Source organism: Microtus pennsylvanicus, chromosome 5, assembly GCF_037038515.1.
Source record: "Microtus pennsylvanicus isolate mMicPen1 chromosome 5, mMicPen1.hap1, whole genome shotgun sequence".
NCBI lineage: Eukaryota > Metazoa > Chordata > Mammalia > Rodentia > Cricetidae > Microtus > Microtus pennsylvanicus.
Genome location: NC_134583.1, coordinates 80,288,242 through 80,575,371, shown reverse-complemented (window position 1 = coordinate 80,575,371; position 287,130 = coordinate 80,288,242). Strand labels below are relative to the sequence as shown.

General features: G+C 49.0%; 3 protein-coding genes across 25 annotated transcripts; 1 reads left to right on the top strand and 2 right to left on the bottom strand.

Moving 5' to 3' along the window:
• The first annotated feature begins 19,802 nt into the window (after nt 1-19,802).
• Nucleotides 19,803-104,801, top strand: Stk32c (serine/threonine kinase 32C). Its single transcript, XM_075972655.1, has 12 exons — nt 19,803-20,211; nt 68,656-68,711; nt 88,140-88,291; nt 91,070-91,243; nt 92,136-92,173; nt 92,260-92,349; nt 92,777-92,880; nt 93,466-93,582; nt 94,675-94,800; nt 94,892-95,023; nt 103,099-103,166; nt 104,081-104,801. Exons 1-12 carry the CDS (start codon nt 19,947-19,949, stop codon nt 104,223-104,225), a joined length of 1,467 nt encoding a protein of 488 aa, XP_075828770.1. The 5' UTR covers nt 19,803-19,946; the 3' UTR covers nt 104,226-104,801.
• Nucleotides 104,802-106,625: 1,824 nt separating this feature from the next.
• Nucleotides 106,626-122,116, bottom strand: Dpysl4 (dihydropyrimidinase like 4). Of its 2 annotated transcripts, none has more exons than XM_075972652.1 (14): nt 121,825-122,116; nt 118,251-118,339; nt 117,474-117,658; nt 115,756-115,920; nt 114,208-114,269; nt 114,029-114,109; nt 113,457-113,525; nt 112,956-113,076; nt 111,570-111,726; nt 111,075-111,216; nt 110,135-110,305; nt 109,471-109,650; nt 108,564-108,729; nt 106,626-107,503 (listed from the first exon to the last, which is right to left on the bottom strand). In XM_075972652.1, exons 1-14 carry the CDS (start codon nt 121,861-121,863, stop codon nt 107,412-107,414), a joined length of 1,719 nt encoding a protein of 572 aa, XP_075828767.1. In that variant the 5' UTR covers nt 121,864-122,116; the 3' UTR covers nt 106,626-107,411. The 2 variants fall into 2 exon arrangements, with proteins under 2 accessions (XP_075828767.1, XP_075828768.1); XM_075972653.1 differs by lacking the exon at nt 121,825-122,116 and adding an exon at nt 121,228-121,715.
• A 2,502-nt stretch (nt 122,117-124,618) lies between these two features.
• Nucleotides 124,619-253,987, bottom strand: Jakmip3 (Janus kinase and microtubule interacting protein 3). 22 transcript variants are annotated; one of them, XM_075972631.1, is made up of 24 exons: nt 253,921-253,987; nt 202,543-202,786; nt 186,498-186,995; nt 170,647-170,862; nt 169,237-169,356; nt 168,166-168,312; nt 167,437-167,568; nt 165,971-166,006; nt 165,218-165,277; nt 163,118-163,249; nt 161,706-161,834; nt 160,964-161,047; nt 159,728-159,790; nt 157,007-157,105; nt 155,707-155,805; nt 155,567-155,626; nt 152,128-152,193; nt 151,239-151,307; nt 151,076-151,153; nt 148,724-148,927; nt 147,741-147,806; nt 145,820-145,861; nt 144,319-145,299; nt 124,619-126,338 (listed from the first exon to the last, which is right to left on the bottom strand). In XM_075972631.1, exons 2-23 carry the CDS (start codon nt 202,675-202,677, stop codon nt 145,165-145,167), a joined length of 2,670 nt encoding a protein of 889 aa, XP_075828746.1. In that variant the 5' UTR covers nt 202,678-202,786; nt 253,921-253,987; the 3' UTR covers nt 124,619-126,338; nt 144,319-145,164. The 22 variants fall into 22 exon arrangements, with proteins under 22 accessions (XP_075828746.1, XP_075828756.1, XP_075828752.1 ...); XM_075972641.1 differs by having other exon boundaries at nt 145,820-145,892; nt 155,573-155,626; nt 163,118-163,246; XM_075972637.1 differs by lacking the exon at nt 253,921-253,987 and adding an exon at nt 253,543-253,665 and having other exon boundaries at nt 145,820-145,892.
• Nucleotides 253,988-287,130: the final 33,143 nt, after the last annotated feature.

Below are 287,130 nucleotides of genomic sequence, written 5' to 3'. Positions count from 1 at the left end.
AATGGGGCTGGTCCAGGCAAGGTTCATGAGGGGTTGTTCACTGGCCCTGTAGAAGTGGCCAGCCTGCAGGAGTGCCTCAACAAACAAGAAACACCCTTGGCAGTGTGGACTGTTCCAGGAAGGTACCGGGAGATGATCTTACTAATGAGGGTAGAGCTCATCAGTTAGGAAAGTTGTTGTTGAGTGAGCTGGGGGCTCTAGCAAGGGCAGAGTCTTTGTTTACACAATGGAGTCCTGACTCTAGTATTCACGTCGCCATTTGGAAGCAAGGCCATTAAAGAGGCCATCAAAGTCAAACGGGGATCTGTAAGTGGGCCCTGATCCAGAGTGACTTGTGTCCCCATAAGAGCTCAGGATATCGCCACAGAGGTATGACCATGTGAGGACATAGGGAGACATCATCTACAAGCCAGGAACAGAGGTCTCCAAAGGAACCAGTCCCACCACACCTGCATCGTTTCTCCCAGTCACCACCAACATCAGAAATAAATCTGGTTTGTGAACCAAACTGCAGGACTCACAGGTGGCAGCGAGACCTGCCTGAGAAGGCGGGGAGTCACTCAGTTCTTAGCAGAAAGCGGCAGGAAATGGGCGTGCCACTATCTCAGTTGAAATAGTTAACCAGCAACCATTTTCTGCCTCCTGGTGGCCCAGCGGAGAATCGCCATGACTGGTGGTGCAAAGACTATAATGAGGACGAGGGGGGGGGGCCTGCAACTCCTTCCTAGCAGCTGGTCCTGGCCCGAGGCCACCAGCAAAGGTGCTCTCTGAACGCCATCCAAAGCTGAAGTCTGTTGGTGGAGACTCAATGAAGGGTCTGCACACAATATCAGATACAGCTTCCCATGAAATGGCCAGAATTCTTGTTTCTGAATATTGTTTAAAATGATTCGAAAGGGGTCTTCCCCCTGTTTTGGAGTGGTGAGTCAGTAGTAACCTTGGTAAAGCCATGTTTGGTAATAGCGTCCTGAACCGATGGGAGACTTTTCAATTACTGGGGGACTATTTAGTGTTTTATTTCTGGTCTCCATAGCTATCTAAGAATTTGAACTTTGAATTTTTTAAATTTTTTTTTTAAATTCTACTCACTTCTGCCCCCTCAACTTGCTACACTGGTTTCCAAAGAAGCTGTAAAACAGATGGTAGCTGTCTTTGGCAAAAAAAAAAAAAAAAGAACACCCAAGCTGTATGCTCCAGAAACAAATACACCTGGGGGAACTGTTGCTTTATGGAGTGCATCGTATGTCAAGGGAACAGAGAGCTGTCACATCCAACATCAGCTTGCTCGCTTTTAGGAAGTGCTTTCGTGGTTCGTATTCAGGACTCTGTATTTGCTAACCCAGCGTTCACGAGAAAGCTGCTGGGCTGAAAATGAACACGTAGAATACGAGCCCCAGCGTGGTTCAGTGGGCTGAGCACTCTCCTAGCACACACCAAGCCCTGGGTTCCAGCCCCAGCACCGCATAAACTTGATGTTGGGGCACATGCCTATAACCCAGAACTCTGGAGGTAGACGATCCAAAGTTCAAAATACCAGCCTGGGGACACATCAGTCCAACCAAAGAGGCGAGCAGGTGCCTCTCCTCTCACCCCATCTCTATTCCCGGGACTCGGCTGAGCCTTGGCATGGACGCAGCTTTCCTCCTCCTGTAGGCCTAGAAACACTTTCTACCTGGGGCCTGCAGTCGCCACACCGGCTGGCACCCAGGCCAGCAAGTTTTGTTCGCTTTCCTTTCCTCTGTTAAAATCTCCCTGGTGTCACTCGGAGGCCGGTGGCAGCCTGCTTGCAGGCTCTCTCCTCCCTCCCACCTCATCTGCCTCTCCTCCCACCTCATCTGGGTTAGGTTCCCCTATAAAAGCACAAATATTAATAGCCACAACAATATCCTTCCACCAGAAGACAATAACCCTACTGCAGTAGCCCAGGAGAAATGGAACATAGCTGAAACACAAGACAAGGACTCCAAAACAGCAGTTCAGAATATGTTCAAGGGCCTTAAAGGGGATATGGATAAATCCCTTGTCTGTGAAAACACAAACAATGGAATGAAATGATGAAAACAATCCACAATATAAAGCGATTTAACAAAGAACCAGACTAAAAAACACCAAAGAAAATCCAAATGGAAATAAAATTGAAAATAAAAAACTTAGAAAGTCAAACCAAAACCTCAGAGATAAACCTAACCTACCAAAGACTTGGAAGAGAGACTCTCAGGCATTGAAGACAAGGTTGAAGGGATGGATATCTCAGTCAAAGAAAATGTTAAATCTAAAAAAAAAAAAAAATCCAAATATTTTCAACAATATCATACAAGAAAATTTCCCCAACCTAAAGAAGGAGTGCCGAGCTCATCAAGGTACGAGAAGCATACAGAATACAAAATAGACAAGAACAGAAAAGAGATCCTCCATGGTACATTAAACAATCAAAATACTAAACATATAGAACAAAGAATATTAAAAGCGGCAAGGGGAAGAAAAACAAGTACCATATAAATACAGACCTATTAGAATAACACTTGACTGTTGATGGAGACTCTGGAAGCCAGAAGGGCCTGAACAGATGTTCTGTAGACGCTAAGGGATCACAGATGCCAGCCCAGACTACTATAATAATCAAAACTCCCAATCACAGTAGATGAAAAAGATACTTTGTGAAAAAAGTTAAGCAATTTCTATCAATCCATCTCTAGAGAATGCACTAGAAGGAAAAATCAGAAGAGGTTAAACACACCCAAGAAAAGACAAGAAATAAATAATCCTAGAGCAGCAAATCAAATGAAGGGGGGTGGGGGAACCACAACAACAAAATAGCAGGAATCAAAAAACCCTGTTCATTGAAAACTTTCCATATTAATGTTTCCCAATAAAAGATATTGACTAGTGGATCAGAAAACAGGATCCATCTTTCTGCAGCACCCAAGAGACATACCTTACCATCAAGGATAAGCATCGCCTCAGAGTAAAGGATAGAAAAAGATAATCCAAGCAAGCAGACCCAAGAAGCAAAATAGACTTTAAACTGAAATTAATCAAAAAAAAAAAAGGAACAGTCACTTTATACTTATCAAAGGGAAAACCCACCAAGAGTACATTGTAGCTCTAATATATATATATTATGTATACAGTGTTAGTTTCTAATATTTATTTATTTATTATGTATACAGTATTAGTTTCTAATATTTATTTATTATGTATACAGTGTTAGTTTCCATGTCTGCCTACAGGCCAGAAGAGGGCACCAGATCTCATTATAGATGGCTGTGAGCAACCATGTGGTTGCTGGGAATTGAACTCAGGACCTCTGGAAGAACAGTCAGTGTTCTTAACCTCTGAGCCATCTCTCCAGCCCCTGACATTGCAGTTCTAAACATGTATACAGCAAACACAAAGGCACCAAAGTTCATAAAAGGAATACTAGTACTGCTAAAAATCATATTGGCCCTCATATGGTGATAGTGGGTGACTTCAATATCCAACTCTCGCCAACAGGTCGTCCAGACAAAAACTAAACAGAAATTCTGGTGATAAATGATATCATAAATCAAATGGACCTAGTAGATATTTACAGAACATTTCACCCAAATACGAAAGAAGATATCCTTTTCTCAGCAACTCATGGAACTTCCTCCAAAGCTGACCACACCCTTGACAACAAACCAAATCCTAACAGATATAAGAAAATTAAATGATACCCCGCTTCTTAGCTGATCATCATGGATTAAATCTGGATATCAACAACAGCAGGAAGTATACCAACTCATGAAAACTGAATGGAATGAAAAAGGGGTCAAGACAGAAATTAAGATGGAAATTAAAAACGTTTTAGAACTGAATAAAAATGAAAACAGCCGGGTGGTGGTAGCACATGCCTTTAATCACAGCACTCGTGGGGCAGAGGCAGGCAGAACTCCTAATTCAAGGCCAGCCTAGTCTACCTAGTGAGTTCCAGGACAGCCAGGGCTCCTCAGAGAAATCCTGTCTTGAAAAACATAAAATAAAAAATAAATAATGAAAAACCACAACATAACCAAGTTTATGGGACCCAATGAAGGCAGTTCTAAGAGGCAAGTTCTTAGCACTAAAGCAATAAAAAACAAATGATAAGAGTCTCCCATTAGTGGCGCCACCTGAAAATTATAGAACAAAAAGAAAACACCCCAAAAGAGTAGACAGCAAAAAATAAACTCAGGGCTGAAATCAATGAAATAGAAACAAACAATAAAAACAATACAAAAAAAATCAATGAACTAGTTGATTCTTTGAGAAGATGGAAATATCTTCCATGTTCATTATTCAGTAGGATCAATATAGTGAAAATGGCCATCCTACCAAAAGCGGCCTACAGATTCAATGTAATTCCCATCAAAATGCCAACACAATTATTCACATAAAATGGAAAAGACAGTTTTCAGCTTCATATGGAAACACACACACAAAAAAAAACTTAGGATAGCTAAAAACAATCCCGAATAATAAAAGAACTGCTGGAGATATCACCATCTCTGATCTCAAATTGTACTGCAAAGCTTTAGTAATAAAAACATCATGGTGTTGGCATAAAAACAGACATGTTGACCAATGGAATCAAATTGAAAACCCACACATAAGTGTGCACACCTATGGGCACCTGATTTTTGACAAAGAAGCCTAAAGTACACAAGGAAAAAAGAAAGCATCTTTAGCAAAAAGTGCTTGATCCAAATGGATCAAGGACCTAAACTTAAGGCCAGATACACTGAACCTGGTAGACGAGAAAGTGGGAATAGTCTTGAACGACTTTCTGAACAGGACACTGATAGTGCGGGCATTAACATCAACAATTAGTAAGTGGAAGCTCATGGAATTGAAACACTTCTGTATGACAAAGGACAGCATCATTCGGACAAAGCAGCAGGCTACAGAATGGGGAAAGATTTTTTTTTTTTTTTACCAGAAACATCCAATAGAAGGCTGATATCTAAGATAAAAAAAAAAAACCCAAAAAACAAAAACAAGTGGATACCAAGGAAAAATGGAGTACAGATATAAACATAGTTCTCAAAAGAAGAAACACAAATGGCCAAGAAACACTTAAAGAAATGTTCAACATCCTTAGTCATCAGGGAAATGCAAATCAAGACTATTTTGAAATTCCATCTTACATCTGTCATAATGGCTAAGATCAATGAAAAAAAATGACAGCTCATGCTGGTGAGGATGTGGAGAAAGTGGGACACTTATTCATTGGTTGTGGGAGTGTAACTTGTACAACCACTATGGAAGTCAGTGTGGTGGTTCCCCAGGAAGCTGGGAATAGATCTGCCTCAAGATCCAGCTATAGCACTCTTGGGCATATACCCAAAGGACTCCACATCCTACTACAAAGATATTTGCTCATTCTTATTCATTGCTGCTCTATTCATAATTGCCAGAAATTAGAAACAGTAGAGATGCCTATCAACGGGTGAATGGATAATAAAAATGTGGTACATTTATACAATGGAATATTATCCAGCTGTTAAAATTATGCAAGTTGCAGATAAGTGGTTAAATCTAAGAAAAAAAATCACACAGAGGTAACCCATACCACAAAAGACAAATATCGTATATATTCTCTTATATATTGGATGTTAGCCATTAAGCCTTGATAAACGTGTTAAAGTTTATATACCACAGGGGTTAGATATAAAGGACTAAGTGGGAGGGGAGGACCTTCCAATGAAGGGGAAGTAGAATATATAGTTATAGAGAGACATGGGGGAGGTCGGAGCAGGAGGATTAAATGGAGAAGGGGAGGGAAGAAAAGGTAGAGGAGGGAATATAGGAAGGGAAAACTAACACCAAGAGCCATTGGAGAGATCATATGGGAACCATATGACCATATGGAGGTCTAGGGGGAAACCAAGTGCCTTCGTTCTGCTGAAGGAGCACAGCATTAAAATGACTGGGAAGGACGTTCTGCTATGTCCACAGATCAGTGTCTCGCTCAGCCACCATCAGAGAAGCTTCCTCTTGCAGTAGCTGGGAAGTAACACAGAGACTCACAATTGGACAATGTGCAGAGAGTGACAGATTTTGGAGCATCAGTCCTAACTGTGATGTCTTCATCAGTCCCCTCTCCTCAGGGCTCAGGTATCTATCTAGAAGAGGAGACAGAAAGATTTTAAGAGTCAGAGGGGATGGGTGACACCATGTGTCTTGCACATACAACAGGACAGACACACATATGAACTCACAGAGACTGTGGCAGCATGCATAGGGAATGAATAGCGTCAAGTCAGAGTAGGTTCCCATGCTGAGATGGATAGTGGACACAGGCTCCCACCTCTCACCAAGAAGCTGTCCCTAATAGACGCTTGCACAGGAAAAATCAGTGTCCCCCAATGGAGTCTCACTGGGTATATAGTAACCAGATGGTTAGGCCCCATGACCAGCAGTAGATGGCAAACACAAAATGAACTCAAGGGTATTTTTGTAGACTTTTTGACTTATATAGCTTTATTTGGGCATTTTTTTTGTCTTACTGGTCTTTGACTTTTATATTATGGTTTCTGTATTTTTAAAATCATATATGCACACATACATATACATATACATGTATGTGTGCATATATATGTATGTATATATTTTAACATATGAATGCTCTGCACATATACTTGCATGCTAGAAGAGGGCATCAGATCCTATTAAAGGTGGTTGTGAGCCACCATATGGTTGTTGGGAATTGAACTCAGGACCGCCGGAAGAGTAGTCAGTGTGCTCTTAATCCCTGAGCCGTCTCTCCAGCCATCTGATTTTGTGTTTTTATGAGTGTCTCTCTGTTTTTTGTGCTCCCCCCCCCAATTCTGGCTCATTTGTTTGTTTCCTTTGTGTATTTGTTTTCTAAAGAGAAAGAAAGAAAGCAGGGAGTTGGATGGATGGGAATTGCGGATCTGGGAGGAGTTGGGAGACAGGAAACTGATCAGAATATATTGTGTGTGTGGGAAAAAGTATTTCCAATAAAAGAAAAGAACTGTTAAAAAGAGAGCAAGAGGTCATTGTACCTAGAATTATTTATTATATTATTTCCTCTGAGATTAAAATACTCCATCTTAGAGGAAGGAAAGCTCCCTAAGACACACGGTATTAGAAAGGAGGGGAACAACAGGATACTTGAGGAGGGTGTGAAACACTGTATCCTGCAAGGAAACTCATTAAGCTCAGAAAGTGAACAACTAAAGGCTTCAGGAAGTCCCTAAAGCTGACCGGATTTAGTAGGCCTCTGCCACTCCACCCATCTATAAGCAGTAAGGACTGTTGAGAGACAGTCTTAGATAAACTGAGCTTTCCTCGAAGAGGCTCAGACTAACTGAGCTACCTGGAAGAGACAGTTTTCAACTTGTTCAGCTGCCTGCAGGCTGTGCAGTAAGCTCCTGATTTCCAGCTTTTGTGAGCTGTCACCCTTTCTGGGGTGGGCTTTGTAGTGATACAGCTGTCTTTGAGTCATTTCTGTTCTTGCATGTAACCCCTTACTCATATCCCCCCAACAAATCTCAGTAGTTACCAAGTTGGGCTTCCGTAGTATCCTTGCTTTGGTTTGTCATTGGCTCCCTGCCTGGCATAAGTAGATGTCTGTTCATATCTCTGGAAGAGTAGTGCCACACAGCAATAACTGTGATTTTATGTGTACCATGTGAGTGCAGGAGCTGGAGGCAGCCAGAAGAGGGCATCAGATTCCCTGGAGCTGAAATTACAGGTTGTTGTGAGCTGACATGTGGGTGCTGTAAACCAAGCCTAGGTCCTCTGCAAGAGCAGTGAATACTTTTAACCACTGGGCCATGTAGCCAGTCCCCATAGAATTCTTAGCAATTGTAACTCATATCTAGATGAGCATATTCTGCTTTTGTAATAATGAGATAGTATCCCTGTTGCTAGGATACCACATCATTCTTCCAAGCATCAGTTGAAAAAAAAAAGTTAACCCTTTTAATTGCCATCTCACTGAAGAGGTTGGCTGAGACATGTGTTATATATTAGCCGTATCATGCTTTGTTCAGAGAGTCTGGAGCTTAATGTTGTGGGGTCACCCAAGTGCCTTAGAATATTTGAGATACAATCATATATTTAAAGTTAAAACTTCATTTAAAAATACCATTAACGAAGGCCTCCTGGTATTTGATATTTTCTAAACAGTGAGGCAAGAGGCCCCAAAGGTAAATGGTGTTTGCTGTTATTTGTCTGCTTTTCAGTATTGCTGAGTGTGTGTCAGATTGTATCTACTGCCGTAGGCGACAGATGAAAATAATATGTCTTCAGCACAATGAAGCTCTATTTTCTAATGATTTATATATCCACTTTCAATAATACATTCGAAGCTAATAAAAACAGGGCTGAAATCATAGCTTAATAAAACAAATTTGCTTATTTGTGCCACTGCTTTGACTATTAAAATCTTTCTATATTGCTTCAATGTGTATTAGATAGAAATAAAGTGTCATAACATTATTATTGTTGTTGTTGTTGTTTTGTTTTTCAAGATAGGGTTCCTCTGTAGCTTTAGGACCTGTCCTGGAACTCACTCTTGTAGACTAAGCTGGCCTTAAACTCACAGAGATCTGCCTGTCTTTGCCTGCCAAGCGTTGGGATTAAAGGGATGTGCTACCACCATCTGGCCAACATCACTATTATTTTTTTTTAAAGCCAGTTCTGCCATTGGTTCAAACACAAGCCTTGGTTTACATGGGCAGTGTACTGATTGGTTCTGTTCGGGACCTCTTAGGAGAGATAGCCTTCTGTTCTCCCTCTCTTGTATCCCAGTCTTAGGCTTAGCTAAGGGCTCCCTTGAGCGTGCAGAGCTGGTCATATGAAGAAACACCAGCTTAGCTAAGGGCCCCCTTGAGCGTGCAGAGCTGGTCATATGAAGAAACACCGGTGCCTGAGGGGCAGCAGGTGCGGGTGATGGCAGCAATGGCCGAGACAGCACCAGCTACAGAGCAGCAGTGGCTGCCTCCAGAACAGCCCTGAATGGTGGCAACGGTGACAATGACCATCACAGGAAGACCCAGCGGAACAGTTTGAGAGGAGCAGGGCAGGAACAAGAGGGGCAGCCGAGGTAGAGAGAAGATGAAGGATGATAGAAGGCCATAATAAAGTCAGAAGAGGAACTTCAGGCCCTGGTTACTGAAGAGTTCCTTAGAGCTGTCAGGTCTTTAGGGTGCAAGTCTCGGACACCCCAGATCCTAAAGCTGTAATAGCAGTTTACTCTCAAGGGCTAAGCCGCTTGAATTTCTAGGAGGATCTAGGGAATTAAGGATTTAGCTAACCAAGAGCTGCACCAGAGCTGTACCACTAGAGGGCAGCACTCGCTGCTGCTCCTGCAGGTCTGGAGCTGCTTTTACCTGTTGACCTGCGCATTTGAGGAGTTTGTCCTTCCCTACCCAGGATCCCTATCCAGGTGAGAGGGTCCTAGCATACTGACTGGGAACAAGAAGATGAAGTGCTAGTGGAGGCCACCTGTGGGCGTGTCCGGTGTTCCTTAATCAGTGTTCTGCTGTGGAGAGATGCCATGACCAGGGCAGCTCTGACAGAGGAAAGCATTTAATTGGGGGCTTGTCTACAGTTTCAGAAGTGTGGCAGGGAGCTTGGCGGCAGGCATGCCAGGCATGGTGTTGGTGTAGCTGAGAGCTGCATCCTGATGGACAGGCAGAGAAACTGCAAGCCTGGACCTGGTAAGGGCTTTTGAACCTCAGAGCCCACCTATGGTGACACACTTCCTCCAACAAGGTCACCTCTCCTAATCCTTTTAATCCTTCCAAAGAGTTCCACTCCCGGGCGGTGGTGGCGCACGCCTTTAATCCCAGCACTCAGGAGGCAGAGGCAGGCGGATCTCTGTGAGTTCGAGGCCAGCCTGGTCTAGAAGAGCTAGTTCCAGGACAGGAACCAAAGCTACGGAGAAACCCTGTCTCGAAAATAAAACAAAACAAAACAAAACAAAGAGTTCCACTCCTTGGTTACTAAGCATTCAAATGTATGAGCCTATGGGAGCCATTCTTGTTCAAACCACACAGTCTGTTACATGCTTCCTTTGTAGACACCTGTCTTAATACAACAGAAAAGTTAAAATTCAGCCAGTCTTTTAGTTATTTTTACTACAACTTTGATAAAATGCTCCAACCAAAGCAACTCATAAGTTAATTTTGCTTTGGCAGCACATATACTAAAATCAGGAGAATACCGAGTAGATTGGTGTGGCCTTTTAAAATAGGATGATATGCAAATTTCTGAAGTGTTCCATATTCTTTAAAAAGTCTTTAAACGTCTCTGAGTTCAGGCAGGTTCCAGTCCATGGTGGTGGGGAAGTCACAGGGACAGGAACTGGAGGGAACTAGGGCCACACTGTCTCCACAGTCGAGAAGTAGAAGAGAGGAACACGGCGCTCAGTGTGCTTCCCCACTTTTTACAGTCCAGCATCTCCTGCCCACAGTGCTAGATGTCAATCAAGAATAATGATACCCATGGGATCCTGAGCCAGGTGATCGTCCAAGGAGCACCTGCGGCCAGGTCAGCAGGTGTAACTGTATTGTGGCGCTCTGGCTCTATTCCTCATAGGTGTCTGTTCTGGGCAAGCTCTGAGCTGAGAGTCCCACTGGTCTGGTCGGGATGCTGGGCTGGGGCTATTGGGTACATAGGGATGACTAAGTTATTGTGGACATTGACCTTGACCTTGGGGCTACTACTTCTCTAGTGAAGACTATAGTCTGTGTCATTGACAAATTATGCCTATTGGAGAGACCTAAACCTGCCTGGGAGCTTTTGGTAGGAAGTCCTCAGGCATGGTGGGCAGCTGGTCCCCCCAGAGTGACGGTACCCCCAAAGACTGGTGCTGTGCTGCGGAGCTCGCCCTTTTCTCACATTGTCCAAAGCGGATGAGACACTAAGCCTATTTTGAAAAGAGGATCGTGGGCTGCTAAACCCAGAGGATGTGAGGAATTGGTCTGGCCCTTTTCTAAAGATTCTAGAAGCACTTGGACAGGATTCCTTTATGAGCAAGGCAAGGGTGAGGGCTGATGCAGAAAAGAGGATGGCTTCCTCCCCAGCGCCTCAGTGGGGTCCTTACTGTTTGCAAGCCGTTTGGTTGATTTTGCAATTCGATTTTAATTCAGAGTGGTTCTGGGTGCTCCTAAAGAGAGCCACAGATCCACCTGTACAGCACTGGAAGCTAGAACTGCGGCTCTGACTTTACACCTAAACGTGGCATTCCCTAGAAGTGAGAAGGGAGGTGGCCCTGCCCCCACTCCTGAACTGCTAGGGTCTGTGTAGTCTCCAGATACTTTGTTTGCCTTTTCTATCCTAGACCAGCAGAGCACAAGAAAGTATGATCACTCACCATTCAAGATTTTATTTCATTTATTTAAAAATATTATTGTTACCGTTGTGGCTGTGGTATGTGTGTGCCACACGACAGCAAAAGTGTGTCTGAGATTCTTCCTTGTCAGCCAGACCAGGAGGCAGAGGACTTGGACCAGACCCAGAAGTGGGTATAACCCACCACTGCCAGCCAGGACACACCACAAAGTTCATACATCCTTGTCAAACAGCATCACTGTAGCTGGGTTTTTTTATTACTCTTTCTTATTTGGGGGGGGGACGTACCACCCAGTGCCAAATAAATATGCAGAGACTTATTCTTACTTATGAATGCCTGGCCTCAGCTTGGCTTGTTCATAGCCAGCTTTTCTTAAATTTTCCCATTTACCTTTTGCCACTAGGTTTTTGTCTTTCTCTATTCTATACAACTTTACTTCTTACTTCTTCTGTGTAGCGGGTGGCTGACCCCCTGATGGACTCCTCTCTTCCTTTTCTTGTCCCTCCTTCTTCTATTTAGTCTCTCTGCCTGGCCATCCCGCCTAACTTCTTCTGCCTCGCTAGTGACTATTCAGCTTTTTATTAGACCAATCAGGTATTTGAGATGGGCAAAGTAACACAGCTTCACAGAGTTAAACAAATGCAACATAAAAAAGTGCAACACATCTTTGCATCATTAAACAAATGTTTCACAGCGTTAAAAAAAAGTGTGAACCATCTTCAAGTAATATTCCACATCACATCACCAGCTGGGATCAACTGGTCGATCCCATGAGCCTATGGGGGACTTTTTACATTCTAACACAACACTCGGTAGAGATGAATGGATGACGGAAAGAGGAAAGAAAGACCTTGGTTGCAGTCCACTGTGAAGATTCCCGGTGGCTCTGCAGTGTCCCCACCAATACAGCTTAGCCCCAGAGAGCCTCTGTACGCAGCACTCCAAAGCCTGTCTGCAGGCAACCTCATTCCCATCCCAGCCCGATGAGCACGGACCTCCTGCCTGCCTGTCTGCCTGCCTGCCTGCCTGCCTGCCTGCCTGCCTGCCTGTCTGTCTGTCTGCCTGCCTGCCTGCCTGCCTGTCTGTCCGTCTGTCTGTCTGTCTGTCTCTGTGTATCTTACTCTTCTGGGCACTTCTCACAAATGGCATGCTGTAATCTGCAGCCTTCCCACATGGCTCTGCTCGCTCGCTTGGCATGCTGTTGTTGAGACTGTGCTGTGGCAGGTGTCGGCGTTCCCTTGTTCTTCATTGCTCAGTGGCACTTCATGGCATTGACAATGCTTTCGTGTCTCCTTTTACCAGGGGACAGACATTTGGACGATTTCTAGCTTCTGGTTATTATGAAATAATGCTGCTATGAATATTCATGCTCTGAGTTGGCATATATTTTATATTCCTATATTTCTGAGTTGCATGGTAAGTGGGTTTAAAATTTTAAGACAGTGTTTTCCAAAGCGGCAGCTGTACCATTTTTACATTCCTATGAGCAAAATGTGATCTCCAGAGTGGCCACTTCCAACACTTGGCGGTGTTTGTCCTTTTTATTACAGCCTTTTTATTCCTGTGAGTGGATAATGGCACCTTGTTGTGGTTTAGATTTTCCTTGCCTAGTGATTTGTGCGGTGGGTCACATTCTCATGGGTGTGTTAGCTGTTTATGTGACTTCTTTGGCTTAGCGTCTATTTAAGTCTCTCCACTGCGTGCCTGAGCTGTTTTCTTGCAGTTGGGTGTGAGAGTCTTTCATGTGCCGTGGGTACAAGTCTGGTTCTAGAAATAGGAATTGCTATCGGCCCCACCCACTGCCTTTGGCCCAATCTGTCTTTTTATTCTCTTTGTGGTACTCCCTGCAGCGCCAACATTTTTGGTGTTAATCAGAATCAGTTTATGGTTTTTTTTTTTATGGATCATGCTTTTTGTTTCATATCTGTTTACCTTCTGTCTACCCCCAAATCACAACTTTCTTCTAGTTTTCTAAGCGTGAGGCTTATTTTGGCTTCTTCTTCACTTTGAATTATTATTTGTGTAAGGGTTTATTTATTATTCTCGTGTGGGTATTCATTGCCTCCGCAACTTCATTTTCTTTGTGGGGAAATTTTTAATTACATGCCTTGTTTGGTTTCTGTTTTTCCCCTTTTCTTTCTTTGAGAAAGTCTTCTTTTAAAAAAAATATCATTACATTAATTTATCTATTCTGCGGGTGTGAGTGCTCACATGCTTGCATATCCATGCCCTAGGGTAAGTGGAGGTCAGAGGTCAGCCGCGGGCTTTGGTTCTCTTCTTTCACTCTGTGGATCCAGGGGACTGAACTCAGGTTGCTAGGCCCAACAGCAGTTAACGTTCGTCTTGTCATATAACCAGAGTGGTCTTGAACCCCCATGCCTCCGCTTTGACAGTGCTGGTAGAATTACAGGGGTGTGCCACCACACCCAGTTTAATTACACTGCTTCTTTTACACATGTGGGTTGTGCTACTAATCCTGAGAAAACGTCATCTTAAAACCAGGGGCGATGGTGCATGCCTGTAATTCTAGCACCGATTGGGAGATGGAGGTGGGAGGAACAGGAGTTCAAGGTTATCCTGAGCTGCAGAGTAGAGTGGAGGTCAGTATGTGCTGTGAGACAGTGGTCTTTTATCCTGTCACTGTATTATTTTTAATAAAACACTGATTGGCTGGTAGCCAGACAGGAAGTATAGGAAGAGCAATGGGAACAGGAGAATTCTAAAAAGAGAAAAGGTCAGTCTGCAGTGGACACAGAGGAAGGCAGACACAGAGCAAGCACGATGAGAATGCTTTACTGATAAAGGTACCAAGCCACATGGCTAACACAGACAAGAATTATGGGCTAATATAAGATGTAAGAGTTAATAAGAAGCCTGGGCCAATAGGCCAACCAGTTTATAATTAATGTAGACCTCTGTGTATTTCTTTGGACTAAACAACTGCAGGACAGGGCAGGACAGAAACCCCTGCCAACAAGTATGAGACTCTCTTCCTTCCTGTTTTCCTTCCTTATCTTAGTTTCACTGTGTCTGTCTGTCTGGCCGCTGCCTGGCTTCTTGTCCCGGGTGTGATCTTCCTTATTTTCTCCTCTCTTCTCTCTTGAGTCTAGATTTCTCCTCCCATTTATTCTCTCTGCCAACCACCCAGATTATCCATTTTCTGCCTAGCTATTGGCTATTCAGCTCTTTATTAGGCCAATCAAGTGCCTTAGACAGGCAAGTGCAGGAGCCCACAGTTTTGAATTTGTTCCATCTTGACTAAATGTCAGAGTTCAAACCTATTCTCACTCCTCAAAGACCAAACAACAGGGTATTTGATTTAGGGCATGGTCACTAGGTGTTCTGAGATGTGAGGAGGTAATTAGACTCGTTTGTCTCTTGTATCATGGGAAGGAAGCATTTTGCCCTCCCCTTTTGATCGGGGTGTATAAGGACCATGAGTAATCAACTTGAGGCTGCTACAGTGTTCACTGGAAGCTCCCCTTCCCCCGGGCTCTATCTTGTCTCTTGTCTATTTTTTCCCTCAATCCTCACTACCCTTTTAAGGAAAGTGTGAACAAGTTGGCGGCTCCCGACAGGCAAGGTAAAACAAATGTAACACATCTTTACATAGTTAAACACGTATCCTTACCTCATTAAACAAATACAGCATAAACAAACGTAACACACCTTTACACAGTTAAAGTCATATCCCGCAGCATAAACAAGTGTAGCACATCTCTGCCCAGTTACAATGATATTCCACAACAGATAATGATCCCTGATAATCTGGATGGGGCTCATTCGATGTTGAGAACGATGGTTAGAGATATTGCCTAAGAAGATGCTTGGGTTTGAGGGGACAGGAGAAAGCATGTCCCTAGAAACGGGAGGAGATGCTTCCCCATGGTGATGCAGCAGACACGGGGAGGGAACAGTGTTCTGCTGCTGGGCGAAAAGTACCATATAGACACATTCCTAGAAATGGGAGGAGATGCTTCCCCATGGTGATGCAGCAGGCACCCAGAGGGAAAGTGTTCTTCTGCAGGGTGAAAAGCATCACGTGGAGTGAGAACCTTGGTGAGATTTTTCTAACAGAGCATTAGAGGTATTGGGCTGGTGCCTCGCTGCCCATTGTAAAGGCGGAGGAAGAAAGGGAAGACAGACAAGCTCTGTCAAGTGACAACAGGTTAACACTTAATTATTTGGGAGCTTCCTGACTATCCAGGTCCCAAAAGTCGTTAAGTTAGGAAATTCACTGTGGGGAAAATAAATCCTAAATGGTGGACGAAGTGATAACACCGAGTGAGGAGCTAAGATGGGGCGGGGTCAGGATGGGCTCCAGAGTGCTCTTCTAGATAACTAGGAGATTCACAAGCCTTAAAGACTGTTCTGTCAGCAGGAATGCCCTCAGCTTGGGCTGGAATGGACAGACTCAGGACAGAGTGTGGGAAAGCTGCTGGCCTTCCATGATTCTGCGAGCAGAAAATGGGCTCTGATTATTTCACTGCAAATGTGTGCTATACTTCAAGACAGAGGGAAATGCCCCCTGGGCCATCAGGGGCTGCAGGGGGTCTCCCCAGGCTTTGGGAACGGAGCATGAAGGTGCAGAGGAGTCTGTCTTGTGAGACCTGTGTCTTTCCTACTATGTTTTATTTTACTTGGGCCTGCTGGTTCCTTCACCCCTTATTTCTTCCCTTGGGATGGTAGTGCCTGCATCTTAACCATCCTGCTCTTGCAGGGTGGAAGGAGATAACTTGTTTTCTAGCTGCTGGGACCCCAGGTGGAGAGCGGTTTTGAGTATATATCCAAGACCTCCAGAAGAGCTTTAAAGAGAGGGACGGGCACACACACACACACACACCACACACACACACACACGCTCACACACTGGCTTTCCCATCTTGGCAAGGCATTTGTCACACACTGTGGTGTGAGTTTAGCAGTTTGGTGAGACAGCAAAACCAGCACATATTTCTTCAAAATTTCACAGGCAAGATTTATTCTTACCACCAATCTTAGCAGTCTCAATACAGGATTCTCTATTTCCTTCCTAAGTGGAACGCATTCCCTCTTTACTTACAGGAGGGGCTTAATACCTTCTCTTGGGCGTATGTCTAAATCCGCATTGAAACCTTGACTCTTTGGGTCCAGTGTGAAGTAAAGTAAGGGTTACTTAACTGTGAGTGCCAGATGTCACTATAGTGGCTCTAATAATGGAGAGGGGGCACTAAGTGAAAAAGATGGTTTAGCTAGGCTAGCTCAGCCCTGGCCTACCCCTACCTCCTCAGTGCTGGGATTGCTCGTGTGCACCAACCTACCTAGCTCTTGACAAGAGTTCCGGGGGACCTAGCCTGGGTCCATATGCTTGTACTGACTGAACTTTCTTCTCAGCCCCCGTAGCTAAGCGTTTTGGACAGCAATTTCCCCAGGATAGCTGAAGCTGCTGAGAGAGAAAATGTGTGTGGATGGAGGGGAGGGGCTATGTGCCTGATTTAGATGAGGAGATTCGAGACTTCTGAGCTGAAAATTCTCAGGTGCAATTTAGGACTTGGCATTTATGTCCAGACTCTTGAAAATATTAGGGAGCTTGGGAACCTCCTACTGGCCTAGCTCCCCTTTTAATCATGGGCTGGCTCCAACTCCAGCCTCCTTGGTGGGGAGCTAGGTGCAGCATGCATCTCGGTATAGCAGTTGCTGCCTGGCTATGATATAAGTCCTTCGTTAGCCTGCTTCTTACTGTCTGACCTACGTACCTCAGGACTCCTAGCTATGACTGGACGTCTGGGTCACCCCACTTTTAGTCAGATATTCTATCACTGTGACAAATTACCTGAGGGTTCTAGTTAGCTTTGACTCCTAACTTGACGGGTCCAGAGTGATCGGAGAAGGAAAACCGTCTCAACTTGACAGTCTAGAGTCGTTGGAGAAGGGAAACCGGGTTCGGGGATTTCCTGCATCAGATTGGCATGAGGGCACATCTGTAGAGAACTGTCTTCATTATTAATTGATTATGTAGCGCCCAGCCCACTGTGGGCAACACCCTGCCTCCACAGGTGGGCCTGGGCTGTATTAGAAAGCCAGGTAAGCATGGGTCTGTGAGTGAGCCGGGAAGGAGCCTCCTTCTATGGTTTCTGCTTCCAAATTCCCTGGATGATGGGCTGTGACCTGTAAACTGGAATAAACCCTTCTCCCCTATTTCACTTTTGGTTAGAGTGTCTCATCACAGCAGCAGAATGGAGTAGAGCAGGGGAGAGGCAGACGGAGCTGCTCATCTTGTGAACAGGGCTAGAGACAGCCGTCCATGCTGGTGGGCCTCCTCCTCCTTCATCCCACCTAGACTCTGCCCTATGGGTTGGTGTGGCCCCCATCCAGGGTGGTCCTTTCCCCTTCAGTTGTCCCACACATCAGTCCTCTCTGGAAACACCTTCAAGGACACATGCGGAAGTGTGCTTTAGCCTCTTAGGTGCCTTAAGAATTAATCATCATACTTGGACCGTCGAGACATCAACACCACCGCTCCTAATTCACTCTCTACTTATTGAGACAAGGTCTTTCACTAAACCCACTCAATTCAGCTAGACGGGTTGGCAAGCGAGTCCCAGAGATCCTCCTGTCTTTGCCTTCCCATGCTAGAACTACAGGCTCGTGCTGCCTGGCTGGGAACGGAACTCAGGCTTATGTGGTAGACAAGCGCTTACACCGACTGAGCTGTCTACCCAGCCCCTCTCTCATTAGGATTTTGTCTGTGAAAATCTCTTCTTCCTTCTGTTCCCTCTGCCTCTTGGTGGCGGGAGGACATAAGTGTGGATGTCTTTTCTTTCCTGTCATTTTTGGAGGTCTGGGAGGGAAAGGCTGCCACGATTTGGGACAAGGCCCATGGGGAATTCTATTGCACAGGCAGGGTTGGTTGGTCTCTACTCTCTCCCACACAATGAAGTCTGAGGACCTCCTCTGAGCAGGCCATGCAGCAGGAGTCTGTAGGCCTAAGTGGCAGTAACGGCACTAAGTGCAGAAATTGAGAACTGTAAACATCTGCCAGGACTTCTCCCACCGTCTCTGCCCTGGAGAGTTTGCCTTGCAACTCCAGGGAGACCTGTGGTAGATGGTCAGGCTGACCTTCAGCTATGCTACACAGCAAATCCTGTTCCCCTCCCCCAAACCTCTAAACAGTTGATGCTTATCTTGTGCTTGTCCTGTGTCATTCATTGTCTTGGCCAAGGGGGAAAAAGTCTTCTTTTTAGCAGGGGGTAGGAAGGTGGAGGGGAGTTGTAAACCAGTGGGGTTCTAGCTCCTAAAAGTGTTGGCCCAGAAAAGACTCGGGACACCTGTACTTAGGTTTTTACAGCCAAGTGGGCTATGAGGCCTTGCACTGAATTTCTAAGAGAAGAACCTGTGGTGGCTGAAGGAAGGGTGCTGTAGAAATTGTGGTGAGGGAGGCACCTTGTGGTCACCTATAATCCACATGGGGCAGAAGGAAAGCCACTCCAGGACTTCCAGGTGGTGGAAAGAAAGGTTGTCTTTGTGATAAGGCTTTAGGACAAGACTGAAGTAGGCAGAGGCTTTCCCAAGTTAGACCACTGAGTAACCAAAAAAAGGGTTCCCAGTGACCAGGACTTAGACGCTGGAAGCCAAGCACCCCGACCTTGTGAAGGAGCAATGACAGGCTAACTCTGCTCCAGGCTTCCCAAGGTCCATCTAAGACCTAGTGGAATCTTGGCGTGAACGCAGGACGCTGGACCACTTGCGCTCCTCGCCACGACTTTGGTGCAAACCTGCATTAGTGGACTCTATTGGGTGTCCAATGAGCCATATACTAGGAGAGGTCAGAGAAGCTAGACTAGGGTACAGCAAAACTAGGTTTCAGGACACACACGTCTGTGTGTCTTCGCGCTCTTGTAAGCAGGGTTCGGGTGTTCGCGTTGGGCGGAGCCTGCCTGTTAGACCCCGCCCTGCTCTCCCCCACCCCCAAGTATCCCGCGCCTCCTGTGGCCTCAGAGCGGGATAGCACCACACTGCCACCGCAGGGCAGCACAGCCACTTCCTGCGACCCCAATTACATGCACAGCACAAGCCGTGGCCTTATGTTTGAGGTTTCTAAGGATCGAGTGGCAGAAATCTACAAGCGACTTTTACTACGAAGTCAGTGGAGGTTGTTAGGCCCAGGGGGTTCCCGATTGCTCGCCAGTCATAGCATTCCTACAGGGCCCTCAAAGGTCTCTGCCACCCAGTAAAGCACAGAGTCCCTCTCCCTGGCCTTTCGGGCGTTTCAGGGTAGAAGGAAGGAGATTGGCATCTGTCTTTTAGCCCTGCGGCCTTTTCGGTGCAAGGGTTTTCGAGCCCATGCGAACCAGACCCTTCTCTGTGGGTAACCCATGCTGAGTGCGTTGTTCAGAATCTAATACCAGCCCCGCCCTGGCCCCGCCTGGCCCCGCCCAGGTTCCGGACTCCACCCCGAGTCCATCTCTCCGGCCCCGCCCCGCCGCTCGCAACCACGGGCTGGTCGGCTGCCCCGGCGAGCCAGAGCTGATACTAGGTGCATTGCCGGTGCTGCCGGCCTTTAGCGCTGCTGCTCTTGCCGGGCCGGGCGGCAGGCCATGTTCCGGGCTGTGGCCGCTGCGCATACCCAGGCCTGGCGATGAGGAGCGGCGCCGAGCGCAGGGGCAGCAGCGCCGCGGCGCCCCCGAGCTCGCCTCCTCCTGGTCGCGCTCGCCCCGCGGGCTCCGATGCGCCCCCCGCCCTGCAGCAGCCCGCAGCCAGCCAGCCTCGGGGCCGGGACGCTGGTGATGCCCGCGCGCAGCCGCGCCCCCTGTTTCAGTGGAGCAAGTGGAAGAAGAGGATGTCTATGTCGTCCATATCGGCAGCCAGCACGCGGAGGCCGGTGTTTGACGACAAGGAGGACGGTGAGTGAATCCGCCCACTGGGGACTCCCGGGGACAACCGGGTACCCGGGCCCATGGAGACCTTGCGTACTGTCGCAGGGCGGACGCAGAGGTGTCATTTCTTTCTGTTGGGACACAGTCGCCACCTGGGTGGGACTGCTTCTTGAGGCGTTTGAGTTTCTAGAGAAACTATTAGCCCACCACCGAAGTCCCCATGCGCGTCCTGTTTCCAGTGACAGTGCAGCGGGCAGGGCAGGGTCTGGGCCGTCCTGCGAAGTGAGAGTAGGTGATGTGGAGGCTCCAGGCTTAGGCGCAACACCACCCGCTAACGTGCACCGCATGTTTTCGGTTTCCTTTATGGGTGGTGTGCAGGCAGCGTGGTTACTTTTAATTTTAGGAGGTGCTCTCTTGGTGTGCAGTTTATGAAGTGAGGTGGCTGCCCTACAGGTGGCACGGGGGCCTGGGCCCTTCAGTTTGCGGTGCACCCTGCAAGCCCAGAACATACATTAGATTGTGCTGCACACTCAATCTTCGCCTTTGTGCAAAGACCCGCCCTCGGGGAACTCTGGTTCGGTGATACTGTGAAATCCACCTGCAAAGGATAGCTGTTGACCTGGAGAACCTGTGTCTCTTGAGTAGCAGGGCAAGGTGGTCAGCCACTGGTCAGAAGTCCTGGATGAGAGGTGCCGGACAGCTGGTTGTGCAAGCACAACAGCTGGGGCCATGCTGGGTGCAGGGACCTTTCCCTCAGCTCCTGCTCGATGTGGCTTTGGGGGAGCCGTGATGGATTCACATGAAGCATAAAGCTTTTTCCCCTACAGATGCCATAAGGATAATTTTAAATGGTACAATAATGACACATTTGATGTTTTTTTGACATTTTCTTAAAATAGTTGAAATATGCATTTTCATTTGTAGGCAGCCTACAGAGATATGATGGATTTTTTTTATAATTTTAGAACACAGCTCAGCACAGGAGCCCAAGCTACTTATTTCCAATAAATAATTAAAGCATTTAGGAAATTACAATAATCAGAACCCAAGCCTGTGTTGGAGAGCATGTGGGGCGACATGCCGGTATTCCTTTCGGAAATGGGAGGCATGGGGTCAGGCCAGGGAGTTCCAGGCCTCTGCTGAGTATGGTCAGCGGGGGAGGGGTGTTCAAGTCTGCCTGCATCAGGCACAGTGTGTTCTGAGGTGGCAGGTCACTGTGCTCTGAACTTGGGGATGCACAACTCACATGCTATGCCTTCATTCTCAACATCAGTATTCAGAGTTAAAAACAAACAAGCAAGCAAGCAAAAACGCCCAACTGGAAGAAGCAGACCAGTAAATGGACTTGCATCTGGTTTCTGGCTACAGAATGAGTGGTCTGGAAAACACATTTGATTTCAGTACTTGCTGGTGCCAGCCAAGGGCTGGCTACCCTTCCATGTCTGTGCGTCATGTCTCCAAGGCAGCGGGGTTGGAAACAGAAATTGATGTAGTCCAGGGGCTGCGGTTGGCGGTCCAAGTCCACTCTTTCTTCTTCACGGCGCTCTGTCTCAGAACTCAAGGTCTTACCAGAGGGGCACGGCAGCAAGGTCAATTGTGGTGCTCACTGTGACTTGGGAACCTAACCTCTTACTTGCTTATGGTAGGATGGCAGAGGCGGTGACTGTTCTAGGCTTCCGAGGGATGATGCACTGATGAGGCCTTATTTTGTATAAATGTGTCACTGGTGGCACTCATCCTCGGGTGTGTGGCCCTGGACTGATTTACCCCTAGAACTTAACTGGGTTTTGGTGGGTTTGAGAGACCAAGTTGGGTACTGGGCCTGGTGGCTGAGAATGCTCTCTGGGTGGGTGACGACCACTTGTCTGTGTCGTTAGCAGGACAAAAAGAGAGTCATGATATGGTGCTCCTTCCATCCGAACTGCCCGCGAAGGTGTTAGGTAGGATTTATTAACATAAGGGTACAGCCGACACCAAGAGCAGCCTTCAGAGAGGAGTGGGGCCTGGACTCCTGTACATAAGTCACCCCCTTTTCCTGTTGTAGTGGGGCCTGAGAGGCGGGCCGTGCTGTGCTGGTGACTTGCATGTACTGGAACTGTACAGTTGCCATGGCAATGTGAGACCTTCTGATGAATTTTTTTTTAGATTAAAACACCTAATTAATATATCAAATTTGCTCAGCAAAGGGGAAAAAAAGAAGGAAAATAGGAGGGCAATTTAACAAAGTAGCAGGTAAATTGCAACTGAAAGAGTATAGTTGTGCCAAGTAGGATCTCAAATGGTCTCTACGTCTATGAATCCTCCCCGAACCCCAGTGTGCTGTTCCTCCCTAGCAGGTATTTGGGGCAAGTGCAGAAGAATTTCCTGCTCTTCTTCCTCAACAAAGGGCCCCGTTTCCTTCCCCACAGCCTTCGCTCTCTTGACTTGTACTGGAAATTCATCTGGAGAGGACGTTCCTGTCACTGCCTCTGTGCTCCTGTGATGCTGAGGGGTCCCAGCTCCTTCCCACTCGTGTGACCTGCTGGGACAGTGGTCCATCCTAGCAGGCAGAGGCTTGCCATCTTAGACCCAGGGTGGTGTCCCCTTAACAGTAGGGAGTCCCTCATAGCTGAGAAGGCTTGCTCTCATCCAGAGCCCTGGAAATGGGTGAGGGTACCTCTCTAGGGCAGTAAGTCAGGGAGCATAGCGTAGCACAGGGACCCCAGCACTGAGAACACTGCTTTAAAAACAAATGTTGAAAAACCCATTTTCTAATTATAGGTACCTCACAAAGTATACATTAGACAAAGAAATTGTGCTTGATGCCAAAGTGCATGTTCAGCACAGTGAGGTCCCCAAGTGAACGCCTGGGCACCTTCTCTTGGGCTTTCTTCCAGGGATCTAGGAATGCAATCACACCTACAGCTGTGTTGAGACACCTTTTTCCCCCCTTTCGTACAGAAATGGGATCACGTTCTAGGCACCATTTTATTGTAACCTGCTTTCTTATTTATCAGCATGTTACCCACATCTAAGAGGTCCAAAGCATCAATTGGCTGCTGGATTCACATCAGCAGCTCAGCAGCTCTCCACCTGCGTTGTGTATCACGTTCAGGGGCCTTTTTTTTTTTTTAATAAATCTGGTTTTAAAACTTATTCATTTTATGTACTTTTAGTGGCTTGCCTATATGTACGTCTGTGTGAGGGTGTCGATCCCCTGTCACTGGAGTTATAGACAGTTGTGAACTGTCATGTGGGTGCTGAGAATTGAACCCAGGTCCTCTTGAAGAGCAGCCTCTTAACTGCTGAGCCATCTCTCTAGCCCTGAGTGGACACTCTTGAAAGATGCCAAATTCTCTCCTGTAGAAGCTGAGATTCAGCTTGTGGAGGTGAACTGGCTCACAGTGAGATTCAGGAATCTCCTTTCTTCTATCTCTCTCTCTGTCGTCTCTGTCTCTCTTTATCAAGACAGGATTTATCTGTGTAGCCTTGACTGTCCTAGAACTCACTGTGTATTCCAGGCTGGCCTCAAACTCAGAAATCTACCTGTCTCTTCCTCCCGAGTGCTGGGATTAAGAGTGTGTGCTACCATGGCCCAGCTAGGCGTCTCCTTTCTTAAGTTCCTGTGACTCTGAGGAGCAGTCAGTGTGTGTTCCTCTCTGAAGATGTGACTACACTGTTTGCTTGGTTTCTTACTGGAAGACATTTTTGAAATATCATAAACTACATGGCCATGAATGTCTTTGCATACTCATCTCTGTGTTTGGCACCATCGTCCCTGGAAGAATTTCTAGGAATGCCATAGCTATGTTACAACAGGTAACTGGGCTGGCTCGGTTGGATGGGGGTGGAGGCCCTGTTTGAGAGACAACAAACATCTGTCTTACACATACTGTGGCACACATGTGGAAGTCAGAGGACAACTTGAGAGAGTTGGTTCTCTCCTGACATGTGGGTTCTAGGGTTCAAACCCAGGTTGTCAGGCTTGGTAGACAATCCCTTTACCTTCTGAGTCATCTCATTGGCTCAGTTTTATTTTCTGTATTGAGAATTCTGGCCCACCGAGAATAGCGCCTTGTTCTCCAAGTTCCACATTTTCTTAGGTTGAACACGTTGAAGGGGTCTGGAGGCTCAGAGTCTTTCAGTCTTCCTGTGGGTTGGTTCCATTTCCTTGTTGGTCTGTGGCAGGGCTTTGGACTGGTTCTGCTTCACATGGTAAATGCTGACTGAAGGGATTACTGGTTCAAACATTCACCTGCCACGCATTGCTGGTAATCCCAGCTCTTAGAACTCTGAAACAGGAAGATCATGAGTTTGAGACCAGGCTGGAGTATATAAAGAGGCTGTCTAACTATCAGGGAGCAGACCAACCAGCCAAAGTCTATTCATCTTGACCGTGGATACTTTCTGAGACCCTCACTAGTCTTTGTAGTGTTCTGGTGACTTTCGCTGGGTGCCCTGAGAGGTATGTCATGCCACCTGCAGCCCATGGCTCGAGTTATGCAGTGACAATAGCCTCTCTTTTGTTGTTCTGATGCAGAGCTCAGGAAGCAGAGACTGAGGGGCTGAGCTCCAGGCTGTTGGCCCCTACTCAAGCTTTTCTGTGTTTCAAAGTGTCTTTTTGGCTCTGTTTACTAAGAGATTTTGTCAAGGCAGCTGTGGCCTTGAGGTGTGTGTGTGTATGTGTGTGTGTGTGTGTGTGCGCGTGCGTGCTAGTGGACAACCTTAGGTAGTGTTCTTTGGGCATTATCCACCTTTTGTTTTCTTTGTTTTGTCAAGTAGTAGATAAGGCTGGTTGGCCAGTGAGCTCCAGGGATCCTCCTGTCTCTGCCTTCCCAGTGTTGGCATTACAAGGGTGACATCACACCTGACTTTTGAAATGTTTGTTCTGGGACTCAAATTCATCATGCTTGCCTGACAAGTACTTTACTGACTGAGCCGTCTCCCCGGTCCTCTGCCTCTAGCTTTGTGGTAAGAAAGGGGAGGAGGGCTCTTGTGTACCTCAGGCCTGGTTTGTTAATGGTTCTCTCTCCCCAGCCTCGGAGAGGCTTTGGTGTCTAGAAGCCTCTAGCTGAAGACAATGAGGATCTTCCCTGGTTGTAGTCATGTCTGAATGGCCCCCGGGTGTGGGTAGGACCTGGGTTCAGGTTGAGAAGGAGGGCATGTGGTCCTGGCCAGTAGTTCCTCTCTTGGTTGCTCCTTCCTGCTTCTCTGGATGTTTGCTCTTGAGTTCCTGGGTTCCAGGCACAGTACATAGGCCCAGAAGGGTCCTTGGATGGCTGTGGAGCCCAGTGGTCCCTTTTCTTCTGGCCAGTGAGGCCCCTCTAGTATGGACTTGGGACCCACTGTCAGGCATTTTTATGTAACAAATGTCATCTCTGTGTGTCTATCCATCTGGTTGTGCAGTTTACAACGCTAAAAATAAGCCAGTTTTTTGTGTTTAAAAATTTAGCCACCCAGTTTTCAGTTGAGAAGCAATGCAGGCAGCATTGGAAGTCATTTCTGTTTAGGGTTTCTCTCTGCTGATGAGATGGAAGTGCTGAGGGGGGCCTGAGGGAGGCCAAGCTGTGGGAGAGCGTTGCTTCGAAATAATTGGATAGGATAGCTCGCATAGATTCTCAAAGCATCTTTGGTGCCTACATACCCCTGGGGGAGGGATTCAAAGACACAGATTCTCGTTCGTGGGGGGTCTAGACACATGACAGGTTTATCTCCAGCCCAGATCCCAGGAAATGTCACTCGCCCATGGACACAGTTTACATAACAAGAACTTTGAGTATACAGTGAGTCTACAGCAGCTGTGTTGTTGAGGGAGAACAGGGGACTGGTAAGGCCTGCATACCCTGGGCCCTAATGAGCTACAAGTGGCTTTGCTGGCTGCTGATGCCACAGACGACTCCCAGCTGGCGCTTCTCACTGTGCTGTCTGTCACCTGTTCCCACCGTCACTAGAATCTTGTCAATGTATTTACTTATAGGTTTTCAGACCACTCCTTTCCCAACCAAAACATGGCTGGCACACTATGTTCCTATGGTCCATTTGCTCAGCATCCCAACAACTGGTCTCTAGGTCGGGCCTTAGCATTTGCTCAGGATTCCACTCTAGACACGGCTGCTGAGGGGTAGCTCGCCTATTGGTCATGGTGTCTTTGCTTTGCAGATGTACCTACAGGAAGGATGTGTGTTCCCACCAACCTCCGAACCAGTGGCTGCTGAGAGGGCTGTCCACACCGTCACTGGTCCTGATGCTGAGTGCTAGGGCTTGTGGTCCTGGCCATGTTTCCTTCCTCGGGAGGATGCTCAGAGTTGCAGTTGTGGTTCACTTTAGCCAAAAGGCTGGGGCCTCCACCCGTGCCATTCTTCCTTCCTGACTAGACTTTTCCTTTGCTCCTGAAAACGTGATGAGCTGTGTTTCTGTGCCCCTCCCTCTCTTCTGTGCCACCAACTCTGGTGCCACTGAGCTTTGACTGCTCTGCTGGCATGTTGCAGGGGCCTGGACTTCTCCGCTGTCCCTCATGCGTTAGAGGTTGGGCCAGTGCTTTCCTCCCACCTGAATCAGGCAGGGACTCTGTCGTGGTTCCTCTTTTCATTGCTGTGACAGGACACTGACAAACGCCACTTAAGAAAGCATTTATTCTGGCTCACAGCTGGAGGGCACAGCCTGTCATGGCAGGGAAGGCGTGATGGCAGGGGTGTGAAGCACCGGGCATGTGCCACCTGCAGTCAGGAAACAGGAAGAGGTGAATGTTGGTGCTCAGGTTCCTCCCTTTTATGCTGTGTAAGGACCTCAGCTTGAGGAATGGTGCCACCTATACTCAGGGTGGGTTTCCCCACCTCAGTTAACCAAATCCAGAAACTTCTTCACAGACTTGCCCAGAAGTTTGTCTCTCTTGTGATTCTAGATCCTATCAAATTGTTGATACTAAATCACCACTGTCTCATATGTTGAAGAATTATAATGATCAAAATTTAGTACAATATGGGGAAACTGTAATTGATACAGTTTTGCGATTTAAAAGCTAAAATAGATAATGGCAAGTGGCCAGGGCCCCTAGGGGAAAGCTGCCTGCTCCATCACAAGCTCACTTCCCATTGAATTGAAACCTGATGTTTGAAAGAACCAGAGTAGTTACAGAGGTCATCATGGCTGGGAGTCCAGCATGGGCCAGACACTTGCCAACCTGCCTGGGTCCAGCTATGAGGCAGGAGTTCCTCTTGTCCCTGTTCCCCCAAACGTGACCTGGGAGCCCACAGCAATCTTCAGCATGTTTCCTCCTATACTCTGGCCCGCGTGGATTGTGTGAAACCCCAGCTCACTGTTATTTCAGTTCTGAAGCCAAGGAGATGCTGTAGGTGGGAGGCAGTGTCGCCCCCAATTTATTAAAAATAGGAACAGGCTCATTCCATTTTTTCACAGTGATTTAAGAAGTTGACTTTGGAAAGGTTTCTGGGCTTTCAGAATTACCATATGACTCTTTATGCTTCAGATGCAGAAGGCTTAACTTGTGACCACAGCAAGAAGTAAACAACACGCGTGTGGAGTTTCTCTGGGTTCATCATGGGTGTCATGGGCACTTGCCAGCATTTGCGTGTGTGGCATTTTGTTGTTGTTGTTGACATGAGGTCCTGAAGGTAGGAAAGGCTCATGGCAGACTTGAGTTCCAGCTTCTTGGTACCTCTGCCTTTCCCAAAGGTGCCAGGGTCACTTGCTATATCTAGCCTTGGAGCTACTGCTTCTGGTAAGACCATTTAAGGCCCCTGAGAGGACCGGCAGGCATTGTGTCTCTCAAGGCAGACTCATTTGGTGCTCTGGGGATGATCACTCTGGTTATCTTCTTCTGATAAGGTGCTCCAAGACCTAGTGACTTAACAAGCATTTTCATTGTTTCTTGTGATTATGTGGCCAGGGAATTCATAGCATTCATGGGATCAGGCATCAAGGTGACGTCTCACTTGAGAGTCAGACCCCAAGAGTTTCTGCTGCTGCCAGTGTGGTAGGATATCCTGCTACGTCATGAGCTGCCTCAAGACCTAATATCCTAACACTACACGATGAAGTAGTTTCCTCAAGAGGCCTCCACAGCAGAGCTGCTCAGGCCTCTCACGAAATTTTGATATGTCCACCAGAATGCTCTTCTCTGAGGGTGGAGGGGCTGTGGGATCTGTGGGATCTGCTTCCTGCCTCAAGTCCCTACCAAATGAACTTCCAGCCTCTGAAATCACACCACCTCAGCCTCATCCTTCTAGAAGCAAGGAACTAAGTGTATATGAGGCAGGAGGGTGGGAGATTGGGCTTGGCCTTCTGAAGGGAACACCCAAGAACCTGAGGTCACATTTGAACTCAGTTGTCCTCATGGTCTCAGGCTGCTCACTTCCCATAGTCTCTGTGGTAGAATATCAGGGCCGAAGTGGAAGATGGCGGGCTTCTTGAGGGGCAGGCTTGATGGTAGAATCCATTTTCCTGCATCTGTTGGTTGAAGGTCAGTTCCAGGTTCCAGTTGGACCCAGGAAAGGAACTTCACAAGGCCAAGATCTGGCTTTTGCTTGTTGGCTGAGGTTGCTGTGTGTCAAGGCTGGCTGTTGGCAAGAGCTGAACAGGAGCAGGAGGTAGCTGGGACAGGCTGGAAGTGCATGGTCAGCATGTCTACCCACAGTGACCTTCATTTAGAGAGCCTTCCAATTCTGTACTCTCCTGGCAGTGCAGACCTGGGCCATACACGGTGTCGTCTGTTTGGCCAAGGCTACTCAGCATACTCACCACCCCCTGCCAACTAGCTTGCACATAGCACCTGAAGCACCGAGGCCTTTGGGGTAGGGGTGTGTGTGTGAGCTGTGGACTTGTGTGCATGCATGCGTGTGTGTGTGTGTGTATGAGCTGTGGACTTGTGTGCGTGCATGTGTTGTGTGTGTATGTATGAGCTGTGGACTTTTGTGCATGCATATGTGTGTGTGTGTGTGTGTGTGTGTGTATAGGGGTGGGAGGTGGGTGTCACTGCTCACCTGTCCCTGTCTCCATCTGGTTATAGGGACTTTTCTGGATACCTCTTAAAGACTCTGGTTTCAGTTCCTGAGTGGCCTCTATAGGACCTGCCCATGTCCGTGGGTCCTGTTTGCTTTAGTTCCTTTGTTTTGCTTTTTCCTCCTGTTTTTGTGTATGTGTATGTAGTGCGTGCATGAGTTTGTGTGGGCACATACGCACCTGTGGAGGTCAGAGGTTAGTGCTGAGTAGTATCTTCTGAGGCTCCCCACTTTAGTTTTTGATATAGCATCTCTCCCTTAGCTCAGAGCTCATAGATTGCCTAGACCGGCTGGGGATAGGTTGACTAGCAAGCTTTGGGGATACACCTGTCTCTGCCTGCTAAATGCTAGGTAGCAGATGTGCCCCATCATGCCTTACGTTTTGTGTGTGTCTGGAGATCTGAATTCGGATCCTCATGTTTATCTCGCAGGCATGTCTGACTATACCAACACCCAAATCTCCGAATATTAAGGTTACTCTGTATCTCTAGAGTCATCTTTTTGCCCCATAGACAGAAAAGGGGGTTTATAAACCTTGGTGACAGAGAGGAAATAGGGGGAAAATGAAATTAAAGGAAGGAAGACGCAAGAAGGCTTTAAAAGAGGTGGCGGGATTCCAGGTCCTGTGTCCCCTGCTCCCCTTAGGCCCTTCTGTCAGTGCTGTGGTGTCTCCGACAACGAGGGCCTGAGAAACAGGAACGGGTGGGCAGTGCACAAACGCTCGGACTGTTGCTGAGAGGGTGACCCTAGGTGCCCTGAGATGAGGGGGTACCTTGGAAGGGACAGCACACATATCTGAATGGGTCTCCAGTGAGTGAGTTCTGACAAACCTAACCCAGAACACTGGAAGCAGAGGATTGTCACCCTGAATCTGGGCTTGGTATCAGCACTGACAGGCAGGGCGGGGATGGGGACAATCTAGGAAGAGCTATTCTAGATTGGGGGTTGCCCAGACCCTCACCTCATTCTCCTTGATCATACCCTTCTTCCCATCTCCAGAGACCCTCCTCCTGCCCTTCTTTGCCTTACTTGACCTCCTTGCTGACCCTCACATTCCTTCCCGGGGGTCATTGAAGCTGACCTGTGGGATCTGCTGCCGTACAGTGATCAGGTACCTAGGGTCACCTGGGACATTGCCTTCCGGCTGCTGACCTAGCATGGTTATTAATAGTGTCCCCTTCCCTTGTGACAGTGTCCTGATTTGGGTGATAAATTATATAGATCCTCTACTTAACTGCCAAATACTCGCCAGACGACCTTCCCCCCTTTATAGCTTTTTCTTATGTAATGAAAGTGATAAGAACCTTAAGAACCCCGTGGTCTTATGTAATCCTGGCACTCATGTAGCAGCCATTTTTTGTTTGTCATCTCTCTGTCCCGCCCACACGTGAACCTATACAACACATACATTGCTTCTTAACAACTTTTTTTTTCTAATACATTTCTTTTAGCGTGTTTAGATTTGCGGGAAAGCTATCAAGCTGGTAGAGGTCCTGCATGCCCAATGTCTATTTTCTTTCACATGAGGAGCTTACATTAGTGGGTATATCTGCAGTCCGGTTTGACGGTACCCACCTGTAATCTCAACACTGGGAAGGCTGAGACAGGAGGATTGTGAGGTTAAGGCCAGCCTAGGCTACACAGTGGAACCCTTCTCAAAACAAAATGCAGTGTGTGTCAAAGCCAGCGACACAGTAGGGACACACTGTGATGAACAGTGTCTGTACTGTACTCAGTTGCTTCAGTCCTCTCTTAATGTCCCCTCTGTCTCTAGATCCCCACCTGGGATCCCACATGAGGTTAGTGCTGTGTCTCCTTAGGCCCGCATGGTTGCCGCTGAATCTCATGTCCTGTGTTCTTGATGGCCATTCATGTGTTTTATGTTTGTTTGTTTGGTTTTGGTTTTTCAAGACAGGGTTTCTCTGTGTAATAGCCCTGGCTGTCTTGGAACTTGCTTTGTAGACCAGACTGGCCTCGAACTCACAGAGATACACCTGCCTCTGCCTCCCAAGTGTTGGGATTAAAGGTGTGCGCCACCACCACCCAGCCACTCACGTGTTTGTAGCACACCTCCAGTCAGCAGTTCTTCCATTTTTTCCCTTCAGCATTAGTCAGGGGCTGTGGTATTTGGGGAGGAAGCCCTCAGAGGCAAACGCCATTTGTCATGACTTATCGGGAGCTCACACAGTCCACATCATTCCTCGGGACACAGATTAGATCACACGGCTAAGGGGCCGCGTGAGTCACCTTTCTGGGACTGTAACGAAATACCTGACCCAGGCTTCTGTTCTGGAGAGAGAGCTTTATTAGCTCACACTGTTGGAGGCTCAAAATTCAGAACTGAGCGGGAGGAAGAACCACTGTCTTGGCTTTGGAGAGGACAGCAATGGAGCAGTTTGCAGTAAGGGCCGTGTGTGTGTGTGTGTGTGTGTGTGTGTGTGTGCAGAGAGGGGGCAGGAGGGGGGAGAGTGTAGAGAGGGGGCAGGAGGAGAGGGGGGAGAGTGTAGAGAGGGGGCAGGAGGAGAGAGAGAAGGGGGGAAGAAAGGGGAGGGAGGGAGGGAGGGAGGGAGGGAGGGAGGGAGGGAGCACCTTACCATGCACAAGCTGGTAAGCCATGAGTGTTTTGTACAAAGATGCTCACTGTCACCGTCTTGAGGGGACCCCTGTTTCTGCATAGAGGATTCGTCTCTTCAATTATTTCACCGTTCTTTCACTTGCATTACTGTGTACTTACAGACATTTGTTTCATGGTGTAGGTATTGATCCAGATGTACCTAGTTTGCTGTCTGTGTTGCTCCCCTGACTCTGTTGGCATGCCTCATCAGCACCATGGCTGCTTCTTGTTGAAAATGTTCTTACATACTGGCACACATTATTCCTGGCTTAGCCTGCACGCTTCCTGACCCAGCCCTAGGGTCAGCCAACTCTCCAAGAAACCCTGGCTTCTGTTTTTAGAAAGATGGTGTAGAAGCTGAGATTTATATACCAAGTATGTGCCATGCTTCTGGGGACAGTTGTCTTTAAAGTACAAGCCTGGCTGTGTCACCTGCTTTAGATCTCGCTTTTCCCATTGTGCCGTTCATTCAGCTCGTCGTGTTTCTCTGCACTCGCTGCATATTATTTGTGGGAGTGTGGGCTGATGCCCCACTTTGGAAAACCGCCTGTCTATTGAAGCTGCATTTCGGCATGCCCTATGGGATGGGCAGCAGCCACCACCAATGGTAGCTGGCTTGACACTCCCAGTGGGGCTCTGCTAGTCTCTGTAGAACACAAAAGCTTCACAGGACACCCTGTGATACTGTGCTACCTAGGACCGGGACAAAATGAGACCTCCACTTCTGAACACAGCCTGACACATGGTGTGTGTCAGCCTAAATGATGAGCTTCCATCTGGGCTGACCTGAGCGAGAGCTGCCGCTTGTCTCTCAGACTGGCTAACATGGGGACAGCTCTGTCAGCCATAGCTTCAGGTAGCCTCATTGCTCCCATGTAAGAGTTATGGAGAGGCCAATCGTAAGGTTACCTCTTATGCTAAGTACGTCGAGGCCTTGGTACCTCAAACCCTCTCGGAGTTCACCTACCAAAAGCCCCAAACCTGTCCCTTGTCTTTTCTAGTCCCATTTTCCTGAGGCACCTCACATTTTCCATGGTGTGCGTTCTCTCATGTTCCAATGAGCCTTACATCCACCATGTTTAACCACAGGATGCTTCTGGCTGGCTGCAGTGTTGAGCCTGGAGCCCAGCAAGTATATTTTCCAGCAGAGACCCAACAAGATGTGCGTGTCTTTGTCCTCAGAGGCACCAATGGGCATGCCCACATGTTCTGTGAGTGGTACTCTGAGTGGGAACCAGATGACATAGATGCTACATTCTTGTGTGTTCACGCCATAGAACCCTTTCCTAATGGGACAGGAGACCCGTGACGCCTGACAGTATGGCATATCTTGTAACCACGTTGCCCAGAAAAGGAGTTGGTCACAGGGCTCCTGCTGCCCAGCTTCACCCTGAAGACTGCTCAGGGGGAGGGGTTTCAAACCACCACTCACAGTGGTCTTTCAATCACTTTCTTGCCTCTGGTTTGATATCATTCTTTGTGTGTCCTGTAAGATGTCCCAAGTTCAGCATGGTTAAGAGCAAGTTCCGTAGTCAGGCTTGTCAACTCATGCCTGTAATCCCAGTCCTCAGGAAGGCAGGGCAAGATGACGGCTGTGAGATCAAGGCTTGTTTGGGTTAGAGTGAGACTCTGCCTCAAGAAACAAACAAACAAAATCAAATTCTGTAGATCCCATCCCAACACATCAGCACTTCCCAAACCCTTCCACATGTGCTCCCTGTGCCTCTGTGACCCCTCCTGCCACATCATCTCCCCCTCCTGTGGAGCTACAGCCCCTCTCAGCTGCAGACCCAGAATCTAGACCTCCAGGCAGTGTCCCTGGGTCTAGGACCAGAGCTTTCTCTGTGCCCTTCCTGTCCTGACAGCTCTACCTTGCAAGTCAGAGATATCCCTGGACTTTTAGTCATCACCACCCCCGAGGGAGGTACTGTCAGTGGCTCTGGAGAGAACCCTGGGTGCAAGGATTAGGGGGGAAGGTGGTGTTGGTGGGTGGAGAGCTGTCCAAGGTACCAGCTTGGGGGAGCATCCTCTGGGCAGAGGTGGGGGTTGGGGGGATGCCTGGATCTACAAAACGAAACTGTTAGCTGGGGACCAGGCTGAATTAATTGTTGACTTGCCATGACACGAGCTCCGGAGGGTGTATTAGGGTGAGCCATGTATTTTTGTGTCCCTAGAGTAGAGCATACCACTCGTCACCCAGGTGGCATTCCAATGTGTGATTGCTGAGTGCGTAAGCAGTGTCTTGTTTTTCTCATGGTAAGGAGGATTTGCTTGATGCTATGTCCCCATTTCTTGGCACCCCCACCTTCTCAGCAGTATGAGACGGGACTTTTGTCCGCTGCCCCCTCACTGTCTTGTGAAGGTCCTGTCCATGTGACTAAGGCTGTTTGGTGCACTGACCTTTACCACAGCAGAGTCGTTTGCTCCTGATACCCCCTCTCTTTCCCCCAACGGCTGGTGATGGAAGCTCTAGGATCCCTCTCAGCCTTCTTGGCTGACTACCCCCACCCCTGGTTTCATGGCCCCATCAGGCTGGGCCACCCTGCTCTTCTCCTCACTCCACTCACGTGCTAGTGATCTCATGGCTTCAAATGTCGTCTATATGCCAGCAACTTCAAATTTACATCCCCAGCTGGGGCCTGTCTCCCACGTCCCACACGCTCTGCCTGGCTTCTGACCTCGTATGATTCTCTGCGTGTCTTTGAAAATACCTCACATTCAGCATGACCAAAGCCAAGTCCTTCCCTGGCACCTCCCTGGGTTACCACCACTCAAAGCAATGGCTTCTATTGTTCTTCCTGTGCTGGGCCAGGCCTCTGACCTATCTTCAGGGCTCTCCTTTTCCATGTGTCCCTGAACCATCCTTTAGGATTTTCTCTTGGCTCCACAATCAGAAGATACGGCACAACATGGCCCTCTGCCTTGTTTCCTCATGTGTTCCCAGCGCTGTCCTTACCCAGGCTCTGGCTGTGTCCCCATGAGTGTTCCCAGTGTTCCCAGGGCACTGACCCTCATCTTCCTGCTCTGTCTGCTTGGTGGCTTTCTGGTTTATCTAATAGCCAGGATGACCGGATGCACTTCAGTGACAAGTCCCCAGAGCTTTCTTCTGTCTTTCATTCCAAGTCCATCTCCAGCCAGGGGCACAGCTTGCTTTGTCTCTGTCACATTGTCCCAAGCAGAGGGTCAGAGGGGCAGTAGGGCTCTGGAAGGTCTCTTATTGGTAAAGAATTTCCCCGACTTGACAGTAACTTAGAGTTTAGCAGTCAGGAAAACCACAGTGGCAGTCTCAGAGCTCAGCAGGGACCCTCGCCAAACCCAGGCCAGATATCGGAGAATGGCTCCACCTGCCCTCCTCTTAGCCACACCAGCTCATGCTTTTGTGTGCTGTTGACCACAGTGCCTCTCATGTGTTCTCAAGAAGGTTGCTCCTGAGGCACAGACCTCTGGGGTTTCTTACTCCTGTATCCTGAGTGACTTAGTTCCTGGAGCAACGACTGCTCCTCACAATGCTGGGGATGTCTGCAGGGCAATGGACGTGGCTTGGGAGACTCTGGTGCTGTTTCTTGGAGTGGGAGGTTGTCACCTCAATGTCTTTCTTTCTGCATCTCCCATGGGAGGCCCCAAGGAATAGCACTCAGCCAGAACTCAGTAAATGTTCCCAGGGTCCTCGTCCCTTCCCAGAGGGCCTGGCAGTTCTGTGACTTGAGCTGTGATTCCTATGACAGATAGAGAGGACCTGGGGACAAGGGGTCAAGTGGGTCTGGGCCTTCCCAGCTCTCAGGCTCCCAGGGCCTACAGATCAGCTTTTGGCTGCTGTGCATGCTCCCTGCCCATCATTTTATGGGTGTGTCTTCTGTCCTGTGCTTTGTCCTGCAGGCTCTCTCATCGCGTGGAGAAACTGACAAATCTCGGTGCTAGGGCAGTTTAGGAGAGTGGCCTGCTGCGTGGCTGCCTGAACATTTTGGGAGCTGTCTGAGCTGGTCAGCACCCTTTGACAGGTCGCGTATGACTGTTGGGTTTTAGTCACTGCAGTTACACTTTCCTGGAAATTCTTTCCTTGAGGAAGCTCTGTGTGGAGCTTGTTATGAAGCAAAGAGAGCTGAAGATCTGGTTTAGGGAAAGGGCATGAACCTCATGTCCTGTACTGTGGCAGCACTGATACACGCTCAAGGGTTGGTCCTGTGTCCTGAACTAAAGGAGGAGTGTCCCTAAATGGCTGGGTATGAGGCTCCCCTGCTGAGTGGGTTCCTGAGCCCTCTCAACCCAGGTTGGGCCCAACTCTAAAATGTAGGTATTGGGGTTTGGTAGCGCCATGAGGGAGAAGCTCCCTCCAGCACTGTGGGATGTTGGCAGCATCTGGCCTCTGTCCACTGCCACCAGTAGCAGCCTCCTCTGTGTTTGCAACTGGTTGCCACATATCCCTGAGAGCAGCTGTGCAGGCAAGTGAGAAGCTTGCTGCTTTGGTGGCTGCCGGGGAGGGGTGCAGTTGCAGCCGTGGCTGAGTGTGGCAGATGGGTGTTGCTTCCAGAGCCTGACTAGGGCTCACAGCCTCCAGAGACTTCCAGGGCTAAATGCAAACTGGAGAGAGACGGTCCTGAAGAGGCTGTGAGAAGCATCTGGCCTCGTGTGTACCACAGAGTTTATACAGTAGCTGTATGGGACAGGCCCCTCCTTGCTGGCCTGTTTGCCAACTACGAGGCTTGCTTTGTTGGGGGAAGGGTTCCAGAGAACAGGGCTATTACTGAGAGTCTGTGGTCACCCTGGGTATGAGTGAGTGTGTAAAGGTACATGCTTGTTGTGCACGCATGAGAATGAATCCACAAGAGAACTCTTGTGGGGATTTTTGTGTGCATACCTGGTGGTGTGAGTGTGAGTGTTCGTAGTATGTGCGTGTGTGCATGGAAACTGAGGCCAGTGGTGTCTGCAAGGAGCCTTGGCTGGCAGGTTGTCCCAGGGGCTGCAGGCCAGGATTAGCCTGGGGCTCCCGAACTCAGATTCTGCTACCTTGACCTTCACATGTGTGGATACCTGATGCAGGGGCCTGTGCTGGATCCTGCTATCCAGAGCAGTATTTACACAGTGCATCTTTAAGAAGCGGCTGGAGCATCAAGGCGCTATGTCTGCTGGGACCTGAGACCAGAGCCAGAAGGTACTCTGTCCCAGAGCAGCTGGGTCTAAAGTGTGGTCCCTCCCCCAAGCTTGGGAGGGGAAGAGAGGCTGGTGAGAAGCCTGTGTGAGCCTCTGTTCAGGAGCTCTGTCTCCCATTTTCCTTGCAGGCGTTTGTGAGGCATGTGGGATATGGATGCCCCTAACACACATACACATATACCTCTTTAGGCTGCTGGAGGCAAGAAGTTAGGCTGGTAATACGTGGGCACATGCTCCGAGTACACCAGCTCTACGAGCTGAGCTCCATGGTAACAGCCATGGTCAGAGCTGGAGGGGAGATGGTCCTAGGTACCCAGAGAGAGCGCCAGGAGTGGCTTCTCTACACGCCTGTTCTTAGTAATGATGATTCTTGGTTCTGGCCCAGTGGCTTTGCCAGAAGCCCGGGTTGGCAGTGCTGGATTACTTGGCCAGGTGAGAGGGCATTTTACTCTGTATGGGTGACGAGGGCCTCGGCGCATGGTAGAGCTCAGTCTTAGATGTCTGTAGAGGAGGACAATGGTCTATGGTGGAACAGTAACCCCAGGCTGGTGAGGGGAGTCCTGGGAGGTCCAAGGCCTACTTCTGTCAGAAGTGGGGTAATGACACGTGGCACTGCCCGTCCTCACCTGGGGGTCTGTTCCTCGGAGACAGGACTGAATCTTAGCTTCACTCGGCGCAGCTTAGCTATGGGCTGACAAGAGTAGTGTCTCATCCTGAGGATCCCTGGTCCTTGGGAGGCAGAGGCCGCCCCTTCACAAGAATGGTCCACACCTTAAGGCCCCATATGTGCAGTCTGGGAGTGGATACATCGTGGACTGATAGAGACCAGAGGGTTCAGCGGTTACTCGGAGCCAGGTGGGTCCTTCTAGGCTTTGGTCTTGTCTGTGCTGGTATCCAGTGGGCTCTCCTATGGTGTAATCTCAAGAAAAACCTCCCTAAAATGAACAAAGATTCCTCTGAATTACCCTTGTCATCCCCTAGAGAGCAGAGCCTACTCCTCACAGACTGAGCTAATTGGAAAGTTCAGGAGTTTCTGTTAATTACACCTGCCGTCTAGCGGGCTCGGCTCTCGCTAGTGCAGTGGCTCTCGGCTGTCTTCCTGCTCTCCGGTGAGCTACAAATGAGTCAGCAGGAGGGAACTGAAAAGCAGCCAGGTGAGGTGGATGAGGTGGAAGTTCCCTTTCTGGTCCAGTGATGCCTTGCCCATGCTGACTCCCTTGTGTGTCCTGAGTGGGTGTCATTTGGTGCTCGGTGTCCCTGGGTGAATGTCTGAATGGATATCTCTAGATTGATGACCCTCGGTGTGATATCCTTCACAATCCCTTGTGTGTGGTGCCCCTGGGTACCTCTGGGAAATGGGTAGTTCTGGGTAAAGAGCTCAAGCCTTAGGCCCTCAGGGCAGCAAGTGCCTAATGTTTCGGGAAGCAGACAAGAGGGTTCCTCAGACATCCCAAGGACTTCTGAAGGCTTTTGGCTTCTGAAGGGCTTCTGATGGTCTCATTGTGAGTGCCAGTTCAGATGCTCCAGCCATGAGATCTGGCTTTCTGCTTTGAGATGATGTCTCTTAGGAGCTACATAAACCCCTACATGCCCTCCGTGAACACTTTTTCAGGAACCACATGAGGCAAGATCTCATTTCTCTACCTAGTTGAGAAAGCCGTGAAGTCAGGGGCCAGGTTAAGTTTACTCAAGACTTCACTCAGCTGTGCACAGTAGGCGTCTGTGCACACGAGTCAACAGTCAACAGCCCAGTCAAGCTGGGCTGCAAAGAAAAAAGACAACTGACACCCAGGCACCCTGTGAGAGTTTGGCCACGTGAATATCGTATGATATTCTTTAGGGTATGCCATGGAACACGTAGTGTGTCCTGCTGTTACTAGAGGACCATACTGTGATCCTGATAATGCTTCTTCTTCTGTGGCACTGACAGAATTCTCAGAGGTAAAGACCTAGAAACTCTGGTTTGGGGGGCATCTGCATTTCCTGATGACTATTCCTTCATGTGCTTATTGGTTTCTGTGATGGACTAAATGTTTGAGCCCCGCCCCCCTCATTCATATGTTGAAATTCTAGATCCTGCGATAATAGGTATGGCATTTGGGAGGTCATATGGGTGGTTCCCTCATGATGGAATTAGGGTTCTTTTCTAGTATATGAGGGCACAGAAGAGGATGGATATGACCCAAAAAGTGGGCCTTCACCAGTCATGGAACCTTCTAGATTGGACATTGTGTTTCTGGACTCCAGACCATGGGAAAGAAGAAAAAAAATAACTCATTAAGCTACCCAGTCAAAGGTCATCTGTTAACAGCCTGGATTTAGAGTGTCACTTTGTGAAGTGTCTGTTCAAGTCTTCTGCATCCTGTGTATGGGGAGGAAGAGAGAGAGAGAGAGAGAGAGAGAGAGAGAGAGAGAGAGAAGAATGTTGAGTCATAGGAGTTTCTTAAACTCATGTGCTATTTCCTGTCTCCCAGGCTGTTGCTCACTTTTCCATTCTTGTAGTATTAGCTTTTGATGAACAATCTTTTTCAGTTAGTGGTGTCTTCATTTTTGTCTAGGAAATCTTTATTTGTCCTTTAATCAACTGTGGAACTTAGGTTCAAACTCCATTCCAAACACATGATGCAGAGCTGCACTCCCATCCCCTGAGGTCTAAGATGCATTTAGATATTATTTCTGTTCACAGAGTACGAGTTGGGATGGATGTGCATAGAGGTTCATGTTTTCTGTGTGAATGTCCAATCTTTTTCGCTCTTCTCACAGAAAGGTATTGCCGTCTCTTCTCTGGATTTTTTCTCACCTTTGGCAAAACTCAGCAAATAAGTGATTTTCTCTGTCCCCTCTTCTTGTCTTTCCTTGTGCTGGCAATACACTTGGCCATTTAACCTTACTGTAAGTCTTGAATGGTAGTAGCAGTATGTATCCTTCAGGTTTTTTCATTTTCCAAACTTGCTTTTAAGATATTTTATTTTATGGATATCAATGTTTTGCCTACATATATGTCTGTGCACCACATGTGTGCTGGGTGCCTGTGGAGGTCAGAAGAGAGCATCAAAGCCTTTGGAACTAGAGTTGTATACATTTGTGAGCTGCATGTGAGTGCTGGCACAGCTTCCCTGGACTGGCTCCCAGGGCCTATCCTATCCCGGTGAGACCAGCTCTGGAATAGAGGGCATGTACTACCTGGGGGTGACCAGATGTGGAAGAGGGGGCCACAACTTCCTCAACCTGGCTATGCTGGATCTGTCTGGTCCTGGGGAGGCCAGCAGTGGAGGAGGGGGAACCAAAACTGGTCCTTTGCAAGAGCAACAAATGTTCTTAGCCACTGAACCATCTCTCCAGACCTCAAACTTATTTTGACCATTTTAGGTCCTTAGAATTTCCATATAAATTTTGAATTCAGTTTGTTTTGAATCTACATAACACCTGCTGATGTTTTGATTGGGACTGTATTAAATATACAAACCAATTTTAGGGAGACCAGAAGTCTTCCAGTCCATCAGCATAATATATCTCCCATCCATCCATCCATCCATCCATCCATCCATCCATCCATCCATCCATCCATCCATTTTTGAGACAGGGCTAGAGTGAAACTCTCTCCATTTATTTAAATTTTCTTGAATTTCTTTGACTAATGGGTTGTATCTTCTGGTAATCAGGTCATACACAATTCTCATTAAATTTGTCAAGTGATTATGGTTATTTGATGTTATAAGTGACATTTTCATATGATTTTTTTTGTTAACAATGTTTATGAATATAGCTGATTTCTAAAATCAGTTTTGTTGAAGTGTAGTTTGTAAAAAGAAAATCTAAAATTGATCCATTCTAAATATGGTTTGTTTTTTATTTTACTTTTTGAGGACAGGGTGTTTTTTTTTTTTATGTATCTTTGGCTGGCTTAGAACTTGCTATTAGATCCAGCTGGCCGCCCTGAGCTTATAGAACCCTGCCTGCTTCTGCCTCCTGAGTGCTGGCAGTAAGGGGCTGAGTGGATGCACCCAGCTTTCAGTGGGTTTTCTCAGAATCACACCACCACGTGATGATGGGTGCTCTCAGCGCATGAAGACTCCTGTCACCTATGAGGTTCTCTTGGACATTTTCTTTCCATTGGCCCAACATATGTGTAGCTCATTACTGCACATAGGAGCCATAATTAACACAGAAGTCCACTAATTACCACCTCTGTGGTAAATAGGATTCCACAGATAGTGGATCCGGCCACTGAGAAGCTGTGTTCAAGAAACGATCAGGACAATATTCTTTTTTTTGTTTGTTTGTTTGTTTGTTTGTTTTCAAGACAGGGTTTCAACAGCTCTGGCTGTCCTGGAACTCACTCTGTTGACCAGACTAGCCTTGAACTCACAGAGATTTGCCTATCTTTGCCTCTCAGAGTACTGGGGTTAAAGGTCTGCACCAGCACCACCCAGCCAACATTGCTTTTTTTAATGTTGGTTTTAGAAATGGGTACTTTCAACTGTGATGAAGGTATGTGTGCGTGTTTATTTTGTTCTTTTCAATCCTTATATAGTTTATTCTTTTTGTACTCTGCTAAGAAACCTTTGCACAACTCTAGATTACAAAGACTTCTGTTTCTTGTTAGTGTTTTATAGCCGTCAATTTTTGTCTGCATTTCGTATAAGGTAAGGTTGAGTTTTTCCTCCTCCTGTCTTCTTTTTCTCTCTCTTTGTGGTCTAGCGTACATTTGGTCCAGCACCTTTTGTTGAAATGAGATGAAGAGGCGTGTTCTTGGAGCCTGGGGGCGCAGTGCAGGATGCCATGTTGATCGTTGTCCTTTGTAGGGAGGACCTGGGAACTTGGTAGGGCTGGCCTTCTGTTATCAGCTGAGACAAACAGATGAGAACTGGCTCCCGAAGGCTGACTGATGCTGTGCCCTCCTGGGCCATCTCTCAGCATCACTGTCATGGCCCCAGCCCTATGGTAAATGGGATTCCACAGGTGAGTGGATCAGCGCGCTGGGAAGCTGTGTTGTTGCATGATGGTAATGCACGCCTTTAATCCCAGCACTCAGGAGGCAGAGGCAGGCAGATCTCTGAGTTTGAGTCCAGGACAACCAGAGCTCCACAGAGAAAGCCGGTCTTAAAAAACCAAACCAAACCAAACCAAACCAAAAAAAAAAAAGGAAAAAATAAAAATGAATCAAACAAACAAACAAAAAGCTATCAGAATGCCTATTCAGTGGACAGTGTGCCTAACTGTTTCTGGTCCCCAGGGAAGGCCAGAACGGGCACTCTGCTCCATGAGGACACGTGGCTCAGGAGGGGCTGCGTGGTGTGTTACTTCTCTCTGGAGAGCAGCAGTGGGTGGCTCTGTGAGGCCGTGAGGGTGCTGCTAGCTTGTCGGCACCTCTCAAGTTCTGCCTGAGTATTTTAAGCACAGCCCAGCTCTTGCTCAATGCAGTGACTGCCTGGAGTGTTATACAATTTAGCACCTCTCCCCCACCCAGCACGTGTGGTACCCCCAGACCTGTAGGATACAGATGGCGACTCTACTCTCGGGCCGCCTTAGTGGGAGACACTCCACACTGTACCATGTGCACAGGTGGCTGGTTGGGAGCCTGTCTGACCACAGCCCTCACTGGAGAGTCAGCTCCCATAGAGTGTACTCCAGGGAGTGTGTTCAAATCCACCCCCTGCTGGCCCAGGTTTCTCTGGTAGGTCTGTGATGACCACTGAGTGGAACCCAGCTGATCACAGTGGTACTTTCCTCACTGGTGTTCCAGGGCTTTTGTGGATCCCTGAGTCAAAACCAAAGGTTCTTCAAGTGTTCTACAAAGTTCATGTTTTCACTTGATAGGAACAAACAGATCTGGGAACTTCCCGTAAATGGGAGCAGCCTCTATCTGACAGACATTTACTCCAGGAAAGAGTTTATTTTCTAGCTGCAGAGCAAGTTCAGAACCAGCCTGGGCAAGTTGACAAGACCCTGTTTCAAAGTGATCCCACTACAGTCAGGAACAAGACAAGGCTGTCCACTCTCTCCATACCTATTCAACATGGCACTCAAAGTTCTAGCTAGAGCAATAAGACAACAAAAGGAGACCAAAGCGATACAACGTGGAAAAGAAGAAGTCGAACTTTCGCTATTTGCAGATGATATGATAGTATACATAAGGGACCCCAAAAATTCTACGAGGAAACTCCTATAGCTGATAAACAGTTTCTGTAATGTGCTTGGATACAAGATCAACTAAAAAAAAATCAGTAGCCTTCCTATATATAAATGATAAAGATGCTGAGAAAGAAATCAGAGAGCTGGGAGGTGGTGGTGCACGCCTTTAATCCCAGCACTCGGGAGGCAGAGGCAGGCGGATCTCTGTGAGTTCGAGGCCAGCCTGGTCTACAAGAGCTAGTAGGACAGGAACCCCCCAAAAAAAAAAGAAAGAAAGAAATCAGAGAAACATCACCATTTACAGTAGCCACAAATAACATAGAATATCTTGGGGTATAACCAAAGAAGTGAAGGACCTGTTTGACAAGAACTTTAAGTCTTTGAAGAAAGAAGTTACGGAAGATATTAGAAAATGGAAAGAACTCCCATGCTCTTGGATAGGTAGGATTAACATCGTAAAAACAGCAATCCTACCAAAAACAATCTACAGATTCAGTGCAATTCCTATCAGAATCCCAGATCTTGAAAGAACAAGACCCTGTTTCAAAATGAACTTACAGAATAGGACTGGGGGTGTACCTCTAAGGCAGAAAGTTGCCCAGCTTGTAGGAGGTCCTAGGTTCAATCCCCAAGCCCATCAGAAAACAAAACCACAATAACAAAAAATCATAAAACACCCAGTTTCTGAAGATGGTGTTTTCCAAATTGAGTATGTATGTTTATTTTTTTTTAAATTTATTTATTTATTAAAGATTTCTGTCTTTTCCCCGCCGCCGTCTCCCATTTCCCTCCCCCTCCTCCAATCAAGTTCCCCTCCCTCGTCAGCCCAAAGAGCGATCAGGGTTCCCTGCCCTATGGGAAGTCCAAGGACCACCCACCTCCATCCAGGTCTGAAAAAGCATGGGATAAAACCGGACTCGCTGAACATAGCGGATAATGAGGACTACTGAGAACTCAAGAACAATGGCAATGGGTTTTTGATCCTACTGCACATACTGGCTTTGTGGGAGCCTAGGCAGTTTGGATGTATGTTTATTCTTAATTTTTTTTTCTTAAAAACATCTGCAGTTGTTGGTTCAGGACTACAGTGACTGAGCTATATATAAATGGCTATTTTTTTCCAGTGGGGAGGGGTATAGGAAGGAAGGTAAGCTAGGGACAGTGGGGGCTGTTTCTGTACAAGGTCTGCAGGCTCCTGTTTTGTTAGAGACACTCCTTGGAGACATAAGAGAGCCAGTAGGCTCACACCCAGAGAAGGTTTCCTCATGTTCCAGCTCAGACACGGACATAATAGAGGCGAGCCGATGGGAAGTAATGCTCTCACTATCTGTACGCACATCGCATGCTTGCTTGTTTATGCGTGTGTCTTCACATGCATTCCTTTATGTGTCTTCTTATGTTTCTTCTCCTGTGTTTGACTACAGGGAGCCTCTAGTGCACATGAAGAGAGGTACCCCATGAAACGTGTTTGGAATTTCTATAAGCACTTCATGTTGTCACTGTGTGATTTTTCTAATCAATGAGTTTAAAACGTAATAACATATGAAATAATAAAAACATAAAACATAATATTTTATTAATTCTTTGAGAATTTAGCACATGGATACAGTTTATTTTGATAATATTCACCACCAGCTCCCATCTCTACCCCACCCCCACCCCAACTTCACATTCCTTAAAAATGTAGATTTTTATTTTATTTTTACAATTCACAAGACCAATTTGTGCTGCCTGTGTACTTGAGTGTAAGGCCTTCTGCTGGAGCATGGTCAACCTACCATGAGCCAAACTCCCCAAGAAGTTGCCTCTTCTGCCTTCAGCACCTGTCAGCTATCCATAGCTCCTCAGCTGTTGGTGGAGTCTGGGAAGCCCCTCCCCTTTCATGCCAGCTCTTGTGCAGGTCTGTGCAATGTACCCCATTCAGTCTCTCCTCACCCTTTTATATTTAGTTTTTCTTGTTTTTTTCATGTTATACTGTACATACATGTACATTTACACACACATTGTTGGCTTGATAGTACATATAAAAGAGAACATGTGTTCTGTCTGCTTGTATGTTTGTGAACCATGTATGTTCAGTGCTTGAGGAGGCCAGAAAAGGGTCTTGGATTCCCTGGAACTAGAATTATAGGTGATTGTGAGCTTCCCAGTGTGGGTGCTAGGAGCTAAACTCTGGTCCTCTGAAAGAGCAGAATATGCTCCCCATAACTGCCGAGCCATCTCTTAAGCCTAAATCTACTTCACTTTAAATGCTGTGTTTCACTTTAGGGCTCTATCTCAGGAAAGTAACTACCCAGAAGGGCCGCAAGCCACTCTACACTTGTTAGCTGTGAGTATTGCTCTCCGACCCAGGGAGCTAAGATGATTTTGAGGTTGTGAGTTTGTCTACAATGTTATCTCAGTCTTTGGTCACTGATAACATACCACCATGGTGTGTGGGTGACTGATAACATATCACCATGGTTTGTGGGTGACTGATAACTACCACTATGGTTTGTGGGTGGTCCGTGCAGGCTGTGAGCACTGTTTCATTTGGTAACTGTCTCCTTGGTATTTCAACTGCGTCAAAGCTGGAGACACGCTAGAATGTGGGCTCCTACCTGACGTAGCTTTTGTAGATTGGTCCCCAGCATCTTTGCTTTCTCTGCTGGGCTTTTTTTCTTGTCAATTGTACAGGTTTGCCACACTGTAAGAGAATTGCTCCGATATATTGTATTTATGCAAACACTTTTGCCCACCTCATAGTATTTTTCTTTTCTTTTTGTTTGTTTATTTAATCTTATTTAGGTTTTTCTGAGACAAGGTTTCTCTGTGTAGCCCTGGCTCGCCCTGTGTAGACTGGCTTCAGACCCCCAGAGATCTGCCTGTCTCAGCCTCCTGAATGCTGGGATTAAAGGTGTGTACTGCCACCACTTTGTCTGTTTGTTTATGGGGAGTAGAGATAAATTTGGCTTATGGTTTTGGAAGCTGGGAAGCCCAAGAGCTCAGCTCTGTGCCCGTCTATGGGTGGGGCCTCTTGGCACATTCTCACATGGCTGCAATGGCTGAAGGCACTGCATGGTAAGACTGTGCTCCCGTTGGTGGTGCTATGAGTTGCAGAATGGGATGGATCTTTCTCTAGTCAGAAGTGTTAGGTTTTAGGTACTTCCAGGTATCCATCCATCTAAAATCCAGGGTTTTCCCGTTTGGCTTCTGGGGTTTACTTTTTGCTAAGAAAGCCTTGTCTTGCCACAAAGCTCTTCAGATAAACTCACCACTTCTCATGGCCATAGAATATTTGCAGTTCCCCCCACCCCACCCCGTGTGTGTATGAATTTTGCTGCATCTGCATTTTGTCTTGTCATTGGGAATGAGGTGGAAATCCAGCTTCCTTCAACTTTTCCTCTCTGATGTAGAGTGCCGCCTTTGTCACCCGCTACACTGAATCCCCAGTATTCTGGATCTTTCTGGACTCTGCAGGACTGATGACCTGCCTCCTCTTGCTCCGTAGTGACCTCTTGGTCCTCTATCTCCTTTGAATACACAGTTGGAAGCCAAGTCGTGGACTGTGTCTGCGAGGAGGAGTGGATGGAGAGGGGACTCTAAGGGCTCTGTGTTTAGGGTCTGTCCCTGGGGAGTTAATATCCATCATGACCACCCCTGCTTGGCCCTGGAGGACCAGGAGGATCTCAGAGGCTCTGCTTCTACAGGACAATTGGCAGAGACAAGGCTGGCCCTGAGATGCTGGTTTGGTGTGTTGGAGCACTGGATAAGTAACCCATTGCTTGAAGCATGAAGGTAATGTGATCCAGCCCAAGTTAGGGCCAAAAAAAAAAAGACCTCTGCAGTCTTGGGGAGGCAAACTGTGGGGACTGTAGGTCAGAAGATGATTTAACTGTAGCTGCCTGTGGGACTTGGAGATGCGGTGCTGAGGCTGGAGTCAGGCAGGCTTCCTATTCAGGAGGGCTGGAGAGACAGCACGGCACAACCCAAAGGTCCAGAACCGTAGCTGTGGCCCCAACCATTCTGCCTGAACAGATGGGGCTGGAGCTGGTTTTGTGGCATCACTGTGCTGGGGTCTGGAGGCCTAAGCGCTGGTGTCGGCACTGGCCTCTGAAGTGTCTTTCAGGGAAGGCCCCCCAGACCTGGCTACCCTTGTCCAAGCAACACAGAGTTCCTGGCTGCTCTTGTCCTACTATCACAGGCTTCTGTGTCTGGCCAAGAACCTCATCCTGGAAACCACAGGCTCAAGCTGACTCCTAGCTCTGGGATGGCTTTGACTCTTATTTTTGGAAACATCAAAGAGAACAGAAGTCTTATGCTCTGTGTAGAAATAATGCCTTTCCTTAATTCAATTCAGTTGGTTAAAAATAGGTATGCCCCTTTCCAGGGCAATAATCCCATCTCCTGAGCTGGAGGAGGAGAGAGGGAAGGAGCTGGCACAGGGGGTGGAGGGGGCACCAGTGGCTGTTCACTTGGAGAGGGAGCTGGAACATAGCTGTGGCCTTGAGTCTTTAGAGCTATTAGACCCTGTGGTTTCTGGTCAGCAGGAGATGAATTGGCCAGGCCAGGATAACTGGGGCTGTCAGGGCTGGCTGGATGCTGTGTTTGCTCTTGATATCCAGGGATGGATGGGCCAGACCAGGTTAATAGATGGCACTGAGAACAATACACTCTGTGTTTGCTAGGCAGACAAGGAGGGGTGGACCAGGCCAGGATGACTGAGATCGTCAGGAATAGCTGGACTCTTTTCTTTGCTGTGGACATATGGGGAAGCATCAGGCCAGACAAGGGCAGAGAGGAATCCTTGAGATTGAAGGTATTTGTATTTTAAAGGCATTTAGACACATATAAACCGCAACTGTGCCTTGTGGATGGGTATATTGGCATTTGTGGATACTATCAGGACCCCACAGAAACACCTTGTAACTAGTTTGAGGTGGTCACACTGACCTGGCTCTTATACTTCAAGGAAGCGTGCCTAAGCGGAATGAGGCAGAGAATCTATGGGAGACCAGTGTGGTTTTAGAGGAAGTTGGTGGGGTTTGGGGCTTGCAGGGTTTTCCCATGGCTAAGATTCAGAAAAAGGGGCTTGCCTTTCATCACCAATCCCTGGCGTTGAGGAACCTGGTTTCCTTCCATGGGCAGATGAGAGAGTTCTTCTTCCCTCTCCCACCCCACCCCACCCCAACCCCTCTTCTTCCCTTGTCAAGCCTTGCTATATAATGGTCTCTGGACAATGTTGTATTTGTCTCTGTGGAGCCCAGTATCTTAGATTCCGTTTGCTGTGCTGTAGGACCATGTGGAGAGTGTGAGGGCCTGAAAGGGCAGCATGGTCCTGGGAGACAGTGGGTATGTGGAGGATAGACACACCCCCCCCCAACCGCCACGGTAGTCTGGGCTGAGGCCTGGGAAAGCTGGGATAGAATTGGCACAGGGGAGGGTAAACTGGTCTCACCCTCTGAAGTGTGCATTTTGGCCCTGTATGTGGTGGAGGTTTGGGGTATATTTCTTACAGTCCCTGTCATGACTGTCTCCCTTTTTGTTGTCTCTCTCTTAAAGGTGGGGTGTTTTCCCAATAGTGGGAGAAAGATGGGTTGAGGTTCTTTTTAAAGGACCGCTGGCCCTGCGGTGGTGGCACACATCTTTAATCCCAGCACTCAGGAGGCAGAGGCAGGTGGGTGTCTGTGAGTTTGAGGCTAGCCTGGTCTACAGAGCTGGTGCCAGAACAGGCTCCAAAGCTACAGAGAAACCCTGTATTGGAAAAAAAAAACAAAAAACAAAACAAAAAAGGACCCCTGGATATGACCCAGTTCCATTCTACTTTTCTTGAGCCTGAACTCAGGTGACCTGGAGCCTGAGATGTCCTATAATCTGCAGTGCCATTGAACTGGGCTGTCTCTGAAAGGCACTTGGACAGGCTAGTAGTTGGAGGTTTGATGCCTGTGAGGATATGCTGGGCAAGGGTCAGGGTAGGGTCTGCGATCAATCCTATTAGATTTCAAACCTTGGGTAAATGTCAGCTCTTTGATTTAGCTTCCACAGCCGAGTGAAAGGCTTTATCAACACACATTTCCTGCAAAAATAAATAACCATGTGATTTGTTAATCTTCAAATATCGACTTTCCGTCAGAGCGTATACAAAGAAAAAAAAAGTCTGAAATAAAACCATATATTTACCATGAGGTAGAATTTAAAATAGCAACTTTTCCTCCTCAGTAGTGATATGTCACTTCTGCTGAGCCCATTTGATGTGGGGCTGATGTTCGGCTAAGACCCTAGGTGCCCTCCCCTGGGTGGAATCAGGACATGGCTGTCAGCTGCCTTCCAGGCTGGACAAGATCAATGTACTGATCAGGTGGTGAGGGCCATTCTCTTTCCACAGGCTCTGGGGGAACGCTCTTGCTTGTTTCCGTAGCTTCTGGAGGCTCCGTTCTTTGTGGGCTGTGACTTATGGCCTCTTCATTTATCCTCAAAGTCAGCAGTGCTGTATCTTTGCAGAGCCATCCCATCCTTTTCCCCGGGAGCACCCGCCCCACCGTCCCATCCTTTTCCACGGGAGCATCACCCCCCTCCCCCCCCCGCATCATTCATACAAAGACACTGTGATTACTTCTATCCCAGCAGGATAATCCAGGGTCCTTATCCTCTCTCAAGATCCTTCACTTTGTCACATCGGCAAAGTCTCCCTTGCCGTGGAAGGTGACTCACTCACAGGCTCCAGGGATTGGGGCCTGGAGAGCTTCTGCAGATCATTCAGCCAAGCCCATGCTGAGCGTGGCAGCCTCCTTCGGGTCTCATGACCATGGGTGCTACTCTTAGTCAGCAGGGGGGCAATGAGGCCAGGATGAGGGATCCGCTGGCAGATTCCTGTGTGGTTGCCAGGAAACTGTGACCATGGGTGGGGAGGCCTGCTGGCAGATACCAGAGAGTGGGGGTGTGGAGCTGAGTTACAGTGCAGGCCTTGGGGGATGGGCCTGGCTCAAGAGAACAACAGCAGGTCACATTCAGGAGAGACCACCTTCAGATGCCAGCTCCCATGGTCTTGCCTAGATTTTCCCCACTATTAACTCTGGGGCTTGGAGGCTGTAACCATTGTAACTAGGATTTGTGATCCCATAGGAGAAAGTGGATGGAGGGGAGCCTGGGCGACTCCACCTTTTCAGCATGAGGTAGGGGTTCAGAAGGCTCCTCTTGAATGTGAAACAGAACAGCCCGAGGTCTGTCTTGTGAGCCAGACTGGGGGTGGGGTGGGTGAGGCCATCTACTGCCTGCCGGCCTGGTGAGCAGCCTTCATCAACTGGCCGGCTGTGGCTCAGCAGCCAGCCCAGGGAGGAGGTGGTGGCTCCAGACAGAGCGTTGATGGTGATAAGTGGTTGTGAGCCCCATGCTCTCCCTCAGCAGCAGGCTGGAATGGGATGGAGCCTCAGGTCTCCAGGGAAGACCTGACTGAGCTAGATGCATCTTCATTCCACATCCCCCGTGGCTCAGACCAGACTTGTGTCCAGAGCTGTGTCCAGACTTTGGAAAGGATATATGTGTTGGTGACGCCTGAAGCAAAACCAACCCACTCAGAGACCTCTGTGCCCCGCTGAACGTGCAGTACATGTGTGTACACACACACATATGCATGTGCACACACAGAGATGGGCACAGAACTGCACCCTCAGACTCGTGCATGACACACAGATGCAATATGTACATGCACACACGGACAGAGTTGCACTCACTGGCACATGCATACATGTATGATCTGAGGTGTGTCTAAGAAGTCTAGTGAACTCTATACACAGACATCTCCCATTATAGCCAGCCTTCCGGGGGTTCCTGAGACAGACCAACAACCATACTAAGTACTCGACTTCTAAAGGGGGAGCGTGGTTCCCAGGGGGCTCATTCTGCACTTCTGAGCCCGGGGCAGAGGACTGAGGTAGTGTGGGGATGGGTAGGGAGAGCTTCTAGGTCACCATAGGCCCAGCCTTGGGTTGTGGACATTGCTGTCCACTCAGATGGCCCAAGTTCTTGAAGTTCAAGGGAGTGGTGGAGATGGAGCTTTGGCTCTTTGGGGTCCTGTCCTCTGGTCCCCATCAACCCTTCCAGCCTCAGTTGCTATCCCAGCCAGGCCCAGACTGGCTTGGAAATTCTGCTGCTCTGATCCATGATAGCCCTGCTTCAGAGAACTCTCCTTGTAACCCCTCCCATCTGCAGTATTCCTGCTTTCTGAGATTTTAGGGTCAACACCCTGCCACTTGGTCTTCCTCCCTCTTCGCCCTGCACTGGCCCCCAACCACAACCCAGCCCTATTAAGATCAGCCCTGTGGTCTGCCTGTCTCACCTTCTTGTCTGGCTCTGATGCTCATCCAGGAGACTGATTTGGGTCTTGTTGGCATTGCCCATCAGTTGATTGTGAAGAGGTCATTCTAATTACCGAGGCCACTAAGGGTCATTTTCATCAGCAGCAAATGCTTTTCTAGAAATGGACTAAATACCTAGCAGTTCCCCATGAGACCCATAAATATGTCAGGCATTTTTTTGAGTTGGAATCACATGTGCAGATCAGAATCACACATAGGCTGGGAAACCCCGGCAAGCGTGTGTCCCCTGAAGCTACTGAGCACAGAACTTTGTCGTCGTCCTGGAAAGTTCCCTCCTGTTCTCTTCCAGGCACTTCTCTCCCTCCAGTGACAAACACTGAGACCTCCCCCCCACCCCCCGTTCTTTGCTTTTATTTCCCTCTCTCTTTCCATCTTTGAGAGTTTCTCAGTGTGTAGTCCAGGCTGGCTTTGAAGTCTCCATCCTCTAACTCCGGGAGCCACCACTCTGTGAGGCTTGTCACATGGATTGGTGAATCTGTTCTTGTACAAATGGTACCGTGTAATGCGTCCTTTTTACTTCAGCCTGGCTTCTGTCATTCGGGATTCATTGTTCGGTATCAGTAATATTAGTAACTCAGCAAGTCGTCAAGCGGTGTCTGTTGTATGAGTGCAGAAAGCAGGAGTCCCCTGAGCGCGTGTCCTGTGACCACACCCTGTGGTTTCTGGCACTTAGCCGTCAGCGCGCCTCATTTCTCTTGGGCTGATGTCCAGCAATGAAATTCCTGAGCTGTTCAGCCAGTATATGCTTGACTTTCTAAGAAACTGCGCAACTTTTACACGGTGACTGCAGCCTGTCACCCCCTGTTAAAATGCATGGTCCCAGTGATGCCCTGAGTTGCTCATACATGTGGCATGGGTTTCGCTGCTGCGGTAGGAGCAGGGCTATGTGGTTGGGGTCTAGTTGGCATCCTTGATGAATAGCCAAGGCCAATGTCTTTTCTCTTGTCTTGGGTCTTTTGTTGTTCCTCTTATTTGAGTTTTTTTGCTTGCCTTTAATCCCTGTTTGCTGATGTGTTTGCTGTTGGGGGCTGAACCTCACTTCGAGCCTCAGTAAGAAGGAACTGCGTTAGCCTGGGTAGTGTCCTAAGGACTACTCAGAGGCTGGCTGATGCCAAATTTCAGATAAGCTGCACTCTCTACTGGTTCAGGCTCTGGCAGGTTCTCCCAGATGCAGGGAATGTCCCCAGCCTCCTTCAGGCTCATATGCTGCCCATTATCTCAATGAATAACCATGGTGGTCTAGAAGCCATCAGACCAGGGAGCTGGGCTCTGGAGAACTGGGCTATACTGGAAGAAAGGGGGTAGAGGGGGTTGGCATATGGGAGGGCAGCCACAGGATCTAGCCCCATACTCTGGTGTTCCCCACCCTCCAGGGCTGTGATCGTGGAAATACAGTTACAAGGCCATGGTCACAGTGCCCAGTGCCTCCCTTGTTGCTCTGATGCAGAGGTGCACCAAACTGTTGTGACTGCATCCCTGCATTCAAGTATTCTCTTGAAACTTGGCTGAGTATAAATACAGTATAAGTACAGGCTTGATAAGCAGGGCTCAGATTCTGATTTAGCGCAGTTTTAATGCCTTTTGCAAAAGAAAAAAAAGTCAGAATAAAGCTGCTTTAACTGTTCATGGTTAATCTTTGTCCTGCCTCTACCTCCTAACTAGGGTAACCAGCTTGCAAAAAGAGAAGGTCATATGTACCTTGATGGCTTTGGGGTGATGGATCTCTCTTGGATATGTTCGTTCACTGTCCCTGGATTAAATAGTACCCCATGACCACTGCTAGTTCATACAAGCAGGGCACAGGTTGAAGCTTGGTCTAGGTCCTCTAGGAGGACAGCACTGTGGACCTGAATGGCTTCTGACAGTACCTGCTATTAGAGTGTGTGTGTAGCAGCACTGTCCCCTTTAATGTTGTGGTTTCCCAGATAAGAAGTGAGAACCAGGCCCCCATGTCCACACTTCGGACAGTGCCCTGACTAGTTGGAGGGTCAGGGCCCAGGGGTTTGTGGTAACACCCATTCTTGTCTCCCATAGGGGCTAACGGAGGCTGGGTAAGTGGACTTCACACTGGCTATGGCTTGGCTGTGAGCCCCACTAAGGCAGTCTTTACGATGCCCTATTAAGGGCAATCTTCACACGCCCTGTTCTCTTTTGAGCTGGCTGTCCTCACACAGACAGCCATTGCTCTAACCAATGTCTGAGTCCGTTTGAGTGGGACTTGGTGTATCCCTCTGGATCTGAAGAAGTCCCAGGGGGAGTGGCTATGTTTGAATAGTGCAGGACAAGCAATTACTTAGGGGAGGGTGTTGGTACAGGGACCACAAGCCTTGCGATCATTCTTGAGCACCAGGGTTTGATCTGGACTTTCTTTTCCTTGGGCCAAACTCAGTGCTGTTTGTGTTCGCGATGTGCTTACTGCAGCCTTGGTGATACACGGCTTCCATCAGGAGCCCACATGGAAGACTCAGTATTATCAGGGAACTGTAGCAGCAAGTCCCCAATGAACAGCTATGTGTGTTAAGGAAGGTTGAAAGCATGCCCCCCACCCCAATTAGTATGACTTGCTCATCAGGGTACATGTCCCAGAAAAACTGTAATGCATGGGGACCTATAACCCCAACTGAGAGACTTCTGGGTACTTTCTTGACATATGAGTTATCTTACCCTGTTTTGTCCTGGAAAGGAGAAAAGATGCAAAGCCAGTGTCCTCACCTGACCGAGGGTCTGGAGGATGGGGGCACAGGGCAGAGAGTCTTTACCTGGGTCCCGATTGCTTTCCCAGGTTGAGGCCTAGGGAGAAGAGGGTCAAAGTAGCACTCACAAAGAAGTCCACAGCACTGTAGGGACATCATCTGAGGCTCAGGCTGGCTGCTTGCTGGCAGTCCCTCTGGAGTGAGCTTCCCACGGTGCATCCGTTTGCTGGGATTCAGGCAGGCATATATACTAAAAACTTACACACATGTACCACCGAGTACACATATATGTGTATGCACATGCAGGCAGTCACAGCACAATATGCAGAAATAAAAGTGTTTGACACACACACATTTATATACAGATACACATGACATAATCACATGTAAGCACACTTGCACTTGCATATATACCAACATACACACTGTGCGCATGTACACACACAATATAACCCTTAACATAAACATGCAGACATGTGTTTGATACAAATATACACACATGAATATGCAGGCACACGCAACAACCCATGCCAGAATACTCAAATGTGCACATACAAGCAAACACCTGTGTATGTGTTATGTACACATGAGCACAAATTCCCTGGTCTCACCTGTCAGACAGCCTGAGTCATTGCTGCCCTGGTACTCTTGGCATCTGTTCGCCAATGGGTCCAGCCCTGCTCCTGGCACTGGGATCCTGGATCTCCCCTTATAGTCTGTGCTCCCACATTCTGCTAGTGTGGCCACACCCACAGGAACCCTGAGTCCCCCCAGAAGTGCCTGACTCCCTTCTAAGTTAGCTGTGGGGCAGCCCATCCCCCTCCTCTAGGAAGCCTTCTCTAACTCTTCCAAAGGGCTCCAGGACCCACATTCCGTTCCTGGGTGCTGGCCAGCATCCGTGTAGTGCCACCGCATCAATGAGTGCTGGTACTGCCCCGTGGCTCAGATCCTGAGGCCCGTCCCGCAGAGTTCTCTCACATTCCAGAGAGTCACCAGGGCATGCTGGGCAAGGTGGGGTCTGCCCTGGTGGACTAGAATCTCAGTCACGAATTTACATTTTGAAAAGAAGCCCTCAGAACCATTCGTCTCCAAATAGGAATGGTTTCTGGTTAAATGTGTAATGATGGGTTTGGGAGATGGCAGCTTTGCTGATTGCCCACAGTTGCCAGAGCAGCCAGCTCGGCAGGCAGGTAGTGGTGGGTAATGTGGTAGTTTGAATGTAATTGGCCCCTATAATCTTATAGGAAGTGGCACTATCAGGAGGTGTGGCCTTGTTGGAGGAAGTTTATCACTTATGTGGGGGTGGGCTTTGAGGTCTCTCTTGCTCAAGTTTCTCTTAGTGTGACTATCAGTTGACTTCCTGCTGCCTTCTGGTTCAAGATGTAGCTAGCACCAGGTCTGCCTGTATACCATCATGCTCCCTTCCATGATGATAATGGACCATAAGCGAGCCACCCCAATTAAATGTTTTCTTTATAAGAGTTGCCATGCTCATAGTGTTTCATATTTCACAGCAATAAAAACCCAAACTAAGACAGGTTAGTATAGACTCTGTTGTGTAGATTTTAGTGGTAGCTCTAATGAAAATTTATATTGGAAAAAAAAGCAAGATAAAGAGGATAAATATCAAAATGTACATTTTGAGGAGAAAAGAGTACCAGTAAGTAGAATAGAGCTAAATCCCGTGTTCAAGGAGATGAATGGATAAAGAAATGGAATAAAGGGAGTGGTGACCTCAGGGAAAGACCCCACTCAGCTAAGTTTCCTACTTATGAATAGGAACTAAGAAAAACTTAGGGCTGCACATGGTGGGACACACCTTTAATCCCAGTACTGGGAAAGCAGAAGCTGTCTGGTTTCTGAGTTTGAGGCCAGCCCGGTCTACAAAGCAAGTTTTAGGACAGCCAAGCTTAGGCAGCGAAGGACTGAAAGCTGGTGAAGATGTAGTTGAACCAGAGGGCCGTGTTCCAGCACCAGGAAGCAGCAGAATTTGGCAGTGTTGGCTATATGGTTCTGGCTTTAGAATTAAGGATAGAAGAAAGGGGTTTTGAAATTTGCCTCCATGACTAAAGAAAGAAACTGAGACAGGCCTGTGTCAGGGGTGTCCCTGAATGGAGGCCTAGTAGAGAGGCCATTGTGTGAAGCTGTAAAGTTGAAGCCTGGATTGCCTTGGAGAAGCCAAGATGTTAGAGATGCCAGAGTCATGGGATACCTGTCAAAGAGAGCTATTAACAGGGAGTAGAACTAGCCCAAGAGAAAAAAGTGTGTTGTAGTCAACAAAGCTGAAAGGATTTGGAGAGCTGAAGAGTGTTTTGACACCAGACATGGAGATGCAGAGTTTGGAGTTCGCCCAGCTGGTTTTTGCTCTTGCTTTGGTCCAATATTTCCTTCCTATGCTCCCTTCCCTATGGTTTGGAATGGTAATGTAAGTCCTATGCCATTATATGTTGGAAATATATGATCTGCTTTTTTATTTGACTTTTACAGGCAATTGCAGTTTAGAGATTATATGGAATCTCAGAAGAGACTTTGAACTTTAAAAAATTTTTGAGATTGTGATAGACTATGGGGACTTTTGAAGTTGGACTAAATGCATTTTGTGTTATGATATTGTTACAAGCTTATGGGGGTCAGGGAGTGGAATGAAGTAGTTTGCATGTCATTGGCCCCCATACTCTCATAGAGAGTGTCACCATTAGAAAGTGTGACTTTGTGGGAGTGGGTATGGCCTTGTTGGAGGACATGTGTCACTGTGGGGGTGGGCTTTGAGGTTTCCTATGCTCAGGTTACCACCCAGTGTGACAGTCATTTCTTGTTGCCTACAAAGTGTAGGACTCTCAGCTACTCCAGCACCACATCTGCCTGCACACTGCTGTGCTCTCTATTGTAATAATAATGGACTGAATCTGTGAAACTGTAAGCAAGCCCCCTCAATTATTTTCCTCATGAGTTGCTGTGGTCATGGTGTCTCTCCTCAGCACTGAAAACCCTAAGACAGGTAGGGACAGTGCCTCTTAAGAAATCTGCCTGGGGAGGAGATCACTGCTTGACAGTCTTCTTAGGACGTGTTTGTTCAGTGAGTTCAGAGCCTGGGGATGAGGTAGGAGTCTTCCGACTCTGTGTGTGTGTGTTTGTGTAACCCCCAGGGAGAGGTAGGGCCCTGCAGCCCTTCCCCGCATGACTCTGGCACCCAGAAGCATCACCTGTCACTGCAAGTGAAAGTCCCTCTGAGAGGAGGAATTTTCTGCTTGGCAGTCTCTGAGCCCTCGCCAAGTTTGCTTCCCTTCAGCAACTCCAGGGGGCTTTCGTCCATGCTTACGTGCTGTTGGGGGGTAAGACAGTGCTCTGACGGTGGCCATGTCTAAATCTACAGTAGCTATGACTGTCACCTTACATAACAAAGAGCACTTTGCACATGTGTCTTGAGGCTAGGAGGTTTCCATGCAATACCAGGTGGGCCCTTCGTGCAAACCAGCTGCCCTCATGACAGGGAGGCAGGAGGGCAACAGGGCTGGGAGCTGTAGAGCAGAGACAGAGATTGGGAGAGACTAACTAGAGGAAGGTAGGTTGCTGGCTGAGAAGGAAGAAGAGCTGCAGAGGGTGCAATCTCTCTAGAAACCGAGAGCAAGGAAGGATTCTTCACTGAAGCCCCAGGAAGATGGGCTGTCCTCGTCCTCACGGCCATTGTCACAAACATTTATATCTCACAGTGTGGGAAGTGGGAAGTCTAAGATGAAGACATTGGCAGATTTATTATCTGCTGAGGTCCGCTTCTTGGTTCATGAATGGTGTCTTTTCTGCCATGTTCTCACTTGGTGGACATGGCAGAGAGTCCTTTGGAACTTCCTTTATTAGGCCCCCAAGGGATGAGGCATCCTTAGGCCCTGACACTTCTGAAGGATCCCACTATTCAGTAGCATCACCCTGAGGGGGGGTTCTACATATGTAGCTGGGCAGACCCATGCTCCCTACCTGTTAGCACTTGGATTTCAGCTCAGCAAGACCCCCAAGACTTCAGTCCTCAGATGCGCAACGTGTAGTCTGTTGAGCCACATGTGGTCACTGGCTAGTGTTCATAGGGAATGAGGAAGCCCAGGGACCCAACAGAAGGGTTCCTCTTGACCATGTCTCTGGGTACGGATACCCCAGTAGGAGAGCCGGGAGAGTGTGCACCCTCAGCAGAAAGCCAGGCAGAAGTGGAAAGAACCACACAGATTGGTATGGGTAGGTCCACAGTTGTGAAGGGGAACAGACTGCAGGAGGCACATGTGATGGAGGGGTCCTGGGTAAGGTCTGAGGTTCTGAGCGGACTCCTGGTGTTCTGGAGTAAAATGGGACATTAAGGGTGGCTTAGGGAAGGGACGTCTGGCAGGGGGGAAGTAAGGCTGTACCCAGGGGTCCTCAGGCTCTGGACCTGTCTGGCCTCAGGACTTGCTCTTCTGTTCTGTCACACGTGTGTACCTTAAATGTTTCCTGACATGTTTAAAACCAGCCGAGGAACTTGGTCCCAAGTCTGGGGTTCAGAGCTGACTCTGTTGTGTGAAGTTTAGCCTGCTCAGTCTTTGTGTTCTCAGTTCATGGCTGATATTTTCATGGTACTGGATAGGACTTCTCAAGGCCAGCTGTGTTTGGGGTTGAGCAGCTGAGGCTCAACATCCAGCAGTTGCTGAGGTCAGATTTGGGAGCATCACCTTGGGGATGGAGGGGTGTGTTTCTTTAGCAGACGCCTCTCCTGGTCCCTTTCTGTTCCTGCAGGGTGGGAACTTAAAGCACAATTTCAAATTCCCTGTTGCAGGCCGGACATAAGTGACCAGTGGGAAATGAGACCACCCAGGCTTCTGGACTGGGTAGAGAGCAGATAGAGTCTGTGTGTATATTGGGCGGGTGTGAATGTCGTGGGTGTGAAATCATATGACTTTGTGTGAAAATGTGAGTGTGCCTATGCCAGTGTGGGTAAGATGAATGTGTGAGCGTGGGGGGTGGGAGTTGTGCTCTGAGTGTGTAAGACTGTGCCTTATGTTCTGGGCCCTGGATTATAATGGGTACGAGTGTGAGGAGACAGCCTCATGTTGCTCTGATGTGTGTACAGACACGGATGCTCATGAATGCTCCAGACTCCTCCCACACTGCACTTTGCCCGTTGCCTTAGCAACTTTCTGAGCTCTGGCAAGCCCCTGTCTTGCCGAAGGATGTAGGAAATGCATCCTGCTGAGTCTTGGATGCTTCCTTTATGGTCAACCCTCCAGGAGGAGGAGATGGGGAGGGGATGGGAGTGGGAAGTGGGGCAGGACCTGTCAAAGCACGGGGAGATGAAGTCCAGATGTGGGGCTGCCTGGTCTTGCATTTCTGAGGACTGTAGCCTGCTCCCCGGGTGCCTCCTAACTTCACTGATAACCCTGGGAATTGATGGACAATTGCCTTAGGTCAAGTGAGCCTGGCCACCTCCTCGTTGGAGTTGCTCCATGATCTTGAGACCAAGGCTGCATTTAGGCAGAACCTTTGGCTCTTGTTGAGTGTAGGGCTACTCAGACCGCAAGGTGAGCTATGGTCCTTCCTCTCAAATGAGAAAGCAGAGAAGGGTGTGTTCCGAACAAAGTATCTGTAATTGTAGTGTGTGGAGGGACCCAGTACCACCTTTGACCCATTTGTGTAGGCTATTCTATGGTCAGGGCACTCTAGGAGGGAGGAGGCTGTATAGGTTGTGGGCTTTATTAAGGGGCTGTCTTGGAGTGGCTCTGCTCTGGCTGTGACCTGGTTTGTCCCCAGGAACCCCTCTGCTTCCTGAGCCCAAAGGGTGGAGATGACTGGTCCCTCTGTGTCATGGCAGCAATGTCCAACTCTGGCATCTCCTGGTTCAGCCCTGTGGGCCATTGAGGAGGCGATGGTTGTCCCGATGCCCTGAGGAGATCTCAGGCAGTGAGTTCTGTCCCTGGGCCAATGTGGAGGGACTGCTTTTAGCAGGTTGGTTTTTTCCTACCATTTGTTGTTAACATTTTTAGAAGAAAACTCTTTGGTGATGAAATATGGCCTAGTCTCACTCCTAATCTGTGTGTGGGATGAGATTCTAGTGTGTCGAAGTAAGTACATCTAGGGGCCATGGCTTTGGGGTTCACAGCAAGCACTCAGATGTGTGGCCATGTACCCTAGCCTGTGTCGGTAGGGCAGAAACATAAACATCAGGGGACACCAAGTGGCTTCTTTTGAGAATCTCTGCATACTGTGTGGATAGGGACTGGCAACTGGGACTCAAGATGCACAGGGTACCACATCAGAGCCCCAACTCTTGTCCCTGCAGGGTGTAGAGGAATGATAGAGAACGCTTTCAACCCGTCACTCATGGGCCAGGGTGTGCGTGGGGGGCAGTGCCATTCCTGCGATTGGCAGGCCAAGAAAAAAGGGCACAAAAGTGTCCCTTGTCCTCAGTGCACAGCCCTGGGCAGCAGGGCACCAGTTGCTCCCCCTGTGCCCTTCATTCCAGGAAAGAGGAGGCTGCGGGGAAAGTGCTGTTGACAGTCGGGGAAGGTGTTTTCGCCTCTCTGGAAGTGTTAATGTGCGAGAGTAAGATGTGAGTTCACGCCTGTCTGGTTGCGGAAGCCCTGCTGCACTAGGCAGCTGCTGGCACCACTTTGGCTGTTCTCCCTCCCCCATCGCTGTGCAGTGAGTGTCTGCAGGTGTGGTGGAGAGGAGGCGGTGGGCACAAGACTGTGCATGACCTGCGGCTGGGTTTTGCTTCCTGCTGTAGTCCCGGGGTCTACATAGCTGGGCCGCCATTCCCATCCCCTAGGAGGAGCAGGGGAATCAAATTGCAGGTGGCAGCTTTCCCCCTGCAAGACACTTGCTTGCCAGAGTGTTCGGGCAGTTGCTAGCTCAGGTCCTGACTAATTTCAGAAGCAGCAGAGCTAAGCACAGGTGGATGGCTTCCCTGGGTTCTGTGGGCCTTGCTATGCTTGGCCTTCACTGCAGGGTGGTCAGTCGTGGGACCTCAGCCTCTTCTGTATCACAGATTGCCCAGTAGGTGCAGCTCCCCCATATGTGAAGCGGTCTAGAAGTGCTGAGGTCCACCCCAGGTCTACAACTGGGAGTCCAGTATCTATTGCCTCCGGCAGCCAGGCTATTGCCTCTTCCTAGGGCTCCTCTGTCTTCTTCTGGCGGGCGCTGGTGGCCTGAAACCTGGTGGAGCTGCCGCAGAAGCCCAGAGCCTGCAGTGGTCAGTGGAAGGGCAGCTTGGGGTGGATTCCTTTAAGCCTTGGTCTGGCTACATGCCCCACCTTCATCCTCCATGCTTCCTACATTAAAAAAAAATAAGTCCCTCGTGAGGCCATCCTAGGTTTCTCTCAGGCTGGCCTGTCTGCTTCATACATTCACGCAAGGCTAATACATTCCGGGTACCACTTCTGGAGAGCTGCCTAATGTTCTAGGCCCTTGGCTGGACTCTTTCTGTGGAAGCCACTGTTGTACTCCAGCCCCCACCCTAGCAGGTGGGAGGCGCATGCTCTTCAAACCCGGGGTTCATATCTGCTGGGGAGAGGGGCTCCTGTGTCCTGAAAGGATCAGGATGGCTCATAGTGGAGGGAGCTCCAGAGAGAGTAGAGTCAAGGTGTGGACAGCCGCGAGCAGTGAGGGCTACAGAGAGTGTGCGTGGCTGTGATCAACTTGGGGAGGAGAGGAACTTGGGTCAGCAGGTGAGTTCAAAGTTCTGGGATCCTGTGAGACAGCTGGACCCAAATCCTTATGGTCTTTTGGGAGAGGAGCCCGGATAAAAAACCCCATTCTATCCTGCCTTCCCAGTTCAGAGATCTGAAGGATGGAGGCTCCAGGCAAGTTTGGGATCTCTGACTCCCCAAACAGGAGGTGATGGAGGCCCAAGTCTAGTGGTGACTAAAGCCAGCTTGTGGTGCTATAGCAGGGGTGCTCACCTGGGTCTCAGTGCTAAGTCATGGCCAGGGAAAGCAAAGCCTACACACACACACACACACACACACACACACATCACAGCATGTCCTGTGTCCATTGACTGAGTCTAACAGGGTAGGTTCTTGCCTAATGGGGCACTAATAGACCTGGGGCTTCCCAAGTTTGTCCCTAGTGGTTCTAAGGGTGTTGATCACTTGAGCGGTTAGCAAAAGTCAGACTTTGGACAATAGGATTCCCCTGGGTAATCTTAGGGGAAGCACTGCTGCCCACAACTGTGGGAGAACCCCATGTTCCGACCATTGTGGGGTAGGCTCTCTGCCCATCCCAGGCAGCTTCCCCGCAGGCCCCAGGAACTGAGCTGCGGCTGGCCAGAGCCATTGTATTGATCCGGCTGCTGCCCTAATCATTAATTTATGGAAGTTTCCGGTGCAGTCTGGGGGATATCAAAATGGAACGTGGGAACAGGATTACAGATTGGCTCAGGTGGCAGGGCTAGGGTGGGCAGAGCAGTCTGGGAAGCCATTACCAGGAGCATTTACTGTAAACAAAAGGTGGGGGATGGGCCAGGTCACTTGCCCCCATGGTCTCCTGGCTGTTGGCATAATCCTAGCTGTAGGAAGCCAGGATTGTTCTGATCCTGGCTATAGGAAGCCAGGATTGTTCTGGGATTCAGGGTCCCTTGGGACCTCAGCTTTATCTCAGCTACTTCTGAATCCTGTGTCTGCTGCAAGAAAACGCAGGAAGAGGCCTTTGCTCCAAGTCCCAGGGCTGGAGACAAAGACTAGCGGAAGATACAAATGCGGGGTTATGAGCGGAGGCAGACCTCAGTCAGCTTCAGAGAGAAGGCTTGAAGGTGAGCAGCAGATGGCTAGGCAGAAGCAGGCTCTCAGAAGCAGTTCCCAGTTGGGGGCACAGGGCTACTGCTTATAGGCAGTAGCATAGGCCACAAGTTTGTGGCCCTAGAGGGCTGCAGCCCTGCTCTGCCTGAGCTGTGAGTGAGCAAGTACGTTCACTGTTACCTACATCTTTAATACTTTGAACTGAGGAGTCCAGCATCAGAGCCACAACACACATCTGCTTCCCAGCCCCTTGCACCTGAACTTTTCCTCTTGGGGCCAGAGACATCTTCGGGCTGAGGAAAGGTTGCCTGAGGTCAAGTCAGAGAACATTCTTCTTTGTCATCCCTTATAATACCCAATTTCCTTTGCTACCTAGCTGGTCTGCCCCACTCAGCTTCCTCATGGAGGAAAAGAAAGGGCAGCTGCCACAGTCTTGAGCGGCTCTGAGGGCCACTCCTGGGTACCGTCTGTACCATGTTGGTGGCTTATTGCAGGGCCGTGTTGGGCTGCCTGACTCTTCGTTGGTTCCTACCAAGGGAAGAGATTGTAACCCCAGCTAGCCCACAATCCTGGGCCATAAACACATTTCATAGAGGTCACAGGACTATACTGAACCAGGCCTTTAGTCATTTGGGGTGGAAGATTTTCCTCATGAGAGTCTTCCTGGGTTGTGGACTATATGGCCAATTCACCTTATAACCTGAAATCCTTTATGGTCACTTCAGAGACTTTCACCTTCATGTTCAGCTGTCCCGTGGGTGAGAGAGACTCTGTAGTGCTGAGGTCAAGAGGCTCTCATAGGTGGCCAGGAGAGGCAATCTGTACCAAGAAAGTTTCCCAGTCTCAGAGATATTGGAGGCTGTGGGTATCACCCCTCAGCCCTGGCTTTTCTCTGTCCCGCACTTAACTTCCTGGGCCCGCCCTGGATTTGGATAGGGCTCTCTAGAGACTTCTCTGGGCTGTGGAGAGCGAGCATAGCTGCTCCTTCAGGCCTGTGGGGGAGGCCTTCAGGCTGTGCATTGATTGTGTCACCGATAACAATAGCATGACTCACGGGTGCAGCCGCTGGTCTATTTTTACTTTCCCAGGGACCATCTTCCCTCTGCCTTCCTCACAGGGGCATGCCTTTGACTGCTTTAACAAAGAACCTAGTGACTTAGCGCTTCCCCATTGCTTTCCTGTTTGGGAGCACTGCTTCTATGCCCACCACAGTCCGTGCGCTGAACCTAGTGACAGACCTGAGGAGCCACATAGAAGAGGGGAGGAGGCCTGACCCTGTCAACTGTAGGCAGGGTGTTTGTTTGGATGAGAGGCACATTCAAATAAGACCTGTAGATTTTGCTTAGGATTGTATGCAACTGTGTACGAATCTCTGTTTTTTGGCTTTCTCTTGACTGTTTTTAGCTGACATATGGTCTTGATATTGTCATCAGAATGATTGCCCCCCTCTGCCTCTTCCAGCCACCCTTGATTTGCTTGCTGCAACAGGACCAACAGGTGACACTCCTTCGGGATCCAAAGGTGCGGAGGACACGTGTGTGTAGAAACACCTGCTCAGGCTGCTCAGTCAGAGCATCCGGCAGTCGCAGGGAAACCAGAGGGGGGAAAGGCAGTGCCGACTGTCATTCCTATGGTGTGTGTTTCTCACCCAGCCAAGCCTCAGTATCGAAGGGGGCACTCAGAATCGTAGTCAGATGCTACCCCGGGAGAACACGTGACCGGATGTTCTCTGAGTTGCTGGCTTGGGATGCTGAGATACCCTGTCTTTTCCTGCTGGTTTGGTTTAGTGGTTGGGACCCCAGCCAATGACTTGAACAGCACTCTCGATGGCTCCCTGATACCTCACCTGGTGCCTCGTCCTGGAGAAAAAGGCTGCAGAGCTATAGGTACAAGAGAGGTGACCTGTCCCCGTATAGCAATGACTGCTTCCAGCCACACTCTGCAAAATGAAAGCGTTCCTCAAAGAATAAATATTTTAAAAACGCTTGATTTTTGAAATATTTATCTGCCCTGGGAAGAGTCTGTGCCCACGCTCTTCAGTATGTTGTACGATGGAAGAGCATCTGGGGGCTCGGAGCTCTGAGCTGGGCCATTTCCTTGCGTTGCAAATTTGAATTCAAGCAGGAGATGTGGATGTGTAAGAAGGACCTGTAGGGAATTGAACTAGTTTTTTCTGCTACCTGCATGAGGATTTACGAGGTGTTTAACACTGGACAGGGGGCAGGGATCTCGCCTCACCTTTGTACAACAACTAGTGCTGGAGTTTGGGCAAACTGTCCTGATCAGCCCTCCCCTGGCTCGCTCTTCTGCCCAGGGTCATCCTCAGAGCGTCCCTGTGGTGACCTTGTAAAAACAGGCCATCTGTACCCCCTTTCCTTGCATTGCCCCCCACTTGTTTGTCTAGAGTGTTTTCTTCCACAGCAAAATTTTCTTTGTGTCTCCCCAACAAGGACAAGCCTGAAAAGAGTCGTCGGGGTTTTAAACTCTTCTTCTCGGTGCTGGGATGTGTAGCCAGACCCCTGGCTGCTATGGGAACCTAAAAGGAAGGGGAGGAGCTTGCATTTGGGGAGTGGCAGCAGCGCTGGGTTCTGGGGTCTTTGGAAGTGAAGCCAGCTAAGTTTGTTAGTAAATGGACAGCAAGTAGAACTGGCCCGGTCACTTTGATGGACAAAGCTGTTGGCAATGAGTTACTGGGAGGGTGGGTCAACTTAATGAACTCAGTACCTTTTGTCTCGGCAGGGTTTTTTCTCTGTACAGGCCACATTAATTTCCAGCCCTGGGGAACTCCCATGGCAGCCATATCTCTGTGTGTTTTTATGAATTGGTTACGGAATGAATGTGCCTATGAGGTTAGGAAGGTTGCGTACTGAAACCTGAAGCCACCTGGCACCTACATCTTCTCAGAGCTGCAGCCAGCAGTGCTTGCCTGTCTCCTGCACCCACTGCAGGAGCTGGCAGGCGAGATCCCCATGGGCCCTCGGTGTAGGAGCAAACCAAGGATCCAAGGAGATGGGCACACTGCGAGCTCCTCCAGAGCTACTCCGGTCCATCGCAGGGAGCTGGGGGCTGCTGAGAGCCACAGACAAGCCAGTGTCCAAACCACAGCTCTCGCTGTGCACTCCTTGGCTCTGTCCTTAGCAGACCCTGCCAGTTCTTCTCTAGGAGCCTGGAGTCTTTTCTGGTGTTTGTCTCTTTGTTTGGAGATCTGGTCTCACTATGTATTATGGCTGGCCCGAATGCAACGTTTAGACCAGGCTGGCCTTGAACTCATAGAGATCCACCTGCCTCTGCCTTCCAAGTGCTGGGGTTAAAAGCAGGTGCCATTATACCCAGCCTCCCTGGATGGTGACTTCGACTGGGCAGGTGTCTGAGCATGGAACAGGACAGCCGCTAGGAGACTCGCACATGCCTCTGACTGTTATTTAATGTATTTTATTTCTCATCCTTTTTCTCCAGTAAAGGCTAAACTCAGAACATTATACCTAGGCTCTGCAAAAGCTAGTTGTCTTGGCTGAGTTTCTGTGTGAACTCACTGCTGTTGGGCTGACGCTTGATGCTCTGCATTGTGCTGGCTACTGAGGACAGCCCAGTGAGCTTCCCTAACTTGTTTCTCAAGTGGTGTTGGGCTGGACTCTGGCTACCAATGGGGCTAGAATAGAGCCCAACAGACTCCATGCTACCATTCTGAAGGTGGGCATGGGGGGCATACTTCTTATCAACTGTTGGAAGTGGGCAAGGCTGCCTAACTTGGGTGCCTGAGTGTGCTAGGTCTCTTGTGCAGCTGTAGGAGACCAGGGACTCTAGGTAACAGCAGCTGCATCTGAGTTCTGATTGGGAGGCAGAGGGACCCTGGTCCGAAGCTTGCTGGCAGAGCCTATCTCCAGAAGCTGCAATATGGCTGACCCAGGCATCTTTCCCTCCATCATCAAGATGCAGACCTTATTTTAAAACCCAAGGTCAGCACCTTATCTCCACTCCCAGCCTTGCTGATCCCGCACCTGACCCCAGATCCCTTCCCCCACCCCTGCTCATTTCGTTTTGGAACCCTGCATAACACCTCATTACCGGGCAGTACTAGTGTGTTTGTCACGGATGAGCATAAACTGCAAGGTGTGGAAAGACTCTGGAGTGGCTGCAGCATAGGGTATCCTCACCTCGCTTTGTAGCTCCGAGCAGAGCCGTGTCTATGGGACAGTCGAGGGCTTAAGAGAAGAGCAAGGTCCGTGTGAGCCTCTGCTGGATGGGGTCTGCACGGTCCCACTTCACCCACCATGCACTCACCACCCTCTCACTTTATCCTTTTAGTTTTGTCCTTGCCACGTGGCTAGGCTCGGACAACCAGGCTTCCTCTCCCGGCTGGTAGATGCAGTGGCTTACAGGAACCAGCAACCATTGCTTTCCTGCTCATAGGAGGGCAGAGGGGCTGGCTGCCACCCACCCTGCTGTGTTTGCTTTCTCTCTGCAGTGTGCAGTTTTCTCAAAACCAAAACCCAAAACAAAAAACGACCGAACAAGCTGAGGTCTCCAGCAGGTGGTCCCAAACGAGGCAGCCCTGGGTCAGTGGACACTGGCCTGGTATGTGGTGTCTGGTGCTGCACAGGCTTGGAGGAGGTGTTGTCATCTGTGAAGAGTGGACCCATTCCCTAGGGCCTTCCTGACCTTGTGGCCAGTCCAGCTGCTGGCACGCTGTCCACTTCATCTTGCCCCCCAACCAACCCAGTTTCTACTTAGGCCTGTACCAATCAGGTTCCCGGACTGGGGCAGCAGCCGAGTACCTGTCTTACACACATAAGCTAGAATGGGAGTCCCACTCGGCCCCCAATCTCCAGTGGGGTGGGGGAGGAAGTGGTTATGAAGCGAATTAGTAACACCACCAGCCACGGGCAGTCAGGGTTTCCCCAGAGTTAAGTGTCTGTGCAGCTAGGCTGAACGCCCTGGGTGGACCCTCCAAGTGGTAGAGTGTGGAGTCACCCACTTGGGGACTTAGGCTGCTGGCCTGGAGGGGCCTGACTCAGTGGGGCTCGACAGAAATCTAGGCTGCCTGAGCCCATCCCGTAGGTCTTACCTGAGAAAAGGACAGTAAGAGAAACTGACACGTACTGACCCCATGGGAAAGCTTCGAGCCAGGCACAGCAGGAAGTCTGGGGATCAGAATCCTTCACTGACAAAGGTTTGCTGCACCGGCAGAGGGTGCTTCCCTCACCAGGGCTGTGACAGCAGAGAGGCGCCATCAGCAGGGCCCTGGTGACCCCTGGAAAGGACAAGCAGCTGTGTTGTATGCTGTCCTGTGCTGCACCCCATTGTTCATCAGAGACCATTGCAATCCTGGGCTCGCCCAGCGAGCTCCGCCCGGGCCAATGCTCCCTCCTGTTGCTGGAGAACTCCAGAGCAGGGGCTGGTGCTCCCAAAGCCCAGAGGCCTGGACTTCCTGTTGCACATCTTTCATGGGGTGTGATATCAGGGGAGTTGCGGGGTGCAGGTTTGCAGCAGAGGAAGTCTGGGAGCCTGCGTTGGCTCATTAACCCCAGTCCTGCTGATGATCATATACTTGCCTCCACTCCATAGCAATCCTGCAAATCCTGCAAGGAGGGTCTGAACCATCCTCTGTATACCTGGAGTTCACCCAGAGACATGATCAGCCCTCTGGAGGGGTTAAGTAGGCGATCTCTGATAGCCTGCAGCATTGCCAAGCAGGGGCGAACTTCTCAAGGGTGGGGCTTGTGCCTGGCACAGGCCTTTCCACCACCTTACCTGGTGTCTCTCTGCTTCATCCCACAGTGAACTTCGACCACTTCCAGATTCTGCGAGCCATTGGGAAGGGCAGCTTTGGCAAGGTAAGGAAGAACCTCTGGGTGGGCCAGTGGAGGCTGGGGACATGTGGGACCACAGAGCCACACAGACTTGCTTCATCTAGCCTCAGAGAAGCTGGACCCATCACTGAGGCAAAAAGCTCAGGACGGTCAGGGAAGAAGCAGGGGACTCTGGGCCTTTCTGGGGTTGTCAGCACAACCCTCTGCCACCTTCCAGGCAGGGTCTCTGGACTCCTGACTCAGCTGAGAATAAGTGTCCTGGTTTAGCTCTATAGAACCTTTGTCACCCTGTAACGTTCTGCATCCTAACACCCACCACTCAGGATACTGTAGCCATCTTGCAGGCTGAGTGATTTCCTCAGTAAGGGGTGCACTGTGGCCTAGAATGATGGCGGGATCTTAGAAGGGCTACATTGTGTAGCCAGCTTCCCAATCTGCTGTGACATCCGATGGATCTGCCAACCGAAACAACAGCTCAGGTCACACTGGAGTCCAGAGGCCAGGTTGTACCTATGTCTGTTTCTTAGGTGCAAGGGGACAGAACTTAGTGTGGTGGCCCGGCCTGCTTTCTCTCAGACCAACCCTGAAGCGCTTGTCCCTCAAGCAGGCAGCTTGCTGAGCCTGTCTCCACTTGCCTTGTTCTTTCTTGGCCAGATCTAACTTCCTGATTGCTGCCTTGTGATAGCTACAGATTGGGGGTAATTATAACTCAAAGAGACTTAACTAGGGCTCTGAAAAGGCTGGAATTAGCCCTCGGCTTCTGCAGCATGGTGTGCTGTGGATGGACCCCTCCTGAACAGACGTTTCTGTTCAGCTGTCCGGGTACCTCCCTCCCCTCCGGCCTCACAGCTGTCTGGGCACTGCGTCTATTTAGGTTCTGAAAGCCCTCTCTAAAGAGATTGTACAGCCACCAGAGTACAAAGCACAGGGTGATTGAGGGTGATTAATTGCCTCTACTTCATTGGATCACAAAGGATGGCTGTTCTGGTTGCCGGAGCCTGAGATGAATGTAAGTCAAAGCAGAGGAGCACTTTGCATAGGCTTGAAAACACCACAGGGAGGGTCCCTAACATCCCGGGTCCCAGGAGTTCCTCCAGGCCTACTGCTTGGAGACTGTGACGATGGTTAGCCTAACTGAGACCAGTTGAGACCCCTCTGTGCTGATGTTGCCAGAGCTACAGAGGGTGCAGGCAGGAAGGACAGGTGTGTGTGTGTGTGTGTGGGGGGGTGATGGAATAGCGGAAGACAGTGGCTGGAACTGGGTTCAGAAAGTAGCTGATGGAGGTACTGGAACTGGGCTCAGGAAAGTAGCCAAGGGGATACTGGAACTGGGAGACAGTCACAAACTAGGTCTGGAGAGGGCTGGGTTGTCACATCCCAGGATGAAGACTACCATTAGTGGGCTAGCCTGGGGTCGTGGGGAGCAGGGGTAGGTGCTGTTTTCTGGGATTCTTCCTATTTCTGTCCCCTGGGGGTTTTCAGGGTATCCATTACCCAACCCTTCCTGCATCTACTGTCCCCTACATTCCTTTGGGGGGCATTCTTGGTCCTCATGAGGGCATCTGGGGTATCCTGTCCTATGACAAGTTTGCAGAACCCCAAGATTATAGGTCCTTTGACCAAGTCTTGTTTTTGAAAGTTGTTGGCCTGGAAGCAGGTTGCCGGGGGCCGGGGAGGGGGAGACAGGCACGTTTTCTGAGCTCGTGGGTAATACTGTTAGAACACTGATCCCAGTTAACTGCCCAGTCAGGCCACCGGGAGTCTTAGGCTGGGTGTCAGAAGAAGGCCTGTCACAGGTCGGGGTCTGTTCTTCCAGCTGCTCTCAGTGGCCACAGTTGTAGACCCAACCAGGGCAGGAAGGAATGGGGACCAGGAAAGGAAGCTGGGATGTCTGGTAGACCCGAGGATATATCCACTTGTATGGTATGGTTCAGAGGGTGAGTTACTTTTCTATAGGGGAGGCGGAGCCCACTGAAGCCCCACCGCGTGCCAGGCGGTAGCAGGGCATGTGCATCTGAGACCAGTGTTTCCAGTCAGATGTTTCTTTCACCAATGGCTGCTTCACCTGTTGGGGCTATGACTCTTGGAGATGGGCTATGCAAATTTGTTATAAAAGTCCTTGACTTTTTTTCCCCAACTTCTTAAAAAAAAAACCTGATATACTACATTTAGCATAATGTTTATCACCTATCCTGTTTTGGGCACACAGTCCCATGTCCCCATGGCCATGTTGTTGTGGGACTGACTTTGACTACTTTCATCTTGCAAAGATGAAGCTGTCTCCATTAAGTGATAACTCTCCCTTGCCCTCGTTCCGGGCCCTGGCAGCAGAGTTCTGCTTCTATCTCTGGTTTTGAGTACCAGGACACCTTGCCTTGGTTATTTCTAGCTTCTGTGACGGAAGCACCACATACTGGATGCTCGGGCAATAAATATCTCTCATAGTTATGGATGCCAGACGTCCAGAATGAAGGCAGATATGGTGTCTGGTGGGGACTGAGTTCCCAGCTGTGTCCTCGCATGGTGGAAAGAGGTCAGAGTTTCCTGGGGTCCCGCCTCAGGGCGTGTCCTGTTCATGAGTCCTCCCACCCTCGCAATCTGCTCCTGTCACCTCGTGGCTTAAGATTTCAATGTGCAAATCTGCGGGGACTCAAGCATTCAATAGAAGGTAGTGGAATTATGCAAAAATCTGTCTTTTGTTTCTGGTCGGGTTTTTGTAGCAAAATTCTCAAAGTATGTCTGCCTTGTAGTGTGTCAGAATCCCCTTCCTCTGAAGGCAGAGCGAGCCTACGGATCCTGTGTCCAGTGTTTTCCTGCTGATGGACTCTTGGGTTGCTTCCACAGTTGAACCGTTGTGGATTCTACTGTAGCCATGAACATGAGTGTTCAACAGTCTCTGGGTGTTCTTGCTTTAAATTCTGTTGCTCAGGTGGAATCGCCATATCACAGGGCAGTCTTATTTATGACCTTAGAGGAACTGGCATGTTATTCAGCAAAGGCTAAATCATGTTACTGTCCCAAAACAGGGCACACCGTTCCTTATCCCTTCCTGTACTTGTCAGGGTCAGGGTTTCTGGGTCATAGCCTTCCCATTGGAAGCGAGAGGCTGTCTCCTTGTGTTTCCCTGATGGTCACAGACAGATTTGCTGATGAAATGTATGCCTCAGTAGGAGCCTGTGAGGGTAACGTCTAAATGCCTGGGACTCAAGCCTCTGTCGTGGAAGGCCTGGGCTCTCCTGACCTCCTGCTGGAGTGTTGAGGGCTGATTTTGTTGTGATGGGTTTGTTGAGCAGGAAGTCCCTGAAAGTTGTTCCTGGGAGAAGTAGCTGCTGGATTTTATGGGAACTGTTTCCATAAGGCAGAGTGAACTGGGACACACAGGCAGTTGCTTGGGAATATAGCTTAAATCAGGAATATAGAAATTGAAAGATAGACATTGAATGACTGTCATGGCGGTGAAGATAAAAACTAGAAGGGACTGGTTGAAAAGCCCGTCATCAATTTGAACCAGAATGAATGACCTTGACCCTGACCACTCTCTGAACATTGGCTTTGCAAGGTACTTGTTCAAGCATGAACTGGGCGCTCAGGCTCACCCGCAGGTGGCATCAGGCTCTTAGCTCCCTGACTTAGGGGTCAGAACTTCACACTCAGCTTTCTTGTTTAACCAGAGCCCGAAGAAACATCCTATGGAATCCTGGACATCCCTGTGGGAAGGGTGCGGCGCTGTTTCTGGTTAGACTTGCTCTTCTGCCAGGCTTCCATCCATCCTGGGAATGACAGGCTGGCCTGGAAGAGCAGGAGATAAAATCAAATCCTCCGGTTACTGAGAACTCGAAGAAGTCACATCTCAGAGCAGAAAGAGAGGAGGCTGGGGATGGGCCAATCTTCATTCTTCAACCATGGGAATAAAATCCTCAGGTGTGGGAATGGAATAAAGCCCCCCTTTTTGGTCCTTGGGGCATCATGACAGCCTGGCTACATTCAGCGGATACCAGGAGGGAATGAGGCTTCAGATGGGATACTCTGCTGTCCCCAGCGGTGCCTCTTTCAGAGCTGTGGACCATTCAGGCTCCTCCTATGAGTAGGTGGTCTGTGCGTCTCTTCCCCAGGGGTCTAGGACCTCTGCAGGAGGCAGTACAGCCCTTAGGGTCCTTCCTTGACCCCATCTTCTCCTCAAAGAACTGATGCCTAGGGAGTGATGTGGCCCTAACTAATTCTAAGAATAATCAGGACTCCGAGAAAAGACATCTGTTTCCCTGTTGGTATGGCTGCTTTCCAGCCCTTCAACTACAATGCCTTACTTTTCCCCTCACGCCCTCTCGCTTGTCACTCATTTTGACCAAAACCTTAGCATCCTCTTAGGTTGGGAGAGGGCTGTATCTGAGAAGCTCACCCTCCCCAAACTTTTCTTGTTTTAATTCCAGAAAATTGGATTCCATCCCCAGCTACCAGTATCACTGAAACATTCTGGAGAGAGAGAGAGAGAGAGAGAGAGAGAGAGAGAGAGCGCTGACCACAGAGGAAGAAAGAGCTGTATTTATTAGCTTTTAATTTCTTTTGTATAATGGCATCATGGCGAACAAAAATGAGTACTCCAGAATGTCAGATCTGAGAAGCAGTCCTCCGTCGGAGAGTGCATGGCATACCTGGGAGCACCCAGAGGCCCTTGTTGGTATAAGTGAGCTGCGTGGCGTGGTGTGTGATAAACCTTTCTGGGGGCAGGTCTGCCTCTAGGCGCTCTGTAGAGGGCAGGCCTTCCTGGACAAGGGAAGACTGCTAGTGAGGGGGAGGGGAAGGGCCCTGGAGGGTGTGTCTTGAGCAGACCTGGGGCATTCTTAGAAAACCTTTCCTGCTCTTGTTCACTTTCTGTCCTTTATCTCACAAGATTCAGTACCACAGAGCGGCAGGCTTGGGGCTGTCACCGGAACCCTTCCTTCCCATGCCCCATATTTTGTTGTTAGTTCCATGTTCTTAGAGCATGTGCTACTCCGTTCTGTACGGTGCTTGGTTCTTGTAGTAAGCAGTTCATTTTTCCGTTTGGAAACTTGGTTGGTCTGTGCATCCTAGTGTAGGTCCTGCTCACCGGCTTTCTCCCTGCAACGACTCCCCAGAAATGAGGGGAAAGGCTGCTCCCTTAAGCTCCGTTATGGCTGGGCAGAGACTAGACAGTCTTGAATACAGGACTTGTACCCCATCTGGGGTCCATGCAGTCAAGGTGCTGACCTTGAGGCCTGTGGGCATTTCTTGCTGGGAAGACGGGACCTGGTTCCAGCTTCCAGTGGGTGTGGGGAGTTTTAGAGGTGCATTTCCTGTGATCTGCCAACTAGCTCAAGGCTGAATGTTAATGTCAGTGCTATCAACAGGGCAAGGTGGCAGTGTTGAAGATCCTCTGAGAACTGTTATCAGTAAGTGGAAGATCAAGGGAGCCCTAGGAAGGACCCAAAGAGATGCCTGACCTCCAAGTCTGGATGTCCTGCAGGAGCCCTAGTTCAAGTGGGGTTTTAGCACCCTGATTGGCTTTGGAAGAACAGGCATAATTTGCTGTTTCAGTAGGAATGTTCCTCCTGCATAGGGCCTTATGGGCCATTTCCAATTGAATGGATCTCTCCATCCATCTTTCTCTCTAACCCCCCTACTGCCCTGGTCACTCTATGTTCCTTAAACCCTCTTTCTCTTTCTTTATGTCCCCAGGCTAAGGCCAGTCCCAGCTCAACACAGAGGCTCCAGGGTGCCTGGACACAGTGATTTCTGGGGAGGGAAACCTGGCCTCTTTCTCCCTTACTGCAGTCTGGGCATGAAGTCTCCCTCTGAAGGGAGTCGGGCCTAACATTGTGGCTCAGAGCTCTCAGAAGGACTGATGGAGCCATCGTATGGGCAAGGAGGGAGCGCATACCAGTAGGAAGGCTTAGGCCCAAATTCACAGACGAATTCTGTGTTCTTAAGCTTATGGGTAAAGAACTAAGAGAGTTGGGTGCAAAATGCCTTTGACATAGTCCGCAACCACTCCAGGAGTTCTGCCCCTTACTGAGTCACCAAATCCTCAGATAGATCCAGAAGAGATTTTAGCCAGAGGAAGCTCATCCTTAGATGTGGACATGCAGTTTAGGGACTTTTAGCTGGTGTGAGCCTGGGTCAGGGTCTCCCTTGTCCTTCCCTGATGGATCTGTTTATGTAGCCCCCACTGATGACACCTTGCCTTTGCCCAGCATCTCAGAGGCAAGACAGCACTGTGGTTGCTATGGCAACCTCTCTCAGCGGCCTGCCAGGAGTATTGTGGGACATCACTGGGCCTATGGTTCACTGAGTCTGTCTGTGGGGAATCTGGTTCTAAGATGCTCCACACAGCAGCGGGAGTTCAGAGGCTGTCTGACTTCTGGGATGTGACCCAGTTGTTAATGCTGAATCATGGATACTAGATCATCCCTGAGGCTGCTGGAGCCAGTTATGCCTACAGCCTGTATGGACCACCCAAGACACCAGGATGAGAAGGTCGTTGGGCAGATGGTACCATCTATTCTCCGTGTTCACAGCCAGTGGATTCTGATATCAGCAGGATGGAGGGCAGTGTGCTGGCAGCAGCTTACCTTTGATGCTGATGCCAGTGTCACGTGATTTCCTTTTCTTTCAGATTAGCCCCACCCTTTCCTCCTAAGACATTCAGGGCTTGCATCCTGAATTCTAGGGTTTAGCGTCTCAGATCTTTGTGCTGTGGGTGTCAGGGTCAGCCATTGCTTTATGGCCCATCATGGGCCTTGCTGACACCAGGTAGGAAGCATCTATGGCGAGCATAGCTAATGTAAGCTCGAGGTGTGGCCATTAGAGTTAGCAATGTCGGTAACAGCTACAGAAGTCTCTGCCTGCCGCCTGGTGCTGCTGGCCCTGAATACAGCTGCTGTGCTCCTTGCATGTGTCTGAGCCCCATTTCCCCAGCCTGTGGTCCTACAGCACACAGGGTCTGGCTAACACACTGACTGGTCTGCTCTCACAGATGTCCTGTGGAGTCTACCCCACTGGCAGAGGTTAATGAGACCTTTTAGGGCCAAGCACATTTAGCGGGCTAGTGTGCCCTGGAGACCTCAAAACAGCGGCATCTGTTGACTGTGTTGCTTGTAACCTAAGATGGTTTGAAACCCACTCTTGCTTGTGCTTCTGCTGAGGCCGTTGATTAAAAGAGAGGGTGGAAAACATGCTCGCGCTAGCGGAGGAGGAGAGAGGAGAGAGCAGCCCTTCCAGTAGGACCTGGTGTCCACTTAGAGGACCACAGCAGCAGATGGACTCGGGAGGGCCGTAGAGACCCTCAGCGTGGACAGTAGTCAGGTCTCAGTAAGTTCCGTAGAGGCTGGCCCAGCTACTGTGCTGTGGATGCCAGGCCCAGCCATTGTTGGTTCTTGGACATATATTCCCACTTCAGAGCTCGGCCACTCAGGCCCAGGCGGGCTCTGAGATTTAAATTTTGAGTGAACTGTGAACTTTTCTGCCTCAGACCTTCATTGGAAAAGTGGTCTTGGTGCACTCAATGTGCCAAATGTCCTTTGAACTTCTCTTCTGTGGGCCTCTAGGCACAGACCCTTCTAGAATCTATCTGGGCCCCATCCTCACTCCAGGAGTCTCCCTGTACCCTCCCATACTGAGGCTGTCCCCACCAGTGGCCTTTCTCCATGAAAGCCAGGGCTGCTGGCCGCAGTGACTTTGAAGAAGGGAAAATGCTAAGGATCAAACAGGACTCCATCCCTTCCAGGATTGGAGGTGAAACCCACAGGGAGTTCTGAGCATAGCTACAGGGGGATTCCTCAAAGGTGAAGTGAGCACCAGCCACAAGAAGCTGACCAAGGAGAGGGGCTTCCTCCCTAACTAGATCAGAAGAGGTATTTTCCTGAGAGCAGTTAGAGAGAGTCTCGGCTGAGGGTACCACCAGGGCTGTGGTAACCCAGGACTGTCACAGGAGCTCTGGGTACTATGGGCACCGAGGGTGCCATGGGGACTGTGACGTCTGGGAATGCTGTGGCATCAGCAGCCTGTTGCCAGTCCCTCTTCTAACAGCGCCATTTGCCGCTGCGGGACAAAGACAGCCTCCCGGCCACCGCCCCACGGAGCCAACATGCAGCAGAACATTTATCACACGCTCCTAAGTGGGCCAAAACACAATGTGAAAGTGCCAGGCTCGCCTCTCAGGGTCACCGAGGCAGTGCTGCTACCTTAAAAATAGCTGTTTCCCTCGCGACGGGCTCAGGCGGAGAGCTCTTGCTTTCTTCCCTGCTTAGGCGTGTGAAGGCCATTATCACCCCCTGCTATACCTGGTCCTTGAGTAGCCTTGACTTGGGAGGACCAAATAGGGGTGTTCAACTGAGGGTGGCCCTCCTGATTGTCAGGAGCAGAGTGGTCGCCCTCTGCTTGTTGGGCCCGGAGGAGCTCCTCTTGCTGGTGAAGCTCACGGGGCTGGCGAGCACAGCTTTCCAGGATACAATTCATGCGTTGAGGTTCGCAGGAGGCTGTGGGTGCCTTACATGAGGTCTAGGCTGCTCACCGTGCACCTCATTTCCTTCTCTGCCTGGGCACTCCAGAGGCCCATCTCTGCTCTGAGACTGCTGATTCAGCTGCCTCTGTGTGCTGCCCCCTTGTGGGAGTCTCATGCCTCTTGATCATTCACGGGTTTCTAGAGACAGTAGAACAAGAGGAAGGCTATCCCATCTCCTCCTAACCAGGCCAGTGCTGATGCTGACTGTACCTCTCTGCTGATGACTATGAACAGTCGCTCTGGGTCTATTCTGACTGCCCCTGTGGAAGCCAGCCCTCTCTCTTGACTCTCTTATGCATTCAGCTGAATTACAGAGAGCAGCCCATGCCTTCCCTCTGTGCTTCAGCTGCTGTCTCCAAGGACACTCTTTAAAACATACCTACAGAACTTTTTCATGCCAAAACAGCCAAGTGTGGTCCTATGAGCACTGGTCAGGATCAGCGTTCTGGTGACCTCATGACTGTTGGTATTACTACTTCTCTGAGTCAGGTTGACAGTACTTCTATACAAGAGTGGTTTGTTCTCCTTGCTCACTGTCTGCTCCTCCTTCCCCTGCTGTGTAGTCTTTTTGAGGCCCAGGTTGCTGTGTACTGAGAGACCCTGTCTGTGAGCCCGCTCCATCTCTAGATGTCTTTATCAGATCATCTGTAACTGAAGACAAGGCACTGTCACCAGAGAGCCTTGCTCCTGCCTAAGACCTGTGTGCAGCTGACCTTGGCAGTCATTGCCTTTGAGTGCCGACCACTTATATATTACAGCCTAGTGTGGGCTGGATTGCATCCTTCCAGACAGACACACCTGTGTAGAATCCATTTTAAATCCACCTCCCACGTCTAGAGGAAGTCCTTACTCTTTGGCTGGTGGTCTTGCTGCCACTAGGGCCTCTTGTTTCTGTCTTAGGTCACTTCTCTGATTTGAGCGCTCCTGCCTCCATTACTGCCTGGTAAGGACCATGTGGCAATATCAGATGCCTTTGGTCCAGGGTACTGTCCATCTCTCAAGATCAGCATCATAGCTGCAAAGTCCCTTTCCCATGCACACATCACAAGGCCCAGGATTAGGTTTTGTGCACCCCTGGAGGGCATCATTCTGCCAGCCATTTATGTCATGGTTTGTTGTTAAGTCTGAAGGTGTGCCAACAAGCCCCCTCCGTCCTTCTGCCTCATGCATTAGCCATGACTGTGTGCTTCTGCAGTGTATCTTTGGGCTAGTTCCTAGAAGTGGAGTACGTGGGCTGGAGGGTGGTGCACACGACTTATGCTGAAATTGCCAACTCTCCCTGCATAGGGGTGGCACCGTTGTCGTCCACAGGGTGCCTGCCATAGGGCGTGTTGCCAGCTGCTTGGATTTTTGCCAGCCTGACAGACAAGGCACAGCAGCTCACTTAACTTTGCCTTGCATTTCTCATATGGTAGTCTAATTTGCCTGTTTTTTTTTCACTTTCCTCTTTAGTTGATTTTTCTGTTTGTTACTGGAGCTCGATATGTATTTAATAGGAATGCCAACATATTTTCTCAGTTTACTTGTCTTTCAAGTTCATTTATACACTCTTTCCCATACACAGTGTTTTTCTTTTATGCAACCATTTTTATTTATTTATTTATTTTAATCAATCATTTTCTAAATTTCTTTTGGATTCAGAGCCTAATTTGTCCCTACTTCTATTTAGAGACATCTTCATATTTTCTTCTCTTGCTTCTAGGTTTTATGTGTCAGGTTAAAACTCATAACCTGGAGTTAATTATTCTGACTTGTCACGTCAGGCTTGGATCAAATTTTCATACAACGGCTTTGTTGGTCCCAACATCACTTTTAAAAAAGTCATTTTTTTTTACTTAAATTTGAGACACCACCTGTAATGGCACAAGAAATATCCTTGTGCAGCTTGGTGTGTTTCTTGATTTTCCCTTCTGTCCCACTGGCCTGCTGTCTCTCCACATACCAGTGCCGCACTTATGAGGTAACCACTTGGTGTGTGAGAGAGTGTTTCCAGAGTTTTAAGTCAGGAGGAAAACCCATCCTCAACGGGCCCAGCACCATGCCGTGAGCTGGAGACCCAGACTGAATGAAAAGGGAAGAACACAAGATAAATCCGAGTACCAGCTCGTGTTGCTGCTTCACGATCCTGTGGGATATGGGGAGTCCCCGCCTCAGGTTTCTGCTCCCATGAACTCCATCATGCCTCCTGTACCCTTCCTCACCATGGTGAACTGTGCCTTATTAAAGCTGTGAGCCAAAATAAATCTCCTGAGCCTTGAGCTGCTTCTGTCAGGTGTCTTGTTACAATGACAAGAAGTGACTAATACATCACGACACCCAAAACTTCTCTAGTTCCACCAGCCACTGCCCAGGAAGCAGAGCTTAAGAGTTGAGAAAGCCAAGTCTTTGTCCCCCCGCTCCTCTCTTCCTTGTGTGTGTTCTTCTTGTGTCCCTCTCCTTCCTACATGAAGCTAGGTACCCCCTCCAAATGGTACCTCCTCAAGGGCAAGCATTCCCCCGAAGTCTCTGAGGGACAGAGGTTAGGGGACAGTAAGGGACATCCGGATGCAGACCCAGGCAAGGGAGTTGGTCTAGGCTGAGGAGAGATGCTGGGCACTGGGGAACAGCAGGAGCTGGTCCAGGAAGGGGCCCCGGATGGGATTTGAGGAGCGCTGACCTCTCAGAGATCAAGATCACAGCGTCTTGGGAGAAGCAGAAGACTAGTGTGATCTCTTGCTCTGTCAGGGACTCCTGTGAGTTGTCTGAGCACCCTTTTCTGACCTGTCTAGCTCTTGCCCTTCTGTGCTTCTGCAGGGGTTTCTTGGCTGTCTTCAAGGACACTATTCTCTTTGAACCTTACCCAGATACCCCTGCCAAGGTCTGGCAGCCACCTTCTCTGGGACCCATCCTATGATTTTTGTTCTGCTGGCATTGGCAACCAACAGAATCCTTGGGAAGGCAGGATCCTTACCTGGTCCCCTGTGGTCCAGTCTGCCTTCCCTGGGCTTTTCTACTCCCAGGAGGTGCGTTCATTATAGTGTTCCAAGGCTTTAAGTACCTGTTGTCAGCCCTTTGCTTTCTGGGGAACAAAAATGACTCGGAAAGAAAAAGAGCTTGGGGTGAATCACTTAAATCTGCAAGATGCGTAAACAGTGTTCAATTAGAATGGCACTCACACTGCCATTAGTCACCAGCTTATTCCAGGCTGAGCAGCGGCATTTTGCAGGGCGCCCTGCCGCTCCGGGAGCAGCAGGGCTCACTCCTCTGAGATCTGATCTCACTTCCTCTTTGTCTGGTGTAAGTGGATTACTGAGGAAGTGGCCCAGAGAGCCCAGACCAATTTCCTATGAGGAAACCATCAGTGGGGTCTGCAGAAAAGGCTTAGCTGGAAGAGGCCATGAGTCTCCTTTCCCCTTCTGGAGCATTGCTTTGTGGGACCTCCCACACCTGCAGTCCCTCTAAATCAGGGCAGCAAAAAACTCCTCCATGGAGTCTCTCTCTGTAGGGGCTGGCGCTGGAGGCCAGCAGAGCCAGGCTTTTCTAGCTAGGCTTAAGCCTCCTCGGCTGCCTTCACCAAAGGGCACTTAGGTGCAATTAATGAAGCCCATTCTAAGGGCAAAACTCGGCACTGTCCCTAGCAGCTTTAAGTGTGTCCCCAGTCCAGAGCTCTGCGGCCAGCCCTACTCAGCAGTGACGTGGGTAGGCCAGCCTGTGTGGAAAGTCAGTGAAGGTCTGGATTGCTGAAGGGAAGAGAGGCAAGATCAGCAGATAGGAAAGAGAGAGAAGGTGCCCCCAGCTGAGGGTGCACTACAAGTTTAGGCCAAAGTCCTGGCTCCCCAGGGAGCTCTTGTATCAATGATAGGTATGCTTGGGATGGGCATGCAGGCTGACCCCTTGGGACTGAGGCAAATTCCCACCACAACCAGCTCCAGACAGGCACAACTCATACCCTCTCTGGAGACTGAGGTCTGATGTAGAAGCAAAACTGCAGGTAAGGAAGAAAGACCCTTGGCCTCTCCTGGCTCCTGGAAGCTCTTGAAGTCTCCATGATCTTTAGCAAACATTGGCTTGTGACTGTCTGCTTCCATCATCAGGACCAGTGTGTTCACACCTATCCCATCTCCACGTGGCCTTATCCTTTATGTCTTCCTCTACCTCTTTTTTATTTTTTTTTTATTTTTGTGAGGCTATCTGCCGTTGACTTAGGGCTTAACCCCATCCATGACCTGCGGATCCTCAGCTTGGTCATGTTTTTAGAGACCCTCTCCATAGCTGGACTAGCCTTAGACCTCAGAATTATGAGCCCAAAGTCCCAGGAAAACCTCATCTGCATGCTGCTCCCTTTGCTTCTCTATGGCTCTGCAGCTAGTAGCAGCTCCTGGTGGCTCCTTGTTGGGGCCAATAGTGTGAAAATTATAGACTCTATCTCCCTGGCAGTAGCTGTGGGGTTTCTACGCTGAGTGAGAGAACATGTTTTCCCCAGGGATCCTGCAGACAGGGCCTGTGGTGTATATGTGTGTGTATATGACTGACCTAGGCGGAGGGGGCAGGTATGTAGGCGGCTTTCATAGGAGAGGCATAAAAGGATCAGAATAACCTAGGGCTCTGGATCTGCCAGGCAAAGACTTCTCCCGCCCCCAAAAGGTAGGCCCTCCTTGGGTAATTTCCTGGCCTGCCCACTTCTATCTTGGAAGTAATTGGCATTCTCTGCCTCTTGCTTGAGGATGTATTTGGGGGAGACAAGAAGCCTCCATGTCCATGCTCGGACTGACCTGGGCTCGGACTGACAGGCCCCTAATTCTGCTCACTGGGAGCAGAATGAAGCACCACTCAGAGCAGGGCCTGGAGCCAGGCCCAGGTAGGTTGGGTGGCCTGCTGTGACTGACACTTATTTTCCTTCTGAAATTTTCAGTAGGCTTTCAAAATAGTAATTTGAGAAAGGACTGTAGCTAGCTGGGGATGGGGGTGGGGGGTGGGGACAGGAGTCTGCAGCTCAACACTTGGCCACCTGGGCTTTCTCCAGTTGTGCTGACACTGTGGTCTGCCAACCTGCTGCTGGTTCTGTCGTGGAGTAGACTTGGCCTCTCAAACCCTCAGGAGTCCTCCGTCCTCACACTTGATGTCCCAGTAGTCGCCCCCTACAAAGGCTCTTCCTGTCACATCCATAAAGAAGGGCAAAGTGATCTGTGTCGCCCACTTTCTGGAGAGGACCTGCTTAGGACCTGTGGTGAGTGACTGGGTAACGTTCTCCAGCGCCCACTGCCCTACCCACAAGCCACAAATGCTGTCCCTCACATGCCATCAACAGGGCTTTCTGCCAGCCTATGCCAAGCATTCTGCTACTGCCCTGTCTGCTGTATGCCCACCTGCCATAACCTTGGAAAAGAGAGATGGAGTGGGGGGCGAGTGCGTCTCAGAGGGAGGACTCCAGGAACATTGTTGAACTAGCCTCGGACCCAGACAGGTGTCTCCAGGGGCCACATGGCTGACGTTTGCAGGTTTCTCTGTGATCATAGAACAACCCCTAAGGCTTTCCAGAATGGTCCAGGATGGGGCTCACATACATGAGAAGGTGGCAGAGTGCATATAGACAGACACCCAAAAATGTCTTGGCGCAGAAGCTTTGGGGGCAGCTGAGGCAAGGAGGAACACCTGGAGCTTAGAGAAGGAGCACATGACTTCTGTTTCGTTGCTCCAGGGGGTGAGGGGAGCATTCACATCCATCTACAGCCAGTCTCATGACCAGAAAGCTGGGGCCGGGATGCCTAGGCCAGACGGCCATGTCTAAGGCTGTCTACAGGATAAGAGGTCTAGCCTGGTCTAGGAGTCTTAATTAATAGAAAATCCTGCAAAGCATCTCTCCCCCTACTGCAGAGGGCTGAGGTGACAAATGATCATTCAGCCTTTGCATCGGTGCCCAAAGGCCATGCCTCCTGCAGGGACTGCTGTCGCCAGTAGGGAAACAAAAGACAGGAAGGTGAGGTTGCTGGGTCTCCTTGGTGGTTGCTGACGCCTGGAATGTCTGAGTCACAACCTTCTTTTAAAGACATCTTAAACCAGAGATGTCATAAGCTCCTTTAACAGGTGCCATCCCCAAATGGGACTTCCTGTTGCCCAGGAGACAGTGGGTGCTGCTGACCTGACCCATGTGCCAATGGGGAGCAGCCCCATGATAGCGCAAAGCCTCTGGACAGAGCTGAGCCCAAGGAGAGCTGCAGTTCTGTGGTCTGCAGGGCAGTAGTGGTGAAGGCCAGTACTTAGGCAGCATCCAAGGCGGCTGTCTTGGTGGTCTGATCAAGAGCTTCCGGCACCACACACCTACTGACCTGCAAAGGAGCAACCAGATCATGCAGGAGGATGAAACAGGAACAGCTATAAGTATGGTCTAGACAGCTCTTCCATTCTGGTCTTGGGTTCTGAATAAGGATGTTGCTTCCCTGCCAATTTAAGGAAGGGATTTCAGCTCTTGCTCTTAGGAGACAGGATGGTCAGTTACTGGCTTATGCCTGTAGTTGGTTTTGTTTTACTCCTCGGGGTCCAATACCTAGCTCCTAAATAAACACACATGGAGTCTTATTCATTCTTATAAATGCTTGGCCTTAGTTTGGCTTATTTCTAACCAGCTTTTCTTAAATTATTCCATTTACCTTTTGCCACTGGGCTTTTTATCTTTCTCTGTTTCTGTATACCTTTCTTTACTTCTTACTTACTCTGTGGCTTGATGTGTAGCTGGGTGGCTGGACCCTGGAGTCCTCCTCTTCCTTCTTTTGCTCCTCCATCTTCCTCCCAGATTTCTCCTCCCATTTATCTCTCTGCCTGCCAGCCAGACCTATCCTTTCTCCTGCCTTGCTATTGGCCATCCTGCTCTTTATCAGACCAATCAGGTGTTTTAGGCAGGCAAAGTAGCACAGCTTCACAGAGTTAAACAAATGCAACATAAAAGAATACAGCACATCTTTGCATCATTAAACAAATGTTCCACAACATAAACAAATGTAACACATCTTTGAGCAATGTCCCACAACATATGCCTGTTCTTTTTAAAGGTACCTTTAATTCAAAATAGTCTGTGTGCCGGAGTGGTATAGTTTTAACTCCCTCACTGACCTGACTGTCAGTGTGCTCAGTCACAACTCCGTGTTTGACTTGAGGGAAACCCTGTGGGCAGGACTGTTGAATAGGTATGTTGTTTAGTACCCAATGGTGGCTGACTTGACTTGAGTCATAGACTGAGTTGAGGTGCCTTATTCTAGCCCATAAGCTCATTCTGGCAACAGCTTTGGGGCCCTTCCCTACAACTGTACAGTTAGAATGACGGAGTGCGGTTGGTAGCAAGGTCTGCCCAAATTCAGAATGCCCAGGAGACCCAACTAGTCTGAGAGGCAGACAGGATTTTTCCGGGACTTGGTAGCCTGTACACAAACTGGCTGGGCTTGTGCCCAAGCTGATTTTGGGGTGGGTGGACTCTGAGAAGTGGCCAGATGCTACCTACCGAAGGGTTGCTGAGGCATTCTGAGTTTTCCTTCTTTTTGAACCCTGGCCTTGGGGTTCAGCTCTGCCTGTTGCCCAGGGTCCTGCCTGCAGCTTCCCTTCAGGACATCTGGGTCTTCTCACCAGAGGAGGATCCAGCTGCCTTCTCGGCAGGCTCAGAAGTCCTGAGAGAGCATTTGCAGAGTGTGAACAAGAAGATGATTTGGCTCTCAGTGCCACTGGGCTTATTCAGACACATTTGCATAACTGCCCAGTAGCTGTGATTTTCACCTTCTCCTTTGCGTTATTCTGATTTCTGGGTTACTGACTTAGTTTGACAGTCCATAGAACACTTATGGGACACAGACAGGTAAGTTAAACTTGGCCGTTGAGGCCCTTTTGGGGAGATTCTGGATTTATGTTCTTATATATTCTGGGCAGCAGGCTAGTGAGTGCTATGGTTTTTTGGAAACAACCTTTGAGTTCTTCCCCCTCCCCCATCTGTGTGTGTGTGTCTGTCTTTCCCCTCTTTTCTTTTCCCTTCTGTTTTAGTTAGGGTTTTATTGCTGTAAAGAGACACCATGAGCATGGCAACTCTTTTTTTTTTTAATTAAAACTTTTTTGTAGAGAATTTGCAAATAAGAAAAAAAATCACACATCAAAATTAGCCAGACCCAAAGTCTATGCATTTTAGCAAACGCCTATAGAGCTGAGACAGACACTCTGAAGCTGTGCAGCTTAACATCGGGTCTTACACTCTAACTAGCCATTATATATATATATATATATTGATTTTTATTGAGCTCTACATTTTTTTCTGCTCCCCTCCTCTCCTCTCCCCTCTCCTTTAACCCTCTCCCAAGGTCAGAGCATGGCAACTGTTATGAAGGAAAATATCAGTCCATTATTATCATGGCAAGAAACAAGTTGGCACAGAGGCAGACATGGTGTTGGGAAGGTAGCCGGGGAGGTAGTTTTACATTTGGAACTGCAGGCAGCAGGAAGAGCAATGAAGCCACTGGGCCTGGCTTGAGCTTCTGAAACCTTTAAAGCCCACCCCACTGTGGTACACTTACTCTAAAAAGGCCACACCTCGAATAATGCCACTCCTTATGAGTCTATGTGAGTCGTTTTTATGCAAGCCACCACATCTTCCTTCCTTTTTTCTTTCTTGTGTTTTAGAGAGTCTTATATGACCTAGGTTAGCCTTGAACTCACTAAGTAGCCAAGGTTGGCCTTGAACTGCTTTTATCTCCTTATAGCTGAGTTTGCAGGAATGTGCTACCACTTCTAGTTTTATGGAATGCTGGGGGTTGGGCCAGAGCTTTGTACATGTTAGACAGCTGCTCTGTCAATGGAGTTCAGCCCCATTTGGCTTTGAAATTTTTATTAATGAAATATTTGGGAAGGATCTTTGCCCAAACCTACCTCAGAGATAAGACCCCTCCTCTGAATATCCTCTATGGGCCCTGCACCCCTTACCTGCTCTGTTAGGCCTGCTCCTCAAAGGCAATGCTGAGGTAGGGGTGCAGGGGTGATGGTGGTCCTTGGAGGTAGAAGCTGATGCTTATTAGCGTGAGCACCTATCCCTGGGCCACAGTCTCCCTGGGGCATCAGCCCCTGCAGAGGAAGTTTCCGGAAGAGCTTTGCAAGGATCTTTGTAGCTGGCGTGGGGACCTGGCTGTGCTTGTGCCGCTGGTGAGTTTTTGCTGGGGTGGATGGGCTCATGGAGGCAGTCAGATGTTCCCTCCATACCTTGTTGGCGTCAAGTCTCAGACTTAGCTCCCTTGGGCTTACGATGCCTGTGGGCAAGGTGTTATATGTATGCAGTGTTGCCTTGGAAACTGCAGCTGTGGATACACAGAGGGTGTGTCTCTGGGTGGTGGGAGGATGTGTGGGGCTCAGGACTAAGAGAAGTTGTTCAGCCATTTCCTCCACAGACCCTTCATCCAAGACCAGAGTGCCAGATAGCTCTACTGCCATTGCTGTAAGGCAGGGTTCACAGAAGCGCCACCGGCTGTCACCAGAACCTCACAATAGAGTGACAAAAAACGTAGCCAAGAAGGCTCTGAACAGCTTCCATCCGCCCCGGCTGCTTTTGTCTCCATGGCTCATGTCTAGCTTCTGTGCAGACTGTGTGTCACCCTCCTGTTTATAATGCACAGCTCAGTATCCTTGCTTGGTGTCCCAGTTGTTGCATGTCATTAAAAATCCTTTCGGTGACTCTTCAGTGGCTGAGTGGCGGTCATTTAGTTTGCCGTGCCAGGACACCCACCAGTCCTGGAAACCTTTACCTTGTGTGTGTTCCCAGGAAAAGGAATGTGGGTCCCCTCAGGGTGGATCCAGAGGTTTGGTCTGAGGCCAGTGCCATTGGGATGTATGTCAAGCTCCAGGCTTTCCAGTGACACCTGGGAGTCCTACCTGCCCTGAGGTCCAGAATCATTCTGACCCGCGGCTAGTGTTCCACGAAGCCCTAGAGACCACAGTGTGCAGAAACCCTCGGCAGTGGCTCTGGTTACCCGAGTCACCTGTCCTTAAGAGCTGTGGCTTGCAGTGGGGGTAGGCGCTGGCTTGGCACCAGCTTTTTGTGTGTTAACTTCCTGTTTCCTTTTGGGAGTCTTTGTCCTTGGTTCTGATAGACACTTCCTGGCCACAAAGGATACCAGCTGCTCTGCTCACCTTGTCCTCTTCTCACCCATTCTTCTCTGCTAAGTGATGCCAGTCAGCGCTGGGGGTTGACCACGGCAGTGCAGGGCTCAGAAAGCGCCGTGCCTTAAGGACTGTACAGGGCCCTGCTATCATGGACAGTCCCTGCTGGGTGGAAAGGATGATCCGGTGGTGGGTGGAGGCTTCCTCGACGCACAGTTTTGCGCTAAGTGGGTTCTCTTTTATTCAGGTGATGGTTATCTTGAACGTTAATTTGATGGGAGCTGAAATCAACTAAGAGACACACCTCTGGATGGGTCTGTGAGGGGCATTTCCAGGAAGCAGAGAGCAGACAGGAAGTAGGGCCAAACCATACCTCCCACCCCCTGCTGCCAAACACAGTGACCTACTTCTCCTAGCGAGGTTCTACCTGTTAAAGCGTCTGCAAGATTCCAAAACAGTGCCACCAGCTGGAGGCTAGGTGCTTAAACACAGGAACTTGTGGAGAGCACATTTCACACTCAAACCACACCAGAGTCCCCAGCATCCCTCAAAGCTGCCTGCTGATACAAGCCCTGAGAAGGAAGAGGGTGCTGAAGCTTGGTCAGGTGTGACCACTCACACAGGTCATGGTTGGTGGGGAGGCTTAGCACTCCTTATGGGATACCATGAAGCTAGGACTCTTGTTTGGGTGCACTGAGTCTGGGTTCTGTGGGTCTGTAGAAGGGGCCTGTTCACAGCCTTGTCCCACGGCCGGCTGGGAACCCTGGCTCTTTCAGGGTGGAGGCAGCTGAAGAGTCCAGTTTCTGGCATTCTGCTTACTGGCCCTTGGCCCCCAGGTGTGCATCGTGCAGAAGCGGGACACCGAGAAGATGTATGCCATGAAGTACATGAACAAGCAGCAGTGCATCGAGCGCGACGAGGTCCGCAACGTCTTCCGGGAGCTGGAGATCCTGCAGGAGATCGAGCATGTCTTCCTGGTGAACCTCTGGTGAGCCCACAGAGGGCCTGCCAGGGATGCCCCTCTGGAATGGGACAAGGGGCCCTACTATTCTTGGGCTCTAATACTGCTGGGATGCTCTCCCCCCCCCACTGCCGCTAAGTCCTCCCTGTCCCCCACTATCTCTTCAGCTCTTGTGCTCAGAGCCTACTGGTTCTAGGGGCCCATGGTGTGCTGGGATTTGTATAGACTCTCCCCAGGTCTGCTAGGAGCTGAGAATTTAGCATTCCATGATCACGGCAACTCTTATTAAGAAAAACATTTAATTGGGGTTGGTTACAGTTTAGAGGTTTAGTCCATTATTGTCATGGGGGAAGCATGGCGGCATGCAGACAGACATGGTGCTGGAGATGTAGCTGAGTGTTTTACATCTGGATCCTGAGGCAGTAGGAAGAGAGAGAGTGAGCCACTGGGCCTAGGCTGAGCTTCTGAAATCTCCATGCCCACCCTGGTGATAGACTTCTTTCAGCAAGGCCACACCTACTCCAGCAAGGCCACACCTCCTAATAGTGCCACTTCCTATGAGCCTACAGGGCCATTTCCATTCAGGTCACCACCCTGCACAAAATGAGGGCTAGATGCATAAGAACCTGTGAGCTGCTAGGAGGTTGAGTCCTTTCTCTCCAGGAAGGACCCAGGGTCTGCTCCATTGCAGGACTGCTCCCTGACCCAAAGGGGCCTTTCCCCCTCCAGTACATGGATCTCTCGGACTCAGGGGTTCTCCTTGACCGCTTCCTATAGTGGGCTATATAGACTTTCCACATAGACTGTTCTGTGCTGTGCTCCTGGGACATGCATGAGGGATAAAGGCTAGGTAGACCACAGGGTTTCCAACAGTAGAGATCTCTGGCAAAGTAGTCCTTAGAAGTCACAGGTGCCTGCCCCTGTCGGTGACCCTGTGTCCTTTAGCAGAGCTTCAGGAAGAAGCAGCTAACTGCTGTTTGGGGTAGTGGGAAGCAAGTGTATTCTGTTTGACAGTGAACCCAAGACTTGCTGGAGAGCACAGAACCATCCCCCAAACTGCAATCTGCTGTTTTATTTTTGCTACAGTAGGTCAAGAAACTTCAAAGGGGACAGTGGTCATTTCCCAGAGGTGATGCGGTATGACTCAGTGGCTTCCTTCCTACTCAGATGCTCTAGTGTGCCGTGGCTGTTGTCTTCCAGGCAGGCTGCAGAGTGACAGATTCAGAGAGCATTTCTGTGGTGCATGTTCCATCTGGTTGTCAGCACGCTGAGCACCATTCTAAAGTGGGGAGGAGGTCTCAGTGAGAAGTACCCCTCTAACCTGATCCTGTCATGCTGTAGCTCAGGAGCTCAGGCCCAGGCACAGGGGTGGACCAGGAGAAAGGAGGGGAATCGCTGTCATGTGGGAGCCACACAGTGCTGGCACTGAGATGTCTTGGAAAAAAGGAAGACCAAGATTTTCCTGTTTGGGACCTTAGCAAGCCAACCTCCCCAGGCTTTCTAAAAGACAGTATTGCCTAATGGTCAGGTACATGGGTTCTGGATTGAGTCCTCTACCATGCTGTAGACAGCACACCCGGTCTCTTTGTTGTTAGTCTCCTCATCTGTGAAACAGGAGGTCCCCAGTGCTGCTGTGCACAGCTGAACGGGTGTTGGTGTGACTTGGGCCACAAGCCGGGAGTTCAGAATCTATATTACATTCTAGCTTTCCATACTGCATCCCTCTGAGGGATATCACCTGCCATCTAGGGCTGTGTGCATGGGGCCACCATGACATCCCAGCTCTCTTTGCTCCTTGACCCTCTTCCCGACCCCTTCCTTGGACTCCTGCTTGGGCCACCTTCTCCAGGCCACCCTCTCCAGGCTGCCTTCCACTGAGGATAAGAGACGGTGACTAGGGAGGGCAGGGAGTGGGACATCACATGAAAGTGAATTCTCTGTAACTTTCTTCTGAGCAAGTTGTGTAAAAATTAGAGTTACCACCGAGAACTCACAAAAGATATTACTGAGTGGAAGGACATCCTTAAAGCATTGCTCTGCTACTGCTACCATTATTTTCATTATCACCAACATCAGCATCACCACGGCTACCACCAGCATGGCTATCATTACAACCATCATCAGTACCACAACCACCACCGCTGTCACCAACACCATCACCACTACCAATCAACTCTCATTATCACCACCACCATTGCAACCATCGCCATCAGTATCACAACCATCACCATCACAGTTACCACTACCACCGTCAACACTCTCAACCAACACTATCTCTACTACCATTGCAATCATCACCATTACCATAACCATCACTTTTACCAGCACCACCATCGCTGTCACCACCATCATCACCACCATTACCATCATGACCATTGTTGTCACCATCATCACCATCATCAGTCATCACCATGGCTTCTGGTCATTAAACACCAATTTCTTGCCCAGCTCTGTACTAAGCATTTCACTGGTACTGTCTCATGTTCTTTTACCAGCCAGTGCTTTTGTCTTGTTTTGTTTATTCTCATAGAAGAAACCAGGGAAATCTGAAACAGTCCAGGAATCTTCACTGTTTCTGTTCTCCAGTTGTCACTCATGGGTATCTCTGTCCCACAGCCAAATCACCCTCAGGGGCATAGCTGTTCTGTTTTCCTTGGTGTCTTGGTGCAGCTACGAGCAAGGATGTAGTTGCTGCTTTAGGCAGGATGGCGGTCGGATTGGAAGGAGGAAGGACCAGGTGAGGCAGGAGCCATTGCTCTGGCTCCCCAGTCATTCATATGCCAAGTCTTCCCTTGATGCCCACAGGTATTCCTTCCAGGATGAGGAGGACATGTTCATGGTGGTGGATCTGCTTCTGGGTGGAGACCTGCGCTACCACCTACAGCAGAACGTCCAGTTCTCAGAGGACACCGTGAGGCTGTACATCTGTGAGATGGCCCTGGCCCTGGACTACCTGCGTAGCCAGCACATCATCCACAGGTGTGTGAACACCTGCGGGATGACGCGCCTACCTGGGTTGAATGGTTGGCAATAACCTTGGGTCACACCACCTAAGGGGATGATATTCCTGGTCAGCAGAGTCTGGTCTGGCTCTGTATCCCACCCTCCCCACAAATACCTGTTCCTCAACCCTGTCCAAACAACTCAGTTTGAGACCGCAGGGCCTGGCCACATCCAGGTGGCCCTTATTTGTCCCGTGACCACATGGAACTTCACACAGATTGTGGTGGTCTTGCAAAGCAGGTGGGATTGGGAAATGTCTAATTAGCAAGCAGGCAGAATTCCCTAGGGAGCAGAAATTAGGCTGAAATCCTGCAGCCTCAGTGGAAACTGAGGTGTGTTATTAGTCAAAGGAACCTGATCTCTGCCTCTCTGCCCTGGGGGTTCTGTCATCTGACCATAATTTGGGTGTGCGATTGTTACTGGTACTAGTTGTGTGTCTGGAAGTCAAGGGAAGAAGACCGAAACCGAGTTGTGGGAGAAATGTACACAAGTTCACATCCATGCAGTCCCAGCATTCTGGGGAGGGAACATGGCCTGGCAGGTCTTCCGCAGTCCTTGGGGGCTTTCAGCTGTATGTGCCTTTCTGTGCAGTCCTAGATGCTCTCTGGCCACCACGACTCAGAACATGGATTGCTGGTGGCTTCCCTGTGGCTGGCTTCTGAGTGGCCTTGGTGCCCTCTGAATCGTGTGGAGGGTGTCCTCCACATCTCACACCAGGTCCTAGGTTAGAATTCTTCCTAAATACCAAGTCATGCCTTCTAGCCTCTGCCTCTGGTGGAGCTTCTGGAGAGCCCCTGACTGTCAGAGATGTCAGGGTGAGAATGGCGTGGGTTCCAGCTAATTTTCTTGTCACCCTCTGTCCTCCTAGAGATGTCAAGCCTGACAACATTCTCCTGGATGAGCAAGGTGAGTGTGTGGAGCTCTAGGACACCGCGAGGAGCGTAGGAACCCTGCCCAGGACCTGGACAACCGTGTCTGTCCTCTCTTCACAGGACATGCACACCTGACCGACTTCAACATTGCCACCATCATAAAGGATGGGGAGAGGGCAACAGCTTTAGCTGGGACCAAACCATACATGGGTAAGCTCAAGGCCTCAGGTGACACCTGGCCATGCAGGGCCATGCCCCTGCCGCAGTCAGACATAAAGTCATAAGAGGATTAACAGGAAAGGCTTTTTTATATGATCAATTGGAAATGTGTAGAAAACTCTGTGGGTGTAGAAGAGAGTCATGGGATGGAAAAATGAGATGGCCCCCTCCATCCCTGCACACTCCCTAGAACAGAGGAGCTGGGTTTGAACCAAATGGTCTAGCTATGCACAATGTTTTAGCTAGTGTGGGGCTGCTCCAGGAGGGTGCTTCTCCGTGCAGGTGGAACAGTACAGCATCATGGTGGGTAGGTTCTCTTTGGATCCGGTGCAGCCTTCTTTCCAGGCCTGGCTACGAGCTGCCCGGTTATCAGGCTTCTAGCCCCACAGCTCAGCTCTTTCTTTTCTCTGTTGGAAAGCTCCAGAGATCTTCCACTCCTTCGTCAATGGCGGGACCGGCTACTCCTTCGAGGTGGACTGGTGGTCGGTGGGGGTGATGGCTTACGAGCTACTACGTGGATGGGTATGGAGACTTTGTGATCCTACGCTAGCCACTTCCTTGCCCCAGACTGGCTGAGAACCAGGGAGGGAGGATGGTACACCCAAACCTCGGAGGATGCAGGCTTTTAGCAAAGTGTGATAGATACTCGATCAAGTGAGTCTCCTTGAGTAGTTAGTGATAGACAGGACATGTGTCCAGCAGGTCCCTGGAAGGGACTTTGCTTTTTGTTTTCTCTCTCTAAGAACAGAGAGATACTGATCTGCTTAGGCCTCATATTGCCCTCTGTATCCTCTCTTGGGGTACCCCCACCATTCCATGGAACTCCAGTCTCATGAACACAGGACCTCCCATCCTTTGGGACTGACCCACCAAGGCCGTTGGCCTTGGTGGTGGTAGGGCATGCATATTCTTGACAGATGAGTTTCTGGGTTGTGGTACCCGGTTCCATCCCGGTGCAAGCTAGATCCTGGGCTCTGGATCAGGTAGTTGCTGTTTTCAGAGCTGGTCCTGTACCAGGGAGTGCAGATGGGCTCCCAGGGTGTTTGCACTTGTGCTAGGGTGCAGGGGCGGGGAGGGGCACCTGGTACAGTACATCCCTGCCCACAGAGGCCCTATGACATCCACTCGAACAACGCCGTGGAGTCGCTCGTCCAGCTGTTCAGCACCGTGAGTGTTCAGTATGTGCCCACCTGGTCCAAGGAGATGGTCGCCCTGCTACGGAAGGTGAGCCTCCTTCCTCGTCCCCCTCCCCCGGCAGAGTCCTATCCCTTCTGCACTCTGTCAGCATCTCAGAGAGGTACCCCATCTTGCCATGGACACAGACTCCTTCCCTAGCACAGCCATAACCTTTCCTGAACAACCACTCTAAGACCCTGTCCGGCTCAGCGAAGTAGGTTTCTAGTTCTGCAGAAGCGTCTCACGGACAACCTGACTGCTCCCTCATGGTGGCTTAAATAATGGCATACATAGCCCTGTCTGTAATCCTGTCAGGAACCCATGCCTTAGGACGTCACCATCACCCACTTCACAAGATACTCAGACCCAGGCAAAGAATCCAGCATCAAGCCTTCTGCATTACACCTTTAGGAGGGAGAGGGTACCAAGCTGGCGCATGGCTCAAACTGTGCTCTTGTCTCCTCTGCCCCTGCCCCCACCCTGAAAGGTACACATGGCCTGGGGTCACTACTCCCAGGGAGCAAACAAAGAAGAAAGCCAATCTCCCCCTCCCTGTCCCAGGCTCTGTCTATAACTGCTGGAAGGAGGATGGAGAATAACAGCTATCAGGGATGCAGGGACACCATATGTCCTGGGACTGGACTATGGGTTGCTTATCACATGATGAGCTTTTCTCTAAATGTGTTGTTGATCAAAGCATCCCAAGGGGATCCAGATAGCAGAGCCCATAGTCAGGACAGGTGTGAGAAATAGTTATTATATATAAGACCTGAACTGGAGGTACCTAGGCCTATGGACTTGATGTCCTGACCCAGCGTGTGCGCCTAGGTTTCTTGAGCCTGGAGGTTCTATGCGGTAACAAGAGGCTTTGCCATAGTTGGGCCCACATGCGACTATCAGAGAACATTAACCAGGCTACCACTGCCACCTGCTGGCAAATATTGGTAGGACATCCCAGGAGGTCCTCTGTTGTCACAGAACCCCTTGGGCCATATTATTTGATGCCACCTCTCCTCTCATGCCACTTGTGATCCTGAGGTTCCAACGCCTCAGACCCATGGACATCTTCAAGGGTTGCTTCAACCTGGGGCAGGTGGCCATTCTTCTGTGGGACGCATCTAAGAGGGGGGCTCCTTGCAGCTCCTCACCGTGAACCCCGAGCACCGGTTTTCCAGTCTCCAAGACATGCAGACAGCACCATCACTGGCCCATGTGCTCTGGGATGACCTGAGCGAGAAGAAGGTGGAGCCGGGCTTTGTGCCCAATGTAAGAAGTCCGTGTGCTGGGACAGGCAAGCCCAGGCTGGTGGGGTGGGGTGGCACCTGCAGGCTGGGCTCAGTACCCTGTCTCTACACAGAAAGGCCGCCTGCACTGTGACCCCACCTTTGAGCTGGAAGAGATGATCCTGGAGTCGAGGCCCCTGCACAAGAAGAAAAAGCGGTTGGCGAAGAACAAGTCACGGGACAGCAGCAGGGACAGCTCGCAGTCGGTGAGCCCTGGGTTTAGGCTGCGGGTCTTCCCCACCCCTGCGTGTGGTGTGCAAGGTCACTTCACAGCACTCTGGCATGGCCTATGGGCAGAGCGTGTACTCTCTAGTCCAGCAGTAGTCTCCTAAAGTCCCAAGGAAGCCTAGGAGTTTCCCTCTATCCTTACCAGCATCCCTGGTCATACCTGGCTTCTCCACATAGCTGCCCTCAGCCGCTTGTTCCTTCTGGACATCAATCAACTGAGGACCATCTGACCAGTGGTGGGCACACACTGAGAGCAAAGAGCCCCTGATGCTATGCCCAGGGGCATTAGTGCTCAGGTGACTGGTGTCCTGGTGCATCAGTGCTCAGGGGTACCAGTGTCCCAAATCAAAATGTTGTCAAAGCTCTGCTCTCCGAAGCCTCCAAGAAGGCAATCCTTCCCCGCCTCTCTGGCTCTGGGGTGGCTGCCAATCTGAGCATTCCATGTAAAGTCACATCCACAGGTTCTAGGGTTTATATCCTGAACATTTGAGGGGGAGTCACAGTCTCGTTCCTGATACCAGGGTGCAGCTGGTGAAAGCAACCGTCATGTGCTGACGTCCCAGTGGTAGTGATCAATGGTCAGTGTTTGCCCTATATTTGGGCCTCTCTCTCTGGAGTATTGTTGTAGGAGCTACGGGCTGTGTTCCTGCCGCCCCAGCTCCCAGCCACTAGCTAGCTTATGCCCCAAATAACAACACACAAATTGTATTCTTTTAAACACTGCTTGGCCCATTATCTTGCCTCTTCTAGGCTAATTCTCACATATTAATTTAGCCCATTTCTAATAATCTGTGTAGTACCGCTAAGTGCGCTTATCGGGAAAGATTCAGCATGTCTGACCTGGCGGCTTGCTTCATCATGTCTTCCCTGGAGAGGGGAGCATGGCCTCCGAGCTCACTTCCTCTTCCTCCCAGCATTCGGTTCTGTTTACTCCTCCCACCTATGTTTTAACCTATGAGGCCAAGTAGTTTCTTTATTACTTAACCAATGACCTTCCTCCATCAGAGTATGACCTCCCAGATCTGATGGGCTCTGTTGTTTCTGAGTGGGTATGGGATACAGGGCTGGGGTTATCCCCTTGATGCTCTGATTTTTCAGAAGCAGATAGGTAGGTAGGGCTTCTGTTCTCTCTCTCCTCCAACTGCCCATGGCACTCCAGTGTTTGTGTTATGTTTCAGTCTGATGGCTCCTGGGCCAGGTGCCAAGAGTAGGGATGGCAGAGGTTCTGGCTGGGGTGCCTAGAACCAGGGCTTTGGGGAATCGAAACTGGCTCTATGTTGGAGTGGGGGCCTAGTGTGAGAATCCAGATGTGGAGAGTGTACAGACACTAACTGCCATGCTAACTTCTGGAGGCGATGAATGGGTAGACGCCTACACTGGGCAGACCTCGGTGCCATCCTGCAGCAATTGGTGGGCTTTTGATGGAGGGTGGGAAGTGTTCTGAAAGTCGGCTAACACTGGGAAAACGTCCAGCATTCTTATGGAAAATTGAGAACCTCGAGACTGAGGCACTTTAATGAATACCTTTATTTTCTTACAGGAACGTAGCATACAACACACACACACACACACACACACACACACCCCAAGTGCAGCATCGCTGGCTTCCGGCACACCTGCCACTACAGTCTGAGTGGAGAGCTCCCCCACAGCCCCCCTTATCAGCTGCTCTTCTCCAGGCTTCCCCTGCAGGCATGGCAGCCGCCTCGGTCCCTGTAGATGGCCCTGCTCTGACAGTTCCCTAGATGGAATCATAGTGTGTGGTCCTGCGCACTTACTGCACTCAACACAATGTTTTCAAGACTCACCTACACTGTCCTAAAGGCCAGCACCTCCATTCTTCTGATTGTGAGAAACATCTCCTCTGTTTAGTATTTTAGTCACGACTATATCACATTTCTCTCAGCCTTTTGTCACCTGACTGGGCTTTGGGCCACTTTTGCTCTTGACACATGGCTAACACTGCTGCAAATTTGTGTGTAGGTCCCCGTGGGGGTATGCTCTTGTTTCCCTTGGGAGGGACCTTAGTGTGACATCTGGCTTATGTGCCACCTCTGTGCCTCGGTTTTCAGGAACCCACCATGGCGTCTTCTGTAGCTGCACCATGTCATGCCCCCACTGGCCACATCTGAGGCTCTAATGCTTCGTGTCCTCGTCAGGGCTTCTGAATGTTCAGGGTGCAGCTTCAGTTGTAACCACCACACTGAGTATGAAGCAGTGAAGATTTTGTATTTTTTTTTTTTTTTGGTAGTTGTTTGGTTTGATGGAGTATTTTGCTTGCATTCTCTGTTGGGTTTCTGGTTGCTTTTTTGAGACAGGGTCTCTTGTAACCGAGGCTGGTCCTAAACCCACTTGTCAAGAATGACTTTGAATTTCTTATCTCCTGCTTCTACCACTCAAGTGCTGGGATTAGGGGCGTGCCCTGCCATACCCCACGACGTTCTGTGCATGCTATGTGCTCTAACTGAGCTCCCATGGCTGTTTTTCATTTGCATTTCACTGACTAATGAGCATCTTTTGTCATTATTGGAGAGCTGCCCCTCTCTGTCCTTTTAAGGCTGGATTATCTTTCAAAGTCCCCTGTGCCCACATCTGTCTTTTGCTGTTGTGTTTGCACCACTCACGCTGACATCCGGGATTCCTGGCTACTGTGTTTGTAGCCAGTCCGCTTACCATGCTTGTTCTTTCCTATCCAGCTTCGCCTTCTCTGCTTTTCATGACGCATGACGTGACCTTCCCCCATCTCTTCCATTGGCTCACCAATTATGCTTCTTCCAATATAGTTTTAGGAGGGCTGGCAAGATGGCTCAGTGGGGAGCAGTGCTTGCTGACAGGCCCGATAGCCTGAGGTTGATTCCCGAAACCCACATGGTGGAGGGAGAGAACTGATTTCTGAACATTATCCTCTGACCTTCATACACGCACCGTGATACATGTGTTTGTGTATGCACACACATAAATCAATGTAAAAGTATTTCCAGTGGTTGTAGTAGAATTTGCAATATGCCATCAGCCAATTAAAGTTTACCTTCAGACAACATGACTTCATCCAAGTGGGAAGTCCCTTCCTGTCAGGACTGTTCACCATGTGCTATGCCCTGCCCTTCGCTCAGTGCAGAAGTCTGGTGGGGAGAGTCTGTAGTCTGTATTAACGAACGCACCCTCACCAACATTTCCCAGCTCATTCCCTCCCCTCAGGTGATGCCAAGGCTAGCAGAGTGTGCTCTCAGAAAGTTCTCCTCCCCACTACAGTGGATTTTCCCTTGGACAACCAATTTCTACTTCTACAGGGGAGACTCTGGGTGTGTTTCACCTGGCAGTTCTTTCCTCTTCTTCTAAGTGGGGAATTTTTCTGGGTCCTCCATGAATACTTCTTGGCTTCCTGGAATGAAGCCCACAAAGGAATGGGTGAGTGGTACCCTAGGAATACAGCCTCGGGGGTCCTCCAGGAATTGCTGCTACAGCTCTTGATCCACTAGTGTCAGCTCCAGGGACTCTGTTGTCCTCTGTAGATTTGGGGGTACCGTGACCCCCTGTCTTCAGCTCTGGCAGGTCCAAGAAAAGCCTCTGATCTCCAACACACCAACTTTTTTTTTTCTGGCTGAAAGAATAGGAGTGGCAATGTGGAAGCTGTTTACAGAGCAGTACCCCATGCAGAAATCTTTATGGTTTTGTTTCATTTTAAGAGTTATTTCTTTGCTCTTTGATGCAAATGCTTATCAGATGGATGATGCTATATGCTTGCCTCTCCTGCCAGACTGTCTTTTCTTTGTGGGCATGTCATCTGCAGCTGGAGTCTTTGATGCTGGGCTGCTGGGAGCATCCACTGCTTGTATTTTGTGTGGGGGAGTCACCGAACCTGTAGTCTTGAGAATTTTGCCTGTGTGTTGCTAGCTCCAGGTCTCGTATTTATGTCTGCGATCTACTCGGAGCTGATTTTTATGTGTGGTGTCGGGGGAGGGTTCGTCTTTATTCTTTTGATTGTGGATATCAGATGGTTGCAGAGATATGTTGAGAGGCCTATTTTTCTCCCATGGAACTTCTTGGCACCATTTTCAAAAATCAATCTGACTATAAATAGCAGGGTTTATTTATGGATTAATTTCTTTGCCCATTGATCTGTCCTCATCCGGCATGTGCTGTCTTGGTGGCTGTCACTTTGAAGTCAGTGCTGAAACCAGAAATTGTAACTCTTCCCACTTTGTTCTTTTTGTTTGAGATGATTGCGTTGGTCTGAGTCTGTTACATTTCTAGCAAATTCTGAGCAGTTTGGGCACAGCGCCCAAGCTCCTCAACACATCTGTCTGCAACAGTGTTAGGGGTTGGACCTGGTTTCCGTTTCCCAGGCTCTTTGTCAACATCTGGAGTCTAGTCCTGCCGCTGAGCATTTATCCAGCCTTGATGATGTCTTCCTGAGGATTCACAAGCATATATATGAGCCACTAAGTAAGCATGGAACAGTCATGGAGGCGGCCCGCCTCAGCCTGAGCCAGCAAGGGCGCGGACTGTGATGCAGATGTGACCAGTTCTAAAGGAACTGAGCTTTCATGCTCCTATACCTGACCTAGGTTTTGGTGGCTCTGTGTGTATTGGAGAGGGCTCCAACAGCCCACTGTAGGCCACTGGAGAAGAGCTGAACATGGAGACGCAGCACAGAGGCCCAGTAGAACCAGTACAGGAAGACACCATAGGAGGCCTCCTGAGGACAGCACCTGGAATACTTAAAAAGCTGGTCCAGTAGGACCAGGCGAGACAGAGAAAACTGCCAGCGACAGGAGAGTCTGTAGGAAAGAGGCTCATGGAGCCACTCAGAGTCCACAATTCTCTTGTCTCACTCAGAGTCACTTTTTGTTTGTTTTTCAAGACAGAGTTTCTCTGTGTAACCATCCCGGCTGTCCTGAGACTTACTTTGTAAACCAGGCTGGCCTTGAACATAGAGATGCGCCTGCCTCTGCCTCCCAAAAATGTGTGCACCACCACAGCCCAGCTCAGAGACACGTTTATTAGATGTTTTTGCAGGGGCTCCTTAGGCCGCTGGGCACTTGTCTTCCTAGAAACGTGTCAGTGCGGAGGTTAGTGGATGGACCACCGCCCCTGCTAGGGTGCTGCTCGCATGGTAAGGCCATGGCTGATACTTGATTTTTTCACCTCTGCCTCAGTGCCAGTTTGGTTCCTTCCCACCCTCACAACACACCTCTGCTAATCTCAGTGTTTGGTTGGACGAATCCCATCTAAGACTGCGATTCAGACCCTCATCCCTGAGGGGCCTGAGCTTGTCACTGCCTTTGCCTTCTCAGACTGGAATTTTCTGTCTCTCTGCTCACCATCAGAGAGTACGCAGAGAGACACAGCGAGTCTTGTTTGTTAGTGATTAAAGTCAGTTCCTCTGCTGGGTGGAGGCCCCTCTCAGGGTGGCCACAGCTGTGGGGCAAAAGGTTGAGGCGTGATATCTCCTGCAGAGGAGAGAGCTGTAGAGATATGGAGAGCTTCTGAGTCCCCTCAAGCTTTCAGCCAAGTACTGATTGGTCTGTACCTGCTATAGATACAAGGAGAGGAGACCCCAAGACAGGGAACAGAGCCACGGGAAAGGACCAAGCAGCATGTGTACGTGCGCACACACAGACACACACACACACACACATACACACAGACACATGAACATCTGGTTTGTGTGCCTACCCTTGACACGGTGTCAAGATGAGTTCTGGAGGGCATTGTACAGGAATGAAGAAACCATCTACCTCCTACAGGTGAAGCAACAGGTCAGGGTCTGTGCCGCTTTCCCAGTAGGAAGAGGTATAAGGTATGGCTACTCATCCTTAACCCTGGAAGGCTATTCCCAGGGGACCTTGGTTCTTGAGGCATGACTTATGAACAGAATGGGAAATCTGTGAGACACCATAATGGAAAGATAGAAGTGAAGATGAATGTCTCTGACTGTAGCCGTTTTTGGTCACTTCAGCCTGGGTGACAAGCTTCTTGGTAATTGTGTAGGCTGGTTGGTCCTGGGGTATTTGTTATAGCATCTGCTTTTTAATATCTGAGGGGGCACACATGTGTGCAGGTATGTGGATACATGTGGACACTGGGAGGGGACAGAATCTGATGTCCTGTATCTTTTTCACTCTGTTGACTTTATTTCCTGAGGCATGATTTCTTGAGGAACCCAGAGCTCACTGATGCAGCTAGTCCAGCTAGCCAGCCTGCCTTGGCAATCCCCTGCCTCTACCTCTCGAGCACTGGGCTTAGAGATGGGCTACCATGCCTACCTACCTTTTTAAGTTGCTACTGGGAATCAGACTTCTAGTTCTCAGGCTTGCATTTTGCAATGTGGTTTTGTAGGGTTTTTTTCCTTCCTTCCTTCCTTCCTTCCTTCCTTCCTTCCTTCCTTCCTTCCTTCCTTCCTTCCTTCCTTCTTTCCTTCCTTCCTTCCTTTCTTCCTGTTTTTTGTTTGAGACAGGATTTTTCTGTGTAATTGCCCTGGTTGTTCTGTAGACCAGGCTGGGTTTGAACTCACAGTGATCTGCCTGCTTGCTTCTGCCTCCCAGCATTGCAATGTGTTATATACTGAGCCCAAGCCCCCTACAACAGCTATTTTACAAACAGTTTTATTTAGGAGTCATTGGCCTTGAAAGCTATAGATACTTGCGGTGTACAAACTGCTCTGTTATTACAAGCAAAAAATGGTAAATAATCATCAAAGCGAAGCTGGGGAAAAGGCTGAATTTCCAAATCTATCCTTTTAGGAACCTCAAGTATACAGCACAGCGTTGTTAACTCCTATTACCATGCTACACACTGGGTCCCTCAAATGTGCCTATCTGCATAACTTACACTTTATTCTCAACCTACATCTGCCTCCCCCACCCCTCATCATAACAGCTGCTTCCCACAGGTCGAGTTGGCAGGAAATCCAGCATTGACAGATGCCAAAAGCCTTGCCGGGGTCTTGCCTTCAGCATCCAGAGAAAGGGTGGGTCTGTGGCCACTGGGCTCGGTGAGCAGGGCTTGAGGTCTAAGCAGACTTTTAAGCACTAGACACTCCCTTTGTGGAGATAGCTGTAGGTACCTGGTCCCCACAGCATGCATTTGCTGCAACCTAGCCGTCCTCCCACTTAGGGGACTGAACCCTTTCCAGGTAAAGGATTGTAGGATATTGGATCTAGAAAGCAGGTGTGCAGCTCTTCTCCTGCCCCTGGGTAGACTTTGCCTAGCTAACTCTGACCTATCTGACCACCAAGAGCTCCAGGTTCCGCTGCTCTATCACCACAGGTTCCTCCTGACTCAGTGTGCCCCCCCTCGGCTTTGGCTTCTTGGATGCGCCATCACTACCATGGGCACAAGGGGTTAGGTTCTAGCAATATCTCCTATCCTAGGACCCCTCCCCAGCTTGCTGCTTACCACCTTGTGGTAGGAGAACATGGCCATCTTGTATGTCCTTCAGCCTTTAATCTTCAGTCCGCCCAGGCATGTGTTTTCACTTCTCCGCATTCTTCCAAGATGATATAGAATCTCCCTTGAACCCCACAAACAGAGTTCCAAAAACCGTCGTGTTTTGAAACCCAACCCACACCAGGAAACTGATTCCGAGCCAGGGGAGAAAATCTCTTGGAGGCACGGCTCTTGAGTCTCATGTTCTGACTTACAGCCCATCCATGGCCCTAAAGCCCTCTCCCAAGCTGCTGTCCTGGTTCTCACTGGTGCCCGTTAGCTGTGTTGTATACCCCCCTCCCCCGAAGAGAGCCCGTCACCTCTGAGCCTGGCTGTGCTGCTGGGAGACACAAATGAGGTTCTGAGGGAGAAATGTGGGCCTTCAGGGTCCCTACCAGATTCTCTGGGAAGGGACACACACGGGGGCCAGGTACGGGTTCAGTGAGTACAGGAGAGATGAGGCAGTGTCTTTGCCCTGCCATGCCCACCCCCACAGCTGGTCTTAGGTGCATCTGCTCTCAGAGTTGCCTTCCCAGAGCTCAGGAGAGAGTGGTCAGAGCAGCACTTGGGAACTGGCCCTGGCGTCCAGCACGAGTCACTGAGGCGGTCTTTCTGTCCACAGGAGAATGACTACCTGCAAGACTGTCTGGATGCCATCCAGCAAGATTTCGTGATTTTTAACAGAGAAAAGTGAGTGTATGTATGTGAGGGGCCATAATAGGGCGCAGGACTTACACAACACAGATGTCCCAGCAGCCATGTGGCCCAGAAGGCCTGGCCTGTGTTCTCGGGGAAGGACCAGCAGTGGATATGGGAGGTCAAGTTGAGCGACCTCTTCTCAGGCCCCTGCAGGGGCTCCCTGGGGACATTCTGGGTGAACTCAGATCCAGGGGTTAGAATCTCAGGGACACACTTGGCTCAGACCAGAGCCAGCTACCTCCTGGCAGCCCCTTTAGTCACACCTGCCACTGGGTCACTCACTCAGAAAAGCTTTTCCTTAGTACCAGTGGCAAAGACAGGTCACAGACTGCCAACACCTGCCTCAGTGAAGAGAGCCTGGTATAGTGGGGCCTAAGAGAGGGGTCAGCATGCCCCCTGCCTGGGAAGCAGGGAGGTCTTCCCGGAGGTAGAGGCTCTGTGCTAGGCTGGGGAGGATGCATAAGCAATGTGGGTCTGGTTGAGGACACTGGCCCCACCCTGTGGTTAGAGGATGTGATGACTTGTGGGCTTGGCCATGCTCTTTGAAAAGCTGTTCCAGCGCTACCCACTGAAACAGGCCCCAAGCTAGAGCTCCCTCGGCTTCCTCTGAATGAGCTGCCATGTGGAGCCTGCGGCTAGCAGCAGAGGGCTGAGCCTCCCATACCTCCAATGGTCTCACCATCCATGTCTACGGTCCAGCTCCCTGTGTTCCCAGCATGTGCCAGAACAGGGCTTCCAACAAGGAGCATTCCTGGCATCCCACACCACATCCCTGAAGGACACGTCCCATGGGTCCTAGGAAAAGCCATATATATTCTACATCAGTGGGTCCTGGGATGCTAGAGAGGCTGTGCCATTTGGTGGGCTACATAGATCCATTTGGCTGTCGTCTCCCCCACGCCCAGGCTGAAGAGGAGCCAGGAACTCATGAACGAGCCTCTCCCATGCTCCGAGACTGCAGATATGACAGATCCCACTGCAGACAGTGAGCCAGAGCCCACAGCCCTGCCCATGTGTGGCTCCATCTGTCCCTCATCTGGGAGCAGCTAGGCCAAGTGGACCGTATCCAAGGGCAGTTCTCTCTCAGGCTGCTTTGAAGACTCAGGACGGCCAGGAGGAGGCAGCAGTGGGGCAAAGGCCTGACCGCCCAGCCTGCTCGCAAGGCTGTCAGTATGGTGAAACTGCTGGGAGCCATGGGTGCCCATCAAGAGTGGTGGTTGGGCAAGGAGGACCCTTGGTACATAGACCATGGTTATTTGCAACATAGAGGGAGTCACGCAGCCATCATGATGGTGGGCCCCTCTAATGTAGGCTGGCAGATTACAGATGGCCAGAGTGGTACGTTGGGGCAGGAGCCCTTGAATTTCTGGACCCTTTTGGAATTGGCTGTATATAGCCTTGTGCCAGTCTTTGCTGTGGCCTGGCCAGAATGTCCTTGAGCTCGCTGCTCAAGGCAGTGGGGACGGGAACAGGCCTTGCTGATTCTGATACGTCTTTGAGGGCGGGGGTTGGGGGAGGGAGTGGGTGGGATGGCAAAGAATGTTTTCTAGAGATACACACTGCTCTGGCAATTTCTGCAATTTGTGTATAGTTTTCACCTCTGAGAATTACAGTCTTAAGAACTGCTGCGTCGCCTGTTCTGTATGTCCTTTGCCTGTGGAGTGGTGACCTGCAGTGCCTGAAGTCTTCCTGGAGAAAGTCTACTGGGCTGAGGCAGCCGGGTTGCGGCGGCTACCCCAGCATTGGTAGAAACCCGAAGTGGGCAGCTGAGAGCCATTTCAAGGTCCAAGACAAGCGATAATTGTCAAAAGCTGAGGAGCCTCAGAGTAGCACCAGACAACATGGCTTCTACAGGGCTGGGCATGAGGCTCACAGCCCAAAACATGACATCTGTCCCAGGGTTCTGTGGTCAGAGAGGCACTTTGAATAACCACTGCCCTGGCCTCTCCTGTCTGAGGATGAGTTCTGCCCCTCCAGCCCAGGGCTTCCCAGGCTTGTGTGCGTTCACTTGGGAGATCCCACATCACAGATGGTGCCCTCTCAGGGCAGTTGCCACCCTGGTTACCATACAAAGAATCTGTACCTATGTCCATGGTTCCCATAAACCCTAGTAAATGCTGTCCTCCTGCCTAGCCAGGCTGTGAAGTGACCACAGTGTCTGAATTGTTGACTGTGCTGAGAACAGAGCTAAAGCCCCAGGACTGAGAAGGCAGCTCCGAGCCCTGCCTGGTTCCATCCCACCCCTGCCCCCAGGGGAACTGACTAACCATAGGACTCCCAGTGAAGCCTATGCCTAAGAAGTGCAGCACGGCACACAAAGGCGGGATGGACAAAGTACCCAAGTCACTATCACTTCCTTGCAGCCCCTTCAGGTAGCCAGGTTCTGAGTGAAAAACGGGCAAGGTCAGGCACACCCAAGGGAATAACTCTGGGGGTCTGTACAAGTGTGTAAGGGGTGACTTTGGCGAGAGTGCACTCTCCTTTTTGATTGTGGCAGGGATGGAGAGTCCTTGATCACCCCTGTCCTTGCCAGCGGAAGCAGAAAAACACTGCCATAGAGTACAGCAGCCGACCAAAGCCCAAGGTTCAAGTCTAAAGCTGCTGGGTATGGTGGTGCACACCTTGAATACCAGCACTTGGGAGGCAGGCAGATCTCTAAGTTCAAGGCCAGTTGGGTCTACAGACAGTCAAGGCTACATAATAAGATTGGGTCTCAAAAAAAAAAAAATCATGTGTATGTGGCCCAGAGGACATGACCTCCCAAAACAGTGGCAGGGCTGCCAGGTTGGGCCTCCAGTAGGGTTGCTGCTAGGACCAGAGAAACTTTATGACAGTCCTGGATGTCCACAGTGCAGTCAGCTTCCATGGACATGCTCCTGCTGATGAGAGTGGATTGTTGGGGGGGGAGAAGGGACAAGTAGTGTGGGAAAGACCTCCTGCTTCTAGGGGGATCCCTTGCCTGAGATAAAGAACTTGAGACCCACCCACCTCCATGAGAAGAGACTGCAGCCAGGAGGCTAGCCCAGCAATTCCAACCGCAAGAAGGCACTGGTAGGAACTGCCTAGCCACTTGCCTTCCAGGGGTGGGGCCTGGCTATGAGCAGCTGCCCTGGTCTCCTGGGCTGCCTGTTCCACCACATCCCACCTGCAGAGTACGCCTCAGTGTTCCGTTCACTGCCTCATCACAGCTGGAGTGGTTTGAGTCCCGCCAGTCAAAACATGGCTGTCCTCCTGCTGACCATCTGGCTGAGGATCACAGCCAAAGACCCTAGGAGGAAGCCCACCTCCCACCATTCAGATCCAGCCATGCCTGTGGCCCAGAGCAGGCAGAGACCACTCTGCTAGACAGCATGCAGCTGACCAGAGGTGGCAGCTACAGAAGGGGCTCCCTGGTCCCTGTGCAAATGCTTGGGAGGGCAGGAGGTCTGGCTGGCAACACACAGGCAGCTTCTAACCCAGACTTTTTTATTGACCCGACTCACGCTAGGCATGGCCAGTGGCCGGTGGCCGGCATCTGGTACAGCAGCATGCAGATCCCTGGCTATGGTTTCCTCACAGTACAAAACTGCTACGCTAATAAACCTATGGAAACACAGTTTGTAGGAAAAGGAAAGTGTCTTAGCTAAGGGATCATAAAACCCCCTAGAGGGGGCTGCTATAGGAGCTCAGGTTTGGTCCTTGGAAGTGTCTATGTGGGAGGGAGCTACTCTGCACTGAGTATCGGATGGATCCCTGAAGTCACAGCAGCTCCGCAAGACGGAGGCTCCACTCACCCGCTCTCCTCCCTACACCAGGGCAGTCAGGGGGACAGGCCCCCAAGGGGTAGCTGCACCTTAGAAACATGGAGCTGGTAGAAGCTTGGGGGGCTTCTACAGGGCAGTGATTCCTTAGGGGGAGGCAGCAGCAAATGCCCACCCTGCCTAATCCCAGACCCTCAAAAGCTCACAGGCTCAAGGCAGAGAATTCTCATGGAGGGCCTTCCGGGTAAGGCCAGGTGGGCAAGAGGCACCAGCTCATTGCCATGCCTAGTCCTCTCTCTCTGGCAGTGAACTCTCCCTGGATTCAGCCCCCTGGAGGGGGTACCTCATAGTGGGATCTGGGACTCCAAAGGGAGAGTTTATGGGGTACAGGAGGGCAAGGCTGAGCACCTTTCACGATAACATCTACAAAGGAAGGGGCTAACTAAAGTGAGTGGTCCCCTCACCCTGCCAGTGGGGAAAGCACCAGACCCCAAGTCTAGGAAAGAGAGGTGATGTTGGAGCGTCCTCCAGGGGGTGCCATGATCTTCTGAGCTGTACGTCTGGCGATGTGATCGTCAGCCTGAGACCCTGAAGAAAGGGCAAGTAAGTGCGGTAAGGATGGGAGGGAGGGTAAGGCTCTCTCTTTCCTTCCAAAAGGGAAGGTAGACGTGGCTGGCTGTACCCACTAAACTGGGACCACAAAGAAGCTGCGCAACCTCATGCAGTGTGTACCCAGGGTGGGTTTTCTCCCCAAAGCCATGGCTGATAGGGCAAGGTGGCCAGGCAGGCTGCTTATCTGAATGGCTGAAAAGTATAAGCAAAGACTCTACAATCTGTGAGGACAGGAAGGCAAAGGCCAACCCTCCAGGAAGCCTGCCCTATTTGGTCTTTGTGTGGGCCCTTGGTGATAGCGGGAGCTTGCCCCCTCCTTCACAGTGATCTTGGATTCTGAAGGACTTCCAACTTATCCTACCAAGTGACCAGGAACTATTATCGCCTCCCAAGCAGAGAGAGGAGAGAACAAAGACAATATAGCAATGTAGCCCCCACTCAAGGGTGAGGAAAGTGGTGGAGGGGGTCTGGCTTTGATCTGTAGGCAAGATGGGGGACTGAGAAGCCGCTCAGTAAAAGCCAACTCTGTTGGTCAACATGGCAGGTACATTCTAGAGTGTCCCCAAGTGCTGAGGACACAGCTCAGACCCATGCCTCATACTTCACTGGTGATTCTTAGCTTGTGGCGCTGAGGAAGCTGTATTATAGCTTGGGTCCCCACAGAGGTAACACCTCTCCTCCCATGGAGGGTGAACATTCTATGTTAAGTTCTGGGCTGACATGTCTTCTCTAAGATTGATTCAAAGTGCAGGTTCGTTCATCTCAACAGCACCCCCCAAAGGCAAATGCTGGGACAGAAATGGGCTTCCACGGGAGCGGTGCACACCTCTTTGCCCCTCATAAGACCCCAAATAAGGCCCTTCACCAAGGTCAGTACCTTCTACTCTACAGTATCCACACTGGCTATCCACAGGTTCACCCCTGAGATGTGCCCTGTATATGTACAGGCCTGGGTTCCCAGCAGAGCTTAGAGCCCTCTGGGCACAGGCTGGACCTGGCAGGAGAGTTTCTTACCCCATGCCCTGACCCAACTCACCAGATAGGCTGAACCCCGACTGGTGCAGGTTACGCACGGGTGGCACTGAGATCTTGCCCGGACAGGATGCACGAGCTGGTGTGCCACTCCCTGGCTTGGCAGGTAACATCACCTCATGGACGGGCCCATCGTACAGGCCTCGGGGCACACCATGGATCTCTGCTAGCTGTGGGGTTGAGAGAGCTGGGGGTTTAGCCAGCTAAGCTGATGGAGGGTAGTACCCTGCCTATCTGCTCTGCACCCCAACTCAACCCAGCTCAGTAATCCCATGTTTTCCTGCATAGAGGAGCACACACAGCTTCATACCCCCCCGGGCTCCTGGGCCTACTTATCAATGTAGTCTCAGCCAGCTCTGGAGGACTAGATCCTGTTGGCAAGGGGAAAGGGTGTCACTGCCCAGCAGATGACAGTGGGCAGGACCGAACCATTTCCCACCATGGTCCCCTCTCCCTCTGCAAATGGAGCTGGGTCTTCCTCATACAGAGCTGTCCTCTATAGGTTCCTCCTAGGGTTTCCATTCCTGTCCTACCCCTCAGAGGGAGTGGAGATTGGTGATGTGCTCTGGACCGCATTAGTGTCTTCATGGGAATTTATACAGGGAGGTGATTATAAATGAGTTTATACCCATATTTCCTATAGACCACTATGACAAAAAGGGTATACAACCATCACCGAGTAGGCAGTTGATGATGGGGACAGGAGGACCAGGCCTGCCACTGGCCTCCTGGCCACTTCCCCTACAACAGGCAATGATCTAGTAGATCTTGGGCAAGTGATGGCTTCCACCCTGCCTTCCAAAGCCACGTCATCCAGGAGGCAGGACCTCACAGCAGAGCTCACAGACTGTATCGGGAACTCCAAGCCCGCTACCCACTCTATGTCCTGCCAGCCCAGGTCAGCCTCTTACCCGGTTGCGAGCCTTTATCCTCTTATAGACAAAGTCGGGGAACGTCTTCCGGGGAATGAAGCGGCCAGCCCCTGGAGTGACAAACAGGTTCCCGTCCTCCAGCACCACTCTGCCCTGACTTATGACCACTGTGGGCACTCCTCGGCACTCCGCTCCTTCAAAGATGTTGTACTCTACATTCTGGGGAGAGGCCCACAGGTGCAGCTTCCTTCAGCCCTGACCCCGCCCCCCCTCCCCCAGCGGGCCAGCACTACAGGTAACCTGCACGCGCTGTGCTAAGGCCCCACCCAGAAAAAATATAAAGCAACTGAGACAGACAAGTGACACACAGAAGGACGACCCTCAGCCAGCCCAGCCCCCCGAGTCACGGCCTTCTTCTGCTGTCATAGCGAGGAGAGTGAGGGGGTTGCCTGTCCTTGCCTAGACAGGTGTGGCACCCTCTGCCTCAGTCTCCTTATCTATAGGATGGGTCAACAGACACAGTCACACCCCCTTGAGGACAACAGACGAGACACTGGCTGAGCGAGGTGCTACGCAGATGTGCTCTGCCTAGGTCAGGGCTGCCCACTGAGCCACACTGAGGGTGGACACCTGCCACCTATCCTGGTAGCTCCCCTGGAAAGCAGGTCCAGCTAGGTCCTGCTAAGAAGGGAGGCATTCTCACCAGGTTGTGGCTCTTGGCAGAGATGACTTTCGTGGCCCTGGGGTTCCAGATGACCAAGTCAGCATCAGAGCCCACAGCCACACGCCCCTTCCTGGGGTAAAAATTGAAGATTTTGGCAGCGTTTGTACTGGTCACAGCAACGAACTCATTCTCGTCCATTTTCCCTGAAGCCTGAGAAGTGAGATAGCCAGCTAAGGGGGAGGGTGGGCTGCGGATGTCACGGGGCATCGCAAGCTCAGAGAGCCAGCGGAGGGGGAGGGTGGGCTGCAGATGTCACGGGGCATCCCAAGCTCAGGAGGGGCTCCAGCCATGGCCTCACCACGGCAATAATAGTGGTACAAATGCCCCCCCCCCCCGCAGACAGGGCACCAATGGCAGTGCCAAGGCAGACTAGTGGTGTGGCTGCTTCTGTGGCCACAGCCCCATTTCTCACTGCCTCTCTGAATAAATGAGGATGCTTTGATACTAACACCGACGTCCCTTGAGACACTGACAGTCACCCCGGTTTTTAGGCATGGCAGATGACCTCGAGAGAGGGGCCAGCATGCAGAGGAGGGACACCTACCCTCTAAGCCTGTGCCTGTGTACATACCTGCCTGCCTTCCTGTGTAGCTCAGGCTGACTTTAAACTTCAAATAGTTCCCCCCTTAGCTTCCAGAGTGCTGGGGCTATGGGCCTGCAACACTCTGCCTGGCTATAATGAATTCTTTCCGTTTTATGTCACTTCATTTAAATTTTCAAAAATGTAAAATTTTTCATCACCATGTAACAATTCATATTTGTGGTGTGCAGGGTAATGGATATGACATTAACCTCCAGGGAGGGAACTCTAGGTGCCATGGACGCTAAGCTAAGGCTTGAAGGGATAAGGCTGGTATCTCTCATGAGCGTTTCTGGTGGCGGGGTCCCTTGCCACAACCACCCCCAGGCCTAGACTCACCACACATTTCTCCCAGACCACAGACATGCGCTCTTCGACACCATTGACACCCTCCGGAATCAGTGTGAAGTTGTCTTTGCCAACGGCCTTCTGGGCAGTAGTGAAGGTGCAGTGTGCACTTCCTGTCACCTGGAGGTCCCCACTGAGAACAAGCCAGGGTCAGAGTGGCCCAGGGATGGGCCCTCCAGAACTGGCCACAGCTGGGTCAGCTCCAGCCTCCTAGGCAGCCAGCCATGGCTGTGAGGGATCTGAGCTGGTACTTAAGTCCAGAAAGGAGAGAACGGACAGTGTGGGTACAATATGAAGGCCATGGATGGACTCATGAGGGGCCAAGAGAAGGGCGTAGAGGTGGGGAATCCCAGCTGGGACCAGAGAGCTCTGTACCTCCCCAACTGGCTTTCCTGAAGAAGCCTGGGATTCCTCAGGGGGCGTCCAGAGGAAGCATAGACTCGGAGGCCTCAGGCTGACCCGAGCTTTGGTGGGAGGGCTGCTCACCTGGACAGCAGGGAGGTGAGGTGGTCCGCGGTGGTAGGGTCTGGGTTGATAGGGGGTGACGTGACGAAGGCCGCAGCCTTGGCCCAGTTCTTGCTCCAGTAGTGTGAGCCATCAGTGCCCAGGCTGGCAGTGATAGGTTCCCCAAAGACGACCACCCCTAAAGTGAGCAAGGATTATGGCAGGCACCCCTCTGCATGTGTCTCTCATGGCGACCTCTCTGTCCTTTGCTTTCATGACCTGAAAAAGCTTGTGCTTTTTTTCTGGAGTCCCTGAGTAGTCGCTGATGCTGTGGGGTGGTTCTTTGGGAGGTACAGCGGCTGAGACAATGATCCTTTTTCTATACCACAACCTCTGCTGAGGGTCAGACTGCTGGGCACTCCCGCTGGGCCACAGAGTAGAACTTAACCAATTAAACCTGGCAGTTCAGACTCAGAGAGGCCCTGAGTCCCAGGTCTGGGCCTTGTACCAGAGCTCTGAACTAGGCTGATGCTGTTCCTATAAGCCCCAGGCTCAGTGGGGTAGGGACTGGTCCTACTGCAGAGTAGCTAATTAGGAGGAGTGGTGAGGCTCCTGGGTAAGTCGTGCAGGGTCTGTTCATCCTGTGTTAGCAACACTACCCATCCTCTCTTGTAAACATGGTGGTTTTCTGTGTCAGTCTTTGGGAAGAAAACTTGTCCCTGTACACATCCACTTCCACCCCAGGGACTCCACAGTCTCAAGGCATGGCTAGGAAATGAGGTCTCATTATGAGACTGGGTGGGGAAATGGATTCCAGATCCTCCATTGTTCTTGAACACTCTGCCTCTTTTATGCATGACCTTGGACTTACGTCCCAATCCAATCGTGGGCCTCTTCCGTACCCTGGTGACCGCAGGGGCTTCTCTGGCCCTCGGAGCTCACAGCCAGCCTCTCTGTGAGCCACACAGTCTAGCTAGGACATAGGTGTCTGCCTCCAGCTAGTCTAGGTGTTTCAGTCTTGGAACCCCTTAGTCATCAGAATGTGGACCCCAGCTCCTGAACCCATAGCAAATAGGAAAGTGAGACATCCTGTGGACTCAAGGACCCCTCTTAGATACATACTCAGAGAATTCTGCCCTTGGGTCTCCTGGGAACAGATATACACAGGGCCCCAGTTTGCTAAAGACCCCTAGTAGGCAGTTATTATTTTAACAAGGCTGGAGACTCAGGTCTAGCCCCATCCCTCATGGGGACACAGGGCTCCTAAACTTCCCCTGAGCTTGCGCCCCTAGGACTAACATAAGTAGGTGCCCCATGAAGAGGCCTACTTTTTCACCGGGTCTTCCCCTCCTTAGTGCCAGAGGTCCTCAATTGTCAGCAGAGCTCAGGGAGGCTAGGAACATGTAGGAAGTGAGCGCTGGCACTCACCCCTGCGCTTGGCTTGGGCAACCATGTCAGCCGCTCCCTTGCTCATCACCTTGGTGATGTATAGTGGGCAGTTGGCCTGCTTGGCAATGGTGACTGCTCTGTACACAGCCTCGGCCTCTACCTGAAGGTGGTGAAGGGAGAGGACAATCAGAACACGAGAAGCCTTGAGACTTCCTGACCAGGTGAGTTCTGGGACCCCTAAAGATCACCCACGAGACTGTAGGCACTGGGGGCATGCATCTCTGCTGGAGCAAGAGCCCAGCCTAGGGCCCAGTGTCTGGAATCTAGGTTGACACACACGGTTCTCAGGACCCAAGTGCACTGCCTTCTTGCCTCAGGTAAGGGCTGTGGGGTGACAAGTGGTTGAGATGGATACTGGACAGGCAGAGCGTCATTGCATTAAGCCCACAAGGTGAGAACAAGGTGAGCAAGGTGAGAACAAGGTGAGCCAGCTTAGCCCAGGGTCAGGGGGAAATGGTATACTCAGTAGGGCAGACTTACCTCTTCTGGGTGGCTGAGGACATGGCCCTCAGGGCCCGTGATGCCCTGCTCCAGGAGGCGCTTCTGTTCCTAAATGACCAATAGGACGCTTTGCTCCGGTTTCAAGGATCCCAAACCCTTGGACATAAGGTGCCTGGCAGCAAGCCCCATACCTTGAGCATAGTCCTGGGCCCCTGACCATCCCAGAATAGAGCAGCCACAAAGAATGTGTAGCAGAGTGGGCTTGGGGAAGGCTGGCCCAAGGTTCAGGCTGTTGGTAGGCAGCCAGCCCCCCTTGCCCCTCCAGACCCTGGGTGTCACACTGCAGTCTCCCAAGGGACTGGCAGGGGTACTTTGGCAAGATCTGTGACCATCATAGAAAAAGCCACGTTGTGGTTTCAATGTCTTTTAAGACCTCCTAACTCATGGGCTGTTTGACCTTTGACTTAACATTCCCTTTCTCCCATCCAAGTGTCACAGAGGTCACAGCTCTCATAAGATTCCACCCAGCTTTGTCTGCCCACTGGGACTCACAAACTAGGCATCAGCTTGACCCACCCAGCCAATCCCGTGGGTGGCAAAACCTCTCTCACCTCCTCCACAATGTCCCCGTTTTCTGCATGCACTTGGGCCAAGGCTCCCAGGTCCCGGATGAGGCTGAAGATTTCATACATCTGTGAGGAAGGCAGAGTCCCGTGTTTGTAGGGTTGTCTCTCCAGCAACAGCCCAAGACACCCCACTTGTTCATTCCGTCTGAACTTGGCCTCCTCACCTGACCGTCAGTGCACTGGCACCGGTCCTTGTATGCCATGAAGACCAGGAAGGAATTCACACCTGGAAAAGAGGCTAGAGAGGCTCAGGCACCAGAAGAGGAACCCAGGGACAGGGACATTTCTCCCACAGAAGCTGAGCTAGATAGCATAGCATCCTGCAAGCAAGTCTTCCCCATCAACGAGCCAGGCCACAGGGACAGAGTCGGCTAGGCCCCAGCCATTGCCTGACTGCTGCTCACGTTTGGGACTGTTTGCTCACCCAGTGGGCACACAGGTAAGAATATACCTACTCTCGCCACCAACTCTCAAGCAGATCTCCACTCCTGCAGGACACAGAGCAGTGCAATTGGCTTGTGGCCCAAGTCCCATATGCTCTGTTCAGGAAAAGCAACCAGGCCTGGCATGCTGGGGGAGCCTTTCTTGGGCCATCTGGCATGTCACCTGCCTACAGGTCCTGAGTCCTGCTTCACGATACCACAGCTCATAGTGAATGTTAACGACTTTCTGAAAGGGGCAGGAGAGTCTGGGACCTCAGACACATAGGAAGGAGGAAGAGGGGCTGATGCCCACAATATTAGAGTCCAATCAGGAGCAAGGCTGAGCCTTTCTAACTCCTGGACAGCCAGAATCTGCCTACCTCCCAGGACCAGAACCTATGAAGGTCGATTGAGGCCTAAAGGCAGCCCCAAACCCACCCAGCCAAGGGCACTGCCCCCCCTTGTTGGATAAAAAATAATAATGTGGGTCACACTGGGAGAAACCGAGTCATCAGGTGATGACTTGTGTGTGACGTCTGATGGCAATTTCTGACTAGAAGGCCATCCCCACAAGGAGAGGGAGCTCTGCAGGCACCTGGTTCAGGGACATGAGGCTGCAGGGGTCTAACTGCTACCTGGAGAGCAGAGTCCACTATAGCCAGGTGGAGGACATGAGGGTCCTATGCCCCAAAAGGCACCAATGTGAGGGCTGCCACTCTCTGGGAACCACAAGCCAAAGGAGATGGCCTTGGGGTCATAGCAGACAGGCAGCAGTGTTCCTTACGAGTGTGCTCTTCTGTGAGCTACAGACAGCGCGTGGAAGGCAGTGAGGCGAGCACCCAGTGCGGTAAGACTTTGTCAAGCCCACTGAGAACCTCTGGTGTGCTTTTAGCGTTAGGATGATAATGTAGAATGGAGCCAACCTTTAATTTACAGATGAGTCCGTTTCAATACAGAGCTTAAAAGAACCTCTTAAGAGAAAGCCCCCAAGTGACCGTAAATGTGTCTTCTGGCATCTCTTTTCTAGAAAACAGAGAGCCAAGGGCAGCATGGTCAGGGCAGCGTCTGTGGGAACACGAATTACAGGATGTGCTCATGGCATGGGCCCCCCTCGTCTGGAGCCTCTGAGAGCACAGCTGACCTTGGGCGATTCTCCAACTCAATCCTAAGCACCTGCCTTGAGACCAGGCTGGCAGACTGCAGCAAATCCCAGGAGATCCAGAAAGGGACCCTCAGTCTGCCTGCAGGCACAGAGGTCCTCGGGTAACCCCACCCGCCACTGCTGCTCACCTTTGTCCCGGACTAGGGCCTCCAGCTCCTCTTTGGTGCTCTCGTGCCAGCGGGGAATGTCCACATGGAGGGAGTAATCACAGCAGGCTGCGCTGTCGGCTCGCTCCCGCCACTGCTCATAGGCTGCCAGCAGGCTCACACCAGCCTCGGGAAACACGTGGTCCACTATGGGGGGGAGAGGGCAGCATGTCCAGCCAGGTTCCCAAGCCTGGCCCAGGTGTCCCACTATTGTCTCTAAGGGGGATTTGGCTTCACGTTCTGGAGACCAGAGTGGGGTTTGAGGAAGACACAGTGAAGGAAGGTCCTGTCCTATCACCTTCCTTTTCCTTCCAATCAGCACACAGGTATCTTCTCCCCCGTGTCCCTCCAGCCTCTCTGAGTAGAGCACTGAGCAGGGAGCCTGAGTTCAAACCCCCCACTTCCTAGACCTTAGCTTCTCACGGGACAACAGTGACTATTGTGGGGGAAGGGTTGTCATCTGTCCACAGCGCTGACCCTGTGGACATGCATGCTTCCAGAAAACTTCCTCCATTGAGTCAGTTTCCATGGCCTCACTGACTCCACATGCCCCCGACAGTACAAATCATTCCTGCACATGGCCACCGTGGTATCTCCTTCCCATTCCAAAGTCCAAACACTGCTCACTGGCCAAGCCTGGGATGCGCCAGGAGAGAGCTCAGAGGGGCTGCTAAACAAATTGATGTACTTCAGGATCCAGCGGCTGCCTCATCTCTGTACCATACTCCCTGTACCTCCATCCCATCTGTCCATCCCTCAGATCACCAGCCAGGACCCTGGGCGCAGGCATATGCACGACATAGCCCATGTTCCAGCCCTGTGTGGATGCCATTTGTGCTTCTGGAGACACCTCCCAAACGGGGGCATTAACAGAGCAGCTGTGCTGGCCCACCGCATGCACTTGAGCCCCAGGATCCTGAGGTGGCCCACCTTGCTGCTTGTTTTCCTTCAGCCTGACAGTGAACCAAGCCAAGCTGTGGTTATAGCGATGGCTGAGTGTCATTGGGAATTGCCCGGAGTCTCCTGAATGGTACTCCTTAGTAGCAGCGGGGACTGTATTTACTGTGTTTCAGGTGCACAAAGAGAATGTGTGTGGTAAATCTTTCATCCTCAGACTCTAGAGGAGAGGAGAGACCCTTACCTCCCGCCGAGAAGGCATACAAGCCTGAGTATGTGGGGTCATAATATTGAGACCAAATAGAGATGTGCATAGGAGGGGATCAAACAGGGTAGTGTAAATGTCCTGTTTCAAACACCACAGCCTCAATTCTCAACACAGGCAAGAACTTACTTCAAACAGACGTTAGAGGCAAGGTTCAGGCTCAACTCTCCTGGTTCAGAGCACCAGAATTTCTGAACCCAGTTCCTGGCCAGCAGCCAGCCCCCCTGGAAGGAATAAGTGGGCACACATCTGCTTATCCAGAGCCTAACAGCATCCTAGAGCTAGCCCGGGCAACTGGCTCAGAAAGAGAAGCCCGGATGTGCCCAGCATGTTTTAGATGAAATTTTAATATTGAAACAGAACTCAGGAAACCACTTCATGCAACAAGAAGATGGGTCACACACTGTCCCAGCGTGCCTAAGTATCCACAGAAGCCCAGTCTCGTACTGTTGTGATAACACAAAAATATGCATGGAAGCCAGAACCAGTATGCTAGTCAAGGCTTCGTGACTACCTGGCAAGTGGCCTGCACACTCACGTATCATAGTGGTCCCGCCTGCTAGGGCCGCCTTGGTGCCCTGACAGAAGTCATCAGCTGGGGTCATGCCCAGCACAGGCATCTGCAGCCGGGTGTGGACGTCAACTCCCCCAGGCAGTACCATTAGGCCATGAGCATCGATGGTTTTGATGCCCCCAGGGACGATGAGGTTTTCTCCAATTTGTCTGTAAGCAATAAAAAGAGTCATCACTTCATAGAGAGCTCAGATCAGAACTCAAACACGCTCCGTGGTGGTGGCTCTAAGAAGTGAGGGCTTGGAGTCACGACCATGAGAAAAAAAGCAGGTTGAGGGCCTAGAAGCTAGAGAATAAAACTTGCTATCTCAGGAGGGCAGTGTGTAGGGCCCAGTGCTGTGCCAACATGGCTCTCCTCCTGGTCTCCCCTGAAGCCCCTGCTTGCTGTCTAATGACCATAACTGGAGTCCCTGTTTGCTGTCTGCACACCGTTCTGGAGCTCCATGACACACCAAGCAGAGGAGAGAGCAGGTCAGTGTTTTCTGCTTGTCTGCAGGAGCCCAGATAGACTTGTCCTAAGTGCGGTGATAACATGAAGATACATGGACACTGGTACCATTGTGTTGCTCCAGGACTCCTGGCTATCTGGAAAGACTAGCATGCCTCGAGGATGGTTCCCACGGTCAGGGGTTCGGAAAAGAAAGCATCTGCATGGTTCTCACCCCAAAGCAGACGCCCGAGTGCCAGGTAACCAACGTTCACACATTCACATATCCATAAATGCCCCCGTGTAGAAACTTACTTAATCAGGCCGTCTTCCACATACAGATCAGCGTAAAAGGACTGGTCATCGTTCACAATCTTCCCACCTTTGATGAGAAGGCGGTCACTCTGACAAGAGACAAAACAGTGGGTGCCGATAGAGACTTTCCGGACCATTAGGAACCTCTTCCCCTCGAATGACTGAGATGTTTTGATGCATTTTGCAGCCATAAGAACCAGCTCAAAGGTTTATTTACAGTACTCCTAACAGGGTGCTCAACACAGTGTCCAGCATGACCCTGGCACTAACTGTTCGGCAGATGCCGAAGACGGGGAAAGGGGGGCGAGTGGGAACAGCAGGGCAAGGCTGTGTTGGTGAAAGTACGGCAGTGAAGCAGCTGCTTTGTTGAATCCTGCCATCTGACTATCAGAAAAAAGACGGGCCTAAGGGAAGACCTGGTGACCTAACCGTTTCTCAAGGGGCACCTGTGTGCTTCCCTCCCACCTGTACTGACAAAACAGAGCCAGGCTGATACACCAGAATGCCACAGGCCCGTGGTGGTATCAGAAGGCGTGGGGCGGAGCAGACGACAGACATCTTCGTCTTGGCTCCAGAGATTACAGCCTAGGGATAGACAGATGGAGGCAGTGTGTCTCTGCTACTCTCCACCAAGGCACAGGTCAAACCCAGAGAAGAGCACAAAGATAGGGTGAGAGGGATTCAGGCCACCTTGAGCACCACAGGGGCTTTTCTGGGGCACTCGTGCAGTGTGACAGAAGTGGGGGGATTGTTCCAGGCTAGAGGCAGCTGTACAAAGGCCCCCGAGGCAGGAAAGCCTTTGGGTTGGTTCTCAAAACAACACAAGGGCTACAGCTAGTGGGAAGAGCCGTGCAGGTTGGGACATACAGGATTTGGAGTCCATGGGAGGATACTGGGGACAGAGCATCAGATTAGTTCTGACTGATACAGAGGTCACCTGGGCTCTCGGGGGGAAAAACAGATTATGATATGGAAAGAGGGGCACAATTGCTGCTTAAGTGGGGTCATAGGTTGTTCAGGAAGGTGAGAGGCTCTTGGCCAGTGATATGGACATAAGCACCAGAAAACATGGGCTGGGAGTTGACGGAGAGAACTGACGGATAGAGAGGCCATGGACGTGAAGGGATGGGAGGGAGTGGGGGGGGGCAGCGGGAGTGGGAAGGGGTAGAGGTGGATCAAATGGCCGCAGGCCCTGCTGCAGTGTGAAGACATTCACGTGTGTGAAGACAGGATTTGTGGATAAGGACAGCTCCCTGTGGGCTAACTTCAGCAAAATAGAGGCACGGAATCTGATTGGTTCCAGTGCTTAGCACCCATAAGACAGACACTTCGAGGACCAACCAGGAGAGATGGGTCAGGCAGAAAGCAGAGACTGTGGATGAACTAACGGTGCACGGACCTCAGAACTGATGGCCTGGCTCTGGGTGGAGAACAGTGGAAACACACATGAAAGGGGGGCACACATATGAGAGGGGAGACCTACTGATGTCCCTTTCTACCCATCATGAGCCACCACTCTACCTGAGAACTAACCAGGGAACGCACTTGACCCTAAACAAGGAAGCCTGGCCACATGCCCTAAATTTCTGTGACCCATGTGGCAGCTGGGCCAGGCCCAAGCCAGCTTCGGATCCGTTATAGCATCCGTCTGAGGCCAGGAGAACCAGCTGAGAGTGTGGCAACCAGAGCCCTGTGAGCCTGCAAGGATGGGGGCGGGTATCTTTTGTATAGTTTCCTGTTCTGCCCAGCAGCCGAGTGTCAGGCTGAACTCTCCAGGTTCTCCTGTTCTATCCAACACTATCACACTCTTCCAAAAGCCTGGCAACTGTGTCCCAGCCCACACCACCCATCCCTCTGCCTGTACAGCTCAGAATCACAGAGAGTTTTCAAGTTTTATATTTTTTTTGGGGGGGGGGGAGGTTGAAAAGAATAACTTGTAAACATTCTATAGAATCCACATGCCAGTGTCTACAGGTGAAGTTCATAGATTCATTCATGTCCATGAAACCACCCTGCCCAGGAGTCCTTAAGTGAGACAGGCATGGTACGGTCCGACACGAAGCTGAAGGGACTGACCCATGCTGGAAGTAGCCTGTTGACCACACATAGCCTGGCTGCAGCTCAAGTCTCTCTTCAAATGTCTGTAGCTGCTCAGCGACCAGCCCCACTGAGCAATAGTGTCTACCTAGGCCTACCACAGCCACTCACTTCGCAGGGCTGCCACTCTGGACCACACCCCTCCTCTTCCGCCTTGTTCTAGCCATTCTCAGAAGAAAAAAAAAAACTAGGAAAACTCAGGCATTAGAAGAAACCACTGAGCCAGAAATCTTGAGTTCTGGGGTCCCTATTTAGACTCCTGTTTTCAGGCAGCAGAATTTGCATTCTCGGGTCCTCCTGAGTTTGGGAGAACAAGTCATACTGTGATAGGCCCCATCTAGATGAGTGGGGGATGGGGGTTCCTTCCAGCCATTTCCCTCTCCATGAACAGAACCGCTTGACTAGGCAGGAATCTGCCATCACCATCTCCACTCACTGCCAGCTGGCTAACGGCACTTCCTCCTCAGGACTGGATCCCTGGGAGTAGTGGGCAGTCAAGAGGCAGGAACTAATTCTGGTCCCTATGAGTGGGGTCTCTTTCCTCTTTGAGGTTTGTTTTTTTTTCCCCTAAAGGAGTAGACTTCCCCCAGAACGCTAGGAAGCTGACTTCCCCAACAGCCTGATTAGACTCCAGAGTTCTTAGGCTGGGAACAAGTCCAGAGCTTTTTAGAGACCTCCTAGAGCTCCCGACCTGGTCCAGCTGATCCCAGGAGCCTCCCTCTCTTCCTTCTAGGCTTCGGGCCGTCCTCCACCCCCCTCCCGTGGGAAGGCTTTGTTTCCTGGCCGCCCGGTGGACACACTGACCTTCTGCTTTTGGGGAGGTCTGTCCTGAAAGGGAATGCTACAGGGATGCTGGTTGGAGCGGTCAGTTAGTACTCACCTCCCGTGGAGTCTCCGAACCCAGCTTCGCACAGGGGCTCGGGGCCTCCAGGGGCACCAGATCTAGTAGACAGGGCTAAATCGCTTTGTCTCGGACAAAGCACTAAAGACACCGAAGCGGCGCGTCCAGGGGGTAGGCTGCCCACGGGCTGCTCTAGGAACAGCATCCGACATCGCAGTGCCTTCAGGCCCGGGGCCAACAAAGGCTGCGACCGCCGGTCATCCTGGTGACAGAACTCCAGGCAATGAACGTTTGATCCCCATCTGCCCCACGCCAGACCCGGCAGGAGGCCGGCCACCTACGCTCCGGGTAGCAGGCCGCTCACCCCGCCTATCCAAGTCAAGCACCAGAGTCCTGAGAGCTGGCGGACCGCGGGCCTGTGCACCGGCTGAGCAATGGGTTCCGCGCGGCCTGGAGAGCTCTCTCCGCTGCTGGCAGCAGAGGAAGGAGAGGAGAGGGAAGGCTGGCGCCTGGCCTGGGACTAAAGCAGGCGTGGGACTCACAGGCAGGGCCGGGAGGATAGTCGGCTGCGCTTGCAAGCCACTCCCGCCGTGGGCAAGGGGCGCCAGACGCGGCGGGGGCGGGGGTTCGACTCACCGTGATTCGGGGAATGCTCTTCTTGCCTTGGAAGGACATCCTGATCCTCGGGAGGGTTGTGAGTCCCCGGTAGGGGCTGCGCGGGCTTGGACCTGCCGGCGGGGACACGCGCGGAGCTTAGAGAGTCCAAGTGTGAGCCAGCCGGGCGCAGGGCTCCGATTAACTCATTTGCATGTGGGCCCCGCCTACCTATTTCATTTGCATCCGGGCCCCTCCTTCCTGATCTCGTTTGTGCTCGCTTGCTCCGGATCTCCCTTTCTCCCTCTCTCCCTTCCCCTCTCCTTTTCCTTCTATCCTTCCCTCCCCCAAAAGCAACCTAGAGATCACAGGCTGTGAGCACTGAACCCCACTCCTCCTGTGCTGAGTGGAGAAGACTGGGTTGTGACCTGTCGGGACCAACATGTATGAAGTTTGCATTGGGGAAGGATAGGAGGGATGCCTGGCCCCACCTAGCCTTGTTCTGTGGTGGCCTGAGGCACCCCAGGCTCCAAGGGTTCAAAACCAATTCTCACATCTGGGCGGAGGCTCTGCAGGAGCCGGAATCTCGCTTGGTATCTCTAGCAAAATTCAGACATCTTTAAAAAATGGCTTGAGGCTGGAACGCAAGAGCCTAGCCTGACGCGACCACGGAACCGTGGTGGCTAGGCATACTGTTCTTTGGCAGGTCACACCAGTCTGGGGCAAGAGGGAGAGAACAAGTTGGAGGGGCAGAGAGAAACAGCCCAGACAGAGAGAGATAAAGGGCTGGACTGGGGACTGCCAGGGGAAGACGGAGGTGGAGACTAGGAGTCGAGATATCCAGCGGAACCGATAGCTGACAGACACACACCTGGTCTCTCTCGGGTACACCGTACGACATCCTGCCCACAGCCTGGTTCCTGCTTCCTCTACCTGCTGGGACCCACGGGCTGAGTCCACGCTGGGCGGGCCCTGGAAACAGGTTGTGTTGTTTGGATCATCTCTGCTGGCACTTCGGGGTCGTTCCAAGGGGTCACATGGTTCCCGGTGTAGCTCGCTGACTCGAGGATCTCTGCCCTGCCAAGTGCTGCATTCTTTGGTAGCACCTTGTTTTCCATGGCATCCTCAAGGCAGGGAAGATGACGCCGAGTTTGAGTTCAGCCAGAGGCTTCACAGACACATAGGGACACGAAGCCATCACGGTGGGAGTGGGAGATTTGAGGCCAGGTGTCCTCAGCAAGAGGTCTGCGACACGTGGAACCGGTTGGAACCGGTCCTGCAGTAGCCTCAGGGTCTCTCCCAGCAAAGCCTTTCTGAGCTGATGCTGTCCGTGCGCAGAGGGTGCTGAACGAGCTGGGCAGGACCAGAAACGCCTACTGTCCCTAAGGACCTTGGTGGTTTGCCCTCAGGACACAACTTCTGCCCCACACTCAGAAGGCCTGGTGAGAGCCAAGAAGATGGTGTCTATTCTACTCCAAGTGCTGTGGGATCGTCCATGCTGGGTCGTGATCAAGAAGAGGATCTAAGGATCTGCAAGGACAGCCTATTCTAAAGCCAAGGTCAAGGATTTGCCGTGAGGCGGGGAAGAGGTGCTCTCAGACACACCCCCAGTCCAGAAGGTCACAGGACAATCATTGTTGTCACTGTGGATTCTACAATGATGGATTCTGAACAAAAAGACCCCACCTTTACATTGTCCACTCAGTCAATTCCTTTCAAAAGCATGCTGGGACAATAAGTTGCTGTGACACTCTACTGGGGGCCCATGGGCCTGTCATCCGGGTTCCTTCCCACCTGCCATGGGACTCCGACTCCCCTGTAAGCCTCCACTCCTCAGCAGCGTGAGAGTCTCCGCAGTAGATGTAGCCAACTGTTTGAGATACCAAAGTTCTTTTCCCTTCCCTAGCTACTTGAATTCTTCTCCATGCTACATACTGGATAAAGCCATTGGAAGAGACCTTCCTGGTCACCACTCTAGTCAAGTAGCTGCCAGATTCCCCCTACTAAAGGACTGTCCTTCTAATGACTTTAGGTATCTCTGGAAGAGGCTGCAGATAAGGTGTGTACTTCCCTCCCCAGTGGGCACAAGATTCAATTTCCCTTTCTGGAATGGAAAGAGGCACTGCTGGCCAGGTGGCAAAGACAGGAAAGGCTAACACAGATAATAAATTCACACTTTAATAATATTCATGGAGACACCTTGAGCTAGGATTTAAAACAGGTTTTATTAAAACTGTACAATAATTTACAAATAAGTAAAAATTCTCTGGTATATATTATAGGAACCACAATACAAAAATATGTGTAAAATTTATAATTGACCACCATACAAACCTAGTTTAAGCCTGGGAATACTGTTTAGCACTGAACGGAAAGGTCACATGTTTAGAGAGGGGGTGTTAAGGATCGCTTCATTGAACACAAATACTGCCTGGCACTTTGCCACGAGAAACCAAGTTCTGCTCCTTTTTGCATAAGTTTACAATAAAGCTTTTTAGAAAAGATACAATAAATATATGCTTTGATACATATATTCACAATACGATTTTCCTGAGCCTAAACTTAAATCCATCACTGTGTAATAACAAAACCCACCATAAGGGTTCAATGACGGAGTGATGGCAAGAGCTGACCAACTATCAGTGCCTCGAAGCCACTCTCCACCCTCCTTCCTGACTCCCAGGTGGTGTTTACAAGCCGTGTAAGGCACTCGGGTTTCCTGAAGGCTACAGAGTCTGCAAGGGCAGAGACTTAAGTCACAGCCGTAGGCCTTCAGCAACAGAACGCTAGACCATGGATACGAAGTAGACACCACATGGCTGTTCACAAAGGACTCTGCCGTTTACGTGGATTCCTAGTTTAGACGAACAAAAATGCTTATGTTGTTCTGGGTCGTGCACACACAGAGTGAGCGGGCTGACTCCTTAATGTAACACGAAGTCGAGGCCCACACCTCAGTGACACCGTTTGAGCTCCTGGGGGACACGTCAGGGTCCCTCTTCTTGCCATTGCACACAGATGTCCTCTCTTAGGAGCTAAGAGCAAGAGCTTACATGTGGGAGGGAATCCCAGCTAACCCAGCGCTTGGGGTAAAAGGTTCAGCCTGGGTTTAGAAAATGCACCTTACTTTTGAAACGCAAGAGCTCTTCAGACGCTCACTGGCAGCAAGAATTGGTCACCAAGGCTCACATGTACACCTCCACACACGCACCCAAAGTTCAGATCCGACCTTGGGATCATGTGACAAGAAGGTGCTTATGACACATGAGTAACCACAATGAGATCTAAAGCAAGTACAGCCGTCCAGCTAATCATGTGCTTTCCGGAATACAGCTGGGTGGAAATGCAGTTTGGTTTGTGGGATATCACCTAACATTCATTGAGCCATTTTCCTTTCTATGTACATATACTTTACACATAAACAATAATGACCTCATGCGCACTGGTACCTATTTACATGCCTCTCTTTCTTGCAGAGTCTTTCTTTAAAACAAACAACACCAAATACCGAAGTTCCCAGACCTGCGCTTTAGAGTGTCAGGGTTATTTTTAAGTTATTTCAGACAAGCACACAACATGCAAAGCCATGATCCAACTGAAACAGAGGGATGTGAGGTGGGTTGAGTTTCCAGTGCAATTTTTTTTGTTCCCAATCAACTACTGGTCTCTTGTAGGTTCACTTGGAGCTGGGCCAGAAGCTCTGGTAGGCAGGGAGCTACATGGAACAGAGACAGTTTCTAGATGCCTGTATTGCACAGTCCATCAGTCCCTAACCCAGTGGTTTCTCTCACCTACAGATCTGGCAGCATCACCAATATAGGCTATTCTTGCCATTCAGTGCTGAGTATAGCAAATGGACCAACAGAAGGCAGCCATTTAAATCAGACAATACCATGAACTCGGGACTGAAGATTTCAGACTCAAAGACCAAACCCAATGTCAGACTCAGCTAAGGAAGCAATCACTGGGTTAGAACCTTGTCCAAGTGCATCAGAAACTATGGCATGAACCACAACAGGAAGGACCAAGTGCACTTAGTGCATTTCCCAGCAGAAATCCTGCAGCCACTGAAGAAAAGGCCTATGTGTCCGATCCTGTAAGCTCTCCTCTGATTTTGACCTAGGGGTCTATAACCACTCGGTCATGCACCACACCGCATCATTTCTCCTGACACAAATATAAAATGAACTTAATACTTTCAGACAACCTTCTCATTCCTCCTCCTGCCTACTGGGCTTTGGAATATACAGCGCTGAATGCAGCAGTCACACCTGGCCGCATAGCTCGCCATCCAGGGCAATCAACTTCTAGGTGCTTTGAAAGGGCTCTAATCCATTCACCGACCTTCCACTGAGCAAGCACACTCTCCCTCCTAACTTCAGCACAGAGGGTGACAACCTTAGACTATCAAGGGTGTGATGAGGACAGAAGGGGCCTCCTCCAGTCAGGGATGCATTCTGGTCCACACAAGGGAAGACTTTCCTGGACTGTGGATGGCCCATCGAGAATAATGGAAATCTCACTTGAACGGTCCTCATAGGAGCACTGCTTTCTCTCTGGAAAAGAAAGAGTAGAGACAAGGGCTTTAGTGTAACTTACTTGAGACACACAGGAGTGTTCAGAATGTGGAGCAGTGCTCAAAAAAGCTGGGTCAAGAGGATCACCGAGAGTGAGGGCTGCAATCAAACTGGCTCCTCCCGTGGGCCATGTGTCCCATTATGGTGGTGCTGACACATCCAGAGCCTCTGCTGAGCAGACACCCTCCTAGGGTACTGCACAGTCACACACAGAGTGGAATTAATCTGTACTCCTCATTGTAGGATTCAGCTGAACCTTCCCTCGGTGGTTGCTGGAGGATACCAATTTCTTCTCAATTTCCTTTTCTTCTCTGAGCTTAAGAAAAATGTACCTCTGCTAGCTTCTAACTTTCTCTTATGCCCTTCAGATTTTTAAAGTGTCTAGCCACCAAAGGAGCTTCTAAGGTTTCTTTCAAGTAGATCAGTCCCTGATGCAGGGGTTGAGGGAAGACCCAGGACAGATGCTAACACTAACCTAAGAGGATACCACCTCACATAGAATTTTTTTAAAAAATAGAGGCTGGAGAAATGATTCAGTGGTTAAAAAGCTCTGGTTGCTCTTCCAGAGGACCAGGATTTGATTCCAAACCCCTGTGGTAGCTAAGATAACTCCAGCTCCATGGGATCCAGCCCCCTCTTCTGGCCTTCACTGGCATTGCATACACGCTGTTCACAGACAGAACAACCCATACACATAAAAACTTTTAAAATAGTAAAGGTTAAAAATTTTTAAAGAGCTAAAATAGACACATTATTCATATGCTAACTTCTGCACACATTATAGTTGGAATCGATGCTGTCATTATAATAACACCTTCTCTGCCTTTAATTTGATTCACTTCTAAATGAGTTGTTATAGAACCACCTATTTTTAGAGCATTCAAATGGGGGGAAGGGGACTCTTTCCATTCTAGACCTTTGATTTTGCAGGTACAAAGTCAAAGCTCCAAGAAGGGTAAGGGGGAATTCCCATGGTGACACTTCAGGCTGAGGAGGCCTGAGGCCTTGATGACCCTACTCTCCAACCCTCCCTGCTAAGACTCTTACCAACATAGCCATCAGCCCGCCCACCCCACGTACTGACTCCATGAATTATGTGATCAGATGTCCAGAGTATGAAATACACATGACAAGAAGAAACAAAAATCCACTGAAAATAATTCAGAATCTTAAATATGATTCCCTAAGACGGAGGGAGAAAGGGCATTCGATTGCCTGGGGCCATTCCCCCTATCGCTTTCTGAGTATTTGCTCTGCTTCGTTCACACACTCCATTCATTACCATTGCCTTCATCTGTGACTGCATGTGCAGGTACACATGTGCAAACACACACACACGCACGCATGCACGCATGCACACACAGTTTCCAGAGTGGGTGGCTTTTTGTCCTCAGCCATGGACTGTGCTGTATTAAACAGGCACACTGAACATACTTGTACACTGGTGCACATCTGAACATAATACAGCAGACACTTGCAGATAGCACATTCATATACATATACAGGCACAAGTGTACACCCATATATGCATGCACAGTTTCTAAAACAGCTGAATTTCTTCCCTCACCCATGACTGTGCCACACAATGCATGCATCCGTACATCCATATAACATGCATTCTGGGTGCACACATAGAGACATTATTTTGATCCCAGGTTCTAGTCCTCCCGAGTCCCCTTCCATCCCACTCCCCAAGTTCAAGCCTCTGAAAATACACTATTCTTTCTTCATTTATTCCATTTCTGGACACTAGGTCAGCTTCAGCTCAAGATTTCAGTCACGTTGGAGGTGTGCAGGGCACAGGGTAAGCAAGAGTAAAACCATGTTGTGTATCTGGCCTCAGTATCTGTGGCCCATAGGGATCCTCAATGTTCCATGCACCCACTGGCCCAGTGCTAGCTTAGACTCACAAAGGCCTCTGTAGTCAGGAAGTCTGAAGCGACTCTCCTGCCTACAACCTGGAGTTGGGAATACACCTTCTGAAACAAGACTACCTGCTTGGACCACATAAAGGCTCAGACGACAACAGGCCCTGCCTTCCCTCCCAGCTCTGAAACTTAGTGGACCAGGCTTGGGTGCCCAACCAAGTAAACTTCCCAAAAGCCTGGAATTATACACCTCAGGTGCCAGTGGAAGCATTACATAAATGTGCATCCTCCTGAATATTAACCTTCATCAGGCGATGAAAGGAGACAGAGACAGAGACCCACATTGGAGCACCGGACAGAAATCTCAAGGTCCAAATCAGGAGCAGAAGGAGAAAGAGCACGAGCAAGGAACTCAGGACTGCGAGGGGTGCACCCACACACTGAGACAATGGGGATGTTCTATCTCACCAAGGCCAGCTGGCCTGGATCTGAAAAAGCCTGGGATAAAACCGGACTCGCTGAACATAGCGGACAATGAGGACTACTGAGAACTCAAGAACAATGGCAATGGGTTTTTGATCCTACTGCACATACTGGCTCTGTGGGAGCCTAGGCAGTTAGGATGTTCACCTTACTAGACCTGGATGGAGGTGGGCGGTCTTTGTACTTCCCACAGGACAGAGAACCCTGATTGCTCTTTGGGCTGACAAGGAGGGGGACTTGATTGGGGGAGGGGGAGGGAAATGGGAGGCGGTGGAGGGGAAGAGACAGAAATCTTTAATAAATAAATAAATTTTAAAAAATGTGGTTGCGTTTCCCTTCTGTGGAGAGAATGTTCCATAGAAACGTCATGGGAAGGGAAGAGCACAGAAACCTGCCCCTGCCTGTGCTCCCCACTCCCCTGTGTGTCCAATGACACAGCTGCGGTGAGGACTCAACCACAGTGGGACAATGTGTCCAGCATAGCGTGATCTTGGTGAACCTAGAATATTCCACTTCCTCCACTGGGAAGCACAGCGGACCGAGAGGCTGTGGTCAGACAGGACACGGTCCTTAGCCACCGTGAGCATAGCCATTTGCTGGTGTGCCCTTTCATGCAGTAAGTGTGTATCTGGGTGTATCAGGAGCCATAGCAAGGACTCCACAGTGACGCCTGGAGGCACTGATGGCCGCTTTAGAGCTTACAGTTTACAGTTCACAGAGAGGAGCTAGAGGAACTGACTGACCGGCCAGCTCCCAGGAGAGATGTTGACTGCGGAGGGTACAGAGCACAACTGGGAGTCCCCTGCCAGCTCTGGGCCCCTCGAACTGGAGACTGTGAGGCCACTACCTGCCTCGTAGCAGTGTGACATGTTTAAATAAGGCAGCCTCGGGGCCACAGCCTGCCCTTTCTCTGGTGAGCGAGCAGGTAATGAAACTTCGGTATTGGGTTGCAGTGAGAATGGGGATACCCAGTGAGTTGGTAACACATCCAGGGGCTCAACTCATGGACCCAAAAACGTGGGGGTGGGGATGAGGGTAGGATGGTAACAACAGGGCTGTCCCTGATCCCGCCCCCCTGCACTTGCAGTGGGAAGCCCAGCCAGCAGGCATGAGGACTCCTTTGGAGCTGCAGAAGCAACACACATGGGTAGCGCAAGAAATGGCCCTGGCATATGGATGGGGAAACAGCACACTGATTTATGTCAAAACAGAGTCAGGGAGCGGCCCTGCCGCCTGTGTTTGCGTTGGGAACTTCCACAGGCTCTCAGCTGTTGGGAAACAGTAAGCTGTTGGCACGGGAGATGAACACCTTCCTGGGTCCCCAGGAGTGCAGCTTGGATCAAAATCAACGGCTGCAGATGGTAACACTGGAAAAAGCTGGGGGCCCACAGTCTCAGTCAGGATACAGAGACAGAGTTCCTATCTGGGGAGCCTACTGGGAAGGTTGGGACCCTGCAGCCCCCAAACACTATGCTCCAGGGTTCCCAGAGTAAACGACCACAAGACACCAGAGGACGGGCTGAAAGCAGAATCTTCCTGGTAAACTCTGTTTGTCCAGTCACATTAGCCAAACAAGTCCAGGCCACACAGAACCAAGTGGCACACCGAGGCCATTTTGGAGCCAAGGCCGCATTCCCAACACGCTGATTTGGGATAATATCAAGGATAGACAACCTGATCAGACAGCAATTTAGCATCTCCTTCCTTGCTCACAGCCATTCCAGCTAAACCACTGGTCTAGCAGATGGACCCAGTCCCCCCAGCTTCCCTCAATGGCCTGCTCCCTATAGCCTCAGGTCAGTCCAGGCCCTCACCTGCCCTCCTGAGAAGAGCACTGGGGGCTCACACGGACTGCCCCTTAGAGCCAGGCAGGGACTAGATGCTCCTGACCTCCTTCTGGGGCGTGCCAGAGGTGCTGACAACTGTGTGTTTGGTTCTCTCTCCCCATCTCAGAAGCTTCTCTGAGGCCCTAAGTGCCCCGCCTGTGAACCAGATTGGGGGGTGGGGGTGGTCGCAGGTCTTTTTGCTTTGATATCTGCCAGCTGGCAGGCACAGCTGCAGATCCTGCACAGGCCAGGCCTCTTGCTGCTCAGCAACTCACTTCCCCGACTCTCCTGAGCAGGGCTCAGCTTGATCCCTGGCTCAAGCTCCCTTTGAAACTCCTTCTCCCTTTGAAGCATCTAAATTGCTACTGCAGGACTGGGAAGGGAGCTCAATCCTCCCAGCCCCTCCTCCTGGGGCTCCAGCTTGAAGGCAGCAGACTGGGGAGGTGTGTCTCAGCCTCTGGGGTCACATGAGCCAACCTTTGCAATCAGCCTGTTCTGTACACAGCTGTGTGTGTTCAGCGGGCTATTTCTCTAGAGCACGAGGCTTGCTCTGGGTTCGCTGCTGTCCTCCCCGCTAAGCAAGGTCAGAAGCTCCAGGAAACAGTTGTGGTTGCCTCTGGGACCCCAGTGCCTTGAGAACCCAATCAAGAATCTGAGTGACACCTCCTTTAGGTAGAAATCCAGGAGCCCGACCTCCCGAGGCTCAGTCTTCCAACCATTCCCCAGGGGGGCGAGCAACAGAAGCAGGGAAAGGCTGGGCCACAACCTGGGTCCTAGAAGGTCTCGCATTTTCATTGTTCCCACCCAAAGTGCACCAGTGGGGGCCTCTAGTGATCTCTCTTTAGGGAGAGGATGGGTTGCTGCTACAGAGTGCCCGTTAGGCACCGTGGTAGAGGCAAGCAGAGTTTGGAGGCAGACAAGAGAGCACAGCCCAGGCAGGGAGGGGGATTTGTACCGTGGGAACTGCGCCGTGCCCTAGGCTTACTTTCATTCATCAGGTCGCACAGTGGTCTCACCTAAAGGCTTGGAGTCAGAGCCCTGGTGCCACAGCTCCTGAGATCTGGAGAGCACGGGGCAGCAGAATGACTACACCAGGTCCTGTATCCCTCCTCCAACCCTGTCAGCTTAGTCTGGAGACACACTTGGCCCATTCCTACCCTGGTGACCCCCACCTCAGCTCTTTGAGGACTGTTAAGAGGGAGAGGCCTTGCCTGGGTAAAGGGAAGGAGTAATTTCAGGGGTGGAGGCAGGCTAGACGCTTCCAGGCCTTTGTTCGTGATGGACAGACAGGCGAAGGCCAGTGCTTCTCAAGACTCTGCCTGTTCCTACTGGATACTGAGCACATTGCTCAGCCTCCCTTCGCCTTAGCTATAACCAACCCGATGGGTGGGTGTCACACACACAACCAAATGCACAGGCACTCCCATGCAGGTGCACACACATAATCAAATACATAAGCACTTATCCCTGCATCCCTCCACGGCACACACAGAAGTGGGCGCTTTTCACCTGCTTCCTATTGGTTCTGGGATTCTTCTCCAGTCTTAGCTGCAGGCAGCTGCTCTCGGCTGACGGTGGGGGTGTCCTGCTTACATTTCTGACACTGACCTTTCTAGCAGTGACATCTCTTATTAATGGCCTCACAGCCGCGCTATGAAAGGATCCATTATTACACAGACCAAGATGGTCACGTTATAGATGGGCAGCAGCTGCTCCCCAGGCGAAAGCTCCTGAGGAAGAGAGCGAACTAGACAATGGAGCGGCAAGGGGGAGGGGATACCCTCCATCTCCCAGCAGTCGTTCCATTCTGGTCTGAGATTTTTGTGCAGCACACTCAGGAACATGTGAGAAACGTCTTTGCCAGGAGAAACGAAGATTGTAGACCGAGCACAAATTAAAGCGTTGCTGCTGGGATGAATTAGAACGGGGTATGAAGTATTTCCCTGAGTTGGATATTGGCATCACTTGACCCGGTATCTTCAATCCTCAGTGGGAATACAGACGACAACACACACACACACACACACACACACACACACACACACACACACACACACACGAGATTCCCCCAGAACAAGAAGCACCACTCACTGGTATATAGCATGCAGGTTCACAGAGTGAGAGGTAGCATCCGGGAGGGAGGGAGTCACCTACATCTCGGGATGGTTCTGGGTGAATTTCAGCACAGTGATGTGAAGTACAAAGTCAGTACGCACAGGGGCCTTCCTAAAGACCCGAGAACCACGGAGAGCCATCTTTTTAGCAGCGCCAGAGTTCTCTGCAAAGCTCCGGGGGAAAGGGCCAGCTAGGCTTGCGCCATATGTCAGACCTGGTGTTGGCTGTATGTAATAGCCCCACAGAGGACACACATATGAAAGGACCCAACACCAATTACTGATTAGATCCTGTGACTATTGTGTGGCAGGCCCCCGTAGCAGGGTGGGGCAGGCTGCCAGGCAGGGACTAGATGCTCTTAAGAGGCTAGAGAAAATTTTTTCAAGCATAGCAACTGCCCTAGGAGAGGCCAGCCTCAGACTCAGTGTTCACACCTAAGAAACCATTGCTAAACTACTGTACCTTTTTGTTTCTGAATGAGATATACTAAGTCATTAAGAAGATCTGTTCCTTGGGTTAAAATGGAGAATATTACTTTTTTTAAAAAATTTTTATTCTATGTCTGCACAATGCTCATGGACTATGGGTGTTTTCTGAGAGAAGCAGTTTGTCCTTGGATTGAGGATCGACGCCACCACTTCTGGCTGGCCCGGGCCATAGCACATTGGAAGCAGCCTGAGACTGCACTCAGAAGGGTTTGCTCATTGGCATTCGGGCACCGGCTTCACGAGGAGCTGTAAATCTGAGGCTACTGACAGTTAATCTCACACTCTGTGAGCTTCCAGACCCAGAGCTGGAAGGAACGCAGTCCCTGGAGATCCAGCCAACCCCCAGGATCAAACAGAACCAGAGAGTTTGTCTGGACCTACAGGGAAGATACCACCAGCAGCTTTATCCCATCTGCACCCCAGTATGGGCACAAAGTAGGGGCATTCCAGCCAGGATTCACTAAATCCCAAATGGGGGCTTATTCAAGACAAGCGGAAAGGCTAATCAGGGAGGGGAGGAGCTCCGTATAAGAGGTTCAGGGGACAAGGCCACCCCTGAAAATTGAACTGCCTTCACAGTGCCTCCTACACAAAAGGAATTGGACATTTGGAAGGAATCAAGGAAGATAAGATCTGTTACTTAGAACAAGCCAGGGTTTTCTTTGTTCACATACCACAAAGTTTACTATTAAAAAAGATGATACATTTTTTGACTCTGTGTGTGTGCGCGTGTGTGCACTCATGTTTATATGTGCATGGGTACACATGTGTGTATGTATGTAGGTGGAGCCCAGAGGTTGACATCTGGCTCTTCCTCCATCACTATCTACTTTCTATGTTGAGGAAAGGTCTCTTATTGAACCTGGGGTTCCCTGATTCAGACAGTCTAGCTAGTCAGCTTGCTCTGGGGTCCCTGTCTCTGACCTCCATCTTGAGAGCTTCCTGGCAGGTTGTCACACGGACCCAGATTTTACATGGGAGCTGGGCATGAAACTCCAGCCCTCGTTGTTAGTTTCCAAACCAAGACAAAAGGCTGAAGTGCCGATTTAATACATCAAAGCAGACGAGGTTGCTAGGTTGTCCCTATATCCCTCAGTCCTTACCTGTTACAGGACCCCCTTAGCTGGCATGAACTTCTCCAACCCAGGGGGCTGGATTGCTCTCCCCTATATAATCCTACCATTTTGGTTACCTGCTCTTTGTGCATTCGGACCTGCTGGCTGCTGCACTGGTTCCCCTCCCCCTGCCTGTTCCCCCCCCCCCCCCCACCATGGCACAGCTCAGTCTTGTCACAACCACCCTGGATTCTCCTAGACGTCCCTGTCCCTACCTCTGGCAATGGTCTCCGGTAGTATACCTACAATAAACATTCTCCTCCACCATACCTAGGAACAATCATGTTTTCTTTCTCTCTTTTTTTTTCTTTTGCACTCGCTCATGTTTGCACATTGAACATTTTCCCCCTGAGCAATCCCAGTGGATCAATTAGACTTCATCAAAATTACAAGTTCTATATGACACGCCCTGGAGAGACTCAAGAGAAACAAAGGACTGGGAGATGGGCATGGCAGCTAACACCCGTGATGCCAGCACAGGAGGCTGGGGCTAGCCTGGGATAACAGTGAGTGCCTGGACTTCCCAGCCAGACTCCTTCTTATCTGTGTGCAGGTGTATGCACATGGGTGCAAGCCTACATATGTGCTGAGTGTGAGGAGGATTGGAGGACAGCCTCGGCTGTCACTTCTCAGGCACCATCTTCTCTTCAGCTATTTCTCAGATGAGTTCTTCCATTGACCTGAAACTTGCCATGTAAACTGGGCTGACTGGGCTGTGGATCTGTCCCCACAGAGCTGTGGTTACAAGCACGTACCACAATGCTTGTCTTTTTGTTTTGTTTTTAATGTGGATTCTGGGAATCACGTTCAAGTCCTCCTGTTTGCAGGACAGGCACTTTATCAACTGAGCCATCTCCCAAAAAAGACTTCTTTAAAAAAAAAAAGCTGGGTGGTGGTGGTGCACTTCTTTAATCCCAGAACTCAGGAGGTACAGGCAGGTGGATCTCTGTGAGTTTCGGGCCAGCCTGGTCTACAGAGTGAGTTCTGGAAACAGTCTCCAAAGCGACACAGAGAAACCTTGTCTGGAAAAACAGACAACAACAACAAAAAATGAAATATCTTTAAATTTTATACATATATTCGATAAACAAATGTGTCTATATTATATGGGAAAAAAGCTTAAAACAGTGCATTAGGAGGATATAACAAACCATTTAAAAATGGTAAAAAAAATATGAAGAGAAATGTTGCCAAAGAGACTATACGGATGGAAAATCAGCACAAAAGACATTCAACCCTGTTTGCCATTAGAAAAATGTGAACTACACCAAAATAAGATACTGCAAAAGCAAGCAGGCCAAGCCCCACGGAGATACAGATGCTCTCCTGCATTGCTGGTGGGACACAAACTGCGGTGCACAGTGGCAGTGAACAGCTCCCTATAAAAAGAAACATGTCGGTCCAGGCCACCCAGGAGCCCCATCATAGGTACTGACCCAAGAAGAAGGAAGGCTCCCACGCGTGGAATCCTGCACACAAATGCTATGGCAGCACTGCTCGTAATTGCCCTAAAGTGAATGCTGCCCTGATGCCCTTCAGCTGGAGATGCTCCCAAGTAAATAGGGTTGCCCTGGGGCTGGAGAGATGGCTCAGGGGTTAAGAGCATTGCCTGTTCTTCCAAAGGTCCTGAGTTCAATTCCCGACAACCACATGGTGGCTCACAACCATCTGTGGTGAGGTCTGGTGCCCTCTTCTGGCCTGAAGACATACACACAGACAGACTATTGTATACATAATAAATAAATAAATAATTTTTTTTTAAAGGATGCCCTGGTCAGCCACAAAATAATACGGAGGAGAGTCGGCTCCCATTACTGCAGATTATGCGATTCTATTGCTATGACTTGAAATGGCAAGACTGAAGGGGACTACCAGGATGGGCGGAGGGGCTCAATAGCAAAGGGCTGAGGAGGGGGTCTGTCTGTCAAGATGGTGGTGGACAATGTGTCAAAACCCAGAGAACACTTACTGCACATCATAAACAGTAAACATTTTTTTTTAAATATCAGAATGTGGGGTAAAGAGAGCATACAGGATGTGACACAGGACAGAGCATTGCCCTGGAGAGGGGGACAGAGAAGGACTCCCTAAATTATTGTGCTGGCTAGTCGTATGTCAATTTGACACGAGCTAGAGTCATCAGAGAGGAGGGAGCTCAGTTAAGGAAATGCCTTTATAAGACTGTGGCAAGCCTGAAAGGTGTTTCCTTCAGAATCCGTGGGGTAGAGCCCAACCCATGGCAGGTGGTGCCATTCCTGACATGGTGGTCCTGGGTTCCAGCAGCCAGCACTCCTCCATGGCCTCTGCATCAGCTCTTGCCTCCAGGTTCCCGCCCTATTTGAGTTCCTACCCTGACTTCTTCATTTGCTGATGAACTGTGATAAGGAAGTGTAGGCCGAATAAACTCTTTCCTCCCCAGGTTGCTTTGGTCATGGTGTTTCATTGCAGCAATGGTAACTGGCTAAGATAGTTATTTTGGAGAAAAACATTTTGTCTGGACACTGTAAGACCGAGGACAACCAGAACTATATTTGTGCTGCATTCTAGGTAGTGAAGTATGCCTCAGTGACCCTGAGATGACTTCAGATAGACCAGAACAAGAGCCACATGCCCCGCCACTGTCAAGGCAAGAGGTTGGAAACAAGAAGAGAGTGGGGTTAGAGCAAATCTGGCGCCACTGGTCTGAATCTGGGGGTGTGGTTATGAACTCATAGTGTTATAACACTGATTGATAGATGAAGAGGTAAAAGTAGATAGATAATAATGGAGGGGTATAAAATGGGTAAAAATAAAAGTAACATAAGTAGCTGATGGATAGATGATATATAAACAGAGGATAGATAGATAAATGGATGGATGGATAGATATAGATAGATAGATGATAGATAGATAGATGATAGATAGATAGATAGATAGATAGATAGATAGATAGAGTAGATAGGTAAGCACATAGGCAAGTCTACATAATTAAGCACACATACATGCTCCCTGTTATTAGACTAAACTTCTGAAGCTGTAAGCAAGCCCCCAATTGAATGCTTCCTTCTAAAGAGTTGTGTTGGTCATGGTGTCTCCTCACAGCAACACAACAGAGACAGAGACATACGCTCTGCCCACGAGAAGCTGGAGAATGAAGCCACGCCATCAGCAAGCAGACCTGAACCTAGAGATCTTGATTTCTTAACCTTATTCTCCAACAGAGAAGGGATGGATCTCAGGCCTTGAACGGGGACAAAAGATGAGCCTGGAGTATCTCGTGGTAACAGAAAGTGTATGCGTGAGAAAGGAAGGGACATGGAGATAGGACAAGCGTCAACCTGAAAGAATGCTTGAGGTTCAAGAAAATACGTGATGTGATTAGACCGACTAGGACACAGCGTTCCCATAAGAACTTGCCGCAGGGGCTGGAGAGATGGCTCAGTGGTTAAGAGTGGTTAGTAGCCTGCTCTTCCAAAGGTCCTGAGTTCAATTCCCAGCAACCACATGGTGGCTCACAACCATCTGTAAAGAGGTCTGGCGCCCTCTTCTGGCCTTCAGGCATACAGACAGAATATTGTATACATAATAAATAAATATATATATAAATAAATAAATAAAATAAAAAAAAAGAACTTGCCGCAGGGGAACAAGAGTTTGGGGAGGAAAAGCAGATTTATATTGTGTCACTGTCCTCTTCTCGCTGTACGCAAGTATCCCCCCAGGCTCCCAGTTCTGTGAGCACAGGATTCACCAAGCTGACCCCTGGCACCCCTGTTTGGCACACAAAGGTTCTCGCCGAGAGACACTACAAAATAACCTACAGGTTAGTATCAGTGTGTCGTGTCTGACATGATTAGGAAACACTGAGAATTGACACCTTTGAGTGGAGAGATAAGACGACAGCTATAGCCTGGGGTCCAGGAGCAGAACGTGTAAAGATTATTATGCAGGCTACTAACACCAGGAGAAGCTAGGCAAACGGCGCACAAGGACTCCCACAGCCGGATGTCATAACACACACTTGTTATCCCAGCACTTGGAAGGCAGAGGCAAGAGAATAATGAGTTCAAGATCAGTCTGAACGAGAGAGAGAGAGAGAGAGAGAGAGAGAGAGAGAGAGAGAGAGAGAGAGAGACGAATGAGATGGCTCAGCTGGTAAAGGCACTTCTGACCAAGCCTGAGACCTGAGTTCACTTCCTACCCCATACTCTTATGATAGGAGAGAGTTTTAGCTTGCAAGGTGACCTGTGACCTCCATACAGTGCCATGGCATGAAGAGAATGTGGCATGCCCATGCACATACGTACACACATCATTTTAAAATTAAAGCAATAAAAAACCTCTCTATACCTATTTTTTGTAATTGTTTTAATCTAAAAGTCACTTCAAAATAAGAGGTTTTTTTTGAACAGTTCACGGGGTGAATGGTGATACCCAGTCAGAAAGCAGGTGTCACTGCCTTTTCTGTATCACATGTGCGTCAGCCAGCAGTCCCCAGAGTGGTATCTAGGGCAGAAACAGGCACGGACCTTTGGATTTGATCTTCAGATGAGATGTTTTGTTTGTGATCTAACAAATGAAGCTTGCTTGACAATCACAGAGTGTGGAGTGAGCCACTAGTTAGCCATAAAGGCCAGGCAGTGATGGCACACACCTTTAATCCCAGGACTTGTGAGGCAAAGGCAGACTGATCTCTGTGAGTTCAAGGCCACCCTGGGCTGTGCGAGATTGACTCTGTCTAAAAGAGAAACAGAGCCAGGCAGTGATGGCTCACACCTTTAATCCTAGTACTTGGGAGTGACATGTCTTTAATCCCAGCACTAGGGAGGTGGAGACAGGAAGGGATATGGCTGGGTAAAGAGAGGAATATAGGGCAGGAGGAGACGGGAGCTCAGGGCATTCAATCTGAGGACTTGTAGAGACAGGATACCCCATTCAGTCTGAGGATTTTATAGAGGTAAGAACTAGTGGTTGGCTGCTCTGCTTCTCTGATCTTTCAGCTTTCACCCCCTAATATCTGACTCTGGGTTTTTATTATTAAGACCAATTATAAATCGCACAACAGCCAGGAGCTGAGATTACAGCATAGAATCCTCACAAATAGGCTGGAGACGACTGAGCGCCATGGGAGAGGAGCCTAGTGCAGCAGCCTCAGGTGGGGTCAGGGTGTCACGGTGGTCCACCCATAGCCAGCTCCAGGCTTCTTCACTTGGAGCCTCAGGAGTCAGGGCTCTGACCCTCTTCCCTCTCTGGCCCCTGCAGCTCTGGGAGCTTCTGGGTAGGTTTCTGACACTGCCTGTTTCTGTCCCACTGGAGTTGCGGGCCCGTGGTGACTGTCCCTTGTTGATCCTCCAGAGCTGGTACTGCTGCAGGCACTAGAATATTGCACCCCAGCTCCATGCACCTTTCCTTACCCGCTGTGTCTGAGCGGCCTCTCTCTGATTGGGGGAATGAGGAGAATGTTTGCTTGTCCCTGCACCACGCAAGGAATCAATCCCTTCTCCACAATTGCTGGTTCCTTTTATTATATAATATGCAGGCAATGCAGCCAAACTTCAGGGAACCTCTGGCTCTGGCTCCTGGGATGCTCTGTAGCATGCTGGCACCCTAGCTAAGAGGTAGCCATGACTTCTCACTCTCCTTCCCTCTACCTTGACCTCTCTGACTTTAGTGTCCAGGGAGCAGGAGATGGTCTGAGTAGAGCCCAGACTCACAAAATGCTTTTTTTTTGGGAAGGGGGCACCTGATAGTTATAGTTTGAACACAAAATATCCCAACAAACTCATATTGTCAATCATTCTTGGTCACTAGCTAGTAGCATCCTTTCTGTTTGTTGTTGTTGGTGGTGGTGGTGGTGGTTTGTTTTGAAACATAGTCTCACTATGTAGCCCAGTCTAAGCTGAAACTCATGATTCTCCTGCCTCAGCCTTCCAAGTGCTGGGATTACAGGTTTATGCCATCAAACCTGGTTGGTGGCACTACCTTGAAAGGGTCTGGAATCTTCAGGAGGCAGGTCTGAGCTGGAGGAAGTAGGTAATAGGGGATGGGCCCCTGGAAGGGTCTTGTCTCTGTCCCCCTCCTATCCCTCTCCCTTGTTGCTTACTGTCTGTTCTGAGAGAAGTAGCTTTGCCATTAGGATCTGTGTCTCATCACAGCCACAGAAACCCAGACCCAGCCACAAAGGTCCAAGTCCTCTAAAACCCTGAAGCTGCTCCATCAGGTTATTTTGTCACAGCAACACAAACAACTAGTATGCTGCCTGTGTCTATGACTGACTGTTCATTAATGTCAGAAACATCTCTGAGGGGGCCTGTATCTATGACTGTTCATTAACGTCAGAAGCATCTCTGAGGGGGCCTGTATCTATGACTGTTCATTAATGTCAGAAGCATCTCTGAGGGGGCCTGTATCTATGACTGTTCATTAACGTCAGAAGCATCTCTGAGGGGGCCTGTATCTATGACTGTTCATTAATGTCAGAAGCATCTCTGAGGGGGCCTGTATCTATGACTGTTCATTAATGTCAGAAGCATCTCTGAGGGGGCTAGCCCTGCCTATGCCCCTAGAACTCCCCACACAGCCCTGTTTTGCCTCTGTCCTTGCTTCTTTTGTTTTGTTTTCAGCTTGACACAAGCTAGAGTTGTTTGAGAAGAGGAACCACAGTTGAGAAAATGCCTGCATCAGATTGGCCTGTAGGCAAGCCTGTGGGGCATTTTCTCAATCAGTGAACGATGTGGGAGGGCTCACATCATTGTGGTTGGTGCTGCTCCTAGACAGGTGTCCTAGGGTATATAAGAAGTGGAGAGGTGGCTCAGTGGTTAAGACCCTGGCTGCTCTTCCAGAGGACCCAGATTTCCAGCACCTACGCTATGGCTTACAAACATCCATTACTATAGTTTCATGGATCTAACACCCTCTTCTGGCCCTGAGAGCATCAAGCATGCACTTTGTGCCCATACATAAATGCAGGGAAAACACTCATGCACATTAAACACACACACACACACACACACACACACACACACACACACACACGAGGAGGAGAAGGAGGAGGAGGAAGAGGAAAAAGGGAAAACAAGGAGAGGCTTAGCAAGCCAGAAGGATTGAGCTAGTAACTGGCACTCTTTCATGGCTTCTGCATCCCTTCCTGCCTCCAGGTTCCTGCCCTGGTTGAGCTCCTGCCCTGACCTCCCTGGATCACGGACTACTTTCCTCCCTAGTTGCTTTTAGTCATGGTGTTTAACACAGCAACACACATTCTAATATAGCCTTCACGTGGGAACTGTTCGGACTTAAGGCGCAGTAACTCTGTAAACCCTAGAGGTCCACCTGCCCACAAGCATAGGAGTGATTGCAACCAATGGGACATGCACACCCAGCCACCTAGGAGTCTCCCTAGGAATTTAGGGTTGTTTCCACAGGAAGCCAGCATTGAGACCTGTGTCTACCGTCCTTCACCCAGCTTCAGGCAACCTTTAAGGCCAGGCACGTGATGATCTGAGGTTGGGATTGTTCCTGCCAAGCAAGTGGGAAAACACCCCAGTGACAGAGTGGGGTTGGGTACAACCTGTTGCTTAGTCATGCTGGGTTTGCTTGGTTGGAGCGCCCCCGTGTGGCTCACGTTGGCATTTCCTGTAGTGCTGAGCCAGGCAGCCTAGAACAAGCTTTTGTGACTGCTTTCTGACTGAATCTATCGACCCTAGAGGCCACAGAGACCACACAGTGCCCTGCACAGGGGGCCTAGCCCCCAATGAAGACCAGGGAATTATATAAGGCATGCTTGTAAAAACGTGCCCAAATGAAAGATGAGTAAGGATCTCCTCCCATCCTGCTGATCAGACTGGTCTCAAATCTCACGCTGTTCTCACACAGGACCATCTTTTCACAACAAGGCTGTTGCCTGGAGTTCTCCTGTACAGCCCCAAAGAGACACAGCCTTACCAGGGACACGCCCACAGCCCCACCAGGGACCTGCCCACAGCCTCACCAGGGGCACGCCCACAGCCCCACCAGGGACATACCCACAGCCTCACCAGGGGCACGCCCACAGCCCCACCAGGGACACACCCACAGCCTCACCAGAGGCACGCCCACAGCCCCACCAGGGACACACCCACAGCCCCACCAGGGACACGCCCACAGCTCTGCCAGGGACACGCCCACAGCCCCACCAGGGACATGCCCACAGCCCTAGGAAGAGGCTTGGTGGGAGTCCATCTTGCTGAATGTCTCACCATGCCACACAAGGGCCAGCTCACTCTCCACATGCTAGTCTTACTGAACAGTAGACACCCTTGCTGTGGAATAGAGGCTTAGCTTAGAGGGCCCAGTCTACAGGGCCTCTCAGAGTGGGAAGGCATGTGGGAGAGATGGACACACGGGTGCTGAGCCAGATGAGGCAGGCGCTCATGAGGAGGAATGTGTGCACAGGAGAAACCACTCATCTATAGGCTACACGGTGGAAAGAGGGCTAGCCTCTACCACCCTGGGGCATGTGCTGGGTCTCCACGGGTGATGTGTCCCCAGGTTCCATTCCCTGCCCCTAGGCTCAGCAATAGGTTCCACCATGTTCCCTCGTAAGTTCTAGGCTCTGCTCTGTCTGTTGGTGGCTGGACAGGTGACCTCACCAGGAAGCCTTATACAGTTCTAGGTGGTGGGATGTCTCGGCTGAAGGAGCCATACTGGAGCCAAATGCCTCACTGCAAGTTATAGGTAGCCCTGGGTGTGAGGACTGGGCAATCTTCATCCCTCAGAGGTCGCTGAAATCCGCTGCGGCAGGCCTCCATGTCCCAAGAGATACGCACACCCAGACAGCATCTGCCAGGTTCCCAAAGAGCCTCAGGGTGTCTCTGGGAAACCCATCCTCAGTCACCTCCTCCCCACAGGGGTCTTGATGCAGCTCAGAGGGGACCAAGCCCTTTTGACTTGTCACAGGGCCTGGGGCCAACAGGGTGATCCTGTCATGGGTATGTGTTCAAAACACAGTGTAGCTAGGGTTGTCATCGCAGCTATTCAGAAGGCTGAGTCAGCAGGATCGCCATTTCAACCCCCGGAGTACGGAGTGAGTTCTGGGCAACTTAATGAGACTCCGTTTGAAAATAAAAACTAAAAAGGTGGTTAGGGCTACAGCTCAGGGGTAGAGAGTTTTCCTCGAATATGCCGGGCCCTGGGCTTGATCCATGTTATGTGTGTAGTGGATGGAAAGTTTTAACCCACACCGTAGCTGCTTCTGCCATCTGCCATGGGGACTGGGCAGGATGGGGCACCTTGTGTCTCAAGGCAGAGCTTCCTGTCTATAGGGATGGGGAAGAAGGTGCCCCCTGCCCATCTCCTTTGAGCTTTGGGGACGCCACTGCACTGGGGTGGGAAATCTTTACTAGGTGTGGGCACCACTGCACTAGGGAGAGAAGCCTCCACTAGGTATGGGCACCACTGTACTGGGGAGAGAAGTCCCCACTAGGTGTGGCCCAGCTACAGGCACAGAAAGGTCCACAGATGAGAGAGGAAGTTGCAGCTGTATGGTGCTGTAGTGCACTCCCCAGGGCAGCTGTGGGGCTGGAGTGCATTCCCCAGGGCAGCTGTATGGTGCTGTAGTGCACTCCCCAGGGCAGCTGTGGGGCTGGAGTGCATTCCCCAGGGCAGCTGTATGGTGCTGTAGTGCACTCCCCAGGGCAGCTGTGGGGCTGGAGTGCACTCCCCAGGGCAGCTGTGGGGCTGGAGTGCACTCCCCAGGGCAGCTGTGGGGCTGGAGTGCATTCCCCAGGGCAGCTGTATGGTGCTGTAGTGCACTCCCCAGGGCAGCTGTGGGGCTGGAGTGCACTCGCCAGGGCAGCTCAGGCGCTTCCTCAGCGGGCACTGGCATCTGCGTTAGCATGAACAGGTAAAGTGAGGATCCTACATCTGTGGGCTACATCCGGAAATGGATGTGGGGAGCCCCCATGACCTACTGGCCCTTATAACCACTCCAGGCTCTTCTGGAGGGGAGACCTCATTCATGCAGCAAAGGGCTCAGTCTAGCAAGGGTAGCGGGCTGCCAATAGTGCGGTAAGGAGGGCTGTCCCCAGTAGACAGATGTTGCCACCTACCTGCAGGCCATTGTACGGTGGCTGCCTTCTGAAGTTCATGGAACTTTTGGTGTATCTTATCTTCACCTTCTCTCCGGGACCCGGCTTCTTGTGTGCACAGGCTCTGGATGAAGCCATTCTCAGCCACCATCACCACCTGCCCTTGCCACCTGCAGTTCTTGGCTAGGCCCACGGGCTGAGGGTCTTCCTGGCCAGGAGGGCCACGCCTCCACTATGTCGGGGCTGTGCTTTGATCCTCATTCTTCCAGGCCAGGCCTCATATGCCCCTTGGCCTCTTCCTCTGGTCATTCCACTGAGCTTCTAGCCAGCAGACTGGGATAGGATTCTAGCCTTTGTGCCTGGGGGTAGGAGGCCAGTGTGTGTGTGTGTGAGTGGGGGGGGGTCACAACTCTCAGCTGTCCTCACAGGGATGCCAATGTAACAGAACAAGGTTGGGCAAGGAATCTGTCCATCAGCAAGTGTTCAGGACCACAGTGAATGATTTCAGTGTGACACTCAGGGTGTCACAGGGAACCCTCCTAGGTCACCATGGCGACCACAGCCTTCATCTTGCCATTAGGGGCAAGTCTGGGCAGTTCTGAGATCTTCTTCCAAGGGTATTGATGGTCACTATGGGAACAAGGGAGGTGTCCAGTGTGGGCTCCAGCACAGGAGCAGTTCTGACCCCTGCATGGCAGGGAACGTTACACATCGCTGTGATTGGGAGGAGGCCTACTCTCGGGGCTGAAGGTCCCCAGGACTCAGTAGCCAAGGCTAGGCCTCCCCTAGAGAAGAGCTACTCAGCAAGACAAGTTCTAGTCCTGTCACTCCGGGGGACAGTGACTGCAGCTCACAGTGTTTTTGCCCTTATCCTCCGCAGGGCAGGGCACATAGCCCAAACCCTTCCGAGTCTTCAGTGTTGAGATCCAGTTTCTCCTGCTTCCTCTGGCACCTGCTGCTCTCTGATCCTGCTGGAGGACAAAGGTCTGTCTTTGCCGAGGACTAGAAGACAGACACAAGCATGGGACTTAGGGGGTGAAGGGCTGGTCCCCTGGAAAAGATCTCTCTGTATCCCCTAAACAGCAGATCCAGGGGCCTGAGATGAGCTGTGTCATCGTGTCCCACCAGAAAGTGGTGACCAAGTGTGGTGTGTGGCCTTGGTGTGCAGACAGTGCAGGGGCTCTACGCATTAGGCCATTCCTGTGATTGTAGGTGACCCAGGGACTTGGGGACATGGAACCTGAGCCACAGAGGATACAGGAAAGTCACAAAGCCCCATCCTGCTAGTGGATACTGACTTCTGAGTAGGTGCTGGTTCTGAGAATGCCTGGTACACTCTTGTGGACCCAGTGCCTGGAGAAGGGCTTTCTAAAAGGTGGGTAGCTTTTCAAGGAGCCTTCTGGAAGACCCAGGATGGGCCTTTCTGCTTCTATGAGGGCACACAGCCAGCTGACTGGGCAGCAGGAACCGCTATCATCTTTCAGAAGAAGGAGCAGGAAATACCAGCCTCTTAGGTACTCACCAGTTCAGAGTGCCCAGAACAGCTATGACCAGAGAATGAAAGCTAGGGAGAAAAACAAGAACAAAAATAAAAACTGAAAGGGAAAGGGGAGGATGGAGAAACACAAGGAGAGAGAAAGAAAAATAAGAGTTTGTAGCATGTCTGTACAGAAACAAGCCACGAGCATAGACAGAGAGGGACCCTGGCCAGCCAGGAGGAGTAGGCAAGGACAGGAGGTGTGCAAGGGGCTTTGTGAGAGCCCTAAGCTTAGGGTTACAATGCTACCCCAAATAACGCTGGGGGACTAGGCACCATTTAAGGCTAAGTTGTGGGTTCTACATCCCTACACAGCACACCAAGCTTCCCAGGGCCAGGCGTCTATTGAGAGTCATGGAGCTGAGGATGACACCGGAACAGGAGACACTTCCAGTATCCAGCACATAGAAGTACTATAGTTTTGGCGGTGGTACATTTACAAAGAACAAAATATACTGATACCCTGGATGGATTTGAAGTGTTGGTTGGCATGGGGGGAAGGGCCAATCCAACTTGGAGAAAAATCAAGCATTGCGTTCAGCCATTTGATGACATTAGAAAGCTCAGACGGCAACCTTAACATTGCTCTAGTGTTAATTCAAACACGCGCCCTTGGGTTAAGACACAAAACGAAGCAAGCGTACAGTCTGAGGAAGACTTTGCCACCTGATAGGTTTGCATTTATTTGATGGGCAAGTAGCCCATGGAGTAGCTAACATGTCCACCTAGCCTGGAGTCACCTAGAAGTCCCCAGTTTGTCACTTTTCTCTAGAGAGTGGAAGTCTTTCCCCAGGGCTCCATCTTTGGTGGCACCAATGTCCTCAGACTGTCAGGTCAGAATTATAATGTTAGAAACTCAGGTGAACAAGACTGTGTCCCCTCTTGGCATCACTGGGCGCCCACGTGGCCTGGAGTTTGCAGGCAGTCCCTGTAGGGACCTTGTTTCGAAGCCTATGCCTGCTTGATTCTGGGCTCCTATCTACATGGCAGACCTAGGCATTTATGCAAGTTCTGCTGAGCATGGGGCAACAAAATGCCCCACAGATGGCAATTTTTGTCACTTCTAAGGCTGGCTGGGCCAGCTGAAATGGAAAACTGCTGGGGACTGCTCTACAGAGGAACACCTCCAAGCCATGGCTAAGGCCGGTGAGGAGATTATCTAGACGGTATCCTGCCCAAGAGCTGTCCCACTGACCGCTTCCTGCATCTTGTCGCCTTGATGAGATCTATCTATATGTAGGAACAATCATAAGACTCAAGACAGCATCTGACTCCAGAATCCTGGGAACTAGCCCCAGCCCAGACCACGCAGGATACAGAAAAGAAAGCACAACATCCCGTGGGCAGCAGGGATCTCTGGGCACATGCCCTTCAACTTGGTCTGGGAAGCACTGAGTCTGTGGATGCCAGTGCACAGATGCTCTGCACCCCAGGCTGTAGAGTCAGGGTTAGGAGGAAGCACCTAATCAGGCACCCCAGTATTTCTGGTCTTGAAGACACTCCCTGGGCATCAGGGGCCAAAGGTCTCTGAGCCCCGAGAATAGCTCTTGGGGACCATGGCCTATCTTTCAGGAATGTGATTCTCAGACAACCAAGCATGATGAACCTGGAGGGTTAACCCCTCTGCACCACCCAGGGCACCAGTTTGACCTAGGTCAGTGGTCTAACATATGGATCCAGAGGGGAAACTGAGGCAGTACAAAGGCTCCTGGCTCTGGTCCAGTGTACCCACAGCTCCTGCCCAGTGGTCTCCCTTCTGCTCATCCCCACTCTGCTCTGCGTGGGCTAGCTTGCAGGTAAGGTCTCAGCTGCGAGACCCGAGCTTGTGTTCTTTTTATCTATAGATGCCAGGCAAGCCCCCACCCCGCCCCATCCAGCTGTACCCTCCCCCATTCATTTGCTTTACCTTTTCTTCCAGCTCCTTTATTTGTCTCTTCTGGGTTTCTATTCTTTCCTCTAACTCTTTTATTCTCTGCAATGTTAAAAGAAGGAAGATACTCAATAAACAGAGGATTGGAGTACCACCTATAAGAGGGTCAAGAGTTACCCACACTTATTTGGTAGACAATAGCCCACAAAGTAGCTACTGTGTTGCTCCAGTCCCAGCTCACCACTTCTCCTTTGATGGGACCAATGTCCTCTGACTTAGTCAGGTCAGAGACTGTACTGTTTAAGTGGAAGAGCAAGGAGTTAGCTTATGTCCCTCCCAGGGCCTTTATACAGAGCAACAGGCAACCAGCCCATAGAGCTACCAGCTAGAACTGTCCTCTGCAGCTGAGGCCTGGGGACTTGGAAGCAGCTGAGTGCTTCCAAATGACAGCTGGAGCAAGAGGGATGGGGTGACCTGCCTAACCCTGACTACTCTGGAGCCCCAACGGGCCCACAGTAGGCCCATGAGTAAAGGGGCTTGGGCACATCCTAGTGGTTGGTAAGCCCTGTCCTATGGCCTACTGACCATCATGGGAAGGTAACATCCATCTTGTAGGAACGTATCTTAATCTGCAGTCTGAGCTTTTTTGTGTTTAGGATGGTCTGACTTGAGTTGTGTTCATAGACACTGCTTTCAGGTCAAGCCCACAGGTAGAAGCTGTGACAGTCATAAACAACAGGGCTGGGGTAATGGCTGGTTAGCTGCTGTCCACAGACAACACTCTTACCATTAGGGGACAGTGTCATGTAGGAGACCTAGGAGTCCATGGAGAGCTACCACCCAAAGGCTTTGGTTAGCAACACAGCTGCTAGACTAGGAGCTAGATAGGGAGGGACACGGACTCAGTGAGAAAGGGTGTGGCCACTGGAGGACACAGCTGTTGGATATGTGGCCCCCAGGGAAGCTGGGTCTCGGGAAGCCCAGCTGACCCTCTATCCCCACCCTGCCGCCATCGGCACCTGCTGTGCAATCTGCAGCAACTCCATGCGCTCCCTCAGGATCTGGGCATCGCGTTCACGGAGCTCGCTCATGACCTGGCGCTTCCACTGCTCCACTGCCACCTTGAGCTTCTCACGCTCCTCTTCTGACAGCAGCTCAGCCACTTTGGCCCCGGCTTCCTGCTGCAGGGCATCATACAACATGGCTTCCAGCTCCAGGATGTGCTGGGGACAGGAGACAGGCATCAGCCCTCCCCTGCTTCAGGAGTGGGCCCACTCGCTCCACGGTAGACAGCCTTGCCTCTCAGCGGAGTTCTTACTGGGGAGGAAGTGTGTCCAGTGGTCTCTGGGGAAGGGCCTGGAGGGTCACAAACACCTTCCTTCCTAACTAGCAGGCATCCTAGAAGAGGTGGGGGCCAAACACCAGCTGTGACTCCCTGCCGATGTCCTGGTACCACAGTGTGCTTGTGTTTCTGCCTCAGCGACTGCTCAGAGAAAAGGGAACTTTAGGGAAATCAGAACCACACTCTTCCACGGTTTATTTGGTGCTGGGGAGGGAACCCAGAGCCTCAGGTATGCCAGGCAACAACACTATCAAGGAGGGTGAGACCCAGATCCTGAGACCCAGCGTTTGAAAACAAGCGTGGTACATGTGACCTAGAGCAAACACTGCAGAGGTTTCATACACTTCTGCTAGTGAGAACTTCCATCTGGACTTTGTTTATAGACAGGATACATCAGGAGATGAGCCTAGATCACCAGAGGGACATTCCCTGCCTCCGGTTAGTCGATAGCCTGCTTACTGTGTCTTGAACTAGCAATGGCCCCAGAGTAAATGTCACTACCATCTGGCAGACAGAGAAGCAGAGGATGGGAATGACCCCAAAGGCCTATAGACTGCTGCTCACTTCGGATCACCATAGGATCATTCTGTGCGCTCCAGCATCCACACCTCCCCTCAGCCACACATCAGACCACCAAGTGCTCTTCCTGAGTTACTGCTGTCGTCTCTCTGTGCCTTGAAGGATACTCAATGGGACAAGGCACCACCCACAGGATAACAACCCTATACAAGGATAACTAAACCCTAGAAAGGATAGGTGGCCTTTGGTTCCCCTAAGAAGTCTCTGCAGCTGGGCATTAAGTGTCCCTGTTACATCAGCTATGATTCAACACTTGATTGGGTTCCGTGTCCTTCTTGGAACAGAAAGGTTAACAAATGTCCCATTGGATCTCCTTGGGTTCTCAAGCTGATGCTAGCAAGGGCTGGCTTCTCAGAAGAGACATGAGTGCTGGTCGCTCTGGCAGTGGCTGCAGTGCATCTCTGGGGAGGTTGTGTGCTGGAAGCTTGGCTCCTAGCATAACGGCACTAAGGTGATGGAACCTTTAAGAGACCACTGAGTCAACAGGGTTCTGTCCTTAGAAGGCATCAGCGTGGCTCTCGGGGGTTCAGACGTGGATTGCTATAAAAGGGGCAATCCTGGCCTCCAAATCCCTCTACCTGGCTGCCCTGCTGTGATCTCTCTCCCTTTCCCATGTACCCCCACCATGATACCATGATTGAATACAGGCAGAGTCCTCACCAGATGTGACTCCCCAATTTTGGACTTGCAGCCTCCAGATCGTGAACTAAATAAACCTGTCTTCTTTATACATTACCTGGTGCCAGTCTTTTCATTATAGCAACAGGATACAGACTAATATAGGTAACCATGGAGCACATCTTTCATTGTTAGCCTTAAGTAGGAATATTCTTACTTGGGGCTGGAGAGATGATTCAGAGGTTAAGAGCACTGGCTGCTCTTCCAGTGGTACTGAGTTCAATTCCCAGCAACCATGGTAGCTCACAACCTTCTATAATGAGATCTGGTGCCCTCTTCTGGCATGCAGGTGTGCATGTGGGCAGAACACTGTATACAAAATAAATAAGTAATCTTTAAATAGGGATATTCTCTTTAGGAAATTCTCGACTCCCCAAAGGATGACCAGATACACGGAACAGGCCAAACTTCCAATTCTCCAAGTTTTGAATGATCAAAAGGAGGGTCTCCAGTAGAATGATGTTTCCCTATGAACACTTGGTTGTCTTCAGTTAATTCCTAAATGCACTGTGTGCTCATTAATTGTCTACCAACTAATTTATTGTATCTCTATTAGTTCCCAATGTCCCTACACTCATGTGTCCATGTGTGTCCTTGCATGCTTGCGCTCTGAAGCATTTGCTGAATGGGCAGTAACATGTCCTCAGAACCCAGACGGAGAAAAGCTGAGAGTCTTGGTGCCTGCCTAAAGTTTTGAGCCTGGCCACACAGGCCTCTGAGATGTTCACAGGGGTGGATAAGCAGGCATGTGTCTGCCAGTCCTCTCGCTCACCTTGTGGGCTTGGTCCAGTGCCTGCTTCCTGTAGTCCAACTCCTCATCCAGGTAGCCTTTCTGCTTGCTGAACAGCTCCTGGAACACAGAGGGCCAGGCCTTGGCCTAGGTATACAGACCTGGTGGCATTGGTTTCAGGGGCATTCCGGAAGATTCCACTGACCTTCTCACTCTCCAGGTCTACCATTTTCCGCTGTAGCGCTGACTCTGTCTCTTCAATCCTCTGGAGCCACTGGGCACAAGCACAATGAACAGGTGACAGTGACCGCTAGCATCCCCCACATGACCACCAGTGCCAACTGCCTCCCACCCACCTCCACGGAGACAGCCTGGAAGATCAAGGGAAGCCTGACTAAGGAAGGGGAGCTAGGGTTGGGCTGATATGGTGGCGCTACCATGCCACCTGATGTTCAGATGTCTGCCACTCCTGCCTTCCCTGGGAGAGGAGGAACGATTGGTTTGGGGAACAGCAGGAGTGGGTACATTTTAGAACTCTGCCAGGGGGGTTGGCCTGTTTCCCTAAATCCTTGTTTACCAAGATCCCCCTTTCCTGTGAGGCTGGAGATCTGAGAAAGGGCTGAGACTGAGGGTAACCTGCTAAACAAGTCTGGACTGGGGTAAGGACCAGGATGAGGATGGGAGGCTAAACAGAATAAGATCAGGAAACCAAGGAACACTGCCAGTTTTACAGACTCAATCCAGCTTCCAATCTACCTCCTAGAGGAGGCAGAGGTGAAGCCAGCATTGGGAGGAGGTAGGGATGAAGCCAGCATTGGGAGGAGGTAGAGGTGAAGTCTGCATTGGGAGGAGGTACAGGTGAAGTCTGCACTGGGGCAGTGTCTGTGGGAGGGGTGGAGACAGAGCTATTTGCCCAGTGTTTGGCAGAATCTCCCCTTGCAGAGGTTCTTGGTGTTGCTGTCTGACCTGTGTGGGTCAGTTTCCCCAGGCAGACAAGACCAAGAGGACCATGCCCCTGCCCGGAAGGCCCTCCTTCCAGGGAGAGTATCTATAGGAGCCCCTCCCCTCTGAGACATCCACAGAGTTCCTGTTACCTTTTCTGCCAGGGTCAGGACTGTCCTGGCTTGAATGACAACCACTTGTTCCTCATTGGTCAGATTCTGGGTGCAAAAGCAGAACACAGAGTCAGTGTCAGAGGGAGGTGTGGGGTGAGCGGGGGTGGTGAATGGACATGGGGCTGGGGCTATAGCTAAAAGATATTTTTACTCAGTCACCCTTCTGCATCTCTGGGGTACTATCCACATCACCTCTCACTGTCAGACCACCAAAAGTCTAAAAGAACCATCTGGGGCAGCTTAACCAGAAGGCGGCCCTAAGCCATGTTTTAGAGACTCCCTATCCCAGTCTTGACTTCAAGCCAGCATTACACACATGCAGCCACGGAGAAGATCAAGTAACCATGGCTGTGAATGACCCCAGTTTCTGTGGGTGTTCATTTGCTTTTGCCTTTTTCTGCATTCATGATTTCTCCCAAAGGGCCTCCAGGTGGTCTTTCTGAGCAGGGTTTGTCTGACTTGGCGGACAACCGGGTCCCTTGTCTGGATGTGGCCAGCCACACACTCAGAGTAAGGCTGCCATCTGCATTGGATCTTGACCTGCACCAAGAGGAGCTGGAGGCATGGCCAGCTCAGGCTGGCACAGGGGAGTTTCCCTCTAGCCCTAGAACTTGACCAAGTCACACAGGAAAGTAGCCACTCCCTCCTAGAAGATGAGCTCCCTAAAGTCAGGTAGTTCCTTCTTTCCCTCAACCTCCAAGTCAGAATGGGGTTCCTCACAAGTGAGTGCTCTGGCAGGCGGGGAGGCAGGGGGCTGCACTGCCTGGGATGGGCACAGTGGGGGCCTCATCTCCCAGTGCTGGACCACAGTGCTTTTTCTCCCTGCTCTTAGCTCCCATGACCCCTCATCCTACTGTTCCTCATCCTCCCTCCTACTCTCCTTCATTCCTCCTGTTCTAGAAGCCCCTCACCCGCAAAGGGCAGAGCTGAACACTGGGAGGTTGAACAAAGTAGCTTCAAGGCAATGGAAGGGTTCTACTTGGACGCATCAGAGCGGATTGAAGTGCTCTTGGGGTCATTTTTTGTATGCAGTCTGACCCTCTGACCCCTGGAGATTGTGCCCTAGTGCCCAGCTTTGGCAGAACACTTTTCGATCAGCCTACAGCCCTCTCTTTTCCAGATGACAGCAAGGTAACCACAGCAGCTTGAGCTGCGCCACCTGCAATGAAGGATGGGCGTCCGATCTGGCCCCACTGATTTCTCTACTCTGTCCCAGTATCCTGGCCCCTGGGGAACCAGCAGCAGGCAGGAAATGTCTGGTGACAGCAGCCATGACACTTATGTATTCTAACTATGAAGGTGACAGTCACTTGGTTCCTCACCAGCAGGGCCACCAAATGCTTCCAGACAGAACTCACCAGCTCAGGAGTCTCACAGTACATTGCTACATTGTGATAAGTACAGTCAGAACTTGGCCCATTGGCAGGAACTGCCAGGGTCTCCTACATGTAAGACCTGGCCATATTCTCTCCGATTGTCATCCTTCTCTGCCCATGTGGTCTGTGAGAGTGACCTCGGAGGCTGTATGATGACCCTAGGACAATCAAGCTACTGGCACTTTTAAGTGAGAAGCTACTGGGTTAAGGAAGGACCCTGACACAGAACTGGTTGGGGCCATCACCATAGCCATTAAATCAGCTTAGTAAACTTCTGAGGCTTCAATTTCTCTAACTATGCAGCAGAAGTTAGCATCCACAACAGAATTTATACCTAAGTCTAGACCCCCGGGCACAATGCACCACAGCTATCCTTGTTATTGAATGGTACCTCACCATCTTTGCTATAAAGGAACCACCAAGAGTGGTTAAGGGGTAGACATGGAACTCCCTGAAGGTGCTTCTCCCTGCTCTGCTCCTCACTGCTTCCCAAGAAATGAGAAGAGAAAGAGAAAGGCCCCTGCCAATGCCAACTCTGACGGGGGGCAGGGGCAGAGATCAGCAAGTATGTGATGATGCATGGAGGATAGATAGGTAAGTGGATGCGGGATGGGTGAATGGAGGGAAGAGGGGAGAAGGTGGAGGGAGGAGGGAAGGGGTACTGATGGAGGATGGATGAGTAGAATTAAGCTGGGTGGATGGATGGATGGATGGATGGATGGATGGATGGATGGATGGACGGACAAATGGTAAACAGGATAGAAGGATGGCTGGGGCTGGACTAAAGGTGGGTGGGTGGTGTATGGTAGACACAAGATAGAGGAAAGGATAGATTGATGTGTTGTAGAATATTATTTTAAGGTGTATTGTTTTGCTTATGCTCTGGAACATTTGTTTAATGATGCAAAGATGTGTTTGATTAAATAAAATTCACCTGCGGTCAGGAGGTTGCAGCAGCAGCAACTAGCTGACAGGAAGTGGTAGGGAGGAGCCAGGAGAAGAAGAGTTTTTTGTTTGTTCTGGTTTTTTCATTTTGTTTTGTAGCTTTTAGGAGCCTGTCCTGGAACTCACTATGTAAATCAGGCTAGTCTCGAGATCCGCCTGCCTCTGCCTCCTGAGTGCTGGGATTAAAGGCGTGCACCAACAACATCCGCAGAGAAGGGTTTTTAAGGAGGGGTGAGGAGAAGTACCAGGGCTTTTGGAGAGATGCGAGGAGAGGAGGTGAGCTACTTGCTATTCAGCCTCTCTGAGGAACAAAATTTCACCTCAAACTTTGAATCTTGAATTCTTTAGAAGGACAAAGATTTAGTTAAATTCCCTTCTTAGCTATGAAAGAGTCAGTGCCTGAGGGAACAGAAGGCTGTGGCCCTTGCTGCCTAACCACTGCTGACAGCCTTGGATTAAAAAGGCAGCAACAATTTAAAGAAGAGAATACCACTGATAGGCAAGGAACTGGAGGGTAGACAGCAGGCAAAGGGTGGCTGGAGAGACAGTGGATGAAAGAGGGGAAGATATCTGTACGTATGTATAGAGTGTGGACGGAGGGCCGAAGGATGGGCTGAAGGAAGGCTAGGAAGAGTAGTGGAGGGAGCTGCCTTGACTCTGTTCACTTGATGATTAGGAGTCTTTTGAGGAGTGTGCTACAGAAATTGGAACTGTTCTCCCAATGCGATTTGGAGATTACCTATAGACTCTGCTTCTACCTCCAGATCAAAAAATTGAGAATCCTAACAATCCTGGGTTGCCTATGAGCAAGGCTTCCCCAGACCAATACCCTGTGGTCATAGAAGAGCTATGATCCAAACAGAGTCTAGAAGCTAAGTACACGTGACTGGGCCCCAAAGGTATAGCCACAATGAGCCAAGATCAGATTTTCCCAAATGCAGTGGGCTCTTCTAAGGAGGCTCTTCACCTCAGGAAAGGTTTCTGTTCAGGGTATTCTAGGATGGGACTGGGGTGGGCTTCCAGGGGTCCCTGGGCCTGAGGTCTGGGCTGGGGTGGTCAGCATGAAGAGGCATGCACAAGTCAGGAGAGCGACATACACTTACGGCGTTATCCCCCAGGATGTCCAGCTTCTTCATCAGCTCCGTGACCAGGATGTCCTAGGAGGCAGACAGAGGGACAGGGCGGTCTGTGAGTGGCAGCTTGGTGGGCCAGGCAAGGTGGAAGAGGGGAGACTTACCGTTACACCTTCGGCCTCACAGTACACCTGCAGGGGGCTCTTCCCATCCACAAAAGGCGTATGGTGGAAGTTGATGGCAGGTGACTTCCTCTCCCTCTCCTGAGACAAAGAGCAGAAGGCTGGGCATGGCAGTAGTGGGGCTGTTCTCCTCCCTCCCTGGTGCTGAGCTGGTGCACACTGACCGAGACCAGCCACTGGGGAGTCAAGGTGATGTTACTCCCGAACTCAGCTCTGGGGGAGTCCTTGGGCAGAAACCGCCACGGACTCGCCCAGGAGATTGTCCCTGTGTGCTTGCTGCCCCAGGTGGTAGGATGCTGGCTCTATGGAGCCTTGGCCATGTGGCCTACTGGTACCCATCCCAGGGTTCTTCACTTGCTCATTCATCCCCGAGTCCCAGGGGTTGTGAAGAAGCTTAGAGGACAGATGTCAGGTAGAGTCATCCACAGGACTGGCAAAATGGGCACTGGAGGAGACCATTGATGGGGTTCATTGCCCTTGTGCAGAGGATGACACAGGAGCCCAGGACTCCTGAGGGACAGCCAGTCAGCTTCACAGCCCTCTAGGGACCCAGAAAGTGGATGGGTGGGTGGACTTTGTGCAGAGTCCACCAGGCTTTCCCCCACTGGACTGAGATGGAGGATGCAGGGATGTGTGGGAATGTCCATCAAGGGCACACCTGTGTAATAACTTCCTCTCATCTTTGTGAGCAACACTGCCTGTTTGTCCTCACAGCGAAAGGTGGCATAGTGACATGACCCCGCCTAACCCAGCCTGACCTCCCAAGGATCTTTGCCTCTCCTCCTCCATAGGTCATAACAGAGGGCGCAGACCAGAGACAGTAGGGCAAAGTTGAAGGGCACCTGATCCCTGTATGGTACCTCTCCTCCACCAAGAGGCTTCTACAGACTAGAATGAATGTCTGCTGGGCTGCACCAGAGCCTGGGGACTGTCCCTGCCACTGGTCACGTCAGGGGTAGCTGCAGCCACCGCACTTTGCTGAGGTCATAGGTCTGGACCTATAGAGCCCTGGGCCTTTGGTTTGCGTTCCTTTCCCTTTACAGTGCTAGGTTCTTGATTGCCACCCCTCACCCCTACCTCAAGTGACCTCACTCTATACCTCTGCCCCATCCTTCCTGGGAGGGATACAGCTCACTCCCACCTGGCCTCTTCTCTTTCCCGGGTGGCCTTTGGGTTTTTGTTCATTCCAGGAGCTGAGAGGTTTGAAAAGAGGATCCCAGCTCATGTCCCTGTGGCCCGCCAGCTTGTGTGTCCCTCCCCCCACCACCATAGCCTTTCCTACCTCAAGCTCCAGGATCCTGAATTCCAGCAGTTCATTCTGGTCCTTTGCATCCTGGACCTCGTGTTTCAGCCGGGCCTCCTCCGTCTCCATTTGTTTTATCTGAAGAATAGGAAGTGGATAAGGTGAGAAGGTGTCTGATTCCTTCAGAGAACACATAGACCGGCTTTCTGGACAGCTGCTTGGTTCTGAGAGAACAGGGCACTTGCCCAGTACGACGCCACTGCCCAGAGAACTGCTCCACAGAGAGAGAGAAGGAAGAAAGCTATTGAGGACAAGGGGTCCTCTGTGCGGTTCCTGGAGCTCAGGCTGGTCCATGGCACAGGGGAGGAATAAATGGGTGTGCGGTTGCCTGGCTACATTCTAGATTTGATGCAGGTAACTCAGGAGTGTTTAGATAGCATCAGTAATGGATGAACTTGACGTAGGGGTCTGCCTTCCTGAGCATGAACACACGGGGGCTGGTATATAGCTCAGTGTTAAGCGGCAGGGCACATGCCTAGCGTGCACAAGGCTCTGGGTTTGATCACTGGCATCACAAACCAAAACCGAAGGCTAACACATGTGACCCATGGTTCACATCCTCAGCAGCTGAATAAACGCAGGATGCCCGCTAAGGAGGAGGCAGCTATAGCCATCTCTCCCAATACTGAACTCAGAGATGCATAAGCATGGTCTAATATTCAGGATGCTCGAGCAGCAAGGTGGATCCTTCCACAGCACTAGTTCTCGTCCTGAACATTCGGCAGCTTGGAAGTACCTGCAGGGCCCCGTTGGGACACTATGCTCATCAAATCCAGGAGAGCATAGGTATACGTGTGTGTGCACGTGTGTGCTCATACGTGTGTGATATGCCATCTACATGTGTGCATACGGATGCCAGACAAGGACACAGAGCATCTCCTTCAACCACTCTCTACTGTGTTTTTTGAGACAGCACTGTGTTACATTTCGAACTCACTGATTCAGCTGGCCGACAAGCCCAGAGGCCCTTCCAGGATTGAGAATATAGACACACACTGCTCCACCCAGCTTTACATGAATGCTGGGATCCGAACTCAGGTCCTTAAGCTGCTCGGCAAGCTCCTTCCATACTGTCATTTCTTCAGCTCCCTGGAGAGCACCCATTTTTAAATGGGCATGAGCATCCGGGTGTGCCCACAGGTGTTTAAGTATGGGTGTGCATCAGACAGAGGTCTGATCTCCAAAATATACAAAGAACTCAAGAAATTGGTCACCAAAAGAACAAATAATCCAATAAAAAAAATGGAGTACAGACCTAAACAGAGAACTCTCAACAGAGGTATCTAAAATGGCTGATGGATACTTAAGGAAATGCTCAACATCCTTAGTCATCAGAGAAATGCAAATCAAAACAACTCTGAGATTCCCATCTTACACCTGTAAGAATGGCCAAGATCAAAAACACTGATGACAACTTATGCTGGAGAGGTTGTGGGGAAAAGGGAACACCCCTGCATTGCTGAAGAGAGTACAAACTGATACAGCCCCTTTGGATATCAACATGGCAATTTCTCAGAAAATTAGGAAACAACCTTCCTCAAGACCCAGTATTACCACTTTTGTGTATATATCCAAAGGATGATCAATCATACCACAAGGACATGTGCTCAACTATGTTCATAGCAGCATTGTTTGCCATAGCCAGAACCTGGAAACAACCTAAATGCCCTTCAGCCGATGAATGGATAAAGAAAATGTGGTACATTTACACAATGGAGTCTACACAGCAGAAAAAAATAACAACATCTTGAATTTTGCAGGAAAATGGATGGAGCTAAAAAACATCATTTTGAGTGAGGTAACCCAGACACAGAAAGACAATTATCACATGTACTCACTCATAAGTGGTTTTTAAACATAAAGCAAAGAAAACCAGCTCACAAATCAGAATCCCAGAGAACTTAGACAACAACGAGGACACTAAGAGAGACTTACATAGATCTAATCTACATGGGAAGTAGAAAAAGACGAGATCTCCTGAGTAAATTGGGAACATGGGGACCTTGAAGCAGGACTGAAGGGGAAGGGAGAGGCAGGGAGGGGAGTAGAGAAAAATGTAGAACTCAATAAAATCAATTTAAAAAAGTGTGGGTGTGCATGAGTGTTAGTCACTGCTCTCCTATCTAGGCCCACCTTGGGAAGGTGTGTTGGTACCAGGCAGCCCCTAAGACTCTACAAAGAGTAGCATGGCTCTTCTCCCCTGTTTTAATTAGATAAAATATTACAGCTAATAAGGTCACAGTCAGGGAAATGAATTTTTTTTAATTTCTTGTTATCAGAGACCAAGAGAACCCAGAGCTGAAGATACTACTAGGTACTGCCCTACTCGAGGGGCACAGTCAGGAACAAAAGTCCAGCTTCACCTGGGGACTCTCAAGCGGGCTGTACTCTGAGGACAATCAGTCTCATGGTGAACATTGCTAGAAGTTTCCTAACCCACATGTTTCTGACTAGGGTGTTTCCAGCAATTTCTCCAGCCACCCTTACCCATCAGAACAGAGAGTTACCACAATGCCTGCAGACACAGCTCTGTTGGGCCTGGGAGAAGCAGCTCTGGCTTCCTCTTCCAGGAAGTGGGCTACCTTGGGCTGCTACAGGGTGAACCACAGAAAGGCCTGGAACTCGTGCCCAAGTCTACCACCAGCCCACAAAATCTACCACATACTTCAGATGCATGCACAGCTGGGAGGCAGGGCATACCTTTTCTACAAGCTCTTGGTTCCTTCGGTACAGCGCTTGCTTCTCCTCAATCCACTTCATATCCTTGAAAATGAAATTGAAATGCAGGCATGAAACATGCTACAGGAAACACATATAGATATGTAGACAGACACACACACACATACAGACACACATTTTCATACACATAAGTCCTATAAAAACACAAAACCAGAAACCACAATATACAAACAAAAGACCTATAAGGTAAAAAAAAATTAAAGAAAAAAATACATTATATAAAAAAGCATTATAAGACCAAAATCCTTCAACAATACCATTGGCTTTGCTTTGTGTTGACCATCAACTGCTGGGCATTCAACCTGTCCTTAAGAGTGGTTTGTATGCCCAGTGAAACTCTATTGGAGAAAACTATTTTTTTTTTTTACAAATGGTTAGGGGTGGGGGCTTGGGACATAGTGTTCTCGTCCCTCTTTCCTGGCACTTTTCTTTTAACATGAACAACAGAATAGCAGCCGCCTGGAATATGACCCAGCTGTGATGACTGGGCCAGGACCACATCTTGGTCTGAGAAAGCTGCACATGTATGAACACCATTGATGCAGACTTACATGCATGGTGGCCAGGGAAGTGGAGGTGAGTGGCTGGGTTCTGTGTGTCAAGAGACAACAGGTTCCACAGCACTGAATTCTGGGATGCTGATCATGGACTATCTTCTGTCTGTCCAACTAGCTGTTAGCATTTGGGGTTGGACAGGACCAAGGGAGCATGGCCACTGGGGACAGATCCCTCCACGGGATTGAAGATTCTGGCAGTGGTGTTGTGGTATGAGAAGGAGTAATAACACCTTGAGCCATTTGATTCCAGGGGGATGATGGGTCCCCAGAAACCCAGGTCAGGGGCTAAGCCAGGGGCAGCTGGGGACTTTTGCCTCTGATGTCTGTGGTGAGGGTACATAGGACCTGAAGTTCTGCCCTGGCTCAGAGGAATGGTGGTGAAGCCAATAAGATGCCTTGTTCCATGGGTAGGCAGATTCTTGCTTCACTTAACAGTTTGATAGGCATTCCTTCTGGATACTAGAAACTTCCACACACTATCCCTGCTCAGCTTTGCAGAGTGCAGTGAATAAGTCCTGTACAGGTATGTGTTCAACCTCTCCATCCTTCTTGAACAGGAAACTTGGAAACCACTGAGGGCCATGCCTCTCCCAGGAACCCCCAGTACAGATAGAGGCTACTAACCCCACAAGGAACTCACCTGCCCCTGCTCAGCCAATGCCTTTTCCAGGTCTTCCACCCGGGTCTGCGCTCTCTGGATTTCTGCTTGCAGCTGCTCACGGGTCTGTAAGAAAGGAGGAAGAATACATCAAATTTTCTCTAACAGCCCCGACAGACAGACATACTCAAGAGCACTCTGCCTCAGTCCGGTAAATTGATAAAGAGTCGCATGGTGTTGCCAAAACCCTAAGCTGCAGAATCACCTCTTGCCCTGCAGGGTGAATAGGGAGAGTGTGGCCAACCAGGACCAAGACCTCACAGCTTTCTGCTCAGGAGAGCCCCACCATCCCACAGCCTGTCTCCCTACTCACAGCCCCAGCCACAATTCTAAGGCAGCTGCCCCTGGAAAGCAGTGAGGAGGATCCCCTTTCCTGTGTCCCTGCCTGAGACTTGGTGCCCTCCGGTAGCCGGCAGATAGTGCCCCCCGCCCCCACCCAGCCTTGGTGGTCGGGGTTGCCTGGATGCTGCTGAGTGATGGGACATGTCCAGAGAAGCAGAATTGCCACCATCCATGCCGGTTCTATTTCTAGTTCAAACTGACCCAGCCTCAGGTTCCATAGCCCTGGCTTTTAACGGCTTTAGTGCTAACACCCAGGACCCAGTCACTGTGGGATTGAAGAGGCTTAGCTCAAAAGTTTGAGCAAGTGGAGTGTCCCAGTAGGGGACAAGCGGGGAGGAGCTGAGTGGGAGCCCGAACGTCGCAGAGTAGAAGTCATTTAGACCTTAACTTCTCGCTCTGCATCCAGTGTCCCGCCGACTTGTTCCTGCAGCAAGGCATAAGCTCGCTGCAATGCCTGGTACTCCATGGTCAGCTGCCGGAACCTCAGCTCCGTCTCTTCCTTGGCCATACCCTAGAGAAGCACGTGGGCAGTGCACAGGCACCACATGTGCAAAGAGAGGTATGACGTTAACCAGGGTGCCACATGGCAGCACCCCCAAAAAGCTGGGCTCTTCTTTTCCCAGCCAGGTACAATGACTAGTCTAATAAGCATGCCAGAGCGACTCTGCAGTCTCTGGGGAGGGGTACTACTTGGGACCCAGGACTGCTCAGAGGGGGCTTTTCCTGGGAGGTGCCCCTTGGTTCCTGGGGTGGAGGATTAACTGTCCGTGATGAAGCCAGGATAAGCCTCATTGGTTGGTAGCCAGTGACCAGGGGCTCAGTTAGAACTCCTATTTGCCCTGACCCAAGGGCTCTTTATGACAGATGAGCCCCCCCCCCCAAATCTGCTGGCAGAAATATGTCATGAAAAGTACACTGAGCTTGGGAAAGATACAGCCTACCCCCAGGCCTGTGCCAAGACCACTGACCTCTGGCTCACCCCTGGGTATGTACTGCTAGCTACAATGTCACCTGCTGCCACAGAGGGCAGATGCAAGGAGGTCGGCTGTCACTTTGAGCAGGCTGTATCTAGGAATGGCCGAGTCCATCCTCCCACCCTGTCCCCCACCTAAGGCTGATGGGGGTGGGTGTGTTATGATCACTTAGATTTCTAAGCAAGTCCAAATCCGTTAGGCCACATCCCAGCATCTATCAAGGGAGGCCATGCATAACAGCCTTGCCACTGAACCCGGTCAAGACTGTGAACCACACTTCCTGTCCACAGAGGCTGGCCACCCTAGAGCAGTCCCTATAAGGATAAATCCTGATTTTCAGGTCTGGGAGCTGAGATGGTTTGCTGGACTTGAGGTGGCCATCATTCTGGCTGGAGGGGCTAGCCAGCTAGGACAGCTAGCGGTTTGTTTTCATACACGAAATGGCTCTGCTCAGTGCACTGAGGCTCTGGTGTGCCCTGATCGGTGCTGGACTCTTGCTTGGAGGTTCAGACCTTCCTGGGAAGCCTTTTAAGAGAGTGGAGAACCCTCCGCAACCCTATAAGGGGCTCAGGCTGCATGGAGGGCAGAAGCATGAGCAGACACTGGAGGCAAGGAGTAGCCCTCAGCAGCCACCCTCCCAAGCAGTGCAAATGATGCTCCTCACTGTGCTAACAGGGGGACCGCCAGGGGTGGGCCCGAAGATCCAAAGGGAGCAGCCTTCAAGTGAGGCCTCCACCCTATCCCTTGCCCACCTGACTAAGTGCCTCACTGACCCCCAAGGGCTAGCTAGTCAAAGAACTCTGTAGGAGACCCAAGTTACCTCTTCCAGGTCATCTTCAGGGGTGCATGGGGTCTGGTCTGTCCTGTCGGTTTGATAAGAAATGGAAGAGCCATCGGATTCCAAGGAAGCTTCTTCATCATAGCCAAAGAAGGTTTCCACAACAACTGGCTTCTGACCCAAATGCAATGCATTAGTGCAACCCAACAATGCATTAGTGCAAACCCAGGCCAGGCATGGCTGGCAGCCCTAGGCCTCCTTCTGCCTCTTCTTCCTGTTGCCCCGGTATGGAGGTCACAGGTAAGTAGCTGTTCCCCAACTCCAATACAATTCACCCCCTTCTAGGTTTTGCTGCTGTCCTTCAAGAAGGACGGGGACTGGTCTCCTACAGGCCAAAGTGAAGGTCTGGGCATTATTAGCCAGCTTGGTTATCCTGGAGGAAGGATGATGGAGGGTAGATGGGGAAGTCCTGGGATAAGCGGTTCCTGGACCTGACTTTCGTGCCTGTTGAACTCATACAGGACGGACAGTGAGTTCCACGCTGCTGGGCACTCGCTCTGTGGCCACACGTCTCTGCTGTACTTTCACAAGTATCTATCCTTGACAGATTGGACTGGAAACCAAGCAAAGCCGGGGCCGCTACCAGATAGTTTGAGAAGCTCTTCCTTCCAGATCCTTAGCTTTGTACATCTAGGCTTTAGGTCCAGAAGGCTCCCATCTTCTTTTGGCCACATTCAGGATCCCCTCCTTCCTTAACTGATTCTGAAGTAATGGTTGGCCATTGTGGCCTTGGGTCTCTCTACTGGTCCCTCTTCCAGAGCTTTCCAGGAAAGTACCTGGGACTAGGAACTCCAGGTGTTCCCAGTCTCCATTTTCTAGCCCTTCGGTTGTGTCCCTTCCCAAGTACCCACATCTCACACCTTCCTCCTGCCTAGCAGAGGTCTGGGCTTTCCTCCAGAGAGCTGACCGCTACCCCACCTTTCTAGTTGAATGACCCCCAAACACTTGCTTAGTGGAGTCCTGCCCTTTCAGAAGACGGATTTCTCTGTACCCCAACCTTTTTTGTGTACCCCAGTCTTTCCCAGGCTTCTCCATAGGGATGTACAGAAAACAAGCAAGCCAAATGAAGACAAACTTGAGGCAATTTCATCAGACCTCAGCCCCTCTGATCTCTGATTACTAAACAGGCACCGCACAGGCAGCCGGGGCTCTCCCTGTCATTGTCTTTTCTCTGACCTTCACTGTCGCCCACTCCACCTCCCTCTTGGCTTTAGCTCCCGCTGTCCCACTGCTGACGACCCACCAGCCCCCTTGCGATTCAGCTTTTCACTGGCTGGCGGTCAGCGCTCACCACACCCTGGTGTCTGCTGTCTGGCCCCAGGTCTCCTAGCCTCCAGGCCTTTGGAGCCCGACCTCCCTTCTTTTGAACACTGAGATTAGAGTAGGGATGGCCTGGTGGAACAGGTCCCAGGTGTGTCCAATGGCCTGACTGTTGAACTCAGCTGGCTGTACACACCACCGGGTGCATACTGACCACTGGCCTCGTGAACTCGCCAATTGTCAACTCAGGGAAACAGTCTGACTGTCTGTCTTTGCAACTGTGAGCCCGCCTGTCCACTCCCCAGTCAGAGCCTGAGTTTCTGTCTCATATTTTACCCGAATGATTGGCATTTCTGACACTGGACTTAACACTGCCTTGGAGTTTGAGCTGTAAAGTCAGCCAGGGCCTCTTTATAACCCACTGAGTCTATCAGTGCTGTCTGTGAATGGGGAGAGGGATAGGGGAGAAGCTGGAGTGGGGAGCAGGGGGTTGATATGATCAAAATACATTGTATTCCATATATTCCAATGTATGGAATTCTCAAAGGATGAATGAAAATTCTAAAACTAGTCAGAGCCACAAACAGAAAAACACTTCCAACTATGATCCTGCAACCCTCAGATAAAAAGGGTCATTCTCTCTGAGGTAGGTTTGGCCTGACAAAATTTAAAAGGATAAACAGAGGCCTTGTTTTGAGTCCTACGTGAGTTATTCCAGACTAATGATTTTTAATAAATTTTCATGTGCAAAGGAAGAGCTTCACCTTCTTACACAGATTTTAGATGCTTGCGTTTTATGCCTGCGCCCTCCCCTTCTTTTACCTTGGGGAGTTTCGCCATTTTCTTTCTTTGTTTCCGATACCGCAACAGCTTATCACGCTCCTGCAAAAGCCAGGTGGAGAGGTCTGTTTGAGTAGCTGAACGGCTGTCTGGCAAAGTGCCCAGGCCTAGGTTTGCACCGCACCTTGCAAAAGGTGGTGCTGGGCATGAAGACTTGTTAAGGAGATCATACACACTAGCCATCCTCGGTCAGCCTGAGGCAAGCAAGCCCCCATGTAGGTGGGCCCTGGGCTTGTGGAAAACTGGACATTCGATGAAGATGGGTGGTCCAGGCCCCTTTTGTTCATAAATGGGTCCTTATGGAGAAGTGGTTCCTGAGACACCGTACAGACCAGTGCCCACTTCCCTGTTGGGAAGTAACCCTGAGCCCCTGTGTTTTCACCATCATGAGGGTGAAGAGGCCTAGCCAACAGTCTTTCATGTTAGTTGGGAGAAACTGGTAGGGAGGGGTGGCAAAGATGGTCTTTTGGTTCTGGCCTTTAGGGAGTACATAGAAGATTTTTCTATGTATTGGAGCTGGTGCTGTGTCACCTGGGGCACCCATTCCTATATGACCCAAGAACTGGCTCCCAGGTCACTGCATGCTTTGGTCAGGGAGTGTTATGATAAATCCATTCAAGACTGCTACAGTCTTCTATCTAGACTACAAAGGGCCATGGGCACAGAATGGGTCCTTGCAGCTACATGGGGCAAGGGGAACGAGCATCAAGCAAGGCGGTGCCAGCCAGTACTTACCAACACACTCTTCACATAGCCTGCTGTCTCCAGGGTCTAGGGGAAGAGAACACGATGTCACACAGTGAACAGGGAGGACCTTGCTCTACAGAGGCCAGAGAGAATGGCCCCCGGGATCTCTAAACTCTAATCTCAGAGTTAAATGGCTGGTAGAGGCCTAAGGGCCACATGCTCACTCCCCTGAGGGATGTTTGGGCCCTAACACTCTTTCTTCTCCTTTCCTGGGGGCTATTTTATAAAGAATTCCAGAACCTTCCAGAATACCAGGAGTTTTTGTTCACAGTGGATATCCTCTTACTCCTGCAGAGCAGGAGAAAGAGGCTTTTCAGAAACTGTCATGATATGTACCTGTAGGCAACCAGGATTTCAACCTTCCCCTATTTCTCACATCAATCATAATTGTTGAGACTGAATGAGAAAAGAACTCAGGTCCTCAGCAGGACCAGCAAAGTGAGGCCTCGGTGAGAGCACCCTCAGTCTAGGGAGTCAGGGGAGGGATCTTCCTGTGTAGTTTCATGGGGTAGGTTTGGTCATTACAAGATAGGCCAGAGACAGAAATCAGTGCCACTGTTCTGCTGCTGCCTCCCAAAGGACACAGAGTGACTAGAGGCAGCTCATTATGAAATAGCCTCATGCTGGACTCAGTCAGGACCCCGGCAGGAAGCAGAAGGAACTCTTAAGGTGGAGGGTTTCGTGAAGCGCTCCTTACACACCCATGCTGGGATGTGGGGGCTCACACAGGGACAGAGAAAGGGAACCACTAACGTGGCAGCCCCCCCAAAGCTGTCCCCTGCTCTATCCACTAAACCTGTGCATGGAACCTGGTTTCCAGACAGGGTCTTTGAAGGCGTAATTAACAAAGATGCTGTGAGGAGGCCGTACTAGATTAGATGGGTCCTGAACCCAGTGGGAAGGGTCTTACAGAAAACAGAAGAGGAGGAAGCCACGGTGGTACTGAGTGGAAAGACAGGGCCACAGCAGGGAACGCTGGAGCCCACAGGGCTGCTCAGGGGAAGAAGTGGTCTCAGCCAGAGTGCATGCACGGGGTACAGCCACCCGCTCTTTGATTTTGGACTCGTGTCCCTGGCCTCCGAAACCTCGAGTGAATAGATGGAGTGTTCTTAAGCTCCCTGCCTATCATGGCTTGTTAGCAACAGGGGTGGTGCTGCTGGCCTGGGCCCTGGGGTCCCCAGGTTTAGAAGATTCAGAGGCAGAAAACTGTTTGAAGAAGGTCACCTTAAGTAGTGACGTGATGGGGGGCATCTGAGGAGACCCCATCAATGCATCACTGCTCCCCTTGCCCTCAGTTCTACGCAGGGGTACAGCTCTAGAGGGGTGCAGTGTCAAGGGAGCATAGCTCCAGTGAGTGCACCCGATAGCAGAGGGACATGGTTCCAGAGGGCACAGGGGAGAGGGGGGCTTGGCTCCAGAGGGCACAGGGCAGCAGAGGGGTGCAGCATGCTCACCTTGGAAAGTTCATCAATGAGATTCTGCTGCTCCACAATCTGGAGCTTCAGGAAGTCGATCTCTCTCTCATCTTGACTTTGATCAAGGTCGTTTAAGGAGCTGGGTCTCCGGATGATTCCGGCTTTCTGCCTCTGAAACACCAAGCATGGTGGGTAAGAATGGAGGACCTCCCTACCAGCCTGAGTAACAGTCCGGGTTTCCTTGGTGTGGGCAAGGACTGTTTGGCTTGGGCTTGGAGCAGCCTGCAGCAGAGCATTGGGGAAACCCAGGCCTATATCTTGGTCATGCATCAGGGCCCAGACAGCTTCCCAGATAGCCTGGACACGCCACCTGAACTATCTGTGCTTTTCTGTCGGGTTAGGAGATGGGCTATTTGACTGGAAGGGTTAATGTCATGCCTCCGTGACATTCTACTGAAGTCACTTAACCTAACCTGCCTCATGGCCCCTGGGAATTCCAGGGCACGAAGGAACAGACAGAACTCACCACTCTGCAGTCTGGCTTAGTGGTAGAAGCAAGAGTGGAGTTTACCCTGACACCTGGCTTGGAGCTCCCCAGCAGGCCTGGAAGTCCTGTCTCTCTATACACAGGACCTCTTGCTACCTTGTGCACAGGATTTTCAGGGCTTTTTGCGGCTTGCCCGAGCCTCTGTTAGAGGAGGACAGAAGAGATGAGACGCTGCCTAGCTCTGCCCAGACGGCTGTTTCTGCAGACCTAGCAGCACTTACCATTTCTATGTTCTCCTGAGTAACAAACTTCAACTTGCTTTCTATGCGCCGCAGAGTGTGAGACAAGTCTTCGTTCTTCCGGGTCAGACGCTTGTTTTTATCCAGCAACGGCTTGTACTGACTTTCAGCTTCTCTCAACCGCTTTAGCTGAAACAATATTTATTACATAACATGAGCTTTTACATGACATAGAAAGACAGCACACTGACCAGTTGGAGCTCCATGCCTCGGAGGACTTGGGGCAGGGCACATGGAGATGCTGAGGGTCTCCAAGCTACAGGTGTATACAGTTCATTGTATAAAGTGGCATGGTAGTTTCCCGGAGACTACCACAGTCCTGGTGTGCTGGACACTGCAGGGTTGTTTATAATAATTCAGTTACAGAGTAAATAGTTAGTTCATAGATAGTACTGTTTGGGAAACAAAGCAGAGAGAGATAGAGAGATAGAGATAGAGAGAGAGAGAGAGAGAGAGAGAGAGAGAGAGAGAGAGAGAGAGAGAGAGAGACTGTGCAGGATGAATGAAATTTTTGAAAAGCATTTTTGATCCATGACTGGATTTACAGACACATACGAAACCTGTAGGTGTGGAGCCTGTCAATACGTAACTGTACGTGCAGGATATGTACGTGAGGGTTTCTATGGATACAGAGTCTAGAGATACAGTATCTCTAGATTCAGAACCTGTAGGTGCAGAGCTTACAGGTACAGAGCACAAAATGGAAAGTTGGGCTCAAGCTGCAGGCAGAGTCCCACCGCTCCCTGCCCACTCCACACCCAGGTGAGCCAGGGATATCTCAGGGGTGGAACTCAGCTCCCTGGAGATGGAGAGAAAGGGGAAGACCAGCAGGGCAGAGCCAATACTCTGTTTGCCTGTAAGTAGGGGTGTGATATGGCCCACCACACGTTTTTGTTATGAAGCTTTATTATAGCATGACCAAGAAGCCTTGAGGAAAGCCTGTCCCTGATACCATCACTCCTCGTTTTCATAATGAATCTTATGGATACTTCCACCTCGCCCCAGACTGCAGCCCTAACCCACGGAATACAAAGCCCCCTACCAGCCACTCACCAGCTCATTCCTTTCTTCGGACAGCAAGGCATTGCGGTCTTCCAGTTTACGAATGATGGCGCTTAACTCAGCGATTTTAAGTTGGAAGCGCCTGGCATCCTTTTCGTCCAACTGCTGTTCCTAAAACAAAAATCAACTGCAAATAACTGGTCCTAGGTGCAAACCTTGGCAATCCCCACCCCAGCTGGAAACCAACGCGCTTCTGCATTGTGACTGCCTTTGCTTCCCAATGGCTGCCACAGGGCCCTCCTGGCAGAGGCACTTAGCCCGGAGCTCATGCACTCACTGAACCCAGCAAGATGGGAAAGCAGAGATGTCTGCAATGTGCAAATGTGGCGGGTGAGGGCGAGCAAGTGTGGGAGCCCGAGTGTGAGGGAGGACCAGCCGCATGCTTCCTCTAGGCCGCTGCCCAGCTGTGCCTTCCAGACGGGCCTGCCCTGCCAAGCAACAAGTCACTCTCAAAGGATGGCATTCCTTGTAGACTTTCTAGAATTGTTTTTCCAGGAAGTGTGTCCCTTCAAATTGAGTTTCTAAAACTCACTTTTGGAACTACGGGAACGTTAAAAAAAATGAATGAAAACATTCTAATGCATGTTTAGAATCTAGAGTTATTACAGTGGTCTGTACAGAACCAGGGCGTCCAGGGAGTTGGTTCTAACTCAAGTAAGTCACTTGTAACAAGATCATAAATGATATTCTCCAAAGTCAATGGCCCAAGGCAGAATCAGTTTAAACTTTTGTCCCTGAATCAAAGGAAAGAACGTCCAGGAAGGTGCTGGATATGGCTCAATTCCTCATTCAACAGGTGCAGGAGAGGCTGGGGACCGAAGACTTAGAGGGATAGCATTGAGGGTCTCCCAGGGTACTGCAGACCACCACAGAGAGTCTGAATGAGGCATGGAGACAAAATGAACACGCTCACAGTTATGCAGTTGCTGGCTGCCCCACAGGGTCACTAGCAGCCTGAGAAGGAGCAGAGAATGTCATGGTCACATGAAAAGCAGGTGGGCAGTGACTGGTGATGCTAGCACTAGCAACCATAACAAGAGGGGCCAAGCCAGAGAGACATGGGGGAGGGGGAGCTGGAGCCCGTGCGCAGGGGGATGGAAGGGAAGGGAAGCAGTTCATGCTTGGAGTGGATTCTCCCCACCAACCAAGGGCAGGGCATGATTGGCAAGTGACCTTTAGCAACCTGGGGCCCAGGAGGCAACAAGAGCAGTGCTTCTGCTGGGCTGATGATGGAGACAATGTATCAGCCCTCCCAGCCAGGAAAGTAGGGGCTGGCTGTACAGTGTCTGGGGCAGGAGGAGCTAGCTGGATACATGGAGCTGCTGCATTGGGTCATATGGCTACGTGGCACTCTGTGTCTGCGACTCGGGGATGGCTGAGACGCGACCTGGGGGTGCTTACAGGGCTTCCTGAGTGGTCTGAGGCGTCTCCTGCACCGCTTGCATAAGGAAGTTCCCGTCTGGGGCTGCCTGGGTGCCGCTCAGCCTCTTTGGCCTGGGAAAGTTGCTCATCTAGAGCCTCTTTCTGAAGCTGCAGTCTCTGGGCATGCCCGGCTTGAACCCCTAACTCTCTTTCCAGCACGAAGACTGCTCTGTCTTTAAATCTTATCTCCTCCATCTACAAGGAGAACAGAACACAATCACATGCGCAGGCAGGGTACAGATCTGCAGTTACCATAGAAACAGGCAGAGTGGCATTAGGAGGAAAAAGTCCCTGGGATGGGAGCCCCGCCAGCGAGCGTCTTGGGCTCTGAGACCAGAAGCAAAAGCAGACATTCTGGATAAGAGCTGGGCATCCATGCTGGACAACACCCCAGCCCTGGGCCACCCAAATCCACCTGTCTCACCCTGGGCTGGTCCCAGTGAGGAGTCCCTTCTACAGGCCCCAGGCAACATGTGTCCTTGCACTGACAGTAAGGGTGACCCACCAAGAAACCCCCATCCCTTGCTGTACATGCCCATGACAATGGGCATCACTGGGCAGGCTTGAAAGACCTGCAGTCCTTGCTTCCTACAGTACGGCGGGCACATCCACATCTGCTGCTAAGGGCACAGGACTCTTCTTTGGAAGGTAGGAAGTGACTCTGAGGTGCAGCCAAAAGCTGAACACTGCACAGCCATGCACTTCCAGGTTGCATATACTTCCTGTGGATCTTGTTGAAGTCTAAGGCTTTCAGTGGGGGCAGAGGGACAAGCAGGCTCCAGAAGGCCACACCTACCATATCTAACCTGCCACAGCCCCTGGATGCTGCTGGGCTAGTGGCGCCCTCCCACCTTCCCCAAAGGGCAGTGTGCTTTGTGATCAACCTAATTCTGGCAGTAAGAAGCCCTTTGGAACATGGATGCCGCCTGTATCCTGGGTCTCTCACTTAGGCTGCCTAAGTGGGTGCGTGCTCTGCCTGAGGGTGACCTGACATGGGGAGGGGAAGGAGAGACCTGGGTGCTGTATCATAACTAGCACTAGGCGTGTAACAGGACGACGCTGAGGGGAGCAACCCAATTCAAAACAGATTTCCAAAAACAGCTTTGCTTGCTGTTTAAGGTTTAAAAATACCAATAAGCCAGTCTTTGCTGAAGTTAGCTGGAAACACAGACAGATATGTCATTAACCTAGACCACAAATTCCAGGCAAGCCATAGGCAGAACAAGACAAAAGAAACCCTTGCTGGCTCAATTCCTGTTCCATGGTGCACACCATGGTGCTGAAAGGACAACATGGTCGATCCGGGAAGCAGAACGGCTGAGCTGGTAACAATAAAACCTTATGGAAGCAGCTAGGTTCTGAGGCTAGGTTCTCATCCAGCCATCCATTAATAGTCTCCCCTGGGACTCCGAACAGAAGAGCTCTGTGCAAGCATGAGGTGGTTGCCTGAGCATCTGGTCAGAGTGAAGGCAGCCCTGTCTTTGAGGTCAATAGGCACAGGATGCCCATATAGAGATGGGTGCCCAGGTCTCCCAAGTCTGTGGTTTTCTCACTCAATGGTGCTTGTTTGTTTTGTTTTGTTTTCAAGTCAGAGTTTCTCTATGCAACATCTCTGGCTGTCCTGGAACTTGCTTTGTAGACCACACTGGCCTCAAACTCACAGAGATCGACCCGCCTCTACCTCCCAAACGCTGGGATTAAAGGCGTGAGCCACCACGTCCAGCACTCACTCAATGTTTTAAGATGAACTTGCCTGTACCTTTTGTCTCCTAATCACGCTGGGATCCATCTACATGGGAGGAGAGCGTGTATCTGTAGTATGCCAGGCCCCTCCCAGGTTAGGGTGCTCTGCCTAGCAGGATGGCCCCTCACTCCTGGTAGGCACTTCTGTATGTACTGAACCGCAAAGAGAAAGATGGCCCAGGACACCACCGCAAACAACACAGGGTTCCTGCCCACAGGTACACTGGTGCTTACAAACGTCCCTCCCTTTCTGTGAGAGGGTGTTAAGTATGGCTTGTGTCATTAGGGGCTGGAGGCTGGAGGTCCTGGGCCATTGCTGCCCCTCCTTCCACCCCTCCCTCCTTCCCTCTCTCCCCTTCTGCCACGTAGCTTTTGGGTCCATAGGGCAGGCTACCTTCTTTTGTGTCCACACACATCCCCACATCTGGCAAGTAACCTTCCTGTGAGTCTAGACCAAGGGATTTCTTGAGCATGTCCCCACCACTAACCCTGGTAAGTCCCACGAAACCTGGAGGAACAGGTCATCTAAGCTGTTGCCTCTCCTAGATACCTGTGGCAGCATCCTGATACCACACACCAGCACATGCCTCTCCTGACCCCATCCGCTCTGCACCAGAATCAGCATGGACACATAAAACAGTGTGCTCCTGGGATGGGAGGCTGACATTCAGGATCATGCCGGAGCCTGCTGGTTACCGCCAGGATTCCTCCTGCCTTTGCCAGTCTCTTGCCACCGCCTCGAATTCTCAGTTATAGACATTATCTGGAAACCACAGGGGGGTTCCCTGGGACTGTGCGTTTCCAGGAAGGGGTGGTCAGGAGGATGCTTGTCCCGAGCTTACAGTGCCTCATATCCTGACTCAGAGAGCATGTTCATTATGTTGATTCCCCTCATGTGACCCGAACAGCTCTGCATCAGAACTTCTTGTGGCCCTGTCAACCCCGTCAACTGGCAGATCCTCACTCTCAGATACAGAGGTAGAGCTTAGGGGCACCTCCCCTGTTCCCCTGCCACAGCTGACAGTAGACATAATCCATCCCGACTGCCGTACTGAGAATTGTTCCTCCATTTATACCCCCAAATGGTCACCGTGGTGGGTCCCTCACAACTGTGGCTGCTTCCATCTGAATTAACCAGTTCCTAGGACGGGCACCTGGCACCCAGTGCTTCTCACTGACAATAGAGGGCGCTCACACCATCTGTCTTCTTCCAGTGACTCTCCAGATTCGATAGATGACACCCCCCCAACAGCAAATGTTGCTGTTCTGCAGGGTGTGTGGGAGGTGAGGAAGGCCACGGTGCTTTGGAGTGGGGCTCATTTTCCTAAAAGCAGCTCCTGGAAGGGCTTAGTCAGGTGGTGAGAGCAGGGACGAGGCCTTGAGGGTTGAGGGTGAAAAGAGAGATGGGACCGAAAATGCTGACCAGATGGAGAGCCTGGTGGTGGCCCAGGTGCAGCCTAGACAGCAGAGGGTAGGGAGGGACTAACTGAGCTGGAGCTGAGAAAGTCAGAGTGACAGCTACTCGAGCCTCAAGTCATTCTCAGGGGCAGTCTGAGAGTTGGTGTGGACAAGGCAATTAAGACATTCTAGGCTTGACACATATTCCACCCTTAATGTTCCAGAGACACAGGAGGATTTGTGGCACGGCTGAGAATTAGTTACTATGGACAGAACATTCAGGTACCCGCAATCTTGTGGCAGTCTGTCAACAGAACAACAATGGTGGATCCCGCTGGAATCTTCTAGAAAAAGCCCTTTGAAATGTTAGTTCCAGACATGGAGGGGAAGTTGACACTACACTTAGCCTTGCAGGGTCAGCAACTCTGGGCACTAAACAAGCAAACAGCGCGGGAGTGGGATGCTGGAGACAGAAACGCAGGTGGGAGCCTTGGTCAGCCTTTCCCTGGGGGTCTCCCTCCCTGGAAACAGCTCACCTTGATGAGTGGGGTTGGCATTTGGCCAGAGACTGAAAGGGCTGCTGCAGAACCCACAACAGCTACCATAAACAAGGACTTCAGAGTAATGAGGGTGAAACAGATCCGTTCTAAAACCCAGCCAGACCCAGAAGGAAACTATTCTTTAGAGATGTAATGACCCTTGCCTTCACAGTGTCAGGGATGTGCCAAAATGGCAACACTTGTTGGAAGACACGGAAAAGTAACAGTCATAGAGATAAATCAGATGTAAAATCCTGGAGATGGACGAGATAAATCAGATAAATCAGATGTGAAAACAGGCCTGGAGATGAATGAGATATTAGAGTTAGCAGAACAGAACTTGAAAAAATAATTGTGATCAACACCCTAAAAATCATCAATAGGGTTAGTGTCTTAAAATGTTTGTCTTGGGGCTGGAAAGATTGATCATCAGTAAAGAGCACTGACTGCTCTTCCAGAGGAAACGGGTTCAATTCTCAGCACCCACATGGCAGCTCACAATGGCCTGTAACTCCAGTTCCATGGGATTTGGCATCCTCATGCATACATGGAGGCAAAACACCAATGCACATAAAGGAAAAAATAAAGTTTTTAAAAAATGTTTTTCTTGCCAGGTGTGAGGGCACACATTGGCAATCCTCGCATCCAGGAAGTAGAAGAACAATTAGAAGTCCAAAGTCATCCTCAGCTGCATAACAAGACAACAGGAAGCCTAGAAATGTGAAACCCTGCCTTTAAAAAAAATGAGTCTAGAGAGATGGTTTGTGGGTAAGAGATGTGTTGTATATGCGTGAGAACCTGAATTTTGGTACCCAGCACTGATGTAAAAAGTTGGGTGTGGCCACGTACACCACCAATCCCAGTATTTTGTGGAGAACAGAGACAGGACTGCTGGGGCTTGTTGGCCTTCAGCCTGTCTCCAGGCTCAGTGAGAGACCTTGTCTCAAGGAGAGAGTGTGGAATATCATACAACTAGGTACCCGACATCCATCCTGTTGCCTCTGTGTGCATTCATTCAAGATCACGTGCACCCACGCACACATGTATACATGCAGCACGCACAGTAAACACACACACGCACATGCACGTTTAAGTCACATATAAGTATTTCCTCATAGAGAAAGAAAATGGTTAAAATGCAATTCAGTTGAGAACTATAATCTATGAAAACATTCAATATCTAAATTAGGAATCTGGACTCAGCAGATTCACAAACCCAGTATAAAAAGTCACAGATAATATCCAGGAGGTAAAGAGGGAAAAGAAATACAAAAAGAGCTGAGTGGTGGTGGTGCACACCTTTAATCCCAGCACTAAGGAAACAGAGGCAGAAGGATCTCTATGTGTTCGAAGCCAGCCTAGTCAACAAAGTGAGTGGCAGGACAGCCACAGCTGTAACACAGAGAAACCCTATCTTGAAAACCAGAAAAAGAGAGAGAAAGAGGGAGAGATACAAAAAAGAAATGCTTAAGGAGAAGAGGAGTGTGGTGGGGGTTGGAGAGAAGACTTAAGAGCATTGGCTGCTCTTGCAGAGGACCCGTGTTCAGTTCCCAGCACCCACATGACAGCTCCGCACCTGCTCACACCTGTCTGTAACTCCAGTTCCAGGGCTTCTGACACCTCACACAGGCCTACATGCAGGCAAAACACCAATGAACATAAAATAAAAGTAATTACATAGTCAGGAGGTGGAGGCACACACCTCTAATCTCAGCACTCGGGAGGCAGAGGCAGACGGATCTCTATGAGTTCGAAGCCAGCCTGGTTTACAGGAGCTAGTTCCAGGACAGGCTCCAAAGCTACAGAGAAACCCTGTCTTGAACTAACCCCCCCAAAAGTAAATTACATTTAAAAAAAAAAAGAACAGGTATAGTTAAGATTTTAAATATATATATGGAAAGAGAAGAAAAGGGAGGAATTATTTGCCCAAGTAATGGTGAAGAATTTCTCAAACCCTCTGAAAGACATCATTTCAGATCCAAGAATCTCTGCTGGTCCTGAATAGTGGAACAGGGACAGAGGAGAAGGTGAGGAAGGGATGGGAAAGAAGAAATAGGAAGAGAGGAGGAGGAGAACTCATGGCATCATAGACTTCTCAGACATTAAAAATATAGTCAGAGAATATTAAGAGCAATTTTAATATCAATACAATTTAAGGATTTATATGAATTGGACACTTTCCTTAAGAAATACATTTTTTCTTACTAAACTCAATACAAGAAGTAGAAAATATAAAAAGGTTCTATTTATTAAATAAATTTTATTCATTGCTGTGGGATAGTGGTCTGTACCCTGTAAAGATTTGTCACTTTTATTGGGTTTAATAAAATGATGATGGGCCAATAGCCACACAGGAAGTATAGGTGGGACAGGAGAATTCTGGGAAGAGGAAAGGTTTAGTCTGCAGTCGTCACCTAGATGTAGAGGATGCAAGATGAGAACGCCTCACTGATAAAAGGTACCAAGCCACGTGGCTAGCACAGACAAGAATTACAGATTAATGTAAGATGTAAGAGTTAGTTAATAAGAAAGCCTGAGCTATTAGGCCAACCATTTTATAATTAATGTAGATCTCTGTGTCTTTCTTTGGGACTGAATAGCTGTGGGACTGGGTGGGACAGAAACTTCTGTCAACAATTCATAATTTGAAAATATTCCACAAAGAAAATTCTAGTCCCAATGACCTTCACTAGTGACTTTGTCCAAACACTGGAAAAAGAAATACACTATGATTAATAATAATAAAAAGAAATTCAAAGCAGAGATGGTGGACCACTCATGTAATTCCAGCACTCAGGAGGCTGTGCACTCACACAGTGATGAGTTCAAGGCCAGCCTAGACTACAGAGCAAAATTCTGCCCACCCCCTCAAAAACTCATAAGGACAGTAGAAAAAAGATGTTTCTAAAAATCATTTTATAAAATCAGCCAAATTTAGATCGCAAAACCTGGCAAGAATCCTGTAATGAAGTGGGAGAGAATCCTCAGTGTGGTAATGAAAGACAAAACAATGCATCATGCCCAAGTAAGAGTCATCCCAAGAATGTCATGCTGAGTTTGCATTTGCAAAGCAATGAATGCAATTTCTCTCCTCAATGGGATAAAGAAAAAGCCCAGACTGTCATCTGAGTTTATGCTGAGTTAGCTCTTGATGGGATCCCACAGCCACTCACGGTAAGAGTCTTTAGCAAATTAAAGCCTCAGGGTGTTCCTATTCTCAACTAGGGTTTCCCTAACCACGTAGTTGACAGCATCTCCAGGGAGAAAGTATGCGCTGGTGCCTTTACCCTGAGGTTAGGGAGAGGGCAAACCCGGAAATAATCTGCAAAACTCTACTTGTAATCTGAACCAGTGCACTAAGACTAGAAACCAAAGGCACACAAGTGCAAAGGAAGGATCAAGCTGTCTTTATCCACGGTGATGTGAATGCATGCATAAAAGGCATGGAGTTTCTTTGGTAGTGAGGGTTAAACCCAGGGCCTTGCACGTACAGGCAAATGTTCTATCACATAGATACAATCTTGATCCTCTTTCGCTTTTTGTTTCGAGACAGGCTCTCACTAACTTGTCCAAGCAGAACTTGAAGTCACAACCCTCCTCTTTCAGCTTCCTGAGTAGCTGGGATTATATACCCGTGCCATCAGACCTGGCTGTCCATTGCAAATCCAAAACCAATCTACAGATGGGAGTTACGAGTGAAGGCTGCAAGGTTCAAAATCAGTTTAAAAACGAGTGATATTTCTATGTATCATCAGCAAAAATTAGGAAGATCTTTTAAAACAGAAGAAAAGCAATGCCAAGTCAAATAGCACCAAATATCAAATACAAAGAAACCCAGCAAAAAAAGGCAAGACTGAGAGAGAGCTATATGAAGTGTGGCTGGGAGAAATCAGAGGACAGCAGAATACACCTCTTCCTAAAGGTGGGGAGAAATGCTTTTCTGTGGAAGCCGATGCACTGATTGATCTAAATGGTACAGGGAAATGAAGATGATATCGTAGGAGTTAAAGAGCAAAGCTGAAGAATTGACACTTGGTGAGATGCCAAGAATTATTTCACGGTGACAGGATTAAGATGCTGTGCTAACACCGGATAGAAAAGCAGACAGATTTTGATAGGGTCAAAACCAACCCACAGCAATAGGGACATGTGATATAAGCCAGAACAAGACTGCAGTTAATGGAGGGCTGAAGACTTCCAGAAATTTGTTCCACAATGGTAGATGTTCACAGAGCAAGTAAGGAAACATTTCATACCACATACAAAAGCAGATATTACACGGACCACTGGTTGAGACTGTATCCTATCTGGTGATGGCACAGGAGCGTTCGCAAGACCTTAGAGTGGTTAAAGGATGTCTAAGCAGCACACAAACTGCACATGAAAAGAACCGATGGGGCAGGTGCACCTCCTTGGTGTCAGGAGCCGCGCTCATCCACAGATGCTGCTGGGGTCCCTGGGGCAGCCACACCGAGAAGGCTGCTGTGCTAGCCAGAATACAGAGAGAAGCATGGAAGTTGATCAGGAAAAATGTTCTCCGGGTTAAAAGAGCCAATGTATGTGAAAAGGCACTTAACAAATACAATGTGTCCATGGCAAAAGGATGGGGAGGTAGTTCTCTCTACTGTGACAGGGCTGCAGCACTGGCTGCGGTCCCAAGTTGGAATAAAGGGGGCCTGGGCCCTGGAGGGTAGAGAGGAAGTAGGTTCACCTCGGTCAGCTGAGTCCTCTGAGGTTGGCACTGGCTCTTTCTGTGGTCCAGCACTCCCCTTGGCCACACCCATAGCAGGAGAAGCCAGTACACAAGGCCACCCAAGGACATGATTGTAATGTTTGCAACAGCCCAAACCTGAAACAGCGTGAACTCCTTCAGGGAAGAATGGCTAACACACGGCTGGACTACCAAGGAACATGTTGCTGTGCTTCCCAGGAAGGTGGGAGGAGCAAGAGCAACATGCAGGAAAGGCATCTCTGGGAAGTGTTTGCAGGTACGAGGTCTCTGAATTCAGCGGTGGCCACACACAGATACCAGCTGCAGTCCCTGGACGGTCCTCTGGACTTGTGCCTTTCCTGCGTAGCAGTTATCCCTCGGTCTAAAGACGGACCGAAAAGCAAGTATGAGTGCCCAGCGTTCAACTCCAGTTATGTCTGTGTACTATCTATTGTATGCATTGACGTTTTTAAAACACTCTTGATTTGCCTAAGCGCATTCCAAATAAGCCCGTTCAGTGGACATCTGTGGCTAAGACCTTGCCCCTGGGATCTAACCTCGTCTTGCACAGCAGTGTCTGCTGGGAGACGTTCCCCAGAAGATAGACAAATTTGTGAGATTGGCAGCTGGGCTGTGGTGGCTTATACTGAATTTGTGGATTTTTGGCAAAACCGGAAGCATTCCTGGAGAGCGTTCAGGGACTTGGGAAAGCTACCATTGTATCTGGTGGCATTGTTTTCAAAAGGAACCACTGACTCTGCCTGTTCCAACAAGAAGAGGGCCTCCACGCCTCTCTGACACCTCCCCACAAGACACACGTCCTTGGTGAAACAAAGTCCTGGAAACTCAAGGCCAGGCCCAGCCCTCCAGCCGGTGCTTGGTGCCTTGGGGGTTGACTTCACTTTTATAGCCTTTTTATAGGGTTTTCATTAGTGCTGCGTATTAGCACAGCACGTTAGCTAACTGCTCTAATGCCTGCGCAAAAGGGGCTGATACTGTAAACCACTGACTTTTATGAGAGAGAGGAAATTGCTTTTTGTCTGTAATTCCTCTATTTTATGGAGTTTTGAATAACAGCCCGGGGTTGCATTTTAGAAAATGCAACTGCTGTGTGCTTGCACAGCAGAACCCTCCCAGACTGGAAGGCGACCCTGCACGGATGCTCCAATGCTCAGCACAGCCCTGCCCTTGGTGCGTCATGGGCTGGAGGCTCTGAGGAAGGCAGGACTGTGAGGCGGGAGTCATCCCCATCTGAGATCACAGTGAGCCTGTGCAGAATGTTCCAGAACCTTTGAGCATGAGATTCCCCATCCCTTTTACTTCACTGTGACATGACTGAAAATTTGGCCAAGAAAGCCACCAGGGACTAGCTTACCCGGAAGCCCGCAGTAGGCTGTGCACAGAGGAAACCAAGACAGTCGTACAGGTCCCACCTGTTACCAGAGGGTCTGGATGACGAACTCCCATGAAGGGCAGAGGTGGACAAACAGTTCTCAATCCTCACTCCCCACACTATAACTTTCTGGTCACAAGTGAGAAGACTGCTGGACCCAGATAGGAGTCTCGAGGCCCTGCCGTCACAAGCCACGCCATGCACCCGAGACAAATGTGTCTCAGGTGTTTACTGGTGGCACCTTGGCCATGCTTTCTTCTGTCTTTTGTCCACCAGCCTTTCTCTGAGGCTCCTGAGTTCTACTAGGCCACATCCTAGCCCATCATTTAGGGCCCTGAGACCAGCACTCCGCTGGCTCTGACGGCAGGTGTGGCTCAGCCTGGCCCTGGGTCAGCATGTGACAATCAGCCGAGCACCTACTCTAAGCACTACCTCAAACAGACTTGAATTATCCTTGGACAACGCCACTGACCAGAGCCGAGAGACAGAGCTTTAAATCATAGTGCCTGCTATGGTGGCTCTAAGATTACCTGGAACCTTCTCAGTTCCCATCCTCAGCCCAGTTATCCCACCCAGAACACTTGGGGATGGAATCTTGGTCCACTGTGTTCTGCCCCAGGGCCTGGACTTCAGCGGGATTCCTAGGTTTATGCCCTCACAGCAGTCCTAGCTGTAGCCTGCCCACTGATTGATGTGCCAGTCCTCTTTGGGGCCACGGCCCCTGTTCAAACACTCTATCTTAGATGACACATCAGTCTGTGGAGAGCTCCCAAGACCCACTTCCTTCAGCAGCATCGCTCCTGACCTGGAGTTCTCGGCCTTTATCACACCACACAGTCTAAGGCCCTATGCTAGTCAGTGTGCCAGGTGAAGAAATGACAGTCTCTGCCAGATAGCGCAAAGAACAGAGACAGTTAAAGGTTCTCAAATGTAACTGTAGCCAAGGTTTCTCCATGGGGACGGTCCCTAGAGTCCCAGCTTATCTTGCCTTGTGCAGCTCATATCTCCATGCATGAGTAAACTGAGCTGGTCTGCTGCCTTGGGACTTAGGAACAAGATTTCTCTGGCCTGCTGGGCCCAGGGAGGCCATTGCCCTGTCTCTAGGTCAAAGCCCCAGTCAACATCTGTACACAGACTGGGTGTACAACATCTGTACACAACATCTGTGCCGAACTGGGTGGGACTCGGGGACTATTCCACTTGTCTCTGATCCAAAGCCACTCTCAGCCCTGTACTCAGCCCCTGGGTTAGCCTGTCTATAAGTGACATCCCCCCCCCCGCCTTTGCTCAGCCCTGTACTCAGCCCCGTGTTAGCCTGTCTATAAGTGACATCCCCGCCCCCCCGCCTTTGCTCAGCCCTGTGCTCAGCCCCTGGGTTAGCCTGTCTATAAGTGACATCCCCCCCCCCTGCCTTTGCTCAGCCCTGTGCTCAGCCCCTGGGTTAGCCTGTCTATAAGTGACACCCCTACCCCCCACTCCTTTGCTCAGCCCTGTGCTCAGCCCCTGGGTTAGCCTGTCTATAAGTGACACCCCTCCCCCCCACTCCTTTGCTCTGCCCTGCTTCAGTTTCTGCTCCAGACAGCTCCTATCCCTGGTATCCTCAGAAATACCTCAGACTCTTTGTCCATACCAAGTCTTGCCCTCTCTCCCCAAGCGATAACACCTGGACCCCACCCTTCTAAGGAGACCTTCAAAGTCTTGATATGCTTGATGCCCACCCCAGATGCTTCTGTGGAGTCTAGAGAGTCAGCCCAAATTCACAGTTAGGTTTCAGAAAGCAGGATCCTCTTACAAACTAGGGGCCAAAGGATATAGGCAGTTCTGAGACCCCATCAGTAATGAGGCCCCCATTGGCCAATGTCACAAGAGGTTGCCCTACACCCGGAGCCTTAGCCCTAGCTTCTGGACTCATAGGTAACAGTGACTTGACCCAGGAACACATTGGCTTGCTCTAGCGCCTCATGCCTCCTGGTCAAGACCGTTCTTTAGGTTTTTTATTATGTCATTAAATTGTACAATTTATCTATGGCTAGTCTCTGGAAGCAGCGTCTGAAGGTGGACTCGGGAGTAGGGAAGAAGCAAGTTGCTCCTCCAATGGCTATGCACGGGCAGTTGAGGTCAAGGGTCAGAAGCAAATCCCCCATCCCAGCATAAACCTATGAATGGTCTCCAACAGTGACACCTGGTGGAGATCGTGAATAATGCAGCAGTTGGAACAAACCCAAGGCCCTTTGGTGTTGGACTGGATTGGATGACAAGCGGAGCTCTTGGACTCCAGGCCATGGTCTACTGACCTTGTCAATAGAGTGTGTATAAAATGACAGGCACAGAGGATTCTCCAGAGTGACTATGGATTCTCTAGGGGGAAACCCTGAGATCCTTTGAACCAGGAAAACTTGTTTCCCGACTGTCCTTTCATTAGAACGCCAGGGCCTCTGGGGACTGTGCCGTATCGCAGATGCGCCATGTGTGCATCTTCTACTTGGATATGCCATGGCTCTGTGGAGAGGATGATGATCATGGAGAACACTGCGTCTGAGAGCCGTCTCTGGGTTGTATAGGCTCTGGTTTCTTATTCAATTTAACATGTTCTGGGAATAAAACTGAACCCAGGCCTGGAGCGTGTGAAGCAAGGACTCCACCAGGGGCTACATCTTCTGTCCTATTTTTGTGTATTTATTGGAATATTTGACCCATAAAGTCACTTCACCTGCAGTAAAATGTTTAATTATTGTTTTCCTTCCTGATGTTTTTAGTTTTTCTTTCCCCAACTGAAGTGACTGGAATTCTTCTTTGAAAAGAAGAAAAAATACTATTGCCCACTTGTGTAATTTTTGAAAGTTCACTTTAGAGACCCTGGTATCAGAGCCCTTACACATTACACACACACACACAAACACACATGCACTCACGCACGCACGCAGGCATGCACGCACGTACACACCCACACTGTGTGTTTCCCCAACTGGGGTGTAAAGGAGAGGCTAAGAGAATTGTTCAACAGGAAAGCCAGGAGTGGACACGCCTCTGCCATGGCACAGACAAGGAAGGAGCTGAACCTTTGAAAGTGGAACGTTCTCAGAGAAGAGCTGCTCTCATTTAGGTGACTGGGGAGAAGGAGCCAAGGGGTTTACTTCAGAGAGCAAGTACCTTTGACACTTAGAATAATTGAAATAAGCAGGGAAGTTGAGGGTGCTTCCTAAAAAATAGAACAGAAAGCCAAGGTCAGGAGAAAAATAATAAGTTCAGTGGGAATTCAAAGGCCCAACTTCTGATGAGCAGATGTGGGAGGGGAGATGAGAGGCAAGAAGGAGATTTAGACACAGACAGCAGGTTTCCCCAGCTGAGGACAGTTAGAGAGAGCGCCTGCCTGCCTGGAGTAGATGAGCAAACGCCTGTGCTATCCACACAGCACAGTGCCATTGCAGAGGCGTCCTAAGCGCAAGGAGAAGGTAGGGCTGGTGGAGAACATGGCAGGGAAAGGGCAGGGGAAAGGGCAGGGGATTTGAGTAACGAAGAAAGGTCCAGCATTGTCCGGCTGTGCACTTGTAAAGAGACAGGAGGAGATGCGGTGCTTTGAGGCTGAACCTCAAAGGCAAATGGCTGAAATTCTGATTTTTTTTGATAGCATTGAGAGGTTCACCATTCTACTGGAAATATGGTGTGCATGAGTGACACAGACACTTAGGAAACTAAGGCAACAAAAAAAAGCTCAAAGGAAAACATACAGATGTGTGAGCTACACAGTACAACGGGTTGGACCCTGAGGCACTGTCTGTAACTCTCAGCAGCAGGAATGGAACCGTATATCCTTCCCTCAGCCAAGATAGAGCTACCCCCTGGATGCTCTCTGCCCCCTGAATCTTCTCTCTACCTTCCTGTCAGGCTCTGTAACCCAAAAGGTAGAGAGCTAGGGATGTGGCTCAATAATAATAACACACATGTTGCCTAGTATGTGTGAGGTCTTTCTGGATGGGGGAACTGGTCCTCCCTGCAGTGGTCCCACCTACTCCTCCATGCTGGTCTCCTCTGGGTCTATAGGTCAGTGGGAGGTGAGCCATCTGGACACGTGCTCCCTGCTCCCTCTTGGGTTGGGAGTTGACAGGAGCTGACTGGGTCCTGCCCCTGATGCTCTCCTGTGCTGAGCGCTGCCCTTCCCTCTGGATCTGTAGACCCAGTGATGAGCCCCAGACTCATCAGACCCAGGACTCTCCTCCTCACCTTTCTCCATCTTTCCTTGGGGGTTTCTCAGAGGACACAGCATCTACTTCCTGCTGAAATGTACCCGGTACACTATGGTGAAGCCGGGCTGGGAGCAAACGAAGGCACAGCACTTTGGGAGGGAGGCATTGCATGCAGGAGAGAGGAGGCAGCATAGACTAAAGGCAAGAAAGAGCTCAAACATACTGTGACAGTCTGGGATAAAGTCCAGGGCCACTAGCTGGAGAGGCTAGGGACCCAAACCAGAGTGGGAGTGGACTGTGGAGCACAGTTATTTTCTTACAAGCTTTGTGGAGAATTAAGGTTGCCTTCCTCTGCTACAGATACTAGGACGCCATCTCCAAGCAGGACAAAGGAAAGGGCGATGGAGCAGGCACAGTGCATTTTCCCAGCAGTCTGCTGTCAGCTGCCTTACTGCTCCAGATAGACAGGCTAAGGCAGAGCCACACCATGTGACATCATATGGTCAGACCACATCCTGGGGTCACTAAAGGCAATGACAACATATGGTTCTGGACAGATAGAGAGGGGTAGGGGTATTAGAGCAGGGAACATTCTGGAAAGGGGCGGGGCTTTCAGGTTAGGAATAGGGCAGACACCCTTTGTTCATCATGGCAAAGTCATGTTTCCTTCGCAATGCCCACATTCCTCTTTCCGGTGATGTTCAGAAAATCGCTGCCATCTCCTTAAATTCCTTGAAGTGGTGTGGCCTGTAGCATGTCTCTGGACACCAGAAACCCAGGGAAGTGGAGGAAGGATGACTGCCTGGGTACCCTAACTAGAAGATGGCTACATCCTAGTAAGGAGTGCCTTAATGCCTAGGGTCCTCTGGTGATTTGAATGAGATGTCTGTCATAAGTCCCTGACATTTGAATAGTTGATCCCCAGATGGTGGCTGGTTGGGAAGGAATTGGGAGTGTGGCCTTATAGGAGGAGATGTGTCACTGGGTCACTGGAGGAGGTAGGCTTGAGATTTCTAAAGCTTTTCACCATCTCCTTGGCACTTTTTCTGTTCCCTGCTTGTGGTTTGAAATGTGAGCTCCCAGCTGGTACTCCAGGCCTGTTACCTGCTAACCTCCACTCCGCCACCATAGACTATTATCCCCCAGCATAAGTTCCCTTGGTCATGGTGTCTTAGCACATCAATAGAAAGTAATCAACACTAAGGGCTGCACCTCTCAGGTAGATCTCCACTGTTCCCCACATTCCTGAGAAACACACTTTCCAAGAGAGGAGTCACACCCAACCCATTCCTCACAACTCCTGAATGTTTTCTTCGCTTTTTAGCACCGGGCCTGAGAACGCTGGATGGACCAGTCCTTGTCTCAGGATGCCTGGTCTGTGGGCTTCCTAGGATACACAGATGCTTCCAGCCATTGAGTACAACTGGCCATCTCACAGGGTCATGCCTAGGGGATTGTCTTCCTAGAGGTACGCATGGCACAGGAATCTCAAAGCTGCTCTAGGCTTCTCACCAACATGAAGACCCTCTCCTCCCTTGATCTGGCATCCAGCAGCTCAGAATTCCTCTGCCATCCGTGTATGAGCCTCACCTGACTTCTGGCTTAGCCTGGTACACCTCCACAGCCCCTTGGGGAGGACAGGCATTATGACTTGAAAATGTCCTATTCTAAGTGGGGATCAGGGGCGCTACTGGCTGAGATGGAGGGGCAGATGGGGTCTTGCCTACCTGTGGTGCACCTCTGGAGTCCTCAGAACTAATAGGAAGGGTGTGAGGTACGTGAGCGGAGAAAATGGCCTGGGGAAGGACCAGAGCGAGCTGTGCCCTGCTGCCCACCTTCCCACCTGCCCAGCAGCCACGTACCAGCCTGCGGATCTCACGCTCACACTCCTTCTTGATGCGGACGATTTCTTCTTGGTGCAGATGGTAGACACTCCTGATCTCCGCGGCCTTGATCTTGTCAGCCTGGATGACCATGGTCAGAGCCTCCTCCACCTGCTTTTTGGCCCCCTTGAGCTCTGAGATCTCTTGCTGCATCTTGACCTTCTCGACCTCAAAGCCCTTCTTGGCCTCTTCCTTAGCCTCGCACAGGAGCACCGTCTTCACCTTGTCAGGCGCGCCATCCCGCAGGGTGTTGAGAAGCGCCTGCAGCCGCTGGTTCTCGTTGTCCTTAATCTTGATGACCCTCAGCAGCTCGGCCTCGTGCTGCCTTAACAGCGCCTCCCGCACTGCCTGCAGCTCCTTCATCTTCTCCTCGTGCAGCTTGGTCTTGAGCTCAGTGACCAGGACCGCGTGCTTTCTCTGCTCGTGTTCACGCACCTGCTTCAGCTCCTGGCTCTTCTCCCGTTCCACTTTGCTAACCTGAAAGACAGGCGAGACTGAGACTGTTGGAGCCCCGAACATCTGCAGTGGCTGAAACATGCATGCACACATAAAGGATTGCTTTTCTGCAAACTTTGGGGCTACCGGACTTCCAAATGTGCTTTTAACTGTCAATTAAAACAGAAGTCACCCTGCTTGGTGGAGGGGCCCCGCACTGTCACACTGTAGCCCGAGAGGTCTGGGCCGTGGACAGGCTCTGCCCATGGAAATCTGCTCCAGGTCCTTCTAGAAGGAAGCTGAGCATAAGGAGAGCTTCTCAATGGACATTGTTCCCCAGGAGCAGTGGAGGAGCACCGGCAGGTCCGTGCCTGTATAGAGCCTTCAAGCTAGTTTCTGCTCCCTCCCTCCAGGTTCTGTTTCTTCACACAAACAAGGAACCTGCTGTACTTACCTTCTATGGTGAATGGTGACACCTCTTAGCAACCAGGCTGTCTTTCTAGATGACACCTAGTGTCTACATTTTGGAAACAATGTGACCATGTGCTTCATTTCTATCCAGATGTTTTGGGGCTCTGACTGAGTGGTTACCCCACTATAGAAAGTACTATATAATGGATATGTAATGGATAATGGCTAAAATTTCCATCTTCCCTGTCTGTACCATGGCTGAAGAACTGAAGAGCTCCCTGTGGTCCATGGGGCTTACCTTCTGCCTTCACCATGCAGAGTCCCAGTTCTCTCTGATGAGCAGATGAAGCCACCAAGCTCCACAATGTGGAGTCCACAGTGGTCTGTCCTCCTGGCAGCGTTTGACTTTGCGTCCCTCTTCGAGACCTACAGGCTCCTCTTAGCTGCTTCCACATCAGGCACTGCCCCAGCTCTGTAGTCTCTGCCTCTCTGGACACTCACTTCAGAGGGGACCCGCAGCCCAACCAACCCCTTCCCTTTCTGCGGCTTCCCAGGGCTCTAGGCACCCACATACACTGGTCCCCAAACACTCTTCTTTCTCTCTGGTCCTGACTCCCAGATCTCCAAGGGCCAATTTACTTGGTGACACTGAGGGCTACACCCCATCACCTGCACCCAGAGGGACCTGCAGCCTGCTTTGTGCCTGAAGACCACCCTGGCTTTCTAAGCCCCTTTAGGGGATCAGCCACTGGTGACCCAGCAGGATATGGGCATGGTGTCACAGCACCCTGCATCCCATCGTCGGGGGAGGGTTAGGCTGCTACTGTTCTGATCAACTTCCTGCTTACAGTGGGCATGTGTATCCTCATACCCACTTCTGGAAGACTGGGCCTCTATGAATCTCAAAGACCCAGCTGGGGATCCACCTGCTCCCTGCTGGGACCCTAAACCAGTCACTCTATATTGAGTTTGTTCAAACAGCTTCCCCAGGTCTTGATTGCCTTCAAGGCTCTCATGGCCATAGTGGGCACCAGTTCTGGAGTGAATGGTATTTCCCACTTTTCCATAGCAGCCAACCATGAGTCCTTCCTGTGCTGGGTGCCTGTTTAGTCCTTGCATGCTCGCCCATCTTCTATTTCTTCTCCTTATATTCTTTGGGGAGACTCTTGCTAGAGCCATCTTCTAGGCTCCCACTTTCCTTGCTTGCCACCACCAAACAGCTGCAAAGCTGCCCACTCCACCTGTACAGCAGGCATTTCCCTGCTGAGCTTATCCTCGGTCCAAACTTAAAGGGCTCCTCCAACTTACACCAGTGCCATGATCTTGGGACAAAACCTTTAACACAGGGGTCTTTGGGGATAGTTAAGATCCAAAGCGTTCCTGATTTGTCTCTGTGGCTGCCTTTCCTCCTCTCCCACCAGAGGCAACTTTCCGGGGCTGTTTGCTGCTGCTTCTCCATAGGACAGGCATGTGACACTGACTCACAGTTGGCACCGGGGCTGGCGACCCTATTGTCCTCTCACAGACTGTCCCTCCTGCACACTGGACAGTAGGCAGCCATCTGGCAATGTGGGTTTCTGTTTTGCTGAATAGACCATTACTGGAAACTAGAACAAATAGGCAAATGGCTCCCCACCCCCACCTGCCCATTTAATGTGCGCCTCCTCCTCTTCCAGTTTTAATCAAATCCCAGATATAAGAAAAAAATCTGGGGTTTGTTTGGTTTGAGTTTTTTGAGACAGGCTCTCACACTGTAGCTGAGGTTGGCCTGGAGCTAACACTAAGCAGTCCAAGCTAACCTTGAACTCACAGAGATCTTCCTCCTTCTGCCTCATCCCAAAGGTGATGAGGTCACAGGTGTGAGCCACCACATAGTGTCTCTGAATTATCTGAAGAAAGTGCTTCTCTTCCTCCATGGTTCCTTTGGATGATTTCAGAACATTCTGTGTGCTTAAAGGAAGGAAGAATGAATGGCTGGGTGGGGCAGGAATAGCCAGTTTTTCCTGGGGGTTAGGACCCGAGGGTGCGTCAAGTCCTGAGTGGGACATGGTAGGTCAGAACCAACACCAGTATCTATGGACCCAGGAGCACAGAGGAGTCTCCCAGGAGCCTGGCTCTCTTCTCTCAGCAAATACATCATCATATCTCATGAAAACTTCCCAAATGGGAAAGAGCAAAGAGAAATGAGTACATCTTGTGTCACAGAGAAGATTATGGAGAGTGGAGAGCAGTGTGAGCCAAACAGCCCGAAGTGGGGTGAAGCTCTACCACACCTTTAAGCTGTTGGAGACAGGGGTTTACTTCTGCCCAGGGCCTGAGACTTTGCCATGGAGAAAAGAGTACCCATGCCTCATGTGTGGAATGCTTGGTTATCATCCAGCCAATCACCAGATGCCCTCTATCTCCTACCCCAACCAAAGCACCCACAGTGCTCAGGCTGGGCCACTAGCTTCCAGAGTGGGACACCCATCCCAGGATAGTCATGAAAGCTGAGCAGAGGTTAGCCCCTGGAGGATCCTGGGAGACTCCTCCGTGCCCTGGAGAAATGCCAGTAGGCAACTTCAAGGCTCAACAGGAAGGGTAACTAGCTCTCCTGAAATTCTGGGAAGCTGGCTAAAGACAGATATGCCAGGGAGGGGTGAGGGTGTGGGAGGGACAAATCATCTTGGCTCACAGTGTCAGGGGTTTAAGTCCACGGTCACTTGGCTCCATTGATTCTAGGTCTGTGTGTGTGGAGGAAGAGCACCATAGTTGCGGAGAGACAGGTGGAGGAGCAGAGTGAATGACCTCACAGTGGACAGAAGTCCATGCTGGCCAGTTTCTGCCTTCCACTTTTGTTTCTCTGTGCCTCCTGCTCAAAGGCTACTGGGAAATGCCATCCACATTCAGGTTCACAGTCAGCTTTTTTTCTTAGCTGCTGTTCCTCATTCCCCCTGGCTCTGGACACCCTCACAGACATGCCCAGAGGTGTGCTTTACTGATACAGGTGTCCCTCCGTCTAGCCAAGTTCATAATCATTTTAAATCATCACAGGACTGGACTCCCACAGAAACCTGCAGCCGGCAGAGACTGGCATCAGGGGTGTTAAACTGTGAGAAACGCTACAGCCTTCTCAGACATAGGGCAGCCACCAATGCCTGCCAGGGTCTGCCCCGGATTCACACACCATGACTTTTCCTTTCCTGCTGGTTCTCCTGGCCTTCCAGAGAGATCCAAACCATGGAATGGGAGGGAGGTTACTTCACTCAGGGCTGGGGGGAGGGTGGGAAAACTTCCTTCAGCTGCTGTTTGGTTGTGGTGAAAAAGCAAGATAAACAATTGATTCTTTCCTCTAACTACTCAGTTGTGCAATAATAAACTGGCTCCCTGCCAACCATGGAGTACCAACTGTTTCCTGAGGTGCATAGGGATTCAAGCATACTTGATGGGCCTCAGTTCTTTGGAAATCTCATCTCCAAAGTGTTGGCCCCTTTTGTAGCCAGCGAATGCCTCTTTGGGAGGCTCTTGAATCCTCTTATTGAGAGCCAAGTAGTTTCCCACTGGAATGTGGCAGAGTCCAGGTTTGTTTGGCTTGTCTCTAGTTGTTCTGAGTGCTTTTCATTTCCATAGAAAGTGATGTCTCAAGGTCACAGTCAAGGTTCCAGGACTGCTCATTCCTACTGGGTAGGTTACTGATATATGTATGTATGCATGTATGTGTGTGTGTGTGTGTATGTAAGTATCACATGCACATACACCTTACAAGTCCACATCAACATTAAGTTCAAAGTCAGGCCCTCAGAACTTCTGCCTAGCCCCCTACGTACAGCGGAATCTCTGTTCTTTCACAACGAGCACTTTTGTTCTCAAGGAAATCAGGAGGTGATGTCATCACTCGTTCCCCATACCTACATTATATAGACAACTGTTTCAGACTCAGTGGATTTGGCACTGACACCACTGGGTGTGATAACCACGAATGAATGGCTGGTGCTCTTGCACTTCCCGTACGCTCACATTGCGCGGTTGCACCCTCACCACATGGCCAACGCCACGGCCATTCTAACACTCTCCCTTCGTTCTTTATCACCCCCCCCCCAGGCTTCCCTAAGCACATGTCACAGGTGGCTTCTATGACGTCACCTTCACTGGGGTCTAACTCACAGAGGGGCTCTGGATGCCATGCACATAGCCCAATTGTGTCCCTGTCCACTTCAGGTTCTGAAGAAGCCTTAGGAGCAGCTGCAGGAATGATGCCACCTGGATTCTTGCAAGATGTCCCCTCCGTACCAGATGCAGACTTTGTCAGACACGAGCCCCTCAGGGTACGCTCACTGCTCATTCTTCTCTGCATCCGTAGTTGCTCTATTATCCCTCGCCATTGCGAAGTCTCCTTCGCTTCACGGACAGTGTGCATTGGCACCTGCAGTTTTTTTCGTGTGACCAGCACACACTCTGGGGTGGCTGGTCTGGGTCTTGCTTTCGTGGATGCTCTTTGAACAAGCAGTTTCCTTTGCAAAAACCTTTTTTTGTGTCTCAAAAGTTAAGAAAGCTCACTACCCTTGCAGAGAACCCAGGCTGGAGTCCTAGCACCACAATGAAGCTCACCACTGCCTGTACCTCCAGTTCCAGGAGAATCCAATACCTTCTTTTGGTCTCCACTGGCTCTTGTATGTATGTGGTGCATAGAAGCTCATACAAACACATGCACACACACACAATTAATATTAAAATGTAATTACATTTATTTACTTACTTCTTTGTTTGGGCAGGAGGCACGCGCTATGTTGCAAGTGTGAAGGCTAAACTGACAGTTTGTAGGAATTAGTTCTGTCTTTCCACCATGTGGGTTCCAGGGACCAAACTTGGGTTGCCAGTCTTAGTGGCAAGTGCTCTTACCCTCTGAGCCATCTCAGTAGCCCTTGCTTCCTCTTAAGACATAGCCACATTCTTCTTAAGTGTCGTGTTTCTGTATTCTGCCTTTATGTCTCCATCATCTTCAGGAACCCTCACTGCCCTTACATTAGAGTAACATAGCTCATCTTCAGTATTTACCTGCTTTCTTTTAACACTTTTCCCTCCCACTTTGTTTATATTTTTCTCAGTCTCTCCTTCAATTCCTCATAAGGTATTATTTGCTGGGCTCATATGCTCATGTTCCTTCTAGATCTCCATTTATAAAATTTCACTTCTAATTCATGTGTCCTGACACATCAGCTGTGTATTTTTTTTTTCTAACTTGGACTATGTACTGTCTTATCTACTTTTTTTGTTTTTTGTTTTGTTTTTTGTTTTGATGTTTTTTTCAGGTCCATTGTACATAACCTTCGTAGCTTCTTCTGCATGAGCGTTTCTGTGGGGCCATTTCTCTGTTTCTTACTCATGTGCTCTGCCTACAGTAACTTGATGTGATCTCAGATTCTCCAGTGGTGATTTGACATTGAACACACACCCCCACTCTCAACCCTGCCTCACATTTCCCCCCTAGAGGGGTCCTGCACCACACAGAGTGCTCTGGAATTTTCTTCCTTACTTCCCCACAGTGTGGCAGCAGCTGCAAGCCATGTAACCACCTCCTATGTGTGTATGTATGTAGATGTATAATTTGTCTTCATACATGCATTATGAATATATGTATGTATATACACACTAACACATATAATTTCATGGCAGAGTCTCAGCCAGGTAACCCAGGCTGGCCTCTTGCCTCAGGGTATCAGTATTATTGCCAGTTATCACCATACCTATTTTTTTAAAAAAACACATTTAAAAGATGCTTGGCTCACACAGTAGAGCCCTTTCCCGGTAGCAGGGTCTGCTAGGCTTCCTTGGTGCTTTACATGTATGACCACCTTTCTCCATGTGTCTAATGCTGCCCGTGTTCTCACTCGGCTCAGCTCAGCATCCCAGCATGGCTGGCTAGGAAACGGGCTCATCTCCAGAGAGACAACCACCATGGTCCTCAAGCCTTCTCTCCTGGGGAGCAAACTACAGAGGACACAGAGACTCAAAGTCTGCAAGGCCCCAGCGGCAGGGTGGCGGCTGAGGGAGTGATGGGAGGCTAGGAATGCAGGTTTTGCCATGAAGGTCACAGACCAGCCCCATCTGATAGTAAATGTTCCTAAATTACACTTCTCAGAAATGAGCACCGGTAATGCTTCATTGTGGACCTTCCTTGCCCTCTTCCCCATTCAAAATGTTCACTGTAACCAGCTATAGAAAAATCACATGAAAACCACTTTCATTTTAAAACCGAAAGAGCTTCTTAACATCCCATCATGTTTACCAGCCTGTCCTATTACTGCCGAACTTGTACACCATCACTCATGCTTCCTTGTTGTAATTTTTTTATTTTTATTTATGTATGTGTGCATGTACCTATGTGCCTGCGTGTGAGTCCTGGCGGGTGCTAGAGGAGGTCCCTAGATTCCCCGGAGCTGGAGTTAGAGGCAGTTGTAAGCCACCTGACATGGGTGCTGGGAACCGAACCCTAGTCCCCTGGAAGAGCAGTAAGTTTTCTTAACCACTGAGCATACCTCCATTCCCATCCATAGGGTTTTCTTCTGCTTACAGATACCGAAGCTGTGATACTCCAAACTACCACCCAATCACCACAGAACCCTTAAACAGAAACTTTGATTTTTCTATAAACAGTGAACTTTGGCCTGGCTGGATGTTTCAGCAGACTGCAACATAACAGGCGTTGTCTCTTGGAGCCAAGCAGTTGAGCCTTGGCCAATTACAGAAGCCAGACTTTCACGGAGACTGTGAAGTTATGCCCCAAACATGACCGCTACACTGCCGGTCTCCTAGCATCTCCTGTCTCTGTTTACAAACGCAGCCACTAGATGCAACTCAGCTCAGCTTCTGGAGTTTTTAATCCAGGTATCTGTCTTACATGGGAAGGATGAAATGGTAGCATCATGCTCTGTACTCATATCTGCTTAAATAAGTCACCGGGGCACCTACTGTCCAGGTTAGCCATTTCCTACCCATTCGTGCACATTGATCCTCCCAGATTAGAACCCAGGGACTATAGGTCAGTGGTTCACTTTGACTCCCTGAGACTTACAGCCTTGGGAGAAAACGTACCCACCCACCATCCACCCACAAAAGTAAGAAAATAGCCCTGGCAGTGGCACCAGGATTTACCCCTACTGCATGTACTGGCTTTTTGGGAACCTATTCTCTTTAGATGATACCTTGCTCAGCCTGGATACAGTAGGGAGGGCCTTGAATCTTCCCCAAAGCAATGTGCCTTGCCCTCTCTAAGGATTGGATGGGGGTAGAGTGGGAGGGTATGTGGAGGGAATGGGAAGAGAGGAAGGAGTGGGAACTTGGATTGGTACGTGTAATGGAAAAAAAAAAGATGTTTGGGTTCTTTTAAAAATAAATTTTATAAAAGGGGAAAAAAAGGAAAAAAATAGCCAAGCAATTTTCAGAACACAAGCACTGGCTCGTGACCTTTGACTTCATCAGCTGTCAGCACACTGCCTCTGCCCCATACTGTGGACTGATACATCTTAGGCTCCTTTCAGAAGGAAGGGGAGGCTGAGACTCACTCACCTTAGAAAGGTCTCCTTAAGGAGCTGGAGAGAGGGTGGGTCCGTGGTTAAGAGCACTAGCTAATCTTCTAGGGGATCCAGGTTGAATTCCCAGGACCCATATGGTTACTCACAACGGTCTATAACTTTAGTTCCAGGGTATCTGACACCCTATTTTGACCTCTGTGGGCTCTACATGCACATAGTGCATACACATGTATGCAGGCATAATACTCAAACACATAAAAAACAAGTCTATAAATAAATGTCTCCTAAGCAGTAGGTAGTTAAAGCAACACACTGCTCCATGGACTCGAGAGGCAGCATCATGGAAGGCTTGGTAAGATGCTGTTCACAACAGTGGACCTCTGAGCCAAAAGTGCAGTGCAGGCTGCAGGGGTCCTGGGTCAGACATGGTGCTGGGATTCACTTGGGACGATCACTTCCCACCTGAGGGGATTCCATACCCCTAGAAACCTACATCTCCTCCTGCAGGGGCCTCTAGCACCGTTGTCTAGAGATGCAACAGCCATCTGTATTCATGTTATGAAAGTAGTTAGGGCTCTCAAGTAATAGTTAACAACACTGCGGAGTCCTGCAGACAGCTTGACGGCTGTGAGGTTTTAAATTAGACAGATGACAGGGTGTGACCCTACCCCTTAGCTCAAAAGAGACGCTTAATTAGCCACTAGCCACTTTTTTGTTTTGCTGGAAAATACATGTTCTCTGAATATTTTTGTGAAAATTGTCGGCAAGCCTTCAACTATGAGTGCTCTGGAATCCAAGGTCATCTTTACCAGTCAACTAAGGACTGATTTCTTTTCAAGAACAGACACCAAACAACGCACACACCTGAACCCACATGCCACGTCTGTGCCCATGGTCTGTCTGTTTTCATCTCACCAGAGATAGTTGGAAGATAATCAAAAGAACTGCCAGCAAAGCTTTGTTTTGGAAAGGCCCAAATGAGCAGCAGGGATGATAGGGGGCCTTTGCTGAGGCCTTCGTCTGGCCATTAGCTGGGGAGAAGTTCAGCAGTCTCTTTGGTCATTCTCTCTCTCTCTCTCTCTCTCTCTCTCTCTCTCTCTCTCTCTCTCTCTCTCTCTCTCTCTCTCTCTCTGTGTGTGTGTGTGTGTGTGTGTCCCTGTCCTTAGGTGACCTCTGTTCATCAGAACAGTCCCAGAACCTCCCCAGCTAAGCTGTAGGATGATTCAGAGCTGTGTTCTGTGATTAGCTGATGGTTCTAATTTGGACAGATTGGCACGTGGCATGTCTAAGAACTGTCTATTGGGCTGGAGCACCACTCATAATGTTTTTGCACATCTCCTTGTCGGGGGCAGGTCCCCTCACTAGGGGCAGGTCCCATCACTAGGGGCAGGTCCCCTCACTTGGGGCATGTCCCCTCACTAGGGGCAGGTCCCCTCACTAGGGGCAGGTCCCCTCACTAGGGGCAGGTCCCATCACTAGGGGCAGGTCCCTTCACTAGGGGCATGTCCCTTCACTAGGGGCATGTCCCCTCACTAGGGGCAGGTCCCATCACTAGGGGCATGTTCCCTCACTAGGGGCATGTTCCCTCACTAGGGGCATGTTCCCTCACTAAGGGCATGTTCCCTCACTGGCTTCTGGCTCTCTCACATCCTGACAAAATGTGTGTTTTTAAAGATTTGTTGAATGCATGTGATGAGAGACAAGAAATTCAAATGTGAACAAGTCAACTAGACTTCTGTGTCATTAGGAATGAATATGCTAGGATGTATCAAGGTGATCAAATGCCTGTGGATACACGCTAAGACACACACACGCTCAGGACCTCTGTGCTGCAGCCAGTTAGAAATTCCAAAGGGCTAAATAAACAAAACCAGTTCTGTTTATAAACCCAAATGCCCAGTGTTATAAAGCCGGCTTTCCCCAAAATGCCCTATAGATTCAATGCAACCCAATCCACAGGGGTGCTAAGGAAGCAGAAATTAACAAGTACATTCTAAAATTTGTATGGAAATACAAAGATCCAGGACTCCCTAAAGCAGCGCTTAAGAAAAAGAGCAAAACAAGAACATGCCCACTCCACAATCACATCCTGCCTTGGAAGAGTTAGGAACTGAACTAGCCACAGACAGGCACAGAGAAAACAGACCCCTGGCTCACAATGACAGGGGCTAGCTAGTGATTAAATGACACTTCTCTTGGGAGTGATGGCTAATCTAGATGTATCTTCCTTGCAGTAATGCCAAAGGCAAGAGGATAAACAGAAAAAAAACAGAGAACCAGGCTCAAACTTAGGTCACTACTTCTCTGTCAAAGCCAAGCAAGATTGCAAAGTCACATGACCTGAAGCTTCACTCGGGAGGACAAAAGATGCCGCCACAGTGCTGCCCCTGCAAGGACACAAGTGTTGCCTGCTGGCTCTAAACATGTGCTGTGGTGCAAGGCAAAAGGTCAAGTCTTTATCACCAGGATCTTTCTAGGTGTTGTAGGCTGGCCTGGAACTTCCCATCTTCCTGCATCCCCATTCCAAGTGCTGAGGTCATATATGGGTGTCCTCCATGCTGTGTTATAGCCTTTAAAAAATAAATACGTAGATAGAAGAAAAGGAAGGGGAATTATATAACTATATTATAACCCCCCAAAATAAAACAATGTTTTAAAAATAAGTATATATGTAGCACCATAATTATTCCACATCCCAGGGAAGACTCAGTCACTACTTGCATGAGGTACAACTCTAGGAGAGTTTTGGATATGTGGAAGGCAACATAGAGGATTTCTGGAGATTTCTAGGCTTGGAGAATGACTCAGCAAGCTCAACACTGCTACAAAAACCAGAGGACCAGAAGGTGGATAACCAGCACCCACATAAATGTGGGGTAGGCATGGCAACCACTCATAATCCTACTGCTTGGAATTACAGAGGATCCCTGGAGCAACGGGCAAGTTAGATAGCTAGACTAACCTCATCAGTGAACTATGGGTTCAAGTGAGAGACACCGCCTATTCAATATCTGAGGCAGAGAGCAAATGAAAAAGATGCTTGCATCAATCTTGGTCCTATATACAGGTGAACACACATGCATGCATGCAAACCCACACATGTGCTCCACAAGTGCATACATGCATGTACACCACATCAAAGAGAGAGAGAACTTCTGTTAGAAATCGTAGGAAAGTGTCTCTATGATTCTGGAAAGGTCTTCTGAACAAACAAGTTCAAGAGGAATCTGCACAGACATCCAGCCTGTGCTTCCTAGGCCTCCTCAACCATACAGCATCTGTATCTCCATCAGCAAACACTCATTCCCAGTGAGGTCCCGAAGCCCCAAAGCAGCACACCGAGATTGGTACCTGACACATTTGTGCACATCTCTGAATATATTCTCCTACAGACATTCTCAGGAAACACTGTAATGAAAATCCACCAGCATCTTTCACATCCTGGTACCTGCTAAGGAGTCACCAGCAAAGCAGGGGACCTGTTCCTCTGTCTTCAGAGCTTCTAAGAGTGTTAACCCAAGCAGCCACCCAGGGACTTGAGAACTCGTGACAGGCGAACACAATGTGGCATACAGACACTTGCTTTCATTTGTGTTCCTTGAGGAAACCTCCTTGGAGCTTCTGGTCACTGTCTATGGTCCCCTGAGCTGGATTAGTGACATCTTAAAGGGAGAAGCTTAATTTGCTAAAATCAGGTCAAGACCATTAGTGGGCTATGAATCTGGGTGACAAACGCTTTGAGATGAGGTGTGTGCAGTGTTGCAATCACGAGGCAGACACATTCTTCCTGTAGGCCATGCTAACATCAACAAAAAAAGTGTGAAGGTCGCAGTCTCAGAACCCAGCCACGGGGCTGGAGAGATGGCTCAGCAGTTAGGAACAGTGGCTGCTCGTCCAGAAGACTGGAATACAATTCCTAGCACCCACATGGTGGCTCACAGTCATCCTTAACTCTAGCTCCACGACTTCCAAGGGTACCAATCATGCATGTGATGCAGACATACATGCAGACAAAACACCCAGACACATAAAATACTTAATTAAAAGAAAAACCTAGCCACGTTGCATTGTTGGATCCAGAGACCCAAAGGCTTTTTGTCTGTTTCATTATGAAGACTGAAGAAAATAGGACAATCAAATAGGGCTGCAGAGAGACATGAGGAATAGAGAGGATTACACCCAGGTTGCTAAGGGTGTGCGTTTGTCTGATGTATGCACAGAACAAGGCTAGCCCCTGTCAGGGTCAGGGAAGCCAGGTGGCCTGCTCCATGCAGAAAGAGCCATGGCTCTGGGCAATAAGGAGAATCTTATTTTTTTGAGCCTCAGCTATCTCCAAAGCTCCTTGTGGGAATATTTTTCCCAGTCCACGAGCACAGAAACATTAGTACCCAGAATAGTATGTGTATGTGTCTCCAGGGAAACACTAGCAGGTTCCCTCTTTTTAAGTTCAAGACCTTTTAGCATCAAGTGCTGTGAAAATACAGCCACCTGGGGCTGTGCCGACAAAAACACGGGAGCAGCCATGACTGAGTGCGATAGGCAGAAGGCAGGCTCGAGTTATGTGCTTGTCAGGCACGTAACTTAAAAATAAAGACCCAGGGCTGGAGAGATGGCTCAGAGGCTAAGAGAACTGACTGCTGTTCCGGAGGTCCTGAGTTCAATTCCCAGCAACCACATGATGGCTCACACCCATCTATAATGAGATCTGGTGCCCAGAACACTATATACATAATAAATAAATTAAAAACAAAACAAAAAACCCAAACACCCAAAGAAAGTTGTAGCACCATGTGGCTTCGCTGGTGCTTGTCCTCCTTCACTGCCAACCACCCGAAGGCTCCACACTTAGCACTGAGTGCCCTTCTTCCTATATAGTCTCAAATTGACATCTCCCAACACTGGCAACTCCCACACCAGCCCACACTAGGCCGAGTGCTCCCTAAGGAATGGCAGAAGTACTGAGCTGTCCAGCTGACAAGTCTCCACCTGGATGTTTTGGTGGGTCTCCCAGGTACCTGCCAAACCACAGCTCTCGATCCCCTACAAACCCCTCACCCAGACTTCCCTCTGTGCTTTAGGTCAAAACCTGGGGACTCTCCTGCGTGCCCGCTCACCCTCATACTCACACCTCTGCCTGGGTCTGTGCAAGGCACAGGGTACCGACCAGCTGCCATCCTCTCCATCCTCCCAGCTCCTCAAGCTGCCTCCCCAGCTCCTCCCACGGTAGCCTGCTGGTGTTTTGGACTATCTGTCAATGTGTGGTCAGCCCCCTGGATCTGAGGTAATAGGAACTATTCAAAACTGAACATTGTATCTGTCCCGAACAGAAACAGATTCTCCCTAAGCAAAACAGTGTATCAGTCATTCTCAGAACCAGACAATGCTACCTAAACCCTGGGGCTTACATGCAAGGCATACATAGATTTTTTGAGTTTTTATGGTATGCAGTTTTTGCTCATATAGACACACAATGACTTAATTGTTGGGGAAAAACCTTTAATATGTCTTTATGATCATCTCTCAGCATGTAATGATCAAATTAGTATAACTTTAGATGCAGTCTGCTAGACTGTTCATTTTTTTTAAATATTTATTTATTTATTATGTATACAATATTCTTTCTGCGTGTATGCCTGAAGGCCAGAAGAGGGCACCAGACCTCATTTCAGATAGTTGTGAGCCACCATGTGGTTGCTGGGAATTGAACTCAGGACCTTTGGAAGAGCAGGCAACGCTCTTAACCACTGAGCCATCTCTCCAGCCCTAGACTGTTCATTTTTAAAACATCCATTTGAGCCAGGTGGTGGTGGAGCATGCCTTTAATCCCAGCACTCAGGAGGCAGAGGCAGGTGGATCTCTATGAGTTTGAGGCCATTCTTATTCAAACTACCACACAGTCCAAATATAAAGAGGTCTGGGGTAAAGCAGAGTTGCCTGCCTTCCTTTACTTCTTGGTGAGCATATTTATTCCTCTTCTGCCATTCTCCACTGACCTCAATGTCCAGTTTCTTCAATCTTCCCACATAGACTGAATGCCAGTGACACCCAAGGAACTTCTGGGCCTTCCATACATTAGGACTGCCAAGAGAGGCACCTGACTTCATAGACCTTACAGGTTCTCAACCTCTCCAGTGTGCAGACAGCAGACAGCCATTACTGAACTACCCAGCCTCCACTGTGTGAGCTAGCGCGGGGGCAGGGGGTCCACTTTGATTTGGTGCCCTTCTGTTCTTCACTGACAAGCCTTAATGCACTCATTGCTCTGCAAGAAGCCCGCTGCTGGCTAAGTCTAAGATGCTCAACTTTAAGCTGCTGCAGTTGCTGGCTTCCTTCCACACTTGACCCTGGCATTGCAGAGTAAGAAATCACTGCTGCAGGACATCAGGGCACAAAGAATGCCCAGGCAATGAAAGGAGCCCCCACTAGGTATTAAGCCAGGATCACAACAGAGACATGGGGGTGGCTAGGTCTAAACCGAGGTCATGTTACCCAGTGGAAGTGATTTCGTGTAACCTGTAACTGTGCCTTTTTGTCAGTGGGCCTGAATCTCGGTCTTCCCGTGGGGTTGTGAAGGCTCAGGCTTATAATGCAGTGACCCTTAAATACAGTTCCTCAGGTTGTGGTGACCCCCAACCATAAAATTATTTCCTTGCTACTGCATAACTGTAATTTTGCTACTCTTATGAATTGTAATGTAAATCCTGACATGCACAATATCTGATTATGTGTTCCCTCTGAAACAGCTGTTCCACCCTCAGAGGGGTCACAGTCCACAGGCTGAGGACTGTTGGAGCCATGGGCCCTAACGTTGCTCTGCTAGCTGTCTTGTGCATATGAGCAACAGGGCTGCTGGAACTTAGAAGCCGCTGAAATGCTATAAGCAGGCGAAGGTATCATCAGGATGTCGTGAGACGGCTGTGTTTTGACAAGCTACATGTAAAACACATGTGCTGCCGTCGCAGCAGGCTGGTGATAGAGTAGCTGAGGTCGTGACAGAAATCATCTACTTGGTGATCTCCGTGGCCCCAAATTCTTTAGATGGAAAGAGTCTTGTTGTCACAGGAGAACAGAAGGCACCGCTACTGCTGGGTCCCTAGCAAGTCATTTCTCCTATCTGCAAGATGCTTTGGAGGAGGGTAAACAAAAAGCCTGCGGCTTCAAGTGTGGTCACAGGTGTGGTTCAGCCACCGTAAGAGGCTCTCAACGCCTGACCGATCTTTCCCTGCCTGCACACAGAGCGTTATTTATTTCTCAGCGCACCGCCAGTGCCGGCACAAGGCTGGCTTCGCAAAGCGGTTGTGGAATCCTGACTGTATCTGTACTCACACCAACTTATCTTGTTCAGGTCAAGTCCACTACAGAGACTTCGTGGGAAACACAGTGTTGGCCCCAGGACTGTGCCATCTGACAAGGCCCTTGCGGACCCACAGCATACACCCTCTGTGGGAGGGATGTCTCATTGGGTAGGGGTCCCTCCATGCCCTCCCATGGGATTTTAGACTCCCAACTCTCTCTGCCTGTCATTCTCTTCCCCAAAGATACCCACCAGGATAAAGGAGCGGGCATCTGTGTAGAGACCTGGCCACATCCTCCTTTATTTAAGACCATTTGGCTCCAGGGGCAGGAGCTCAGGGCGGGGAACCTGGGGCAGAGGCTTAAGCGCCCACCTTGCTTTTCTCCTGCTGTAGCTCAATCTGGATATCCGTGAGCTTGGCTCGTAGCTCCTCGTTGGCAGCCTGCAATGCGGCGAGTGCCTCCGCTTTGTCTCCCTTGGCCCGGCTGCCCGCGCCCTTCTTTGACATGGTGAGGCTGGATGGCCAGAAAAACGCCCAGGGGCAGCTGCTCCGTCTGGGCCAGGGTATCCACGCCAAGCTCTTGGCAGGTGTCGCTCCGCTACATTTTCTCACTCACCTAGAGGAAAAGCACACTCCCAGTGAGCAGGTTGTATATGGCTGACCACTACAGTAGCCCCTAGGCCATGCACCTTCAGCCTAGAACTCAGGGCCTTGGTGTTGGGATGGGGGCACAGCCGTCTCCTCATCCACTCTCATCCCAGAGCTGAGGATGTTGTTCTGACTGTGTTTGCTGAAGACCAGCGCTGGTCAGAGAGGCATCTGCCGTGGACAGTGTCCTCACACAGGGACTCTGTGCATTGGACAGGCTAGTCCTTTGCTCCCTTAAGAAGAGATTGGTATGCAACTCCAGTGTTTCATATGTGGGTGTGAGACCCATGAAGACAACAGTGAGTGCAAACCATGAGCTAAGGAACAGATGGTAGAGGGGGCTGGAGAGATGGCTCAGTGTTTAAGAGCACGGACTGTCTTTCCAGAGGACCAGGGTTCAAGTTGCAGCACCCACATGGCAGCTCACAGCTGTGTGTAACTCTGGTTCCAGGGGACCTGACATCCTCATGCAGGCCAAACAAACACCAATGTACACAAAACAAAAACAAAGCAAGAATAGCTGGAGTAGTGGCCACAACACAGGGTCATCCCAGGGATCCACAAACTTCATCCAGGAAACACAGGGGTTCGGGGGTGGGGAATGAAGAGGAGGGGAGAGGAGGGAAATAAGAGAAGGGGAGGGGAGGAGAGGGAAATGAAGGAAAGGAGGCACACAGATCTCAATGAGTATTTGAACTTCCCTGTAGAAGTAGGGTACCAGCTTACCAAGAAAGAACCCACAAACCCTGGTTGAGCTCCCTGGGGCACTAGATCCCAGCTTAGTCCTTCCCTCCTGGGAATGGAGGCCTTGGGTGTGAATTCCCTGTTGCTATGCAACTAGTTGTGACTCCTCCCAGTTGTCTGTCCATCACCCATGTCTAGGATCTGGGAGCCACCTAGGCTGATCTCTTAAATGGGCTCAAGTTGACTGTTTGAACCATTGGTTAGAAACACAAGCAGCTTACAAAAGGGACTGAGCAAAATGGCTGGTTGCTTGCAAATATCCAGAAAGTCTGGGTTAGGGAGCTCTTGTGGATGGTGGACTCACTCACTATGTGGCAAGGACTCCCAGGGCCTTGGTCTAGATCAGTGCTTCTCAACCTTATAATGCAGTGACCCTTAAATATAGTTCCTCATGTTGTGGTGACCCCCAGCCATAAAATTATTTCCTTGCTACTGCATAACTGTAATTTTGCTACTCTTATGAATTGTAATACAAATCCTGACAGGCACAATATCGGATTATATTTGAAACAGCTGTTCACCCTCAGAGGGGTCACAATCCACAGGTTGAGAACTGTTGGAGCTATGGGCCCCTAACGTTGCTTCACTAACCTCTGTGAGCAAGGTATAGTCTTTTCTCCAGCTTCTGGGCCTCCATACCCTGCAAAGCCTGTTGCCCATCCTGCTCACATCCCAGCAGGGCAATTCTGTACCAGCTTCCAGCCAAGGGTATCAGACAGCCCAGAACCATTACATAAGATTCCTGTTTTAATTTATCCCCCTCCCTCCACCCATTACCTCATCAGCTGCCAGAAAGGTTCAGGGCCCCCGTAGGACCACCATGGTCATGCCAAAGCACCGACATTTACCTAGTGTCTTCAGGAGCTTTTTAAAACTTATTTTAAGATAAAACTACTTGCCGGGCAGTGATGATGTTGCATGCCTTTAATCCCGGAACTCAGGAGGCAGAAGCCGGCAGAGCTATGTGAGCTCAACACCAGCCTGGCCTACAAAGAGAGTTCTAGGACAGCCAGAACTGTTAAACGGAGAAATCTGTCTTCAAAAAACAAAAACAAAAAATAAAACCAACAAAACAAAAAAAACCCAACTAAACAAACAGCAAACAAAATGAAACCAATTTCTGTAGGTATCACACACCTTTAATCCCAGCACTCAGAAGGCAGAAACAAGCAGATCTCTCTAGGTTTAAGGTCAGCTTGGTTTACACATCCAGCCCTAGGACAGCCAAGACTACATGGTGAGTCCCTGTTTCAAACAAACAAAAAGCAGAAAAAGAAAAATAATCTGTAGGCCTTGCCTTGATAAAGCCATGTCACTAGTCACACACATACAGAGAGGTAACCAACTTCAAGAGGAAACAAGGAAGACACACGGGGCGTGTGCCAGGATTGTTTCCAGAAGCCCGGTGCTCACAGCCCAAGATGCTATGCTGATGAGACAGTGCAGGCCCACGTGGTCTGAGAAGGGCCATCTTGAGCCACCACTGGGGGAGTTCTGCCAAACTCTGCCTGCCTGAAGGAGCACTGGGCGGCAGATGTCAGCATCAGGCTACAATAGAGCAAGGGTTTCCATAGGATGGAACCCAGAAATGCAAAGACCTGGAGACTAAGGATGTCCTTAGCTTTATGTCACCTCAGCCCCAATCACAAATGCAGGAGAGTGAAGAGGGGAGTCACGGGGAGCTAGGCAGTCCTGAAATGTGCACTCAATGCAGGAAGCCACAGAGCAGGGACAGCCAAGGGACAGTCACTTCAAGTGGCTCTGGTTAAGCATCTGTAACTTGTTCCGTTTGTAGCAGAATTAGCATAAAATTATTGGTTATGGAGACAGAGGGGAGATGTCTGGGGTTTAAAAGCACTGGCAGCTTTTCAAGAGGAACCAGGTTCAAGTCCCAGCCCTGAAATGTCAGCTCACAGTCATCTGTAACTCCAGTTTCAGGGGATCCAATGCCCTCATCTGGCTTCCGCATGCACCATACACAACCATTGCATACAGAGATATATGCAGAAAAATACTCATACACATATAATAAAAACAAATCTTTAAAAGAATACGCCGAGTATCTTAAATGTTTGCTAAAGTGTGCTTGACCATTAGTGAAATAAAAAGCCCTAGACATTCTCCCCAGGTCTGAAGGAAAACCTGGGCTCGATCCCAGGACTTCTCAGCTCCCAGGCAAGGTACCGTTTTGCTGTCAGCACTGAGCAGAACTGAATTTTTCATGCTTTCTTTGGTGAAGTCATTAAATTAATAGCTCCATATACCATCTTTTATTTTGGGGTCTTCACGGAAGTAATAAATTTTCTTCCCAAGACCAGGGTAGAAGGTTTGGGCTGACCTCTGCCAGTCTCTCTGGGATGAGATACAGCAGTTGGCAGAGCTTTATGGTTGATGAATGCACCCCTGGGGTGTGTTAATCACCACTGTAAACCGCAGGGTGCTCGCTGGAGGCCCATGTGGGGAAGACTGCCCTCCCCACTCTGTCCCCGCTTGCCAGCAGGTTTAGTTAATGTTTAGCTCTGATATGTGTTTTGATGTCACCGTGTGACCTAAAGGACAAGGAGAGGTCAGAGCAGGTCTTCAGCATCCAGCACTGTTTGGAGCACTGTCCCCTTCCTGGTCTGCCCCGTAATTCATGCTCTGTCTGGACGGTGACTCATAGCCTTGCAGTCTTTAAAGCAGATTTGACCAGAGGCCTGAGCCAGGCCAATGACTCATGACGATGAACAATTGTAAGATGAATGGACCAAAGGGTAAAACCGTGTGATGCAGCCGGCCACACTACAGCTTCCATGATGAGATTTCTTCTCTCCTTTGTTTTCTGTTGTTGTTGTGTTTTTGCTTTTTCTTTTAAATTTTATTTTTTGACTGCAAGGGCAGATGCGAGGGAACAGGAAGATAAGTGGGATTGGAATGCATGATGTGAAATCTACAAAGAATAGAAGTTAAAAGGATTGTTTTTTTTTTAAAAAAAAAAAAAACAGGCTCGGATTTTCTGGTTAACTTGTTTATGGGGAAGAGATTATGACTCTGACAATTCATTTCCATGGAAACCTAACGTGACATTGAGGGAGGCAGGTGACAATGGTCCACCAAATTTGGGATCTGAGAGAGCAACTAGGAGGAGAGAGAAAAGAGCCACGGGCCATAGAGCCAGCATTTCCATGCCAGGCAGGATGCACCTGGTGATCCAGCAAGCCCTGCTGCCCACAGAGGGAGTGGGGAGGGCAGCAGAATCCACACCGGAGTTTCCTCCAGGGTTACAGACCAGAAGAGGCCCACAGGAGTCAAACAGATACACCTCAACTGCAGCTAAAGTCCTGTAAACAGAGCCGTCACTCAGAGGGGCAAATCAATGCTGGCTACCAGAGATGAGGATCCAACCCGGAAGCCAGAGGGAGAACCTTCCGCAGGTGGAACAGGGAGTGGAGGCTAACAAGGGGGGACTGTTGGAAGAGGTGCACCTCTGGAACACATACTGGCACTGAATGCTGATGGGAAGCCGGGTGCTGAGGGAGCAAGACTTTGGTAGAAGGCATAGGAGAGTGACCAGCTGTCACGGCCACCCTCAACCAGCAAGGATGACACGACCACCGGAGCTCTTCTCACTGCAGTTTTATTCCAGGACTTTTTATACTTCTCTCTCTCTTCCCCTCTCTCTCTTCCTCTCTCCTCCGGGCAAACCTCTCCCAGCCCTTAAGTAGGCATGGGCTGCCAATCCCGAATTGCTAGGTAGGCATTGCCCATAGGCCCACGCATATGCAGGCAGCTGATGATCATTGCGTGATCATAGCATAGGTCAGGCCTTAGCCATCTCAGGAGTTGATTATACATCTCCATCAGGTGTGACACCACGCAGCTCGCTACAAACAGCAACTTAGAGCAAAGCTGAGGTCTGACTAGATGTGCTGAATCCCAGTGTCCAGAGTTTTCCCTAGCTCTGCTGACTACAGCCATTGTTAATCCAAGAGAGAGCCTTTGACTAAAAGCATAGTGCCCGGAGTCCTATGTGGGGTACACTATCACAGGAGAAGCAGGCAGTACACTGAAGGACATCCAGGCAAGTCTGACTGCATGTGCGTTTTCTTGAAGCTAGAGGCAGAGGCCCCAATAGAAGCAGAGATATGCATTCACTCTGTGGCAGCCCCCTCGCTGGCCAGGTACAGAAATGACTCCAGGGTGGCACATCAGTTACTGTGTGTCCAACAAGACAGCACCCCAAGTGCCAGACCTAGCACCAGGCTCCCACTCAAGCCTCTAAATCCCCACACCTGCCCATTGTCTTATGTTTGGAATGAGAAGAGTCCTCAGCTGAGTAACTGGGAAGACCACTCCTTCTCTTAGGAATTCTGCATTGGCTTCCTTCACCGAGGGGAGCCCAGCTGGGCAGCCTGACCTCTTTGTATGCCGCTGCTCAGCGGATGGCTCTCATGGACATCCAAAGGCCCCGGCAAGAGGCAATAATAAGCCAGCCACCAAAGCGAGGCTTTTCTCCAAAGCCATTGACGCAAAGCCGCATGGCTTTAACTTCCTTCAGCCTCCTCAGACAGAGAGAACACAGCCAGGCACCTGCTTAAGCTGCCCCAACCAGGAAGAAACTTCCTCTTTGGTCTGTAAGACTGGACACCAAGTCACGATTCTTCTGAGTAACCTCCCTTGTCCCTTCTGTCCTGCATTCAACTTCACAAACGCTACTGTGCTATGTTGTCATTCCACAATTTACAGGAAGTAACGTATCATCAACTTGACAAGAACAACAAAATGTTCTGTTTGAGTACTGTCAAAGCCATCAGGAAGTTGATGGACTTCTCCTGACATGTTGTCCTTCAGCTGTGACAATCGATGAGACAGCTAGCTGCAGGTGCGATGGAACGTGTGAAAGCGTGCTTTGCGTGACGAGCTGACAGCAGCCCTTGGAAACAGGCGTGACGGCTGTCAGTGTACCGGCTGAAAGATAGAATTAACCAAGGTTTGGGTTGTGGCCTCATTTCCAACCACAATACAAAGAAATCACTTGTTGATTTTTTTGATTGTTTATATTTGTATATATTGATCATTTATAGGCCCCTGGGAGAAATGAAGATTGCAGAAAACAAGGTGGGAATGGGAGGAGAAAAGAACCCTTCCAATAAGAAAAAGCTTTAGCTCCTGTCTGGGGTCTCTGTGAGGCACTCACAACCCAGCCAGACAAGCCACGCCCACTACAAGGTTATGATTGACAGGAGTTGGGTAAAGTTTTTAGTTTGAGATCGTTTTTGTGCTGGTCAGTTTCTGTCACTTGACACAAAGTAGAGTCATCTGAGAAGAGGGAACCTCAGTTGAGGAATTGATATTGTGACCTTTTTGCTTTTCTTTTTTTAGCCACTTCAGTAGGTAAAGCTGCAGTACAGTTACTTGAATTTCTCTAACAACTCAGGTGTGTTTGCACAGCTTACTTGGCAGCAGAACACCCAATGAGAAATCTGTTATAGGCTGTCATTCCCTGTTTCCATGGTAGAGAGCCCCTGCTGTTCCCCTTGGCTATATAATCCATCCATTCATTGATGGCCTCTTCAACTCCCCCTCTGGAATCTTTGAGGCAAAAGGAAAATCGGGAGTTCCCTGCTATGAGTTCTTGGGGTCACCAGGACCCTAGTCAGCTCCCTCTGCCCTCCTTCAGAGTTTCCTTGTACTGATTTTACAGTCCAAAGACTGTACTAACAGAAGGGAAGACACACATTTTGGCTGCATCTTCCCAGATACACAGTCTTGCTGTAGCTTTTTAATCAAAGAAAGAAGTCTTGGGCTTACACCTACCAGCATTTTATTTACGCAGTAGGTGTGATTTAAAATTCTCCAGTGCTCTTCCCAAAGTGGAAGGTAGATATTAATGACCACAGAGCCCACCATCCAGTGGGAAGAAACAGAGTTCCCCTTAGATTCCAGGGAATTGTCATCTCCAGGGTGTGTTGCAAAGCTGCAAGCTGTGCAATTCTATATTGTATGACATTTTATTCTTTTGGCTTTTTGAGGGGGCTGCCACCCAGCTCCCAAATAAATCACACATGGATATTTATTCTTAGTTATGAATTCCTGGCCTTAGCTTGGCTTGTTTCTTGCCAGATTTTCTTAACCTAAACTAACCTGACTACCCTTTGCCTCTGGGCTTTTATCTTTCTCTATTTCTGTATACCTTTCTTTGCTTCTTTCTCCGTGGCTTGCTGTATAGCTAGGTAGCTGGGTGGCTGGGTGGCTGGCCCCTGATATCATCCTCTCCTTGATCTCTTGCTCCTTGCTCTCTTCTTCCTATTCTCTTCGTCTCAGAGTTCTCCTTGTATTTATACTCTGCCTGCTAGATCCACCTCTCCATGTTCCTGCCTTGCTATTGGCCATGCAGCTCTTTATTAGGACCATCAGGCGGTTTAGACAGGGAAAGAATCACAGATTCACAGAATTAAACAAATGCAGCATAAACAAAAGTAACACACCTTAAAATAATATTCCCTAATAGTTTTAATTGGTCTAGTTACTTTATTTGGGACATAAGGATTAGCAGCAACGGAGCTGGCAAGATGGCACATAGAGTCACTTGATGCCAAGCCTCACAAGCTGGGGTCCATTCTTAGAACTCCCCTGGCAAAAGACAACTCCCAGCTCTGCAAGCTGTCCTCTGACCTTCACATGCGCACAAAGAAATTAAATGTAAGACAAATTTGTTAACCACTATGCCATAGAAACCAGCAAAATTAATGTTTCTAAAAACAGCATATAGACACTTGTTGCTGAGTCTAGCAACTTGAACTTAATTCCCCTGGACCCACATGGTAGGGGGAGAGAACTGACTCCTACAAGTTGTCTTCCAACTGCCACATGCACACCATGACATGTGTGTGCCTACGTGTGTACATGCATGCACAGGCACACACGTGCGTGAACACACACACCACAATAAATAAATAAATGTACAACATTTTTTAGCAGGTAAAGATTATTACCACCAAGCCTGATGACCCAAGTGTGATCCTGGAGACCCAGTTGGCAGAGGGAGAGAATTGACTTTCACAAATTGTCCTATGACATCCACATATGTACCACGGCACACGGATGCATGTGCACAGACAAATGAAGGAGAAAATGGGCAGCTACAGTTGTTTTATGCAATGAACACATGTTGTGGACCTATTACTTTAACTGTGTAAAGCTGTGTTACATTTGTTTATGCTGCAGAATATTTAACTGCGTAAAGGTGTGTTACATTTGTTTATGCTGCATTTTTAACTAGGCAAAGGTGTGTTACACTGGTTTAGGCTGTATTTGTTTAATTATATAAAGATGAGTTGCTGTTTTATCTTGCCTGCTTAAGGCACCTGATTGATCTAATAAAAAGCTGAATGGTCAATAGCTAGGCCATAGAGGGATAGGCGGGACTAGCAGGCCAAGAGAATAAGTAGGAGAAGGAATCTAGGCTGGAGAGAACGAGAGAGTGGGAGGAGGCAGAAAGAGAGAGAACAAGGGAGGAAATGCCCAGGGCCAGTCAGGCAGGCAGCTACCAGCCAGCCAGACATGGAATAGGACAAACAGAATAAAAGAAAAGTAGAAAGCTCCAAGGCAAAATGTAGATGAAGAAAAACAAGTTAATTTAAGTTATAAGAGCTAGTAGGACAAGCACAAGTTAAGGCTGAGCATTCATAATTAATAGTAAGTCTCTGTGTCATGATCTGGGAGCTGGTTGGTGGCCCAAAAGAAAGCCTGCAACAAACCCAGACATTATGAAGTGTTTTAGAATAATAGGCCAGGCTTCCACTCAGCTCAGGCCCTTCAGAAGGTCTTGGGAAGAAAGGGACTCTGCCATCCAGACTGAAAGCCACAGCCACCGTGAACCAGAGCACTATGGCCCTAACTGACTTACAGAGATGGCTGGGTGAGATGAGGTGGACAGGGGTGGGCAGATGGGTAGATAAAGGCAAGCCCACACTTCCTCCTTCCTGGAGACTTCTATCTGAAGTTACATCAATTCTTCCTACTTCTCCTGAAGTTTTACTGGGTCTAGATGAGGATCTAACCATTCAAGAGAGATTTTACATATTTTTTTGGTTTTGTTTTTATTTTGTTTGGTTTTTTTTTCAAGCAGGTTTTCTCTGTGTTGCTTTGGTGCCTGTCCTGGAACTAGTTTTTGTAGACTAGGATGGCCTTGAACTCAGAGATCCACCTGTCCCTGCCTCCCAAGTGCTGGGATTAAAGGTGTGTACCACCACCTGGTTGATATTTTATATTTTATTACCCCAAAACAAGTATCTGGCATGCGTCACCTTGCCCTTCTCCATCTTTGTTGAGGATGATGTGCCCTATCCTACTCCATCTTTGTTGAGGGTGATGTGATGCCCTGTGCCCTATACTACTCCATCTTTGTTGAGGGTGATGTGATGCCCTGTGCCCTATCCTACTCCATCTTTGTTGAGGGTGATGTGATGCCCTGTGCCCTATCCTACTCCATCTTTGTTGAGGGTGATGTGATGCCCTGTGCCCTATCCTACTCCATCTTTGTTGAGGGTGATGTGATGCCCTGTGCCCTATCCTACTCCATCTTTGTTGAGGATGATGTGGTTGATGCCCTGTGCCCTATCCTACTCCATCTTTGTTGAGGATGATGTGGTTGATGCCCTGTGCCCTATCCTACTCCACCTTTGCTGAGGATGTATGTGGTGCCCTGTGATCTATGGCCTCTGCTTCAGTGAAAGGTTGCACCTACTGGAGAGGCTACATGAAGAACTGTTGACATATGTTTAGAATCATGAAACAGCCAAAGTCGAAGAAAACACTCAAGCTGGGAAGTGTGCGTGTATATATGTATATACATATATATACACACATATCTACTTATATATGTGTACTTTTATACAAATATACATATATGTGTTTATATATATACTTTTAAGCGTAGGTGTGCCTGTCATGTGTGTGTAGGTGTCCAAAAGAGGCAAAAAGAAAGGAGTAGCTAGAGTTACAGATGGTTGAGAGCCACTTGACATGAATGATCAGAACCAAACTGGGGTCCTCTTACCACTGAGTCATCTCTCTAGCCCCTGAATCTCAAACTTTTACCCTTGAAATTGATCTCTAGCACATCCAGGTGTGATGGCTCATGTCTTTAATCCCAGTCACTTGGAAGGCAGAGGCAGGTGGATCTCTGTGAGTTCGAGGACAGCCTGGTCTACAAAGAGAGTTCCAGGACAGCAAGGACTGTTACACAGAGAAATCATGTCTTGAAAACAAAAAAAAAGGGGGGCTGGAGAGATGGCTTAGTGTAGCTCCCGCCCTACAGGATGGAACACGAGCTGGGAACTAGGCTGGAGATTAAAAAACACACGCACAGCTACGGGGACGTGGGTCATCTTTGGTACAAGAATGCCCCCTTTATTGTGTTCAGGGGCAGCTTATATAGTGCTCTAGCCATGCCCCAGCTCTCGGGATCTTTCAGCTGCAGGCCCATCATGAATCACTCCCCTGCCATCAGGGTTTCCTGCTCAGAGCAGCTGCAGGCTGCTCAGAGCAGAGGAAAACAAGTTGTTTACAGGAAATTCAGGGTGTGGTGGTCTGCAGTCCTCAACAGCTCAGAGGTTAAGAGCACTGGCTGTTCTTCCAGAGGTCCTGAGTTTAATTCCCAGCAACTACATGGTGGCTCAAAACCATCTTACAGTGTGTTCTGGTGCCCTCTTCTTGCCTGCAGTGTAGGCATACAAGCAGGCAGAACACTGTATACATAATAAATAAATAAATCTTTAAAAAAAAAGAAATTGCTCTCTAGGAAACAAGGGCCTTGTTTAGCATGCCTCTCAACACCCAGCTGAGGATACTTCCATCCACATGGGCGTCTTTGTACCTGTACAGCAATTTGTCTGTTTGGTTGAGGAAGTACAGGTGTGGACACCACTCAGGCTGTCACTGGTCCGACAACTTCCTAATAACTAGTATCCCACATCAGAGACTAATTCCTGGACTGCACAGTCCAAAAGGACTGGCTACTTCAGAGATGGGTCCATTGGCCCGGAAGCACCGCTGTCACTGACCTCTGGCAGGAATAAAAACCCCACGATCCCCTGGAAACCCCTGAACTTTCTTCATTGGTGTGGGCTTGTGCTTGCCAAGCTCACTGCACACCTCACAAGTTTGACTTTGTCTATTTTTATTAATTAGTACATGTCATTTAGTTGTCAATAAAAATATACTTATAAAAATGCCTTTATCAGCCGGGCGGTGGTGGCGCACGCCTTTAATCCCAGCACTCGGGAGGCAGAGGCAGGCGGATCTCTGTGAGTTCGAGACCAGCCTGGTCTACAGAGCTAGTTCCAGGACAGGCTCCAAAGCCACAGAGAAACCCTGTCTCGAAAAACCAAAAAAAAAAAAATGCCTTTATCAGTGAGTTTTTATATAAAATTATCATACCACCGTTATTATCAATCAAAGCCATAGATAATCAAAGTTTATCTATGGGAACATTTCCAATAGTTCCCTGGATTTTTTTATGGGAACAATTTATTTTAGATATGTTTAGTTCTGTTTTGCTTGAGACAGGGTTCTGCTAGGCACTCCTGGCTGACCAGGAACTCACTGTGCAGTCCAAGCTGGTTTTGAACATGCAGTCTGTCTCTCTCAGTGTTCCGAATGCTGGGATTCCCACCCTCATGCCCAGTAAGTTGGTCTGAATGTGAAATATCCCACACAAGCTCATGCCTTTGAACACTTCGTTCCCAACTGGTGGCAGTGGTTTGAGGGTTGTGGAATATTTTGTGTAATGGGCCTAGCTGGTGGATTTAGGGCAATCATAGGGGTAGAACTAGAAGGTTATAGCTGCCTTGTTGTGACCTGAGGTCTCTGCTTTTCCTGCTCAGCAGCCCAGATGGGAGCAGGCTACATGACAGTCACATCAGTCATATATGGGTGAATACCCTCTGTCACCCCTTCTCTGCCATGAAACTGCACTTCCCCAAACCGTAAGCCAAAATAACTCCTCCCCTTACAGTAGTACGTCAGCCAGGTATCTTACCATAGCCATGAGAAAACTGACCCATTTAGATAAGGCGTCTGTCTTAAATATAAGATTTCTCAGGCACACGGTTCTTCTCACAGCAGGAGAGAATCCACTAGTTTAGGACAGAGAGTGAATGGCTAGGTTTGGACACCCAGCAAATACCCTGGGGATACTCTGTGTGTTTTGGATAGAATAATGATGTCCCCATGTTGTCCGCAGTTCTGGAGAGGCCTGTGATTGTGTGTACCACATAGCAGTACTACATGTATGAATAAGAACCTAGATGTCAGGCGGCTCTATTTAACCATACGAGTCCTGAAGAGCAAGCATCTTCCACACAGGCTCAGGCAGATGGAAATAGTAAGAATGACTTGCTGGACCTGAGGAGGTGTCCCTAAACCAGCACATGACTCTAGATGATGCAGAGCAAAGGAGGAGGGTCTTCAAACCTATGACCAAGTCTGGGAATAAAAATTGAGTGGCAAGTCTAATAAGAACAGCTCACCTGATAAAGATGCTGGTTATCCAAGCCTAACAATCTCTGTTTGATCCCCAGAACCCATGAAAAAGTCTAGATGCAAAGGCATGCATTTCTAAATCCAGGAGTAAGATGGGAGACAGGAGAATCACGGGGCAGGGGACTCTGGAGTGAACTGTACAGCAGCAGAGGCAAGACGGTCTGTGCTTCAAAGTAAAGTAGAGGGGAACACTGACCTCACCCCCACCAGAATAGAAGTTGTCTTCTGGCTTCTACATATGCATCCATGTGCACACTGGTACACACACACACACACACACACACTCTCTCTCTCTCTCTCTCTCTCTCTCTCTCTCTCTCTCTTTATCTCTCTCTCTCTCATGGTTCATACACACACACGGTTCATACACACATACACACACACAAAATGTTTAAGATAAAAAAAAAGAACGGCGTAGTGTAAAGCTAAATATACATGCGACAGAATGAACCCTAGAAGGAAAGCCTCCAGTGTGTGGGCTTATACACAGATCTGATCTGCACTAGCTTCTTTGTAGGCTGCATATGAGTAAGACATTTTGACAAGGGCGCTTACTCAGGGGAGGCTGGACAGACTTCCCAGATCACGGTGCTGAGGAAACTGCAGACCTGTATGCACCCCAGCACAGCTGGCTGGACCCCAGCCTCCATCACATACAACAACTAACCGAAAGCAGATGAGTCTTCAAGATAAAACCACAAAACTCTTAGACCAGCAGTTCTCAACCTGTGGGTCACAACCGCTTTGGGATCAAATGACCCTCTCACAGGAGTTGCCCTAAGACCGTTGGAAAACACAGATGCTTACATTATGATTCATAACAGTAGCAAAATTTTAGTTATGAAGTAGCAATAAGAATAACTTTACGGTTGGGGGGGTCACCACAACATGAAGAATTACATTAAAGAGTCCTAGCAATGAGAAGGTTGAGAATCACTGGCTTAGAAGACATAACACAGGGCAAACCCCTCACGACATTTGAAGTCAGTGATTATTTCTCTGACACCAACGCAGAGAAAATAAGACAAACTACTGGAGGCAAACCTTCCATGCCCGCAGGAGGGGAGAGAACATTGACAGAACATGGAGCTCGTGAGGTTTATAGCCACAGCACGCAGGTGGTGCCTATGGCACAACGAGAAAGCACATACATGACTTAAGTGGGTAAAGAATTTGAACAGATAGTCCTCTAAGGAAGATAGTCAGCGGTCAAACACATGGAAGATGCTCAGCATCACTGACTGTCAGGAAAGTAAGCAACCCCTAAGAGATACCACCTGACACTAATTAGGATGGCTCCTGTCAAAAACAAATCAGTGCTGGGGCGGGTGCGGGGAATTGGCGGGTGCGGGGAACTGGCACCTCGCGCATGACTGATGAAGACGTAAAGCGGTGTGGCTGCTGTGGAGAGCGGTCTGGCGGTTCCTACAAAAATTAAAAATAGAGAATTGCCGAGGGCCCTGGAAATTCCACTCCTGGGCACACACTCGGGAGAACTGAAAATAGGATCTTGAAGAGAGATCTGCATGCCGGCGTTTATAGCGGCATTACTCATACCAGCCCAGAGGTGACAGCCCGGGAGCCCATCTACAGTTGAGCGGGTGTAGTTCACGGGGGAGCAGGAAAATGTCACCGCATTCGTCACTTTCATTGGTGTGATGACAAAAGCAACTTTTGTCAGAACAGGTTTCTTCTGGTTTGTGCTTAGGAAAAGATACAGTTCCTCACCGGAAGATCTGCAGGCAGAAGTGCAGTGTGATGTGGTTGGTCACATGGTGTAAGCAGCCAGGAAACAGGAAGAGGACAGGAAGTAGGGCTGAGCAATGAAGTCTCAGAGCCCACTCCCACTGACCCACTGCCTGCCGCAAAATTCTGCTTTACAGTCCTTCCACAAGCCTCCAAATCAGAACTGCTGAGTTCATGAGGGACATTGTTCCTCCATATCGCAACAGTATTTCAACCCTAGAAAGGAAGGAAATGAGAGCACCTGCTAGGCCATAGATAGCCTTGAAGACATTGTATTGAATGAAATAAGCCACCACTTAAAGATGCTGTGTGGGAATCCACTCACTGGAGAGAGAGAGAGAGAGAGAGAGAGAGAGAGAGAGAGAGAGAGAGAGAGAGAGAGAGAGAGAGAGAGAGAGAGAGAGAGAGAGATTGAGAGAATTACAGGACTTGCCATTGCCAGGGGGACAAAGAATTGATTAATGGAGACGTTCAGTTTCCCAAGATGGAAACCATGGAGATCTGTTGCATAGAAAACAGGAATCTATTAAACGTACTAACTTGTGTGATTGTGAACAAGGATGATAAGTTCTATTTTATATCTATATTGAGAGTTAAAAGCTTAAGAAGTGGTATGAATTAGTGTCCCATGACACCATCTCTACTCTTGTTTGTACATAATAGTCGCCCCCTGCAGGCGGCACCACACATTGCCCTGAGGCATCTGCAAACAGCCCGATTTCCAGTTCCTCCAGTTGCCGGTCACAAAGTTGCAGGTGCACATGGGATAGAGAAGATGACAGAGCAGGCTGGGGCCAGCATTTGGGTCATTTCTTCAGGCAAGGCCTGCACTTGTTCCCTTGGGTCTATTCCAGCCCAGTGCTTGTCCAGCGCTGCGGCCTGCTGACCATATACAAGGGCAACTTGGTTTGCTGTGGTTAGTACTTAGACTCCATGAATGGTCCATGAGTCGTAACCTGGACATGAGCAACAGAAAACAATCTCCGTGGAGGTTCTGAGAGAGACAAGTTTAGCATGGACCTATAAAGGAAACAACGGTTTTTAACAGGAAAAATCATAATTTCTTTATTCTAAATAATGTAAGTTTGATACCTTGGGGTACAGGGCATGGGGGGATGACCTCACTAGCGCCCAGATGATTATAAAGGAGCACGAGGTCCTGGAAGAGGCCCTACCTTCTAGTAAGCGTGGAATGTGCCAGCGGTGCTGCCGAGTTTTATGCCAACTTGACACAAGCTCAAGTCATCTGAAAGCAGGGAGCCTCCACTGAGAAGGAGCCTCCATTAGATCTGGCTGTGAGCCTCCACTGAGAAGGAGCCTCCATTAGATCTGGCTGTGAGCCTCCACTGAGAAGGAGCCTCCATTAGATCTGGCTGTGAGCCTCCATTGAGAAGGAGCCTCCATTAGATCTGGCTGTGAGCCTCCACTGAGAAGGAGCCTCCATTAGATCTGGCTGTAGGGCAGTTCCTTAATTGGTCACTGAGGGTGGAGGGCCCAGGCTATTGTGAGTGGCACAATCTCTGGCCTGGTGATCCTGGTTGCTATAAGAAAGCAGGCTGAGCAAGCCATGATGGAGCAAGCAATGAGCAGCACCCCTCCATGGCTTCTGCATCAGCTCCTGACCCCAGGTTCCTGCCCTGCTTGAGTTCCTGCCCTCACCGCTTCTGCTGATGAACTGTTATACAGAACTATGAGGGAAATAAACCCTTTCTTCCCAACTTGCCTTTGGTCGTGGTGTTTCATCGTAGCGACAGCAACCTAACTAAGGCAATGGGCAAGTACAGAACACTGTCCATAGCACTGAGAGGGCTGACTGGTTGGTGGGAGGGGAAAGCAACCTCATGGATATTATTTTTCTACAGCAAAACTCTAAGTGGATTAAAGAGAATTGAGGGTGGGAGGAAGAAAATATCAAAGCATGAAAGCTACTGGGGCCAACTGAGAGTGAGCATTCATCAAAGCTCTGGGGAGAAGAGGCCTTTCCAGGCTTGAACGGATGAAAGGGATCCACACGGGAAAGATCGATAGCTTCACACCACGGATCTTTATTATAGACGTGCAGTGCAATTAGGAGACCGATAACAGTGGGGGTCTCTTTGCAAGAATGCCGTGGGAAGTGTCTGCATTTTAAGTTAAGTTAACGGGCTGTGGGGGAAAAAAGAGAGAGACCTTACTAGATAAAATACTAGATGAGATAATTTACAAAAATGAGAAGTAAAATTGATTTTAGAATTCATGAAAAGGCAGCTGGAAAGACAGAGTCAGTGAAAAACACTTGCTGCGCTTGTCCGAGGGCTGGAGTTTAGTTTTCAGAACCCATGCTGGGAAGCTCAACACTGCTTGTAACCCAAGATCCAGGGGCTACAACAATCTCTTCTGGCCCCTGTGGGCGCACACAGATGTGTGACATTCGTCCATATGGACACTTGCCTGCACATGAATAAACAGAAAAACCTTTTTAAAAAATCAAGAAAGGGCTAAGGATAAAGCTCACTTGGTCTGGGTGTGGTGGCCATGTCTTTAATACCAGCATCCAGGAGGCAGAGACAAGTAGATCTCTGAGTTTAAGGCCAGTCTGAGACAATATAGCAAGTTCTGGGGTAGCCAGGGCTACATAGAAAGATCCTCCTAAATCAAAACAACTCTGAGATTCCATCTTAGACCCGTCAGAATGGTCAAGATCAAAAATACTGATGACAGCTTATGCTGGAGAGGATGGGGGAAAAGGGAACACTCCTCCAATGCTGGTGGGAGTGCAAACTTGTACAGCTGCTTTGGAAATCAGTATGGTGATTTCTCAGAAAATTAGGAAACAACCTTCCTCAAGACCCAGCAATACCACTTTTGGGTATATATCCAAAGGATGCTCAATCGTACCACAAGGACATGTGCTCAACTATGTTCATAAAAGCATTATTCCTAATAGTCAGAAGCTGGAAACAACCTAGATGCTAGATGCCTTTCAGCCAAAGAATGGGTAAAGAAAATGTGGTACATTTACACAATGGAGCACTCAACGGTAAAAAGTAATGACATCTTGAAGTTTGCAAGCAAATGGATGGATCTAGAAAAAAAAACATATTGAGTATAGTAACCCAGACCCAGAATGATAAATATAATATGTACTCACTCATAAGTGGCTTTTAGACATAAAGCAAAGAAAAAACAGCCCACAGTCTACAATCCCAGAGAACCTAGACAACAAAGAGGATTCTAAGAGAGACATATATGGATCTACATAGGAAGGAGTAAAAGACAAGATCTCCTGAGTAAATTTGGAGCATGGGGATCATGGGAGAGGGTAGAAGGAGCGAGGAAGGGAGGGGAGCAGAGAAAAATGTATAGCGCAATAAAAACCATTTTAAACAAAGAATAAAAAAAAAGCTCAGACCATGAGCTACTTAAAGTAGCCTCAAGGGCTGGGAAATAATGAGTTTTACTGTGTCATATACACAATAAATAAGTAGCCTGTAGTTACTGAATAAGCAAGTCATGGCATCTCACAATTGTGTTCCTTCTAGTGAAAACATCTGTAGGTGAAGGTGTGCAAATAAAAGAAAGAAAGAAAGACCCTGCTACAAAATAAGCAAATAAATAGATAAATAAATAAATTGGCAAAAGAAAGAAAGAACAACACACACACACACACAAGCTCAGTTGGTAGAGTGCTTATCTAGAACACATGAAGCCCTGGGCTCAGTCCTTAGCACCACATAAACCTGGTATGGACCTTTAATCACAATGCTTGGAAGATGGAGTCAGAAGGATCAGAATTTCAAGGCCATCCTTAGCTACATAGTAAGTTCAAGACCACCCTGGTCAACGTGAAACACGGTCTCAAATACACACACACACACACACATTATTCCACACTCAAGAGGGAAGCTGAATCAGGAACATCAAAACTCTGCCTCAAAAATATCTAATAGAACTGGGTGGTGGTGGCTCATGCCTTTAATCTCAATACTTGGGAGGCAAAGGCAGCAAATATTTATGAGTTCAAGGCTAGCCTGGTCTACAGAGTGACCAGACCATGTTCCTCCTGAGAAGTTCATGCCAAGCATCCACCAGAGAGACCAAGCTCAGACACCAGAGGAGCTGGAGTGCGCAGCCAGGACAGCCACCCCTGGGGACAACTTCCCAGACAGAGCAGAAGCCCTAAGCCCCTGGGAGGAGGGCACCTGGGTCACTGAGCTAAAAGTAAGTTCCTCCTCCTTTCTGCCTGCTCCAGGAACCAGATGGTGCAGGGAAAGCAGCCATAAGCACTGACTGGAGAAAGGAAAGCCTCTGCAGAGGGAGTCCTTGGTCAAGCAGGTAGAGCCGGCTGCTGCCGGGGCAGATAGGAAGACTCTCATACATAGCAGACGGAAATGCAGAAGCATTGCAGCAGCTTCAAATATAGCAATGCCACCAAGTGGTGGCGGCGGTGGCGGCGCATGCCTTTAATCCCAGAACTTGGGAGGCAGAGGCAGGTGGATCTCTGTGAGTCTGAGACCAGCCTGGTCTACACGAGCTAGTTCCAGGACAGCTAGGACTGTTACACAGAGAAGCCCTTTCTTGGAAAACAAAAGGAAAACAAGCAATGCCGTGCCTTGATATACCTAAAAGGGAAAGTGACGTCCCATCAAAAGCCTGCACACAAACATTCACAGCAGCGCTGGTCATTTCAGTCTAAAGGTGGGAACCACCCAAAAGTTCACCAGATCATTAGCCAATAAACAGTAAACAAGATGGGGTCCATCCACACAAATGACTATTGCTCAGTCATGATAAAGAATGGGGAACCAATACGTTGTTGCAAGATGAGTCTTGAGGACACTGTTCTCGATGACAGAAGTCAGGCATGAAGCACCACATGTAAGGTTCTGTTTACATGAAATGTCCAGAATGGGTGAAGCCACGGAGGCAGGAAATACAGTGGGGGTCACTGTGGCTGGGGCAGGCACATGAGGGACGTTACTGCCAAAGGGTTCAAAGTTCAGGGTTGATGGAAGTGTTCTTAATTCATAAAGTCTCATGAATTCTGCTTCCGTCGGTAAACTGTGTGTTGTGTGAGTTACAGTTATTACAGTGGTTCCCTGAGATTACAGATGTGTGCCTCCCCACCCAGTTAACTATCTTGACATTTAAACAACAAATAAAACTTCTAAGTAAGTCATATACAAAAAAGTTACTAATGAAGAAATTAGAAAAATATTTTTGAACTGAATAAAAATGCAAACACAATATACCAGGATTTATGGGACATATTAAGAGTAGGGGAAAAAAGGAACCATCACGACAATAAACTGTTTTGTTTATTATCAGTTTTTAATTAAGCAAATTCTTACATTGGAGAGCTGGTAAGATGGCTCAGTTGGTAAAATACTTTGCTATCAAAGCTAACTGAGTTCAATCCCTGGGACCCAGATGTGGAAGGAGAGAATTGGTTCCCGCAAGTTGTCCTCTGACTTGCACAGCTTGTGGGATGTGTGCACCCACCCACACACATACACATACAAATCAATCAACCAATAAATGGTTTTAAATAAAAAGTAAGAAATCCCTTTTTTTCCCCAAAGATTTATTTAGTTATTAAGCATACAAAGCTCCTCCTGCATGTACACCTCCATGACAGAAGAGGGCACCAGATCTCATGACAGATGGCTGCGAGCCACTATGTGGTTGCTAAGAATTGAACTCAGGACCTCTGCAAGAGCTGCCAGTGCTCTTAGGCTCTGAGCCATTTCTCCAGCCCCAAGGAATCCTTTTTTATTTTATTTTATTGGGGTTTTTTTTTTTGAGACAGAGTTTCTCTGTAGCTTTGGAGCTTGTCCTGGAACTAGCTCTTGTAGACCAAGCTGGCCTCAAACTCACAGAGACCCACTTGCCTCTGCCTCCCAAGTGCTGGGATTAAAGGTGTGCGCTGCCACCATGCCCATCTGGAACATAAAAAGATTTCTAATCATGTGCAAATTCTCTTCTCTTAAGAAAATAGAGGGGGCTGGAGAGATGGCTCAGTGGTTAAGAGCACTGCCTGTTCTTCCAGAGGTCCTGAGTTCAATTCCCAGCAACCCCATGGTGGCTCACAACCATCTACATTGAGATCTGGTGCTGTCTTCTGGCCTGCTAGCATACATGCAGGCAAAGAACTGTATACATAATAAATAAATAAAAACCTTAAAAAAAGAAAATAGAAAAAAGGAAAGTAAATCATGAAGAAAGACAGTAACAGAAATCAATACATTTGAAAACAGGAGAATAAAACCAATTGTATTAGAAAAAATTGTATTAGAAAATACAATAATATTAATAAATATCTGATTAAACTGATGAAATAAAGCCGGGCGGTGGTGGCGCACGCCTTTAATCCCAGCACTCGGGAGGCAGAGGCAGGTGGATCTCTGTGAGTTCGAGACCAGCCTGGTCTACAAGAGCTAGTTCCAGGACAGGCTCCAAAGCCACAGAGAAACCCTGTCTCGAAAAACCAAAAAAAAAAAAACAAAAAACAAAAAAACTGATGAAATAAAAAGAGGAATCAAAACCAACATCAGGATCGAAGGGGGTGTTATCACTCACCCCATGACATTGAAATCCCCTAGAGAAGGATGCTCACTGGTACCTGGAGTCGTTTTGAAGTGCTAAAGAAAACCCTCAGCACAAAGGTATCTGCTGATGGAAGGCACCCAGTGTTCAAAGTGTAATGATACCAATTTTGTTTCTGCACTGATGCCTTCAGAAAAATAAAAGAGAACACTTATCAAGTCTTCTCATCAGGTCATCCCACCCTGACACCAAGACTAGGCTGGGGAGATGGCTCAGTCAGCAAGCATGGGGGCCTGATTCAATCCCTAGAGCCCATGGGAAAGTCCGGGCATGGTAGTGTGCGATTGTAATCTGTGTTCAGGCAGAGACAGACAGATTCCTCAGGCCTGTTGTCCAGATAACATAATCTAATTGGTGATCTCGAGGCCAGTTAAAGACCTTGTCTCAAAAAATAAAGTGGATGGTTCCTAAGGCACCTGAGGTTGACTTCTGGCATCCATGCAAAAGGACACCACACACACACACATACACACACACACACACACACACACACCACTAGCAAAAAATATTCCAAAAAGAGAATATCCCTCATGAGGATGGATGAAAATCTCTTAACAAAACTAGCTACTCCAATTCACCAGTAAGTTTTATCACATGGGGACATATTAAAGAAAATTGGGTAAAAAGTTTAAAGTGAATCCATTCAATTTATCACTATATTCATATACTGAGAAATAACTTCAAAAGATGCAATAGTCTTTGAAAACATTCCAAATATATCCACGATTAAAACTTAAACGAATTAGAAATGAAAGGAAACACCATTAGGCTGGTCAACAGCAGTTACTTAGAAACCATAGCTGAGTTGATGAGATGGCTCAAGTGGGTGAAGGCACCGAAACTGAGCCAGTTTCTATACAGTGCCCTCTGCCTTCCACGTGTGCACCTTGGCATGTGTGCCTATACCCCCAAGAAATGCAAATGTGTAATAAAGACTATAACAGCACACACGAAGAGGGAAGAGCTATTTGCTATTTCCTTTTCTCTAAAACGGAAACCAATGCAAGAGCCTCTCTCCTTATTACTTCTGCTCAAAGCTGCGCAGGGGAAAATGTTAAAGGCCATGCTAAAGGGAGAGAAAGACTCACTGGTAATCACACAGGATGTGGTCATCTCCATAGAAAGGCCTGAAGGGAGAGATGGCTCAGCCGTTAAAGGCTTGACTCACAACCAAAATATAAAGGCCCAAAGAATCTACCAAGAGTTTGGAAAGTTAAAATGATAGAAAGGTGACAGAGAAAAATAATTTACGTTCTTCAATGGTGTTCACCATTATATTTCTGTATTGCAGCAGCAATTTTGCTTTAAAACAATTCAATACACCATAGCACCAAAATAAAATGAGATACTTAGATACAAATTTAACAAAATAGTTACAGTGTTTGTGCACTTGGAGCTAGGGGGCATTCATGAGGAGAAATTAAAGAATCCTGAAGTACGCAGAGAAACAAACCACGTTCAGGGACTGGGGAAACTTGGTGTGGCTATGATGCTGTTTGAAAAAATAATGAGCCAGTGAAAATCTGAAACAAACTGCTTCTTAATAAGTATCGAGAAAGAAGTACCTAAATTACCCAAGCCATGCTGGGAAACAAAGGACAAAATTGGACTCAGATATTTCTACCTGATTTCAAATTTACAATAAAGCTATAGCAACCATGGTAGCGTGGCTTGGCATAAGAACTGGTATACATCTGGGAGAAAAAGAGAGAGAAAGAAAAACACATCTTCATACTGTGTAGTCACTGATTTCTGACAGAGGGTCCAAGAGAGCTTTGTGACAGTTGGTCTTTCAACTTGATGGGATTTGAAGCCACCTAGGAGGGTCACCTCTAGGTGTCTCTGAGGGCATTTCTAGGGAGGTTTAAATGGGGTGGGAGGACCCACCATTGAATGTGGGCAGCGCTGTCCTATGGAATGGGGTCCCAGAATGGAAACAAAGGGAAAGGGGAAGCCAGTTCTTCCCCAGCATTCACCCATTTGCTTCCTGACTGAACGCAGCACGACCAGGCTCTCATATCAGCATTGTCGAGCCTTCCCCACCATGGTGCTCTCTTAAGCCTTAAGCCCAAATCAATCCTTTCTCTTTCCTGTCTTAGTCAGGATTCTATTTCTGTGAAGAGAGAACGTGACCACAGCAGCTCTTCCAAAGGAAAACATTTAGCTGGGGCTGGCTTACAGTTCAGAGGTTTATTGTCATGGTGGGGATTATGGCAGCCTGCAGGCTTACATGGTGCTGGAGGGTAGCTGAGAGTTCCACATCTTGATCCGCAGACAGCAGAAGGAGACACATTGGGCATAGCTCAAGATCTCAACGCCTGCCCCCCTAGGAACACACTTCCTCCAACAAGGCTACACCTCCTGATAGTGCCACTCCCTATGGGCCAAGCATTCAAACACAAGAGCCTATGGGACCGTATCTGTCCAAGCTACCACATTGCCTTAAGCTGATTTTGTCAGGTACCTACCCACAAGGATGAATAACCACTGTTGATTTAATGGACGAAAGGTAGCCTTTCCATCATGCTAGAACCTTCATCTACATCTACACAACAAAGCACCACACTCCATGACCAATAGAGACCACCTGAAATGAATGAAATTTATGCCCTGGCAATCCTGAAGCATGCACGGGGAGCCCGTATATGGCAGTTTGTATTGGGTTTCATGGTCTAAGTTGATGAGGACGATTGACCAGGTGTCTTCCTCAAGAGGGTACCAGATCTCATTACAGATGGTTGTGAGCCACCATGTGGTTGCTGGGAACTGAACTCAGGACCTTTGGAAGAGCAGGCAGTGCTCTTAACCGCTGAGCTTTCTCTCCATCTAGACAAACGCAAATGTGAAGGTAAAGGCAGACAGCATCTTTAGAATGCTGGACCAGGAAAAGATTGCTTAGGACAAAAATAGTGGAAACCTGGATGGGGATGGTAAAGCCATAATCCAGCAGTCGGGAAGCTGAGGCAGAAAGATAACACATTCCAAACCATCCTGGACTACTTAGCAAGACTCCATGGAGGGTGGGCAGAGAGGAAAGAGTGGAAAGGAGATGAGGAGAGAGAAGGGAAAGGAGGAGGTTGGAGGACAGGAGAGGACACTTGCAGGTGCATAAACAGGAGAGGTGGTCTGGGAAAGCTCCAGAGGTTTCCAACCTTTTCTACATCCATGCCCTTGACTTCATTTCCTTCCTGCTCTGAGGTCAAAGGCAGAGAGCAAGCAACCAAATCTATACCATTGCCAAGTGTGCTTTTTCATAAACTGGAGTGGGATTCGCCTGCTGGCACAGCAGGAAGTCAAGCACAGAAACCTGAGGTTAGCCCTGTGCAAATCATGGGGAGTCACTTCCAACATGCCCTTGAGCTGCAGGAACTATTCAAGTCCTACCTCTCTCTTCTCGGTGGGAGAGTTCAGCAGGGGTCCACGAAGGTCACCAGGGGTTCAGTGAGGGGAACGAAGCACACAAAGCCCCCCCTTCTGACTCCCCTCCCACAGCCAAAGTGACACTGGATCTCAGCTTAATGCAAAGCAGACAATGGTGTGGACCAGTGTGATGTGAGCATCACACAGACACAGGGCTCTTCACAGCTCAGATCCTGTTGGCTGGGCTGTACCATGGCTGACCCTGACTGTATAGTGACACAGACTTCTCGTGGGGACTTCAAACCATAACAATCCTCTGAGTCAAAGGCAGCCCAGTCAACCAACCAGAAGTCAAGGTCATGTATAAGAGCAATGGTTCAGGGCTGGTGAGATGGCTCAGTGGGTAAACATACCTGCCACGCACAAGCTTGGAGACCTGATTTTGATCCCCAGATCTTATGTCATCTGACTTCCACATGCACAGCCACCATGCTATGCATATACACATACACACATACACATGCACACGCGCACACACACATACACACACATGCATACTCACAGACACACACATGCACACGCACATACACACACACATGCACTTTTTGTAGGTTGGTCTGCAACTCTCAGCTATCCTCCTGCCTTAGTCCCCTGAGGGCTAGAATTACAGGTGTGCTGTGCTGGTTAATATTAATTGTCAACTAGGCAGACTCAAGAATCACCTGGGAGACAAATCTCTCATATATGTAGGAGATTATCTTATGTCAACTGAAGTGAAAAGACCCATCTTAATTGTGAATGGGACTGTCCCCTAGGCAGGACATCCCATACTGAAAAAAAAAATGGAGCCAGAGAGCTGAGCCCAAACATTCACCATTCTCTGCTTCTTTACTGCAAGCGCAAGATGAGCAGCTGCCTCAAGCTCCTGCTGCCAGGACCCTTCTCCCCCATGATGAAATGGACTGTGAGACAAAATAAGCTCTTTCTCCCACAAGATTGTTGGGGTAATATTATACAACAGGAAAAGTAATTAATACACTTGTGTCCCCTACTCTTAGTTCAGAGAGCATTTAAACAAACAGCAAACAAAACTACTGAACTGGGTTCCATGTGTAGTACTGCCTGGCTCAGAACTTTCTATGTAACTTTCTATGGATCAGGCTGGCCTTGAACTCACAAAGATCCACCTCCCTCTATTTCCTGATTGCTGGACTTAAAGGCACACACCATCAAACCTGGGTTCCAGAGAGAATTTTAATAAGTTCACAGCCTAGGGAAAGCATCACCTTGGGCAGGACTTCTCCTTTCTTGGACCATCCCATTTTCTCAGTTAAAGCTGAAGTCACTCCATATCAAGCACAGAGGTTAGGCTCATGGCTTCATCCTTCTCCTTGAGTGGAACACTTTTTACCAAGCTTGACTGAACCACCAGGCAAAGAATCCAGTTCCTGTGAGGCCAGCCTTTCCAGCTCTGTGTTGCTGACATGGCCCCTGCGACACCCATGCTCGGAGACACCATCAGAATGACAACACATACAGCGCTGGGCACACATCTCAAACTATCCCAGTATCACAGCTAGTATCACTAGCTGCCCTAGTACAGCTCCTGGGGTCTTCCAGGGGACACCCAGTGCAGAGCAAGCAGGGTGCTACCTTCGATCTGGTCAAGTGTTTGATGAAGAATCCTTCCTAGGCAGGGCGAGCGAGTGGCACTGGGTGCTAGGCTAGGAATGGAGGACTCAGTCTGTGCTCCTCACATCACCTGATGCTCAGCCGTTCTCTGTTGTCTAGGGGATAGAGATTGCATGCTGGTGCTCATCTCCTCAAAGGCTGCAATCCAAGAAGTCTCAGATCTCCAACTCTGATCTTGCATTTGAATGAGGAAGATTAACCTGTTTGCAATCTCTTCTCACATTATGAATCAATAACAAAATGATAGGCGATGGTCTGCAAATGTAGCCTTCGTGCGCAGGTTCGTGGCTGCTCAGATGCCTCGTGACATCATTAGGATAACTTAGTTATTGCCAATTACCTGCTATACCTTTCCAATGTGGCTCTGCCAGCCTCAGTCAACATTGGGTTTCCTCTCAGCAACTGGAAAAACTGAGGCACCCTGCAACGGTGATGGCTCCTTTCTAAGATAACGAGGATATCTTTTGATACAAGCTGCTGCTTCCCCTAGTGCTTTGCTTAGAAGTGATTTCTAGCTGGGCGGTGGCAGTGCACGCCTTTAATCCCAGCACTAAGGAGGCAGAGGCAGGCCTGTGAGTTCGAGACCAGCTTGGTCTACAAGAGCTACTTCCAGGACAGGCACCAGAGCTACACAGAGAAACCCTGTCTCGATCAAACAAACAAACAAAAAAAGAAGGAGGAAAAGTGATTCCTTACTAAGTTTTAAAGAGAAGACACTCTCCAATCATAGGACAGGCAGAAGATAAGGATGGAAGCGGCCAAAACCACACAAGGAAACAAGAGGCAAGTCCAATCCAGCACCCCATTCATCTGGGAAGGGGAAGGCAGTGGAGGCTCCCAGGCTGGGCCCAGAGTTTCCAGAGGCTCTGCTCATGGGATTTTTGTCTCCATGGAACCGAGCAAAGTTGCCACCCAGATCCTTCAGCTCATCCCAGCTGCCAGCGACAAGGCTCCACTTGCAGAGTCAGTTAAACAGACAGCCATGTTTTAAAGGGACACTATGAGAGAATCAGGCCCAGGCACCCCCCAAGCTCGTGCAAGAGTGTGCAGGTAAAAGCAGACCTGGAATATCTTCCTCTGCATGTTCCTGCACACTCAAGATACCACACTGCTAACTGTTAGCACGTATATGTGCATGCTAAATATAGCAGAGAATTCAAGCAGAATAAACCTGGAGAGGCAAACCTTAGCCCAGTCAGAAAATGACAAAGCATTTACAGTACTCAGACACATACTCACAGTCTCAAGCCTCAGGTTCTGCTCTTTGCCCATCTCTCATCTAGACGCTGGGACTCTCTCTGTTTGCCCAGACTCAGCCTGGTGTGTGCAAATCAGCGCTGGAGCTTCTGTGACTCAGCAAAGAACTCTGCTTTTATTTTTCAGATGGGATTGACCACGCCGTAACTGCATTCAGGGGGAGGAACCATTCTCCAGCCGTTTCTAAGCAGAGCCCAGCAGCCGGCATGGCTGAAGCTCTCTCCAAAAGCAGAGGGCTTCTGCCGTACTCTGGGCTCACTCACTGGAGATGGAGGCCCGGAGCTCAGGATGACCACAACCGGGGAGGCGATGGCACTGCACCACTGTGGGGATCCTGACTGCTCTGAGCTGCACAGCCAAGGGAGGAAGGCTGGCTCCTGAGAGGATCTAGACAGCTCTTTACATGAAAGGGAGAGGGAGGAGCAGAGGCCCGCGCTGGACAGCTCCTACTCTGAGATTGGGTGGGTCCCAATCTCAGGCTGCTTCTGCACACATTCTGCTTCTTCCTCTGGGGTGCCGAATCCCCACAGGGCTCTTAAGTCACTATAAGGTCACTGGCGGAATGTGTTTCCACTAAGAAGGGTATGTTCATTCTGAAGGGCACGTAGGGAGAAGACTGAATAAAGAAAGTGGAAGAGAGCCGTTGAGCTCAGCACCATGGTCTGAGTGACTCTGGGGAACACTGCTGGCCTGAAAAGCAATTTCTTAGAAAGTGTGGGTTCCCCCGGCAGCAGGCGGCACTCTGGCCCCAGCTGGTTTGCTTGAACTGGGGAAGAAGCAATTAAAATAACCCTGACTGCCCTGCCAGGGCATAACCACCAGGAAAAGAACTGTGACTACAGCCGAGTCTAGATCCAGGGGAGATATGGGCACCCAGGCCTGGCTCTCCAGCGCTAACCAGGGAGACCCTGCATGCCCACTTTGCTGCCACCAACCCTGCCCCACCTCTAGTGCACTGGCCTGTACCACCCTTTCCTTCCACTGGCCTCGTCTAGTCAGGCCCCAAAGTCATGCCCTCCCCGCAAACTAGATCCAACTGGCATCACACTTCACAGAGAAGACAGATAATGATACAATGTAGCCCACTAAGTCAGGAAGGCCTCTACCTGCTGTCTGTCAGGGTCTGGCTAGTTCCCATCTATTAGAACAAATGACCTGTTTGTGGCGACAACAGTGACACTCTGCAAAGATGCTGTCCTATGCCCCTTCTTGTCCTAACTCACCTGCCAGTCACGGCAGCCCCACAGCCAATCACTGAGGCCAAGCCTCCTGCCCTCCACCCCACAACTAATCAGTGTGATGTGGGATGGGGAGTCTGAGGTCAGGGTCCCAACCACTCCCTGGACTGTAGCACAAGATGGACCATGAAGCCAGACCATCAACCCCGTGTGGCCAGCCTGAGTCTCAGCCCCAGTTTGGAGGACAGCTCCTCTCCCCCCATGTCAGGAGCAGACCACTATTAGAACATACACAGGTTTTGTTTTATTTTGCAATACACATGGTTACACACTGAGCCAGGCAATGCTCTTAGAACAAAACATGGCGCACTGGAAGAGAATTGTAGCAACGTTTCCAGTAACACAAAAGCATAAAACTGGAAGCAACCTAAAGGTCCAACAATGGAGAAAGAATCTACCCCAACCTCAAAAGGCAAACACTAGTGTGTAATGGTACCATTGACAGGTGCCCTGTGTCTGTGCTGCCAACGGGTGAGACGGAAACAGCTTATTGCTAAGCTTTTGAAAAGCTGGCTGAAAATGTATATACACACCCACCACATGGTGGGTCCCAGGCTCAAGTCCCAGCATGGTGAGAAAGAAAAAGTGTGTGTGCATGTGTGTGCCCATGAGTACACATGCACCTTTGCATGAGCTCCTCACAACAGTCCCACAAAAGTCACAAAAATAAAAAGCGTGGGCTGTGGACATAGCTCAGCAGGTAAAGGCACAAGCTGCACAAGCCCTAAACTTGAGCCTCATATCTTACTCACTGTTTCTAAAAAGTCTGCACGTGCATATACCAAACTATCACATGGTTTTACCTCTAAGTCACAGAAACCCAGAGAGAGGACTTGACCTTCTGCTTTGTGTATTTCTGGATTACATGCATTGTAAGACTATGAATATGTATTGTTACGTCAGGAAAATCTGTTTTTCATTTTAAAACACACTTATTCAAATGTGTTAACCAGGTGCGTTCATTTGTCACCGCAACAAAAGTGTCTCCCAAAGGCTGTCCTTTCTCAGCCTCGGAAAGGGACACCCTTCTAGAGTCCCCAGGCTAAAAGGGAGTAGAAGGGACAGGGTCTGGGCACCACACTAAGGCATGCCCTTCAGTGCAGCTAACTGATGTAAAACATATCTGTTGCCTGACTATAAAAATAAAATATAACCAGTCTGGGAGGGAAGGGGAGGAGATGGGAAGCAGATGAATCTTATTTGGGGGGGGGGCACCAAGAGAATCTTTATTTTTTTTAATTTATTTATTTATTAAGGATTTCTGCCTCCTCCCCGCCACCGCCTCCCATTTCCCTCCCCCTTGCCCGATCAAGTCCCCCTCCCTCATCAGCTCAAAGAGCAATCAGGGTTCCCTGACCTGTGGGAAGCCCAAGGACCGCCCACCTCCATCCAGGTCTAGTAAGGTGAGCATCCAAACTGCCTAGGCTCCCCCAAAGCCAGTATGTGCAGTAGGATCGAAAACCCACGAGGCAGATGAATCTTTATGAGTCTGAGATCAACCTGGGCTACACAGTGATACTCTAACCTTAAAAAAAAAAAAAAAGAATTCTCTGGGGGCTGGGGAGATGGTGGAGAGGTGGCTCAGCAGTTAAGAGCACACACTGCTCTTATAGAGGGCCTGATTTCCTTCCCCAGTACCCATGCCGGGTAGCTCACAATTGCATTCATGTGCACAGACACATATGCATACTCATAATTTCATATACATAATTAAAAACATAAATCTACTCATTGTAGAAAACTGGGAAAACAAAGGCATGATAAGAAAACTGCAATCCTTCATGGACCTCCTGCAGAAGCCCTTCCAGGGCTGAGAACCAGGGCTCAGCCCCCAGAGAACCGACAGACTAATGGAAGTGGGCCCTAGGGCCAACCCGAGGAATGGAGCTTCAAATAACAGGGCCACTCCTGTCGCAGCACTTGGGACACTACGAATTGCCCCCTAGGGAATCTTGTGTCATCTTTCCTGTCCCCAAGAGGCCCCTGGATTAACCTCTGCCCGCCTCACCCTTGTTTGCCCTTCCCATTAGGGGGCCACTGTCCCCTCTTCAGAACTTGGGTACTGAGTCCCAGACTCATAGCCCTGCCAGCTCCATACACCCTCTCACTGGCCCCTCAGGGATGCCTCAGACCTGTCAAGTCCAGACAATCTTCCCCCACACTCAGAGTCCATTCTCCTTTTCACTTCACCTCCTGATTCACCACCCACTAATCAGCTGAGTGAACACCTCGCCCCTGCCTCTCCTGCACCTCACAGCCCCACCACCCATCAGCTTCTGCCAGGAGTAAGGGGCTCCTGTGTCCCACCCCTGGCCACGCCTCCCACGGCAATCGCTCGTCCCTCAGACCTATTTTCATTACTCTCATGTGGGGCTCTCTACTGTCACCTCACAAGCCTATATCCACAACCATCCAGTTATGGCTTCGTGTGCTGTGGAGCATAAGCAGAAGTGATGTCATACTCTGTAGAGCCTTTTGCCCAGCACCGTTCTCTTGATGTTTATCCACAATGGGGCATGTAGATCTCCATTTGTTTCCACTGTATCCCCACAGATGTTTTAAAAAAATCACATAACTGAGTGTTCCACCTCCTCTCTACCGATGAGGAGTGAGGCGGTTTCTATTTCCATGTTTTCATAAATGGTGCTACAGTGAAACCCTGCTATGACTCTGCCACCCACCTGCTCAGGTGTCATTGAAGCGAATATCCAGGGGAGGGCGGTGGCTAGCAAAGGGGAACAGAAATCCTGACTTTGTTAAACGTTGGAGCTTGTCCCCAGAGTGGTGGCCAGTCGTGGTAAACTGCCTCTTCACCACAGCTGGCCATGCTCCGTGTTAGTCAAGCTGACTGAGTCTGATTTGCTTTCCCTGGTAACAGACGAGAGCCATCTTAGATGTGTTTGTTGGCTGCTCTGGCCTCTGTGTCCACGGCTCATGTGGTCCCTTCCTTCCCCCTCTGTCTCTATGGGAGTCATTGTCAATTACTGCCTTAAATAAGGCTTTCTTGGCTATTAACCCTTTACTGGTTGTCACTAGTTTTATTTTTCCTTCGGGGTTTAGATTGTCTTCTCTCTACAGAGATGTTAATCATTTTATCCATCTTTTCTATGTTTTATGTTTTCATTTATTGTTTAAGAAATCTTCATTGTGTAATGTTTAAAAAAAAAAACCTTTAGGAGTTCTTGGAGGATTTTTTTAGTCTTGGTCTTCCCAGGTCACCCACTAACCTGGCGACTCTCACACCATGCTGGCTCTGGCATCGGCACCAGCACTGCCGCTGTTCTAAGGCTGGACGAAATCCTGGTGTCTGGAAAGCTAAACCTCTGCCTTCTTGTTCAGACTCAACCTCTCTGAGCCAACTTGCCAGGTTCGGTGAAGTCCTATTTGGACTTTGGGACTGTCCTGAGGTTAGCGGGTCTCTGGGAAGAAGCTGATGTCTCTGGGACATTGTCTTCTTGTACATCATCATAGCATCATACGATTTCATCTGCAAGCTTTCAAATGTTCTTCAGTGAAGTAGTATGGGGATGTGACTTGGTGGTAGAGGGTTTATCTAGATTACTGAAGGCCCTGGGTTGATCCCTAGCAACATGTACGAGAGCACACACACACACAGCACACATGCACGCACACACACACACACAGCACACATGCACACACACACACACAGCACACATGCACACACACACACACACAGCACACATGCACACTGTTTTCGTTGTTTTAGATCCTTTTCATGTCATTAATAAAAATCCCTGACCAAATCAACTTAAGAGAAAGAGAAAGGGTCTATTCTGGCTCAGAGTTCAAGGGATCAGTCTATCACAATAAGGAAGTCATGGTGGGAGGCAGGAGCTTGAAGCACACCCACCATACAGTCAGATCACAGCCACCACCAGGAACAGAGAGCAGTGAATGCATGCATTGCTCCCTCTCTCTTCTTCATCCAGTCCAGGATCTCCGGAGCAGGCAGATCTTCCCACCACAATTAATGTAAACCATCCATATGCATTCCCAGAGGCCTATCTCTGGATGGTCCTAGGATTCGGTCAATTAGACAATTGGACAATTAACATTAACCACTGCATTAGTGAAGTTATATAATTTTGTTCAAAAGGTTGTACATAACTTCAAATGCAAGGAACCAGGTGCCTAATAGTTGAGAACCATGTGGAAGGCATTTACTGTTTCCTACCACAAGTAGCAAGAAGGTGGCATGTGGGGACACCAGCTATTATGGCTGGCTTAAACCTCAACTTGCTATAAATTAGAGTCACCTGAATAGGGATCCTGATCTAAAGATTGATTGATTGTGGATGACACCCTCTGGTAGCAGCACAGTTGAAAACTTTTGAGAGGGTCATCCTGCCTTTTGCTCCTAAATTGCTTTGCCCTGTTCCTGCTGTTGCCAATTCCTTCATTGTGAACAGAACCAGCGTTCCCAAGCTTTCGTCATGGATTAGGAGCCAGCCTTCCTTCAGGAAACTTCCAGGCACCTGGCACCAGACTAGAACAATTGAAGAACCTGCCTTGTAGACTTGTAACAGCTGTTACCCTGGGAGAGACAGTTATCGTGTGACTGTTGAGGCGTTTAGCCTCAAGGAATACGCAACCACCCGGTTCTCAGCATCTCAGGTGTGATTAGCTATTGTTATTATTTTAAAGCTGAATTAATAAACTCATATATACATATGTCTGTATATGTACATAAATGTATACACACACAAACTCCATTGGTTCTCTTCTTCTAGAGATCTCTCACTAAAACACCAGTGATCCTTTTGAAATTGACCTTGGGATAGAAAGTTGATAAACTAGTAAGTTCTGAGAGTTTGTTCCATACCCTTTTGCCTTTTGCATCGATGATATCATATGTGGAAAACAGCTTCACTTTTTTTTTCCATTCCGATTCTACTCTTTATCTTCCTTCTATGGCCTTGGTGTTGTTCCAGCAATACTTGAGAACAGTAAGAGAGCCTCTAACTTGAGACATTCCCAACAGTCTCCTACCTAACACCATGTTGGCTGCAGATCCACTGGACGCCTTTCATTGTAACCAAGAACCCATCTGTGTTCTGAATTTGCTAAATGCTTGTGTTTTGCCATCATGAATGAATATTGCAATTTACCGAGCTATTTTTTTTTTATCTATTAGAAGAATCATTATGTTGTTTTCTCCGTGCCCCTATAGTGGTACCTCACGCCTGCTGCTCACTGTCCTTCTTGACCAAGGTACCACCCAGACCCATCTCGCCATTGCCTCTGCATTGGAAGATCTCAAGTCGAGCCTCAAACATGGGAGAGGAAAGGCCTGGCTCTTCACAGTCTCCCTAAAGTGCTTCCATGCAGAGCTGATGTTGTCAGGCGAGTTTTTCTTGGGGCTTAGCAGGAATTTTCAGTCTGATATCATATCAGGTAGCTCTTGGGGGTGGGGTCAGAGCACTGGGCAGGGTCTAAGGTGCAGCTCCCTACAGTAGTTTGCCCTCCCACCCCAGCCTATGAATGGGTAAGAAAATACACTTGGGGATGGAGGAGACCTGCCTCTGGCCAAAGTAGCTACAGCTCTGGTTTTGGGGCTTTTAGCTCCAGGGTTCATATTTCTGATGCCTAAATCAGCCCCTCCCTTCCTCTCTCCCCTATCTATTTCTCGATTTCTTCCTCTCCCTCCTGAACCCTGGGCTCGAGCCAATTCCAGCGGCATTTAAGCCCAGCATTGTGAGAGCTGGAGGAGAACGTAGCACAGTTGAGACCTTGCCAGCAATCCTATTTACTGCCTTAAGTAGCATCTGTACTCTGACAACAAAAGGTTAAAACTGGAATAACCTCCCAACAGCCCTCAGGGTTCAAATAAGCCTTTTCCTGAATGTCTGACTCCTGAGAGTCACTGCAGTTGGTGACAGTGGCAGGTAGTCCAGGCCATCGCTCTAACTTGTCCTCCTGCCTCCACTGTGAGTAGACAGGGCCTTTGCCAGAGTCTCTGAAACTTGCAAGCTATCAGCTGCCATGTTCTCCTGAGGGCACTCACACACAATGGCTTCAGTGTGGGACTTGAGGCTGGGGCATCCTGAGGGCTGGCTTGGCACCACTATCATTGTGGAGGTGGGAAGACAGAAGAGGTGGGCCTAGTCCTGGCCTCTCCTTCCATCCATGGTCAGAGTTGCCTCCTTGCTGTGGCCATGTTAGCTATGTTAAACACTTCCTGTAGAAAGAGGTGGACACTGGGCATTCCGAGTCCTCACCTCCTGACTCAAACCCTCAGTCCCTTTCCCTGTGCACAGAAAAGCTTGGCTGCTACAAAGACAATACTCCACAGCATCATTCTCAGTGCCAGAGGCTGATGGTGGTACAGGCAGCACCACTGAGATGCACCGTGATGCCCCCACCCTGCCTGCTGGGCACTGGGATCTCCCGAAGGAGAAGCAAAGGTCAGAAGGGCGAGAGGCTCTTCTTCACACCTGCAGACCCACAAAGGATTCGAGTATGGGTGCGTAGCTGAAAATACAATTGTCCTCACTGTGACCAACTGTCCAGGGTTAGACAGGTTAAAGCCACCATCCGTCGAGGCCACCCAGCAATCTCACTGTATGGAGATATGATAGTCCTAGAATGGCCTTCTGCCATGCCCAGCCATGAAGGTCCCCTGAACCTTAGAACACCACAGGCCTGGAAGGCGTGGCCAGTGGATTGCTGCTAGGACTCTGGAACCTAACGTGTACATTTTCAATAGTGCCGTCCACCCAGAAAAATGTGATCTCCTACTCCCTGAAGCAAGCCTTCCCACGTGTGCAAACACACAGACACACACACACACACACACACACACACACACACACACAATTGAAGTCATTCACCAATTTATCACACTAGCTAGGCACCAAGCCCTGACCTGACTTGAGGATCTCACAACATCCCCATCTGGCCCTGGAAGGGCTGGCGGCAGGTCCTCTCACTGCGACGCCTTCTGAGTCCCTCTCCCTGACTTGTACTCCGTACCCAAAGTGAACACAGCGCCATTATGTCCATTGCCAATAGGCGTACGTCACGCAAGCCAGAGCAGAGAATGCACGGCATTCATGCTGGTGGGGCAGAGAAGAGGATGGTGCCACTTTCACGAGGGTTAGTATGGGGCACAGCTGCTGCCTTCAGCCCCCAGTGCCCAGAGCCGAGGGCCCCATATTTCTGCCACACTGGAAGGGAGGAGGTGACCGTATGTGGCCTGTGGAAAGACCAAAGTCAAAGGGCACAAACAGTACCTGTCATGTCCCACCTGCCGGTCTCCTAGTCTCGGCTGTATGCGAGGTTCAACTGTGAGCTCCGCATGGGAGGGTGTGAGATGTGCGTATTCTGAACATACTCTGTCCAGGACGCCCTGACAGTGGAGCCGTTGGCCATGGCCATGTATTCCTGCACACTCTGGGCTCCAGCTCTGCTGCCTCCACAGGGTGTGGCCTAAGGCCTGCTCAGCACTCTAGAAGCAGAGTCTCCTTCACTCAAGGCAATGTTCCGCCCACAGGGTCAGGAGGGGACACTCTGCACTCCCCTTTCCTTTCTGGGGATGGCAAATGGGAGTCTTTTCTCACCTGCTTCTGTTGCTAGGGAATTACATTCAAAATGCAGCCATAGCCGGAGCCAAATAAAAATACTACCCTCCCTCCCTGAAGTGATTATCATCCCTGATTCTGCTCCCTGGAGTCCCTTCCTAAAACATGTACAAGCCTTGTCTCAAATCCTAATGAGGAGAAGGAGAGGAACTCTGTGGGATGCAGGCTGACAGCTTGTGCCTGGGGTCAGGGACTGGAAGTAGAAGCCCCCAGAATGTGGTTCTGGGAGCTTAAGAGGGAATCTGGAACACAGAGTGAGAGTTTGGAACCCAGCAAGGGAGCCTGGAAACCAGGATGGAAGTCTGGAATGCAGGGCGGGGTCTGAAACCTAAGGTGGGAGTCTGGAACCCAGGGTGGGAATCTGAAACCTAGGGCCAGAATCTAGAACCCAGAGTGGGAACCCAGGGTGGGAGTCTAGAACCCAGGGCAGGAATCTGGAACCTCGGGTGGGTGTCAAGAACCCAGGATTGGAATCTAGAACCTAGGATGAGAGTCTAGAACCCAGGGCGGGACTCTGGAACCTAGGATGGGAATCTGGAATCCAGGGTGGGAATCTGGAACTTAGAACAGGAGGCTGGAACCCAGGGTGGGAATCTGTATCTTAGAACAGGAGACTGGACCCCACGGTGGGAATCTGGAACTCAAGGTGGGAGTCTGAACCCTGTGCAGATTTTGTCACTCTGTGAGTGGGATTCTGAAAGAATATTTGTCGTGCTTGCTTAGGTTAAGCCCCTGCTGCTGTTGGGCCTAAGGTGTTCTTGTCTCTGGCATCCAACATTCACCTGAGGTGGAAGGGAGGCGTGGAGTAAGGGGCCATAGCATCTGATTGATGCCAGGGCTCCTCTGCTAAGGGAGCACAGGTGTTATGTCACTGCCGAACACCTCAAGTCTCACCAGACGCTAGCTCAAAGTTCGTCACAGATCCCTAGCCCACATGAGAGGGCCCATCTCTGAAGAAGTATAGTCCCACATGGACTAGTCACAAGTGCACCCTGATCTCCTGCCCTCCTCTCCCTACCCCCAGCCCCCATATCTACAGCTACCCACCACAGAGACTGTATCAGGGGAGAGAAGTGTGGATCTTCTGAGGATGTCAGACGCAGGATCCAAGGTGACAGCAACCACAGGAGATGTAAAATACCACCAAGGGTTCCTGGGGAGTGTGATGTTGAGCTCTTCCAGGTAGTGAGTGGATGAAGCCAAGTGTACAGCTGTTTCCTCTAGATTTGATTGTCATGACCATCAGCATCTGGCACAGAGCAGCTGGGATGGCCTACTCGCGATCTCATGAGACCGTGCTTATTAAAGTTCTCTTGTGGAAGGAGGGAGGAGAGTCAGAGAACTCACGAGGCCTTCCTGAGATCCACAGGTAGTCTCTAAACTCCCCAAGATTCCAATTGCCACCATGTAAGAGCCAATAAATTGCCTGGGAAACATATAGAAGTGTAGCGGTCTGTGAGTCACCCAGGGGACTTCCCAGGAGTGAGTCCCCCACGCTCTCTCAGTGACCCTAATGAACTCACAGGATCGCCAATCATGAGCCCCAAGAAACCTGTCTTTGTAAGCTGCATGGCACAGGGACAGAAAACTCACCCAGACACCCACATGTAATGACAAGCTGTAGCCAATGCTGGTAAGAGCAGACAGACAGATGGACAAGAGCTGCTCAATAGTGCCCAGGTAGACCAGGCTCAACAACACCCTGAAATTCATTTGAAATGACATTGTTCCCTGTCAGATTCCAGCGTATAGGTGGGGCTGAAATTTCTCCTCAGGGTCTTGGAACCAGATGAGGAAATTGAGGTTTGAGACTCGCAGTTCTCATGGGAAGAAGGCTAATTATTAGGGTGAATGCACATAAACTTCCGTGTGAGAGGAATCAAAGCCAGGACACCAGTGCTAAGCTCCTGCTGACAAGGTTCCCAAGTTCAAACAAAAGGTTTAAGATGTCAGGCAGAAAGAAGCAGGAAGGTCAGGCAGGGACACAACACAGTCGAGCCGGCATTAATTAGAGCTGAGACTTGAGGCAACTTACAGGCCCAGCTCCTGCCAGCTGGTTCTGCTGCCGTGTGGACCATGACAGTGCTTTGCCACAATCCCTCTTTCCTCCGTTCTGTTCCCCTGCAGTAGCCAGGCATTCTGGCAAAGCTGACTGGCATCCGGTACCCTCTGATGCTGGGGGAGAAAGGTTGCGTTCAGTTGGCTCACATCAGTCTCAAATGCTGCCGATGCTCTCTTCTGCACACGAGGCACCAAAGGACAGCTCGGTGCGTGCTCTGCGGGTCACTAGAGGACATCTGCCATGGGTATTGGGACAGCCCACTTTCACAAATGCTCCAGCCTCTCTGAGGCTCTCTGTGAGGACTATGGGGAGAGTCTAGAGTCCTTTGGAGGTGAACTGACTTCTCGCCTACCCAGAACCAAAGGAGTCTTATGGAAAGAGCGCGCTGTCCACTTCCCAGGGAAGAACCCAACTTTCACAGCCTTTGAAAGGCTCCTGGAGAGACAGAAGGAACAGCAGGAGTGCCAGTGGCCAGCCCTAGAACAGCTGGGTGGGAAGCAGGGATAGAAGGAGCCCAAGGCTTGCTGGCCGGTCAGTTTAGTGAAATCAGTGAGCTTCAGATTTAGTGAGAGACCCTGTTTCCAAAAACAAGGCAAAGATGGACTTAGGAAGACACCTCTGACCTCCACACACTCACACATAACCACATACACACAAAACCACACACACACATACACACACACATATATATAACCACACACACAACCACATACACACAAAACCACATATATATAAACACACACAACCACAAACATATAACCACACACACACAACCACATACACACAAAACCACACATATATAAACACAAACACACACACAAACACAAACATTAAACACACACACATACACATACTTATCATATGGGCCAACAGTTCTACTCTGAGGAATTGCCCCAGAAATACTAACGTGTGCACAGACTTGTACAAGAATGGTCACTCTGGAAGATCAGACATGATTGGACTAACCTGCTCCCTAACCACACAAATAACTCCATGGCCTTAAAAAGCCTTCACGGATCTACACTTAAAGACAGAAAATATCGAAACTGCCAAGCAAATGTAAGTGAAAAAGCAAAGGAACAGATCCCAGTCTGCACCCCTCCTGCTGTTCACCCACTCCAGCCTCAGGCCCTGAAAAGCAAAGGCAGGCTTGGAGAACTCACAAGGAACAGACAGAGAAGGAAGGTGCGCACAACCCAGGCGAGTGAAGGCTATCAGCTAGAGAGAACTGGGCAGCTGCTGGCCAGGTCATAGCGGGGAATTTCAAAGAACCCAGAAGGCCACTGCCTGGGAAAAGAGAAGACATGAAGATGTGTGACTTAAAGAGAGGTAAGAGTAGGGACATGGATGTAGTTCAGCAACAGAGGGCTTACCTAGACTGCTTGAAGCCCTAGGTTCAATACCCAGAGTCACCCATAAAAATCTAAGGTCTGGGATGGTATCTCAGTGCCATAGCTCTTGCCTTAAGAGGCAAGGATACCTGGGCATAGTGCACACACTTGTAATCCTAACCCGAAATGGCTGAAGTCAGAGAACAGGCCAGCTCAAAGTCCGTCTGGGCTACATAAAGGGAAGAAGAGGAGGGGTATGGGGGTAATTGAGGAAAGGAGACAGAAAAGGAGAAAGGGAAAGCTGTCGTTCAAATGCCTGGATTCCACCAACCTGACAGTGCGCCCTCAGAGCAATCTTGTACAGGAAAGCCACGTCCATGGGAGAGAATTGGGGAAACTGAGAAATGAGACTTCCCTTGAGGAAAACTGAGCAAGGTACACGCTGGTCTCTAAAACAACCCGAGGCAGGAAAGCTACACACAGGCAAAAGGCAACTTCCAAGACAGTCTGAGGGAGTGACAACAAAAACAACAATAATAACAGCAAAACACACCCACGGTTCAGAAGCTAACCTGAAAAGGAGGGTTACACACCTATAATCCCTGCACTCTGGAGGTAGAGGCAGGAGGATCAGTAGTTCAAAGCTAGCCTCAGCTACACAATGAGTTCAAGGCCAACTTGGACTACAGGATATTCTGTCATGAGTGGGTAAAACAAGAAAAACCACAAAGCCAAAATTGACACACAAAAAAAGAAAAAGAAATGAAAGAATTATTGAATGACTAGAAGAAGAAAAAATACCCCTTTTGTTTGTTTTTTCGAGACAGGGTTTCTCTGTGTATATCTGGCTGTTGTGGAAGTCACTCTGTAGGCTAGGCTGGCCTCAAACTCACAGAGATCCACCTGCCACTACCTCCCAAGTGCTGGGATAAGAAAAACTATCTTAAAAATAAGAAATTAATATCAAGATGCTCAAGGGAGAAAAGACTCAAATGAAAAGTAATAAGAAACTTTGAAGAACAATAAGGCAGGAAAGCCAAGAAAATAAAATGACATAGAGAAAATAGTAAAGGGGCCAGGTGTGGTGGCATGTTTTAATCCCAGCACTCGGAGGCAGAGGCAAATGGATCTCCAAGTTCAAGGCCAGCCTGGTCTACAGAGCTTAGGCCTTTAATCTTCAGCTACCTGAGTGGACTGTGTAGAATTCATAATGAGTTCAAGGCCAGTGTGGGCTACATAGTGAATTCCAAGCCAGCCTGGGCTACAGCATAAGGAAAGGAGGGGAGAGGAGAGGAGAGGAGATATAGAGACGCATGTCCCTTGGAAGAGACAGACAGAAGCAAAGACAGACATACAAAGGGGCCAGAGAGCATTTAAAACTATATTCAGGGGCTGGAGAGATGCTTCAGAGGTTAAGAGCATTGCCTGCTCTTCCAAAGGTCCTGAGTTCAATTCCCAGCAACCACATGGTGGCTCACAACCATCTGTAATGGGGTCTGGTGCCCTCTTCTGGCCTGCATGCATACACACGGACAGAATACTGTATACATAATAAATAAATATTTTTTTTTAAAAAAACTATAACCAGGTCGGGCAGTGATGGCACATGCCTTTAATCCTAGCACTAAGGAGACAGAGGCAGAGTCAGGCAGATATCTGTGAGTTTGAGGCCAGCCTGGTCTACAAGAGCTAGTTCCAGGACAGGCACCAAAGCTACAGAGAAACCCTGTCTCGAAACAAAACAAAACAAAACAAAACAAACAAACAAACAAGAAGACTATAACCAGAAGAACTGGAGAATGGTCTCAGCAGTTAATAGTACTGGCTACTCTACCAGGGACATGTATTATTACAGCACCCACATGGAGGGTCACAACGGCCTATAACTTCAGTTTCAGGGGATCCAGTGCCCTCTTCTGGCCTCCTTGGACACTGTGCACGCATGCTGCGCTGGCATATAAGCAGCCCAAAACGCCCATACACATAAAAATAATTAATAAATAAATAAATAAATAAATAAATAAAATTTAAAGCTATAACAAAGAAGCTTCTCATATAGATTTTAGAAAAACCTTGAATTTCCAAGGGCTCACCAGGTCCCTAGAAAACTGAATCCAGTTTATTGATTTCAACACATATCTAGTAAAACTACAAGACATCAAAGCTAAAGACAGAGTCTTCAAGGCTTTCAAGCTAAAAGATCAATTAAGTTCCAGCAGCAAACGCGAACAGGCATCAGGCCCTGGATACTGAGCTAGACATAATGAGTGCACACCCATCACCCCAGCACTGCAGGAGGCCAAAGGCTAGCCTGGGCTACAAGTGAGAGCCTGACTCAGGCTTGTGGAAAGCTCGCAGGGGCCTCCCAGACTCTGAAATCCAAAGCTAGAGACATTTGAAGAGCTAAGTAAAGGCTGTTATCACTGGAATTTAGCCTTGGCACACAGTCACTACCTGGGCCCTCTGCTGATGGAAGTAAGTTCATCACCAAGGAGTGGGAACCACCTGTCCCTCACCACAAACTCCACTTAGTGGGTAGAATGGGGTGAAGGGACCTGCAGCCTTGGGAGCGCCCCGCCAGAGCCCATGAGATGCAAGTGTGCCACTTTCCAGTCAGCAGCAGAAGCGGAAAATGGCCTCACAGGCTCAGCTCAGCATGACACTTACCAGCTAGCAAGGGAAAGCGGCCGCCTTACAGAGCACCTCACGCAGGGCAGGGGCGTTGGTCCTGGGAAAGACAGGATGTCCAACACCTTGGACCCAATGTCCCTGATTAGGCTTTCTTGTCCCAGATCATATCCTCCTTCTGATCAGGACGCATCAGATAAACTCAAGAGACAAATGTCTCCAAATAACATTAGTGTCCTCCTAAGCCTCGAGGCCATGGGAAACAGAAAGGCTGGGCAGAGGACATACCACTGGTGCAATATGGGGACCAGGATGGGACTCTGGGACACAAAATAAGGATAGGTGGACAGTCCAGTTTTCATTTTTTGTAAGGCAGAGTCTCACTATGTAGCCATGACCAGAACTCATTAGGTAGACAAGGCTGAGCTCAGTCTCACAGAAATCCCCTGCCTCTGTCACCTGAGGGAAAGCAGGAGAGGAGATGGCATTAGGATAAATATGACATGAAAACGGAGCGGGGTGGATGGGGAACTGGGGAGGAAGGGGACCAGCCGAAAGGAGAGGGGACAGAGCAGGAACGTGGGGAGGGGATAAGACTAAAACATGGTACCAGTCTGTGTCTGGAAATGCCATAGCGAAACCCATGTCTTCATATGCCAACCAAAACCGAATTATAATTTTAGGATATGAATGAAGACACCCTGGTATAACTCATTACTTTGTATGCTAATCTAAAATATTTCACTGAAAAATTAATAATTAGGACCAGCAAGATGACTCAGCTGCCAAGCCTGATGACCTGAGTTCAATTACTAGAACCACGTGATGGAAGGAGAAAACTGATTCCTGAGAACTGTCCTTCTGCCTACACACATACACGCGCACACACTCGTGCACGCGCGCACACAGACACACACACACACACACACAAATAAATAAATGTTTAGAAAATAAACTAAAACAGAATTGGGCAAAAATAAAACTTTGCTTTTTAGAAAAACAATATCAAGCATAGTGATGCATGCCTTTAATTTCAGCACTCAGATGCAGAGGAAGGTGGGTCTCTGTGAGTTTGAGGCCAGCCTGGTTTCTATAATGAGTTCCAGCACAGCCATGGCAGAAGAGGAGGAAGAGCAAAGAAAAAGGATCCCAAGACAGCACTTTTTTTTTTTTATGAGAGCTGAAACCGGCAGCTGCCCCGTGTCCCTCAGCAGGTGAACGGATGAAAGAAAGATGTGACCGCACAATGGAACGCTACTCAGCAACGATGAACGAATCATTGACACAGATGAAAGTGTGTCGGCCCAGAAACACGGCACTCCTGAAAGAGCCCAGACACAAAGGCACAGCCTGGTGGGTCTGTTCTTCTGAAGTGCAGGGGCTGAGCTAATGCGCCAAGGAAACAGATCTACCTCTTCCTGTCCGGGCAGCAGGGCTGGGGAGGGCTCTTGGCGTAGGGGTTCTCCTATGTGTGCCAGGGCTGGGATATGTGTCCTCACACCTATGCAACCCCTGTAGAAAAGGTGTGCCAAGAGATGCCACTATGTAAATTTTACCCCCCCAAAAAAAATTCTAAAAATAAAGCTTAGTTTAGTAAAGCACTTTCAACAAATGCCTTCATTTTTCACTTCCTTTGCTCACTACACTCCAGGGCCTCTAACAGCTGGAAGACATGTGCTATGCCTGTAGCCTTCCTTTCTGCACCCAGTGGGTGGGGAAGAGAGTCAAGTGTGAGTCGCCTCGAAAAAGCTTACAGTCTACCAGAAGAAGCAGGTGGGCGCCCCCCCCCCCCGCAAGGATGTCAAGAGGAAGAAAGACACCAGCATATAGATGGCAGCCAGCCTAGGAATGGATACTTACTGTCAGTAACCACCACAGACCTGTCAATCAAAACCACAGTGAGACACCACCTTGCAGCCGCAGGATGGTGGGTGCCCACAGAATAGACAGAATTGCACAGCAATTGCAACCTTTTTATACCCCTGGTTGGAATGGAAAACTGAGGCTGGCACCATGGGAACAGCACAGCAGCACCTCAAACAGAATGCCATATAACTTGGAGCTCCATTGTGGGTGGAAGTAGTGCTTTGGGGTTTTGGTGGGGTTTGTTTCTTTGTTGTTGATGCTGTTGTTTTTAAAAAGGGTCTCATCTAGGGGGTGGAGGTGCACAAGTTTAATCCCAGTACTTGGGAGGCAGAGACAGGTGTATCTCTGAATTTGAAGCCAGCCTGGTCTACAGATTAAGTTCCAGCACAGCCAATGCTACACAGAGAAACCCTGTCTTAAAAAAACAAAACAAAAACCAAAACCAAAAACAAAAAAGAGGGTCTCAGGGATGAGTAGGGAATACTCCCAGAACTTGGTAAGCAGAGGCAGGTAGATCTCTGTGAGTTTGAGGCCAAGCAGGGCTACATAGTGATACCCTATTTTAAGATAGATAGATTAGATAGATAGATAGATAGATAGATAGATAGATAGATAGATAGATAGACAGACAGACAGATAGACAGACAGACTGACTCAGACATTCGCACAGCTATGTTCATAGTGGACTCTGGATATAGACAGTATAAAAACAGCCTCAGTTATTCCCAAATCCATGTCCACAGGGACACCATACACAAGGTAAAAATGTGGACAACACACACAGACACTAAAGGATAGATGCAAATGGTAATGGTCCTCCCCAGCCTTAGGAAGGAAGGAAGGAAGGAAGGAAGGAAGGAAGGGAAGGAGGGAGGGAGGGAGGGAGGAAGGAAGGAAGGAAGGAAGGAAGAAAGGAAGGGCGGGCTTCCTAAGGATACTAGTTCAAATCCCGGCACCCAAAAAAAAAAAAAAAAAACAAAACAAAAAAGCCGGGCGGTGGTGGCGCACGCCTTTAATCCCAGCACTCGGGAGGCAGAGGCAGGCGGATCTCTGTGAGTTCGAGACCAGCCTGGTCTACAGAGCTAGTTCCAGGACAGGCTCCAAAGCCGCAGAGAAACCCTGTCTCGAAAAAACCAAAAAAAAAAAAAAAAAAAAACAAATCCCGGCACCCACGTCAGGCAGTTCCCCACTGCCTGCAACTCTAGCTGCAGGAAACCTCATGCCCTCTTCTAGTCTGTTGGCACCAGAGACATATACACACGAATTTAAATTTTTTAATTAAAAATAAAAGGACAGAAGGGGATGCCAACACACTCAGCAACAGAGACGAGTGTCACAGTGTAGGACATGTGAGACTTGAAGAAATGAAGCTTGGTGATATAAGCCAGTCCACACTGTGATTTCACTTCTTCTTCTTCTTCTTCTTCTTTTTTTTTTTTTTGGTTTTTCGAGACAGTGTGATTTCACTTCTGATGTCCCCAGAATAGTCAGATCAGAGACAGGGACAGGGCAGATCAGTGGCAAGTTGGCATCTAAAGGGGATGAAGTTTCAGGGTTTTTAAAAATAATTTTGTTACTTTTTAACTTGTATGCCTGTGTGTCTACATGTGCAGGTTTCTACAGAGGCCAGAAGAGTGTGTCAGATCTCCTGGAGCTGGAGTTACGGGCACTTATGAGATGCCCAACATGGGTCCTGGGAACTGTACTCAGGTTCTCTTGAAAAGAAAAATGAGGTTTATTCTATCAGAGGTAACTAGCCCGCCACGGGTCAATATCCCACAAGTCTCTCCCACCTTTATCTCCCCCACCTGTTAAAACTGTGGTTTACACAAAAGCCCTGTGGTCACCACCCACCTTAGAACAAAAGCCAAATGTTATACTGCCCCACGTGCTTGCTAGCCCTATTTGGGTCACGGCACACCGTTTTATCAAAAACAATTGTTTTTTTATCCAAAAAACTTCCTTTGTGTGATGCCAAGATTATTCTTTGTTTCTACCACTTGGCAGAGCAGAAAGGGTTCTTAACTGCTGAGCTGTTTCTCCAGCCCTAAAGTTTCAGGTTTGCAAGAAGAAAATAGAGCTGGAGGTGGGTGATGGCCGTGATAATTTTGCAAAAGTATCAGTGTACTTAATGCCACAGAACCATGCACTGCTCAAGATAAGAGGTTCAGGTGTCCAATTTTATAGGCTGTATATTTCACCACAGTTAAAACACACACAACCAACAAAGTCATCTTTATCCCTCTTTAAACCTGTATCTAATGGAATCTCTAGGGACAGTGGGAGAGAGCAGCTTCCTATGGCACCTCCAGAAAGAGCCCCCACTGACCTTGCCCCTGGTGGCCCTACCTGGCCTGTTCCCACCTTCAGATGAAGTCAGGGTTTATGATGGGCATGTGTGCAGAAGGAGAAGAATCTTGAATTTCAGTTCCACGTGGGCTTACTTCCTGGCTTACTTCCAAAACATTCTTATCCTCCCGAGATTTTGATTCAAGAACTCTGGGGGGTGGGGGTAGAGACTGAAGATCTTTAGCCTTGAAGCCCAGGGAAGAGCACACAGGCTCCTGAGCTCTGGCTTGGAGGTTTCATTTCTCTGAAATTTCAGCGGAGGGTGGTAGTGGCTGGAGGTTCCCCTACTCAGGCTTCCTAGTGATTCTTCGACATTGCACTCTAAACTGCTGAGGACATTGGCTTCAGCAGTCGCTGGAAGTGGCAAAAATAATGCACCTGCCAGCCTCCTATCAAAGATGAGCACTGGGGGAACACAATCCAGCTCTGCATTTCTCCTCTCTAAAGGACACCAACCGAGAACCTAGAATAGCCTGGGTATATGAGGTGTGTGTGTGTGTGTGTGTGTGTGTGTGTGTGTAACAAAACTGAATACAATACAAAGGCCATAAAACATCAGCAGAGGGAGAACAGCCAAGTTAGAAAGTAAGCAGTCAAAAAGCTAGGTGTGGGGCTGTACGCCTGTAATTCCCACACACAAGAGACACAGACAGGAGAATTGCCATAAGTTCAAGACCAAGCTGGGTTAGACAGTGAGTTCAACCCAAGCCAACCTGGACCCTACTGTGAGATGGGAGTTAGAGACAGAAGAATCCCAAAGGCTCTGGAGACAGCTAGACTAACAAGTACAGTGGAATACAAAAGACCCTGTCTCAAGATGGAAGCTGAGGACCAATATTTACCTCTAACTTCCATCTATGTGTGATATGATGTGTGCACTCACATGCATGACTGCACACACACACACACACACACACACACACACACACACACGAAAGAGAAAAGAAAGGGAGAGAGAAGGAAAGTCAGTAGGAAGAGAAGCATCACGGCACTGTTTGGTGCCGACTTGGGGCTTTCTGAGTGCTTATGTCTACTGCTTATGTCTGCTGAAGGTGACTGGGTTGACTAATTTTTCTGCTACATCAGGCTGCATGGAATCAGAGCCGCAGAGGAACCCAAAGTATAAAAGCATAGCTGTAAGGCCAGCAAGGCCCCAATGGTAAAAGGATTGCTGTCGCTAGTTGCTCCAAGCAGGACCTGCCCTCTTATCATCTAGTACCAGTAGGGATGAGAAACAAGACTCTGCCCAACCTGACTTACTACAGAGCAGAGGGAAGAAAGATACACACAACGTGGAAAGGGAGCCAGGGCCTCAGCAGGGCAGACCAGGTTTCATAAGAGGTGAAGGTCCTTATGGACACCACAATAGAACCTGTCCTTGAGTTCCACCTACTGCCGGGGACAGTTTAAGCCCTCTGCAGCTGGGCTGTTCCCTTTACTGTACCAGCCATGCCAGGCAACAACTTGTGTTCAAATCTATCTACTCCTAGACAACCACCAACCATAGAGTATACCTGTGGCATTTGAGGATCCGATCGATGTAGTAGTAGTCTTGCTGGCCTAGGCCAGACAATGTGGGCTGCACCCCCAACCAAGCCTCCCATAGTCTTTTTAAAATATTTATTATGTTACAGTGTTCTATCTGCATGTATGCCTGCAGGCCAGAAAAGGTACCAGATCTCCTTACAGATGGTTGTAAGCCACTATGTGGCCGCTGAGAAGTGAACTCAGGACCTCTGGAAGAGCAGCCAGTGCTCTTAACCTCTGAGCCACCTCTCCAGCCCTGCCTCCTATATTCTTAACACTCAAAGGAAGCACCTAACCAAGCCATGAACACTGCCAGGGGCTTGCTCTCCTGAACTCCAGATGGCGGCACCTGTACTGACGCCGGGGCAGCGGCTCCAGGAACACAGCCCCCGGTGTCGTCCTCTTCCTCGGCACCATTCCTGGCTCCCACACACAACCACGCCAGGACGGGGCAAGCCCAGCAGAGCACTCATAGCCCTCTTGAAGCCACTTCCCTCCCAGACAACTCCTGACTCCCTGAAACACACTCATGATATTGTAGTGACCCATAGCAAATCCACTAACATAACCAATGAGTGTTCATCAAGAAGGGTTTGGAAAATGTAGGGTGCACAGGGGAAGATACTGACTTTTGACATAGAAGGAAACCGCACCATGTATGGTCGCATGGCTGAAGGTTGCTTAAGGACATGATGGAAGGTCAAAGAAACCAATCACAGACAGACAAGAGCCGCCTGACTCCACTTACGAGATGCCCACCATGGTCGAGCCAGACATTCATACGATGGCAATGGTGGGCGGCAGGAGCAGACACATGCTCTAGAGATCTACTATAGGGCACTGTGCCTACAGCTGGCCATGACTGACGCTGGCAGGGTCATGAACTTGGTGCGTGGTTTTTCTCATTACTGCCACCCAATACTAGGTCAAGGGGAACTTAAAGGAGGAGAGATTTCATTGTAGTTCAGTTTCGCAGCGGGGGAGGGAGGTCTGCGGCTGGGGCTCTGAAGAGAAGATGTTCGCACACGAGCCTGTGGGAGACATTTCCCACCGAAACCATTAGGCTTAGAATCTGCCAAGAGGACAGACATTCCGAAGAGTGCTCTCACCTGCCATAATAAAGCCAAAAATAGAAGGGAGGTGGGGAAAGAGCCCATCTGGCTGTTCTGATGGAGAAGGCCGTGCTGTTCTCACTGGAGATAGAGGCAAGGTGATGGTGAGGGATTCGTGCACTACCTCCAGCAGTAAGAGAATCAGGACGATGCCTGCCTGCACTGCTATTTATGACAGGGCTCCTCTTTCTTGTCTTTTCGTTTCTCATAACAAGTTTCATCGAATTCAGGATTGAGACAAAGGGCATATCTGTAGCTCAGGTTGGTGCAGAACACACCTTACAGCCCAGCCTGAACTCAAAGCAATCCTCCTGCCTCAACCTCCAGAGTGATGAGCTTATAGGTATGAGCCACTACATCAGCAATATATTTTTTAAAATTTTTATAGCAATTTTTCATTCTCCTGAATTTTCGAATTACAATAAACACAAACTTAAGTACCCAAACTCCAGACCTTGGACGGGCTGGCTGACTGCTGTCAGCTGCCACATATGGTCAGATTGTGGGTGGCAGATTCTTCCAGTGTAAGAAATGGGAGAGGCTGAGCAGCAAACACCGTTAGGGACAGTTTTTTGAGCCATCAGAGCGCAGCCTACATCCTTCTTTTCCTCTCCAAATTACAGTGTTTACTTATCTAGACTTTGAACTAGCTGCGGGGACTCACACATGTCTGACTCTTGTTAACTTGGGTGAGTCCAGTCTGTATGGCACTTCCTTACAGCCCTGGAACCAGGGCAGCCCCTGGTAAGGGGACACAGGTTCACAGACACAGAAATCACATGGAACCACATGGGCTTGGCCAGCGCTCTTTCTGCAGGAAACACTCCAGTGCCTTCCATGTTTCTGTATCTCAAAGCTTGGTTACAAGAAGGCAAACCAGGCTCCTCCTCCCCCAGTGTAGAGCGAAACACTGCAGGTGACTGCTATAAGGGTATAAATTCACAAGCACACGCTTCCTGAGAGAAGAGGGCCAAGAAGGCCCTACTTTTTGATTCCATATCTTGGAGGAAAGAGGGTTCTGGCGTCTTCGCTCCACCCACAACCTGAGCTGGAAGTAGCCCCTCCCGCAACTGCGTTCTCTAGTTTGGGACCCACAACTAAGGCCAGAATGGTTTCTGGTGTTCTGCTGTTCTGCCAGTGCTCACCCGGATCTGTGAGTCAGCGCAGGGCTTCACCACCACCTTACTGTATTTACAGGCAGCCTGAAAAGGGGGCTTGGAGCGTTTCACCGCCTTGTGGAGAAAGCCTGAATCTAGCTGGGACGCAGAAGGTTTTGTTTTGCTTTTAAATCCCAACGGTTTTTCAAAACAGGCAAGGTCAGCGAATAGGCAGATCTTTTCCCTAGGAAAACTGGCCAGGCCAGTGTCCTCTCTCACCAACTCCCAAATGCAAGCAAACGGTAATTCAGTGGCCTCCGCACATCCTTAGCATCCCACGGCTGTATGTCCAGCCTGGAAAGGTGGGCCTGGGAAAAATTTAAGCCATCTGCTCCAAAACAAAAATCTACACCACCCTCCCACCCCATACCCTGGCAGCACCATCCTGGAGGAGGTACTGTGGAGACGACGAGTCGCTCGTCCCTGGCGGTGGCGCACCTGCGCGTCCACACCCAGCGGCAGCGTCACCGGCGGCTCCCTAGGCCTGCGCAGGGCTGGCCCTGCTCCCGCACACCGCGGGAAACCGGTGCGGTGAAATAAACGGCCAATGGAGCGCAAGAAATGTCCTAGAGAGGCAAAGAGGACCCAAACCTGGGCAAAGCCTCCGGACCCCTGATCACGGGGGGGGGGGGGGGGGGTGTCGAGCAAGCCCCGCCACCCTGCTCCATCCCGGTGCCACCCTGCGCCATTCCATCGGCCCATCGTCACCCTTTTCTATACCGGTGCCATCTCCGCCACCCTGGGCGTCACCACTTCGCTCCATCCCGGTGTCATCCCCGGCACCCTGCGCCACCTCCAGCCCTCACCGCAGGGCATCCGCCGGCCCCAGATACTCGGTGCCAGGCGCCAGGCGGAGCGTAAAGAGCCCTGATGAGTGCGCCCCTCGACCCCTCCCCGGTCAGCTGTGGGGTGCGTGGGAACCGAGAACCGCGCCACTGCTCACCGAGGTTCCCCACGATCAGGCTTCGGGCGGCGGCGTCCGACGGCCGGGCTCAACCATCGCAGTGTCGCTGCGGCGGGCGGGGGCCGCGCGTCACCGCGGGCAGCGCCCCGAACCCCGGCCCGCCCCTGCGGGCGCTCCAGCCGGCGCCGGCCCAGCGTCGCCCGCCCCCTGGCTTCACCAGATCGCTTCGCTTATTCCTTTAAGAAACAAGTCTCAGGTCCGTTAAAGTGAGAAATGACATTGCCGAAAATGACCCTAGGGCTACAGAGGACTCTGCTGCGCCAGGCGTGGTTCTAAAAACCACCCAGCTTAAAGGTGCCTGCGGGTCGCCGAGGGCCACGCGCGTACGAGGGACTATCCGTGGTAGGAATCACTCACCCTCATTGCGTGCTGGATGTGAGCAGCCATGAGCAGCGCCCCGCGAGTTGCACGTGGGTGTTCCAACCCTTAACCCTTGGCTTCCCGGCTCCAAGAGCTGCTTTCCAAGGCTCTGTGGGGAGAGAAACGCTTTCAGGCTTCAGTGAGCAGACGGTATTCCGGATTCTGACATTCACAGTTCAGTACTCCCCGCTTCATTTTTGCCCCCTGCCCCTCCCTATACTGGCGATGGAACCGAGTGCCAAGTGCTGTGCCAATAAGCTATATCTCAACCCTCTTGTTCCCTCACTTTTTGTTTGTTTTGTCCTGTTTCATTTCTGCTGCTATAATAACAAAGTCCTGATGAAAAGCAACTTAGGGAACAAATAGGTTTATCAGCTTGCGATTCCAGTCTATCATTTTGGGAAAGTCAAGGCAGGAATTTCGAACAGCTAGCTACATCTTATGTGTGGTCAAGAACTGAGAGAAACGAATGTTTGCTTGCAAGCATGCGTGCTTGCTTGCGGGCATGCGTGCTTGTTTGCGGGCATGCGTGCTTGCTTGCGAGCATGCGTGCTTGTCTGCTTGTGTTCAGCTCCATGTCTTCACTTTTATACTGTTGAGGGAGGATGCTGCATAGGAATGGTGCCACCCACAGGGGACAGGGTCTTCTCGCATCAATTAATTAAGACAATTCCTTACAGATATGTCCACAGGCCAGGCCAGTGTAGACAATCCCTCACTGAGCCTCTCTTCCCAGGTGACTCTAACTTGTGCCATTACATCCAGGCATTATGGTACACACCTTTCACCCCAGCAGTTGGGAGACTGAAGCAGGCAGAATCTTCTCAACATAGTGAGAACCGGGGCTACATAATGAGACACAATAAGACATTATTTTTACATTAATTAATTAATATAAAATAACCTAGCCATGACATAGGCTCCTTGGGTGACCTGGAACTTACTATATTGACCAGACTGACCTCAATTTACAATGAATCCCTCGAAAGTGCTGGGATTACAGGCATGTGACAATTGGCCTCCTTCCTTCCTTCCTTCCTTCCTTCTTTCTTTCTTTCTTTCTTTCTTTCTTTCTTTCTTTTCTGTGACAGATCTCACTATCTTCCTCTGTCTCTGTATCCAGGCGGCTCTTGAACTGCTAATATTCTTGCCTCAGACTTCTAAGCAGCTGAGATTACAGGTCTGTGCCTCCATGTTAGTTTTCTTTCCCACTCCTAAATGCTGCCAAGGGTGGTGGCATAATCCCAGTCCAGAAGGACTGTCAGACTGTCCTTCCAGAAGGCTGGGTCAGGACTGTCAGAGGTCTGCCTGAGCTACATAGTACATATCAGACCAGCATGGGTTACAGAATAAGATTCAGTCTGGAAGCAGCAACAGACCTCACAATATATAAATACTCTGGGCCTTCACCTGGAAGAGTGAGTTCTGAGCTGTTGGTGGGTTCCATGACAGGATACAATCCAGGGAGGGTGAACATTTGATGAAGAGCTTCCTTCAGGTAGACCATGAGCTACAGAACACATGTACCACACAACACACGTGTGCACATGCACACACACACACACACCTCTGCCAAGGCTCTAAGTTAGCAGAGCACAGAGTGCTGGGCATGGGGAAGCGGGTGCTTTTGCAAGTAGACCATTCGGAGCAACGATGAGGGTGACCTCTCCCGAAATTCCCGCTGTCTCCCATCCTGGCTGCCGGAAACAGGAACCACTTGCAGGAAATTGTATCTGATAGCACAGGGTTCTGCTCTCCAGCTTTGCCCATAAACAAGTTGTTCCAAGGTTCTGAGATTACGGCTACATGGGGAGAAGTGTAAGTACCCAGAGCCAGGCGTAGTGGTCTTTACCTGTGATCCCAGCACTCAGGAGCTAAAACAGAAGGATTTCAAGTTCAAGACCAGTCTGAGTGGTACAAGACTCTATATTAAGGAGAAAAATAAACATGCTAACAAAAAGAACTGTAAGTCCCATGAACAGCAGAGTGCCTAGATTCTTTGGGTTTTTTGGTCGGAAGCAGTTGTAGATGGGGTAGCATAAATGGCAACAAGCTGCTGAGAGCTTGGCTCCATGATAGAGTGTTTCCCTAGAATTTGGGAGGCACCGAGCTTGACCAGCAACACATGGGGGGTAGGTCAAACCACTGGATCTTGAAAGTCATACCCAACCTTTAATCCCTGCACTTTGGAAGCAGAGGCGGCAGATCTCTGTGAGTTCGAGGCCAGCCTGGTCTACACAAGTTGAGTTCCAGGACAGCCAAGGCTACACAGAGAAAAATCCTCTCTTGGGCTGGAGAGATGGCTCAGTGGTTAAGAGCACTGGCTGCTCTTCCAGAGGTCCTGAGTTCAATTCCCAACAACCATATGGTGGCTTACAACCACCTGTAACGAAATCTGGTGCCCTCTTCTGGCCTGCAAGGATTCATGTATGTGTGTATACACATTATGTATACTCTGTATGCACAATAAATAAATAAATGAATCTTTAAAAGAAAAAAAACTCTAACTGTGGTCAGAAGGACAGGGAGGGAACAGGAAAGCAAGCGTGCTCAGAGAGAAGCTGCCTGTGCCAAAAGATGGAGAGGTCCAGGCCATGCAGCTGAGGATGGCATTGAATGCTGGATCCCCTTGCCTACACCCCTGAGGTGCTAAAACCCATGTGCCACTATACCCAGGTCCTTTGTTTTTTAAACATTTTTTTTTGAGACAGAGCCCCAGGCTGACCTTGAACTTGCTATATAGCTGAGGCTAACTTTGAAATCCTGCTCCTCTTGCCTCCGCCTCCCAAGTGCTGGGATAGCACAGAAGTACCCAAATGGAAACAATCTTGTATTTACCTTGGTTTATTAGGCTGTTGAGAGTTATATCAGAAACAAAAATGCATTTGAAAATTCCCAAACACATCAGTTTCATTGACTGCAATGGACCAAGTAGTCTTGATTTTGCTTGATAGCTGTCCATTGCTAATCATACCAATCTTTTCTTAAAGGTTTGTTTTATTATTTACATGCGTGTGTGTGAGTGTGTGTGTGTGTGTCTCTGTGTGTGTTTATATTCAGAATTATATGCAGAACGTAGAGCAGGGCATCAGATCCCCTGGAGCTGGAGTTACAGGAGGTTGTGAGCTGCGTGGTATGGGTGCTGGGAATCAAACTCAGATCGTCTGCAAGAGCAGCAAGGGCTCTTAGCTACTGAGCCAGCTCCCTGCCCCTTACACTCCAATCTTAACTTCTAATAATGCTTTTCATATGACAATTCTACTTCCCACAAGGATGAGGGTGTGGGGAACAACAGTGACACAAGCTACAGACATAGGGAACAGTCTGCAGGGTCCCAATAAGAAGCCTTACTGACCTGTGACCACAAATAGTCAGGTACAGCAATGTCAGGTGCATTTCTGGTGTCAGGTTGTTCACGGTACAGCCAGTTTAGCGAGGGCTGAGTGTCAGTCAGGAGATAGATCCACTTGGGCTGGAGCCCAGGGACAGAGGCAGGAGTCCTTTTCCTCTGATGGCTCTCCTGGACAAGGTTCATGAAAGTGACCAGGTGAGCAGTCTTTCCTTCTACAGCTCAGTCTTGGGAGAGTGGTTCTTTTTATAGTCCCTGTGACAGAGTTACATATGCTGTGGTTGTTAAGCTCGTGCATCTGGTGTTCCTGACATAATTTGGTGTACTTTCAGGTGCGTGTTTGATTGACATAAGTAAATTATTCGCCGGTTTGTGTCTCTTGCTTTGCTGACAGATGATGGCCGTGTCTTGTAGAAACCAGATTTACAGAGTCGGTCTCTCTTGGCATCTATACTCAAAATGGAGCGACTTGGGTCAAGGCTGTTGCTTTAGGAAACAGACACACCTCAAAGCTGGGCCTGTTTGGACAGATTCTGAGCAGGTCAGTCTGGTCTCTGCTCTCTTAATAACACTACACAAGGAGGCAGAAATCCTTAATAAATAAATAAATTTAAAAAAATTAAAAAAAAATAACACTACACAGATTGATTAGCTCAGACAACAGGAAGTCGTCATCCATGATCCTGGAGAGCAGAAGTCCAAGGCCAAGATGCTGGTGGCATTGGTTTCTCTTGAGACCTCTTGTTTGCACAAGGTCATCATCTTCTTGCTGTGTCCTTATATAGTCTTTCTTTTATGTCTATATATCCCCGTGTCTTAGAGACCCATCTCCAAATAGTTGCATTGAAGGCGAGGGTTGGTGGCTGTGGGAGATAACTCAGTCATACCACATCTCAAACATACCTCCTCCCTTTTACAGGGGCATTTTGTGTTGCATACTCATCTTCAAAGTTTGGTGGATCCAGTAATACCCAGTAATAATTGGCTATTTATATTACATGGTCTTAGTGATGACTGAACTATAGTAAGATATACTGCCTGCTGAGGTCCCATGTGGAAGCTGTGACTGTGTGCATATATGTATAATGTGTGTGTATGTGCATATATATGCATTCCATAGGCCTTGACTGTGTTTATCCTATCAAGGTCTATAACACAATGTTTTTATGTCCCACAGACACTTGGAACACGACTAGCTTCATTAGTGAAAGGGGCCAAATGGAAGGGTTTTGCCTTACAGACTCCTCAGCACATCCCCACTCTGAGTTCCACTCACATTTGTTTGGCGAACAGAAACAAACACCCAAATTTTATACATAGTGTCCCCAAAGTTCACCTTTTGTGTTGAAAGACACAGTTGCGCTGTGCTGTCTCCTCTCACTTTGCCCCAGTCCTGTGAGCTCCCAGCATCTAGTGCTGGGACAGGCCCTTGGTCTCCCGTCCTGGCATGCCTGTGTCTTCAGCCAGGCATCTGAGTAGCTGCTGCTTCCTTCCTGAGGAACCTGTAGATGTGCTGTTTCTAATATACATGTCCAGGAGGACTCTGTCACTGGCCTGTGCCCCTCACTACACGGTGACCCAGAGAAGAGTTGGCAGAATTAGCAAGCTGTTGAATCAAGCACATGAAGACACACCGTAGTAGTTACGTTTAGTTGCTATTACAGAATACTTGATGGAAGCCAGGTGGTGGTGGCACAAACCTTTAATCCCAGCACTTGGGAGGCAGAGGCAGGCGGATCTCTGCGAGTTCGAGACCAGGCTGGCCTCGTCTACAAGAGTTAGTTCCAGGACAGACTCTAAAACTACAGTAAAATCCTGTCCCGAAAAACAAAAACAAAAACAAAACAAACAAAAAACCTAATGGAGCAATTTAAGTAAGGAGAGCTTGATTTGGCTCTCAGTTCAGAGTGGAGACAGTCCATCTGGTGGGGAAAGTATGGTGACTGGAGAGGCTCTTTTTTGTAGAGGCAGAAACTTCAGGGATGACTTTTTATTATCTTGGAGGATTAGAAAACAGAAAGTTCAGGCCAGAACCAGAAGTGACTGCTACCTTCAGGGCCAGGAGAAGTTTCCATCTGCCCTCCAGGCTCCAGTCCAAAGGTTCCACAAGCTCCTAGAGCAGCGCCACCTGCTGGAGACCAGGTGTTCAAACACAGGAGCCCGAGGGCATCAGATCCTAACACACACTGCCTCCCTGAGTGAGCGCAGTTCTATTACACTGGGATGGACGGGTGGTGAAAAGGAACTTCCACTGCCTAATTCTGGGGTAGCTTCAAAAAGGGAAACACTGTTTGCTTTCAGAGCAATAAGAAAAATACCCATCCCTGGGTGTGCAGCAAGAACAGTCCAGTCCTTAGAGGACACACCAAGGGTGGGGCATTTCATCCATGAAGAACTTACCAGCATTTTATTTGTTTATTATTTTAAGGTCTACAGGGTCTCATGTAGCCCAGGCTGTCCCTAAACTCACAATCTTCCTACCTCCATCTCCTCGGTGTTGGGATTACAAGCATGTATCAGCATGCCCAAGTACTTCCTTTCCCTCCTTTCCTCCCTCCCATCCTTCCTCCTTCTCTCTTTTCTTTTTGAACGCAGCTAGAGAGAAAGCAATGAGCATGCTTAGGAAACCAACAACTCACTAAGCAGAACACATGGAAGACAGGCAAGACATAATCTTCTTAGAATTCCAAAACACAGGGAGTCTCAGTGTTCGCCATGGCAGCACTTGTATTAGCTCCAGAGTTGGAATGGCACATGGTTAGCATGCTCCCTGTGCCAGGAAGACACAGAACCTTGCAAAGCGTTCTGCATCTTAAAAAGAAAAAGAATCCTTGGGTCAGATGCCTGCAATTCAGCACTTAAGCTAAGGCTGGAGGATTGCTGTGACTTCAAGGGCATCCTGGGCTACATGGAAGAAAAAAAAAGTAGGAATCGGAGAGAATGGTCAGAAATTTATATCTAGAAAATATCCCAATCAGGAAAGGAAGTGAAGCAAGACATTTTTAGATGGGCATGGTGGCTCCTTCAGTCTCAACACTCAGGAGGCAAAGGCAAGTGAATCTCTGCAAGTTCAAGGCCAGCCAGGTCTACAGAGCAACTTCCAGGATAGCCAGGTTCTATGCAGAGAAACACTGTCTAGAAAAACAAAGAATAAGAAAAGTGTACTTGGGAACAAAGGCATATTCTAAAATTTATTTATTTATTTATTGGTTCCTGTGTGTGTAGTCTGTAGACCTACTGGCCTCAAACTCAGAGATCTACCTGCCACTGCCTCCTAAGTGCTAGGATTCAAGACTTGCACCACCACCACATGGCCTGAAGTTTACTTATTTGTTTGCTTTTTGAGACAGCATTTCTCTGTAGCTTGGGGGCCTGTCCTGGAACTAGCTCTTGTAGACCAGGTTGTCTTCAAATACACAGAGATCCACCTGCCTCTGCCTCCCGAGTGCTGGGATTAAAGGTGTAGGCCACCACCACCCAGCTCTGAAATCTATTTTTTTAGATCTATTTTATTATTTTTATTTGTGGATATGTGTGAATCTGTGAAAACGTATGCCACATGTGTGCAGTGACCACAGAGGTCAGAGGAGGGCATTGCATCCCCTGGAGCTGGAGTTGCAGGCAATTGTGAATCCCTCAATGTGGGTGCTGGGAACTGAATTCAGGTCCTCTGCAAGAGCAGCAAGCATCCTTAACTGATGAACTCTCTCTCCAGCCCTACATTCTATTATTTTTAACTTTGTAGGTTTATTTTTATTTTATCTGTATGTGTTTTACATGTATGACTGTGTACCACATGTGTGCTATGCCTGGGAGATCAGAAGAGGGTTTCAGATCCCCTTGCACAGAAGTAACAGATGGTTGTAGCTGCCCATGTAGGTGCTGGGAATCAAACTGGAATTGTATGGAAGAACGGTCGGTTTTCTTAACTGCTGAGCCATCTCTCCAGCACTCCCCACACCTCGAAAATTTAAAAGCAGCTTAAAAGTAAAAGTGAATGAAAAAGAGAAAGTAAAGTGTGGATAAGTCCCAGCAACCCTGCCCTAAGGCAGGTGAATCTACTTACCACCTAACGAAATAGACCATAGTCAAAACACATTTCCGGAAATAAAGATGACCACTCAGTAGAAAGAATTCAACTTGTTAGGAAGACATACAGATTTTCAACATATATGTACACAAAGATAAAACTTAAAACATAGAAAGCAAAATTTAGCAAAAGTATTAAGATAAATGTAAAACTCGCCAGGTGGTGTTAGCACACGCCTTTAGTCCCAGCACTCAGGAGGCAGAGGTAGGCGGATCTCTGTGAGTTTGAGGCCAGATGATCTGTAAGAGCTAGTTCCAGGACAGCTAGGGCTGTTACACAGAGAAACCCTGTCTCAAAAAACCAAAAAGAAAAAACAAACAAACAAAAAAGAAGAAAAAGAAAAGAAAGAGGAAAAAAAGAAAGAAAAATGCAAATACAAAACTCTATGATGACCATGTAACCATGAGAAAAATTAGTGCCCCTGTTTCAATAATTATTAGAAGCTAGGCATAGTGGCACTTAGGAGGTTGAGGCAGGAGAATAACTTGATCTCAAGAATTCTAGAGCACTCTGGGTAATTTAATAAGAACCCATTTTTTATTACATATGCAGTGTTCTGCCTGCAAGCCAGAAGAGGGCACCAAATCTCATTACAGATGGTTGTGAGTCAGCTTGTGGTTGCTGGTTCACAACTCAGGACCTCTGGAAGAGAAGCCAGTGTTCTTAACCTCTGAGCCATCTCTCCAGCCTTGTGATACCATATTAAAAACAAAAAGTTGTAAGGAGGCTAGAGAGATGGCTCTGTGGCTATGAGCACTGACTATTCTTCCAAGGAACCTGGGTTTCCTTTCCGGTTCTCATATGGTGGCTCACAGCTACCTATAACTCCAGTCTTAGGAGATCCAAAGTCCTCTTCTGGCCGCCTCAACCACCCAGCACACACATGGCGCACAAATACACGTGCAGGCAAAATATCTATGCACATAGAATAAAATAAAATGAATATGAAAAATCAGATGGACAAATAATGGGTCCCAACCACACATAAATTCTGACTAGAATGGACAAACCTGACCTGAAAGACTCATATAGAAAGCTTCTGTCGGTGACATAATGTTTTTAAACACAAGCAGAAATTCTAAATACCATCCATATTCTAGACAAGCCTTTAAAAAATTCAGAGAATTAAAATCACATGGAGCATATTGTCTGACCATAATGCAATTAAGCTAGAAATCAGTAACAAGATAGCCAGAGTGTGGCCATATGCTTGGAAATGAAAAATACACTTTGAATAACACATTTTGGTCAAAGAATAAACATGATGTGTTAGAAAACGCTTTTTAAAATGCCATGATGGAAGCTGTAGTTATCGAGGTGAGACGCTGTGAAAGACACTCCCAGTTCTCCACAGCCCAGGTCAAAGTAGCTAAAGGCAAGAAAGGGGCTACGCAGTCAATGACAAAGTTACTATTCCATGTGTCCACATTTAAAATTCATATGCAGCCGGGCAGTCGTGGCACACGTGTTTAATCCCAGCACTCGGGAGGCAGAGGTAGGAGGATTTCTGTGAGTTCAAGGCCACCCTGGTCTACAAAGAGAGTGCCAGGACAGGCTCCAAAAATACACAGAGAAACCCTGTCTCAAAAAACAAGCAAACAAACAAACAAAAAGAAATCAAATGTTTACTGGTCGGTGGTGGTGCATGCCTTTAATCCCTGTGCTAGGGAGACAGGGGCAGGTGGATCTTAGTGAGTTTGGGGCCAGTCTGGTCTAAAAAGTGAGTTTCAGGACAGCCAGGACTATTATACAAGTTAAACAGAGAAGCCCTATATTAAAAAACTCCCCAAAGAGAGAGTTGCAGTAGTGGTGCATACTTTTAATCCCAGAACTCAGGAGGCAGAGGCAGCATGATCTACAGAGTGAGTTCCAGGACAGCTAGGGATACACCCAGTCCTGTCTCAAAAAAAAACAAACAAAAACAACAAAACAAACAAACAAAAAGCCCAAGAATGGAATTATATCATTTACAGGTAAACAGGTGTGAGTGAAGACAATCATTTAAGTGAGTAGGTTAATGCAGAAAGATCAGGTTAATCCAGAAATATCAAATGTCTTCTTTCACATGTGGTTCCTAAATTTTAAAGACTTATTTTTATGTATGTGTATCTGAGTGTGGGTTTGTACATGTGAGTGGGTTTGTGCATGTGATTGCAGTGCCCAAAGAGGCCAGAAGAGGGCATTAGACACCCTGGAGTTGGAGTTACAGGAGATTGTGAGATGCCCAATCTGGGTGCTGTAACTGAGCTCTGGATCTCTGAAAAAGCAGAGAGCACTCCTAACCTCTGAGCCAGCTCTCCACTCACTCCTGACACACATCTGACTTTATATGGATACATGAAATATACACAGAAAGTAGAAAGAAGTCTATCTAGGAGAACCAAGGAGAATAATAGGAGGGCCCCTGAGAGCTGGGAAAGGGGAGGGGAGAGTGTGCTCTGGAGAGTGTGCTCAAGCAGCATTGTGCATCTATATGAAAATGTTCTGTAGCCGGGCGGTGGTGGCTCTCGCCTTTAATCCCAGCACTCGGGAGGCAGAGGCAGGCGGATCTCTGGGAGTTTGAGGCCAGCCTGGTCTACAAGAGCTAGTGCCGGGACAGGCTCCAAAGCTACAGAAAAACCCTGTGTCAAAAAACCAAAAAAAAAAAAATGTTCTGTAGCACAGTACCACATACAGTGAGTGTGTGCTAGTGGGAATACACACACACACACACACACACACACATACACACACACACACACGTATTGAGACAAGGTCTATACATAGTTCCATCTGTCCTGGAACTTACTATGTAGACCGGGCTGGCCTCAAGCTCACGGAGATCTGCCTGCCTCTGCTTCCCAAGTTTTGGAATTAAAGGTGAGTACCATCATGCCTGACCTTATCAAATCTATTTTTTTTTTAGCTAGTAGAAAAACAGATAGCTTTGGGGCAGAGCTTTGATACATTCAAGGATTTTTGTGTGTGTCTATTTTAGGAACTTAGAAAAATAACAAACCAAACTCAAATGCAGTGACAGGAGGAGTTAATAGCTATAAGACAAAATTCATGAAATAGGAGGAAAAGGACAATAGAAAAACAAACTAAGCCAGAAGTTTACTTTAAAAACACCCATATAGGCTCTTTTTTTATGGCAGTCCATGAAGCAGAGTATATGCACCCGAGACACTGGCTGTCAGAAACTCACTGAAATGAACAAAAAATGAAAACTTCCTACTGTCTATGAGAAGCACATGGCCACAAAAGTAGCTGCCGATGCTCTGGGTAAAGAGTGGAAGGGTTATGTGGTCCCCATCAGTGGTGGGAACAACAAGCAAGGTTTTCCCATGAAGCAAGACTTCTTGACTCATGGCAGGGTGTGCCTGCTGTTGAGTACGATCTGTTCTTGTGTTGTCAACCAAGGAAAACTGAACAGGAAGCACAAGTCTGTTTGGGTATTCACTCTGGATGCTAATCTGAATGTTCTCAATGCGGTTTTGTGGTTTTTGTTTAAAGAAGAAGAAGGTGAATAAAAAGGAGAGGAAGGAAGAGGAGGCGAGGGGTTCTCTTGGACTGACAGATATGTACCATGCCTTGGCAGCTGGGGCTGGAAGAAGCTAGCAGAATCAGAAAGCTTTTCCATCTCTCTAAAGATGATGTCTGCCGATATGTCTTCAGAAAGCCCTTCGAGAGGGTAAGAAGCCCAGGACCAAAGCACCCACGACTCAGTGTCCCATTATTCCACGTCCCTGAAACACAGATGCCACCACATTTCTCCGACGAAACAGCTCACTAAGAAAGATAAGGTGGAGTCTGTGTAATGGGCTAAAATTTTGGCCAAGAGAATGAAGGAAGCCAAAGAAAAATGCCAGGAACATATTGACAAAAGACAGACAGAGGCTGTCCTCACTGGGAGCTGCTACTTCTAAATCCAAGCAGAAGTAAGAATCTTTGAGAGTAACAAAGAAATAATCAGATCTTGAAAACCCATAAAGGGATTGGAGAGATGGCTCCGAGGGTAAAGAAGAGCTTGCTGTGTGAGAGTAAGGACCTGAGCTCAATTCCTCACACCCTCATAAACCTGGTGGGCTTGAAAGTGCAGGTAGCCTCCCTGAGCTCCAGGTTGAGTGAGAGACCCTGTCTCAAAAAAACTAAACAATAGTTGGGTGGTGGTGGCACATGCCTTTAATCCCAGCTCTCTGGAGGCAGAGACAGGTGGATCGCTTGTGAGTTTGAAGCCAGTCTGACCTACTGCTCGAGTTCCAGGACAGGCTCAAAAAGCTACAGAGAAACCTTGTTTCAAGAAAGAAAGGAAGAAAGAAAGAAAGAAAGAAAGAAAGAAAGAAAGAAAGAAAGAAAGAAAGAAAAGAAAGAAAGCAAGCTAAACAATAAAGGAAGACATCTGTTTTGCTTTGACCTCTACATCAAACATACAGGAGTCGATACACCACGCACCTGCAAGTGAATCCTCCCAGAATACACACAAATATCATTCAATTCACAAATCTCAGACACATTTATTAAAATGTGTCAGATATTTTAAAATGAGAGGTTTTGTAAATTCTGTGCCAGTAAATTTGAAAATTAAAACTAAAACCAAAAACTCTGGAAGCAGAACAAAATTAGCTTTAAAAAAGATTTTAGAGATATTGAATCAATGGCTTAAAAAAATAAATCTTTCCCCAAATAAAATCCTAAGCACAGATGGCCTCACTGGCAGCTTCTACCAACCCAATGTGCAGGGGCGAAGATGAAAATCTGTGTGGGTTTGAGTTTTATTTTTTGGTGGTTTTTTTGTAATTTTTTTATGCTTTGGAGATAGAGTTTCTCTATATAGCTTAGGCTGACCTAAATTCTACTGTTTCAGTCTCCTGGATGTTAGGATTATGGACATATGCTATCATATGCAATTCAAAAGTTAGTGAACACAAAATGTGCCGTAGTGTCAAAACACGCAACAGTATCGAAAGTATTACACAGTCTCGCAGGGGCTCCCAGTCTTTGCAGATAGCGAAATTGTTGAGCCCAGGACTCGGGTGATATGAGTCATGTGACTGATACTTTGAAGGCCAGCGCTCACCACAGGCATTGTCTGTGAACCAGCAAGCACCCACTCATAGCGAATCCACTCTCTGAAGTACAAGTCAGTTCTGCAGAGATAAAGCACAGACGGAACTTTCCTAGGTTGTGTGTGTAAAACGATTTAGATGGCATGGGGCCTTGTATCGTCACATTTCTGCTGCTGTGATAGAATGCCATCACAAAAAAGCAGCTCAAGGAAGAAGTGATCTTGGCTTGTGGTTTCAGAGTCTGTCACGTCAGGGAAAGCGTGGCAACCGGCAGGCGGGATGGCCACAGGCGCAGGAAGCCGAGAGGTTACATCTCAACCACACACAGGAAACTGAAGTGGGGTGAGGTTATCAACTTTCCCTCAAAACAGAAACCGCAAGAACAAAACCTCACTAACCAAAACCAAAACAAACAAAACAAAAACACCCCCACAAAGAAAAACTGGAGCAGCCAGATGGTGCTGGCTGTGGTGACCACACCTTTAATCCCAGCAGAGGCAAGCAGATCTCTGAGTTAGAGGCCAGCCTGGTCTGAAGAGTAAGTTACAGGAACAGCCAAGGCTACACAGAGAAACCCTATCTCAAAAACAAACAAACAAAAAGAATAACACAAACAGCAAATATGTTAATATAGTAGTAAGCATAATGTATAAAATTATAAATCATGAGATCATATTAAAGACTACCTAAAGCAGCGCACTGGCTGGTACAGCCACGAGTGGATACAGAGTAGAATAAAAAAGCAATGGAGATGTTCTGGGGTTGCGACTCAGTTGATGGAGAGCTTGTGTAGCATATAACAAGCTCTGAGCATCGGGCGTGGTGTGCACTGGGAGGTGAAGGCTATGTATAGAGCTGTAGGCCAGTCTGGGTTAACTGAGACATGTCCTGGTTTCATTTCAATTTCTGGATCAGATATCCTGATAAAAAAAAGAAATACGACCCTTCCTCCATTCCAACTATCCCATTCCCCCAAGCTCTCCCCATCCTCCCCTTCTCCCTTCTCTCTCCCTCCCTCCCCTTACCCCCACCCCACCCCCACCCCCAAGCTCCCAATTTTTGCCTGGCAATCTTGTCTCCTTCCAACATCCAGGAGGATAACTATATGTTTTTCTTTTTTTCTTTTTTTTCTTTTTTTTTCTTTTTGGTTTTTCGAGACAGGGTTTCTCTGTGGTTTTGGAGCCTGTCCTGGAACTAGCTCTTGTAGACCAGGCTGGCCTCGAACTCACAGAGATCTGCCTGCCTCTGCCTCCCGAGTGCTGGGATTAAAGGTGTGTGCCACCACCGCCCGGCTAACTATATGTTTTTCTTTGGGTTCACCTTCTTATTTAGCTTCTCTAGGATCCCAAATTATAGGCTTGATGTCCTTTATTTATGGCTAGAATCCACTTATGAGTGAGTACATACCATATTCATCTTTTTGGGTCTGGGTTACCTCACTCAGGAGAGTGTTTTCTATTTCCATCCATTTGCATGCAAAATTCAAGATGTCATTGTTTTTTACCGCTGATAGTACTCTAATGCATATATATTCCACACTTTCTTTATCCATTCTTCCATTGAGGGGCATCTAGGTGGTTTCCAGGTTCTGGCTATTAGAAATAATGCTACTATGAACATAGTTGAACAAGTGCTTTTGTAGTATGATAGGGCATTTCTTGGGTATATTCCCAAGAGTGGCATTGCTGGAATGGAGGAAGGGTAGATATGGGAGCAGGGAAGTAGATATCTTAATTAAGGGAGCCATTTTAGGGTTGGCAAGAGACTTGACTCTAGAGGGGTTCCCAGGTGTCAAAGGAGATGTCCCCAGCTTGTTCCTTGGACAGGTGACGAGAGGGCGCCTGAACTGGCCCTATCCTATAGCCACACTGATGAATATCTTGCATATCACCATAGAACCTTCATCTGGCGATGGATAGAGATAGAGACAGAGACCCACATTGGGGCACTGGACTGAGCTCCCAAGGTCCAAATGGGGAGCAGAAGGAGGGAGAACATGAGCAAGGAAGTCAGGACCGTGAGGGATGCACCCACCCACTGGGACGGTGAGACTGATCTAATGGGAGCTCACTAAGGCCAGCTGGACTGGGACTGATGGAGCATGTGATTAAACTGGACTCTCTGAATGTGGCTGACAATGAGGGCTTACTGAGAAGCCAAGGATAATGGCACTGGGTTTTGATTCTACTGCATGTACTGGCTTTGTGGGAGCCTAGTCTGTTTGGATGCTCTCCTTCCTAGACCTGGATAGAGGGGGGAGAACCTTGGACTTCCCACAGGGCAGGGAACCCTGACTGTTCTTCCACTGGAGAGGGAGGGAGAGAGGGAGGGAGGGGAGGGGGAGGGAAATGAGAGGAGGGGAGGAGGTGGAAAATTTTAATAAAAAGAAAAGAAAGAAAAATGAGGAAGAAAGGGTTTACTCATCTTATAATTCCAGGTTATGATTCACCATTATTTGGAAATCAAGGCAGGAATGTGAACAGCTGGTCACCCCCACCGTCAAGAGCAGATGTGAAAACTGAGGCACCCAACCTCTACCAATCAAAAGTCAAACTCATGAAGGCTGACTGATGTGTGGATCTATGAACTAGAGGGCTTGCTGAAGCGCAGGGCTCTGACGGCGCCATCTTATGTAGCTACCTGAAGTCATTGTAGGGAGGATCCTCCTCTGACATTCACTTTTGATTTGCAGAGCAAATGCTCTGTCGCTGAGACGCCCTGGCAGTCATTCTCTCCTGTGAATATTTCGGCCCTCTGGCTTCCAGTGTGTCTCTCTCCAGCCTAATCCACTCACTGCCTACATTTGCTAAGAAACTTAGCGCACTTACGAGCAGTTTCATTTCCTGTTTGTCACCCATCCCTCCATCTCTCCATCCCCTCTATCTCTCCACCTGTCCATCCCTCCATTCTTCCATCCTCGTCATCCCTCCATCCATATATTCCCTTTATCCTTCCATCTTTCCATTTCCTCATCTCTCATCCCTCCATCCCCTCTATCCCTCATCTCCTCCATTCCCACATCCCTTATCCCCTGCATCCCTTCATTCCTCCATCACCTCTATCCCTTACCTTCCATCTTCTCTATCTCTCATCCCATCCATCTTTCCATCCCTCCATCCCCTCTATCCTTCCATCCCTCTATCCCTCATCCCCTCCATTCCTTCATCCCTCAACCCCTCCATCCCTCATCCCCTGCATTCCTACATTCCTATCCCCTCTATCCCTCACCCCCATCTCCTCTATCCCTCATTCCCTCCATCTTTCCATCCCTCCATCCCCTCCATTCATATCACAATTTTTCCCCTGAGTTACTTTTAGCAGGGTATTATATTATGGCAACAGGAAAATAAAGTAAGACACTAAGATGTAGGTCAGTGCTCCAGAACTTCCTAGTGTGTGTGAGGCCTTGGCTTTAAGCCCAGAACTGAAAAAAATAAACAAATAGAATTTTTGAAAGATTTTTTAGTTTCTATTTTTGCTTTAATTCATGTGTGTGGGTATTTTGCCTGCATGTAGGTCTGTGCACCACACGTGTGCCTGGTGCCTGTGGAAGTCAGAAGAAAGAAATCCCCGGGGCTGCAGTTACAGATGGTTTTGAGCAGCCATGTGGGTGCTCGGACTGCTTTGGTCCTCTGGAAGTGCAACCAATGCTTTGAACTGCTGAACCATTTCTTTAGCACCCCCTTTTTTGTTTTAACTTTGAGCGTGTGTGTGTGTGTGTGTGTGTGTGTGTGTGTGTGTGTGTGTGTGCATTTGCTTGCAGGTACCACCAAAAGCCAGAAGCACTAGATTTCTCTAGAACGCCTCCTATGTGGGTGGTGGAGATTGGGCTCTCCAGTCTTTTGTGAGAGCAGTACAGGCTCTCCTGCTCTGTTTTTAGTATTTTCAATCTGCCAGGAGTGGTGACACACATCTGGAATTCCAGTCCTGGAGAGCCCGAGGCAGGAAGATTGTCATGAATTTGAGGACAGACTATCTGGGCCACATACCAAACACCAAGCCAGTCAGAGAGATAAAACAAAACCCAGTGTATTGTTAGTTCCCTCATTGTCTTGATAACAAAATCTGACCAAAGAAACTTAAAGAAGGGAGGATTGCTTGGGCTCACTGTTCAAAGGGAAGTCCATCATGGTGAAGAAGGAAGGGGAGGGGGAGCAGAAGGATGAAGCTGCTGGCTGCACTGTCCCCAAGCAGATAGATATGTGTCTCCGCTCACTCTCTTCTTATCAGTCCAGGACCCCAGTCTGTGGGGGGATCCTGACCACAATTACAATGAGTATTCTTATCACAGCTAACCTAACCTACATCACAGGCATGCCCAGAGACGCATCTTCTAGGTGGGCCTAGACCCGTGGAGTTAACTGTATTAGTTGACACACCGTGTCTTAAAGAAAACAAAACATAAATCTTCAATTTATGATTGATTTCCCACTGCCAAACTAGGGACTGAACCTAGGCCTTACGCCCACTCGGCAAGCTCTCTACCACTGAGCCAACCCCCAACCCTGCAATCTGTGATCGACTGGATCCTTGGACACAGAACCAGCAGATATGGAGAGCTGGCACGTGATCATGCACATGTCAAGCTGCTGCCTGCTTCTGTGGTTTGTTCTTATTTATTGCTGGGTGTTGTGGTTTGAACATAAACTGTCCCCAAAGGCTCGTGTGTAGAGGGCTATAGATACCAGTCAGTGAGAATGCTGTATGTTCACCAGCAGAGTAATCCTTTGACCAGTCCACACAGCAGGGTGGGCTACCTGGAGGAAGGAAGTCACTGGAACCTGTGATGTTCGGGATCTCTCTCTGCCTTTCCTTCCTTGTTTAAAGTCCAGAGCAATAGAGCAGGCTGATCAGGAGCCAAAATAACCCCTGCTTCTCCGGTAGTTTGTCAAAGTAATGGAAAGCCCTAACATGCTAGAAGTTATGCTATTGCGGGGTTACATTGTTTGCCTATTCTCCTGTGGAGGGCACTGAGGACCACTTAAGTTCATGTCTGTTCTGATTAAAATGCTATAGACTTTTTTTTTTTTTTGTACACAGCTTCCCAGTCTAGGACACTTTCTTGTGTTCTTTTCAGGCTTCTGCATCTTGGACAGCAGAGGGTGTCAGTGAGCTGACAAATGGCCACCTGGAGAGTTCGGGGCTCAGATTTTCTCAGAAGTATCTGTGGTCCAATTGGAAGAACAATCTTCTCAGTTCTGAAACTTGGGAAGACCTAAGTGTACCAATAAGAAGGAACTTTGACAGCTACAATAGTTTTAAATAATGTTTTTTATTCTCTGAAATTTTCATACATGTATACAATGCATTTTGGTTGTATCCACCCCCCCTTCTTGTTCTAACATCTCCAAATGCCCTCCCCCTTACAACCTATCCTTACCTCCTCCCAACTTCATATTTTCTCTCTTTCTCTCTAACCCTCTGAGATCAGTCAGCTTTGCCCTTATGCTCACTGAGCCTTTTGACTTCAGCAAATAAAATGCTGCTAGCACCTCAGCTCAGCGCAGGTCCTCAGGAACCTCGCCCCCATAGGTGCTGGAGTGCTAATCCCGTGCAGGGAGGCGCAGCTGCTGAGAGCTGATGTGTGCAGCAGTCCTATCGTGCCAGTCCTTTCTTGTGCTCTCTAGCACTTAGAGACCACTCTTCTGAGATGATCCCTGAGCCCTGGATGTGTGTGTGTGTGTGTGTGTGTGTGTGTGTGTGTGTGTGTGTGTGTGTGTGTCAGGGCAGAGGGTGATATAAATGACCATCCACAGCTGAACGCTCACAGTTATTTTTTTTTTTTTTTGGTTTTTTGAGACAGGGTTTCTCTGTAGCTTTGGTGCCTGTCCCGGAACTAGCTCTTGTAGACCAGGCTGGCCTCGAACTCACAGAGATTCGCCTGTCTCTGCCTCCCGAGTGCTGGGATTAAAGGCGTGCGCCACCACCGCCCAGCAACGCTCACAGTTATTGCCAAAGCTTTTTTTTTTAAATATATTTATTTATTAAGTATACAATATTCTGTCTGCATATATGCCTGCAGGCCAGAAGAGGATGCCAGATCTCATTACAGATGGTTGTGAGCCACCATGTGGTCGCTGGGAATTGAACTCAGGACCTTTGGAAGAGCAGGCAATGCTCTTAACCGCTGAGCCATCTCGCCAGCCCTAACCTTTTTTTGTTTTTAAAAAAAGATTTATTTATTTACTATGAATACAGTATTCTGCCTGAAGGCCAGAAGAAGGCACCAGATCTGGTTATGAGCCACCATGTGGTTGCTGGGAATTGAACTCAGGTCCTTTGGAAGAGCAGCCAGTGCTCTTAACCTCTGAGCCCCATTTTCTCTCCAGCCCCATTTCTTTGACTTTAAATGTGCACTTATTTGTACTGAACGTGTCCCTGTGCCGTAGGCTTTTGTTTCTGCAGGGATACCTTTTCTCTTCTTTTCAGTCATGAGCTCTTAATGTGGCGGGAAGTTCTTCTGTGGATAAATAAAGGGGCTCTGTATGAGGGCTTTTGGAATCTCAAGTACTTTGCCTACCTGGATGCGTCTAACGATCACAGGATAATCTATGCATAACCTGAAAGTCAGCATTGCTCTCTGCTTTTTCCTTTCTTCTTGAGACAGACTCTCACTAAGTAGCTTGGGCTTGCCTGGAACATGCTATGTAGATCAGGCTAGCCTTGAACTCATAGAGATCACCGTGCCTCTGCTCTGGAGTGCTGGGCTTTAAGAAATGAGCCACACCACACCTGGCTGCTCTCTGTATTTTTAAGCAAAATGCAGTCAAAATTGAGTGCTCTTATTTTTGGCCAACGATCCAGTCTAGCCTCAGTGTTTGGCCTGAGCAAATCTCCAATGTACTTGTACTTCTGGAAAGTGGCATCTTCAGAGACTTGCTGGCTTTTCTGGTGTGTAGACCCTTGGAGGCTGGGTACTTCCGTGGGTGTTTATAACACGAAGGAGAGGAGAGGAAGCATCTGTGCTGTTTCATGGGGCAAAAAGGCAGTGAGTCATTTACTTTCTAGGGTCACCCGAGGTGTGTAGCATGACTAATAAAAACCCAGAGACAGAAATTGGGGTTCAACCTGAAGGTCAGAAAAGCAAAACAGCCAGCAACCGGCTCTTACCTCTAACTCAGTCTGAAGCAGTGATCCTGCCTCCAGGAATCTCAGAATGAGACTGTGACTGAGAGCTGTTTCGTCTCATTTTATAATCCTCTCTAGGGCTGGGATTAAAGGTGTGCACCACTGGGATTAAAGGCATGCACCGCTTGGATTCTTTGAAAAACTAATATGACCACTGGGATTAAAGGTGTCTGTCACCACTGCCTGGTCTATAAGGCTGACCAGTACGGCAGTTTTACTCTCTGATCTTCATGAAAACTTTATTTATTAAAATACAAATGAAATATCATTATATTTCCCCCTTTTGTCTAAAATAAAAAAGAAGGCTATAACTAATATAGGAAAACTACATACAATAAATACAATGACTCCATACAACATATACAAGCAATAAATACATCAACAATGTCTGGTCCATTTGCATTGGACAAACTCAGAGAAAATACTCTTTACCTCTTCTATCTCAATGAATTCAAAGTCTTGTACCTAATTTACTTTCTATCATAACTTTCTTTCTCCATCTGGTAAACAAGGAAAACTATAACTACCTACTCTTTAACTCCCCCAGAGACCCAAGAAGAAAATAATAATAACTGAATAAACAGGAAGTGTGAGCAAGTGACTTACAAAAAAACTAGCTCTGTAGACCAGGCTGGTCTCGAACTCACAGAGATCCGCCTGCCTCTGCCTCCCGAGTGCTAGGATTAAAGGTGTGCTCCACCATCGCCCGGCCCCTCTTTGTCTTGACAGTGTTTGGCAGTCACCTTCTTTTGTGTCCTTGTTCAATTAGGACAGCATACCGTCAAGGTTAGGGCATTTTTTTTGCCCAGTGGTTTACTTTTGCCATAAAGTAAACTCCATGTAGAGTTTCTTCTATGCCCATTATCGTCTCTGAAGTAGATTGGTGCTGCCAGGAGCAGACATGTATTATTGTCATTAAAAGAGCCTATATTATTAAAACATCTTAAATGCCACATTCTGTAGATCTCGGAAGTGTTTGAAGATGACCTATCTATCTAAAATATATCTTTGTTTGACCTTGAAAACATACCTAATGTGACTACAAGTTTCATTATAATAGGTAGCTAATTACTAACCTGCATTTCATTATTATCCTAAATAGTCGGTAATAATAACTTTCAAAGACTAGAAATTTGCAGCTGGGTGTTGGTGGTGCATGCCTTTAATCCCAGCACTTGGAAGGCAGAAGCAGGCGGATCTCTCTGAGTTCAAGACCAGTCTGGTCTACAAGAGCTAGTTCCAGGACAGGCTCCAAAGCTACAGAAAAACCCTATCTCAAAAACTAAAACAAAACAAACAAAAAAGACTAGAAATCTAGAAATTTGCATTACATTGTTAAATGAACTGTATATGTACAATACCTTGAACAAGATTAGAAATGTATACACAGTATGTTTTAACAAAATTAATTTCAAATTTGTATCAAGCCAGGCGGTGGTGGCGCAAGCCTTTAATCCAAGCACTCGGGAGGCAGAGGCAGGCAGATCTTTGTGAGTTCGAGACCAGACTGGTCTACAAGAGCTAGAGCCAGGACAGGCTCCAAAGCCACAGAGAAACCCTGTCTCAAAAAACAAAAACAAAAAAAAAAATCAAATTTGTATCAATATACAAAATTTGTATACAATATACAAAAGTCCAATCCAATGTAAAACATTTTAAACTAGTAATTGTTTTTTAAAAAAGTAGATTCACTAATCTACCTTTTTATCTTATCATATCTATATCCTCCCTTTTTTCTTTTCAGAGTAGATTCAATAATCTAACCTTTTATCCTTGGGCACAAAGGATGAAGCACAAATTATAACAACCCAGACTTAGAAACTGGGGTTCAAGCCTAAAACCAGAAAAGCAAAACAGCCAAGCCACTAGAGAAGTCTTATCTCTACCAAGGCTGAGTGACCACAAACTAACCACACTAAAGCCTCTCTCTCTTCCCATTGTATATTGCCTCTAGTGCTAGGATTAAAGGCATGACTCCCTAGTACTGGAATAAAGGTGTAAGCCAACACCACCTGGATTTGTTTCTGCATTGAATTTGTGTAGTTCAGTGTGGCCTTGAATTCACAGGGATTCATCTGCCTCTGTCTCCCAAATCCTGGGATTAAAGGTGTGTGCTATTACTGCCTGACCTCTAGTGATTTAGCTTTGCCCTTCTGATCTTAGGCAAGCTTTATTTTCTGAAACATAAATAAAATATCACTATTAAGGTGCTTACAGAAAGATGAGCTGTCTGTGGGTCATTGTTAGTGACTGGGCAGGAAGTGTTTCATCCTTGGTCAGAGGAGGCCTCTGAGAAAATGAAAACAGATAAATCCCTGTGAAGGTCCTCAGGTTCCTGGACCTCATATTGGCCAGCTGGGTCCTACATAGCTCTGTTCCAGTAAACATCTTCCTCATAGAGGCTGCTCATGGTACCACCCTTGGGGAGTTCTCCACTATGCCCTATCAGGTCCCACAGATTAAAGTCCTGGGAGACAAACTGTTTGGGCCACAGTGTTTCTCACATAGATCTTTGGGGCACTGTGCCTCCTGTCCCTTCAGATTCCAGAGACTGGAGCTTCTGCTGCAGGGAAGAAGACCTGAAGAAGATGGGATTGACAGCAAGAGCAGAGCGCTGTCTGTGGGTCCAGAATCACCAGCTCCCATGTTGGCTCCAGGGCAGTGAAAAAGATAGCATGGGTCAAGAAAAATTCTTCTTTTGTTTTGCTTTGTCTTTTGAGACAGGCTCTCTTTGTGTAACAGCTCTGGCCATTCTGGAGCTCCCTTCCTAGAGTTCAAACTCACAGAGCTCTGCCTGTTTCTGCCTTCCAAGTGCTGGGCTTAAAGGTGTGTGCCACCAATGCCATGCAGGAAAAATTCTTATCTATCTGAAGGCTAGACTTTTTCGATCTGAGGGGAAAACAATGAAACACAGATGCTATTGATGATAACTTTCTCTTTACTTTAACTTAAAAAATAGCTTCTGAGTTCTCAGTATTCCTCATTGTCCTCTATGTTCAGCGAGTCCGGTTTTATCCCATGCTTTTTCAGACACAGGCCAGCTGGCCTTGGTGAGTTCCCGATAGAACATCCCCATTGTCTCAGTCTGTGGGTGCGCCCCTCGCGGTCCTGAGTTCCTTGCTCGTGCTCCGTCTCCTTCTGCTCCTGATTTGGACCTTGAGATTTCTGTCCCGTGCTCCTCTGTCTCTGTCTCCTTTCATCGCCTGATGAAGGTTAATATTCATGACGATGCCTATGTGTTTGTCTTTGGGTTCACCTTCTTACTTACTTACTGAGAACTCAAGAACAATCGCAGTGGGTTTTTGATCCTACTGCACATACTGGCTTTGGGGGAGCCTAGGCAGTTTGGATGCTCACCTTAGGAGACCTGGATAGAGGTGGGCGGTCCTTGGGCTTCCCACAGGTCAGGGAACCCTGATTGCTCTTCGAGCAGATGAGGGAGGGTGACTTGATCGGGGGAGGGGGAGGGAAATGGGAGGCGGTTGCGGGGAGGAGGCAGAAATCCTTAATAAATAAATAAATTAAAAAAATAGCTTCTGAGAATCTCTCTGTCTCCACATTGCTACATAGTTTTCTTTTACAGTTTCGTAATTAGCCCTACGTAGCCTCTACTACTTACAGCTCTGCCCTCCATTTCTTGTCTGTCTAGTTTTCTTTTCAGCCAAAATCTGGACAATTACATGTTTCACTTTCAGGACCCAACCCATTCTCATAACACAAGATAAGTAACAGAGTTTCTCTTAGGCTATGAATGTCACATTGACTCATGCACGTAGCTCTAAGTTGGTGAGGGTTCCCAGACAGAAAATGATATTGGAAATCAAGACTTAAGAATAATAATCAGTTAGCTGGACACTGAGGTTAGGTAGTACGTGCAGACTAAAGTTGCATTAACCTCTGGCTTTGAATCAGCAAAACAACACCTGGAAAATTGACTTTGTGTATTTGTCTCTTGGGGCAACCAGCCTGCTGAGACTGTGCTGAGGTCTTAGCTAAATGTGTAAAAGGCTGTCTTTGTAGCTGAGAAATCTCCTACGTCAGTCTGAGTTATGAAAAATATCCTATCATTATGCCTGTTCTTCAGTATTACACAACTAAAGCAGAAAATCATTTTCTGATCATCCACAGCTATGTGTGCCTAATAGATGGAATATATACATGAGATAAACACACAGACAGTGGGAACACCCAAAGCTGTTCTGAGGGGAGAAATGAAGTGACTCATAAGAGAAATTACAGGCAGGGGCAACTGGTTTCCACAGCCAGTGACCTCACGACCTTCCACACCAGGCAATCATGTGTCTGATGAATTGACCTGCTGAATGCTAATTGTCACCTGCTGTATACTCCCATGGCAGCTCTCAACAAAAACCTTACTGAAGAATCTGTCCATATAGACTCTAGACCCTAGAAGACTTCTAGACTCCAGACCTGGGAATTTGCGATTTGAACATATCCACCATATGGGGGTTGCTTGCTATGCAGCCAAGCTTGGAAGCCACCATTCTGTAGGAATGATAGGATAAAAGATTGGTTATTGAATTTATTTTTAAACTAAAAAGCAATTAATAGTTTCAAATAATTTATATTGGTATGGGTCTTTGTATATTGATACAAATGTAAAGCTATTTTTCTTATACATATTATATATATGTTTCTATTCTTATTTCAAGTATTATTATATGATACAAATTTAAGTTTTTGTTATAATATGCTGTATATATGTTTCTACTCTTGGTTAAGTTATTCTACCTATATAGCTCATTTAAAATGTAATGTAAAGTTCTAGTCCTTGAAAGTTATTATTACAAACTGTTTAGGATAATTAAGAAATGCAGGTTAGCCTTTATCTGAAAGATTAATGAAAAAAAGAAAAAAAAAGAATTGCAGGTTAGCAGTTAGTCATCTATAACAATCAAATTTATATTAGTGATGTTTTCAAGATTAAACAAAGATAGAAACATAAAATACACTTCAGAGATTGATAGAACATGGCATTTAAAATATTTTAATAACATAAGGTTTTTTATGATAGTGAGATATGTCTGCTCCTTGCAGCACCAATCTACTTCAGAGGAGATGATAGACATCAAAGAACCTTCATATGGAGTTTGTTTTCATTGGGGCAAAGTTAGTCACTGGGTAAGAAAATGCCCTTGCCTCAACTGCTGACAGTATGCTGTCCAAATTGGACAAGCAGGACACAAAAGAAGGTGACTGCTGAGCTTTGCCAAGACACAGAAAAGTTTGTCAGTATTCAAGGCCTATAGGCAAAAATGGATGGCCTGGCTGGGTGATGGTGGTGCATGCCTTTAATCCCAGCACTTGGGAGGCAGAGGCAGAGGCAGAGGCAGAGGCAGAGGCAGAGGCAGAGGCAGAGGCAGAGGCAGAGGCAGAGGCAGAGGCAGAGGCAGAGGCAGAGGCAGAGGCAGAGGCAGAGGCAGAGACAGAGGCAGGTGGATCTCTGTGAGTTTGAGGCCAGCCTGGTCTACAAGAGCTAGTTCCAGGACAGGCTCTAAAGCTACAGAGAAATCCTGTCTCGAAAAACAAAACAAAACAAAACAAAACAAAAAAAGGACGCCCCAATGTTGCAGAGGAACACTGAGGAATCTTGGGTGATTGGCCTTGCAGCCAGCTGTCTCTGTCATTTCTGTAGTTTTAGAAATTGTTTGCTTTGCACTTCCTGTTTACTCTATAATCCTCAGGTCTCTGATGGGAGTTGAAGACTAAATAGTTATACCATCTTCTTTGTTACCAAATTATGAAAGAGACATAAGGTTTATAAGATTCAGAGACATAAAAGCTTAAAAATCTTAAAGGATTTATCTAAGAAAACGTTTTAAGATCTAAACATAATTTTATGTTGGTAACACAAATTATGATAGAAAGTGGTTTAGGGGGTTGGAGAGATGACTCAGCAGTTAAGAGACTCTGAGTTCAATTCCCAGCAACAACATGGTGGCTCAAACCACCTATAATGAGATCTGGTGCCTTCTCCTGGCCTACAGACATATATGCAGACAAAACACTGTATATATAATAAATAAATTTTAAAAAAAGAAAGCGGTTTAGGTATAAAACTTTGGACTTACCAAGACAGGAAAAATAATAGAGTATTTTCTCTGAATTTGCCAAACATTGTGAATGCAATTCTTACCTGATAATTGCTCTTATTCCATATAGTTTTATTGTGTTAGAGTTAAACCCTTTCTTTTTTACTTAGACAAAGGGGGGGGATGTTGTGGGATAATCTTTTTTATATACTGTGAAGATGTATCTCTGCCAAGATACCTTCTGGTTAGTTTAATAAAAACCTGAATGGCCAAGAAGTAGGCAGGAAGAATCTGAGGCAAAATTTAGAAGAGGGAAGACACAGACAGGGGACATATAGCATGGAGGGGAGGTAACAAACCATATGAAAGAACATAGATTAATATAAACATGTTGATTTAAGTTATAAGAGCTAGTTTTTAACAAACCTAAGCTAAGGCCAATTAATAAGAAGTCTCCGTGTCAGAGCTAGAGAGATGGTTCAGTGATTAAGAACACTAACTGCTCTTCCAAAGGTCCTGAGTTCAATTCCCAGGAACCACATTGTGGCTCACAACCATCTGTAATGAGGTTGGGTGCTCTCTTCTGGCCTGCAGGTTACATGCAAGCAGAACACTGTATACACAATAAATAAATAAATCTTCAAGAAAAAGAAAAAAAGTCTCCATGTCATTATTTGGGAGCTGGAAGTTTTTTTTTTTTTTTTTAAGTTTTTCAATACAGCGTTTCTCTGTGGCTTTGGAGCCTGTCCTGGAACTAGCTCTGTAGACCAGGCTGGTCTCGAACTCACAGAGATCCGCCTGCCTCTGCCTCCCGAGTGCTGGGATTAAAGGCGTGCGCCACCATCGCCCGGCTGAGCTGGAAGTTTAAAAAACCCTTTGGATATAGTTCTGTGTGCTTTGTCCATGTGTTGGGGGGGGCTTCCCTAAAGGGGTCATTAAGGTTCAGGGTTCAGGCATTTCCCAGAGAAGTAGTCAGGAGAGTCCTGTCTGGTGTTTTCTGGGGAGCTACATCTAAGCCAAGAAGTGGTCTGGGGTCTGAGGCATGAAGAGAGCAAAGGATAAATGTCAGAGTTGTTGAGACAGCTGCCTCTCGTTCTGACATCCACCGTGTTCCTTCTATCACCTGTGGAATATTCCTTTACATTGTGTGAATATATGTTGCTGTGATTGGTTTCATAAAGAAGCTGACTGGCCAAGAGTTGAACAGAATAAAGTTAGACCAGAGAGCCAATCTGAGAATGATGGGAAGAAGAAGGGCAGAGTCAGGAGAGTTGCAAGCAGAGACAGAGAGAAGCAAGATGGGCATGCCATATCAAGAAAAAATTCAAAGCCATGTAATTGGAGGTTTCTCTCCCACCCGCCAATTCCCAAATAACCATTCTGAGGCTTAATAGTAATTACAAACTGTTTGAGCTATTAACTCAGGCTTATTATTAACTAGCTCTTATAACTTAAATTAACCCATTTCTATTAGTCTATATTTTACCCTGAGACTCGTGGCTTTTTACCTCACATCTTGCTTCTCCAGTAGCTGCTGGCGTCTCTTGACCCTGTCTCCTTCTCCTTCTTCTTTGATTTTTCGAGGACCCTGCCTTCTTTCTACCTGTATTCAGTTTGTCTTTCCTGCCTCCCTATATTCTGCCCTTCCATATACCAAAGAAACTTCTTTATTAACCAATGGTAAACTAGATGATGGTGGTGCACATCTTTAATCCCAGCACTTGGGAGGCAGAGGCAGGCGGATCTCTGTGAGTTCAAGGCCAGCCTGGTCTACAAGAGCTGGTTCCAAAAAAAAAAAAACAACAATGGAAATAAAACATATTCACAGCATAAGGAAGGGCATCCCACATCAGAGCCATGTGGCAAAGCGTTGATAAGAAATATGGGTTTCCAGATGGTGGTAGTGCATGCCTTTAATCCTACTACTCAGGAGGCATAGGCAGGCAGATCTCTGTGAGTGTAAGGCCAGGCTGGTGTACAGAGTGAGTTCCCAGGAAAGGCTCTAAAGCTGCACAGAGAAACCCCATCTCAAAAAAGCAAAAAGAAAAAAAGAAAGAAAAGGAAAGGAGAGAAAGAATGAAAAGAAATATGGATTAAATTCAAAATATAAGAGCCTGCTAGTAATAAGTCTGAGTCAGTGGTCAAGCATTTACAACTAATATTAAGTTTCTCAGTGAATATTTGGGAGCAGAAAAAAAAAAACGCTCTGCCTGCACTCATCTATACACATAAAACAATCTTAAGAAAAGTACATATTTCTGGGTTTGGCATGGCAGCATACACCTTTAATCCCAGCACTGAGGTAGCAGAAGCAGTCCAACTTCTGTGAGTTCACGGCCAACCTGGCCTACATAGGGAGCTCCAAGCCAGACAGGACTATATAGTGAGGATCTTTTGTAAAACAAACAAACAAAATACACCATAGAGATAAGCCAGTTTGAAAATGTTTTGTTGTAGGCTCTAACCCATGGTATTTAGGAAAAGACAAGTCTGTGGAGACAGGAAAAAATCTGGGGAATGCCAGGGAATGGGATGCTGAGGCACAGGGTGGGGACTTAGATGGTAGCTTATTCCATTCTGCAATTGTCAGATCCAGAGAACATGCACCAAAAGCAGGATTAGCTGTGGGCAATTGGTGCCAATGGCCATTCTGTGGGTTTCCCGCTAAACAAAGACATCCTCCTGGTGAGGATCCTGATAGAGGGAGCCTATACAGGTAGGGGTAGGGTTGTCAAGGGCATCTGGGAAATCTCTGTACTTGATGCTCAGCTTTTCTGTGAAAGTCAAAGCCTTGTTTTTGTAAAATAAGCAGAAGATTGGACTAGGAATGTCGCAGAGTGCAGGTGACCAAGCATCAGCAAAGCTCTGGATTTGATCCTTAGCACCACAAACACTGGGAGTGGTCATTCCTCTCTCATCCCAGGACTCAGGAGTAGAGGTAAGAGGATCAGTTCATGATCACCCTCAGCCATACTGTGAGCTTCAGATCAGCTTGGGACACAAGAGACCCTGCCTCATTAAAAACAAATTTAATGATGATGATGATGATGATAATAATAATAATAATAATAAGCAATTACTGAGTCAGGTGTGGTGGGACACATCTGTGATCCTGGCACTCTGGAAGAAGAAGCAAGAAGATTTACTGCAAGTTCAAGGCCAAGTACGTATTAATACTGTCACAAACAAACAAAAATCCAACCAAGCAAATAAACAAGTATAAAAAAAGAATGACAGGAATTTGTCCCAAGAGATCAAGGTCAATTGAAATGTTTCAGGAAGAGAGGAAAAAAGAGACACACTGGGGTCTGGAGGCTGCCTAGTGCCATCTTCCTGCTGACAGTCCCCTGGCACCTACCTTCCTTCCCTAAAAAACGCTCCTTCTTCCTTAAGATAGCAGCCTCCCATTTCCTCACTTCAGGCGAGATGGATGTGTACCTTGAGAGTCTTCATGACAGATGTGCTGCTGGGCACGTTTTGTCCTGAGACAGTTGTTGGCAGGTTGGTCTCAGGCCATCTGACGAGTTACTCCAATGCTGCAATCTCCGGTGCAGCAGGCCTGAAGTTATTGCCTCACCAAGCAAGCAAGGACAAATAAACAGCAGGGCCCCAGCCTAGCACTCCCTGATAGGTCCCTGGGGACACTGTCCAGTCTCAGCACGGCTATGTCTGACTTTCAGAGCCAGAGCGCTTCCTGTTCTGAGCATTCCCTGGCAAGTACAGTCCAGGCTTTTTATCAAAGAACACCCTCCCCTTCCCCCGGGAGCTCCCTGAAGAGCCAACAGGGACGCGGCACAAGTGCGAACGTGGGACCTAACGTGTGTGCATGTTGTTTACAGTTCTGAATATTTCATCATGCCAGTTTCTAAAAATAACTTTGTGTGGCACAGGCGTCACGGTAAATTCCTGGAAAAGTGGCTGTTGTCCTGGAGGAGGGAAGGAGCCAGAACAAAGTGGTCAGTAGGCCCGAGGCAGGAGAACCCAGCCAGAAAGGTGGAAGGCTCCCAGAGGACTCCTTGGAACTAAACTGCCCTTCCAATCACCCACGTCAGAGGCACGCCGCCTCCTGTTGACAGCCAGCAGGGCTGCGTTCAGATCGGTACCTGCTTCTGATTTTAAGCTGAAGAGAAACAAATCCTCCTTATTATTCCTTTTTCGCAGTGCCTTGTGACTTCACCTCTGTCACCGTTGGCTCATGCACTGTGTCTTCTTTTCCCTTTGGGCTCTCACTATGGTAATTATTATGTTGTGGCCAGTATGGCCCTCTTAACCCTCAGTTTTATTCTGGCCCTGTGCTCGGGAGAACTGCACTGTTTACTAGGGAGGTCTACTGTGATGGCTAGTTCTATTTTTTATTTTTAAATTATTTATTTTTGTGTATGTGCATGCAAGAGTCTTCCAGGTAAGTGCAGGTACCTTTGAAAGCCAGAAGAGAATGTGGGATCCCCTTGGATTAGAGTTTAACAAAGTCTGATGTGGGTGCTGAGAACAAACTGGGGTTCTCTGGGAAAACAGCAACTGCTCCAAACTGCTGAGCCACTTAAAGATTTATTTTTATTTTTATTATGTGTGTATGGGTGTCTTGCCTGTGCGTATGAGTGCACACCACATGTGTGTATTGCTGATGGAGGCCAGAAGAGGGCATCAGATCTGGAAGTGGAGTTTTAGATGGTTGTGAGCTACCACGTGGGTACTGGGGATTAAACCCTGGTCCTGGAAGAGTACCCAGTGTTCTTAACTCCTGAGTCATTCCTCCAGCCCCAGTGGTTAATTTTAATTGTCAACTTGACACAACCTAGAATCACCCAAGACCAGAGTCTCAGTGAGGAATTTTCTAAATGGGCTTGGCCTGTGGGAATACCTGCGGGGAATTTTCTTGACTGCCTTAGTTGTTCTGGGAAGACTAGGCCTAAAGGTGCAAGGCACGATTTCTAGGTTGGGAGCCTTAGACCTTCTAAGACTAGAGAAATCAGGCGGACTGTTAGGTGCCCACATTCATTGTTCTCTGCTTGTGACAGAGGCTATGGTGTGACCAGATGCCATGGCTCCTGCTTTGACTTCCTGGTAATGATAAACCATAACCTGGAATTATAAGCTAAAATAAACCGTTTCTTCAAAGCAGGTTTTTATCAGACCAGCAACAGAAACAAAATGAAAGCAGCACTCCCTTTTCTACTTCCGGTGCCCAGAGCAGAAACAAGCTTTGGTATAAATCTAAGTGTGAGCATTAAGGGAGAGTGAGGAGAAGGGACTCGGGAAGGGGGCTCCACCCACATACCCCAAATATGGGTGGCGCTTCTGGGACAGTCACCACTCAGCTTTCACGGTGATGCAGGCCACAGCTCAGTTGCTTGCTTGGGTTCAGACTGTAGACACTCCCTGTAAGGAAAAAAGCTCACCTCAAGGCCAGGTGTTGTGATGCAGGACTGTAATCTGGTCGGCAGGTCAAAATCATAGTGAATACGAGAGCTGGAGAGATGGCTCAGGGGTTAAGAGCACTGGCTGCTCTTCTAGAGGTCCTGAGTTCAATTCCCAGCAACCACAGTTAGTCAGTCAGGGCTATGATCCTATCTCATATCTCAAAGCAAAATGAAACAGTCTCAAAAATCAAACAAAAAAAGATATGCTTGCCTTGGTCCAGGCAGAGCTTCCATAGAGAGGGACAGACTAGTGGCCCCACATCACCAATGTCACTGAAGGTCACATGATGGGAATGTTAACAAGGCCTAGATAAGACAACCCTATGACAGATAACCTTACAAGCACCTTAATCTTCTTATTGAACTTTCTACTTTGTTCTCTTCCCTTCCTTCCTTCCTTTTTTTTTTTTTTGCTTGTTTGTTTTTTCAAGACAGTTTCTCTGTACCTTGGAACCTGTCCTGGAACTAGCTCTTGTAGACTAGGTTGTCCCAGAACTCATAGGTGTTATTCTTTTTTAAAAAATGCTGCAAGATCCCCATGGCAGTAGGCAGCAGAAATGCTGTAGGTCCCAAATGGTGGTAGCGGGCCATGTGGCAGCAGACAGCGGGCCTTGGGAGCAGCCAGTCCCAGGCAGAGACGGCTGCTGGTCCCAGGCAGGGAGACACATGGTGGGTGGGCAGAAGACAGAAACATGGATAGACACGACATGCAGGGTGAGGTTGAATGTTTATTCAGGGGGTTATGGAGGAGGAAGGGTGAAGGGGGGACAGAGAGAGAGAGAGAGAGAGAGAGAGAGAGAGAAGAAGAAGAAGAAGGAGGAGGAGGAGGAGGAGGAGGAAGAGGAGGAGGAAGAGGAGGAGGAGGAGGAGAAAGAGACAGAGAAGGGGGAAAGCAGAGAAGTGGGGAGAGAGGCAGAAGCGAAGCTGCCTCTCTGAGAGGAAGATGGAAAAGAGAGCGAGCTCAGGCTGGAAGCTGAAGATCAGCCTGCCTCAGCGGATGGGGAGGGGAATGGATGTGGCTTGTCTCTTAAAGGGACCAAAACCATAACATTCCCAGGTCTTCCTTATAACAAAAAGCACGCACGTCAAGGAAGCAGAAAAGGAAGGACCCAAGATGGCGGCGGGCAGGTCAGAGGTAATGGGAGTGGGCATGGCTTGTCCCTTAAAGTGACAGGAAAGCACAACAATAGGGATCTGCCTGCTTCTGCCTCCTGAGTGCTGGGATTAAAGGCGGGCACCACCTCTGCCCAGCTAGTTTATAGATCTTACTAATTGGCACTGTTTTTTTTTTTTTGGTTCTGGAGTTAGGCAACACTTCATAATAACACAGAATAAGTGTGCCAGTGGGCTGGGCGGAAGAGTTGATTTTAAAAGGGGCTGAAGGAAGCAAAAGCAGAAGACGTAAAGCTGATCATGTCAGTTAGAGAAGAAAAAGGTCTCTAAAAGCCAGTAAGGTGGTCCAGCTGGTAAAAAATGCCTGGTCTAAGCTTGATTCCCTAGAACATACACACAGGAGAAGGAGTGACTTCACAGAGTTATCTTCTGACCTCTATATCCCATCCCCAGCACTGACACCTCCATCCCTCCCACCACACAATAATACTGATAATAATAAAGCCATACCAGACAAGATAGGCCCCTTGTTTTTAACTTACTGAGTTCAGTCCTGCCTTCATGTATGACTGCACACCATGTGTTTGCCCAGTGCTCAGGGAGGCAAGAAGAGGGTATTAGATCCCCTGAAACTGAAGTTACTGTGATGAACCTCTATGTCAGTCGTTCAAGCCTGTGGGTTCTCAACCCCTTTGGGGTTTGAAAGACCCTTTCACAGGGCCCAAATATCAGATATCCTACATATCAGATGTTTACATGGCAATTCATAACAGTAGCAAAATCACAGTTTTGAAGTAGCAATGAAAATAATTTTATGGTTTGGGGGTCACCACAACATGAAAAACTGTATTAAAGGGTCACAGCACTAGGAAAGTTGGGAACCACTGCCCTTCATGGTTCTGGGAATTGAATCTGAGTCCTCCTCAAGAGCAGCCAGTGTTCTTAACCTCTGAGCCATCTCTCCAGCCCTTTAACTGTTATTTTTACATGTATGTTCCTTTAAGAT

Coding starts and splice junctions, on each gene's coding strand:
- Jakmip3 (XM_075972631.1), bottom strand. CDS start 202,677: ATGTCAAAGAAGGGCGCGGGCAGCCGGGCCAAGGGAGACAAAGCGGAG. Junction 186,996..202,542: donor TACAGCAGGAGAAAAGCAAG/GTGGGCGCTTAA, acceptor CCTGTCTTTCAG/GTTAGCAAAGTGGAACGGGA. Junction 147,807..148,723: donor TGCTGCAGATTGCACAGCAG/GTGCCGATGGCG, acceptor TTAACATTGCAG/AGAATAAAAGAGTTAGAGGA.
- Stk32c (XM_075972655.1), top strand. CDS start 19,947: ATGAGGAGCGGCGCCGAGCGCAGGGGCAGCAGCGCCGCGGCGCCCCCG. Junction 93,583..94,674: donor TGGTCGCCCTGCTACGGAAG/GTGAGCCTCCTT, acceptor GGCTCCTTGCAG/CTCCTCACCGTGAACCCCGA. Junction 103,167..104,080: donor GTGATTTTTAACAGAGAAAA/GTGAGTGTATGT, acceptor CCCCACGCCCAG/GCTGAAGAGGAGCCAGGAAC.
- Dpysl4 (XM_075972652.1), bottom strand. CDS start 121,863: ATGTCCTTCCAAGGCAAGAAGAGCATTCCCCGAATCACG. Junction 114,270..115,755: donor GGCCCTAGTCCGGGACAAAG/GTGAGCAGCAGT, acceptor CCTCTTTTCCAG/GTGTGAATTCCTTCCTGGTC. Junction 109,651..110,134: donor CTGCCAAGAGCCACAACCTG/GTGAGAATGCCT, acceptor GCCTCTCCCCAG/AATGTAGAGTACAACATCTT.